We start from the raw sequence: 288,358 nt of genomic DNA on the forward strand, positions 1-288,358 counted from the left end.
GTGGGTAGGCCTAGCCCCCGTGACAGGAAATGCCCCAAACCACAACGTGGACACCTCACATTTTTTTAAAGAAAACAGAGGTGTTTTTTGCAAAGTGCCTACCTGTAGATTTTGGCCTCTAGCTCAGCCGGCACCTAGGGAAACCTACCAAACCTGTGCATTTTTTAAAACTAGAGACCTAGCGGAATCCAATATGGGGTGACTTGTGGGGCTCTGACCAGGTTCTGTTACCCAGAATCCTTTGCAAACCTCAAAATTTGGCTAAAAAAAACACGTTTTCTTCACATTTCGGTGACAGAAAGTTCTGGAATCTGAGAGGAGCCACGAATTTCCTTCCACCCAGCATTCCCCCATGTCTCCCGATAAAAATGATACCTCACTTGTGTGGGTAGGCCTAGCCCCTGTGACAGGAAATGCCCCAAAACACAACGTGGACACCTCACATTTTTTTAAAGAAAACAGAGGTGTTTTTTGCAAAGTGCCTACCTGTAGATTTTGGCCTCTAGCTCAGCCGGCACCTAGGAAACCCTACCAAACCTGTGCATTTTTTAAAACTAGAGACCTAGGGGAATCCAAGATGGGGTGACTTGTGGGGCTCTGACCAGGTTCTGTTACCCAGAATCCTTTGCAAACCTCAAAATTTGGCTGAAAAAACACATTTTCCTCACATTTTGGTGACAGAAAGTTCTGGATTCAGAGGGGAGCCACAAATTTGCTTCCACCCAGCGTTCCCCCAAGTCTCCCGATAAAAATGATACCTCACTTGTGTGGGTAGGCCTAGCGCCCGCGACAGGAAATGCCCCAAAACGCAACGTGGACCCATCACATTTTTTGAAAGAAAACAGAGGTGTTTTTTGCAAAGTGCCTACCTGTAGATTTTGGCCTCTAGCTCAGCCGGCACCTAGGGAAACCTACCAAACCTGTGCATTATTTAAAACTAGAGACCTAGGGGAATCCAATATGGGGTGACTTGTGGGGCTCTGACCAGGTTCTGTTACCCAGAATCCTTTGCAAACCTCAAAATTTGTCTAAAAAAAACACGTTTTCTTCACATTTCGGTGACAGAAAGTTCTGGAATCTGAGAGGAGCCACAAATTTCCTTCCACCCAGCATTCCCCCAAGTCTCCAAATAAAAATGATACCTCACTTGTGTGGGTAGGCCTAGCACCCACGACAGGAAATGGCCCAAAACACAATAGACCCAATAGAAAACAGTGCCTACCTGTGGATTTTGGCCTGTAGCTCAGCCGGCACCTTGGGAAACCTAGCAAACCAGCGCATTTCTGAAAACCAGAAACCCAGGGGAATCCAAGATGGGGTGACTTGTGGGACTCTGACCAGGTTCTGTTATCCAGAATCCTTTGCAAACCTCAAAATTTGGCTAAAAAAACAGGTTTTCCTCACATTTCGGTGACAGAAAGTTCTGGAATCTGAGAGCAGCCACAAATTTCCTTCCACCCAGCGTTCCCCCAAGTCTCCCGATAAAAATGATACTTCACTTGTGTGGGTAGGCCTAGCGCCCGCGACAGGAAATGCCACAAAACGCAACGTGGACCCATCACATTTTTTAAAAGAAAACAGAGGTGTTTTTTGGAAAGTGCCTACCTGTAGATTTTGGCCTCTAGCTCAGCCGCCACCTACGGAACCCTACCAAACCTGTGCATTTTTTAAAACTAGAGACCTAGGGGAATCCAAGATGGGGTGACTTGTGGGGCTCTGACCAGGTTCTGTTACCCAGAATCCTTTGCAAACCTCAAAATTTGGCTAAAAAAACACATTTTCCTCACATTTTGGTGACAGAAAGTTCTGGAATCAGAGGGGAGCCACAAATTTCCTTCCACCCAGCATTCCCCCAAGTCTCCTGATAAAAAATGATACCTCACTTCTGTGGGTAGGCCTAGCGCCCGCGACAGGAAATGCCCCAAAACGCAACGTGGACACATCACATTTTTTTAAAGAAAACAGAGGTGTTTTTGCAAAGTGACTACCTGTAGATTTTGGACTCTAGCTCAGCCGACACCTATGGAAACCTACCAAACCTGTGCATTTTTTTAAACTAGAGACCTAGGGGAATCCAAGATGGGGTGACTTGTGGGGCTCTGACCAGGTTCTGTTACCCAGAATCCTTTGCAAACCTCAAAATTCTAAAAAAAAAAACACGTTTTCTTCACATTTCGGTGACAGAAAGTTCTGGAATCTGAGAGGAGGCACAAATTTCCTTCCACCCAGCATTCCCCCAAGTCTCCAAATAAAAATGATACCTCACTTGTGTGGGTAGGCCTAGCACCCGCGACAGGAAATGGCCCAAAACACAATAGACCCAATAGAAAACAGTGCCTACCTGTGGATTTTGGCCTCTAGCTCAGCCGGCACCTAGGGAAACCTACCAAACCTGTGCATTGTTTAAAACTAGAGACCTAGGGGAATCCAAGATGGGGTGACTTGTGGGGCTCTGACCAGGTTCTGTTACCCAGAATCCTTTGCAAACTTCAGAATTTGGCTAAAAAAACACGTTTTCCTCACATTTCGGTGACAGAAAGTTCTGGAATCTGAGAGGAGCCACAAATTTCCTTCCACTTAGCGTTCCCCCAAGTCTCCCGATAAAAATGATACCTCACTTGTGTGGGTAGGCCTAGCCCCCGTGACAGGAAATGCCCCAAACCACAACGTGGACACCTCACATTTTTTTAAAGAAAACAGAGGTGTTTTTTGCAAAGTGCCTACCTGTAGATTTTGGCCTCTAGCTCAGCCGGCACCTAGGGAAACCTACCAAACCTGTGCATTTTTTAAAACTAGAGACCTAGCGGAATCCAATATGGGGTGACTTGTGGGGCTCTGACCAGGTTCTGTTACCCAGAATCCTTTGCAAACCTCAAAATTTGGCTAAAAAAAACACGTTTTCTTCACATTTCGGTGACAGAAAGTTCTGGAATCTGAGAGGAGCCACGAATTTCCTTCCACCCAGCATTCCCCCATGTCTCCCGATAAAAATGATACCTCACTTGTGTGGGTAGGCCTAGCCCCTGTGACAGGAAATGCCCCAAAACACAACATGGACACCTCACATTTTTTTAAAGAAAACAGAGGTGTTTTTTGCAAAGTGCCTACCTGTAGATTTTGGCCTCTAGCTCAGCCGGCACCTAGGAAACCCTACCAAACCTGTGCATTTTTTAAAACTAGAGACCTAGGGGAATCCAAGATGGGGTGACTTGTGGGGCTCTGACCAGGTTCTGTTACCCAGAATCCTTTGCAAACCTCAAAATTTGGCTGAAAAAACACATTTTCCTCACATTTTGGTGACAGAAAGTTCTGGATTCAGAGGGGAGCCACAAATTTGCTTCCACCCAGCGTTCCCCCAAGTCTCCCGATATAAATGATACCTCACTTGTGTGGGTAGGCCTAGCGCCCGCGACAGGAAATGCCCCAAAACGCAACGTAGACCCATCACTTTTTTTGAAAGAAAACAGAGGTGTTTTTTGCAAAGTGCCTACCTGTAGATTTTGGCCTCTAGCTCAGCCGGCACCTAGGGAAACCTACCAAACCCGTGCATTATTTAAAACTAGAGACCTGGGGGAATCCAATATGGGGTGACTTGTGGGGCTCTGACCAGGTTCTGTTACCCAGAATCCTTTGCAAACCTCAAAATTTGTCTAAAAAAACACGTTTTCTTCACATTTCGGTGACAGAAAGTTCTGGAATCTGAGAGGAGCCACAAATTTCCTTCCACCCAGCATTCCCCCAAGTCTCCAAATAAAAATGATACCTCACTTGTGTGGGTAGGCCTAGCACCCGCGACAGGAAATGGCCCAAAACACAATAGACCGAATAGAAAACAGTGCCTACCTGTGGATTTTGGCCTGTAGCTCAGCCGGCACCTCGGGAAACCTAGCAAACCAGCGCATTTCTGAAAACCAGAAACCCAGGGGAATCCAAGATGGGGTGACTTGTGAGACTCTGACCAGGTTCTGTTATCCAGAATCCTTTGCAAACCTCAAAATTTGGCTAAAAAAACAGGTTTTCCTCACATTTCGGTGACAGAAAGTTCTGGAATCTGAGAGGAGCCACAAATTTCCTTCCACCCAGCGTTCCCCCAAGTCTCCCGATAAAAATGATACTTCACTTGTGTGGGTAGGCCTAGCGCCCGCGACAGGAAATGCCACAAAACGCAACGTGGACCCATCACATTTTTTAAAAGAAAACAGAGGTGTTTTTTGGAAAGTGCCTACCTGTAGATTTTGGCCTCTAGCTCAGCCGCCACCTACGGAACCCTACCAAACCTGTGCATTTTTTAAAACTAGAGACCTAGGGGAATCCAAGATGGGGTGACTTGTGGGGCTCTGACCAGGTTCTGTTACCCAGAATCCTTTGCAAACCTCAAAATTTGGCTAAAAAAACACATTTTCCTCACATTTTGGTGACAGAAAGTTCTGGAATCAGAGGGGAGCCACAAATTTCCTTCCACCCAGCATTCCCCCAAGTATCCTGATAAAAAATGATACCTCACTTCTGTGGGTAGGCCTAGCGCCCGCAACAGGAAATGCCCCAAAACGCAACGTGGACACATCACATTTTTTTAAAGAAAACAGAGGTGTTTTTGCAAAGTGACTACCTGTAGATTTTGGACTCTAGCTCAGCCGACACCTATGGAAACCCACCAAACCTGTGCATTTTTTTAAACTAGAGACCTAGGGGAATCCAACATGGGGTGACTTGTGGGGCTCTGACCAGGTTCTGTTACCCAGAATCCTTTGCAAACCTCAAAATTCTAAAAAAAAAACACGTTTTCTTCACATTTCGGTGACAGAAAGTTCTGGAATCTGAGAGGAGGCACAAATTTCCTTCCACCCAGCATTCCCCCAAGTCTCCAAATAAAAATGATACCTCACTTGTGTGGGTAGGCCTAGCACCCGCGACAGGAAATGGCCCAAAACACAATAGACCCAATAGAAAACAGTGCCTACCTGTGGATTTTGGCCTGTAGCTCAGCCGGCACCTCGGGAAACCTAGCAAACCAGCGCATTTCTGAAAACCAGAAACCCAGGGGAATCCAAGATGGGGTGACTTGTGGGACTCCGACCAGGTTCTGTTATCCAGAATCCTTTGCAAACCTCAAAATTTGGCTAAAAAAACAGGTTTTCCTCACATTTCGGTGACAGACAGTTCTGGAATCTGAGAGGAGCTACAAATTTCCTTCCACCCAGCGTTCCCCCAAGTCTCCCGATAAAAATGATACCTCACTTGTGTGGGTAGGCCTAGCGCCCGCGACAGGAAATGCCCCAAAACGCAACGTGGACCCATCACATTTTTTGAAAGAAAACAGAGGTGTTTTTTGGAAAGTGCCTACCTGTAGATTTTGGCCTCTAGCTCAGCCGGCACCTAGGGAAACCTACCAAACCTGTGCATTTTTGAAAACTAGAGACCTAGGGGAATCCAAGATGGGGTGACTTGTGGGGCTCTCACCAGGTTCTGTTACCCAGAATCCTTTGCAAACCTCAAAATTTGGCTAAAAAAACACATTTTCCTCACATTTTGGTGACAGAAAGTTCTGTAATCAGAGAGGAGCCACAAATTTCCTTCCATCCAGCATTCCCCCAAGTCTCCTGATAAAAATGATACCTCACTTGTGTGGGTAGGCCTAGCGCCCGCGACAGGAAATGCCCCAAAACGCAACGTGGACACATCACATTTTTTGAAAGAAAACAGAGGTGTTTTTTGCAAAGTGCCTACCTGTAGATTTTGGCCTCTAGCTCAGCCGGCACCTAGGGAAACCTACCAAACCTGTGCATTTTTGAAAACTAGAGACCTAGGGGAATCCAAGATGGGGTGACTTGTGGAGCTCTGACCAGGTTCTGTTACCCAGAATCCCTTGCAAACCTCAAAATTTGGCTAAAAAAACACGTTTTCCTCACATTTTGGTGACAGAAAGTTCTGGAATCACAGAGGAGCCACAAATTTCCTTCCGCCCAGCGTTCCCCCAAGTCTCCTGATAAAAATGATACCTCACTTGTGTGGGTAGGCCTAGCGCCCGCGACAGGAAATGTCCCCAAACGCAACGTGCACACATCACATTTTTTTAAAGAAAACAGAGGTGTTTTTTGCAAAGTGCCTACCTGTAGATTTTGGCCTCTAGCTCAGCCGCCACCTACGGAACCCTACCAAACCTGTGCATTTTTTAAAACTAGAGACCTAGGGGAATCCAAGATGGGGTGACTTGTGGGGCTCTGACCAGGTTCTGTTACCCAGAATCCTTTGCAAACCTCAAAATTTGGCTAAAAAAACATATTTTCCTCACATTTTGGTGACAGAAAGTTCTGGAATCAGAGGGGAGCCACAAATTTCCTTCCACCCAGCATTCCCCCAAGTCCCCTGATAAAAAATGATACCTCACTTCTGTGGGTAGGCCTAGCGCCAGCGACAGGAAATGCCCCAAAACGCAACGTGGACACATCACATTTTTGGAAAGAAAACAGAGGTGTTTTTTGCAAAGTGACTACCTGTAGATTTTGGACTCTAGCTCAGCCGGCACCTAGGGAAACCTACCAAACCTGTGCATTTTTTAAAACTAGAGACCTAGGGGAATCCAAGATGGGGAGACTTGTGGGGCTCTGACCAGGTTCTGTTACCCAGAATCCTTTGCAAACCTCAAAATTTGGCAAAAAAAAACACGTTTTCCTCACATTTCGGTGACAGAAAGTTCTGGAATCTGAGAGGAGCCACAAATTTCCTTCCACTTAGCGTTCCCCCAAGTCTCCCGATAAAAATGATACCTCACTTGTGTGGGTAGGCCTAGCCCCCGTGACAGGAAATGCCCCAAAACACAACGTGGACACCTCACATTTTTTTAAAGAAAACAGAGGTGTTTTTTGCATAGTGCCTACTTGTAGATTTTGGCCTCTAGCTCAGCCGGCACCTAGGGAAACCTACCAAACCTGTGCATTTTTTAAAACTAGAGACCTAGGGGAATCCAATATGGGGTGACTTGTGGGGCTCTGACCAGGTTCTGTTACCCAGAATCCTTTGCAAACCTCAAAATTTGGCTAAAAAAAACACGTTTTCCTCACATTTCGGTGACAGAAAGTTCTGGAATCTGAGAGGAGCCACGAATTTCCTTCCACCCAGCGTTCCCCCAAGTCTCCTGATAAAAATGATACCTCACTTGTGTGGGTAGGCCTAGCGCCCGCGACAGGAAAAGCCCCAAAACGCAACGTGGACACATCACATTTTTTTAAAGAAAACAGAGGTGTTTTTTGCAAAGTGACTACCTGTAGATTTTGGCCTCTAGCTCAGCCGGCACCTAGGGAAACCTACCAAACCTGTGCATTTTTTAAAACTAGAGACCTAGGGGAATCCAAGATGGGGTGACTTGTGGGGCTCTGACCAGGTTCTGTTACCCAGAATCCTTTGCAAACTTCAAAATTTGGCTAAAAAAACACGTTTTCCTCACATTTCGGTGACAGAAAGTTCTGGAATCTGAGAGGAGCCAAAAATTTCCTTCCACTTAGCGTTCCCCCAAGTCTCCCAATAAAAATGATACCTCACTTGTGTGGGTAGGCCTAGCCCCCGTGACAGGAAATGCCCCAAACCACAACGTGGACACCTCACATTTTTTTAAAGAAAACAGAGGTGTTTTTTGCAAAGTGCCTACCTGTAGATTTTGGCCTCTAGCTCAGCCGGCACCTAGGGAAACCTACCAAACCTGTGCATTTTTTAAAACTAGAGACCTAGCGGAATCCAATAAGGGGTGACTTGTGGGGCTCTGACCAGGTTCTGTTACCCAGAATCCTTTGCAAACCTCAAAATTTGGCTAAAAAAAACACGTTTTCTTCACATTTCGGTGACAGAAAGTTCTGGAATCTGAGAGGAGCCACGAATTTCCTTCCACCCAGCATTCCCCCATGTCTCCCGATAAAAATGATACCTCACTTGTGTGGGTAGGCCTAGCCCCTGTGACAGGAAATGCCCCAAAACACAACGTGGACACCTCACATTTTTTTAAAGAAAACAGAGGTGTTTTTTGCAAAGTGCCTACCTGTAGATTTTGGCCTCTAGCTCAGCCGGCACCTAGGAAACCCTACCAAACCTGTGCATTTTTTAAAACTAGAGACCTAGGGGAATCCAAGATGGGGTGACTTGTGGGGCTCTGACCAGGTTCTGTTACCCAGAATCCTTTGCAAACCTCAAAATTTGGCTGAAAAAACACATTTTCCTCACATTTTGGTGACAGAAAGTTCTGGATTCAGAGGGGAGCCACAAATTTGCTTCCACCCAGCGTTCCCCCAAGTCTCCCGATAAAAATGATACCTCACTTGTGTGGGTAGGCCTAGCGCCCGCGACAGGAAATGCCCCAAAACGCAACGTGGACCCATCACATTTTTTGAAAGAAAACAGAGGTGTTTTTTGCAAAGTGCCTACCTGTAGATTTTGGCCTCTAGCTCAGCCGGCACCTAGGGAAACCTACCAAACCTGTGCATTATTTAAAACTAGAGACCTAGGGGAATCCAATATGGGGTGACTTGTGGGGCTCTGACCAGGTTCTGTTACCCAGAATCCTTTGCAAACCTCAAAATTTGTCTAAAAAAAACACGTTTTCTTCACATTTCGGTGACAGAAAGTTCTGGAATCTGAGAGGAGCCACAAATTTCCTTCCACCCAGCATTCCCCCAAGTCTCCAAATAAAAATGATACCTCACTTGTGTGGGTAGGCCTAGCACCCACGACAGGAAATGGCCCAAAACACAATAGACCCAATAGAAAACAGTGCCTACCTGTGGATTTTGGCCTGTAGCTCAGCCGGCACCTTGGGAAACCTAGCAAACCAGCGCATTTCTGAAAACCAAAAACCCAGGGGAATCCAAGATGGGGTGACTTGTGGGACTCTGACCAGGTTCTGTTATCCAGAATCCTTTGCAAACCTCAAAATTTGGCTAAAAAAACAGGTTTTCCTCACATTTCGGTGACAGAAAGTTCTGGAATCTGAGAGGAGCCACAAATTTCCTTCCACCCAGCGTTCCCCCAAGTCTCCCGATAAAAATGATACTTCACTTGTGTGGGTAGGCCTAGCGCCCGCGACAGGAAATGCCACAAAACGCAACGTGGACCCATCACATTTTTTAAAAGAAAACAGAGGTGTTTTTTGGAAAGTGCCTACCTGTAGATTTTGGCCTCTAGCTCAGCCGCCACCTACGGAACCCTACCAAACCTGTGCATTTTTTAAAACTAGAGACCTAGGGGAATCCAAGATGGGGTGACTTGTGGGGCTCTGACCAGGTTCTGTTACCCAGAATCCTTTGCAAACCTCAAAATTTGGCTAAAAAAACACATTTTCCTCACATTTTGGTGACAGAAAGTTCTGGAATCAGAGGGGAGCCACAAATTTCCTTCCACCCAGCATTCCCCCAAGTCTCCTGATAAAAAATGATACCTCACTTCTGTGGGTAGGCCTAGCGCCCGCGACAGGAGATGCCCCAAAACGCAACGTGGACACATCACATTTTTTGAAAGAAAACAGAGGTGTTTTTGCAAAGTGACTACCTGTAGATTTTGGACTCTAGCTCAGCCGACACCTATGGAAACCTACCAAACCTGTGCATTTTTTTAAACTAGAGACCTAGGGGAATCCAAGATGGGGTGACTTGTGGGGCTCTGACCAGGTTCTGTTACCCAGAATCCTTTGCAAACCTCAAAATTCTAAAAAAAAAAAACTTTTTCTTCACATTTCGGTGACAGAAAGTTCTGGAATCTGAGAGGAGGCACAAATTTCCTTCCACCCAGCATTCCCCCAAGTCTCCAAATAAAAATGATACCTCACTTGTGTGGGTAGGCCTAGCACCCGCGACAGGAAATGGCCCAAAACACAATAGACCCAATAGAAAACAGTGCCTACCTGTGGATTTTGGCCTGTAGCTCAGCCGGCACCTCGGGAAACCTAGCAAACCAGCGCATTTCTGAAAACCAGAAACCCAGGGGAATCCAAGATGGGGTGACTTGTGGGACTCCGACCAGGTTCTGTTATCCAGAATCCTTTGCAAACCTCAACATTTGGCTAAAAAAACAGGTTTTCCTCACATTTCGGTGACAGAAAGTTCTGGAATCTGAGAGGAGCCACAAATTTCCTTCCACCCAGCGTTCCCCCAAGTCTCCCGATAAAAATGATACCTCACTTGTGTGGGTAGGCCTAGCGCCCGCGACAGGAAATGCCCCAAAACGCAACGTGGACCCATCACATTTTTTGAAAGAAAACAGAGGTGTTTTTTGGAAAGTGCCTACCTGTAGATTTTGGCCTCTAGCTCAGCCGGCACCTAGGGAAACCTACCAAACCTGTGCATTTTTGAAAACTAGAGACCTAGGGGAATCCAAGATGGGGTGACTTGTGGGGCTCTGACCAGGTTCTGTTACCCAGAATCCTTTGCAAACCTCAAAATTTGGCTAAAAAAACACATTTTCCTCACATTTTGGTGACAGAAAGTTCTGGAGTCAGAGAGGAGCCACAAATTTCCTTCCATCCAGCGTTCCCCCAAGTCTCCTGATAAAAATGATACCTCACTTGTGTGGGTAGGCCTAGCGCCTGCGACAGGAAATGCCCCAAAACACAACGTGGACACATCACATTTTTTGAAAGAAAACAGAGGTGTTTTTTGCAAAGTGCCTACCTGTAGATTTTGGCCTCTAGCTCAGCCGGCACCTAAAGAAACCTACCAAACCTGTGCATTTTTGAAAACTAGAGACCTAGGGGAATCCAAGATGGGGTGACTTGTGGGGCTCTGACCAGGTTCTGTTACCCAGAATCCTTTGCAAACCTCGAAATTTGGCTAAAAAAACACGTTTTCCTCACATTTTGGTGACAGAAAGTTCTGGAATCAGAGAGGAGCCACAAATTTCCTTCCACCCAGCGTTCCCCCAAGTCTCCTAATAAAAATGATAACTCACTTGTGTGGGTAGGCCTAGCGCCCGCGACAGGAAATGCCCGCAAACGCAACGTGGACACATCACATTTTTTGAAAGAAAACAGAGGTGTTTTTTGCAAAGTGCCTACCTGTAGATTTTGGCCTCTAGCTCAGCCGCCACCTACGGAACCCTACCAAACCTGTGCATTTTTTAAAACTAGAGACCTAGGGGAATCCAAGATGGGGTGACTTGTGGGGCTCTGACCAGGTTCTGTTACCCAGAATCCTTTGCAAACCTCAACATTTGGCTAAAAAAACACATTTTCCTCACATTTTGGTGACAGAAAGTTCTGGAATCAGAGGGGAGCCACAAATTTCCTTCCACCCAGCATTCCCCCAAGTCTCCTGATAAAAAATGATACGTCACTTGTGTGGGTAGGCCTAGCGCCCGCGACAGGAAATGCCCCAAAACGCAACGTGGACACATCACATTTTTTGAAAGAAAACAGAGGTGTTTTTTGCAAAGTGACTACCTGTAGATTTTGGACTCTAGCTCAGCCGGCACCTAGGGAAACCTACCAAACCTGTGCATTTTTTAAAACTAGAGACCTAGGGGAATCCAAGATGGGGTGACTTGTGGGGCTCTGACCAGGTTCTGTTACCCAGAATCCTTTACACACCTCAACATTTGGCTAAAAAAACACGTTTTCCTCACATTTCGGTGACAGAAAGTTCTGGAATCTGAGAGGAGCCACAAATTTCCTTCCATCCAGCGTTCCCCCAAGTCTCCTGATAAAAATGATACCTCACTTGTGTAGGTAGGCCTAGCGCCCGCGACAGGAAATGTCCCCAAACGCAACGTGCACACATCACATTTTTTGAAAGAAAACAGAGGTGTTTTTTGCAAAGTGCCTACCTGTAGATTTTGGCCTCTAGCTCAGCCGCCACCTTCGGAACCCTACCAAACCTGTGCATTTTTTAAAACTAGAGACCTAGGGGAATCCAAGATGGGGTGATTTGTGGGGCTCTGACCAGGTTCTGTTACCCAGAATCCTTTGCAAACCTCATAATTTGGCTAAAAAAACACATTTTCCTCACATTTTGGTGACAGAAAGTTCTGGAATCAGAGGGGAGCCACAAATTTCCTTCCACCCAGCATTCCCCCAAGTCTCCTGATAAAAAATGATACCTCACTTCTGTGGGTAGGCCTAGCGCCCGCGACAGGAAATGCCCCAAAACGCAACGTGGACACATCACATTTTGTTAAAGAAAACAGAGGTGTTTTTTGCAAAGTGACTACCTGTAGATTTTGGCCTCTAGCTCAGCCGGCACCTAGGGAAACCTACCAAACCTGTGCAGTTTTTAAAACTAGAGACCTAGGGGAATCCAAGATGGGGTGACTTGTGGGGCTCTGACCAGGTTCTGTTACCCAGAATCCTTTGCAAACCTCAAAATTTGGCTAAAAAAACACGTTTTCCTCACATTTCGGTGACAGAAAGTTCTAGAATCTGAGAGGAGCCACAAATTTCCTTCCGATTAGCGTTCCCCCAAGTCTCCCGATAAAAATGATACCTCACTTGTGTGGGTAGGCCTAGCCCCCGTGACAGGAAATGCCCCAAACCACAACGTGGACACCTCACATTTTTTTAAAGAAGACAGAGGTGTTTTTTGCAAAGTGCCTACCTGTAGATTTTGGCCTCTAGCTCAGCCGGCACCTAGGGAAACCTACCAAACCTGTGTATTTTTTAAAACTAGAGACCTAGGGGAATCCAATATGGGGTGACTTGTGGGGCTCTTACCAGGTTCTGTTACCCAGAATCCTTTGCAAACCTCAAAATTTGGCTAAAAAAAACACGTTTTCTTCACATTTCGGTGACAGAAAGTTCTGGAATCTGAGAGGAGCCACGAATTTCCTTCCACCCAGCGTTCCCCCATGTCTCCCGATAAAAATGATACCTCACTTATGTGGGTAGGCCTAGCCCCCGTGACAGGAAATGCCCCAAAACACAACGTGGACACCTCACATTTTTTTAAAGAAAACAGAGGTGTTTTTTGCAAAGTGCCTACCTGTAGATTTTGGCCTCTAGCTCAGCCGGCACCTAGGGAAACCTACCAAACCTGTGCATTATTTAAAACTAGAGACCTAGGGGAATCCAATATGGGGTGACTTGTGGGGCTCTGACCAGGTTCTGTTACCCAGAATCTTTTGCAAACCTCAAAATTTGTCTAAAAAAAACACGTTTTCTTCACATTTCGGTGACAGAAAGTTCTGGAATCTGAGAGGAGCCACAAATTTCCTTCCACCCAGCATTCCCCCAAGTCTCCAAATAAAAATGATACCTCACTTGTGTGGGTAGGCCTAGCACCCGCGACAGGAAACGGCCCAAAACACAATAGACCCAATAGAAAACAGTGCCTACCTGTGGATTTTGGCCTGTAGCTCAGCCGGCACCTCGGGAAACCTAGCAAACCAGCGCATTTCTGAAAACCAGAAACCCAGGGGAATCCAAGATGGGGTGACTTGTGGGACTCTGACCAGGTTCTGTTATCCAGAATCCTTTGCAAACCTCAAAATTTGGCTAAAAAAACAGGTTTTCCTCACATTTCGGTGACAGAAAGTTCTGGAATCTGAGAGGAGCCACAAATTTCCTTCCACCCAGCGTTCCCCCAAGTCTCCCGATAAAAATGATACTTCACTTGTGTGGGTAGGCCTAGCGCCCGCGACAGGAAATGCCACAAAACGCAACGTGGACCCATCACATTTTTTAAAAGAAAACAGAGGTGTTTTTTGGAAAGTGCCTACCTGTAGATTTTGGCCTCTAGCTCAGCCGCCACCTACGGAACCCTACCAAACCTGTGCATTTTTTTAAACTAGAGACCTAGGGGAATCCAAGATGGGGTGACTTGTGGGGCTCTGACCAGGTTCTGTTACCCAGAATCCTTTGCAAACCTCAAAATTTGGCTAAAAAAACACATTTTCCTCACATTTTGGTGACAGAAAGTTCTGGAATCAGAGGGGAGCCACAAATTTCCTTCCACCCAGCATTCCCCCAAGTCTCCTGATAAAAAATGATACCTCACTTCTGTGGGTAGGCCTAGCGCCCGCGACAGGAAATGCCCCAAAACGCAACGTGGACACATCACATTTTTTGAAAGAAAACAGAGGTGTTTTTGCAAAGTGACTACCTGTAGATTTTGGACTTTAGCTCAGCCGACACCTATGGAAACCTACCAAACCTGTGCATTTTTTTAAACTAGAGACCTAGGGGAATCCAAAATGGGGTGACTTGTGGGGCTCTGACCAGGTTCTGTTACCCAGAATCCTTTGCAAACCTCAAAATTCTAAAAAAAAAACACGTTTTCTTCACATTTCGGTGACAGAAAGTTCTGGAATCTGAGAGGATGCACAAATTTCCTTCCACCCAGCAATCCCCCAAGTCTCCAAATAAAAATGATACCTCACTTGTGTGGGTAGGCCTAGCACCCGCGACAGGAAATGGCCCAAAACACAATAGACCCAATAGAAAACAGTGCCTACCTGTGGATTTTGGCCTGTAGCTCAGCCGGCACCTCGGGAAACCTAGCAAACCAGCGCATTTCTGAAAACCAGAAACCCAGGGGAATCCATGATGGGGTGACTTGTGGGACTCTGACCAGGTTCTGTTATCCAGAATCCTTTGCAAACCTCAAAATTTGGCTAAAAAAACAGGTTTTCCTCACATTTCGGTGACAGAAAGTTCTGGAATCTGAGAGGAGCCACAAATTTCCTTCCACCCAGCGTTCCCCCAAGTCTCCCGATAAAAATGATACCTCACTTGTGTGGGTAGGCTTAGCGCCCGCGACAGGAAATGCCCCAAAACGCAACGTGGACCCATCAAATTTTTTGAAAGAAAACAGAGGTGTTTTTTGGAAAGTGCCTACCTGTAGATTTTGGCCTCTAGCTCAGCCGGCACCTAGGGAAACCTACCAAACCTGTGCATTTTTGAAAACTAGAGACCTAGGGGAATCCAAGATGGGGTGACTTGTGGGGCTCTCACCAGGTTCTGTTACCCAGAATCCTTTGCAAACCTCAAAATTTGGCTAAAAAAACACATTTTCCTCACATTTTGGTGACAGAAAGTTCTATAATCAGAGAGGAGCCACAAATTTCCTTCCATCCAGCGTTCCCCCAAGTCTCCTGATAAAAATGATACCTCACTTGTGTGGGTAGGCCTAGCGCCCGCGACAGGGAATGCCCCAAAACGCAACGTGGACACATCACATTTTTTGAAAGAAAACAGAGGTGTTTTTTGCAAAGTGCCTACCTGTAGATTTTGGCCTCTAGCTCAGCCGGCACCTAGGGAAACCTACCAAACCTGTGCATTTTTGAAAACTAGAGACCTAGGGGAATCCAAGATGGGGTGACTTGTGGAGCTCTGACCAGGTTCTGTTACCCAGAATCCCTTGCAAACCTCAAAATTTGGCTAAAAAAACACGTTTTCCTCACATTTTGGTGACAGAAAGTTCTGGAATCAGAGAGGAGCCACAAATTTCCTTCCGCCCAGCGTTCCCCCAAGTCTCCTGATAAAAATGATACCTCACTTGTGTGGGTAGGCCTAGCGCCCGCGACAGGAAATGTCCCCAAACGCAACGTGCACACATCACATTTTTTTAAAGAAAACAGAGGTGTTTTTTGCAAAGTGCCTACCTGTAGATTTTGGCCTCTAGCTCAGCCGCCACCTACGGAACCCTACCAAACCTGTGCATTTTTTAAAACTAGAGACCTAGGGGAATCCAAGATGGGGTGACTTGTGGGGCTCTGACCAGGTTCTGTTACCCAGAATCCTTTGCAAACCTCAAAATTTGGCTAAAAAAACACATTTTCCTCACATTTTGGTGACAGAAAGTTCTGGAATCAGAGGGGAGCCACAAATTTCCTTCCACCCAGAATTCCCCCAAGTCCCCTGATAAAAAATGATACCTCACTTCTGTGGGTAGGCCTAGCGCCCGCGACAGGAAATGCCCCAAAACGCAACGTGGACACATCACATTTTTTTAAAGAAAACAGAGGTGTTTTTTGCAAAGTGACTACCTGTAGATTTTGGACTCTAGCTCAGCCGGCACCTAGGGAAACCTACCAAACCTGTGCATTTTTTAAAACTAGAGACCTAGGGGAATCCAAGATGGGGTGACTTGTGGGGCTCTGACCAGGTTCTGTTACCCAGAATCCTTTGCAAACCTCAAAATTTGGCAAAAAAAAACACGTTTTCCTCACATTTCGGTGACAGAAAGTTCTGGAATCTGAGAGGAGCCACAAATTTCCTTCCACTTAGCGTTCCCCCAAGTCTCCCGATAAAAATGATACCTCACTTGTGTGGGTAGGCCTAGCCCCCGTGACAGGAAATGCCCCAAAACACAACGTGGACACCTCACATTTTTTTAAAGAAAACAGAGGTGTTTTTTGCATAGTGCCTACTTGTAGATTTTGGCCTCTAGCTCAGCCGGCACCTAGGGAAACCTACCAAACCTGTGCATTTTTTAAAACTAGAGACCTAGGGGAATCCAATATGGGGTGACTTGTGGGGCTCTGACCAGGTTCTGTTACCCAGAATCCTTTGCAAACCTCAAAATTTGGCTAAAAAAAACACGTTTTCCTCACATTTCGGTGACAGAAAGTTCTGGAATCTGAGAGGAGCCACGAATTTCCTTCCACCCAGCGTTCCCCCAAGTCTCCTGATAAAAATGATACCTCACTTGTGTGGGTAGGCCTAGCGCCCGCGACAGGAAATGCCCCAAAACGCAACGTGGACACATCACATTTTTTTAAAGAAAACAGAGGTGTTTTTTGCAAAGTGACTACCTGTAGATTTTGGCCTCTAGCTCAGCCGGCACCTAGGGAAACCTACCAAACCTGTGCATTTTTTAAAACTAGAGACCTAGGGGAATCCAAGATGGGGTGACTTGTGGGGCTCTGACCAGGTTCTGTTACCCAGAATCCTTTGCAAACTTCAGAATTTGGCTAAAAAAACACGTTTTCCTCACATTTCGGTGACAGAAAGTTCTGGAATCTGAGAGGAGCCACAAATTTCCTTCCACTTAGCGTTCCCCCAAGTCTCCCGATAAAAATGATACCTCACTTGTGTGGGTAGGCCTAGCCCCCGTGACAGGAAATGCCCCAAACCACAACGTGGACACCTCACATTTTTTTAAAGAAAACAGAGGTGTTTTTTGCAAAGTGCCTACCTGTAGATTTTGGCCTCTAGCTCAGCCGGCACCTAGGGAAACCTACCAAACCTGTGCATTTTTTAAAACTAGAGACCTAGCGGAATCCAATATGGGGTGACTTGTGGGGCTCTGACCAGGTTCTGTTACCCAGAATCCTTTGCAAACCTCAAAATTTGGCTAAAAAAAACACGTTTTCTTCACATTTCGGTGACAGAAAGTTCTGGAATCTGAGAGGAGCCACAAATTTCCTTCCACCCAGCATTCCCCCATGTCTCCCGATAAAAATGATACCTCACTTGTGTGGGTAGGCCTAGCCCCTGTGACAGGAAATGCCCCAAAACACAACGTGGACACCTCACATTTTTTTAAAGAAAACAGAGGTGTTTTTTGCAAAGTGCCTACCTGTAGATTTTGGCCTCTAGCTCAGCCGGCACCTAGGAAACCCTACCAAACCTGTGCATTTTTTAAAACTAGAGACCTAGGGGAATCCAAGATGGGGTGACTTGTGGGGCTCTGACCAGGTTCTGTTACCCAGAATCCTTTGCAAACCTCAAAATTTGGCTGAAAAAACACATTTTCCTCACATTTTGGTGACAGAAAGTTCTGGATTCAGAGGGGAGCCACAAATTTGCTTCCACCCAGCGTTCCCCCAAGTCTCCCGATAAAAATGATACCTCACTTGTGTGGGTAGGCCTAGCGCCCGCGACAGGAAATGCCCCAAAACGCAACGTGGACCCATCACATTTTTTGAAAGAAAACAGAGGTGTTTTTTGCAAAGTGCCTACCTGTAGATTTTGGCCTCTAGCTCAGCCGGCACCTAGGTAAACCTACCAAACCCGTGCATTATTTAAAACTAGAGACCTGGGGGAATCCAATATGGGGTGACTTGTGGGGCTCTGACCAGGTTCTGTTACCCAGAATCCTTTGCAAACCTCAAAATTTGGCTAAAAAAACACATTTTCCTCACATTTTGGTGACAGAAAGTTCTGGAATCCGAGGGGAGCCACAAATTTCCTTCCACCCAGCATTCCCCCAAGTCTCCTGATAAAAAATGATACCTCACTTCTGTGGGTAGGCCTAGCGCCCGCGACAGGAAATGCCCCAAAACGCAACGTGGACACATCACATTTTTTGAAAGAAAACAGAGGTGTTTTTGCAAAGTGACTACCTGTAGATTTTGGACTCTAGCTCAGCCGACACCTATGGAAACCTACCAAACCTGTGCATTTTTTAAAACTAGAGACCTAGGGGAATCCAAGATGGGGTGACTTGTGGGGCTCTGACCAGGTTCTGTTACCCAGAATCCTTTGCAAACTTCAGAATTTGGCTAAAAAAACACGTTTTCCTCACATTTCGGTAACAGAAAGTTCTGGAATCTGAGAGGAGCCACAAATTTCCTTCCACTTAGCGTTCCCCCAAGTCTCCCGATAAAAATGATACCTCACTTGTGTGGGTAGGCCTAGCCCCCGTGACAGGAAATGCCCCAAACCACAACGTGGACACCTCACATTTTTTTAAAGAAAACAGAGGTGTTTTTTGCAAAGTGCCTACCTGTAGATTTTGGCCTCTAGCTCAGCCGGCACCTAGGGAAACCTACCAAACCTGTGCATTTTTTAAAACTAGAGACCTAGCGGAATCCAATATGGGGTGACTTGTGGGGCTCTGACCAGGTTCTGTTACCCAGAATCCTTTGCAAACCTCAAAATTTGGCTAAAAAAAACACGTTTTCTTCACATTTCGGTGACAGAAAGTTCTGGAATCTGAGAGGAGCCACGAATTTCCTTCCACCCAGCATTCCCCCATGTCTCCCGATAAAAATGATACCTCACTTGTATGGGTAGGCCTAGCCCCTGTGACAGGAAATGCCCCAAAACACAACGTGGACACCTCACATTTTTTTAAAGAAAACAGAGGTGTTTTTTGCAAAGTGCCTACCTGTAGATTTTGGCCTCTAGCTCAGCCGGCACCTAGGAAACCCTACCAAACCTGTGCATTTTTTAAAACTAGAGACCTAGGGGAATCCAAGATGGGGTGACTTGTGGGGCTCTGACCAGGTTCTGTTACCCAGAATCCTTTGCAAACCTCAAAATTTGGCTGAAAAAACACATTTTCCTCACATTTTGGTGACAGAAAGTTCTGGATTCAGAGGGGAGCCACAAATTTGCTTCCACCCAGCGTTCCCCCAAGTCTCCCGATAAAAATGATACCTCACTTGTGTGGGTAGGCCTAGCGCCCGCGACAGGAAATGCCCCAAAACGCAACGTGGACCCATCACATTTTTTGAAAGAAAACAGAGGTGTTTTTTGCAAAGTGCCTACCTGTAGATTTTGGCCTCTAGCTCAGCCGGCACCTAGGGAAACCTACCAAACCCGTGCATTATTTAAAACTAGAGACCTGGGGGAATCCAATATGGGGTGACTTGTGGGGCTCTGACCAGGTTCTGTTACCCAGAATCCTTTGCAAACCTCAAAATTTGTCTAAAAAAACACGTTTTCTTCACATTTCGGTGACAGAAAGTTCTGGAATCTGAGAGGAGCCACAAATTTCCTTCCACCCAGCATTCCCCCAAGTCTCCAAATAAAAATGATACCTCACTTGTGTGGGTAGGCCTAGCACCCGCGACAGGAAATGGCCCAAAACACAATAGACCGAATAGAAAACAGTGCCTACCTGTGGATTTTGGCCTGTAGCTCAGCCGGCACCTCGGGAAACCTAGCAAACCAGCGCATTTCTGAAAACCAGAAACCCAGGGGAATCCAAGATGGGGTGACTTGTGGGACTCTGACCAGGTTCTGTTATCCAGAATCCTTTGCAAACCTCAAAATTTGGCTAAAAAAACAGGTTTTCCTCACATTTCGGTGACAGAAAGTTCTGGAATCTGAGAGGAGCTACAAATTTCCTTCCACCCAGCGTTCCCCCAAGTCTCCCGATAAAAATGATACTTCACTTGTGTGGGTAGGCCTAGCGCCCGCGACAGGAAATGCCCCAAAACGCAACGTGGACCCATCACATTTTTTGAAAGAAAACAGAGGTGTTTTTTGCAAAGTGCCTACCTGTAGATTTTGGCCTCTAGCTCAGCCGGCACCTAGGGAAACCTACCAAACCCGTGCATTATTTAAAACTAGAGACCTGGGGGAATCCAATATGGGGTGACTTGTGGGGCTCTGACCAGGTTCTGTTACCCAGAATCCTTTGCAAACCTCAAAATTTGGCTAAAAAAACACATTTTCCTCACATTTTGGTGACAGAAAGTTCTGGAATCCGAGGGGAGCCACAAATTTCCTTCCACCCAGCATTCCCCCAAGTCTCCTGATAAAAAATGATACCTCACTTCTGTGGGTAGGCCTAGCGCCCGCGACAGGAAATGCCCCAAAACGCAACGTGGACACATCACATTTTTTGAAAGAAAACAGAGGTGTTTTTGCAAAGTGACTACCTGTAGATTTTGGACTCTAGCTCAGCCGACACCTATGGAAACCTACCAAACCTGTGCATTTTTTAAAACTAGAGACCTAGGGGAATCCAAGATGGGGTGACTTGTGGGGCTCTGACCAGGTTCTGTTACCCAGAATCCTTTGCAAACTTCAGAATTTGGCTAAAAAAACACGTTTTCCTCACATTTCGGTAACAGAAAGTTCTGGAATCTGAGAGGAGCCACAAATTTCCTTCCACTTAGCGTTCCCCCAAGTCTCCCGATAAAAATGATACCTCACTTGTGTGGGTAGGCCTAGCCCCCGTGACAGGAAATGCCCCAAACCACAACGTGGACACCTCACATTTTTTTAAAGAAAACAGAGGTGTTTTTTGCAAAGTGCCTACCTGTAGATTTTGGCCTCTAGCTCAGCCGGCACCTAGGGAAACCTACCAAACCTGTGCATTTTTTAAAACTAGAGACCTAGCGGAATCCAATATGGGGTGACTTGTGGGGCTCTGACCAGGTTCTGTTACCCAGAATCCTTTGCAAACCTCAAAATTTGGCTAAAAAAAACACGTTTTCTTCACATTTCGGTGACAGAAAGTTCTGGAATCTGAGAGGAGCCACGAATTTCCTTCCACCCAGCATTCCCCCATGTCTCCCGATAAAAATGATACCTCACTTGTATGGGTAGGCCTAGCCCCTGTGACAGGAAATGCCCCAAAACACAACGTGGACACCTCACATTTTTTTAAAGAAAACAGAGGTGTTTTTTGCAAAGTGCCTACCTGTAGATTTTGGCCTCTAGCTCAGCCGGCACCTAGGAAACCCTACCAAACCTGTGCATTTTTTAAAACTAGAGACCTAGGGGAATCCAAGATGGGGTGACTTGTGGGGCTCTGACCAGGTTCTGTTACCCAGAATCCTTTGCAAACCTCAAAATTTGGCTGAAAAAACACATTTTCCTCACATTTTGGTGACAGAAAGTTCTGGATTCAGAGGGGAGCCACAAATTTGCTTCCACCCAGCGTTCCCCCAAGTCTCCCGATAAAAATGATACCTCACTTGTGTGGGTAGGCCTAGCGCCCGCGACAGGAAATGCCCCAAAACGCAACGTGGACCCATCACATTTTTTGAAAGAAAACAGAGGTGTTTTTTGCAAAGTGCCTACCTGTAGATTTTGGCCTCTAGCTCAGCCGGCACCTAGGGAAACCTACCAAACCCGTGCATTATTTAAAACTAGAGACCTGGGGGAATCCAATATGGGGTGACTTGTGGGGCTCTGACCAGGTTCTGTTACCCAGAATCCTTTGCAAACCTCAAAATTTGTCTAAAAAAACACGTTTTCTTCACATTTCGGTGACAGAAAGTTCTGGAATCTGAGAGGAGCCACAAATTTCCTTCCACCCAGCATTCCCCCAAGTCTCCAAATAAAAATGATACCTCACTTGTGTGGGTAGGCCTAGCACCCGCGACAGGAAATGGCCCAAAACACAATAGACCGAATAGAAAACAGTGCCTACCTGTGGATTTTGGCCTGTAGCTCAGCCGGCACCTCGGGAAACCTAGCAAACCAGCGCATTTCTGAAAACCAGAAACCCAGGGGAATCCAAGATGGGGTGACTTGTGGGACTCTGACCAGGTTCTGTTATGCAGAATCCTTTGCAAACCTCAAAATTTGGCTAAAAAAACAGGTTTTCCTCACATTTCGGTGACAGAAAGTTCTGGAATCTGAGAGGAGCCACAAATTTCCTTCCACCCAGCGTTCCCCCAAGTCTCCCGATAAAAATGATACTTCACTTGTGTGGGTAGGCCGAGCGCCCGCGACAGGAAATGCCACAAAACGCAACGTGGACCCATCACATTTTTTAAAAGAAAACAGAGGTGTTTTTTGGAAAGTGCCTACCTGTAGATTTTGGCCTCTAGCTCAGCCGCCACCTACGGAACCCTACCAAACCTGTGCATTTTTTAAAACTAGAGACCTAGGGGAATCCAAGATGGGGTGACTTGTGGGGCTCTGACCAGGTTCTGTTACCCAGAATCCTTTGCAAACCTCAAAATTTGGCTAAAAAAACACATTTTCCTCACATTTTGGTGACAGAAAGTTCTGGAATCAGAGAGGAGCCACAAATTTCCTTCCACCCAGCATTCCCCCAAGTATCCTGATAAAAAATGATACCTCACTTCTGTGGGTAGGCCTAGCGCCCGCAACAGGAAATGCCCCAAAACGCAACGTGGACACATCACATTTTTTTAAAGAAAACAGAGGTGTTTTTGCAAAGTGACTACCTGTAGATTTTGGACTCTAGCTCAGCCGACACCTATGGAAACCCACCAAACCTGTGCATTTTTTTAAACTAGAGACCTAGGGGAATCCAACATGGGGTGACTTGTGGGGCTCTGACCAGGTTCTGTTACCCAGAATCCTTTGCAAACCTCAAAATTCTAAAAAAAAAACACGTTTTCTTCACATTTCGGTGACAGAAAGTTCTGGAATCTGAGAGGAGGCACAAATTTCCTTCCACCCAGCATTCCCCCAAGTCTCCAAATAAAAATGATACCTCACTTGTGTGGGTAGGCCTAGCACCCGCGACAGGAAATGGCCCAAAACACAATAGACCCAATAGAAAACAGTGCCTACCTGTGGATTTTGGCCTGTAGCTCAGCCGGCACCTCGGGAAACCTAGCAAACCAGCGCATTTCTGAAAACCAGAAACCCAGGGGAATCCAAGATGGGGTGACTTGTGGGACTCCGACCAGGTTCTGTTATCCAGAATCCTTTGCAAACCTCAAAATTTGGCTAAAAAAACAGGTTTTCCTCACATTTCGGTGACAGACAGTTCTGGAATCTGAGAGGAGCCACAAATTTCCTTCCACCCAGCGTTCCCCCAAGTCTCCCGATAAAAATGATACCTCACTTGTGTGGGTAGGCCTAGCGCCCGCGACAGGAAATGCCCCAAAACGCAACGTGGACCCATCACATTTTTTGAAAGAAAACAGAGGTGTTTTTTGGAAAGTGCCTACCTGTAGATTTTGGCCTCTAGCTCAGCCGCCACCTACGGAACCCTACCAAACCTATGCATTTTTTAAAACTAGAGACCTAGGGGAATCCAAGATGGGGTGACTTGTGGGGCTCTGACCAGGTTCTGTTACCCAGAATCCTTTGCAAACCTCAAAATTTGGCTAAAAAAACACATTTTCCTCACATTTTGGTGACAGAAAGTTCTGGAATCAGAGGGGAGCCACAAATTTCCTTCCACCCAGCATTCCCCCAAGTATCCTGATAAAAAATGATACCTCACTTCTGTGGGTAGGCCTAGCGCCCGCAACAGGAAATGCCCCAAAACGCAACGTGGACACATCACATTTTTTTAAAGAAAACAGAGGTGTTTTTGCAAAGTGACTACCTGTAGATTTTGGACTCTAGCTCAGCCGACACCTATGGAAACCCACCAAACCTGTGCATTTTTTTAAACTAGAGACCTAGGGGAATCCAACATGGGGTGACTTGTGGGGCTCTGACCAGGTTCTGTTACCCAGAATCCTTTGCAAACCTCAAACTTCTAAAAAAAAAACACGTTTTCTTCACATTTCGGTGACAGAAAGTTCTGGAATCTGAGAGGAGGCACAAATTTCCTTCCACCCAGCATTCCCCCAAGTCTCCAAATAAAAATGATACCTCACTTGTGTGGGTAGGCCTAGCACCCGCGACAGGAAATGGCCCAAAACACAATAGACCCAATAGAAAACAGTGCCTACCTGTGGATTTTGGCATGTAGCTCAGCCGGCACCTCGGGAAACCTAGCAAACCAGCGCATTTCTGAAAACCAGAAACCCAGGGGAATCCAAGATGGGGTGACTTGTGGGACTCCGACCAGGTTCTGTTATCCAGAATCCTTTGCAAACCTCAAAATTTGGCTAAAAAAACAGGTTTTCCTCACATTTCGGTGACAGACAGTTCTGGAATCTGAGAGGAGCTACAAATTTCCTTCCACCCAGCGTTCCCCCAAGTCTCCCGATAAAAATGATACCTCACTTGTGTGGGTAGGCCTAGCGCCCGCGACAGGAAATGCCCCAAAACGCAACGTGGACCCATCACATTTTTTGAAAGAAAACAGAGGTGTTTTTTGGAAAGTGCCTACCTGTAGATTTTGGCCTCTAGCTCAGCCGGCACCTAGGGAAACCTACCAAACCTGTGCATTTTTGAAAATTAGAGACCTAGGGGAATCCAAGATGGGGTGACTTGTGGGGCTCTCACCAGGTTCTGTTACCCAGAATCCTTTGCAAACCTCAAAATTTGGCTAAAAAAACACATTTTCCTCACATTTTGGTGACAGAAAGTTCTGTAATCAGAGAGGAGCCACAAATTTCCTTCCATCCAGCGTTCCCCCAAGTCTCCTGATAAAAATGATACCTCACTTGTGTGGGTAGGCCTAGCGCCCGCGACAGGAAATGCCCCAAAACGCAACGTGGACACCTCACATTTTTTTAAAGAAAACAGAGGTGTTTTTTGCAAAGTGCCTACCTGTAGATTTTGGCCTCTAGCTCAGCCGGCACCTAGGAAACCCTACCAAACCTGTGCATTTTTTAAAACTAGAGACCTAGGGGAATCCAAGATGGGGTGACTTGTGGGGCTCTGACCAGGTTCTGTTACCCAGAATCCTTTGCAAACCTCAAAATTTGGCTGAAAAAACACATTTTCCTCACATTTTGGTGACAGAAAGTTCTGGATTCAGAGGGGAGCCACAAATTTGCTTCCACCCAGCGTTCCCCCAAGTCTCCCGATAAAAATGATACCTCACTTGTGTGGGTAGGCCTAGCGCCCGCGACAGGAAATGCCCCAAAACGCAACGTGGACCCATCACATTTTTTGAAAGAAAACAGAGGTGTTTTTTGCAAAGTGCCTACCTGTAGATTTTGGCCTCTAGCTCAGCCGGCACCTAGGTAAACCTACCAAACCCGTGCATTATTTAAAACTAGAGACCTGGGGGAATCCAATATGGGGTGACTTGTGGGGCTCTGACCAGGTTCTGTTACCCAGAATCCTTTGCAAACCTCAAAATTTGGCTAAAAAAACACATTTTCCTCACATTTTGGTGACAGAAAGTTCTGGAATCCGAGGGGAGCCACAAATTTCCTTCCACCCAGCATTCCCCCAAGTCTCCTGATAAAAAATGATACCTCACTTCTGTGGGTAGGCCTAGCGCCCGCGACAGGAAATGCCCCAAAACGCAACGTGGACACATCACATTTTTTGAAAGAAAACAGAGGTGTTTTTGCAAAGTGACTACCTGTAGATTTTGGACTCTAGCTCAGCCGACACCTATGGAAACCTACCAAACCTGTGCATTTTTTAAAACTAGAGACCTAGGGGAATCCAAGATGGGGTGACTTGTGGGGCTCTGACCAGGTTCTGTTACCCAGAATCCTTTGCAAACTTCAGAATTTGGCTAAAAAAACACGTTTTCCTCACATTTCGGTAACAGAAAGTTCTGGAATCTGAGAGGAGCCACAAATTTCCTTCCACTTAGCGTTCCCCCAAGTCTCCCGATAAAAATGATACCTCACTTGTGTGGGTAGGCCTAGCCCCCGTGACAGGAAATGCCCCAAACCACAACGTGGACACCTCACATTTTTTTAAAGAAAACAGAGGTGTTTTTTGCAAAGTGCCTACCTGTAGATTTTGGCCTCTAGCTCAGCCGGCACCTAGGGAAACCTACCAAACCTGTGCATTTTTTAAAACTAGAGACCTAGCGGAATCCAATATGGGGTGACTTGTGGGGCTCTGACCAGGTTCTGTTACCCAGAATCCTTTGCAAACCTCAAAATTTGGCTAAAAAAAACACGTTTTCTTCACATTTCGGTGACAGAAAGTTCTGGAATCTGAGAGGAGCCACGAATTTCCTTCCACCCAGCATTCCCCCATGTCTCCCGATAAAAATGATACCTCACTTGTATGGGTAGGCCTAGCCCCTGTGACAGGAAATGCCCCAAAACACAACGTGGACACCTCACATTTTTTTAAAGAAAACAGAGGTGTTTTTTGCAAAGTGCCTACCTGTAGATTTTGGCCTCTAGCTCAGCCGGCACCTAGGAAACCCTACCAAACCTGTGCATTTTTTAAAACTAGAGACCTAGGGGAATCCAAGATGGGGTGACTTGTGGGGCTCTGACCAGGTTCTGTTACCCAGAATCCTTTGCAAACCTCAAAATTTGGCTGAAAAAACACATTTTCCTCACATTTTGGTGACAGAAAGTTCTGGATTCAGAGGGGAGCCACAAATTTGCTTCCACCCAGCGTTCCCCCAAGTCTCCCGATAAAAATGATACCTCACTTGTGTGGGTAGGCCTAGCGCCCGCGACAGGAAATGCCCCAAAACGCAACGTGGACCCATCACATTTTTTGAAAGAAAACAGAGGTGTTTTTTGCAAAGTGCCTACCTGTAGATTTTGGCCTCTAGCTCAGCCGGCACCTAGGGAAACCTACCAAACCCGTGCATTATTTAAAACTAGAGACCTGGGGGAATCCAATATGGGGTGACTTGTGGGGCTCTGACCAGGTTCTGTTACCCAGAATCCTTTGCAAACCTCAAAATTTGTCTAAAAAAACACGTTTTCTTCACATTTCGGTGACAGAAAGTTCTGGAATCTGAGAGGAGCCACAAATTTCCTTCCACCCAGCATTCCCCCAAGTCTCCAAATAAAAATGATACCTCACTTGTGTGGGTAGGCCTAGCACCCGCGACAGGAAATGGCCCAAAACACAATAGACCGAATAGAAAACAGTGCCTACCTGTGGATTTTGGCCTGTAGCTCAGCCGGCACCTCGGGAAACCTAGCAAACCAGCGCATTTCTGAAAACCAGAAACCCAGGGGAATCCAAGATGGGGTGACTTGTGGGACTCTGACCAGGTTCTGTTATCCAGAATCCTTTGCAAACCTCAAAATTTGGCTAAAAAAACAGGTTTTCCTCACATTTCGGTGACAGAAAGTTCTGGAATCTGAGAGGAGCTACAAATTTCCTTCCACCCAGCGTTCCCCCAAGTCTCCCGATAAAAATGATACTTCACTTGTGTGGGTAGGCCTAGCGCCCGCGACAGGAAATGCCCCAAAACGCAACGTGGACCCATCACATTTTTTGAAAGAAAACAGAGGTGTTTTTTGCAAAGTGCCTACCTGTAGATTTTGGCCTCTAGCTCAGCCGGCACCTAGGGAAACCTACCAAACCCGTGCATTATTTAAAACTAGAGACCTGGGGGAATCCAATATGGGGTGACTTGTGGGGCTCTGACCAGGTTCTGTTACCCAGAATCCTTTGCAAACCTCAAAATTTGGCTAAAAAAACACATTTTCCTCACATTTTGGTGACAGAAAGTTCTGGAATCCGAGGGGAGCCACAAATTTCCTTCCACCCAGCATTCCCCCAAGTCTCCTGATAAAAAATGATACCTCACTTCTGTGGGTAGGCCTAGCGCCCGCGACAGGAAATGCCCCAAAACGCAACGTGGACACATCACATTTTTTGAAAGAAAACAGAGGTGTTTTTGCAAAGTGACTACCTGTAGATTTTGGACTCTAGCTCAGCCGACACCTATGGAAACCTACCAAACCTGTGCATTTTTTAAAACTAGAGACCTAGGGGAATCCAAGATGGGGTGACTTGTGGGGCTCTGACCAGGTTCTGTTACCCAGAATCCTTTGCAAACTTCAGAATTTGGCTAAAAAAACACGTTTTCCTCACATTTCGGTAACAGAAAGTTCTGGAATCTGAGAGGAGCCACAAATTTCCTTCCACTTAGCGTTCCCCCAAGTCTCCCGATAAAAATGATACCTCACTTGTGTGGGTAGGCCTAGCCCCCGTGACAGGAAATGCCCCAAACCACAACGTGGACACCTCACATTTTTTTAAAGAAAACAGAGGTGTTTTTTGCAAAGTGCCTACCTGTAGATTTTGGCCTCTAGCTCAGCCGGCACCTAGGGAAACCTACCAAACCTGTGCATTTTTTAAAACTAGAGACCTAGCGGAATCCAATATGGGGTGACTTGTGGGGCTCTGACCAGGTTCTGTTACCCAGAATCCTTTGCAAACCTCAAAATTTGGCTAAAAAAAACACGTTTTCTTCACATTTCGGTGACAGAAAGTTCTGGAATCTGAGAGGAGCCACGAATTTCCTTCCACCCAGCATTCCCCCATGTCTCCCGATAAAAATGATACCTCACTTGTATGGGTAGGCCTAGCCCCTGTGACAGGAAATGCCCCAAAACACAACGTGGACACCTCACATTTTTTTAAAGAAAACAGAGGTGTTTTTTGCAAAGTGCCTACCTGTAGATTTTGGCCTCTAGCTCAGCCGGCACCTAGGAAACCCTACCAAACCTGTGCATTTTTTAAAACTAGAGACCTAGGGGAATCCAAGATGGGGTGACTTGTGGGGCTCTGACCAGGTTCTGTTACCCAGAATCCTTTGCAAACCTCAAAATTTGGCTGAAAAAACACATTTTCCTCACATTTTGGTGACAGAAAGTTCTGGATTCAGAGGGGAGCCACAAATTTGCTTCCACCCAGCGTTCCCCCAAGTCTCCCGATAAAAATGATACCTCACTTGTGTGGGTAGGCCTAGCGCCCGCGACAGGAAATGCCCCAAAACGCAACGTGGACCCATCACATTTTTTGAAAGAAAACAGAGGTGTTTTTTGCAAAGTGCCTACCTGTAGATTTTGGCCTCTAGCTCAGCCGGCACCTAGGGAAACCTACCAAACCCGTGCATTATTTAAAACTAGAGACCTGGGGGAATCCAATATGGGGTGACTTGTGGGGCTCTGACCAGGTTCTGTTACCCAGAATCCTTTGCAAACCTCAAAATTTGTCTAAAAAAACACGTTTTCTTCACATTTCGGTGACAGAAAGTTCTGGAATCTGAGAGGAGCCACAAATTTCCTTCCACCCAGCATTCCCCCAAGTCTCCAAATAAAAATGATACCTCACTTGTGTGGGTAGGCCTAGCACCCGCGACAGGAAATGGCCCAAAACACAATAGACCGAATAGAAAACAGTGCCTACCTGTGGATTTTGGCCTGTAGCTCAGCCGGCACCTCGGGAAACCTAGCAAACCAGCGCATTTCTGAAAACCAGAAACCCAGGGGAATCCAAGATGGGGTGACTTGTGGGACTCTGACCAGGTTCTGTTATGCAGAATCCTTTGCAAACCTCAAAATTTGGCTAAAAAAACAGGTTTTCCTCACATTTCGGTGACAGAAAGTTCTGGAATCTGAGAGGAGCCACAAATTTCCTTCCACCCAGCGTTCCCCCAAGTCTCCCGATAAAAATGATACTTCACTTGTGTGGGTAGGCCGAGCGCCCGCGACAGGAAATGCCACAAAACGCAACGTGGACCCATCACATTTTTTAAAAGAAAACAGAGGTGTTTTTTGGAAAGTGCCTACCTGTAGATTTTGGCCTCTAGCTCAGCCGCCACCTACGGAACCCTACCAAACCTGTGCATTTTTTAAAACTAGAGACCTAGGGGAATCCAAGATGGGGTGACTTGTGGGGCTCTGACCAGGTTCTGTTACCCAGAATCCTTTGCAAACCTCAAAATTTGGCTAAAAAAACACATTTTCCTCACATTTTGGTGACAGAAAGTTCTGGAATCAGAGAGGAGCCACAAATTTCCTTCCACCCAGCATTCCCCCAAGTATCCTGATAAAAAATGATACCTCACTTCTGTGGGTAGGCCTAGCGCCCGCAACAGGAAATGCCCCAAAACGCAACGTGGACACATCACATTTTTTTAAAGAAAACAGAGGTGTTTTTGCAAAGTGACTACCTGTAGATTTTGGACTCTAGCTCAGCCGACACCTATGGAAACCCACCAAACCTGTGCATTTTTTTAAACTAGAGACCTAGGGGAATCCAACATGGGGTGACTTGTGGGGCTCTGACCAGGTTCTGTTACCCAGAATCCTTTGCAAACCTCAAAATTCTAAAAAAAAAACACGTTTTCTTCACATTTCGGTGACAGAAAGTTCTGGAATCTGAGAGGAGGCACAAATTTCCTTCCACCCAGCATTCCCCCAAGTCTCCAAATAAAAATGATACCTCACTTGTGTGGGTAGGCCTAGCACCCGCGACAGGAAATGGCCCAAAACACAATAGACCCAATAGAAAACAGTGCCTACCTGTGGATTTTGGCCTGTAGCTCAGCCGGCACCTCGGGAAACCTAGCAAACCAGCGCATTTCTGAAAACCAGAAACCCAGGGGAATCCAAGATGGGGTGACTTGTGGGACTCCGACCAGGTTCTGTTATCCAGAATCCTTTGCAAACCTCAAAATTTGGCTAAAAAAACAGGTTTTCCTCACATTTCGGTGACAGACAGTTCTGGAATCTGAGAGGAGCCACAAATTTCCTTCCACCCAGCGTTCCCCCAAGTCTCCCGATAAAAATGATACCTCACTTGTGTGGGTAGGCCTAGCGCCCGCGACAGGAAATGCCCCAAAACGCAACGTGGACCCATCACATTTTTTGAAAGAAAACAGAGGTGTTTTTTGGAAAGTGCCTACCTGTAGATTTTGGCCTCTAGCTCAGCCGCCACCTACGGAACCCTACCAAACCTGTGCATTTTTTAAAACTAGAGACCTAGGGGAATCCAAGATGGGGTGACTTGTGGGGCTCTGACCAGGTTCTGTTACCCAGAATCCTTTGCAAACCTCAAAATTTGGCTAAAAAAACACATTTTCCTCACATTTTGGTGACAGAAAGTTCTGGAATCAGAGGGGAGCCACAAATTTCCTTCCACCCAGCATTCCCCCAAGTATCCTGATAAAAAATGATACCTCACTTCTGTGGGTAGGCCTAGCGCCCGCAACAGGAAATGCCCCAAAACGCAACGTGGACACATCACATTTTTTTAAAGAAAACAGAGGTGTTTTTGCAAAGTGACTACCTGTAGATTTTGGACTCTAGCTCAGCCGACACCTATGGAAACCCACCAAACCTGTGCATTTTTTTAAACTAGAGACCTAGGGGAATCCAACATGGGGTGACTTGTGGGGCTCTGACCAGGTTCTGTTACCCAGAATCCTTTGCAAACCTCAAACTTCTAAAAAAAAAACACGTTTTCTTCACATTTCGGTGACAGAAAGTTCTGGAATCTGAGAGGAGGCACAAATTTCCTTCCACCCAGCATTCCCCCAAGTCTCCAAATAAAAATGATACCTCACTTGTGTGGGTAGGCCTAGCACCCGCGACAGGAAATGGCCCAAAACACAATAGACCCAATAGAAAACAGTGCCTACCTGTGGATTTTGGCATGTAGCTCAGCCGGCACCTCGGGAAACCTAGCAAACCAGCGCATTTCTGAAAACCAGAAACCCAGGGGAATCCAAGATGGGGTGACTTGTGGGACTCCGACCAGGTTCTGTTATCCAGAATCCTTTGCAAACCTCAAAATTTGGCTAAAAAAACAGGTTTTCCTCACATTTCGGTGACAGACAGTTCTGGAATCTGAGAGGAGCTACAAATTTCCTTCCACCCAGCGTTCCCCCAAGTCTCCCGATAAAAATGATACCTCACTTGTGTGGGTAGGCCTAGCGCCCGCGACAGGAAATGCCCCAAAACGCAACGTGGACCCATCACATTTTTTGAAAGAAAACAGAGGTGTTTTTTGGAAAGTGCCTACCTGTAGATTTTGGCCTCTAGCTCAGCCGGCACCTAGGGAAACCTACCAAACCTGTGCATTTTTGAAAATTAGAGACCTAGGGGAATCCAAGATGGGGTGACTTGTGGGGCTCTCACCAGGTTCTGTTACCCAGAATCCTTTGCAAACCTCAAAATTTGGCTAAAAAAACACATTTTCCTCACATTTTGGTGACAGAAAGTTCTGTAATCAGAGAGGAGCCACAAATTTCCTTCCATCCAGCGTTCCCCCAAGTCTCCTGATAAAAATGATACCTCACTTGTGTGGGTAGGCCTAGCGCCCGCGACAGGAAATGCCCCAAAACGCAACGTGGACACATCACATTTTTTGAAAGAAAACAGAGGTGTTTTTTGCAAAGTGCCTACCTGTAGATTTTGGCCTCTAGCTCAGCCGGCACCTAGGGAAACCTACCAAACCTGTGCATTTTTGAAAACTAGAGACCTAGGGGAATCCAAGATGGGGTGACTTGTGGAGCTCTGACCAGGTTCTGTTACCCAGAATCCCTTGCAAACCTCAAAATTTGGCTAAAAAAACACGTTTTCCTCACATTTTGGTGACAGAAAGTTCTGGAATCAGAGAGGAGCCACAAATTTCCTTCCGCCCAGCGTTCCCCCAAGTCTCCTGATAAAAATGATACCTCACTTGTGTGGGTAGGCCTAGCGCCCGCGACAGGAAATGTCCCCAAACGCAACGTGCACACATCACATTTTTTTAAAGAAAACAGAGGTGTTTTTTGCAAAGTGCCTACCTGTAGATTTTGGCCTCTAGCTCAGCCGCCACCTACGGAACCCTACCAAACCTGTGCATTTTTTAAAACTAGAGACCTAGGGGAATCCAAGATGGGGTGACTTGTGGGGCTCTGACCAGGTTCTGTTACCCAGAATCCTTTGCAAACCTCAAAATTTGGCTAAAAAAACATATTTTCCTCACATTTTGGTGACAGAAAGTTCTGGAATCAGAGGGGAGCCACAAATTTCCTTCCACCCAGCATTCCCCCAAGTCCCCTGATAAAAAATGATACCTCACTTCTGTGGGTAGGCCTAGCGCCAGCGACAGGAAATGCCCCAAAACGCAACGTGGACACATCACATTTTTGGAAAGAAAACAGAGGTGTTTTTTGCATAGTGCCTACTTGTAGATTTTGGCCTCTAGCTCAGCCGGCACCTAGGGAAACCTACCAAACCTGTGCATTTTTTAAAACTAGAGACCTAGGGGAATCCAAGATGGGGTGACTTGTGGGGCTCTGACCAGGTTCTGTTACCCAGAATCCTTTGCAAACCTCAAAATTTGGCAAAAAAAAACACGTTTTCCTCACATTTCGGTGACAGAAAGTTCTGGAATCTGAGAGGAGCCACAAATTTCCTTCCACTTAGCGTTCCCCCAAGTCTCCCGATAAAAATGATACCTCACTTGTGTGGGTAGGCCTAGCCCCCGTGACAGGAAATGCCCCAAAACACAACGTGGACACCTCACATTTTTTTAAAGAAAACAGAGGTGTTTTTTGCATAGTGCCTACTTGTAGATTTTGGCCTCTAGCTCAGCCGGCACCTAGGGAAACCTACCAAACCTGTGCATTTTTTAAAACTAGAGACCTAGGGGAATCCAATATGGGGTGACTTGTGGGGCTCTGACCAGGTTCTGTTACCCAGAATCCTTTGCAAACCTCAAAATTTGGCTAAAAAAAACACGTTTTCCTCACATTTCGGTGACAGAAAGTTCTGGAATCTGAGAGGAGCCACGAATTTCCTTCCACCCAGCGTTCCCCCAAGTCTCCTGATAAAAATGATACCTCACTTGTGTGGGTAGGCCTAGCGCCCGCGACAGGAAATGCCCCAAAACGCAACGTGGACACATCACATTTTTTTAAAGAAAACAGAGGTGTTTTTTGCAAAGTGACTACCTGTAGATTTTGGCCTCTAGCTCAGCCGGCACCTAGGGAAACCTACCAAACCTGTGCATTTTTTAAAACTAGAGACCTAGGGGAATCCAAGATGGGGTGACTTGTGGGGCTCTGACCAGGTTCTGTTACCCAGAATCCTTTGCAAACTTCAAAATTTGGCTAAAAAAACACGTTTTCCTCACATTTCGGTGACAGAAAGTTCTGGAATCTGAGAGGAGCCAAAAATTTCCTTCCACTTAGCGTTCCCCCAAGTCTCCCGATAAAAATGATACCTCACTTGTGTGGGTAGGCCTAGCCCCCGTGACAGGAAATGCCCCAAACCACAACGTGGACACCTCACATTTTTTTAAAGAAAACAGAGGTGTTTTTTGCAAAGTGCCTACCTGTAGATTTTGGCCTCTAGCTCAGCCGGCACCTAGGGAAACCTACCAAACCTGTGCATTTTTTAAAACTAGAGACCTAGCGGAATCCAATATGGGGTGACTTGTGGGGCTCTGACCAGGTTCTGTTACCCAGAATCCTTTGCAAACCTCAAAATTTGGCTAAAAAAAACACGTTTTCTTCACATTTCGGTGACAGAAAGTTCTGGAATCTGAGAGGAGCCACGAATTTCCTTCCACCCAGCATTCCCCCATGTCTCCCGATAAAAATGATACCTCACTTGTGTGGGTAGGCCTAGCCCCTGTGACAGGAAATGCCCCAAAACACAACGTGGACACCTCACATTTTTTTAAAGAAAACAGAGGTGTTTTTTGCAAAGTGCCTACCTGTAGATTTTGGCCTCTAGCTCAGCCGGCACCTAGGAAACCCTACCAAACCTGTGCATTTTTTAAAACTAGAGACCTAGGGGAATCCAAGATGGGGTGACTTGTGGGGCTCTGACCAGGTTCTGTTACCCAGAATCCTTTGCAAACCTCAAAATTTGGCTGAAAAAACACATTTTCCTCACATTTTGGTGACAGAAAGTTCTGGATTCAGAGGGGAGCCACAAATTTGCTTCCACCCAGCGTTCCCCCAAGTCTCCCGATAAAAATGATACCTCACTTGTGTGGGTAGGCCTAGCGCCCGCGACAGGAAATGCCCCAAAACGCAACGTGGACCCATCACATTTTTTGAAAGAAAACAGAGGTGTTTTTTGCAAAGTGCCTACCTGTAGATTTTGGCCTCTAGCTCAGCCGGCACCTAGGGAAACCTACCAAACCTGTGCATTATTTAAAACTAGAGACCTAGGGGAATCCAATATGGGGTGACTTGTGGGGCTCTGACCAGGTTCTGTTACCCAGAATCCTTTGCAAACCTCAAAATTTGTCTAAAAAAAACACGTTTTCTTCACATTTCGGTGACAGAAAGTTCTGGAATCTGAGAGGAGCCACAAATTTCCTTCCACCCAGCATTCCCCCAAGTCTCCAAATAAAAATGATACCTCACTTGTGTGGGTAGGCCTAGCACCCACGACAGGAAATGGCCCAAAACACAATAGACCCAATAGAAAACAGTGCCTACCTGTGGATTTTGGCCTGTAGCTCAGCCGGCACCTTGGGAAACCTAGCAAACCAGCGCATTTCTGAAAACCAGAAACCCAGGGGAATCCAAGATGGGGTGACTTGTGGGACTCTGACCAGGTTCTGTTATCCAGAATCCTTTGCAAACCTCAAAATTTGGCTAAAAAAACAGGTTTTCCTCACATTTCGGTGACAGAAAGTTCTGGAATCTGAGAGGAGCCACAAATTTCCTTCCACCCAGCGTTCCCCCAAGTCTCCCGATAAAAATGATACTTCACTTGTGTGGGTAGGCCTAGCGCCCGCGACAGGAAATGCCACAAAACGCAACGTGGACCCATCACATTTTTTAAAAGAAAACAGAGGTGTTTTTTGGAAAGTGCCTACCTGTAGATTTTGGCCTCTAGCTCAGCCGCCACCTACGGAACCCTACCAAACCTGTGCATTTTTTAAAACTAGAGACCTAGGGGAATCCAAGATGGGGTGACTTGTGGGGCTCTGACCAGGTTCTGTTACCCAGAATCCTTTGCAAACCTCAAAATTTGGCTAAAAAAACACATTTTCCTCACATTTTGGTGACAGAAAGTTCTGGAATCAGAGGGGAGCCACAAATTTCCTTCCACCCAGCATTCCCCCAAGTCTCCTGATAAAAAATGATACCTCACTTCTGTGGGTAGGCCTAGCGCCCGCGACAGGAAATGCCCCAAAACGCAACGTGGACACATCACATTTTTTGAAAGAAAACAGAGGTGTTTTTGCAAAGTGACTACCTGTAGATTTTGGACTCTAGCTCAGCCGACACCTATGGAAACCTACCAAACCTGTGCATTTTTTTAAACTAGAGACCTAGGGGAATCCAAGATGGGGTGACTTGTGGGGCTCTGACCAGGTTCTGTTACCCAGAATCCTTTGCAAACCTCAAAATTCTAAAAAAAAAAACACGTTTTCTTCACATTTCGGTGACAGAAAGTTCTGGAATCTGAGAGGAGGCACAAATTTCCTTCCACCCAGCATTCCCCCAAGTCTCCAAATAAAAATGATACCTCACTTGTGTGGGTAGGCCTAGCACCCGCGACAGGAAATGGCCCAAAACACAATAGACCCAATAGAAAACAGTGCCTACCTGTGGATTTTGGCCTCTAGCTCAGCCGGCACCTAGGGAAACCTACCAAACCTGTGCATTTTTTAAAACTAGAGACCTAGGGGAATCCAAGATGGGGTGACTTGTGGGGCTCTGACCAGGTTCTGTTACCCAGAATCCTTTGCAAACTTCAGAATTTGGCTAAAAAAACACGTTTTCCTCACATTTCGGTGACAGAAAGTTCTGGAATCTGAGAGGAGCCACAAATTTCCTTCCACTTAGCGTTCCCCCAAGTCTCCCGATAAAAATGATACCTCACTTGTGTGGGTAGGCCTAGCCCCCGTGACAGGAAATGCCCCAAACCACAACGTGGACAACTCACATTTTTTTAAAGAAAACAGAGGTGTTTTTTGCAAAGTGCCTACCTGTAGATTTTGGCCTCTAGCTCAGCCGGCACCTAGGGAAACCTACCAAACCTGTGCATTTTTTAAAACTAGAGACCTAGCGGAATCCAATATGGGGTGACTTGTGGGGCTCTGACCAGGTTCTGTTACCCAGAATCCTTTGCAAACCTCAAAATTTGGCTAAAAAAAACACGTTTTCTTCACATTTCGGTGACAGAAAGTTCTGGAATCTGAGAGGAGCCACGAATTTCCTTCCACCCAGCATTCCCCCATGTCTCCCGATAAAAATGATACCTCACTTGTGTGGGTAGGCCTAGCCCCTGTGACAGGAAATGCCCCAAAACACAACGTGGACACCTCACATTTTTTTAAAGAAAACAGAGGTGTTTTTTGCAAAGTGCCTACCTGTAGATTTTGGCCTCTAGCTCAGCCGGCACCTAGGAAACCCTACCAAACCTGTGCATTTTTTAAAACTAGAGACCTAGGGGAATCCAAGATGGGGTGACTTGTGGGGCTCTGACCAGGTTCTGTTACCCAGAATCCTTTGCAAACCTCAAAATTTGGCTGAAAAAACACATTTTCCTCACATTTTGGTGACTGAAAGTTCTGGATTCAGAGGGGAGCCACAAATTTGCTTCCACCCAGCGTTCCCCCAAGTCTCCCGATAAAAATGATACCTCACTTGTGTGGGTAGGCCTAGCGCCCGCGACAGGAAATGCCCCAAAACGCAACGTAGACCCATCACATTTTTTGAAAGAAAACAGAGGTGTTTTTTGCAAAGTGCCTACCTGTAGATTTTGGCCTCTAGCTCAGCCGGCACCTAGGGAAACCTACCAAACCCGTGCATTATTTAAAACTAGAGACCTGGGGGAATCCAATATGGGGTGACTTGTGGGGCTCTGACCAGGTTCTGTTACCCAGAATCCTTTGCAAACCTCAAAATTTGTCTAAAAAAACACGTTTTCTTCACATTTCGGTGACAGAAAGTTCTGGAATCTGAGAGGAGCCACAAATTTCCTTCCACCCAGCATTCCCCCAAGTCTCCAAATAAAAATGATACCTCACTTGTGTGGGTAGGCCTAGCACCCGCGACAGGAAATGGCCCAAAACACAATAGACCGAATAGAAAACAGTGCCTACCTGTGGATTTTGGCCTGTAGCTCAGCCGGCACCTCGGGAAACCTAGCAAACCAGCGCATTTCTGAAAACCAGAAACCAAGGGGAATCCAAGATGGGGTGACTTGTGGGACTCTGACCAGGTTCTGTTATCCAGAATCCTTTGCAAACCTCAAAATTTGGCTAAAAAAACAGGTTTTCCTCACATTTCGGTGACAGAAAGTTCTGGAATCTGAGAGGAGCCACAAATTTCCTTCCACCCAGCGTTCCCCCAAGTCTCCCGATAAAAATGATACTTCACTTGTGTGGGTAGGCCTAGCGCCCGCGACAGGAAATGCCACAAAACGCAACGTGGACCCATCACATTTTTTAAAAGAAAACAGAGGTGTTTTTTGGAAAGTGCCTACCTGTAGATTTTGGCCTCTAGCTCAGCCGCCACCTACGGAACCCTACCAAACCTGTGCATTTTTTAAAACTAGAGACCTAGGGGAATCCAAGATGGGGTGACTTGTGGGGCTCTGACCAGGTTCTGTTACCCAGAATCCTTTGCAAACCTCAAAATTTGGCTAAAAAAACACATTTTCCTCACATTTTGGTGACAGAAAGTTCTGGAATCAGAGGGGAGCCACAAATTTCCTTCCACCCAGCATTCCCCCAAGTATCCTGATAAAAAATGATACCTCACTTCTGTGGGTAGGCCTAGCGCCCGCAACAGGAAATGCCCCAAAACGCAACGTGGACACATCACATTTTTTTAAAGAAAACAGAGGTGTTTTTGCAAAGTGACTACCTGTAGATTTTGGACTCTAGCTCAGCCGACACCTATGGAAACCCACCAAACCTGTGCATTTTTTTAAACTAGAGACCTAGGGGAATCCAACATGGGGTGACTTGTGGGGCTCTGACCAGGTTCTGTTTCCCAGAATCCTTTGCAAACCTCAAAATTCTAAAAAAAAAACACGTTTTCTTCACATTTCGGTGACAGAAAGTTCTGGAATCTGAGAGGAGGCACAAATTTCCTTCCACCCAGCATTCCCCCAAGTCTCCAAATAAAAATGATACCTCACTTGTGTGGGTAGGCCTAGCACCCGCGACAGGAAATGGCCCAAAACACAATAGACCCAATAGAAAACAGTGCCTACCTGTGGATTTTGGCCTGTAGCTCAGCCGGCACCTCGGGAAACCTAGCAAACCAGCGCATTTCTGAAAACCAGAAACCCAGGGGAATCCAAGATGGGGTGACTTGTGGGACTCCGACCAGGTTCTGTTATCCAGAATCTTTAGCAAACCTCAAAATTTGGCTAAAAAAACAGGTTTTCCTCACATTTCGGTGACAGACAGTTCTGGAATCTGAGAGGAGCTACAAATTTCCTTCCACCCAGCGTTCCCCCAAGTCTCCCGATAAAAATGATACCTCACTTGTGTGGGTAGGCCTAGCGCCCGCGACAGGAAATGCCCCAAAACGCAACGTGGACCCATCACATTTTTTGAAAGAAAACAGAGGTGTTTTTTGGAAAGTGCCTACCTGTAGATTTTGGCCTCTAGCTCAGCCGGCACCTAGGGAAACCTACCAAACCTGTGCATTTTTGAAAACTAGAGACCTAGGGGAATCCAAGATGGGGTGACTTGTGGGGCTCTCACCAGGTTCTGTTACCCAGAATCCTTTGCAAACCTCAAAATTTGGCTAAAAAAACACATTTTCCTCACATTTTGGTGACAGAAAGTTCTGTAATCAGAGAGGAGCCACAAATTTCCTTCCACCCAGCGTTCCCCCAAGTCTCCCGATAAAAATGATACTTCACTTGTGTGGGTAGGCCTAGCGCCCGCGACAGGAAATGCCACAAAACGCAAGGTGGACCCATCACATTTTTTAAAAGAAAACAGAGGTGTTTTTTGGAAAGTGCCTACCTGTAGATTTTGGCCTCTAGCTCAGCCGCCACCTACGGAACCCTACCAAACCTGTGCATTTTTTAAAACTAGAGACCTAGGGGAATCCAAGATGGGGTGACTTGTGGGGCTCTGACCAGGTTCTGTTACCCAGAATCCTTTGCAAACCTCAAAATTTGGCTAAAAAAACACATTTTCCTCACATTTTGGTGACAGAAAGTTCTGGAATCAGAGGGGAGCCACAAATTTCCTTCCACCCAGCATTCCCCCAAGTATCCTGATAAAAAATGATACCTCACTTCTGTGGGTAGGCCTAGCGCCCGCAACAGGAAATGCCCCAAAACGCAACGTGGACACATCACATTTTTTTAAAGAAAACAGAGGTGTTTTTGCAAAGTGACTACCTGTAGATTTTGGACTCTAGCTCAGCCGACACCTATGGAAACCCACCAAACCTGTGCATTTTTTTAAACTAGAGACCTAGGGGAATCCAACATGGGGTGACTTGTGGGGCTCTGACCAGGTTCTGTTACCCAGAATCCTTTGCAAACCTCAAAATTCTAAAAAAAAAACACGTTTTCTTCACATTTCGGTGACAGAAAGTTCTGGAATCTGAGAGGAGGCACAAATTTCCTTCCACCCAGCATTCCCCCAAGTCTCCAAATAAAAATGATACCTCACTTGTGTGGGTAGGCCTAGCACCCGCGACAGGAAATGGCCCAAAACACAATAGACCCAATAGAAAACAGTGCCTACCTGTGGATTTTGGCCTGTAGCTCAGCCGGCACCTCGGGAAACCTAGCAAACCAGCGCATTTCTGAAAACCAGAAACCCAGGGGAATCCAAGATGGGGTGACTTGTGGGACTCCGACCAGGTTCTGTTATCCAGAATCTTTTGCAAACCTCAAAATTTGGCTAAAAAAACAGGTTTTCCTCACATTTCGGTGACAGACAGTTCTGGAATCTGAGAGGAGCTACAAATTTCCTTCCACCCAGCGTTCCCCCAAGTCTCCCGATAAAAATGATACCTCACTTGTGTGGGTAGGCCTAGCGCCCGCGACAGGAAATGCCCCAAAACGCAACGTGGACCCATCACATTTTTTGAAAGAAAACAGAGGTGTTTTTTGGAAAGTGCCTACCTGTAGATTTTGGCCTCTAGCTCAGCCGGCACCTAGGGAAACCTACCAAACCTGTGCATTTTTGAAAACTAGAGACCTAGGGGAATCCAAGATGGGGTGACTTGTGGGGCTCTCACCAGGTTCTGTTACCCAGAATCCTTTGCAAACCTCAAAATTTGGCTAAAAAAACACATTTTCCTCACATTTTGGTGACAGAAAGTTCTGTAATCAGAGAGGAGCCACAAATTTCCTTCCATCCAGCGTTCCCCCAAGTCTCCTGATAAAAATGATACCTCACTTGTGTGGGTAGGCCTAGCGCCCGCGACAGGAAATGCCCCAAAACGCAACGTGGACACATCACATTTTTTGAAAGAAACAGAGGTGTTTTTTGCAAAGTGCCTACCTGTAGATTTTGGCCTCTAGCTCAGCCGGCACCTAGGGAAACCTACCAAACCTGTGCATTTTTGAAAACTAGAGACCTAGGGGAATCCAAGATGGGGTGACTTGTGGAGCTCTGACCAGGTTCTGTTACCCAGAATCCCTTGCAAACCTCAAAATTTGGCTAAAAAAACACGTTTTCCTCACATTTTGGTGACAGAAAGTTCTGGAATCAAAGAGGAGCCACAAATTTCCTTCCGCCCAGCGTTCCCCCAAGTCTCCTGATAAAAATGATACCTCACTTGTGTGGGTAGGCCTAGCGCCCGCGACAGGAAATGCCTCAAAACGCAACATGGACCCATCACATTTTTTGAAAGAAAACTGAGGTGTTTTTTTGAAAGTGCCTACCTGTAGATTTTGGCCTCTAGCTCAGCCGACACCTACGGAACCCTACCAAACCTGTGCATTTTTTACAACTAGAGACCTAGGGGAATCCAAGATGGGGTGACTTGTGGGGCTCTGACCAGGTTCTGTTACCCAGAATCCTTTGCAAACCTCAAAATTTGGCTAAAAAAACATATTTTCCTCACATTTTGGTGACAGAAAGTTCTGGAATCAGAGGGGAGCCACAAATTTCCTTCCACCCAGCATTCCCCCAAGTCCCCTGATAAAAAATGATACCTCACTTCTGTGGGTAGGCCTAGCGCCAGCGACAGGAAATGCCCCAAAAACGCAACGTGGACACATCACATTTTTGGAAAGAAAACAGAGGTGTTTTTTGCAAAGTGACTACCTGTAGATTTTGGACTCTAGCTCAGCCGGCACCTAGGGAAACCTACCAAACCTGTGCATTTTTTAAAACTAGAGACCTAGGGGAATCCAAGATGGGGTGACTTGTGGGGCTCTGACCAGGTTCTGTTACCCAGAATCCTTTGCAAACCTCAAAATTTGGCAAAAAAAAACACGTTTTCCTCACATTTCGGTGACAGAAAGTTCTGGAATCTGAGAGGAGCCACAAATTTCCTTCCACTTAGCGTTCCCCCAAGTCTCCCGATAAAAATGATACCTCACTTGTGTGGGTAGGCCTAGCCCCCGTGACAGGAAATGCCCCAAAACACAACGTGGACACCTCACATTTTTTTAAAGAAAACAGAGGTGTTTTTTGCATAGTGCCTACTTGTAGATTTTGGCCTCTAGCTCAGCCGGCACCTAGGGAAACCTACCAAACCTGTGCATTTTTTAAAACTAGAGACCTAGGGGAATCCAATATGGGGTGACTTGTGGGGCTCTGACCAGGTTCTGTTACCCAGAATCCTTTGCAAACCTCAAAATTTGGCTAAAAAAAACACGTTTTCCTCACATTTCGGTGACAGAAAGTTCTGGAATCTGAGAGGAGCCACGAATTTCCTTCCACCCAGCGTTCCCCCAAGTCTCCTGATAAAAATGATACCTCACTTGTGTGGGTAGGCCTAGCGCCCGCGACAGGAAATGCCCCAAAACGCAACGTGGACACATCACATTTTTTTAAAGAAAACAGAGGTGTTTTTTGGAAAGTGACTATCTGTAGATTTTGGCCTCTAGCTCAGCCGGCACCTAGGGAAACCTACCAAACCTGTGCATTTTTTAAAACTAGAGACCTAGGGGAATCCAAGATGGGGTGACTTGTGGGGCTCTGACCAGGTTCTGTTACCCAGAATCCTTTGCAAACCTCAAAATTTGGCTGAAAAAACACATTTTCCTCACATTTTGGTGACAGAAAGTTCTGGATTCAGAGGGGAGCCACAAATTTGCTTCCACCCAGCGTTCCCCCAAGTCTCCCGATAAAAATGATACCTCACTTGTGTGGGTAGGCCTAGCGCCCGCGACAGGAAATGCCCCAAAACGCAACGTAGACCCATCACATTTTTTGAAAGAAAACAGAGGTGTTTTTTGCAAAGTGCCTACCTGTAGATTTTGGCCTCTAGCTCAGCCGGCACCTAGGGAAACCTACCAAACCCGTGCATTATTTAAAACTAGAGACCTGGGGGAATCCAATATGGGGTGACTTGTGGGGCTCTGACCAGGTTCTGTTACCCAGAATCCTTTGCAAACCTCAAAATTTGTCTAAAAAAACACGTTTTCTTCACATTTCGGTGACAGAAAGTTCTGGAATCTGAGAGGAGCCACAAATTTCCTTCCACCCAGCATTCCCCCAAGTCTCCAAATTAAAATGATACCTCACTTGTGTGGGTAGGCCTAGCACCCGCGACAGGAAATGGCCCAAAACACAATAGACCGAATAGAAAACAGTGCCTACCTGTGGATTTTGGCCTGTAGCTCAGCCGGCACCTCGGGAAACCTAGCAAACCAGCGCATTTCTGAAAACCAGAAACCCAGGGGAATCCAAGATGGGGTGACTTGTGGGACTCTGACCAGGTTCTGTTATCCAGAATCCTTTGCAAACCTCAAAATTTGGCTAAAAAAACAGGTTTTCCTCACATTTCGGTGACAGAAAGTTCTGGAATCTGAGAGGAGCCACAAATTTCCTTCCACCCAGCGTTCCCCCAAGTCTCCCGATAAAAACGATACTTCACTTGTGTGGGTAGGCCTAGCGCCCGCGACAGGAAATGCCACAAAACGCAACGTGGACCCATCACATTTTTTAAAAGAAAACAGAGGTGTTTTTTGGAAAGTGCCTACCTGTAGATTTTGGCCTCTAGCTCAGCCGCCACCTACGGAACCCTACCAAACCTGTGCATTTTTTAAAACTAGAGACCTAGGGGAATCCAAGATGGGGTGACTTGTGGGGCTCTGACCAGGTTCTGTTACCCAGAATCCTTTGCAAACCTCAAAATTTGGCTAAAAAAACACATTTTCCTCACATTTTGGTGACAGAAAGTTCTGGAATCAGAGGGGAGCCACAAATTTCCTTCCACCCAGCATTCCCCCAAGTATCCTGATAAAAAATGATACCTCACTTCTGTGGGTAGGCCTAGCGCCCGCAACAGGAAATGCCCCAAAACGCAACGTGGACACATCACATTTTTTTAAAGAAAACAGAGGTGTTTTTGCAAAGTGACTACCTGTAGATTTTGGACTCTAGCTCAGCCGACACCTATGGAAACCCACCAAACCTGTGCATTTTTTTTAAACTAGAGACCTAGGGGAATCCAACATGGGGTGACTTGTGGGGCTCTGACCAGGTTCTGTTACCCAGAATCCTTTGCAAACCTCAAAATTCTAAAAAAAAAACACGTTTTCTTCACATTTCGGTGACAGAAAGTTCTGGAATCTGAGAGGAGGCACAAATTTCCTTCCACCCAGCATTCCCCCAAGTCTCCAAATAAAAATGATACCTCACTTGTGTGGGTAGGCCTAGCACCCGCGACAGGAAATGGCCCAAAACACAATAGACCCAATAGAAAACAGTGCCTACCTGTGGATTTTGGCCTGTAGCTCAGCCGGCACCTCGGGAAACCTAGCAAACCAGCGCATTTCTGAAAACCAGAAACCCAGGGGAATCCAAGATGGGGTGACTTGTGGGACTCCGACCAGGTTCTGTTATCCAGAATCTTTTGCAAACCTCAAAATTTGGCTAAAAAAACAGGTTTTCCTCACATTTCGGTGACAGACAGTTCTGGAATCTGAGAGGAGCTACAAATTTCCTTCCACCCAGCGTTCCCCCAAGTCTCCCGATAAAAATGATACCTCACTTGTGTGGGTAGGCCTAGCGCCCGCGACAGGAAATGCCCCAAAACGCAACGTGGACCCATCACATTTTTTGAAAGAAAACAGAGGTGTTTTTTGGAAAGTGCCTACCTGTAGATTTTGGCCTCTAGCTCAGCCGGCACCTAGGGAAACCTACCAAACCTGTGCATTTTTGAAAACTAGAGACCTAGGGGAATCCAAGATGGGGTGACTTGTGGGGCTCTAACCAGGTTCTGTTACCCAGAATCCTTTGCAAACCTCAAAATTTGGCTAAAAAAACACATTTTCCTCACATTTTGGTGACAGAAAGTTCTGTAATCAGAGAGGAGCCACAAATTTCCTTCCATCCAGCGTTCCCCCAAGTCTCCTGATAAAAATGATACCTCACTTGTGTGGGTAGGCCTAGCGCCCGCGACAGGAAATGCCCCAAAACGCAACGTGGACACATCACATTTTTTGAAAGAAAACAGAGGTGTTTTTTGCAAAGTGCCTACCTGTAGATTTTGGCCTCTAGCTCAGCCGGCACCTAGGGAAACCTACCAAACCTGTGCATTTTTGAAAACTAGAGACCTAGGGGAATCCAAGATGGGGTGACTTGTGGAGCTCTGACCAGGTTCTGTTACCCAGAATCCCTTGCAAACCTCAAAATTTGGCTAAAAAAACACGTTTTCCTCACATTTTGGTGACAGAAAGTTCTGGAATCAAAGAGGAGCCACAAATTTCCTTCCGCCCAGCGTTCCCCCAAGTCTCCTGATAAAAATGATACCTCACTTGTGTGGGTAGGCCTAGCGCCCGCGACAGGAAATGTCCCCAAACGCAACGTGCACACATCACATTTTTTTAAAGAAAACAGAGGTGTTTTTTGCAAAGTGCCTACCTGTAGATTTTGGCCTCTAGCTCAGCCGCCACCTACGGAACCCTACCAAACCTGTGCATTTTTTAAAACTAGAGACCTAGGGGAATCCAAGATGGGGTGACTTGTGGGGCTCTGACCAGGTTCTGTTACCCAGAATCCTTTGCAAACCTCAAAATTTGGCTAAAAAAACATATTTTCCTCACATTTTGGTGACAGAAAGTTCTGGAATCAGAGGGGAGCCACAAATTTCCTTCCACCCAGCATTCCCCCAAGTCCCCTGATAAAAAATGATACCTCACTTCTGTGGGTAGGCCTAGCGCCAGCGACAGGAAATGCCCCAAAACGCAACGTGGACACATCACATTTTTGGAAAGAAAACAGAGGTGTTTTTTGCAAAGTGACTACCTGTAGATTTTGGACTCTAGCTCAGCCGGCACCTAGGGAAACCTACCAAACCTGTGCATTTTTTAAAACTAGAGACCTAGGGGAATCCAAGATGGGGTGACTTGTGGGGCTCTGACCAGGTTCTGTTACCCAGAATCCTTTGCAAACCTCAAAATTTGGCAAAAAAAACACGTTTTCCTCACATTTCGGTGACAGAAAGTTCTGGAATCTGAGAGGAGCCACAAATTTCCTTCCACTTAGCGTTCCCCCAAGTCTCCCGATAAAAATGATACCTCACTTGTGTGGGTAGGCCTAGCCCCCGTGACAGGAAATGCCCCAAAACACAACGTGGACACCTCACATTTTTTTAAAGAAAACAGAGGTGTTTTTTGCATAGTGCCTACTTGTAGATTTTGGCCTCTAGCTCAGCCGGCACCTAGGGAAACCTACCAAACCTGTGCATTTTTTAAAACTAGAGACCTAGGGGAATCCAATATGGGGTGACTTGTGGGGCTCTGACCAGGTTCTGTTACCCAGAATCCTTTGCAAACCTCAAAATTTGGCTAAAAAAAACACGTTTTCCTCACATTTCGGTGACAGAAAGTTCTGGAATCTGAGAGGAGCCACGAATTTCCTTCCACCCAGCGTTCCCCCAAGTCTCCTGATAAAAATGATACCTCACTTGTGTGGGTAGGCCTAGCGCCCGCGACAGGAAATGCCCCAAAACGCAACGTGGACACATCACATTTTTTTAAAGAAAACAGAGGTGTTTTTTGCAAAGTGACTACCTGTAGATTTTGGCCTCTAGCTCAGCCGGCACCTAGGGAAACCTACCAAACCTGTGCATTTTTTAAAACTAGAGACCTAGGGGAATCCAAGATGGGGTGACTTGTGGGGCTCTGACCAGGTTCTGTTACCCAGAATCCTTTGCAAACTTCAAAATTTGGCTAAAAAAACACGTTTTCCTCACATTTCGGTGACAGAAAGTTCTGGAATCTGAGAGGAGCCAAAAATTTCCTTCCACTTAGCGTTCCCCCAAGTCTCCCAATAAAAATGATACCTCACTTGTGTGGGTAGGCCTAGCCCCCGTGACAGGAAATGCCCCAAACCACAACGTGGACACCTCACATTTTTTTAAAGAAAATAGAGGTGTTTTTTGCAAAGTGCCTACCTGTAGATTTTGGCCTCTAGCTCAGCCGGCACCTAGGGAAACCTACCAAACCTGTGCATTTTTTAAAACTAGAGACCTAGCGGAATCCAATAAGGGGTGACTTGTGGGGCTCTGACCAGGTTCTGTTACCCAGAATCCTTTGCAAACCTCAAAATTTGGCTAAAAAAAACACGTTTTCTTCACATTTCGGTGACAGAAAGTTCTGGAATCTGAGAGGAGCCACGAATTTCCTTCCACCCAGCATTCCCCCATGTCTCCCGATAAAAATGATACCTCACTTGTGTGGGTAGGCCTAGCCCCTGTGACAGGAAATGCCCCAAAACACAACGTGGACACCTCACATTTTTTTAAAGAAAACAGAGGTGTTTTTTGCAAAGTGCCTACCTGTAGATTTTGGCCTCTAGCTCAGCCGGCACCTAGGAAACCCTACCAAACCTGTGCATTTTTTAAAACTAGAGACCTAGGGGAATCCAAGATGGGGTGACTTGTGGGGCTCTGACCAGGTTCTGTTACCCAGAATCCTTTGCAAACCTCAAAATTTGGCTGAAAAAACACATTTTCCTCACATTTTGGTGACAGAAAGTTCTGGATTCAGAGGGGAGCCACAAATTTGCTTCCACCCAGCGTTCCCCCAAGTCTCCCGATAAAAATGATACCTCACTTGTGTGGGTAGGCCTAGCGCCCGCGACAGGAAATGCCCCAAAACGCAACGTGGACCCATCACATTTTTTGAAAGAAAACAGAGGTGTTTTTTGCAAAGTGCCTACCTGTAGATTTTGGCCTCTAGCTCAGCCGGCACCTAGGGAAACCTACCAAACCTGTGCATTATTTAAAACTAGAGACCTAGGGGAATCCAATATGGGGTGACTTGTGGGGCTCTGACCAGGTTCTGTTACCCAGAATCCTTTGCAAACCTCAAAATTTGTCTAAAAAAAACACGTTTTCTTCACATTTCGGTGACAGAAAGTTCTGGAATCTGAGAGGAGCCACAAATTTCCTTCCACCCAGCATTCCCCCAAGTCTCCAAATAAAAATGATACCTCACTTGTGTGGGTAGGCCTAGCACCCACGACAGGAAATGGCCCAAAACACAATAGACCCAATAGAAAACAGTGCCTACCTGTGGATTTTGGCCTGTAGCTCAGCCGGCACCTTGGGAAACCTAGCAAACCAGCGCATTTCTGAAAACCAAAAACCCAGGGGAATCCAAGATGGGGTGACTTGTGGGACTCTGACCAGGTTCTGTTATCCAGAATCCTTTGCAAACCTCAAAATTTGGCTAAAAAAACAGGTTTTCCTCACATTTCGGTGACAGAAAGTTCTGGAATCTGAGAGGAGCCACAAATTTCCTTCCACCCAGCGTTCCCCCAAGTCTCCCGATAAAAATGATACTTCACTTGTGTGGGTAGGCCTAGCGCCCGCGACAGGAAATGCCACAAAACGCAACGTGGACCCATCACATTTTTTAAAAGAAAACAGAGGTGTTTTTTGGAAAGTGCCTACCTGTAGATTTTGGCCTCTAGCTCAGCCGCCACCTACGGAACCCTACCAAACCTGTGCATTTTTTAAAACTAGAGACCTAGGGGAATCCAAGATGGGGTGACTTGTGGGGCTCTGACCAGGTTCTGTTACCCAGAATCCTTTGCAAACCTCAAAATTTGGCTAAAAAAACACATTTTCCTCACATTTTGGTGACAGAAAGTTCTGGAATCAGAGGGGAGCCACAAATTTCCTTCCACCCAGCATTCCCCCAAGTCTCCTGATAAAAAATGATACCTCACTTCTGTGGGTAGGCCTAGCGCCCGCGACAGGAGATGCCCCAAAACGCAACGTGGACACATCACATTTTTTGAAAGAAAACAGAGGTGTTTTTGCAAAGTGACTACCTGTAGATTTTGGACTCTAGCTCAGCCGACACCTATGGAAACCTACCAAACCTGTGCATTTTTTTAAACTAGAGACCTAGGGGAATCCAAGATGGGGTGACTTGTGGGGCTCTGACCAGGTTCTGTTACCCAGAATCCTTTGCAAACCTCAAAATTCTAAAAAAAAACCACGTTTTCTTCACATTTCGGTGACAGAAAGTTCTGGAATCTGAGAGGAGGCACAAATTTCCTTCCACACAGCATTCCCCCAAGTCTCCAAATAAAAATGATACCTCACTTGTGTGGGTAGGCCTAGCACCCGCGACAGGAAATGGCCCAAAACACAATAGACCCAATAGAAAACAGTGCCTACCTGTGGATTTTGGCCTGTAGCTCAGCCGGCACCTCGGGAAACCTAGCAAACCAGCGCATTTCTGAAACCCAGAAACCCAGGGGAATCCAAGATGGGGTGACTTGTGGGACTCCGACCAGGTTCTGTTATCCAGAATCCTTTGCAAACCTCAAAATTTGGCTAAAAAAACAGGTTTTCCTCACATTTCGGTGACAGAAAGTTCTGGAATCTGAGAGGAGCCACAAATTTCCTTCCACCCAGCGTTCCCCCAAGTCTCCCGATAAAAATGATACCTCACTTGTGTGGGTAGGCCTAGCGCCCGCGACAGGAAATGCCCCAAAACGCAACGTGGACCCATCACATTTTTTGAAAGAAAACAGAGGTGTTTTTTGGAAAGTGCCTACCTGTAGATTTTGGCCTCTAGCTCAGCCGGCACCTAGGGAAACCTACCAAACCTGTGCATTTTTGAAAACTAGAGACCTAGGGGAATCCAAGATGGGGTGACTTGTGGGGCTCTGACCAGGTTCTGTTACCCAGAATCCTTTGCAAACCTCAAAATTTGGCTAAAAAAACACATTTTCCTCACATTTTGGTGACAGAAAGTTCTGGAATCAGAGAGGAGCCACCAATTTCCTTCCATCCAGCGTTCCCCCAAGTCTCCTGATAAAAATGATACCTCACTTGTGTGGGTAGGCCTAGCGCCTGCGACAGGAAATGCCCCAAAACACAACGTGGACACATCACATTTTTTGAAAGAAAACAGAGGTGTTTTTTGCAAAGTGCCTACCTGTAGATTTTGGCCTCTAGCTCAGCCGGCACCTAAAGAAACCTACCAAACCTGTGCATTTTTGAAAACTAGAGACCTAGGGGAATCCAAGATGGGGTGACTTGTGGGGCTCTGACCAGGTTCTGTTACCCAGAATCCTTTGCAAACCTCGAAATTTGGCTAAAAAAACACGTTTTCCTCACATTTTGGTGACAGAAAGTTCTGGAATCAGAGAGGAGCCACAAATTTCCTTCCACCCAGCGTTCCCCCAAGTCTCCTAATAAAAATGATAACTCACTTGTGTGGGTAGGCCTAGCGCCCGCGACAGGAAATGCCCGCAAACGCAACGTGGACACATCACATTTTTTGAAAGAAAACAGAGGTGTTTTTTGCAAAGTGCCTACCTGTAGATTTTGGCCTCTAGCTCAGCCGCCACCTACGGAACCCTACCAAACCTGTGCATTTTTTAAAACTAGAGACCTAGGGGAATCCAAGATGGGGTGACTTGTGGGGCTCTGACCAGGTTCTGTTACCCAGAATCCTTTGCAAACCTCAACATTTGGCTAAAAAAACACATTTTCCTCACATTTTGGTGACAGAAAGTTCTGGAATCAGAGGGGAGCCACAAATTTCCTTCCACCCAGCATTCCCCCAAGTCTCCTGATAAAAAATGATACGTCACTTGTGTGGGTAGGCCTAGCGCCCGCGACAGGAAATGCCCCAAAACGCAACGTGGACTCATCACATTTTTTGAAAGAAAACAGAGGTGTTTTTTGCAAAGTGACTACCTGTAGATTTTGGACTCTAGCTCAGCCGGCACCTAGGGAAACCTACCAAACCTGTGCATTTTTTAAAACTAGAGACCTAGGGGAATCCAAGATGGGGTGACTTGTGGGGCTCTGACCAGGTTCTGTTACCCAGAATCCTTTACACACCTCAACATTTGGCTAAAAAAACACGTTTTCCTCACATTTCGGTGACAGAAAGTTCTGGAATCTGAGAGGAGCCACAAATTTCCTTCCATCCAGCGTTCCCCCAAGTCTCCTGATAAAAATGATACCTCACTTGTGTAGGTAGGCCTAGCGCCCGCGACAGGAAATGTCCCCAAACGCAACGTGCACACATCAAATTTTTTGAAAGAAAACAGAGGTGTTTTTTGCAAAGTGCCTACCTGTAGATTTTGGCCTCTAGCTCAGCCGCCACCTTCGGAACCCTACCAAACCTTTGCATTTTTTAAAACTAGAGACCTAGGGGAATCCAAGATGGGGTGATTTGTGGGGCTCTGACCAGGTTCTGTTACCCAGAATCCTTTGCAAACCTCAAAATTTGGCTAAAAAAACACATTTTCCTCACATTTTGGTGACAGAAAGTTCTGGAATCAGAGGGGAGCCACAAATTTCCTTCCACCCAGCATTCCCCCAAGTCTCCTGATAAAAAATGATACCTCACTTCTGTGGGTAGGCCTAGCGCCCGCGACAGGAAATGCCCCAAAACGCAACGTGGACACATCACATTTTGTTAAAGAAAACAGAGGTGTTTTTTGCAAAGTGACTACCTGTAGATTTTGGCCTCTAGCTCAGCCGGCACCTAGGGAAACCTACCAAACCTGTGCATTTTTTAAAACTAGAGACCTAGGGGAATCCAAGATGGGGTGACTTGTGGGGCTCTGACCAGGTTCTGTTACCCAGAATCCTTTGCAAACCTCAAAATTTGGCTAAAAAAACACGTTTTCCTCACATTTCGGTGACAGAAAGTTCTAGAATCTGAGAGGAGCCACAAATTTCCTTCCGATTAGCGTTCCCCCAAGTCTCCCGATAAAAATGATACCTTACTTGTGTGGGTAGGCCTAGCCCCCGTGACAGGAAATGCCCCAAACCACAACGTGGACACCTCACATTTTTTTAAAGAAGACAGAGGTGTTTTTTGCAAAGTGCCTACCTGTAGATTTTGGCCTCTAGCTCAGCCGGCACCTAGGGAAACCTACCAAACCTGTGTATTTTTTAAAACTAGAGACCTAGGGGAATCCAATATGGGGTGACTTGTGGGGCTCTTACCAGGTTCTGTTACCCAGAATCCTTTGCAAACCTCAAAATTTGGCTAAAAAAAACACGTTTTCTTCACATTTCGGTGACAGAAAGTTCTGGAATCTGAGAGGAGCCACGAATTTCCTTCCACCCAGCGTTCCCCCATGTCTCCCGATAAAAATGATACCTCACTTATGTGGGTAGGCCTAGCCCCCGTGACAGGAAATGCCCCAAAACACAACGTGGACACCTCACATTTTTTTAAAGAAAACAGAGGTGTTTTTTGCAAAGTGCCTACCTGTAGATTTTGGCCTCTAGCTCAGCCGGCACCTAGGGAAACCTACCAAACCTGTGCATTATTTAAAACTAGAGACCTAGGGGAATCCAATATGGGGTGACTTGTGGGTCTCTGACCAGGTTCTGTTACCCAGAATCTTTTGCAAACCTCAAAATTTGTCTAAAAAAAACACGTTTTCTTCACATTTCGGTGACAGAAAGTTCTGGAATCTGAGAGGAGCCACAAATTTCCTTCCACCCAGCATTCCCCCAAGTCTCCAAATAAAAATGATACCTCACTTGTGTGGGTAGGCCTAGCACCCGCGACAGGAAACGGCCCAAAACACAATAGACCCAATAGAAAACAGTGCCTACCTGTGGATTTTGGCCTGTAGCTCAGCCGGCACCTCGGGAAACCTAGCAAACCAGCGCATTTCTGAAAAACAGAAACCCAGGGGAATCCAAGATGGGGTGACTTGTGGGACTCTGACCAGGTTCTGTTATCCAGAATCCTTTGCAAACCTCAAAATTTGGCTAAAAAAACAGGTTTTCCTCACATTTCGGTGACAGAAAGTTCTGGAATCTGAGAGGAGCCACAAATTTCCTTCCACCCAGCGTTCCCCCAAGTCTCCCGATAAAAATGATACTTCACTTGTGTGGGTAGGCCTAGCGCCCGCGACAGGAAATGCCACAAAACGCAACGTGGACCCATCACATTTTTTAAAAGAAAACAGAGGTGTTTTTTGGAAAGTGCCTACCTGTAGATTTTGGCCTCTAGCTCAGCCGCCACCTACGGAACCCTACCAAACCTGTGCATTTTTTTAAACTAGAGACCTAGGGGAATCCAAGATGGGGTGACTTGTGGGGCTCTGACCAGGTTCTGTTACCCAGAATCCTTTGCAAACCTCAAAATTTGGCTAAAAAAACACATTTTCCTCACATTTTGGTGACAGAAAGTTCTGGAATCAGAGGGGAGCCACAAATTTCCTTCCACCCAGCATTCCCCCAAGTCTCCTGATAAAAAATGATACCTCACTTCTGTGGGTAGGCCTAGCGCCCGCGACAGGAAATGCCCCAAAACGCAACGTGGACACATCACATTTTTTGAAAGAAAACAGAGGTGTTTTTGCAAAGTGACTACCTGTAGATTTTGGACTCTAGCTCAGCCGACACCTATGGAAACCTACCAAACCTGTGCATTTTTTTAAACTAGAGACCTAGGGGAATCCAAAATGGGGTGACTTGTGGGGCTCTGACCAGGTTCTGTTACCCAGAATCCTTTGCAAACCTCAAAATTCTAAAAAAAAAACACGTTTTCTTCACATTTCGGTGACAGAAAGTTCTGGAATCTGAGAGGATGCACAAATTTCCTTCCACCCAGCAATCCCCCAAGTCTCCAAATAAAAATGATACCTCACTTGTGTGGGTAGGCCTAGCACCCGCGACAGGAAATGGCCCAAAACACAATAGACCCAATAGAAAACAGTGCCTACCTGTGGATTTTGGCCTGTAGCTCAGCCGGCACCTCGGGAAACCTAGCAAACCAGCGCATTTCTGAAAACCAGAAACCCAGGGGAATCCATGATGGGGTGACTTGTGGGACTCTGACCAGGTTCTGTTATCCAGAATCCTTTGCAAACCTCAAAATTTGGCTAAAAAAACAGGTTTTCCTCACATTTCGGTGACAGAAAGTTCTGGAATCTGAGAGGAGCCACAAATTTCCTTCCACCCAGCGTTCCCCCAAGTCTCCCGATAAAAATGATACCTCACTTGTGTGGGTAGGCTTAGCGCCCGCGACAGGAAATGCCCCAAAACGCAACGTGGACCCATCAAATTTTTTGAAAGAAAACAGAGGTGTTTTTTGGAAAGTGCCTACCTGTAGATTTTGGCCTCTAGCTCAGCCGGCACCTAGGGAAACCTACCAAACCTGTGCATTTTTGAAAACTAGAGACCTAGGGGAATCCAAGATGGGGTGACTTGTGGGGCTCTCACCAGGTTCTGTTACCCAGAATCCTTTGCAAACCTCAAAATTTGGCTAAAAAAACACATTTTCCTCACATTTTGGTGACAGAAAGTTCTGTAATCAGAGAGGAGCCACAAATTTCCTTCCATCCAGCGTTCCCCCAAGTCTCCTGATAAAAATGATACCTCACTTGTGTGGGTAGGCCTAGCGCCCGCGACAGGAAATGCCCCAAAACGCAACGTGGACACATCACATTTTTTGAAAGAAAACAGAGGTGTTTTTTGCAAAGTGCCTACCTGTAGATTTTGGCCTCTAGGTCAGCCGGCACCTAGGGAAACCTACCAAACCTGTGCATTTTTGAAAACTAGAGACCTAGGGGAATCCAAGATGGGGTGACTTGTGGAGCTCTGACCAGGTTCTGTTACCCAGAATCCCTTGCAAACCTCAACATTTGGCTAAAAAAACACGTTTTCCTCACATTTTGGTGACAGAAAGTTCTGGAATCAGAGAGGAGCCACAAATTTCCTTCCGCCCAGCGTTCCCCCAAGTCTCCTGATAAAAATGATACCTCACTTGTGTGGGTAGGCCTAGCGCCCGCGACAGGAAATGTCCCCAAACGCAACGTGCACACATCACATTTTTTTAAAGAAAACAGAGGTGTTTTTTGCAAAGTGCCTACCTGTAGATTTTGGCCTCTAGCTCAGCCGCCACCTACGGAACCCTACCAAACCTGTGCATTTTTTAAAACTAGAGACCTAGGGGAATCCAAGATGGGGTGACTTGTGGGGCTCTGACCAGGTTCTGTTACCCAGAATCCTTTGCAAACCTCAAAATTTGGCTAAAAAAACACATTTTCCTCACATTTTGGTGACAGAAAGTTCTGGAATCAGAGGGGAGCCACAAATTTCCTTCCACCCAGAATTCCCCCAAGTCCCCTGATAAAAAATGATACCTCACTTCTGTGGGTAGGCCTAGCGCCCGCGACAGGAAATGCCCCAAAACGCAACGTGGACACATCACATTTTTTAAAAGAAAACAGAGGTGTTTTTTGCAAAGTGACTACCTGTAGATTTTGGACTCTAGCTCAGCCGGCACCTAGGGAAACCTACCAAACCTGTGCATTTTTTAAAACTAGAGACCTAGGGGAATCCAAGATGGGGTGACTTGTGGGGCTCTGACCAGGTTCTGTTACCCAGAATCCTTTGCAAACCTCAAAATTTGGCAAAAAAAAACACGTTTTCCTCACATTTCGGTGACAGAAAGTTCTGGAATCTGAGAGGAGCCACAAATTTCCTTCCACTTAGCGTTCCCCCAAGTCTCCCGATAAAAATGATACCTCACTTGTGTGGGTAGGCCTAGCCCCCGTGACAGGAAATGCCCCAAAACACAACATGGACACCTCACATTTTTTTAAAGAAAACAGAGGTGTTTTTTGCATAGTGCCTACTTGTAGATTTTGGCCTCTAGCTCAGCCGGCACCTAGGGAAACCTACCAAACCTGTGCATTTTTTAAAACTAGAGACCTAGGGGAATCCAATATGGGGTGACTTGTGGGGCTCTGACCAGGTTCTGTTACCCAGAATCCTTTGCAAACCTCAAAATGTGGCTAAAAAAAACACGTTTTCCTCACATTTCGGTGACAGAAAGTTCTGGAATCTGAGAGGAGCCACGAATTTCCTTCCACCCAGCGTTCCCCCAAGTCTCCTGATAAAAATGATACCTCACTTGTGTGGGTAGGCCTAGCGCCCGCGACAGGAAATGCCCCAAAACGCAACGTGGACACATCACATTTTTTTAAAGAAAACAGAGGTGTTTTTTGCAAAGTGACTGCCTGTAGATTTTGGCCTCTAGCTCAGCCGGCACCTAGGGAAACCTACCAAACCTGTGCATTTTTTAAAACTAGAGACCTAGGGGAATCCAAGATGGGGTGACTTGTGGGGCTCTGACCAGGTTCTGTTACCCAGAATCCTTTGCAAACTTCAGAATTTGGCTAAAAAAACACGTTTTCCTCACATTTCGGTGACAGAAAGTTCTGGAATCTGAGAGGAGCCACAAATTTCCTTCCACTTAGCGTTCCCCCAAGTCTCCCGATAAAAATGATACCTCACTTGTGTGGGTAGGCCTAGCCCCCGTGACAGGAAATGCCCCAAACCACAACGTGGACACCTCACATTTTTTTAAAGAAAACAGAGGTGTTTTTTGCAAAGTGCCTACCTGTAGATTTTGGCCTCTAGCTCAGCCGGCACCTAGGGAAACCTACCAAACCTGTGCATTTTTTAAAACTAGAGACCTAGCGGAATCCAATATGGGGTGACTTGTGGGGCTCTGACCAGGTTCTGTTACCCAGAATCCTTTGCAAACCTCAAAATTTGGCTAAAAAAAACACGTTTTCTTCACATTTCGGTGACAGAAAGTTCTGGAATCTGAGAGGAGCCACGAATTTCCTTCCACCCAGCATTCCCCCATGTCTCCCGATAAAAATGATACCTCACTTGTCTGGGTAGGCCTAGCCCCTGTGACAGGAAATGCCCCAAAACACAACGTGGACACCTCACATTTTTTTAAAGAAAACAGAGGTGTTTTTTGCAAAGTGCCTACCTGTAGATTTTGGCCTCTAGCTCAGCCGGCACCTAGGAAACCCTACCAAACCTGTGCATTTTTTAAAACTAGAGACCTAGGGGAATCCAAGATGGGGTGACTTGTGGGGCTCTGACCAGGTTCTGTTACCCAGAATCCTTTGCAAACCTCAAAATTTGGCTGAAAAAACACATTTTCCTCACATTTTGGTGACAGAAAGTTCTGGATTCAGAGGGGAGCCACAAATTTGCTTCCACCCAGCGTTCCCCCAAGTCTCCCGATAAAAATGATACCTCACTTGTGTGGGTAGGCCTAGCGCCCGCGACAGGAAATGCCCCAAAACGCAACGTGGACCCATCACATTTTTTGAAAGAAAACAGAGGTGTTTTTTGCAAAGTGCCTACCTGTAGATTTTGGCCTCTAGCTCAGCCGGCACCTAGGGAAACCTACCAAACCCGTGCATTATTTAAAACTAGAGACCTGGGGGAATCCAATATGGGGTGACTTGTGGGGCTCTGACCAGGTTCTGTTACCCAGAATCCTTTGCAAACCTCAAAATTTGGCTAAAAAAACACATTTTCCTCACATTTTGGTGACAGAAAGTTCTGGAATCAGAGGGGAGCCACAAATTTCCTTCCACCCAGCATTCCCCCAAGTCTCCTGATAAAAAATGATACCTCACTTCTGTGGGTAGGCCTAGCGCCCGCGACAGGAAATGCCCCAAAACGCAACGTGGACACATCACATTTTTTGAAAGAAAACAGAGGTGTTTTTGCAAAGTGACTACCTGTAGATTTTGGACTCTAGCTCAGCCGACACCTATGGAAACCTACCAAACCTGTGCATTTTTTTAAACTAGAGACCTAGGGGAATCCAAAATGGGGTGACTTGTGGGGCTCTGACCAGGTTCTGTTACCCAGAATCCTTTGCAAACCTCAAAATTCTAAAAAAAAAACACGTTTTCATCACATTTCGGTGACAGAAAGTTCTGGAATCTGAGAGGATGCACAAATTTCCTTCCACCCAGCAATCCCCCAAGTCTCCAAATAAAAATGATACCTCACTTGTGTGGGTAGGCCTAGCACCCGCGACAGGAAATGGCCCAAAACACAATAGACCCAATAGAAAACAGTGCCTACCTGTGGATTTTGGCCTGTAGCTCAGCCGGCACCTCGGGAAACCTAGCAAACCAGCGCATTTCTGAAAACCAGAAACCCAGGGGAATCCATGATGGGGTGACTTGTGGGACTCTGACCAGGTTCTGTTATCCAGAATCCTTTGCAAACCTCAAAATTTGGCTAAAAAAACAGGTTTTCCTCACATTTCGGTGACAGAAAGTTCTGGAATCTGAGAGGAGCCACAAATTTCCTTCCACCCAGCGTTCCCCCAAGTCTCCCGATAAAAATGATACCTCACTTGTGTGGGTAGGCTTAGCGCCCGCGACAGGAAATGCCCCAAAACGCAACGTGGACCCATCAAATTTTTTGAAAGAAAACAGAGGTGTTTTTTGGAAAGTGCCTACCTGTAGATTTTGGCCTCTAGCTCAGCCGGCACCTAGGGAAACCTACCAAACCTGTGCATTTTTGAAAACTAGAGACCTAGGGGAATCCAAGATGGGGTGACTTGTGGGGCTCTCACCAGGTTCTGTTACCCAGAATCCTTTGCAAACCTCAAAATTTGGCTTAAAAAAACACATTTTCCTCACATTTTGGTGACAGAAAGTTCTGTAATCAGAGAGGAGCCACAAATTTCCTTCCATCCAGCGTTCCCCCAAGTCTCCTGATAAAAATGATACCTCACTTGTGTGGGTAGGCCTAGCGCCCGCGACAGGAAATGCCCCAAAACGCAACGTGGACACATCACATTTTTTTAAAGAAAACAGAGGTGTTTTTTGCAAAGTGCCTACCTGTAGATTTTGTCCTCTAGCTCAGCCGGCACCTAGGGAAACCTACCAAACCTGTGCATTTTTGAAAACTAGAGACCTAGGGGAATCCAAGATGGGGTGACTTGTGGAGCTCTGACCAGGTTCTGTTACCCAGAATCCCTTGCAAACCTCAAAATTTGGCTAAAAAAACACGTTTTCCTCACATTTTGGTGACAGAAAGTTCTGGAATCAGAGAGGAGCCACAAATTTCCTTCCGCCCAGCGTTCCCCCAAGTCTCCTGATAAAAATGATACCTCACTTGTGTGGGTAGGCCTAGCGCCCGCGACAGGAAATGTCCCCAAACGCAACGTGCACACATCACATTTTTTTAAAGAAAACAGAGGTGTTTTTTGCAAAGTGCCTACCTGTAGATTTTGGCCTCTAGCTCAGCCGCCACCTACGGAACCCTACCAAACCTGTGCATTTTTTAAAACTAGAGACCTAGGGGAATCCAAGATGGGGTGACTTGTGGGGCTCTGACCAGGTTCTGTTACCCAGAATCCTTTGCAAACCTCAAAATTTGGCTAAAAAAACACATTTTCCTCACATTTTGGTGACAGAAAGTTCTGGAATCAGAGGGGAGCCACAAATTTCCTTCCACCCAGAATTCCCCCAAGTCCCCTGATAAAAAATGATACCTCACTTCTGTGGGTAGGCCTAGCGCCCGCGACAGGAAATGCCCCAAAACGCAACGTGGACACATCACATTTTTTTAAAGAAAACAGAGGTGTTTTTTGCAAAGTGACTACCTGTAGATTTTGGACTCTAGCTCAGCCGGCACCTAGGGAAACCTACCAAACCTGTGCATTTTTTAAAACTAGAGACCTAGGGGAATCCAAGATGGGGTGACTTGTGGGGCTCTGACCAGGTTCTGTTACCCAGAATCCTTTGCAAACCTCAAAATTTGGCAAAAAAAAACACGTTTTCCTCACATTTCGGTGACAGAAAGTTCTGGAATCTGAGAGGAGCCACAAATTTCCTTCCACTTAGCGTTCCCCCAAGTCTCCCGATAAAAATGATACCTCACTTGTGTGGGTAGGCCTAGCCCCCGTGACAGGAAATGCCCCAAAACACAACGTGGACACCTCACATTTTTTTAAAGAAAACAGAGGTGTTTTTTGCATAGTGCCTACTTGTAGATTTTGGCCTCTAGCTCAGCCGGCACCTAGGGAAACCTACCAAACCTGTGCATTTTTTAAAACTAGAGACCTAGGGGAATCCAATATGGGGTGACTTGTGGGGCTCTGACCAGGTTCTGTTACCCAGAATCCTTTGCAAACCTCAAAATTTGGCTAAAAAAAACACGTTTTCCTCACATTTCGGTGACAGAAAGTTCTGGAATCTGAGAGGAGCCACGAATTTCCTTCCACCCAGCGTTCCCCCAAGTCTCCTGATAAAAATGATACCTCACTTGTGTGGGTAGGCCTAGCGCCCGCGACAGGAAATGCCCCAAAACGCAACGTGGACACATCACATTTTTTTAAAGAAAACAGAGGTGTTTTTTGCAAAGTGACTACCTGTAGATTTTGGCCTCTAGCTCAGCCGGCACCTAGGGAAACCTACCAAACCTGTGCATTTTTTAAAACTAGAGACCTAGGGGAATCCAAGATGGGGTGACTTGTGGGGCTCTGACCAGGTTCTGTTACCCAGAATCCTTTGCAAACTTCAGAATTTGGCTAAAAAAACACGTTTTCCTCACATTTCGGTGACAGAAAGTTCTGGAATCTGAGAGGAGCCACAAATTTCCTTCCACTTAGCGTTCCCCCAAGTCTCCCGATAAAAATGATACCTCACTTGTGTGGGTAGGCCTAGCCCCCGTGACAGGAAATGCCCCAAACCACAATGTGGACACCTCACATTTTTTTAAAGAAAACAGAGGTGTTTTTTGCAAAGTGCCTACCTGTAGATTTTGGCCTCTAGCTCAGCCGGCACCTAGGGAAACCTACCAAACCTGTGCATTTTTTAAAACTAGAGACCTAGCGGAATCCAATATGGGGTGACTTGTGGGGCTCTGACCAGGTTCTGTTACCCAGAATCCTTTGCAAACCTCAAAATTTGGCTAAAAAAAACACGTTTTCTTCACATTTCGGTGACAGAAAGTTCTGGAATCTGAGAGGAGCCACGAATTTCCTTCCACCCAGCATTCCCCCATGTCTCCCGATAAAAATGATACCTCACTTGTGTGGGTAGGCCTAGCCCCTGTGACAGGAAATGCCCCAAAACACAACGTGGACACCTCACATTTTTTTAAAGAAAACAGAGGTGTTTTTTGCAAAGTGCCTACCTGTAGATTTTGGCCTCTAGCTCAGCCGGCACCTAGGAAACCCTACCAAACCTGTGCATTTTTTAAAACTAGAGACCTAGGGGAATCCAAGATGGGGTGACTTGTGGGGCTCTGACCAGGTTCTGTTACCCAGAATCCTTTGCAAACCTCAAAATTTGGCTGAAAAAACACATTTTCCTCACATTTTGGTGACAGAAAGTTCTGGATTCAGAGGGGAGCCACAAATTTGCTTCCACCCAGCGTTCCCCCAAGTCTCCCGATAAAAATGATACCTCACTTGTGTGGGTAGGCCTAGCGCCCGCGACAGGAAATGCCCCAAAACGCAACGTGGACCCATCACATTTTTTGAAAGAAAACAGAGGTGTTTTTTGCAAAGTGCCTACCTGTAGATTTTGGCCTCTAGCTCAGCCGGCACCTAGGGAAACCTACCAAACCCGTGCATTATTTAAAACTAGAGACCTGGGGGAATCCAATATGGGGTGACTTGTGGGGCTCTGACCAGGTTCTGTTACCCAGAATCCTTTGCAAACCTCAAAATTTGTCTAAAAAAACACGTTTTCTTCACATTTCGGTGACAGAAAGTTCTGGAATCTGAGAGGAGCCACAAATTTCCTTCCACCCAGCATTCCCCCAAGTCTCCAAATAAAAATGATACCTCACTTGTGTGGGTAGGCCTAGCACCCGCGACAGGAAATGGCCCAAAACACAATAGACCGAATAGAAAACAGTGCCTACCTGTGGATTTTGGCCTGTAGCTCAGCCGGCACCTCGGGAAACCTAGCAAACCAGCGCATTTCTGAAAACCAGAAACCCAGGGGAATCCAAGATGGGGTGACTTGTGGGACTCTGACCAGGTTCTGTTATCCAGAATCCTTTGCAAACCTCAAAATTTGGCTAAAAAAACAGGTTTTCCTCACATTTCGGTGACAGAAAGTTCTGGAATCTGAGAGGAGCCACAAATTTCCTTCCACCCAGCGTTCCCCCAAGTCTCCCGATAAAAATGATACTTCACTTGTGTGGGTAGGCCTAGCGCCCGCGACAGGAAATGCCACAAAACGCAACGTGGACCCATCACATTTTTTAAAAGAAAACAGAGGTGTTTTTTGGAAAGTGCCTACCTGTAGATTTTGGCCTCTAGCTCAGCCGCCACCTACGGAACCCTACCAAACCTGTGCATTTTTTAAAACTAGAGACCTAGGGGAATCCAAGATGGGGTGACTTGTGGGGCTCTGACCAGGTTCTGTTACCCAGAATCCTTTGCAAACCTCAAAATTTGGCTAAAAAAACACATTTTCCTCACATTTTGGTGACAGAAAGTTCTGGAATCAGAGGGGAGCCACAAATTTCCTTCCACCCAGCATTCCCCCAAGTATCCTGATAAAAAATGATACCTCACTTCTGTGGGTAGGCCTAGCGCCCGCAACAGGAAATGCCCCAAAACGCAACGTGGACACATCACATTTTTTAAAAGAAAACAGAGGTGTTTTTGCAAAGTGACTACCTGTAGATTTTGGACTCTAGCTCAGCCGACACCTATGGAAACCTACCAAACCTGTGCATTTTTTTAAACTAGAGACCTAGGGGAATCCAAGATGGGGTGACTTGTGGGGCTCTGACCAGGTTCTGTTACCCAGAATCCTTTGCAAACCTCAAAATTCTAAAAAAAAAAACACGTTTTCTTCACATTTCGGTGACAGAAAGTTCTGGAATCTGAGAGGAGGCACAAATTTCCTTCCACCCAGCATTCCCCCAAGTCTCCAAATAAAAATGATACCTCACTTGTGTGGGTAGGCCTAGCACCCGCGACAGGAAATGGCCCAAAACACAATAGACCCAATAGAAAACAGTGCCTACCTGTGGATTTTGGCCTGTAGCTCAGCCGGCACCTCGGGAAACCTAGCAAACCAGCGCATTTCTGAAAACCAGAAACCCAGGGGAATCCAAGATGGGGTGACTTGTGGGACTCCGACCAGGTTCTGTTATCCAGAATCCTTTGCAAACCTCAAAATTTGGCTAAAAAAACTGGTTTTCCTCACATTTCGGTGACAGACAGTTCTGGAATCTGAGAGGAGCTACAAATTTCCTTCCACCCAGCGTTCCCCCAAGTCTCCCGATAAAAATGATACCTCACTTGTGTGGGTAGGCCTAGCGCCCGCAACAGGAAATGCCCCAAAACGCAACGTGGACCCATCACATTTTTTGAAAGAAAACAGAGGTGTTTTTTGGAAAGTGCCTACCTGTAGATTTTGGCCTCTAGCTCAGCCGGCACCTAGGGAAACCTACCAAACCTGTGCATTTTTGAAAACTAGAGACCTAGGGGAATCCAAGATGGGGTGACTTGTGGGGCTCTCACCAGGTTCTGTTACCCAGAATCCTTTGCAAACCTCAAAATTTGGCTAAAAAAACACATTTTCCTCACATTTTGGTGACAGAAAGTTCTGTAATCAGAGAGGAGCCACAAATTTCCTTCCATCCAGCGTTCCCCCAAGTCTCCTGATAAAAATGATACCTCACTTGTGTGGGTAGGCCTAGCGCCCGCGACAGGAGATGCCCCAAAACGCAACGTGGACACATCACATTTTTTTAAAGAAAACAGAGGTGTTTTTTGCAAAGTGCCTACCTGTAGATTTTGGCCTCTAGCTCAGCCGGCACCTAGGGAAACCTACCAAACCTGTGCATTTTTGAAAACTAGAGACCTAGGGGAATCCAAGATGGGGTGACTTGTGGAGCTCTGACCAGGTTCTGTTACCCAGAATCCCTTGCAAACCTCAAAATTTGGCTAAAAAAACACGTTTTCCTCACATTTTGGTGACAGAAAGTTCTGGAATCAGAGAGGAGCCACAAATTTCCTTCCGCCCAGCGTTCCCCCAAGTCTCCTGATAAAAATGATACCTCACTTGTGTGGGTAGGCCTAGCGCCCGCGACAGGAAATGTCCCCAAACGCAACGTGCACACATCACATTTTTTTAAAGAAAACAGAGGTGTTTTTTGCAAAGTGCCTACCTGTAGATTTTGGCCTCTAGCTCAGCCGCCACCTACGGAACCCTACCAAACCTGTGCATTTTTTAAAACTAGAGACCTAGGGGAATCCAAGATGGGGTGACTTGTGGGGCTCTGACCAGGTTCTGTTACCCAGAATCCTTTGCAAACCTCAAAATTTGGCTAAAAAAACATATTTTCCTCACATTTTGGTGACAGAAAGTTCTGGAATCAGAGGGGAGCCACAAATTTCCTTCCACCCAGCATTCCCCCAAGTCCCCTGATAAAAAATGATACCTCACTTCTGTGGGTAGGCCTAGCGCCCGCGACAGGAAATGCCCCAAAACGCAACGTGGACACATCACATTTTTGGAAAGAAAACAGAGGTGTTTTTTGCAAAGTGACTACCTGTAGATTTTGGACTCTAGCTCAGCCGGCACCTAGGGAAACCTACCAAACCTGTGCATTTTTTAAAACTAGAGACCTAGGGGAATCCAAGATGGGGTGACTTGTGGGGCTCTGACCAGGTTCTGTTACCCAGAATCCTTTGCAAACCTCAAAATTTGGCAAAAAAAAACACGTTTTCCTCACATTTCGGTGACAGAAAGTTCTGGAATCTGAGAGGAGCCACAAATTTCCTTCCACTTAGCGTTCCCCCAAGTCTCCCGATAAAAATGATACCTCACTTGTGTGGGTAGGCCTAGCCCCCGTGACAGGAAATGCCCCAAAACACAACGTGGACACCTCACATTTTTTTAAAGAAAACAGAGGTGTTTTTTGCATAGTGCCTACTTGTAGATTTTGGCCTCTAGCTCAGCCGGCACCTAGGGAAACCTACCAAACCTGTGCATTTTTTAAAACTAGAGACCTAGGGGAATCCAATATGGGGTGACTTGTGGGGCTCTGACCAGGTTCTGTTACCCAGAATCCTTTGCAAACCTCAAAATTTGGCTAAAAAAAACACGTTTTCCTCACATTTCGGTGACAGAAAGTTCTGGAATCTGAGAGGAGCCACGAATTTCCTTCCACCCAGCGTTCCCCCAAGTCTCCTGATAAAAATGATACCTCACTTGTGTGGGTAGGCCTAGCGCCCGCGACAGGAAATGCCCCATAACGCAACGTGGACACATCACATTTTTTTAAAGAAAACAGAGGTGTTTTTTGCAAAGTGACTACCTGTAGATTTTGGCCTCTAGCTCAGCCGGCACCTAGGGAAACCTACCAAACCTGTGCATTTTTTAAAACTAGAGACCTAGGGGAATCCAAGATGGGGTGACTTGTGGGGCTCTGACCAGGTTCTGTTACCCAGAATCCTTTGCAAACTTCAAAATTTGGCTAAAAAAACACGTTTTCCTCACATTTCGGTGACAGAAAGTTCTGGAATCTGAGAGGAGCCAAAAATTTCCTTCCACTTAGCGTTCCCCCAAGTCTCCCGATAAAAATGATACCTCACTTGTGTGGGTAGGCCTAGCCCCCGTGACAGGAAATGCCCCAAAACACAACGTGGACACCTCACATTTTTTTAAAGAAAACAGAGGTGTTTTTTGCATAGTGCCTACTTGTAGATTTTGGCCTCTAGCTCAGCCGGCACCTAGGGAAACCTACCAAACCTGTGCATTTTTTAAAACTAGAGACCTAGGGGAATCCAATATGGGGTGACTTGTGGGGCTCTGACCAGGTTCTGTTACCCAGAATCCTTTGCAAACCTCAAAATTTGGCTAAAAAAAACACGTTTTCCTCACATTTCGGTGACAGAAAGTTCTGGAATCTGAGAGGAGCCACGAATTTCCTTCCACCCAGCGTTCCCCCAAGTCTCCTGATAAAAATGATACCTCACTTGTGTGGGTAGGCCTAGCGCCCGCGACAGGAAATGCCCCAAAACGCAACGTGGACACATCACATTTTTTTAAAGAAAACAGAGGTGTTTTTTGCAAAGTGACTACCTGTAGATTTTGGCCTCTAGCTCAGCCGGCACCTAGGGAAACCTACCAAACCTGTGCATTTTTTAAAACTAGAGACCAGGGGAATCCAAGATGGGGTGACTTGTGGGGCTCTGACCAGGTTCTGTTACCCAGAATCCTTTGCAAACTTCAAAATTTGGCTAAAAAAACACGTTTTCCTCACATTTCGGTGACAGAAAGTTCTGGAATCTGAGAGGAGCCAAAAATTTCCTTCCACTTAGCGTTCCCCCAAGTCTCCCAATAAAAATGATACCTCACTTGTGTGGGTAGGCCTAGCCCCCGTGACAGGAAATGCCCCAAACCACAACGTGGACACCTCACATTTTTTAAAGAAAACAGAGGTGTTTTTTGCAAAGTGCCTACCTGTAGATTTTGGCCTCTAGCTCAGCCGGCACCTAGGGAAACCTACCAAACCTGTGCATTTTTTAAAACTAGAGACCTAGCGGAATCCAATAAGGGGTGACTTGTGGGGCTCTGACCAGGTTCTGTTACCCAGAATCCTTTGCAAACCTCAAAATTTGGCTAAAAAAAACACGTTTTCTTCACATTTCGGTGACAGAAAGTTCTGGAATCTGAGAGGAGCCACGAATTTCCTTCCACCCAGCATTCCCCTATGTCTCCCGATAAAAATGATACCTCACTTGTGTGGGTAGGCCTAGCCCCTGTGACAGGAAATGCCCCAAAACACAACGTGGACACCTCACATTTTTTTAAAGAAAACAGAGGTGTTTTTTGCAAAGTGCCTACCTGTAGATTTTGGCCTCTAGCTCAGCCGGCACCTAGGAAACCCTACCAAACCTGTGCATTTTTTAAAACTAGAGACCTAGGGGAATCCAAGATGGGGTGACTTGTGGGGCTCTGACCAGGTTCTGTTACCCAGAATCCTTTGCAAACCTCAAAATTTGGCTGAAAAAACACATTTTCCTCACATTTTGGTGACAGAAAGTTCTGGATTCAGAGGGGAGCCACAAATTTGCTTCCACCCAGCGTTCCCCCAAGTCTCCCGATAAAAATGATACCTCACTTGTGTGGGTAGGCCTAGCGCCCGCGACAGGAAATGCCCCAAAACGCAACGTGGACCCATCACATTTTTTGAAAGAAAACAGAGGTGTTTTTTGCAAAGTGCCTACCTGTAGATTTTGGCCTCTAGCTCAGCCGGCACCTAGGGAAACCTACCAAACCTGTGCATTATTTAAAACTAGAGACCTAGGGGAATCCAATATGGGGTGACTTGTGGGGCTCTGACCAGGTTCTGTTACCCAGAATCCTTTGCAAACCTCAAAATTTGTCTAAAAAAAACACGTTTTCTTCACATTTCGGTGACAGAAAGTTCTGGAATCTGAGAGGAGCCACAAATTTCCTTCCACCCAGCATTCCCCCAAGTCTCCAAATAAAAATGATACCTCACTTGTGTGGGTAGGCCTAGCACCCACGACAGGAAATGGCCCAAAACACAATAGACCCAATAGAAAACAGTGCCTACCTGTGGATTTTGGCCTGTAGCTCAGCCGGCACCTTGGGAAACCTAGCAAACCAGCGCATTTCTGAAAACCAAAAACCCAGGGGAATCCAAGATGGGGTGACTTGTGGGACTCTGACCAGGTTCTGTTATCCAGAATCCTTTGCAAACCTCAAAATTTGGCTAAAAAAACAGGTTTTCCTCACATTTCGGTGACAGAAAGTTCTGGAATCTGAGAGGAGCCACAAATTTCCTTCCACCCAGCGTTCCCCCAAGTCTCCCGATAAAAATGATACTTCACTTGTGTGGGTAGGCCTAGCGCCCGCGACAGGAAATGCCACAAAACGCAACGTGGACCCATCACATTTTTTAAAAGAAAACAGAGGTGTTTTTTGGAAAGTGCCTACCTGTAGATTTTGGCCTCTAGCTCAGCCGCCACCTACGGAACCCTACCAAACCTGTGCATTTTTTAAAACTAGAGACCTAGGGGAATCCAAGATGGGGTGACTTGTGGGGCTCTGACCAGGTTCTGTTACCCAGAATCCTTTGCAAACCTCAAAATTTGGCTAAAAAAACACATTTTCCTCACATTTTGGTGACAGAAAGTTCTGGAATCAGAGGGGAGCCACAAATTTCCTTCCACCCAGCATTCCCCCAAGTCTCCTGATAAAAAATGATACCTCACTTCTGTGGGTAGGCCTAGCGCCCGCGACAGGAGATGCCCCAAAACGCAACGTGGACACATCACATTTTTTGAAAGAAAACAGAGGTGTTTTTGCAAAGTGACTACCTGTAGATTTTGGACTCTAGCTCAGCCGACACCTATGGAAACCTACCAAACCTGTGCATTTTTTTAAACTAGAGACCTAGGGGAATCCAAGATGGGGTGACTTGTGGGGCTCTGACCAGGTTCTGTTACCCAGAATCCTTTGCAAACCTCAAAATTCTAAAAAAAAAACACGTTTTCTTCACATTTCGGTGACAGAAAGTTCTGGAATCTGAGAGGAGGCACAAATTTCCTTCCACCCAGCATTCCCCCAAGTCTCCAAATAAAAATGATACCTCACTTGTGTGGGTAGGCCTAGCACCCGCGACAGGAAATGGCCCAAAACACAATAGACCCAATAGAAAACAGTGCCTACCTGTGGATTTTGGCCTGTAGCTCAGCCGGCACCTCGGGAAACCTAGCAAACCAGCGCATTTCTGAAAACCAGAAACCCAGGGGAATCCAAGATGGGGTGACTTGTGGGACTCCGACCAGGTTCTGTTATCCAGAATCCTTTGCAAACCTCAAAATTTGGCTAAAAAAACAGGTTTTCCTCACATTTCGGTGACAGAAAGTTCTGGAATCTGAGAGGAGCCACAAATTTCCTTCCACCCAGCGTTCCCCCAAGTCTCCCGATAAAAATGATACCTCACTTGTGTGGGTAGGCCTAGCGCCCGCGACAGGAAATGCCCCAAAACGCAACGTGGACCCATCACATTTTTTGAAAGAAAACAGAGGTGTTTTTTGGAAAGTGCCTACCTGTAGATTTTGGCCTCTAGCTCAGCCGGCACCTAGGGAAACCTACCAAACCTGTGCATTTTTTAAAACTAGAGACCTAGGGGAATCCAAGATGGGGTGACTTGTGGGGCTCTGACCAGGTTCTGTTACCCAGAATCCTTTGCAAACCTCAAAATTTGGCTAAAAAAACACATTTTCCTCACATTTTGGTGACAGAAAGTTCTGGAATCAGAGAGGAGCCACAAATTTCCTTCCACCCAGCGTTCCCCCAAGTCTCCTAATAAAAATGATAACTCACTTGTGTGGGTAGGCCTAGCGCCCGCGACAGGAAATGCCCGCAAACGCAACGTGGACACATCACATTTTTTGAAAGAAAACAGAGGTGTTTTTTGCAAAGTGCCTACCTGTAGATTTTGGCCTCTAGCTCAGCCGCCACCTACGGAACCCTACCAAACCTGTGCATTTTTTAAAACTAGAGACCTAGGGGAATCCAAGATGGGGTGACTTGTGGGGCTCTGACCAGGTTCTGTTACCCAGAATCCTTTGCAAACCTCAACATTTGGCTAAAAAAACACATTTTCCTCACATTTTGGTGACAGAAAGTTCTGGAATCAGAGGGGAGCCACAAATTTCCTTCCACCCAGCATTCCCCCAAGTCTCCTGATAAAAAATGATACGTCACTTGTGTGGGTAGGCCTAGCGCCCGCGACAGGAAATGCCCCAAAACGCAACGTGGACACATCACATTTTTTTAAAGAAAACAGAGGTGTTTTTTGCAAAGTGACTACCTGTAGATTTTGGACTCTAGCTCAGCCGGCACCTAGGGAAACCTACCAAACCTGTGCATTTTTTAAAACTAGAGACCTAGGGGAATCCAAGATGGGGTGACTTGTGGGGCTCTGACCAGGTTCTGTTACCCAGAATCCTTTACACACCTCAACATTTGGCTAAAAAAACACGTTTTCCTCACATTTCGGTGACAGAAAGTTCTGGAATCTGAGAGGAGCCACAAATTTCCTTCCATCCAGCGTTCCCCCAAGTCTCCTGATAAAAATGATACCTCACTTGTGTAGGTAGGCCTAGCGCCCGCGACAGGAAATGTCCCCAAACGCAACGTGCACACATCACATTTTTTGAAAGAAAACAGAGGTGTTTTTTGCAAAGTGCCTACCTGTAGATTTTGGCCTCTAGCTCAGCCGCCACCTTCGGAACCCTACCAAACCTGTGCATTTTTTAAAACTAGAGACCTAGGGGAATCCAAGATGGGGTGATTTGTGGGGCTCTGACCAGGTTCTGTTACCCAGAATCCTTTGCAAACCTCAAAATTTGGCTAAAAAAACACATTTTCCTCACATTTTGGTGACAGAAAGTTCTGGAATCAGAGGGGAGCCACAAATTTCCTTCCACCCAGCATTCCCCCAAGTCTCCTGATAAAAAATGATACCTCACTTCTGTGGGTAGGCCTAGCGCCCGCGACAGGAAATGCCCCAAAACGCAACGTGGACACATCACATTTTGTTAAAGAAAACAGAGGTGTTTTTTGCAAAGTGACTACCTGTAGATTTTGGCCTCTAGCTCAGCCGGCACCTAGGGAAACCTACCAAACCTGTGCATTTTTTAAAACTAGAGACCTAGGGGAATCCAAGATGGGGTGACTTGTGGGGCTCTGACCAGGTTCTGTTACCCAGAATCCTTTGCAAACCTCAAAATTTGGCTAAAAAAACACGTTTTCCTCACATTTCGGTGACAGAAAGTTCTAGAATCTGAGAGGAGCCACAAATTTCCTTCCGATTAGCGTTCCCCCAAGTCTCCCGATAAAAATGATACCTCACTTGTGTGGGTAGGCCTAGCCCCCGTGACAGGAAATGCCCCAAACCACAACGTGGACACCTCACATTTTTTTAAAGAAGACAGAGGTGTTTTTTGCAAAGTGCCTACCTGTAGATTTTGGCCTCTAGCTCAGCCGGCACCTAGGGAAACCTACCAAACCTGTGTATTTTTTAAAACTAGAGACCTAGGGGAATCCAATATGGGGTGACTTGTGGGGCTCTTACCAGGTTCTGTTACCCAGAATCCTTTGCAAACCTCAAAATTTGGCTAAAAAAAACACGTTTTCTTCACATTTCGGTGACAGAAAGTTCTGGAATCTGAGAGGAGCCACGAATTTCCTTCCACCCAGCGTTCCCCCATGTCTCCCGATAAAAATGATACCTCACTTATGTGGGTAGGCCTAGCCCCCGTGACAGGAAATGCCCCAAAACACAACGTGGACACCTCACATTTTTTTAAAGAAAACAGAGGTGTTTTTTGCAAAGTGCCTACCTGTAGATTTTGGCCTCTAGCTCAGCCGGCACCTAGGGAAACCTACCAAACCTGTGCATTATTTAAAACTAGAGACCTAGGGGAATCCAATATGGGGTGACTTGTGGGGCTCTGACCAGGTTCTGTTACCCAGAATCTTTTGCAAACCTCAAAATTTGTCTAAAAAAAACACGTTTTCTTCACATTTCGGTGACAGAAAGTTCTGGAATCTGAGAGGAGCCACAAATTTCCTTCCACCCAGCATTCCCCCAAGTCTCCAAATAAAAATGATACCTCACTTGTGTGGGTAGGCCTAGCACCCGCGACAGGAAACGGCCCAAAACACAATAGACCCAATAGAAAACAGTGCCTACCTGTGGATTTTGGCCTGTAGCTCAGCCGGCACCTCGGGAAACCTAGCAAACCAGCGCATTTCTGAAAACCAGAAACCCAGGGGAATCCAAGATGGGGTGACTTGTGGGACTCTGACCAGGTTCTGTTATCCAGAATCCTTTGCAAACCTCAAAATTTGGCTAAAAAAACAGGTTTTCCTCACATTTCGGTGACAGAAAGTTCTGGAATCTGAGAGGAGCCACAAATTTCCTTCCACCCAGCGTTCCCCCAAGTCTCCCGATAAAAATGATACTTCACTTGTGTGGGTAGGCCTAGCGCCCGCGACAGGAAATGCCACAAAACGCAACGTGGACCCATCACATTTTTTAAAAGAAAACAGAGGTGTTTTTTGGAAAGTGCCTACCTGTAGATTTTGGCCTCTAGCTCAGCCGCCACCTACGGAACCCTACCAAACCTGTGCATTTTTTTAAACTAGAGACCTAGGGGAATCCAAGATGGGGTGACTTGTGGGGCTCTGACCAGGTTCTGTTACCCAGAATCCTTTGCAAACCTCAAAATTTGGCTAAAAAAACACATTTTCCTCACATTTTGGTGACAGAAAGTTCTGGAATCAGAGGGGAGCCACAAATTTCCTTCCACCCAGCATTCCCCCAAGTCTCCTGATAAAAAATGATACCTCACTTCTGTGGGTAGGCCTAGCGCCCGCGACAGGAAATGCCCCAAAACGCAACGTGGACACATCACATTTTTTTAAAGAAAACAGAGGTGTTTTTGCAAAGTGACTACCTGTAGATTTTGGACTCTAGCTCAGCCGACACCTATGGAAACCTACCAAACCTGTGCATTTTTTTAAACTAGAGACCTAGGGGAATCCAAAATGGGGTGACTTGTGGGGCTCTGACCAGGTTCTGTTACCCAGAATCCTTTGCAAACCTCAAAATTCTAAAAAAAAAACACGTTTTCTTCACATTTCGGTGACAGAAAGTTCTGGAATCTGAGAGGATGCACAAATTTCCTTCCACCCAGCAATCCCCCAAGTCTCCAAATAAAAATGATACCTCACTTGTGTGGGTAGGCCTAGCACCCGCGACAGGAAATGGCCCAAAACACAATAGACCCAATAGAAAACAGTGCCTACCTGTGGATTTTGGCCTGTAGCTCAGCCGGCACCTCGGGAAACCTAGCAAACCAGCGCATTTCTGAAAACCAGAAACCCAGGGGAATCCATGATGGGGTGACTTGTGGGACTCTGACCAGGTTCTGTTATCCAGAATCCTTTGCAAACCTCAAAATTTGGCTAAAAAAACAGGTTTTCCTCACATTTCGGTGACAGAAAGTTCTGGAATCTGAGAGGAGCCACAAATTTCCTTCCACCCAGCGTTCCCCCAAGTCTCCCGATAAAAATGATACCTCACTTGTGTGGGTAGGCTTAGCGCCCGCGACAGGAAATGCCCCAAAACGCAACGTGGACCCATCAAATTTTTTGAAAGAAAACAGAGGTGTTTTTTGGAAAGTGCCTACCTGTAGATTTTGGCCTCTAGCTCAGCCGGCACCTAGGGAAACCTACCAAACCTGTGCATTTTTGAAAACTAGAGACCTAGGGGAATCCAAGATGGGGTGACTTGTGGGGCTCTCACCAGGTTCTGTTACCCAGAATCCTTTGCAAACCTCAAAATTTGGCTAAAAAAACACATTTTCCTCACATTTTGGTGACAGAAAGTTCTGTAATCAGAGAGGAGCCACAAATTTCCTTCCATCCAGCGTTCCCCCAAGTCTCCTGATAAAAATGATACCTCACTTGTGTGGGTAGGCCTAGCGCCCGCGACAGGAAATGCCCCAAAACGCAACGTGGACACATCACATTTTTTGAAAGAAAACAGAGGTGTTTTTTGCAAAGTGCCTACCTGTAGATTTTGGCCTCTAGCTCAGCCGGCACCTAGGGAAACCTACCAAACCTGTGCATTTTTGAAAACTAGAGACCTAGGGGAATCCAAGATGGGGTGACTTGTGGAGCTCTGACCAGGTTCTGTTACCCAGAATCCCTTGCAAACCTCAAAATTTGGCTAAAAAAACACGTTTTCCTCACATTTTGGTGACAGAAAGTTCTGGAATCAGAGAGGAGCCACAAATTTCCTTCCGCCCAGCGTTCCCTCAAGTCTCCTGATAAAAATGATACCTCACTTGTGTGGGTAGGCCTAGCGCCCGCGACAGGAAATGTCCCCAAACGCAACGTGCACACATCACATTTTTTTAAAGAAAACAGAGGTGTTTTTTGCAAAGTGCCTACCTGTAGATTTTGGCCTCTAGCTCAGCCGCCACCTACGGAACCCTACCAAACCTGTGCATTTTTTAAAACTAGAGACCTAGGGGAATCCAAGATGGGGTGACTTGTGGGGCTCTGACCAGGTTCTGTTACCCAGAATCCTTTGCAAACCTCAACATTTGGCTAAAAAAACACATTTTCCTCACATTTTGGTGACAGAAAGTTCTGGAATCAGAGGGGAGCCACAAATTTCCTTCCACCCAGAATTCCCCCAAGTCCCCTGATAAAAAATGATACCTCACTTCTGTGGGTAGGCCTAGCGCCCGCGACAGGAAATGCCCCAAAACGCAACGTGGACACATCACATTTTTTTAAAGAAAACAGAGGTGTTTTTTGCAAAGTGACTACCTGTAGATTTTGGACTCTAGCTCAGCCGGCACCTAGGGAAACCTACCAAACCTGTGCATTTTTTAAAACTAGAGACCTAGGGGAATCCAAGATGGGGTGACTTGTGGGGCTCTGACCAGGTTCTGTTACCCAGAATCCTTTGCAAACCTCAAAATTTGGCAAAAAAAAACACGTTTTCCTCACATTTCGGTGACAGAAAGTTCTGGAATCTGAGAGGAGCCACAAATTTCCTTCCACTTAGCGTTCCCCCAAGTCTCCCGATAAAAATGATACCTCACTTGTGTGGGTAGGCCTAGCCCCCGTGACAGGAAATGCCCCAAAACACAACGTGGACACCTCACATTTTTTTAAAGAAAACAGAGGTGTTTTTTGCATAGTGCCTACTTGTAGATTTTGGCCTCTAGCTCAGCCGGCACCTAGGGAAACCTACCAAACCTGTGCATTTTTTAAAACTAGAGACCTAGGGGAATCCAATATGGGGTGACTTGTGGGGCTCTGACCAGGTTCTGTTACCCAGAATCCTTTGCAAACCTCAAAATTTGGCTAAAAAAAACACGTTTTCCTCACATTTCGGTGACAGAAAGTTCTGGAATCTGAGAGGAGCCACGAATTTCCTTCCACCCAGCGTTCCCCCAAGTCTCCTGATAAAAATGATACCTCACTTGTGTGGGTAGGCCTAGCGCCCGCGACAGGAAATGCCCCAAAACGCAACGTGGATACATCACATTTTTTTAAAGAAAACAGAGGTGTTTTTTGCAAAGTGACTACCTGTAGATTTTGGCCTCTAGCTCAGCCGGCACCTAGGGAAACCTACCAAACCTGTGCATTTTTTAAAACTAGAGACCTAGGGGAATCCAAGATGGGGTGACTTGTGGGGCTCTGACCAGGTTCTGTTACCCAGAATCCTTTGCAAACTTCAGAATTTGGCTAAAAAAACACGTTTTCCTCACATTTCGGTGACAGAAAGTTCTGGAATCTGAGAGGAGCCACAAATTTCCTTCCACTTAGCGTTCCCCCAAGTCTCCCGATAAAAATGATACCTCACTTGTGTGGGTAGGCTTAGCCCCCGTGACAGGAAATGCCCCAAACCACAATGTGGACACCTCACATTTTTTTAAAGAAAACAGAGGTGTTTTTTGCAAAGTGCCTACCTGTAGATTTTGGCCTCTAGCTCAGCCGGCACCTACGGAACCCTACCAAACCTGTGCATTTTTTAAAACTAGAGACCTAGGGGAATCCAATATGGGGTGACTTGTGGGGCTCTGACCAGGTTCTGTTACCCAGAATCCTTTGCAAACCTCAAAATTTGGCTAAAAAAACACATTTTCCTCACATTTTGGTGACAGAAAGTTCTGGAATCAGAGGGGAGCCACAAATTTCCTTCCACCCAGAATTCCCCCAAGTCCCCTGATAAAAAATGATACCTCACTTCTGTGGGTAGGCCTAGCGCCCGCGACAGGAAATGCCCCAAAACGCAACGTGGACACATCACATTTTTTTAAAGAAAACAGAGGTGTTTTTTGCAAAGTGACTACCTGTAGATTTTGGACTCTAGCTCAGCCGGCACCTAGGGAAACCTACCAAACCTGTGCATTTTTTAAAACTAGAGACCTAGGGGAATCCAAGATGGGGTGACTTGTGGGGCTCTGACCAGGTTCTGTTACCCAGAATCCTTTGCAAACCTCAAAATTTGGCAAAAAAAAACACGTTTTCCTCACATTTCGGTGACAGAAAGTTCTGGAATCTGAGAGGAGCCACAAATTTCCTTCCACTTAGCGTTCCCCCAAGTCTCCCGATAAAAATGATACCTCACTTGTGTGGGTAGGCCTAGCCCCCGTGACAGGAAATGCCCCAAAACACAACGTGGACACCTCACATTTTTTTAAAGAAAACAGAGGTGTTTTTTGCATAGTGCCTACTTGTAGATTTTGGCCTCTAGCTCAGCCGGCACCTAGGGAAACCTACCAAACCTGTGCATTTTTTAAAACTAGAGACCTAGGGGAATCCAATATGGGGTGACTTGTGGGGCTCTGACCAGGTTCTGTTACCCAGAATCCTTTGCAAACCTCAAAATTTGGCTAAAAAAAACACGTTTTCCTCACATTTCGGTGACAGAAAGTTCTGGAATCTGAGAGGAGCCACGAATTTCCTTCCACCCAGCGTTCCCCCAAGTCTCCTGATAAAAATGATACCTCACTTGTGTGGGTAGGCCTAGCGCCCGCGACAGGAAATGCCCCAAAACGCAACGTGGATACATCACATTTTTTTAAAGAAAACAGAGGTGTTTTTTGCAAAGTGACTACCTGTAGATTTTGGCCTCTAGCTCAGCCGGCACCTAGGGAAACCTACCAAACCTGTGCATTTTTTAAAACTAGAGACCTAGGGGAATCCAAGATGGGGTGACTTGTGGGGCTCTGACCAGGTTCTGTTACCCAGAATCCTTTACACACCTCAACATTTGGCTAAAAAAACACGTTTTCCTCACATTTCGGTGACAGAAAGTTCTGGAATCTGAGAGGAGCCACAAATTTCCTTCCATCCAGCGTTCCCCCAAGTCTCCTGATAAAAATGATACCTCACTTGTGTAGGTAGGCCTAGCGCCCGCGACAGGAAATGTCCCCAAACGCAACGTGCACACATCACATTTTTTGAAAGAAAACAGAGGTGTTTTTTGCAAAGTGCCTACCTGTAGATTTTGGCCTCTAGCTCAGCCGCCACCTTCGGAACCCTACCAAACCTGTGCATTTTTTAAAACTAGAGACCTAGGGGAATCCAAGATGGGGTGATTTGTGGGGCTCTGACCAGGTTCTGTTACCCAGAATCCTTTGCAAACCTCAAAATTTGGCTAAAAAAACACATTTTCCTCACATTTTGGTGACAGAAAGTTCTGGAATCAGAGGGGAGCCACAAATTTCCTTCCACCCAGCATTCCCCCAAGTCTCCTGATAAAAAATGATACCTCACTTCTGTGGGTAGGCCTAGCGCCCGCGACAGGAAATGCCCCAAAACGCAACGTGGACACATCACATTTTGTTAAAGAAAACAGAGGTGTTTTTTGCAAAGTGACTACCTGTAGATTTTGGCCTCTAGCTCAGCCGGCACCTAGGGAAACCTACCAAACCTGTGCATTTTTTAAAACTAGAGACCTAGGGGAATCCAAGATGGGGTGACTTGTGGGGCTCTGACCAGGTTCTGTTACCCAGAATCCTTTGCAAACCTCAAAATTTGGCTAAAAAAACACGTTTTCCTCACATTTCGGTGACAGAAAGTTCTAGAATCTGAGAGGAGCCACAAATTTCCTTCCGATTAGCGTTCCCCCAAGTCTCCCGATAAAAATGATACCTCACTTGTGTGGGTAGGCCTAGCCCCCGTGACAGGAAATGCCCCAAACCACAACGTGGACACCTCACATTTTTTTAAAGAAGACAGAGGTGTTTTTTGCAAAGTGCCTACCTGTAGATTTTGGCCTCTAGCTCAGCCGGCACCTAGGGAAACCTACCAAACCTGTGTATTTTTTAAAACTAGAGACCTAGGGGAATCCAATATGGGGTGACTTGTGGGGCTCTTACCAGGTTCTGTTACCCAGAATCCTTTGCAAACCTCAAAATTTGGCTAAAAAAAACACGTTTTCTTCACATTTCGGTGACAGAAAGTTCTGGAATCTGAGAGGAGCCACGAATTTCCTTCCACCCAGCGTTCCCCCATGTCTCCCGATAAAAATGATACCTCACTTATGTGGGTAGGCCTAGCCCCCGTGACAGGAAATGCCCCAAAACACAACGTGGACACCTCACATTTTTTTAAAGAAAACAGAGGTGTTTTTTGCAAAGTGCCTACCTGTAGATTTTGGCCTCTAGCTCAGCCGGCACCTAGGGAAACCTACCAAACCTGTGCATTATTTAAAACTAGAGACCTAGGGGAATCCAATATGGGGTGACTTGTGGGGCTCTGACCAGGTTCTGTTACCCAGAATCTTTTGCAAACCTCAAAATTTGTCTAAAAAAAACACGTTTTCTTCACATTTCGGTGACAGAAAGTTCTGGAATCTGAGAGGAGCCACAAATTTCCTTCCACCCAGCATTCCCCCAAGTCTCCAAATAAAAATGATACCTCACTTGTGTGGGTAGGCCTAGCACCCGCGACAGGAAACGGCCCAAAACACAATAGACCCAATAGAAAACAGTGCCTACCTGTGGATTTTGGCCTGTAGCTCAGCCGGCACCTCGGGAAACCTAGCAAACCAGCGCATTTCTGAAAACCAGAAACCCAGGGGAATCCAAGATGGGGTGACTTGTGGGACTCTGACCAGGTTCTGTTATCCAGAATCCTTTGCAAACCTCAAAATTTGGCTAAAAAAACAGGTTTTCCTCACATTTCGGTGACAGAAAGTTCTGGAATCTGAGAGGAGCCACAAATTTCCTTCCACCCAGCGTTCCCCCAAGTCTCCCGATAAAAATGATACTTCACTTGTGTGGGTAGGCCTAGCGCCCGCGACAGGAAATGCCACAAAACGCAACGTGGACCCATCACATTTTTTAAAAGAAAACAGAGGTGTTTTTTGGAAAGTGCCTACCTGTAGATTTTGGCCTCTAGCTCAGCCGCCACCTACGGAACCCTACCAAACCTGTGCATTTTTTTAAACTAGAGACCTAGGGGAATCCAAGATGGGGTGACTTGTGGGGCTCTGACCAGGTTCTGTTACCCAGAATCCTTTGCAAACCTCAAAATTTGGCTAAAAAAACACATTTTCCTCACATTTTGGTGACAGAAAGTTCTGGAATCAGAGGGGAGCCACACATTTCCTTCCACCCAGCATTCCCCCAAGTCTCCTGATAAGAAATGATACCTCACTTCTGTGGGTAGGCCTAGCGCCCGCGACAGGAAATGCCCCAAAACGCAACGTGGACACATCACATTTTTTGAAAGAAAACAGAGGTGTTTTTGCAAAGTGACTACCTGTAGATTTTGGACTCTAGCTCAGCCGACACCTATGGAAACCTACCAAACCTGTGCATTTTTTTAAACTAGAGACCTAGGGGAATCCAAAATGGGGTGACTTGTGGGGCTCTGACCAGGTTCTGTTACCCAGAATCCTTTGCAAACCTCAAAATTCTAAAAAAAAAACACGTTTTCATCACATTTCGGTGACAGAAAGTACTGGAATCTGAGAGGATGCACAAATTTCCTTCCACCCAGCAATCCCCCAAGTCTCCAAATAAAAATGATACCTCACTTGTGTGGGTAGGCCTAGCACCCGCGACAGGAAATGGCCCAAAACACAATAGACCCAATAGAAAACAGTGCCTACCTGTGGATTTTGGCCTGTAGCTCAGCCGGCACCTCGGGAAACCTAGCAAACCAGCGCATTTCTGAAAACCAGAAACCCAGGGGAATCCATGATGGGGTGACTTGTGGGACTCTGACCAGGTTCTGTTATCCAGAATCCTTTGCAAACCTCAAAATTTGGCTAAAAAAACAGGTTTTCCTCACATTTCGGTGACAGAAAGTTCTGGAATCTGAGAGGAGCCACAAATTTCCTTCCACCCAGCGTTCCCCCAAGTCTCCCGATAAAAATGATACCTCACTTGTGTGGGTAGGCTTAGCGCCCGCGACAGGAAATGCCCCAAAACGCAACGTGGACCCATCAAATTTTTTGAAAGAAAACAGAGGTGTTTTTTGGAAAGTGCCTACCTGTAGATTTTGGCCTCTAGCTCAGCCGGCACCTAGGGAAACCTACCAAACCTGTGCATTTTTGAAAACTAGAGACCTAGGGGAATCCAAGATGGGGTGACTTGTGGGGCTCTCACCAGGTTCTGTTACCCAGAATCCTTTGCAAACCTCAAAATTTGGCTAAAAAAACACATTTTCCTCACATTTTGGTGACAGAAAGTTCTGTAATCAGAGAGGAGCCACAAATTTCCTTCCATCCAGCGTTCCCCCAAGTCTCCTGATAAAAATGATACCTCACTTGTGTGGGTAGGCCTAGCGCCCGCGACAGGAAATGCCCCAAAACGCAACGTGGACACATCACATTTTTTGAAAGAAAACAGAGGTGTTTTTTGCAAAGTGCCTACCTGTAGATTTTGGCCTCTAGCTCAGCCGGCACCTAGGGAAACCTACCAAACCTGTGCATTATTTAAAACTAGAGACCTAGGGGAATCCAATATGGGGTGACTTGTGGGGCTCTGACCAGGTTCTGTTACCCAGAATCTTTTGCAAACCTCAAAATTTGTCTAAAAAAAACACGTTTTCTTCACATTTCGGTGACAGAAAGTTCTGGAATCTGAGAGGAGCCACAAATTTCCTTCCACCCAGCATTCCCCCAAGTCTCCAAATAAAAATGATACCTCACTTGTGTGGGTAGGCCTAGCACCCGCGACAGGAAACGGCCCAAAACACAATAGACCCAATAGAAAACAGTGCCTACCTGTGGATTTTGGCCTGTAGCTCAGCCGGCACCTCGGGAAACCTAGCAAACCAGCGCATTTCTGAAAACCAGAAACCCAGGGGAATCCAAGATGGGGTGACTTGTGGGACTCTGACCAGGTTCTGTTATCCAGAATCCTTTGCAAACCTCAAAATTTGGCTAAAAAAACAGGTTTTCCTCACATTTCGGTGACAGAAAGTTCTGGAATCTGAGAGGAGCCACAAATTTCCTTCCACCCAGCGTTCCCCCAAGTCTCCCGATAAAAATGATACTTCACTTGTGTGGGTAGGCCTAGCGCCCGCGACAGGAAATGCCACAAAACGCAACGTGGACCCATCACATTTTTTAAAAGAAAACAGAGGTGTTTTTTGGAAAGTGCCTACCTGTAGATTTTGGCCTCTAGCTCAGCCGCCACCTACGGAACCCTACCAAACCTGTGCATTTTTTTAAACTAGAGACCTAGGGGAATCCAAGATGGGGTGACTTGTGGGGCTCTGACCAGGTTCTGTTACCCAGAATCCTTTGCAAACCTCAAAATTTGGCTAAAAAAACACATTTTCCTCACATTTTGGTGACAGAAAGTTCTGGAATCAGAGGGGAGCCACAAATTTCCTTCCACCCAGCATTCCCCCAAGTCTCCTGATAAGAAATGATACCTCACTTCTGTGGGTAGGCCTAGCGCCCGCGACAGGAAATGCCCCAAAACGCAACGTGGACACATCACATTTTTTGAAAGAAAACAGAGGTGTTTTTGCAAAGTGACTACCTGTAGATTTTGGACTCTAGCTCAGCCGACACCTATGGAAACCTACCAAACCTGTGCATTTTTTTAAACTAGAGACCTAGGGGAATCCAAAATGGGGTGACTTGTGGGGCTCTGACCAGGTTCTGTTACCCAGAATCCTTTGCAAACCTCAAAATTCTAAAAAAAAAACACGTTTTCATCACATTTCGGTGACAGAAAGTACTGGAATCTGAGAGGATGCACAAATTTCCTTCCACCCAGCAATCCCCCAAGTCTCCAAATAAAAATGATACCTCACTTGTGTGGGTAGGCCTAGCACCCGCGACAGGAAATGGCCCAAAACACAATAGACCCAATAGAAAACAGTGCCTACCTGTGGATTTTGGCCTGTAGCTCAGCCGGCACCTCGGGAAACCTAGCAAACCAGCGCATTTCTGAAAACCAGAAACCCAGGGGAATCCATGATGGGGTGACTTGTGGGACTCTGACCAGGTTCTGTTATCCAGAATCCTTTGCAAACCTCAAAATTTGGCTAAAAAAACAGGTTTTCCTCACATTTCGGTGACAGAAAGTTCTGGAATCTGAGAGGAGCCACAAATTTCCTTCCACCCAGCGTTCCCCCAAGTCTCCCGATAAAAATGATACCTCACTTGTGTGGGTAGGCTTAGCGCCCGCGACAGGAAATGCCCCAAAACGCAACGTGGACCCATCAAATTTTTTGAAAGAAAACAGAGGTGTTTTTTGGAAAGTGCCTACCTGTAGATTTTGGCCTCTAGCTCAGCCGGCACCTTAGGAAACCTACCAAACCTGTGCATTTTTGAAAACTAGAGACCTAGGGGAATCCAAGATGGGGTGACTTGTGGGGCTCTCACCAGGTTCTGTTACCCAGAATCCTTTGCAAACCTCAAAATTTGGCTAAAAAAACACATTTTCCTCACATTTTGGTGACAGAAAGTTCTGTAATCAGAGAGGAGCCACAAATTTCCTTCCATCCAGCGTTCCCCCAAGTCTCCTGATAAAAATGATACCTCACTTGTGTGGGTAGGCCTAGCGCCCGCGACAGGAAATGCCCCAAAACGCAACGTGGACACATCACATTTTTTTAAAGAAAACAGAGGTGTTTTTTGCAAAGTGCCTACCTGTAGATTTTGGCCTCTAGCTCAGCCGGCACCTAGGGAAACCTACCAAACCTGTGCATTTTTGAAAACTAGAGACCTAGGGGAATCCAAGATGGGGTGACTTGTGGAGCTCTGACCAGGTTCTGTTACCCAGAATCCCTTGCAAACCTCAAAATTTGGCTAAAAAAACACGTTTTCCTCACATTTTGGTGACAGAAAGTTCTGGAATCAGAGAGGAGCCACAAATTTCCTTCCGCCCAGCGTTCCCCCAAGTCTCCTGATAAAAATGATACCTCACTTGTGTGGGTAGGCCTAGCGCCCGCGACAGGAAATGTCCCCAAACGCAACGTGCACACATCACATTTTTTTAAAGAAAACAGAGGTGTTTTTTGCAAAGTGCCTACCTGTAGATTTTGGCCTCTAGCTCAGCCGCCACCTACGGAACCCTACCAAACCTGTGCATTTTTTAAAACTAGAGACCTAGGGGAATCCAAGATGGGGTGACTTGTGGGGCTCTGACCAGGTTCTGTTACCCAGAATCCTTTGCAAACCTCAAAATTTGGCTAAAAAAACACATTTTCCTCACATTTTGGTGACAGAAAGTTCTGGAATCAGAGGGGAGCCACAAATTTCCTTCCACCCAGAATTCCCCCAAGTCCCCTGATAAAAAATGATACCTCACTTCTGTGGGTAGGCCTAGCGCCCGCGACAGGAAATGCCCCAAAACGCAACGTGGACACATCACATTTTTTTAAAGAAAACAGAGGTGTTTTTTGCAAAGTGACTACCTGTAGATTTTGGACTCTAGCTCAGCCGGCACCTAGGGAAACCTACCAAACCTGTGCATTTTTTAAAACTAGAGACCTAGGGGAAACCAAGATGGGGTGACTTGTGGGGCTCTGACCAGGTTCTGTTACCCAGAATCCTTTGCAAACCTCAAAATTTGGCAAAAAAAAACACGTTTTCCTCACATTTCGGTGACAGAAAGTTCTGGAATCTGAGAGGAGCCACAAATTTCCTTCCACTTAGCGTTCCCCCAAGTCTCCCGATAAAAATGATACCTCACTTGTGTGGGTAGGCCTAGCCCCCGTGACAGGAAATGCCCCAAAACACAACGTGGACACCTCACATTTTTTTAAAGAAAACAGAGGTGTTTTTTGCATAGTGCCTACTTGTAGATTTTGGCCTCTAGCTCAGCCGGCACCTAGGGAAACCTACCAAACCTGTGCATTTTTTAAAACTAGAGACCTAGGGGAATCCAAGATGGGGTGACTTGTGGGGCTCTGACCAGGTTCTGTTACCCAGAATCCTTTACACACCTCAACATTTGGCTAAAAAAACACGTTTTCCTCACATTTCGGTGACAGAAAGTTCTGGAATCTGAGAGGAGCCACAAATTTCCTTCCATCCAGCGTTCCCCCAAGTCTCCTGATAAAAATGATACCTCACTTGTGTAGGTAGGCCTAGCGCCCGCGACAGGAAATGTCCCCAAACGCAACGTGCACACATCACATTTTTTGAAAGAAAACAGAGGTGTTTTTTGCAAAGTGCCTACCTGTAGATTTTGGCCTCTAGCTCAGCCGCCACCTTCGGAACCCTACCAAACCTGTGCATTTTTTAAAACTAGAGACCTAGGGGAATCCAAGATGGGGTGATTTGTGGGGCTCTGACCAGGTTCTGTTACCCAGAATCCTTTGCAAACCTCAAAATTTGGCTAAAAAAACACATTTTCCTCACATTTTGGTGACAGAAAGTTCTGGAATCAGAGGGGAGCCACAAATTTCCTTCCACCCAGCATTCCCCCAAGTCTCCTGATAAAAAATGATACCTCACTTCTGTGGGTAGGCCTAGCGCCCGCGACAGGAAATGCCCCAAAACGCAACGTGGACACATCACATTTTGTTAAAGAAAACAGAGGTGTTTTTTGCAAAGTGACTACCTGTAGATTTTGGCCTCTAGCTCAGCCGGCACCTAGGGAAACCTACCAAACCTGTGCATTTTTTAAAACTAGAGACCTAGGGGAATCCAAGATGGGGTGACTTGTGGGGCTCTGACCAGGTTCTGTTACCCAGAATCCTTTGCAAACCTCAAAATTTGGCTAAAAAAACACGTTTTCCTCACATTTCGGTGACAGAAAGTTCTAGAATCTGAGAGGAGCCACAAATTTCCTTCCGATTAGCGTTCCCCCAAGTCTCCCGATAAAAATGATACCTCACTTGTGTGGGTAGGCCTAGCCCCCGTGACAGGAAATGCCCCAAACCACAACGTGGACACCTCACATTTTTTTAAAGAAGACAGAGGTGTTTTTTGCAAAGTGCCTACCTGTAGATTTTGGCCTCTAGCTCAGCCGGCACCTAGGGAAACCTACCAAACCTGTGTATTTTTTAAAACTAGAGACCTAGGGGAATCCAATATGGGGTGACTTGTGGGGCTCTTACCAGGTTCTGTTACCCAGAATCCTTTGCAAACCTCAAAATTTGGCTAAAAAAAACACGTTTTCTTCACATTTCGGTGACAGAAAGTTCTGGAATCTGAGAGGAGCCACGAATTTCCTTCCACCCAGCGTTCCCCCATGTCTCCCGATAAAAATGATACCTCACTTATGTGGGTAGGCCTAGCCCCCGTGACAGGAAATGCCCCAAAACACAACGTGGACACCTCACATTTTTTTAAAGAAAACAGAGGTGTTTTTTGCAAAGTGCCTACCTGTAGATTTTGGCCTCTAGCTCAGCCGGCACCTAGGGAAACCTACCAAACCTGTGCATTATTTAAAACTAGAGACCTAGGGGAATCCAATATGGGGTGACTTGTGGGGCTCTGACCAGGTTCTGTTACCCAGAATCTTTTGCAAACCTCAAAATTTGTCTAAAAAAAACACGTTTTCTTCACATTTCGGTGACAGAAAGTTCTGGAATCTGAGAGGAGCCACAAATTTCCTTCCACCCAGCATTCCCCCAAGTCTCCAAATAAAAATGATACCTCACTTGTGTGGGTAGGCCTAGCACCCGCGACAGGAAACGGCCCAAAACACAATAGACCCAATAGAAAACAGTGCCTACCTGTGGATTTTGGCCTGTAGCTCAGCCGGCACCTCGGGAAACCTAGCAAACCAGCGCATTTCTGAAAACCAGAAACCCAGGGGAATCCAAGATGGGGTGACTTGTGGGACTCTGACCAGGTTCTGTTATCCAGAATCCTTTGCAAACCTCAAAATTTGGCTAAAAAAACAGGTTTTCCTCACATTTCGGTGACAGAAAGTTCTGGAATCTGAGAGGAGCCACAAATTTCCTTCCACCCAGCGTTCCCCCAAGTCTCCCGATAAAAATGATACTTCACTTGTGTGGGTAGGCCTAGCGCCCGCGACAGGAAATGCCACAAAACGCAACGTGGACCCATCACATTTTTTAAAAGAAAACAGAGGTGTTTTTTGGAAAGTGCCTACCTGTAGATTTTGGCCTCTAGCTCAGCCGCCACCTACGGAACCCTACCAAACCTGTGCATTTTTTTAAACTAGAGACCTAGGGGAATCCAAGATGGGGTGACTTGTGGGGCTCTGACCAGGTTCTGTTACCCAGAATCCTTTGCAAACCTCAAAATTTGGCTAAAAAAACACATTTTCCTCACATTTTGGTGACAGAAAGTTCTGGAATCAGAGGGGAGCCACAAATTTCCTTCCACCCAGCATTCCCCCAAGTCTCCTGATAAGAAATGATACCTCACTTCTGTGGGTAGGCCTAGCGCCCGCGACAGGAAATGCCCCAAAACGCAACGTGGACACATCACATTTTTTTAAAGAAAACAGAGGTGTTTTTGCAAAGTGACTACCTGTAGATTTTGGACTCTAGCTCAGCCGACACCTATGGAAACCTACCAAACCTGTGCATTTTTTTAAACTAGAGACCTAGGGGAATCCAAAATGGGGTGACTTGTGGGGCTCTGACCAGGTTCTGTTACCCAGAATCCTTTGCAAACCTCAAAATTCTAAAAAAAAAACACGTTTTCATCACATTTCGGTGACAGAAAGTACTGGAATCTGAGAGGATGCACAAATTTCCTTCCACCCAGCAATCCCCCAAGTCTCCAAATAAAAATGATACCTCACTTGTGTGGGTAGGCCTAGCACCCGCGACAGGAAATGGCCCAAAACACAATAGACCCAATAGAAAACAGTGCCTACCTGTGGATTTTGGCCTGTAGCTCAGCCGGCACCTCGGGAAACCTAGCAAACCAGCGCATTTCTGAAAACCAGAAACCCAGGGGAATCCATGATGGGGTGACTTGTGGGACTCTGACCAGGTTCTGTTATCCAGAATCCTTTGCAAACCTCAAAATTTGGCTAAAAAAACAGGTTTTCCTCACATTTCGGTGACAGAAAGTTCTGGAATCTGAGAGGAGCCACAAATTTCCTTCCACCCAGCGTTCCCCCAAGTCTCCCGATAAAAATGATACCTCACTTGTGTGGGTAGGCTTAGCGCCCGCGACAGGAAATGCCCCAAAACGCAACGTGGACCCATCAAATTTTTTGAAAGAAAACAGAGGTGTTTTTTGGAAAGTGCCTACCTGTAGATTTTGGCCTCTAGCTCAGCCGGCACCTAGGGAAACCTACCAAACCTGTGCATTTTTGAAAACTAGAGACCTAGGGGAATCCAAGATGGGGTGACTTGTGGGGCTCTCACCAGGTTCTGTTACCCAGAATCCTTTGCAAACCTCAAAATTTGGCTAAAAAAACACATTTTCCTCACATTTTGGTGACAGAAAGTTCTGTAATCAGAGAGGAGCCACAAATTTCCTTCCATCCAGCGTTCCCCCAAGTCTCCTGATAAAAATGATACCTCACTTGTGTGGGTAGGCCTAGCGCCCGCGACAGGAAATGCCCCAAAACGCAACGTGGACACATCACATTTTTTGAAAGAAAACAGAGGTGTTTTTTGCAAAGTGCCTACCTGTAGATTTTGGCCTCTAGCTCAGCCGGCACCTAGGGAAACCTACCAAACCTGTGCATTATTTAAAACTAGAGACCTAGGGGAATCCAATATGGGGTGACTTGTGGGGCTCTGACCAGGTTCTGTTACCCAGAATCTTTTGCAAACCTCAAAATTTGTCTAAAAAAAACACGTTTTCTTCACATTTCGGTGACAGAAAGTTCTGGAATCTGAGAGGAGCCACAAATTTCCTTCCACCCAGCATTCCCCCAAGTCTCCAAATAAAAATGATACCTCACTTGTGTGGGTAGGCCTAGCACCCGCGACAGGAAACGGCCCAAAACACAATAGACCCAATAGAAAACAGTGCCTACCTGTGGATTTTGGCCTGTAGCTCAGCCGGCACCTCGGGAAACCTAGCAAACCAGCGCATTTCTGAAAACCAGAAACCCAGGGGAATCCAAGATGGGGTGACTTGTGGGACTCTGACCAGGTTCTGTTATCCAGAATCCTTTGCAAACCTCAAAATTTGGCTAAAAAAACAGGTTTTCCTCACATTTCGGTGACAGAAAGTTCTGGAATCTGAGAGGAGCCACAAATTTCCTTCCACCCAGCGTTCCCCCAAGTCTCCCGATAAAAATGATACTTCACTTGTGTGGGTAGGCCTAGCGCCCGCGACAGGAAATGCCACAAAACGCAACGTGGACCCATCACATTTTTTAAAAGAAAACAGAGGTGTTTTTTGGAAAGTGCCTACCTGTAGATTTTGGCCTCTAGCTCAGCCGCCACCTACGGAACCCTACCAAACCTGTGCATTTTTTTAAACTAGAGACCTAGGGGAATCCAAGATGGGGTGACTTGTGGGGCTCTGACCAGGTTCTGTTACCCAGAATCCTTTGCAAACCTCAAAATTTGGCTAAAAAAACACATTTTCCTCACATTTTGGTGACAGAAAGTTCTGGAATCAGAGGGGAGCCACAAATTTCCTTCCACCCAGCATTCCCCCAAGTCTCCTGATAAGAAATGATACCTCACTTCTGTGGGTAGGCCTAGCGCCCGCGACAGGAAATGCCCCAAAACGCAACGTGGACACATCACATTTTTTGAAAGAAAACAGAGGTGTTTTTGCAAAGTGACTACCTGTAGATTTTGGACTCTAGCTCAGCCGACACCTATGGAAACCTACCAAACCTGTGCATTTTTTTAAACTAGAGACCTAGGGGAATCCAAAATGGGGTGACTTGTGGGGCTCTGACCAGGTTCTGTTACCCAGAATCCTTTGCAAACCTCAAAATTCTAAAAAAAAAACACGTTTTCATCACATTTCGGTGACAGAAAGTACTGGAATCTGAGAGGATGCACAAATTTCCTTCCACCCAGCAATCCCCCAAGTCTCCAAATAAAAATGATACCTCACTTGTGTGGGTAGGCCTAGCACCCGCGACAGGAAATGGCCCAAAACACAATAGACCCAATAGAAAACAGTGCCTACCTGTGGATTTTGGCCTGTAGCTCAGCCGGCACCTCGGGAAACCTAGCAAACCAGCGCATTTCTGAAAACCAGAAACCCAGGGGAATCCATGATGGGGTGACTTGTGGGACTCTGACCAGGTTCTGTTATCCAGAATCCTTTGCAAACCTCAAAATTTGGCTAAAAAAACAGGTTTTCCTCACATTTCGGTGACAGAAAGTTCTGGAATCTGAGAGGAGCCACAAATTTCCTTCCACCCAGCGTTCCCCCAAGTCTCCCGATAAAAATGATACCTCACTTGTGTGGGTAGGCTTAGCGCCCGCGACAGGAAATGCCCCAAAACGCAACGTGGACCCATCAAATTTTTTGAAAGAAAACAGAGGTGTTTTTTGGAAAGTGCCTACCTGTAGATTTTGGCCTCTAGCTCAGCCGGCACCTAGGGAAACCTACCAAACCTGTGCATTTTTGAAAACTAGAGACCTAGGGGAATCCAAGATGGGGTGACTTGTGGGGCTCTCACCAGGTTCTGTTACCCAGAATCCTTTGCAAACCTCAAAATTTGGCTAAAAAAACACATTTTCCTCACATTTTGGTGACAGAAAGTTCTGTAATCAGAGAGGAGCCACAAATTTCCTTCCATCCAGCGTTCCCCCAAGTCTCCTGATAAAAATGATACCTCACTTGTGTGGGTAGGCCTAGCGCCCGCGACAGGAAATGCCCCAAAACGCAACGTGGACACATCACATTTTTTGAAAGAAAACAGAGGTGTTTTTTGCAAAGTGCCTACCTGTAGATTTTGGCCTCTAGCTCAGCCGGCACCTAGGGAAACCTACCAAACCTGTGCATTTTTTAAAACTAGAGACCTAGGGGAATCCAAGATGGGGTGACTTGTGGAGCTCTGACCAGGTTCTGTTACCCAGAATCCCTTGCAAACCTCAAAATTTGGCTAAAAAAACACGTTTTCCTCACATTTTGGTGACAGAAAGTTCTGGAATCAGAGAGGAGCCACAAATTTCCTTCCGATTAGCGTTCCCCCAAGTCTCCCGATAAAAATGATACCTCACTTGTGTGGGTAGGCCTAGCCCCCGTGACAGGAAATGCCCCAAACCACAACGTGGACACCTCACATTTTTTTAAAGAAGACAGAGGTGTTTTTTGCAAAGTGCCTACCTGTAGATTTTGGCCTCTAGCTCAGCCGGCACCTAGGGAAACCTACCAAACCTGTGTATTTTTTAAAACTAGAGACCTAGGGGAATCCAATATGGGGTGACTTGTGGGGCTCTTACCAGGTTCTGTTACCCAGAATCCTTTGCAAACCTCAAAATTTGGCTAAAAAAAACACGTTTTCTTCACATTTCGGTGACAGAAAGTTCTGGAATCTGAGAGGAGCCACGAATTTCCTTCCACCCAGCGTTCCCCCATGTCTCCCGATAAAAATGATACCTCACTTATGTGGGTAGGCCTAGCCCCCGTGACAGGAAATGCCCCAAAACACAACGTGGACACCTCACATTTTTTTAAAGAAAACAGAGGTGTTTTTTGCAAAGTGCCTACCTGTAGATTTTGGCCTCTAGCTCAGCCGGCACCTAGGGAAACCTACCAAACCTGTGCATTATTTAAAACTAGAGACCTAGGGGAATCCAATATGGGGTGACTTGTGGGGCTCTGACCAGGTTCTGTTACCCAGAATCTTTTGCAAACCTCAAAATTTGTCTAAAAAAAACACGTTTTCTTCACATTTCGGTGACAGAAAGTTCTGGAATCTGAGAGGAGCCACAAATTTCCTTCCACCCAGCATTCCCCCAAGTCTCCAAATAAAAATGATACCTCACTTGTGTGGGTAGGCCTAGCACCCGCGACAGGAAACGGCCCAAAACACAATAGACCCAATAGAAAACAGTGCCTACCTGTGGATTTTGGCCTGTAGCTCAGCCGGCACCTCGGGAAACCTAGCAAACCAGCGCATTTCTGAAAACCAGAAACCCAGGGGAATCCAAGATGGGGTGACTTGTGGGACTCTGACCAGGTTCTGTTATCCAGAATCCTTTGCAAACCTCAAAATTTGGCTAAAAAAACAGGTTTTCCTCACATTTCGGTGACAGAAAGTTCTGGAATCTGAGAGGAGCCACAAATTTCCTTCCACCCAGCGTTCCCCCAAGTCTCCCGATAAAAATGATACTTCACTTGTGTGGGTAGGCCTAGCGCCCGCGACAGGAAATGCCACAAAACGCAACGTGGACCCATCACATTTTTTAAAAGAAAACAGAGGTGTTTTTTGGAAAGTGCCTACCTGTAGATTTTGGCCTCTAGCTCAGCCGCCACCTACGGAACCCTACCAAACCTGTGCATTTTTTTAAACTAGAGACCTAGGGGAATCCAAGATGGGGTGACTTGTGGGGCTCTGACCAGGTTCTGTTACCCAGAATCCTTTGCAAACCTCAAAATTTGGCTAAAAAAACACATTTTCCTCACATTTTGGTGACAGAAAGTTCTGGAATCAGAGGGGAGCCACAAATTTCCTTCCACCCAGCATTCCCCCAAGTCTCCTGATAAGAAATGATACCTCACTTCTGTGGGTAGGCCTAGCGCCCGCGACAGGAAATGCCCCAAAACGCAACGTGGACACATCACATTTTTTTAAAGAAAACAGAGGTGTTTTTGCAAAGTGACTACCTGTAGATTTTGGACTCTAGCTCAGCCGACACCTATGGAAACCTACCAAACCTGTGCATTTTTTTAAACTAGAGACCTAGGGGAATCCAAAATGGGGTGACTTGTGGGGCTCTGACCAGGTTCTGTTACCCAGAATCCTTTGCAAACCTCAAAATTCTAAAAAAAAAACACGTTTTCATCACATTTCGGTGACAGAAAGTACTGGAATCTGAGAGGATGCACAAATTTCCTTCCACCCAGCAATCCCCCAAGTCTCCAAATAAAAATGATACCTCACTTGTGTGGGTAGGCCTAGCACCCGCGACAGGAAATGGCCCAAAACACAATAGACCCAATAGAAAACAGTGCCTACCTGTGGATTTTGGCCTGTAGCTCAGCCGGCACCTCGGGAAACCTAGCAAACCAGCGCATTTCTGAAAACCAGAAACCCAGGGGAATCCATGATGGGGTGACTTGTGGGACTCTGACCAGGTTCTGTTATCCAGAATCCTTTGCAAACCTCAAAATTTGGCTAAAAAAACAGGTTTTCCTCACATTTCGGTGACAGAAAGTTCTGGAATCTGAGAGGAGCCACAAATTTCCTTCCACCCAGCGTTCCCCCAAGTCTCCCGATAAAAATGATACCTCACTTGTGTGGGTAGGCTTAGCGCCCGCGACAGGAAATGCCCCAAAACGCAACGTGGACCCATCAAATTTTTTGAAAGAAAACAGAGGTGTTTTTTGGAAAGTGCCTACCTGTAGATTTTGGCCTCTAGCTCAGCCGGCACCTAGGGAAACCTACCAAACCTGTGCATTTTTGAAAACTAGAGACCTAGGGGAATCCAAGATGGGGTGACTTGTGGGGCTCTCACCAGGTTCTGTTACCCAGAATCCTTTGCAAACCTCAAAATTTGGCTAAAAAAACACATTTTCCTCACATTTTGGTGACAGAAAGTTCTGTAATCAGAGAGGAGCCACAAATTTCCTTCCATCCAGCGTTCCCCCAAGTCTCCTGATAAAAATGATACCTCACTTGTGTGGGTAGGCCTAGCGCCCGCGACAGGAAATGCCCCAAAACGCAACGTGGACACATCACATTTTTTGAAAGAAAACAGAGGTGTTTTTTGCAAAGTGCCTACCTGTAGATTTTGGCCTCTAGCTCAGCCGGCACCTAGGGAAACCTACCAAACCTGTGCATTATTTAAAACTAGAGACCTAGGGGAATCCAATATGGGGTGACTTGTGGGGCTCTGACCAGGTTCTGTTACCCAGAATCTTTTGCAAACCTCAAAATTTGTCTAAAAAAAACACGTTTTCTTCACATTTCGGTGACAGAAAGTTCTGGAATCTGAGAGGAGCCACAAATTTCCTTCCACCCAGCATTCCCCCAAGTCTCCAAATAAAAATGATACCTCACTTGTGTGGGTAGGCCTAGCACCCGCGACAGGAAACGGCCCAAAACACAATAGACCCAATAGAAAACAGTGCCTACCTGTGGATTTTGGCCTGTAGCTCAGCCGGCACCTCGGGAAACCTAGCAAACCAGCGCATTTCTGAAAACCAGAAACCCAGGGGAATCCAAGATGGGGTGACTTGTGGGACTCTGACCAGGTTCTGTTATCCAGAATCCTTTGCAAACCTCAAAATTTGGCTAAAAAAACAGGTTTTCCTCACATTTCGGTGACAGAAAGTTCTGGAATCTGAGAGGAGCCACAAATTTCCTTCCACCCAGCGTTCCCCCAAGTCTCCCGATAAAAATGATACTTCACTTGTGTGGGTAGGCCTAGCGCCCGCGACAGGAAATGCCACAAAACGCAACGTGGACCCATCACATTTTTTAAAAGAAAACAGAGGTGTTTTTTGGAAAGTGCCTACCTGTAGATTTTGGCCTCTAGCTCAGCCGCCACCTACGGAACCCTACCAAACCTGTGCATTTTTTTAAACTAGAGACCTAGGGGAATCCAAGATGGGGTGACTTGTGGGGCTCTGACCAGGTTCTGTTACCCAGAATCCTTTGCAAACCTCAAAATTTGGCTAAAAAAACACATTTTCCTCACATTTTGGTGACAGAAAGTTCTGGAATCAGAGGGGAGCCACAAATTTCCTTCCACCCAGCATTCCCCCAAGTCTCCTGATAAGAAATGATACCTCACTTCTGTGGGTAGGCCTAGCGCCCGCGACAGGAAATGCCCCAAAACGCAACGTGGACACATCACATTTTTTGAAAGAAAACAGAGGTGTTTTTGCAAAGTGACTACCTGTAGATTTTGGACTCTAGCTCAGCCGACACCTATGGAAACCTACCAAACCTGTGCATTTTTTTAAACTAGAGACCTAGGGGAATCCAAAATGGGGTGACTTGTGGGGCTCTGACCAGGTTCTGTTACCCAGAATCCTTTGCAAACCTCAAAATTCTAAAAAAAAAACACGTTTTCATCACATTTCGGTGACAGAAAGTACTGGAATCTGAGAGGATGCACAAATTTCCTTCCACCCAGCAATCCCCCAAGTCTCCAAATAAAAATGATACCTCACTTGTGTGGGTAGGCCTAGCACCCGCGACAGGAAATGGCCCAAAACACAATAGACCCAATAGAAAACAGTGCCTACCTGTGGATTTTGGCCTGTAGCTCAGCCGGCACCTCGGGAAACCTAGCAAACCAGCGCATTTCTGAAAACCAGAAACCCAGGGGAATCCATGATGGGGTGACTTGTGGGACTCTGACCAGGTTCTGTTATCCAGAATCCTTTGCAAACCTCAAAATTTGGCTAAAAAAACAGGTTTTCCTCACATTTCGGTGACAGAAAGTTCTGGAATCTGAGAGGAGCCACAAATTTCCTTCCACCCAGCGTTCCCCCAAGTCTCCCGATAAAAATGATACCTCACTTGTGTGGGTAGGCTTAGCGCCCGCGACAGGAAATGCCCCAAAACGCAACGTGGACCCATCAAATTTTTTGAAAGAAAACAGAGGTGTTTTTTGGAAAGTGCCTACCTGTAGATTTTGGCCTCTAGCTCAGCCGGCACCTAGGGAAACCTACCAAACCTGTGCATTTTTGAAAACTAGAGACCTAGGGGAATCCAAGATGGGGTGACTTGTGGGGCTCTCACCAGGTTCTGTTACCCAGAATCCTTTGCAAACCTCAAAATTTGGCTAAAAAAACACATTTTCCTCACATTTTGGTGACAGAAAGTTCTGTAATCAGAGAGGAGCCACAAATTTCCTTCCATCCAGCGTTCCCCCAAGTCTCCTGATAAAAATGATACCTCACTTGTGTGGGTAGGCCTAGCGCCCGCGACAGGAAATGCCCCAAAACGCAACGTGGACACATCACATTTTTTGAAAGAAAACAGAGGTGTTTTTTGCAAAGTGCCTACCTGTAGATTTTGGCCTCTAGCTCAGCCGGCACCTAGGGAAACCTACCAAACCTGTGCATTTTTGAAAACTAGAGACCTAGGGGAATCCAAGATGGGGTGACTTGTGGAGCTCTGACCAGGTTCTGTTACCCAGAATCCCTTGCAAACCTCAAAATTTGGCTAAAAAAACACGTTTTCCTCACATTTTGGTGACAGAAAGTTCTGGAATCAGAGAGGAGCCACAAATTTCCTTCCGCCCAGCGTTCCCCCAAGTCTCCTGATAAAAATGATACCTCACTTGTGTGGGTAGGCCTAGCGCCCGCGACAGGAAATGTCCCCAAACGCAACGTGCACACATCACATTTTTTTAAAGAAAACAGAGGTGTTTTTTGCAAAGTGCCTACCTGTAGATTTTGGCCTCTAGCTCAGCCGCCACCTACGGAACCCTACCAAACCTGTGCATTTTTTAAAACTAGAGACCTAGGGGAATCCAAGATGGGGTGACTTGTGGGGCTCTGACCAGGTTCTGTTACCCAGAATCCTTTGCAAACCTCAAAATTTGGCTAAAAAAACACATTTTCCTCACATTTTGGTGACAGAAAGTTCTGGAATCAGAGGGGAGCCACAAATTTCCTTCCACCCAGAATTCCCCCAAGTCCCCTGATAAAAAATGATACCTCACTTCTGTGGGTAGGCCTAGCGCCCGCGACAGGAAATGCCCCAAAACGCAACGTGGACACATCACATTTTTTTAAAGAAAACAGAGGTGTTTTTTGCAAAGTGACTACCTGTAGATTTTGGACTCTAGCTCAGCCGGCACCTAGGGAAACCTACCAAACCTGTGCATTTTTTAAAACTAGAGACCTAGGGGAATCCAAGATGGGGTGACTTGTGGGGCTCTGACCAGGTTCTGTTACCCAGAATCCTTTGCAAACCTCAAAATTTGGCAAAAAAAAACACGTTTTCCTCACATTTCGGTGACAGAAAGTTCTGGAATCTGAGAGGAGCCACAAATTTCCTTCCACTTAGCGTTCCCCCAAGTCTCCCGATAAAAATGATACCTCACTTGTGTGGGTAGGCCTAGCCCCCGTGACAGGAAATGCCCCAAAACACAACGTGGACACCTCACATTTTTTTAAAGAAAACAGAGGTGTTTTTTGCATAGTGCCTACTTGTAGATTTTGGCCTCTAGCTCAGCCGGCACCTAGGGAAACCTACCAAACCTGTGCATTTTTTAAAACTAGAGACCTAGGGGAATCCAATATGGGGTGACTTGTGGGGCTCTGACCAGGTTCTGTTACCCAGAATCCTTTGCAAACCTCAAAATTTGGCTAAAAAAAACACGTTTTCCTCACATTTCGGTGACAGAAAGTTCTGGAATCTGAGAGGAGCCACGAATTTCCTTCCACCCAGCGTTCCCCCAAGTCTCCTGATAAAAATGATACCTCACTTGTGTGGGTAGGCCTAGCGCCCGCGACAGGAAATGCCCCAAAACGCAATGTGGATACATCACATTTTTTTAAAGAAAACAGAGGTGTTTTTTGCAAAGTGACTACCTGTAGATTTTGGCCTCTAGCTCAGCCGGCACCTAGGGAAACCTACCAAACCTGTGCATTTTTTAAAACTAGAGACCTAGGGGAATCCAAGATGGGGTGACTTGTGGGGCTCTGACCAGGTTCTGTTACCCAGAATCCTTTGCAAACTTCAGAATTTGGCTAAAAAAACACGTTTTCCTCACATTTCGGTGACAGAAAGTTCTGGAATCTGAGAGGAGCCACAAATTTCCTTCCACTTAGCGTTCCCCCAAGTCTCCCGATAAAAATGATACCTCACTTGTGTGGGTAGGCTTAGCCCCCGTGACAGGAAATGCCCCAAACCACAATGTGGACACCTCACATTTTTTTAAAGAAAACAGAGGTGTTTTTTGCAAAGTGCCTACCTGTAGATTTTGGCCTCTAGCTCAGCCGGCACCTACGGAACCCTACCAAACCTGTGCATTTTTTAAAACTAGAGACCTAGGGGAATCCAATATGGGGTGACTTGTGGGGCTCTGACCAGGTTCTGTTACCCAGAATCCTTTGCAAACCTCAAAATTTGGCTAAAAAAACACATTTTCCTCACATTTTGGTGACAGAAAGTTCTGGAATCAGAGGGGAGCCACAAATTTCCTTCCACCCAGAATTCCCCCAAGTCCCCTGATAAAAAATGATACCTCACTTCTGTGGGTAGGCCTAGCGCCCGCGACAGGAAATGCCCCAAAACGCAACGTGGACACATCACATTTTTTTAAAGAAAACAGAGGTGTTTTTTGCAAAGTGACTACCTGTAGATTTTGGACTCTAGCTCAGCCGGCACCTAGGGAAACCTACCAAACCTGTGCATTTTTTAAAACTAGAGACCTAGGGGAATCCAAGATGGGGTGACTTGTGGGGCTCTGACCAGGTTCTCTTACCCAGAATCCTTTGCAAACCTCAAAATTTGGCCAAAAAAAACACGTTTTCCTCACATTTCGGTGACAGAAAGTTCTGGAATCTGAGAGGAGCCACAAATTTCCTTCCACTTAGCGTTCCCCCAAGTCTCCCGATAAAAATGATACCTCACTTGTGTGGGTAGGCCTAGCCCCCGTGACAGGAAATGCCCCAAAACACAACGTGGACACCTCACATTTTTTTAAAGAAAACAGAGGTGTTTTTTGCATAGTGCCTACTTGTAGATTTTGGCCTCTAGCTCAGCCGGCACCTAGGGAAACCTACCAAACCTGTGCATTTTTTAAAACTAGAGACCTAGGGGAATCCAATATGGGGTGACTTGTGGGGCTCTGACCAGGTTCTGTTACCCAGAATCCTTTGCAAACCTCAAAATTTGGCTAAAAAAAACACGTTTTCCTCACATTTCGGTGACAGAAAGTTCTGGAATCTGAGAGGAGCCACGAATTTCCTTCCACCCAGCGTTCCCCCAAGTCTCCTGATAAAAATGATACCTCACTTGTGTGGGTAGGCCTAGCGCCCGCGACAGGAAATGCCCCAAAACGCAACGTGGATACATCACATTTTTTTAAAGAAAACAGAGGTGTTTTTTGCAAAGTGACTACCTGTAGATTTTGGCCTCTAGCTCAGCCGGCACCTAGGGAAACCTACCAAACCTGTGCATTTTTTAAAACTAGAGACCTAGGGGAATCCAAGATGGGGTGACTTGTGGGGCTCTGACCAGGTTCTGTTACCCAGAATCCTTTACACACCTCAACATTTGGCTAAAAAAACACGTTTTCCTCACATTTCGGTGACAGAAAGTTCTGGAATCTGAGAGGAGCCACAAATTTCCTTCCATCCAGCGTTCCCCCAAGTCTCCTGATAAAAATGATACCTCACTTGTGTAGGTAGGCCTAGCGCCCGCGACAGGAAATGTCCCCAAACGCAACGTGCACACATCACATTTTTTGAAAGAAAACAGAGGTGTTTTTTGCAAAGTGCCTACCTGTAGATTTTGGCCTCTAGCTCAGCCGCCACCTTCGGAACCCTACCAAACCTGTGCATTTTTTAAAACTAGAGACCTAGGGGAATCCAAGATGGGGTGATTTGTGGGGCTCTGACCAGGTTCTGTTACCCAGAATCCTTTGCAAACCTCAAAATTTGGCTAAAAAAACACATTTTCCTCACATTTTGGTGACAGAAAGTTCTGGAATCAGAGGGGAGCCACAAATTTCCTTCCACCCAGCATTCCCCCAAGTCTCCTGATAAAAAATGATACCTCACTTCTGTGGGTAGGCCTAGCGCCCGCGACAGGAAATGCCCCAAAACGCAACGTGGACACATCACATTTTGTTAAAGAAAACAGAGGTGTTTTTTGCAAAGTGACTACCTGTAGATTTTGGCCTCTAGCTCAGCCGGCACCTAGGGAAACCTACCAAACCTGTGCATTTTTTAAAACTAGAGACCTAGGGGAATCCAAGATGGGGTGACTTGTGGGGCTCTGACCAGGTTCTGTTACCCAGAATCCTTTGCAAACCTCAAAATTTGGCTAAAAAAACACGTTTTCCTCACATTTCGGTGACAGAAAGTTCTAGAATCTGAGAGGAGCCACAAATTTCCTTCCGATTAGCGTTCCCCCAAGTCTCCCGATAAAAATGATACCTCACTTGTGTGGGTAGGCCTAGCCCCCGTGACAGGAAATGCCCCAAACCACAACGTGGACACCTCACATTTTTTTAAAGAAGACAGAGGTGTTTTTTGCAAAGTGCCTACCTGTAGATTTTGGCCTCTAGCTCAGCCGGCACCTAGGGAAACCTACCAAACCTGTGTATTTTTTAAAACTAGAGACCTAGGGGAATCCAATATGGGGTGACTTGTGGGGCTCTTACCAGGTTCTGTTACCCAGAATCCTTTGCAAACCTCAAAATTTGGCTAAAAAAAACACGTTTTCTTCACATTTCGGTGACAGAAAGTTCTGGAATCTGAGAGGAGCCACGAATTTCCTTCCACCCAGCGTTCCCCCATGTCTCCCGATAAAAATGATACCTCACTTATGTGGGTAGGCCTAGCCCCCGTGACAGGAAATGCCCCAAAACACAACGTGGACACCTCACATTTTTTTAAAGAAAACAGAGGTGTTTTTTGCAAAGTGCCTACCTGTAGATTTTGGCCTCTAGCTCAGCCGGCACCTAGGGAAACCTACCAAACCTGTGCATTATTTAAAACTAGAGACCTAGGGGAATCCAATATGGGGTGACTTGTGGGGCTCTGACCAGGTTCTGTTACCCAGAATCTTTTGCAAACCTCAAAATTTGTCTAAAAAAAACACGTTTTCTTCACATTTCGGTGACAGAAAGTTCTGGAATCTGAGAGGAGCCACAAATTTCCTTCCACCCAGCATTCCCCCAAGTCTCCAAATAAAAATGATACCTCACTTGTGTGGGTAGGCCTAGCACCCGCGACAGGAAACGGCCCAAAACACAATAGACCCAATAGAAAACAGTGCCTACCTGTGGATTTTGGCCTGTAGCTCAGCCGGCACCTCGGGAAACCTAGCAAACCAGCGCATTTCTGAAAACCAGAAACCCAGGGGAATCCAAGATGGGGTGACTTGTGGGACTCTGACCAGGTTCTGTTATCCAGAATCCTTTGCAAACCTCAAAATTTGGCTAAAAAAACAGGTTTTCCTCACATTTCGGTGACAGAAAGTTCTGGAATCTGAGAGGAGCCACAAATTTCCTTCCACCCAGCGTTCCCCCAAGTCTCCCGATAAAAATGATACTTCACTTGTGTGGGTAGGCCTAGCGCCCGCGACAGGAAATGCCACAAAACGCAACGTGGACCCATCACATTTTTTAAAAGAAAACAGAGGTGTTTTTTGGAAAGTGCCTACCTGTAGATTTTGGCCTCTAGCTCAGCCGCCACCTACGGAACCCTACCAAACCTGTGCATTTTTTTAAACTAGAGACCTAGGGGAATCCAAGATGGGGTGACTTGTGGGGCTCTGACCAGGTTCTGTTACCCAGAATCCTTTGCAAACCTCAAAATTTGGCTAAAAAAACACATTTTCCTCACATTTTGGTGACAGAAAGTTCTGGAATCAGAGGGGAGCCACAAATTTCCTTCCACCCAGAATTCCCCCAAGTCCCCTGATAAAAAATGATACCTCACTTCTGTGGGTAGGCCTAGCGCCCGCGACAGGAAATGCCCCAAAACGCAACGTGGACACATCACATTTTTTTAAAGAAAACAGAGGTGTTTTTTGCAAAGTGACTACCTGTAGATTTTGGACTCTAGCTCAGCCGGCACCTAGGGAAACCTACCAAACCTGTGCATTTTTTAAAACTAGAGACCTAGGGGAATCCAAGATGGGGTGACTTGTGGGGCTCTGACCAGGTTCTGTTACCCAGAATCCTTTGCAAACCTCAAAATTTGGCAAAAAAAAACACGTTTTCCTCACATTTCGGTGACAGAAAGTTCTGGAATCTGAGAGGAGCCACAAATTTCCTTCCACTTAGCGTTCCCCCAAGTCTCCCGATAAAAATGATACCTCACTTGTGTGGGTAGGCCTAGCCCCCGTGACAGGAAATGCCCCAAAACACAACGTGGACACCTCACATTTTTTTAAAGAAAACAGAGGTGTTTTTTGCATAGTGCCTACTTGTAGATTTTGGCCTCTAGCTCAGCCGGCACCTAGGGAAACCTACCAAACCTGTGCATTTTTTAAAACTAGAGACCTAGGGGAATCCAATATGGGGTGACTTGTGGGGCTCTGACCAGGTTCTGTTACCCAGAATCCTTTGCAAACCTCAAAATTTGGCTAAAAAAAACACGTTTTCCTCACATTTCGGTGACAGAAAGTTCTGGAATCTGAGAGGAGCCACGAATTTCCTTCCACCCAGCGTTCCCCCAAGTCTCCTGATAAAAATGATACCTCACTTGTGTGGGTAGGCCTAGCGCCCGCGACAGGAAATGCCCCAAAACGCAACGTGGATACATCACATTTTTTTAAAGAAAACAGAGGTGTTTTTTGCAAAGTGACTACCTGTAGATTTTGGCCTCTAGCTCAGCCGGCACCTAGGGAAACCTACCAAACCTGTGCATTTTTTAAAACTAGAGACCTAGGGGAATCCAAGATGGGGTGACTTGTGGGGCTCTGACCAGGTTCTGTTACCCAGAATCCTTTGCAAACTTCAGAATTTGGCTAAAAAAACACATTTTCCTCACATTTTGGTGACAGAAAGTTCTGTAATCAGAGAGGAGCCACAAATTTCCTTCCACTTAGCGTTCCCCCAAGTCTCCCGATAAAAATGATACCTCACTTGTGTGGGTAGGCTTAGCCCCCGTGACAGGAAATGCCCCAAACCACAATGTGGACACCTCACATTTTTTTAAAGAAAACAGAGGTGTTTTTTGCAAAGTGCCTACCTGTAGATTTTGGCCTCTAGCTCAGCCGGCACCTACGGAACCCTACCAAACCTGTGCATTTTTTAAAACTAGAGACCTAGGGGAATCCAATATGGGGTGACTTGTGGGGCTCTGACCAGGTTCTGTTACCCAGAATCCTTTGCAAACCTCAAAATTTGGCTAAAAAAACACATTTTCCTCACATTTTGGTGACAGAAAGTTCTGGAATCAGAGGGGAGCCACAAATTTCCTTCCACCCAGAATTCCCCCAAGTCCCCTGATAAAAAATGATACCTCACTTCTGTGGGTAGGCCTAGCGCCCGCGACAGGAAATGCCCCAAAACGCAACGTGGACACATCACATTTTTTTAAAGAAAACAGAGGTGTTTTTTGCAAAGTGACTACCTGTAGATTTTGGACGCTAGCTCAGCCGGCACCTAGGGAAACCTACCAAACCTGTGCATTTTTTAAAACTAGAGACCTAGGGGAATCCAAGATGGGGTGACTTGTGGGGCTCTGACCAGGTTCTGTTACCCAGAATCCTTTGCAAACCTCAAAATTTGGCAAAAAAAAACACGTTTTCCTCACATTTCGGTGACAGAAAGTTCTGGAATCTGAGAGGAGCCACAAATTTCCTTCCACTTAGCGTTCCCCCAAGTCTCCCGATAAAAATGATACCTCACTTGTGTGGGTAGGCCTAGCCCCCGTGACAGGAAATGCCCCAAAACACAACGTGGACACCTCACATTTTTTTAAAGAAAACAGAGGTGTTTTTTGCATAGTGCCTACTTGTAGATTTTGGCCTCTAGCTCAGCCGGCACCTAGGGAAACCTACCAAACCTGTGCATTTTTTAAAACTAGAGACCTAGGGGAATCCAATATGGGGTGACTTGTGGGGCTCTGACCAGGTTCTGTTACCCAGAATCCTTTGCAAACCTCAAAATTTGGCTAAATAAAACACGTTTTCCTCACATTTCGGTGACAGAAAGTTCTGGAATCTGAGAGGAGCCACGAATTTCCTTCCACCCAGCGTTCCCCCAAGTCTCCTGATAAAAATGATACCTCACTTGTGTGGGTAGGCCTAGCGCCCGCGACAGGAAATGCCCCAAAACGCAACGTGGACACATCACATTTTTTGAAAGAAAACAGAGGTGTTTTTTGCAAAGTGACTACCTGTAGATTTTGGCCTCTAGCTCAGCCGGCACCTAGGGAAACCTACCAAACCTGTGCATTTTTTAAAACTAGAGACCTAGTGGAATCCAATATGGGGTGACTTGTGGGGCTCTGACCAGGTTCTGTTACCCAGAATCCTTTGCAAACCTCAAAATTTGGCTAAAAAAAACACGTTTTCCTCACATTTCGGTGACAGAAAGTTCTGGAATCTGAGAGGAGCCACGAATTTCCTTCCACCCAGCGTTCCCCCAAGTCTCCTGATAAAAATGATACCTCACTTGTGTGGGTAGGCCTAGCGCCCGCGACAGGAAATGCCCCAAAACGCAACGTGGATACATCACATTTTTTTAAAGAAAACAGAGGTGTTTTTTGCAAAGTGACTACCTGTAGATTTTGGCCTCTAGCTCAGCCGGCACCTAGGGAAACCTACCAAACCTGTGCATTTTTTAAAACTAGAGACCTAGGGGAATCCAAGATGGGGTGACTTGTGGGGCTCTGACCAGGTTCTGTTACCCAGAATCCTTTACACACCTCAACATTTGGCTAAAAAAACACGTTTTCCTCACATTTCGGTGACAGAAAGTTCTGGAATCTGAGAGGAGCCACAAATTTCCTTCCATCCAGCGTTCCCCCAAGTCTCCTGATAAAAATGATACCTCACTTGTGTAGGTAGGCCTAGCGCCCGCGACAGGAAATGTCCCCAAACGCAACGTGCACACATCACATTTTTTGAAAGAAAACAGAGGTGTTTTTTGCAAAGTGCCTACCTGTAGATTTTGGCCTCTAGCTCAGCCGCCACCTTCGGAACCCTACCAAACCTGTGCATTTTTTAAAACTAGAGACCTAGGGGAATCCAAGATGGGGTGATTTGTGGGGCTCTGACCAGGTTCTGTTACCCAGAATCCTTTGCAAACCTCAAAATTTGGCTAAAAAAACACATTTTCCTCACATTTTGGTGACAGAAAGTTCTGGAATCAGAGGGGAGCCACAAATTTCCTTCCACCCAGCATTCCCCCAAGTCTCCTGATAAAAAATGATACCTCACTTCTGTGGGTAGGCCTAGCGCCCGCGACAGGAAATGCCCCAAAACGCAACGTGGACACATCACATTTTGTTAAAGAAAACAGAGGTGTTTTTTGCAAAGTGACTACCTGTAGATTTTGGCCTCTAGCTCAGCCGGCACCTAGGGAAACCTACCAAACCTGTGCATTTTTTAAAACTAGAGACCTAGGGGAATCCAAGATGGGGTGACTTGTGGGGCTCTGACCAGGTTCTGTTACCCAGAATCCTTTGCAAACCTCAAAATTTGGCTAAAAAAACACGTTTTCCTCACATTTCGGTGACAGAAAGTTCTAGAATCTGAGAGGAGCCACAAATTTCCTTCCGATTAGCGTTCCCCCAAGTCTCCCGATAAAAATGATACCTCACTTGTGTGGGTAGGCCTAGCCCCCGTGACAGGAAATGCCGCAAACCACAACGTGGACACCTCACATTTTTTTAAAGAAGACAGAGGTGTTTTTTGCAAAGTGCCTACCTGTAGATTTTGGCCTCTAGCTCAGCCGGCACCTAGGGAAACCTACCAAACCTGTGTATTTTTTAAAACTAGAGACCTAGGGGAATCCAATATGGGGTGACTTGTGGGGCTCTTACCAGGTTCTGTTACCCAGAATCCTTTGCAAACCTCAAAATTTGGCTAAAAAAAACACGTTTTCTTCACATTTCGGTGACAGAAAGTTCTGGAATCTGAGAGGAGCCACGAATTTCCTTCCACCCAGCGTTCCCCCATGTCTCCCGATAAAAATGATACCTCACTTATGTGGGTAGGCCTAGCCCCCGTGACAGGAAATGCCCCAAAACACAACGTGGACACCTCACATTTTTTTAAAGAAAACAGAGGTGTTTTTTGCAAAGTGCCTACCTGTAGATTTTGGCCTCTAGCTCAGCCGGCACCTAGGGAAACCTACCAAACCTGTGCATTATTTAAAACTAGAGACCTAGGGGAATCCAATATGGGGTGACTTGTGGGGCTCTGACCAGGTTCTGTTACCCAGAATCTTTTGCAAACCTCAAAATTTGTCTAAAAAAAACACGTTTTCTTCACATTTCGGTGACAGAAAGTTCTGGAATCTGAGAGGAGCCACAAATTTCCTTCCACCCAGCATTCCCCCAAGTCTCCAAATAAAAATGATACCTCACTTGTGTGGGTAGGCCTAGCACCCGCGACAGGAAACGGCCCAAAACACAATAGACCCAATAGAAAACAGTGCCTACCTGTGGATTTTGGCCTGTAGCTCAGCCGGCACCTCGGGAAACCTAGCAAACCAGCGCATTTCTGAAAACCAGAAACCCAGGGGAATCCAAGATGGGGTGACTTGTGGGACTCTGACCAGGTTCTGTTATCCAGAATCCTTTGCAAACCTCAAAATTTGGCTAAAAAAACAGGTTTTCCTCACATTTCGGTGACAGAAAGTTCTGGAATCTGAGAGGAGCCACAAATTTCCTTCCACCCAGCGTTCCCCCAAGTCTCCCGATAAAAATGATACTTCACTTGTGAGGGTAGGCCTAGCGCCCGCGACAGGAAATGCCACAAAACGCAACGTGGACCCATCACATTTTTTAAAAGAAAACAGAGGTGTTTTTTGGAAAGTGCCTACCTGTAGATTTTGGCCTCTAGCTCAGCCGCCACCTACGGAACCCTACCAAACCTGTGCATTTTTTTAAACTAGAGACCTAGGGGAATCCAAGATGGGGTGACTTGTGGGGCTCTGACCAGGTTCTGTTACCCAGAATCCTTTGCAAACCTCAAAATTTGGCTAAAAAAACACATTTTCCTCACATTTTGGTGACAGAAAGTTCTGGAATCAGAGGGGAGCCACAAATTTCCTTCCACCCAGCATTCCCCCAAGTCTCCTGATAAGAAATGATACCTCACTTCTGTGGGTAGGCCTAGCGCCCGCGACAGGAAGTGCCCCAAAACGCAACGTGGACACATCACATTTTTTTAAAGAAAACAGAGGTGTTTTTGCAAAGTGACTACCTGTAGATTTTGGACTCTAGCTCAGCCGACACCTATGGAAACCTACCAAACCTGTGCATTTTTTTAAACTAGAGACCTAGGGGAATCCAAAATGGGGTGACTTGTGGGGCTCTGACCAGGTTCTGTTACCCAGAATCCTTTGCAAACCTCAAAATTCTAAAAAAAAAACACGTTTTCATCACATTTCGGTGACAGAAAGTACTGGAATCTGAGAGGATGCACAAATTTCCTTCCACCCAGCAATCCCCCAAGTCTCCAAATAAAAATGATACCTCACTTGTGTGGGTAGGCCTAGCACCCGCGACAGGAAATGGCCCAAAACACAATAGACCCAATAGAAAACAGTGCCTACCTGTGGATTTTGGCCTGTAGCTCAGCCGGCACCTCGGGAAACCTAGCAAACCAGCGCATTTCTGAAAACCAGAAACCCAGGGGAATCCATGATGGGGTGACTTGTGGGACTCTGACCAGGTTCTGTTATCCAGAATCCTTTGCAAACCTCAAAATTTGGCTAAAAAAACAGGTTTTCCTCACATTTCGGTGACAGAAAGTTCTGGAATCTGAGAGGAGCCACAAATTTCCTTCCACCCAGCGTTCCCCCAAGTCTCCCGATAAAAATGATACCTCACTTGTGTGGGTAGGCTTAGCGCCCGCGACAGGAAATGCCCCAAAACGCAACGTGGACCCATCAAATTTTTTGAAAGAAAACAGAGGTGTTTTTTGGAAAGTGCCTACCTGTAGATTTTGGCCTCTAGCTCAGCCGGCACCTAGGGAAACCTACCAAACCTGTGCATTTTTGAAAACTAGAGACCTAGGGGAATCCAAGATGGGGTGACTTGTGGGGCTCTCACCAGGTTCTGTTACCCAGAATCCTTTGCAAACCTCAAAATTTGGCTAAAAAAACACATTTTCCTCACATTTTGGTGACAGAAAGTTCTGTAATCAGAGAGGAGCCACAAATTTCCTTCCATCCAGCGTTCCCCCAAGTCTCCTGATAAAAATGATACCTCACTTGTGTGGGTAGGCCTAGCGCCCGCGACAGGAAATGCCCCAAAACGCAACGTGGACACATCACATTTTTTGAAAGAAAACAGAGGTGTTTTTTGCAAAGTGCCTACCTGTAGATTTTGGCCTCTAGCTCAGCCGGCACCTAGGGAAACCTACCAAACCTGTGCATTTTTGAAAACTAGAGACCTAGGGGAATCCAAGATGGGGTGACTTGTGGAGCTCTGACCAGGTTCTGTTACCCAGAATCCCTTGCAAACCTCAAAATTTGGCTAAAAAAACACGTTTTCCTCACATTTTGGTGACAGAAAGTTCTGGAATCAGAGAGGAGCCACAAATTTCCTTCCGCCCAGCGTTCCCCCAAGTCTCCTGATAAAAATGATACCTCACTTGTGTGGGTAGGCCTAGCGCCCGCGACAGGAAATGTCCCCAAACGCAACGTGCACACATCACATTTTTTTAAAGAAAACAGAGGTGTTTTTTGCAAAGTGCCTACCTGTAGATTTTGGCCTCTAGCTCAGCCGCCACCTACGGAACCCTACCAAACCTGTGCATTTTTTAAAACTAGAGACCTAGGGGAATCCAAGATGGGGTGACTTGTGGGGCTCTGACCAGGTTCTGTTACCCAGAATCCTTTGCAAACCTCAAAATTTGGCTAAAAAAACACATTTTCCTCACATTTTGGTGACAGAAAGTTCTGGAATCAGAGGGGAGCCACAAATTTCCTTCCACCCAGCATTCCCCCAAGTCCCCTGATAAAAAATGATACCTCACTTCTGTGGGTAGGCCTAGCGCCCGCGACAGGAAATGCCCCAAAACGCAACGTGGACACATCACATTTTTTTAAAGAAAACAGAGGTGTTTTTTGCAAAGTGACTACCTGTAGATTTTGGACTCTAGCTCAGCCGGCACCTAGGGAAACCTACCAAACCTGTGCATTTTTTAAAACTAGAGACCTAGGGGAATCCAAGATGGGGTGACTTGTGGGGCTCTGACCAGGTTCTGTTACCCAGAATCCTTTGCAAACCTCAAAATTTGGCAAAAAAAAACACGTTTTCCTCACATTTCGGTGACAGAAAGTTCTGGAATCTGAGAGGAGCCACAAATTTCCTTCCACTTAGCGTTCCCCCAAGTCTCCCGATAAAAATGATACCTCACTTGTGTGGGTAGGCCTAGCCCCCGTGACAGGAAATGCCCCAAAACACAACGTGGACACCTCACATTTTTTTAAAGAAAACAGAGGTGTTTTTTGCATAGTGCCTACTTGTAGATTTTGGCCTCTAGCTCAGCCGGCACCTAGGGAAACCTACCAAACCTGTGCATTTTTTAAAACTAGAGACCTAGGGGAATCCAATATGGGGTGACTTGTGGGGCTCTGACCAGGTTCTGTTACCCAGAATCCTTTGCAAACCTCAAAATTTGGCTAAAAAAAACACGTTTTCCTCACATTTCGGTGACAGAAAGTTCTGGAATCTGAGAGGAGCCACGAATTTCCTTCCACCCAGCGTTCCCCCAAGTCTCCTGATAAAAATGATACCTCACTTGTGTGGGTAGGCCTAGCGCCCGCGACAGGAAATGCCCCAAAACGCAACGTGGATACATCACATTTTTTTAAAGAAAACAGAGGTGTTTTTTGCAAAGTGCCTACCTGTAGATTTTGGCCTCTAGCTCAGCCGCCACCTTCGGAACCCTACCAAACCTGTGCATTTTTTAAAACTAGAGACCTAGGGGAATCCAAGATGGGGTGATTTGTGGGGCTCTGACCAGGTTCTGTTACCCAGAATCCTTTGCAAACCTCAAAATTTGGCTAAAAAAACACATTTTCCTCACATTTTGGTGACAGAAAGTTCTGGAATCAGAGGGGAGCCACAAATTTCCTTCCACCCAGCATTCCCCCAAGTCTCCTGATAAAAAATGATACCTCACTTCTGTGGGTAGGCCTAGCGCCCGCGACAGGAAATGCCCCAAAACGCAACGTGGACACATCACATTTTGTTAAAGAAAACAGAGGTGTTTTTTGCAAAGTGACTACCTGTAGATTTTGGCCTCTAGCTCAGCCGGCACCTAGGGAAACCTACCAAACCTGTGCATTTTTTAAAACTAGAGACCTAGGGGAATCCAAGATGGGGTGACTTGTGGGGCTCTGACCAGGTTCTGTTACCCAGAATCCTTTGCAAACCTCAAAATTTGGCTAAAAAAACACGTTTTCCTCACATTTCGGTGACAGAAAGTTCTAGAATCTGAGAGGAGCCACAAATTTCCTTCCGATTAGCGTTCCCCCAAGTCTCCCGATAAAAATGATACCTCACTTGTGTGGGTAGGCCTAGCCCCCGTGACAGGAAATGCCCCAAACCACAACGTGGACACCTCACATTTTTTTAAAGAAGACAGAGGTGTTTTTTGCAAAGTGCCTACCTGTAGATTTTGGCCTCTAGCTCAGCCGGCACCTAGGGAAACCTACCAAACCTGTGTATTTTTTAAAACTAGAGACCTAGGGGAATCCAATATGGGGTGACTTGTGGGGCTCTTACCAGGTTCTGTTACCCAGAATCCTTTGCAAACCTCAAAATTTGGCTAAAAAAAACACGTTTTCTTCACATTTCGGTGACAGAAAGTTCTGGAATCTGAGAGGAGCCACGAATTTCCTTCCACCCAGCGTTCCCCCATGTCTCCCGATAAAAATGATACCTCACTTATGTGGGTAGGCCTAGCCCCCGTGACAGGAAATGCCCCAAAACACAACGTGGACACCTCACATTTTTTTAAAGAAAACAGAGGTGTTTTTTGCAAAGTGCCTACCTGTAGATTTTGGCCTCTAGCTCAGCCGGCACCTAGGGAAACCTACCAAACCTGTGCATTATTTAAAACTAGAGACCTAGGGGAATCCAATATGGGGTGACTTGTGGGGCTCTGACCAGGTTCTGTTACCCAGAATCTTTTGCAAACCTCAAAATTTGTCTAAAAAAAACACGTTTTCTTCACATTTCGGTGACAGAAAGTTCTGGAATCTGAGAGGAGCCACAAATTTCCTTCCACCCAGCATTCCCCCAAGTCTCCAAATAAAAATGATACCTCACTTGTGTGGGTAGGCCTAGCACCCGCGACAGGAAACGGCCCAAAACACAATAGACCCAATAGAAAACAGTGCCTACCTGTGGATTTTGGCCTGTAGCTCAGCCGGCACCTCGGGAAACCTAGCAAACCAGCGCATTTCTGAAAACCAGAAACCCAGGGGAATCCAAGATGGGGTGACTTGTGGGACTCTGACCAGGTTCTGTTATCCAGAATCCTTTGCAAACCTCAAAATTTGGCTAAAAAAACAGGTTTTCCTCACATTTCGGTGACAGAAAGTTCTGGAATCTGAGAGGAGCCACAAATTTCCTTCCACCCAGCGTTCCCCCAAGTCTCCCGATAAAAATGATACTTCACTTGTGTGGGTAGGCCTAGCGCCCGCGACAGGAAATGCCACAAAACGCAACGTGGACCCATCACATTTTTTAAAAGAAAACAGAGGTGTTTTTTGGAAAGTGCCTACCTGTAGATTTTGGCCTCTAGCTCAGCCGCCACCTACGGAACCCTACCAAACCTGTGCATTTTTTTAAACTAGAGACCTAGGGGAATCCAAGATGGGGTGACTTGTGGGGCTCTGACCAGGTTCTGTTACCCAGAATCCTTTGCAAACCTCAAAATTTGGCTAAAAAAACACATTTTCCTCACATTTTGGTGACAGAAAGTTCTGGAATCAGAGGGGAGCCACAAATTTCCTTCCACCCAGCATTCCCCCAAGTCTCCTGATAAGAAATGATACCTCACTTCTGTGGGTAGGCCTAGCGCCCGCGACAGGAAATGCCCCAAAACGCAACGTGGACACATCACATTTTTTTAAAGAAAACAGAGGTGTTTTTGCAAAGTGACTACCTGTAGATTTTGGACTCTAGCTCAGCCGACACCTATGGAAACCTACCAAACCTGTGCATTTTTTTAAACTAGAGACCTAGGGGAATCCAAAATGGGGTGACTTGTGGGGCTCTGACCAGGTTCTGTTACCCAGAATCCTTTGCAAACCTCAAAATTCTAAAAAAAAAACACGTTTTCATCACATTTCGGTGACAGAAAGTACTGGAATCTGAGAGGATGCACAAATTTCCTTCCACCCAGCAATCCCCCAAGTCTCCAAATAAAAATGATACCTCACTTGTGTGGGTAGGCCTAGCACCCGCGACAGGAAATGGCCCAAAACACAATAGACCCAATAGAAAACAGTGCCTACCTGTGGATTTTGGCCTGTAGCTCAGCCGGCACCTCGGGAAACCTAGCAAACCAGCGCATTTCTGAAAACCAGAAACCCAGGGGAATCCATGATGGGGTGACTTGTGGGACTCTGACCAGGTTCTGTTATCCAGAATCCTTTGCAAACCTCAAAATTTGGCTAAAAAAACAGGTTTTCCTCACATTTCGGTGACAGAAAGTTCTGGAATCTGAGAGGAGCCACAAATTTCCTTCCACCCAGCGTTCCCCCAAGTCTCCCGATAAAAATGATACCTCACTTGTGTGGGTAGGCTTAGCGCCCGCGACAGGAAATGCCCCAAAACGCAACGTGGACCCATCAAATTTTTTGAAAGAAAACAGAGGTGTTTTTTGGAAAGTGCCTACCTGTAGATTTTGGCCTCTAGCTCAGCCGGCACCTAGGGAAACCTACCAAACCTGTGCATTTTTGAAAACTAGAGACCTAGGGGAATCCAAGATGGGGTGACTTGTGGGGCTCTCACCAGGTTCTGTTACCCAGAATCCTTTGCAAACCTCAAAATTTGGCTAAAAAAACACATTTTCCTCACATTTTGGTGACAGAAAGTTCTGTAATCAGAGAGGAGCCACAAATTTCCTTCCATCCAGCGTTCCCCCAAGTCTCCTGATAAAAATGATACCTCACTTGTGTGGGTAGGCCTAGCGCCCGCGACAGGAAATGCCCCAAAACGCAACGTGGACACATCACATTTTTTGAAAGAAAACAGAGGTGTTTTTTGCAAAGTGCCTACCTGTAGATTTTGGCCTCTAGCTCAGCCGGCACCTAGGGAAACCTACCAAACCTGTGCATTTTTGAAAACTAGAGACCTAGGGGAATCCAAGATGGGGTGACTTGTGGAGCTCTGACCAGGTTCTGTTACCCAGAATCCCTTGCAAACCTCAAAATTTGGCTAAAAAAACACGTTTTCCTCACATTTTGGTGACAGAAAGTTCTGGAATCAGAGAGGAGCCACAAATTTCCTTCCGCCCAGCGTTCCCCCAAGTCTCCTGATAAAAATGATACCTCACTTGTGTGGGTAGGCCTAGCGCCCGCGACAGGAAATGTCCCCAAACGCAACGTGCACACATCACATTTTTTTAAAGAAAACAGAGGTGTTTTTTGCAAAGTGCCTACCTGTAGATTTTGGCCTCTAGCTCAGCCGCCACCTACGGAACCCTACCAAACCTGTGCATTTTTTAAAACTAGAGACCTAGGGGAATCCAAGATGGGGTGACTTGTGGGGCTCTGACCAGGTTCTGTTACCCAGAATCCTTTGCAAACCTCAAAATTTGGCTAAAAAAACACATTTTCCTCACATTTTGGTGACAGAAAGTTCTGGAATCAGAGGGGAGCCACAAATTTCCTTCCACCCAGAATTCCCCCAAGTCCCCTGATAAAAAATGATACCTCACTTCTGTGGGTAGGCCTAGCGCCCGCGACAGGAAATGCCCCAAAACGCAACGTGGACACATCACATTTTTTTAAAGAAAACAGAGGTGTTTTTTGCAAAGTGACTACCTGTAGATTTTGGACTCTAGCTCAGCCGGCACCTAGGGAAACCTACCAAACCTGTGCATTTTTTAAAACTAGAGACCTAGGGGAATCCAAGATGGGGTGACTTGTGGGGCTCTGACCAGGTTCTGTTACCCAGAATCCTTTGCAAACCTCAAAATTTGGCAAAAAAAAACACGTTTTCCTCACATTTCGGTGACAGAAAGTTCTGGAATCTGAGAGGAGCCACAAATTTCCTTCCACTTAGCGTTCCCCCAAGTCTCCCGATAAAAATGATACCTCACTTGTGTGGGTAGGCCTAGCCCCCGTGACAGGAAATGCCCCAAAACACAACGTGGACACCTCACATTTTTTTAAAGAAAACAGAGGTGTTTTTTGCATAGTGCCTACTTGTAGATTTTGGCCTCTAGCTCAGCCGGCACCTAGGGAAACCTACCAAACCTGTGCATTTTTTAAAACTAGAGACCTAGGGGAATCCAATATGGGGTGACTTGTGGGGCTCTGACCAGGTTCTGTTACCCAGAATCCTTTGCAAACCTCAAAATTTGGCTAAAAAAAACACGTTTTCCTCACATTTCGGTGACAGAAAGTTCTGGAATCTGAGAGGAGCCACGAATTTCCTTCCACCCAGCGTTCCCCCAAGTCTCCTGATAAAAATGATACCTCACTTGTGTGGGTAGGCCTAGCGCCCGCAACAGGAAATGCCCCAAAACGCAACGTGGATACATCACATTTTTTTAAAGAAAACAGAGGTGTTTTTTGCAAAGTGACTACCTGTAGATTTTGGCCTCTAGCTCAGCCGGCACCTAGGGAAACCTACCAAACCTGTGCATTTTTTAAAACTAGAGACCTAGGGGAATCCAAGATGGGGTGACTTGTGGGGCTCTGACCAGGTTCTGTTACCCAGAATCCTTTGCAAACTTCAGAATTTGGCTAAAAAAACACGTTTTCCTCACATTTCGGTGACAGAAAGTTCTGGAATCTGAGAGGAGCCACAAATTTCCTTCCACTTAGCGTTCCCCCAAGTCTCCCGATAAAAATGATACCTCACTTGTGTGGGTAGGCTTAGCCCCCGTGACAGGAAATGCCCCAAACCACAATGTGGACACCTCACATTTTTTTAAAGAAAACAGAGGTGTTTTTTGCAAAGTGCCTACCTGTAGATTTTGGCCTCTAGCTCAGCCGGCACCTAGGGAAACCTACCAAACCTGTGCATTTTTTAAAACTAGAGACCTAGCGGAATCCAATATGTGGTGACTTGTGGGGCTCTGACCAGGTTCTGTTACCCAGAATCCTTTGCAAACCTCAAAATTTGGCTAAAAAAAACACGTTTTCTTCACATTTCGGTGACAGAAAGTTCTGGAATCTGAGAGGAGCCACGAATTTCCTTCCACCCAGCATTCCCCCATGTCTCCCGATAAAAATGATACCTCACTTGTGTGGGTAGGCCTAGCCCCTGTGACAGGAAATGCCCCAAAACACAACGTGGACACCTCACATTTTTTTAAAGAAAACAGAGGTGTTTTTTGCAAAGTGCCTACCTGTAGATTTTGGCCTCTAGCTCAGCCGGCACCTAGGAAACCCTACCAAACCTGTGCATTTTTTAAAACTAGAGACCTAGGGGAATCCAAGATGGGGTGACTTGTGGGGCTCTGACCAGGTTCTGTTACCCAGAATCCTTTGCAAACCTCAAAATTTGGCTGAAAAAACACATTTTCCTCACATTTTGGTGACAGAAAGTTCTGGATTCAGAGGGGAGCCACAAATTTGCTTCCACCCAGCGTTCCACCAAGTCTCCCGATAAAAATGATACCTCACTTGTGTGGGTAGGCCTAGCGCCCGCGACAGGAAATGCCCCAAAACGCAACGTGGACCCATCACATTTTTTGAAAGAAAACAGAGGTGTTTTTTGCAAAGTGCCTACCTGTAGATTTTGGCCTCTAGCTCAGCCGGCACCTAGGGAAACCTACCAAACCCGTGCATTATTTAAAACTAGAGACCTGGGGGAATCCAATATGGGGTGACTTGTGGGGCTCTGACCAGGTTCTGTTACCCAGAATCCTTTGCAAACCTCAAAATTTGTCTAAAAAAACACGTTTTCTTCACATTTCGGTGACAGAAAGTTCTGGAATCTGAGAGGAGCCACAAATTTCCTTCCACCCAGCATTCCCCCAAGTCTCCAAATAAAAATGATACCTCACTTGTGTGGGTAGGCCTAGCACCCGCGACAGGAAACGGCCCAAAACACAATAGACCCAATAGAAAACAGTGCCTACCTGTGGATTTTGGCCTGTAGCTCAGCCGGCACCTCGGGAAACCTAGCAAACCAGCGCATTTCTGAAAACCAGAAACCCAGGGGAATCCAAGATGGGGTGACTTGTGGGACTCTGACCAGGTTCTGTTATCCAGAATCCTTTGCAAACCTCAAAATTTGGCTAAAAAAACAGGTTTTCCTCACATTTCGGTGACAGAAAGTTCTGGAATCTGAGAGGAGCCACAAATTTCCTTCCACCCAGCGTTCCCCCAAGTCTCCCGATAAAAATGATACTTCACTTGTGTGGGTAGGCCTAGCGCCCGCGACAGGAAATGCCACAAAACGCAACGTGGACCCATCACATTTTTTAAAAGAAAACAGAGGTGTTTTTTGGAAAGTGCCTACCTGTAGATTTTGGCCTCTAGCTCAGCCGCCACCTACGGAACCCTACCAAACCTGTGCATTTTTTTAAACTAGAGACCTAGGGGAATCCAAGATGGGGTGACTTGTGGGGCTCTGACCAGGTTCTGTTACCCAGAATCCTTTGCAAACCTCAAAATTTGGCTAAAAAAACACATTTTCCTCACATTTTGGTGACAGAAAGTTCTGGAATCAGAGGGGAGCCACAAATTTCCTTCCACCCAGAATTCCCCCAAGTCCCCTGATAAAAAATGATACCTCACTTCTGTGGGTAGGCCTAGCGCCCGCGACAGGAAATGCCCCAAAACGCAACGTGGACACATCACATTTTTTTAAAGAAAACAGAGGTGTTTTTTGCAAAGTGACTACCTGTAGATTTTGGACTCTAGCTCAGCCGGCACCTAGGGAAACCTACCAAACCTGTGCATTTTTTAAAACTAGAGACCTAGGGGAATCCAAGATGGGGTGACTTGTGGGGCTCTGACCAGGTTCTGTTACCCAGAATCCTTTGCAAACCTCAAAATTTGGCAAAAAAAAACACGTTTTCCTCACATTTCGGTGACAGAAAGTTCTGGAATCTGAGAGGAGCCACAAATTTCCTTCCACTTAGCGTTCCCCCAAGTCTCCCGATAAAAATGATACCTCACTTGTGTGGGTAGGCCTAGCCCCCGTGACAGGAAATGCCCCAAAACACAACGTGGACACCTCACATTTTTTTAAAGAAAACAGAGGTGTTTTTTGCATAGTGCCTACTTGTAGATTTTGGCCTCTAGCTCAGCCGGCACCTAGGGAAACCTACCAAACCTGTGCATTTTTTAAAACTAGAGACCTAGGGGAATCCAATATGGGGTGACTTGTGGGGCTCTGACCAGGTTCTGTTACCCAGAATCCTTTGCAAACCTCAAAATTTGGCTAAAAAAAACACGTTTTCCTCACATTTCGGTGACAGAAAGTTCTGGAATCTGAGAGGAGCCACGAATTTCCTTCCACCCAGCGTTCCCCCAAGTCTCCTGATAAAAATGATACCTCACTTGTGTGGGTAGGCCTAGCGCCCGCGACAGGAAATGCCCCAAAACGCAACGTGGATACATCACATTTTTTTAAAGAAAACAGAGGTGTTTTTTGCAAAGTGACTACCTGTAGATTTTGGCCTCTAGCTCAGCCGGCACCTAGGGAAACCTACCAAACCTGTGCATTTTTTAAAACTAGAGACCTAGGGGAATCCAAGATGGGGTGACTTGTGGGGCTCTGACCAGGTTCTGTTACCCAGAATCCTTTGCAAACTTCAGAATTTGGCTAAAAAAACACATTTTCCTCACATTTTGGTGACAGAAAGTTCTGTAATCAGAGAGGAGCCACAAATTTCCTTCCACTTAGCGTTCCCCCAAGTCTCCCGATAAAAATGATACCTCACTTGTGTGGGTAGGCTTAGCCCCCGTGACAGGAAATGCCCCAAACCACAATGTGGACACCTCACATTTTTTTAAAGAAAACAGAGGTGTTTTTTGCAAAGTGCCTACCTGTAGATTTTGGCCTCTAGCTCAGCCGGCACCTACGGAACCCTACCAAACCTGTGCATTTTTTAAAACTAGAGACCTAGGGGAATCCAATATGGGGTGACTTGTGGGGCTCTGACCAGGTTCTGTTACCCAGAATCCTTTGCAAACCTCAAAATTTGGCTAAAAAAACACATTTTCCTCACATTTTGGTGACAGAAAGTTCTGGAATCAGAGGGGAGCCACAAATTTCCTTCCACCCAGAATTCCCCCAAGTCCCCTGATAAAAAATGATACCTCACTTCTGTGGGTAGGCCTAGCGCCCGCGACAGGAAATGCCCCAAAACGCAACGTGGACACATCACATTTTTTTAAAGAAAACAGAGGTGTTTTTTGCAAAGTGACTACCTGTAGATTTTGGACGCTAGCTCAGCCGGCACCTAGGGAAACCTACCAAACCTGTGCATTTTTTAAAACTAGAGACCTAGGGGAATCCAAGATGGGGTGACTTGTGGGGCTCTGACCAGGTTCTGTTACCCAGAATCCTTTGCAAACCTCAAAATTTGGCAAAAAAAAACACGTTTTCCTCACATTTCGGTGACAGAAAGTTCTGGAATCTGAGAGGAGCCACAAATTTCCTTCCACTTAGCGTTCCCCCAAGTCTCCCGATAAAAATGATACCTCACTTGTGTGGGTAGGCCTAGCCCCCGTGACAGGAAATGCCCCAAAACACAACGTGGACACCTCACATTTTTTTAAAGAAAACAGAGGTGTTTTTTGCATAGTGCCTACTTGTAGATTTTGGCCTCTAGCTCAGCCGGCACCTAGGGAAACCTACCAAACCTGTGCATTTTTTAAAACTAGAGACCTAGGGGAATCCAATATGGGGTGACTTGTGGGGCTCTGACCAGGTTCTGTTACCCAGAATCCTTTGCAAACCTCAAAATTTGGCTAAATAAAACACGTTTTCCTCACATTTCGGTGACAGAAAGTTCTGGAATCTGAGAGGAGCCACGAATTTCCTTCCACCCAGCGTTCCCCCAAGTCTCCTGATAAAAATGATACCTCACTTGTGTGGGTAGGCCTAGCGCCCGCGACAGGAAATGCCCCAAAACGCAACGTGGACACATCACATTTTTTGAAAGAAAACAGAGGTGTTTTTTGCAAAGTGACTACCTGTAGATTTTGGCCTCTAGCTCAGCCGGCACCTAGGGAAACCTACCAAACCTGTGCATTTTTTAAAACTAGAGACCTAGTGGAATCCAATATGGGGTGACTTGTGGGGCTCTGACCAGGTTCTGTTACCCAGAATCCTTTGCAAACCTCAAAATTTGGCTAAAAAAAACACGTTTTCCTCACATTTCGGTGACAGAAAGTTCTGGAATCTGAGAGGAGCCACGAATTTCCTTCCACCCAGCGTTCCCCCAAGTCTCCTGATAAAAATGATACCTCACTTGTGTGGGTAGGCCTAGCGCCCGCGACAGGAAATGCCCCAAAACGCAACGTGGATACATCACATTTTTTTAAAGAAAACAGAGGTGTTTTTTGCAAAGTGACTACCTGTAGATTTTGGCCTCTAGCTCAGCCGGCACCTAGGGAAACCTACCAAACCTGTGCATTTTTTAAAACTAGAGACCTAGGGGAATCCAAGATGGGGTGACTTGTGGGGCTCTGACCAGGTTCTGTTACCCAGAATCCTTTACACACCTCAACATTTGGCTAAAAAAACACGTTTTCCTCACATTTCGGTGACAGAAAGTTCTGGAATCTGAGAGGAGCCACAAATTTCCTTCCATCCAGCGTTCCCCCAAGTCTCCTGATAAAAATGATACCTCACTTGTGTAGGTAGGCCTAGCGCCCGCGACAGGAAATGTCCCCAAACGCAACGTGCACACATCACATTTTTTGAAAGAAAACAGAGGTGTTTTTTGCAAAGTGCCTACCTGTAGATTTTGGCCTCTAGCTCAGCCGCCACCTTCGGAACCCTACCAAACCTGTGCATTTTTTAAAACTAGAGACCTAGGGGAATCCAAGATGGGGTGATTTGTGGGGCTCTGACCAGGTTCTGTTACCCAGAATCCTTTGCAAACCTCAAAATTTGGCTAAAAAAACACATTTTCCTCACATTTTGGTGACAGAAAGTTCTGGAATCAGAGGGGAGCCACAAATTTCCTTCCACCCAGCATTCCCCCAAGTCTCCTGATAAAAAATGATACCTCACTTCTGTGGGTAGGCCTAGCGCCCGCGACAGGAAATGCCCCAAAACGCAACGTGGACACATCACATTTTGTTAAAGAAAACAGAGGTGTTTTTTGCAAAGTGACTACCTGTAGATTTTGGCCTCTAGCTCAGCCGGCACCTAGGGAAACCTACCAAACCTGTGCATTTTTTAAAACTAGAGACCTAGGGGAATCCAAGATGGGGTGACTTGTGGGGCTCTGACCAGGTTCTGTTACCCAGAATCCTTTGCAAACCTCAAAATTTGGCTAAAAAAACACGTTTTCCTCACATTTCGGTGACAGAAAGTTCTAGAATCTGAGAGGAGCCACAAATTTCCTTCCGATTAGCGTTCCCCCAAGTCTCCCGATAAAAATGATACCTCACTTGTGTGGGTAGGCCTAGCCCCCGTGACAGGAAATGCCGCAAACCACAACGTGGACACCTCACATTTTTTTAAAGAAGACAGAGGTGTTTTTTGCAAAGTGCCTACCTGTAGATTTTGGCCTCTAGCTCAGCCGGCACCTAGGGAAACCTACCAAACCTGTGTATTTTTTAAAACTAGAGACCTAGGGGAATCCAATATGGGGTGACTTGTGGGGCTCTTACCAGGTTCTGTTACCCAGAATCCTTTGCAAACCTCAAAATTTGGCTAAAAAAAACACGTTTTCTTCACATTTCGGTGACAGAAAGTTCTGGAATCTGAGAGGAGCCACGAATTTCCTTCCACCCAGCGTTCCCCCATGTCTCCCGATAAAAATGATACCTCACTTATGTGGGTAGGCCTAGCCCCCGTGACAGGAAATGCCCCAAAACACAACGTGGACACCTCACATTTTTTTAAAGAAAACAGAGGTGTTTTTTGCAAAGTGCCTACCTGTAGATTTTGGCCTCTAGCTCAGCCGGCACCTAGGGAAACCTACCAAACCTGTGCATTATTTAAAACTAGAGACCTAGGGGAATCCAATATGGGGTGACTTGTGGGGCTCTGACCAGGTTCTGTTACCCAGAATCTTTTGCAAACCTCAAAATTTGTCTAAAAAAAACACGTTTTCTTCACATTTCGGTGACAGAAAGTTCTGGAATCTGAGAGGAGCCACAAATTTCCTTCCACCCAGCATTCCCCCAAGTCTCCAAATAAAAATGATACCTCACTTGTGTGGGTAGGCCTAGCACCCGCGACAGGAAACGGCCCAAAACACAATAGACCCAATAGAAAACAGTGCCTACCTGTGGATTTTGGCCTGTAGCTCAGCCGGCACCTCGGGAAACCTAGCAAACCAGCGCATTTCTGAAAACCAGAAACCCAGGGGAATCCAAGATGGGGTGACTTGTGGGACTCTGACCAGGTTCTGTTATCCAGAATCCTTTGCAAACCTCAAAATTTGGCTAAAAAAACAGGTTTTCCTCACATTTCGGTGACAGAAAGTTCTGGAATCTGAGAGGAGCCACAAATTTCCTTCCACCCAGCGTTCCCCCAAGTCTCCCGATAAAAATGATACTTCACTTGTGAGGGTAGGCCTAGCGCCCGCGACAGGAAATGCCACAAAACGCAACGTGGACCCATCACATTTTTTAAAAGAAAACAGAGGTGTTTTTTGGAAAGTGCCTACCTGTAGATTTTGGCCTCTAGCTCAGCCGCCACCTACGGAACCCTACCAAACCTGTGCATTTTTTTAAACTAGAGACCTAGGGGAATCCAAGATGGGGTGACTTGTGGGGCTCTGACCAGGTTCTGTTACCCAGAATCCTTTGCAAACCTCAAAATTTGGCTAAAAAAACACATTTTCCTCACATTTTGGTGACAGAAAGTTCTGGAATCAGAGGGGAGCCACAAATTTCCTTCCACCCAGCATTCCCCCAAGTCTCCTGATAAGAAATGATACCTCACTTCTGTGGGTAGGCCTAGCGCCCGCGACAGGAAGTGCCCCAAAACGCAACGTGGACACATCACATTTTTTTAAAGAAAACAGAGGTGTTTTTGCAAAGTGACTACCTGTAGATTTTGGACTCTAGCTCAGCCGACACCTATGGAAACCTACCAAACCTGTGCATTTTTTTAAACTAGAGACCTAGGGGAATCCAAAATGGGGTGACTTGTGGGGCTCTGACCAGGTTCTGTTACCCAGAATCCTTTGCAAACCTCAAAATTCTAAAAAAAAAACACGTTTTCATCACATTTCGGTGACAGAAAGTACTGGAATCTGAGAGGATGCACAAATTTCCTTCCACCCAGCAATCCCCCAAGTCTCCAAATAAAAATGATACCTCACTTGTGTGGGTAGGCCTAGCACCCGCGACAGGAAATGGCCCAAAACACAATAGACCCAATAGAAAACAGTGCCTACCTGTGGATTTTGGCCTGTAGCTCAGCCGGCACCTCGGGAAACCTAGCAAACCAGCGCATTTCTGAAAACCAGAAACCCAGGGGAATCCATGATGGGGTGACTTGTGGGACTCTGACCAGGTTCTGTTATCCAGAATCCTTTGCAAACCTCAAAATTTGGCTAAAAAAACAGGTTTTCCTCACATTTCGGTGACAGAAAGTTCTGGAATCTGAGAGGAGCCACAAATTTCCTTCCACCCAGCGTTCCCCCAAGTCTCCCGATAAAAATGATACCTCACTTGTGTGGGTAGGCTTAGCGCCCGCGACAGGAAATGCCCCAAAACGCAACGTGGACCCATCAAATTTTTTGAAAGAAAACAGAGGTGTTTTTTGGAAAGTGCCTACCTGTAGATTTTGGCCTCTAGCTCAGCCGGCACCTAGGGAAACCTACCAAACCTGTGCATTTTTGAAAACTAGAGACCTAGGGGAATCCAAGATGGGGTGACTTGTGGGGCTCTCACCAGGTTCTGTTACCCAGAATCCTTTGCAAACCTCAAAATTTGGCTAAAAAAACACATTTTCCTCACATTTTGGTGACAGAAAGTTCTGTAATCAGAGAGGAGCCACAAATTTCCTTCCATCCAGCGTTCCCCCAAGTCTCCTGATAAAAATGATACCTCACTTGTGTGGGTAGGCCTAGCGCCCGCGACAGGAAATGCCCCAAAACGCAACGTGGACACATCACATTTTTTGAAAGAAAACAGAGGTGTTTTTTGCAAAGTGCCTACCTGTAGATTTTGGCCTCTAGCTCAGCCGGCACCTAGGGAAACCTACCAAACCTGTGCATTTTTGAAAACTAGAGACCTAGGGGAATCCAAGATGGGGTGACTTGTGGAGCTCTGACCAGGTTCTGTTACCCAGAATCCCTTGCAAACCTCAAAATTTGGCTAAAAAAACACGTTTTCCTCACATTTTGGTGACAGAAAGTTCTGGAATCAGAGAGGAGCCACAAATTTCCTTCCGCCCAGCGTTCCCCCAAGTCTCCTGATAAAAATGATACCTCACTTGTGTGGGTAGGCCTAGCGCCCGCGACAGGAAATGTCCCCAAACGCAACGTGCACACATCACATTTTTTTAAAGAAAACAGAGGTGTTTTTTGCAAAGTGCCTACCTGTAGATTTTGGCCTCTAGCTCAGCCGCCACCTACGGAACCCTACCAAACCTGTGCATTTTTTAAAACTAGAGACCTAGGGGAATCCAAGATGGGGTGACTTGTGGGGCTCTGACCAGGTTCTGTTACCCAGAATCCTTTGCAAACCTCAAAATTTGGCTAAAAAAACACATTTTCCTCACATTTTGGTGACAGAAAGTTCTGGAATCAGAGGGGAGCCACAAATTTCCTTCCACCCAGCATTCCCCCAAGTCCCCTGATAAAAAATGATACCTCACTTCTGTGGGTAGGCCTAGCGCCCGCGACAGGAAATGCCCCAAAACGCAACGTGGACACATCACATTTTTTTAAAGAAAACAGAGGTGTTTTTTGCAAAGTGACTACCTGTAGATTTTGGACTCTAGCTCAGCCGGCACCTAGGGAAACCTACCAAACCTGTGCATTTTTTAAAACTAGAGACCTAGGGGAATCCAAGATGGGGTGACTTGTGGGGCTCTGACCAGGTTCTGTTACCCAGAATCCTTTGCAAACCTCAAAATTTGGCAAAAAAAAACACGTTTTCCTCACATTTCGGTGACAGAAAGTTCTGGAATCTGAGAGGAGCCACAAATTTCCTTCCACTTAGCGTTCCCCCAAGTCTCCCGATAAAAATGATACCTCACTTGTGTGGGTAGGCCTAGCCCCCGTGACAGGAAATGCCCCAAAACACAACGTGGACACCTCACATTTTTTTAAAGAAAACAGAGGTGTTTTTTGCATAGTGCCTACTTGTAGATTTTGGCCTCTAGCTCAGCCGGCACCTAGGGAAACCTACCAAACCTGTGCATTTTTTAAAACTAGAGACCTAGGGGAATCCAATATGGGGTGACTTGTGGGGCTCTGACCAGGTTCTGTTACCCAGAATCCTTTGCAAACCTCAAAATTTGGCTAAAAAAAACACGTTTTCCTCACATTTCGGTGACAGAAAGTTCTGGAATCTGAGAGGAGCCACGAATTTCCTTCCACCCAGCGTTCCCCCAAGTCTCCTGATAAAAATGATACCTCACTTGTGTGGGTAGGCCTAGCGCCCGCGACAGGAAATGCCCCAAAACGCAACGTGGATACATCACATTTTTTTAAAGAAAACAGAGGTGTTTTTTGCAAAGTGACTACCTGTAGATTTTGGCCTCTAGCTCAGCCGGCACCTAGGGAAACCTACCAAACCTGTGCATTTTTTAAAACTAGAGACCTAGGGGAATCCAAGATGGGGTGACTTGTGGGGCTCTGACCAGGTTCTGTTACCCAGAATCCTTTACACACCTCAACATTTGGCTAAAAAAACACGTTTTCCTCACATTTCGGTGACAGAAAGTTCTGGAATCTGAGAGGAGCCACAAATTTCCTTCCATCCAGCGTTCCCCCAAGTCTCCTGATAAAAATGATACCTCACTTGTGTAGGTAGGCCTAGCGCCCGCGACAGGAAATGTCCCCAAACGCAACGTGCACACATCACATTTTTTGAAAGAAAACAGAGGTGTTTTTTGCAAAGTGCCTACCTGTAGATTTTGGCCTCTAGCTCAGCCGCCACCTTCGGAACCCTACCAAACCTGTGCATTTTTTAAAACTAGAGACCTAGGGGAATCCAAGATGGGGTGATTTGTGGGGCTCTGACCAGGTTCTGTTACCCAGAATCCTTTGCAAACCTCAAAATTTGGCTAAAAAAACACATTTTCCTCACATTTTGGTGACAGAAAGTTCTGGAATCAGAGGGGAGCCACAAATTTCCTTCCACCCAGCATTCCCCCAAGTCTCCTGATAAAAAATGATACCTCACTTCTGTGGGTAGGCCTAGCGCCCGCGACAGGAAATGCCCCAAAACGCAACGTGGACACATCACATTTTGTTAAAGAAAACAGAGGTGTTTTTTGCAAAGTGACTACCTGTAGATTTTGGCCTCTAGCTCAGCCGGCACCTAGGGAAACCTACCAAACCTGTGCATTTTTTAAAACTAGAGACCTAGGGGAATCCAAGATGGGGTGACTTGTGGGGCTCTGACCAGGTTCTGTTACCCAGAATCCTTTGCAAACCTCAAAATTTGGCTAAAAAAACACGTTTTCCTCACATTTCGGTGACAGAAAGTTCTAGAATCTGAGAGGAGCCACAAATTTCCTTCCGATTAGCGTTCCCCCAAGTCTCCCGATAAAAATGATACCTCACTTGTGTGGGTAGGCCTAGCCCCCGTGACAGGAAATGCCCCAAACCACAACGTGGACACCTCACATTTTTTTAAAGAAGACAGAGGTGTTTTTTGCAAAGTGCCTACCTGTAGATTTTGGCCTCTAGCTCAGCCGGCACCTAGGGAAACCTACCAAACCTGTGTATTTTTTAAAACTAGAGACCTAGGGGAATCCAATATGGGGTGACTTGTGGGGCTCTTACCAGGTTCTGTTACCCAGAATCCTTTGCAAACCTCAAAATTTGGCTAAAAAAAACACGTTTTCTTCACATTTCGGTGACAGAAAGTTCTGGAATCTGAGAGGAGCCACGAATTTCCTTCCACCCAGCGTTCCCCCATGTCTCCCGATAAAAATGATACCTCACTTATGTGGGTAGGCCTAGCCCCCGTGACAGGAAATGCCCCAAAACACAACGTGGACACCTCACATTTTTTTAAAGAAAACAGAGGTGTTTTTTGCAAAGTGCCTACCTGTAGATTTTGGCCTCTAGCTCAGCCGGCACCTAGGGAAACCTACCAAACCTGTGCATTATTTAAAACTAGAGACCTAGGGGAATCCAATATGGGGTGACTTGTGGGGCTCTGACCAGGTTCTGTTACCCAGAATCTTTTGCAAACCTCAAAATTTGTCTAAAAAAAACACGTTTTCTTCACATTTCGGTGACAGAAAGTTCTGGAATCTGAGAGGAGCCACAAATTTCCTTCCACCCAGCATTCCCCCAAGTCTCCAAATAAAAATGATACCTCACTTGTGTGGGTAGGCCTAGCACCCGCGACAGGAAACGGCCCAAAACACAATAGACCCAATAGAAAACAGTGCCTACCTGTGGATTTTGGCCTGTAGCTCAGCCGGCACCTCGGGAAACCTAGCAAACCAGCGCATTTCTGAAAACCAGAAACCCAGGGGAATCCAAGATGGGGTGACTTGTGGGACTCTGACCAGGTTCTGTTATCCAGAATCCTTTGCAAACCTCAAAATTTGGCTAAAAAAACAGGTTTTCCTCACATTTCGGTGACAGAAAGTTCTGGAATCTGAGAGGAGCCACAAATTTCCTTCCACCCAGCGTTCCCCCAAGTCTCCCGATAAAAATGATACTTCACTTGTGTGGGTAGGCCTAGCGCCCGCGACAGGAAATGCCACAAAACGCAACGTGGACCCATCACATTTTTTAAAAGAAAACAGAGGTGTTTTTTGGAAAGTGCCTACCTGTAGATTTTGGCCTCTAGCTCAGCCGCCACCTACGGAACCCTACCAAACCTGTGCATTTTTTTAAACTAGAGACCTAGGGGAATCCAAGATGGGGTGACTTGTGGGGCTCTGACCAGGTTCTGTTACCCAGAATCCTTTGCAAACCTCAAAATTTGGCTAAAAAAACACATTTTCCTCACATTTTGGTGACAGAAAGTTCTGGAATCAGAGGGGAGCCACAAATTTCCTTCCACCCAGCATTCCCCCAAGTCTCCTGATAAGAAATGATACCTCACTTCTGTGGGTAGGCCTAGCGCCCGCGACAGGAAATGCCCCAAAACGCAACGTGGACACATCACATTTTTTTAAAGAAAACAGAGGTGTTTTTGCAAAGTGACTACCTGTAGATTTTGGACTCTAGCTCAGCCGACACCTATGGAAACCTACCAAACCTGTGCATTTTTTTAAACTAGAGACCTAGGGGAATCCAAAATGGGGTGACTTGTGGGGCTCTGACCAGGTTCTGTTACCCAGAATCCTTTGCAAACCTCAAAATTCTAAAAAAAAAACACGTTTTCATCACATTTCGGTGACAGAAAGTACTGGAATCTGAGAGGATGCACAAATTTCCTTCCACCCAGCAATCCCCCAAGTCTCCAAATAAAAATGATACCTCACTTGTGTGGGTAGGCCTAGCACCCGCGACAGGAAATGGCCCAAAACACAATAGACCCAATAGAAAACAGTGCCTACCTGTGGATTTTGGCCTGTAGCTCAGCCGGCACCTCGGGAAACCTAGCAAACCAGCGCATTTCTGAAAACCAGAAACCCAGGGGAATCCATGATGGGGTGACTTGTGGGACTCTGACCAGGTTCTGTTATCCAGAATCCTTTGCAAACCTCAAAATTTGGCTAAAAAAACAGGTTTTCCTCACATTTCGGTGACAGAAAGTTCTGGAATCTGAGAGGAGCCACAAATTTCCTTCCACCCAGCGTTCCCCCAAGTCTCCCGATAAAAATGATACCTCACTTGTGTGGGTAGGCTTAGCGCCCGCGACAGGAAATGCCCCAAAACGCAACGTGGACCCATCAAATTTTTTGAAAGAAAACAGAGGTGTTTTTTGGAAAGTGCCTACCTGTAGATTTTGGCCTCTAGCTCAGCCGGCACCTAGGGAAACCTACCAAACCTGTGCATTTTTGAAAACTAGAGACCTAGGGGAATCCAAGATGGGGTGACTTGTGGGGCTCTCACCAGGTTCTGTTACCCAGAATCCTTTGCAAACCTCAAAATTTGGCTAAAAAAACACATTTTCCTCACATTTTGGTGACAGAAAGTTCTGTAATCAGAGAGGAGCCACAAATTTCCTTCCATCCAGCGTTCCCCCAAGTCTCCTGATAAAAATGATACCTCACTTGTGTGGGTAGGCCTAGCGCCCGCGACAGGAAATGCCCCAAAACGCAACGTGGACACATCACATTTTTTGAAAGAAAACAGAGGTGTTTTTTGCAAAGTGCCTACCTGTAGATTTTGGCCTCTAGCTCAGCCGGCACCTAGGGAAACCTACCAAACCTGTGCATTTTTGAAAACTAGAGACCTAGGGGAATCCAAGATGGGGTGACTTGTGGAGCTCTGACCAGGTTCTGTTACCCAGAATCCCTTGCAAACCTCAAAATTTGGCTAAAAAAACACGTTTTCCTCACATTTTGGTGACAGAAAGTTCTGGAATCAGAGAGGAGCCACAAATTTCCTTCCGCCCAGCGTTCCCCCAAGTCTCCTGATAAAAATGATACCTCACTTGTGTGGGTAGGCCTAGCGCCCGCGACAGGAAATGTCCCCAAACGCAACGTGCACACATCACATTTTTTTAAAGAAAACAGAGGTGTTTTTTGCAAAGTGCCTACCTGTAGATTTTGGCCTCTAGCTCAGCCGCCACCTACGGAACCCTACCAAACCTGTGCATTTTTTAAAACTAGAGACCTAGGGGAATCCAAGATGGGGTGACTTGTGGGGCTCTGACCAGGTTCTGTTACCCAGAATCCTTTGCAAACCTCAAAATTTGGCTAAAAAAACACATTTTCCTCACATTTTGGTGACAGAAAGTTCTGGAATCAGAGGGGAGCCACAAATTTCCTTCCACCCAGAATTCCCCCAAGTCCCCTGATAAAAAATGATACCTCACTTCTGTGGGTAGGCCTAGCGCCCGCGACAGGAAATGCCCCAAAACGCAACGTGGACACATCACATTTTTTTAAAGAAAACAGAGGTGTTTTTTGCAAAGTGACTACCTGTAGATTTTGGACTCTAGCTCAGCCGGCACCTAGGGAAACCTACCAAACCTGTGCATTTTTTAAAACTAGAGACCTAGGGGAATCCAAGATGGGGTGACTTGTGGGGCTCTGACCAGGTTCTGTTACCCAGAATCCTTTGCAAACCTCAAAATTTGGCAAAAAAAAACACGTTTTCCTCACATTTCGGTGACAGAAAGTTCTGGAATCTGAGAGGAGCCACAAATTTCCTTCCACTTAGCGTTCCCCCAAGTCTCCCGATAAAAATGATACCTCACTTGTGTGGGTAGGCCTAGCCCCCGTGACAGGAAATGCCCCAAAACACAACGTGGACACCTCACATTTTTTTAAAGAAAACAGAGGTGTTTTTTGCATAGTGCCTACTTGTAGATTTTGGCCTCTAGCTCAGCCGGCACCTAGGGAAACCTACCAAACCTGTGCATTTTTTAAAACTAGAGACCTAGGGGAATCCAATATGGGGTGACTTGTGGGGCTCTGACCAGGTTCTGTTACCCAGAATCCTTTGCAAACCTCAAAATTTGGCTAAAAAAAACACGTTTTCCTCACATTTCGGTGACAGAAAGTTCTGGAATCTGAGAGGAGCCACGAATTTCCTTCCACCCAGCGTTCCCCCAAGTCTCCTGATAAAAATGATACCTCACTTGTGTGGGTAGGCCTAGCGCCCGCAACAGGAAATGCCCCAAAACGCAACGTGGATACATCACATTTTTTTAAAGAAAACAGAGGTGTTTTTTGCAAAGTGACTACCTGTAGATTTTGGCCTCTAGCTCAGCCGGCACCTAGGGAAACCTACCAAACCTGTGCATTTTTTAAAACTAGAGACCTAGGGGAATCCAAGATGGGGTGACTTGTGGGGCTCTGACCAGGTTCTGTTACCCAGAATCCTTTGCAAACTTCAGAATTTGGCTAAAAAAACACGTTTTCCTCACATTTCGGTGACAGAAAGTTCTGGAATCTGAGAGGAGCCACAAATTTCCTTCCACTTAGCGTTCCCCCAAGTCTCCCGATAAAAATGATACCTCACTTGTGTGGGTAGGCTTAGCCCCCGTGACAGGAAATGCCCCAAACCACAATGTGGACACCTCACATTTTTTTAAAGAAAACAGAGGTGTTTTTTGCAAAGTGCCTACCTGTAGATTTTGGCCTCTAGCTCAGCCGGCACCTAGGGAAACCTACCAAACCTGTGCATTTTTTAAAACTAGAGACCTAGCGGAATCCAATATGTGGTGACTTGTGGGGCTCTGACCAGGTTCTGTTACCCAGAATCCTTTGCAAACCTCAAAATTTGGCTAAAAAAAACACGTTTTCTTCACATTTCGGTGACAGAAAGTTCTGGAATCTGAGAGGAGCCACGAATTTCCTTCCACCCAGCATTCCCCCATGTCTCCCGATAAAAATGATACCTCACTTGTGTGGGTAGGCCTAGCCCCTGTGACAGGAAATGCCCCAAAACACAACGTGGACACCTCACATTTTTTTAAAGAAAACAGAGGTGTTTTTTGCAAAGTGCCTACCTGTAGATTTTGGCCTCTAGCTCAGCCGGCACCTAGGAAACCCTACCAAACCTGTGCATTTTTTAAAACTAGAGACCTAGGGGAATCCAAGATGGGGTGACTTGTGGGGCTCTGACCAGGTTCTGTTACCCAGAATCCTTTGCTAACCTCAAAATTTGGCTGAAAAAACACATTTTCCTCACATTTTGGTGACAGAAAGTTCTGGATTCAGAGGGGAGCCACAAATTTGCTTCCACCCAGCGTTCCACCAAGTCTCCCGATAAAAATGATACCTCACTTGTGTGGGTAGGCCTAGCGCCCGCGACAGGAAATGCCCCAAAACGCAACGTGGACCCATCACATTTTTTGAAAGAAAACAGAGGTGTTTTTTGCAAAGTGCCTACCTGTAGATTTTGGCCTCTAGCTCAGCCGGCACCTAGGGAAACCTACCAAACCCGTGCATTATTTAAAACTAGAGACCTGGGGGAATCCAATATGGGGTGACTTGTGGGGCTCTGACCAGGTTCTGTTACCCAGAATCCTTTGCAAACCTCAAAATTTGTCTAAAAAAACACGTTTTCTTCACATTTCGGTGACAGAAAGTTCTGGAATCTGAGAGGAGCCACAAATTTCCTTCCACCCAGCATTCCCCCAAGTCTCCAAATAAAAATGATACCTCACTTGTGTGGGTAGGCCTAGCACCCGCGACAGGAAATGGCCCAAAACACAATAGACCGAATAGAAAACAGTGCCTACCTGTGGATTTTGGCCTGTAGCTCAGCCGGCACCTCGGGAAACCTAGCAAACCAGCGCATTTCTGAAAACCAGAAACCCAGGGGAATCCAAGATGGGGTGACTTGTGGGACTCTGACCAGGTTCTGTTATCCAGAATCCTTTGCAAACCTCAAAATTTGGCTAAAAAAACAGGTTTTCCTCACATTTCGGTGACAGAAAGTTCTGGAATCTGAGAGGAGCCACAAATTTCCTTCCACCCAGCGTTCCCCCAAGTCTCCCGATAAAAATGATACTTCACTTGTGTGGGTAGGCCTAGCGCCCGCGACAGGAAATGCCACAAAACGCAACGTGGACCCATCACATTTTTTAAAAGAAAACAGAGGTGTTTTTTGGAAAGTGCCTACCTGTAGATTTTGGCCTCTAGCTCAGCCGCCACCTACGGAACCCTACCAAACCTGTGCATTTTTTAAAACTAGAGACCTAGGGGAATCCAAGATGGGGTGACTTGTGGGGCTCTGACCAGGTTCTGTTACCCAGAATCCTTTGCAAACCTCAAAATTTGGCTAAAAAAACACATTTTCCTCACATTTTGGTGACAGAAAGTTCTGGAATCAGAGGGGAGCCACAAATTTCCTTCCACCCAGCATTCCCCCAAGTATCCTGATAAAAAATGATACCTCACTTCTGTGGGTAGGCCTAGCGCCCGCAACAGGAAATGCCCCAAAACGCAACGTGGACACATCACATTTTTTAAAAGAAAACAGAGGTGTTTTTGCAAAGTGACTACCTGTAGATTTTGGACTCTAGCTCAGCCGACACCTATGGAAACCTACCAAACCTGTGCATTTTTTTAAACTAGAGACCTAGGGGAATCCAAGATGGGGTGACTTGTGGGGCTCTGACCAGGTTCTGTTACCCAGAATCCTTTGCAAACCTCAAAATTCTAAAAAAAAAAACACGTTTTCTTCACATTTCGGTGACAGAAAGTTCTGGAATCTGAGAGGAGGCACAAATTTCCTTCCACCCAGCATTCCCCCAAGTCTCCAAATAAAAATGATACCTCACTTGTGTGGGTAGGCCTAGCACCCGCGACAGGAAATGGCCCAAAACACAATAGACCCAATAGAAAACAGTGCCTACCTGTGGATTTTGGCCTGTAGCTCAGCCGGCACCTCGGGAAACCTAGCAAACCAGCGCATTTCTGAAAACCAGAAACCCAGGGGAATCCAAGATGGGGTGACTTGTGGGACTCCGACCAGGTTCTGTTATCCAGAATCCTTTGCAAACCTCAAAATTTGGCTAAAAAAACAGGTTTTCCTCACATTTCGGTGACAGACAGTTCTGGAATCTGAGAGGAGCTACAAATTTCCTTCCACCCAGCGTTCCCCCAAGTCTCCCGATAAAAATGATACCTCACTTGTGTGGGTAGGCCTAGCGCCCGCAACAGGAAATGCCCCAAAACGCAACGTGGACCCATCACATTTTTTGAAAGAAAACAGAGGTGTTTTTTGGAAAGTGCCTACCTGTAGATTTTGGCCTCTAGCTCAGCCGGCACCTAGGGAAACCTACCAAACCTGTGCATTTTTGAAAACTAGAGACCTAGGGGAATCCAAGATGGGGTGACTTGTGGGGCTCTCACCAGGTTCTGTTACCCAGAATCCTTTGCAAACCTCAAAATTTGGCTAAAAAAACACATTTTCCTCACATTTTGGTGACAGAAAGTTCTGTAATCAGAGAGGAGCCACAAATTTCCTTCCATCCAGCGTTCCCCCAAGTCTCCTGATAAAAATGATACCTCACTTGTGTGGGTAGGCCTAGCGCCCGCGACAGGAAATGCCCCAAAACGCAACGTGGACACATCACATTTTTTTAAAGAAAACAGAGGTGTTTTTTGCAAAGTGCCTACCTGTAGATTTTGGCCTCTAGCTCAGCCGGCACCTAGGGAAACCTACCAAACCTGTGCATTTTTGAAAACTAGAGACCTAGGGGAATCCAAGATGGGGTGACTTGTGGAGCTCTGACCAGGTTCTGTTACCCAGAATCCCTTGCAAACCTCAAAATTTGGCTAAAAAAACACGTTTTCCTCACATTTTGGTGACAGAAAGTTCTGGAATCAGAGAGGAGCCACAAATTTCCTTCCGCCCAGCGTTCCCCCAAGTCTCCTGATAAAAATGATACCTCACTTGTGTGGGTAGGCCTAGCGCCCGCGACAGGAAATGTCCCCAAACGCAACGTGCACACATCACATTTTTTTAAAGAAAACAGAGGTGTTTTTTGCAAAGTGCCTACCTGTAGATTTTGGCCTCTAGCTCAGCCGCCACCTACGGAACCCTACCAAACCTGTGCATTTTTTAAAACTAGAGACCTAGGGGAATCCAAGATGGGGTGACTTGTGGGGCTCTGACCAGGTTCTGTTACCCAGAATCCTTTGCAAACCTCAAAATTTGGCTAAAAAAACATATTTTCCTCACATTTTGGTGACAGAAAGTTCTGGAATCAGAGGGGAGCCACAAATTTCCTTCCACCCAGCATTCCCCCAAGTCCCCTGATAAAAAATGATACCTCACTTCTGTGGGTAGGCCTAGCGCCCGCGACAGGAAATGCCCCAAAACGCAACGTGGACACATCACATTTTTGGAAAGAAAACAGAGGTGTTTTTTGCAAAGTGACTACCTGTAGATTTTGGACTCTAGCTCAGCCGGCACCTAGGGAAACCTACCAAACCTGTGCATTTTTTAAAACTAGAGACCTAGGGGAATCCAAGATGGGGTGACTTGTGGGGCTCTGACCAGGTTCTGTTACCCAGAATCCTTTGCAAACCTCAAAATTTGGCAAAAAAAAACACGTTTTCCTCACATTTCGGTGACAGAAAGTTCTGGAATCTGAGAGGAGCCACAAATTTCCTTCCACTTAGCGTTCCCCCAAGTCTCCCGATAAAAATGATACCTCACTTGTGTGGGTAGGCCTAGCCCCCGTGACAGGAAATGCCCCAAAACACAACGTGGACACCTCACATTTTTTTAAAGAAAACAGAGGTGTTTTTTGCATAGTGCCTACTTGTAGATTTTGGCCTCTAGCTCAGCCGGCACCTAGGGAAACCTACCAAACCTGTGCATTTTTTAAAACTAGAGACCTAGGGGAATCCAATATGGGGTGACTTGTGGGGCTCTGACCAGGTTCTGTTACCCAGAATCCTTTGCAAACCTCAAAATTTGGCTAAAAAAAACACGTTTTCCTCACATTTCGGTGACAGAAAGTTCTGGAATCTGAGAGGAGCCACGAATTTCCTTCCACCCAGCGTTCCCCCAAGTCTCCTGATAAAAATGATACCTCACTTGTGTGGGTAGGCCTAGCGCCCGCGACAGGAAATGCCCCAAAACGCAACGTGGACCCATCACATTTTTTGAAAGAAAACAGAGGTGTTTTTTGGAAAGTGCCTACCTGTAGATTTTGGCCTCTAGCTCAGCCGGCACCTAGGGAAACCTACCAAACCTGTGCATTTTTTAAAACTAGAGACCTAGGGGAATCCAAGATGGGGTGACTTGTGGGGCTCTGACCAGGTTCTGTTACCCAGAATCCTTTGCAAACCTCAAAATTTGGCTAAAAAAACACATTTTCCTCACATTTTGGTGACAGAAAGTTCTGGAATCAGAGAGGAGCCACAAATGTCCTTCCATCCAGCGTTCCCCCAAGTCTCCTGATAAAAATGATACCTCACTTGTGTGGGTAGGCCTAGCGCCTGCGACAGGAAATGCCCCAAAACACAACGTGGACACATCACATTTTTTGAAAGAAAACAGAGGTGTTTTTTGCAAAGTGCCTACCTGTAGATTTTGGCCTCTAGCTCAGCCGGCACCTAAAGAAACCTACCAAACCTGTGCATTTTTTAAAACTAGAGACCTAGGGGAATCCAAGATGGGGTGACTTGTGGGGCTCTGACCAGGTTCTGTTACCCAGAATCCTTTGCAAACCTCGAAATTTGGCTAAAGAAACACGTTTTCCTCACATTTTGGTGACAGAAAGTTCTGGAATCAGAGAGGAGCCACAAATTTCCTTCCACTCAGCGTTCCCCCAAGTCTCCTAATAAAAATGATAACTCACTTGTGTGGGTAGGCCTAGCGCCCGCGACAGGAAATGCCCGCAAACGCAACGTGGACACATCACATTTTTTGAAAGAAAACAGAGGTGTTTTTTGCAAAGTGCCTACCTGTAGATTTTGGCCTCTAGCTCAGCCGCCACCTACGGAACCCTACCAAACCTGTGCATTTTTTAAAACTAGAGACCTAGGGGAATCCAAGATGGGGTGACTTGTGGGGCTCTGACCAGGTTCTGTTACCCAGAATCCTTTGCAAACCTCAACATTTGGCTAAAAAAACACATTTTCCTCACATTTTGGTGACAGAAAGTTCTGGAATCAGAGGGGAGCCACAAATTTCCTTCCACCCAGCATTCCCCCAAGTCTCCTGATAAAAAATGATACGTCACTTGTGTGGGTAGGCCTAGCGCCCGCGACAGGAAATGCCCCAAAACGCAACGTGGACACATCACATTTTTTGAAAGAAAACAGAGGTGTTTTTTGCAAAGTGACTACCTGTAGATTTTGGACTCTAGCTCAGCCGGCACCTAGGGAAACCTACCAAACCTGTGCATTTTTTAAAACTAGAGACCTAGGGGAATCCAAGATGGGGTGACTTGTGGGGCTCTGACCAGGTTCTGTTACCCAGAATCCTTTACACACCTCAACATTTGGCTAAAAAAACACGTTTTCCTCACATTTCGGTGACAGAAAGTTCTGGAATCTGAGAGGAGCCACAAATTTCCTTCCATCCAGCGTTCCCCCAAGTCTCCTGATAAAAATGATACCTCACTTGTGTAGGTAGGCCTAGCGCCCGCGACAGGAAATGTCCCCAAACGCAACGTGCACACATCACATTTTTTGAAAGAAAACAGAGGTGTTTTTTGCAAAGTGCCTACCTGTAGATTTTGGCCTCTAGCTCAGCCGCCACCTTCGGAACCCTACCAAACCTGTGCATTTTTTAAAACTAGAGACCTAGGGGAATCCAAGATGGGGTGATTTGTGGGGCTCTGACCAGGTTCTGTTACCCAGAATCCTTTGCAAACCTCAAAATTTGGCTAAAAAAACACATTTTCCTCACATTTTGGTGACAGAAAGTTCTGGAATCAGAGGGGAGCCACAAATTTCCTTCCACCCAGCATTCCCCCAAGTCTCCTGATAAAAAATGATACCTCACTTCTGTGGGTAGGCCTAGCGCCCGCGACAGGAAATGCCCCAAAACGCAACGTGGACACATCACATTTTGTTAAAGAAAACAGAGGTGTTTTTTGCAAAGTGACTACCTGTAGATTTTGGCCTCTAGCTCAGCCGGCACCTAGGGAAACCTACCAAACCTGTGCATTTTTTAAAACTAGAGACCTAGGGGAATCCAAGATGGGGTGACTTGTGGGGCTCTGACCAGGTTCTGTTACCCAGAATCCTTTGCAAACCTCAAAATTTGGCTAAAAAAACACGTTTTCCTCACATTTCGGTGACAGAAAGTTCTAGAATCTGAGAGGAGCCACAAATTTCCTTCCGATTAGCGTTCCCCCAAGTCTCCCGATAAAAATGATACCTCACTTGTGTGGGTAGGCCTAGCCCCCGTGACAGGAAATGCCCCAAACCACAACGTGGACACCTCACATTTTTTTAAAGAAGACAGAGGTGTTTTTTGCAAAGTGCCTACCTGTAGATTTTGGCCTCTAGCTCAGCCGGCACCTAGGGAAACCTACCAAACCTGTGTATTTTTTAAAACTAGAGACCTAGGGGAATCCAATATGGGGTGACTTGTGGGGCTCTTACCAGGTTCTGTTACCCAGAATCCTTTGCAAACCTCAAAATTTGGCTAAAAAAAACACGTTTTCTTCACATTTCGGTGACAGAAAGTTCTGGAATCTGAGAGGAGCCACGAATTTCCTTCCACCCAGCGTTCCCCCATGTCTCCCGATAAAAATGATACCTCACTTATGTGGGTAGGCCTAGCCCCCGTGACAGGAAATGCCCCAAAACACAACGTGGACACCTCACATTTTTTTAAAGAAAACAGAGGTGTTTTTTGCAAAGTGCCTACCTGTAGATTTTGGCCTCTAGCTCAGCCGGCACCTAGGGAAACCTACCAAACCTGTGCATTATTTAAAACTAGAGACCTAGGGGAATCCAATATGGGGTGACTTGTGGGGCTCTGACCAGGTTCTGTTACCCAGAATCTTTTGCAAACCTCAAAATTTGTCTAAAAAAAACACGTTTTCTTCACATTTCGGTGAAAGAAAGTTCTGGAATCTGAGAGGAGCCACAAATTTCCTTCCACCCAGCATTCCCCCAAGTCTCCAAATAAAAATGATACCTCACTTGTGTGGGTAGGCCTAGCACCCGCGACAGGAAACGGCCCAAAACACAATAGACCCAATAGAAAACAGTGCCTACCTGTGGATTTTGGCCTGTAGCTCAGCCGGCACCTCGGGAAACCTAGCAAACCAGCGCATTTCTGAAAACCAGAAACCCAGGGGAATCCAAGATGGGGTGACTTGTGGGACTCTGACCAGGTTCTGTTATCCAGAATCCTTTGCAAACCTCAAAATTTGGCTAAAAAAACAGGTTTTCCTCACATTTCGGTGACAGAAAGTTCTGGAATCTGAGAGGAGCCACAAATTTCCTTCCACCCAGCGTTCCCCCAAGTCTCCCGATAAAAATGATACTTCACTTGTGTGGGTAGGCCTAGCGCCCGCGACAGGAAATGCCACAAAACGCAACGTGGACCCATCACATTTTTTAAAAGAAAACAGAGGTGTTTTTTGGAAAGTGCCTACCTGTAGATTTTGGCCTCTAGCTCAGCCGCCACCTACGGAACCCTACCAAACCTGTGCATTTTTTTAAACTAGAGACCTAGGGGAATCCAAGATGGGGTGACTTGTGGGGCTCTGACCAGGTTCTGTTACCCAGAATCCTTTGCAAACCTCAAAATTTGGCTAAAAAAACACATTTTCCTCACATTTTGGTGACAGAAAGTTCTGGAATCAGAGGGGAGCCACAAATTTCCTTCCACCCAGCATTCCCCCAAGTCTCCTGATAAGAAATGATACCTCACTTCTGTGGGTAGGCCTAGCGCCCGCGACAGGAAATGCCCCAAAACGCAACGTGGACACATCACATTTTTTGAAAGAAAACAGAGGTGTTTTTGCAAAGTGACTACCTGTAGATTTTGGACTCTAGCTCAGCCGACACCTATGGAAACCTACCAAACCTGTGCATTTTTTTAAACTAGAGACCTAGGGGAATCCAAAATGGGGTGACTTGTGGGGCTCTGACCAGGTTCTGTTACCCAGAATCCTTTGCAAACCTCAAAATTCTAAAAAAAAAACACGTTTTCATCACATTTCGGTGACAGAAAGTACTGGAATCTGAGAGGATGCACAAATTTCCTTCCACCCAGCAATCCCCCAAGTCTCCAAATAAAAATGATACCTCACTTGTGTGGGTAGGCCTAGCACCCGCGACAGGAAATGGCCCAAAACACAATAGACCCAATAGAAAACAGTGCCTACCTGTGGATTTTGGCCTGTAGCTCAGCCGGCACCTCGGGAAACCTAGCAAACCAGCGCATTTCTGAAAACCAGAAACCCAGGGGAATCCATGATGGGGTGACTTGTGGGACTCTGACCAGGTTCTGTTATCCAGAATCCTTTGCAAACCTCAAAATTAGGCTAAAAAAACAGGTTTTCCTCACATTTCGGTGACAGAAAGTTCTGGAATCTGAGAGGAGCCACAAATTTCCTTCCACCCAGCGTTCCCCCAAGTCTCCCGATAAAAATGATACCTCACTTGTGTGGGTAGGCTTAGCGCCCGCGACAGGAAATGCCCCAAAACGCAACGTGGACCCATCAAATTTTTTGAAAGAAAACAGAGGTGTTTTTTGGAAAGTGCCTACCTGTAGATTTTGGCCTCTAGCTCAGCCGGCACCTAGGGAAACCTACCAAACCTGTGCATTTTTGAAAACTAGAGACCTAGGGGAATCCAAGATGGGGTGACTTGTGGGGCTCTCACCAGGTTCTGTTACCCAGAATCCTTTGCAAACCTCAAAATTTGGCTAAAAAAACACATTTTCCTCACATTTTGGTGACAGAAAGTTCTGTAATCAGAGAGGAGCCACAAATTTCCTTCCATCCAGCGTTCCCCCAAGTCTCCTGATAAAAATGATACCTCACTTGTGTGGGTAGGCCTAGCGCCCGCGACAGGAAATGCCCCAAAACGCAACGTGGACACATCACATTTTTTGAAAGAAAACAGAGGTGTTTTTTGCAAAGTGCCTACCTGTAGATTTTGGCCTCTAGCTCAGCCGGCACCTAGGGAAACCTACCAAACCTGTGCATTTTTGAAAACTAGAGACCTAGGGGAATCCAAGATGGGGTGACTTGTGGAGCTCTGACCAGGTTCTGTTACCCAGAATCCCTTGCAAACCTCAAAATTTGGCTAAAAAAACACGTTTTCCTCACATTTTGGTGACAGAAAGTTCTGGAATCAGAGAGGAGCCACAAATTTCCTTCCGCCCAGCGTTCCCCCAAGTCTCCTGATAAAAATGATACCTCACTTGTGTGGGTAGGCCTAGCGCCCGCGACAGGAAATGTCCCCAAACGCAACGTGCACACATCACATTTTTTTAAAGAAAACAGAGGTGTTTTTTGCAAAGTGCCTACCTGTAGATTTTGGCCTCTAGCTCAGCCGCCACCTACGGAACCCTACCAAACCTGTGCATTTTTTAAAACTAGAGACCTAGGGGAATCCAAGATGGGGTGACTTGTGGGGCTCTGACCAGGTTCTGTTACCCAGAATCCTTTGCAAACCTCAAAATTTGGCTAAAAAAACACATTTTCCTCACATTTTGGTGACAGAAAGTTCTGGAATCAGAGGGGAGCCACAAATTTCCTTCCACCCAGAATTCCCCCAAGTCCCCTGATAAAAAATGATACCTCACTTCTGTGGGTAGGCCTAGCGCCCGCGACAGGAAATGCCCCAAAACGCAACGTGGACACATCACATTTTTTTAAAGAAAACAGAGGTGTTTTTTGCAAAGTGACTACCTGTAGATTTTGGACTCTAGCTCAGCCGGCACCTAGGGAAACCTACCAAACCTGTGCATTTTTTAAAACTAGAGACCTAGGGGAATCCAAGATGGGGTGACTTGTGGGGCTCTGACCAGGTTCTGTTACCCAGAATCCTTTGCAAACCTCAAAATTTGGCAAAAAAAAACACGTTTTCCTCACATTTCGGTGACAGAAAGTTCTGGAATCTGAGAGGAGCCACAAATTTCCTTCCACTTAGCGTTCCCCCAAGTCTCCCGATAAAAATGATACCTCACTTGTGTGGGTAGGCCTAGCCCCCGTGACAGGAAATGCCCCAAAACACAACGTGGACACCTCACATTTTTTAAAAGAAAACAGAGGTGTTTTTTGCATAGTGCCTACTTGTAGATTTTGGCCTCTAGCTCAGCCGGCACCTAGGGAAACCTACCAAACCTGTGCATTTTTTAAAACTAGAGACCTAGGGGAATCCAATATGGGGTGACTTGTGGGGCTCTGACCAGGTTCTGTTACCCAGAATCCTTTGCAAACCTCAAAATTTGGCTAAAAAAAACACGTTTTCCTCACATTTCGGTGACAGAAAGTTCTGGAATCTGAGAGGAGCCACGAATTTCCTTCCACCCAGCGTTCCCCCAAGTCTCCTGATAAAAATGATACCTCACTTGTGTGGGTAGGCCTAGCGCCCGCGACAGGAAATGCCCCAAAACGCAACGTGGATACATCACATTTTTTTAAAGAAAACAGAGGTGTTTTTTGCAAAGTGACTACCTGTAGATTTTGGCCTCTAGCTCAGCCGGCACCTAGGGAAACCTACCAAACCTGTGCATTTTTTAAAACTAGAGACCTAGGGGAATCCAAGATGGGGTGACTTGTGGGGCTCTGACCAGGTTCTGTTACCCAGAATCCTTTGCAAACTTCAGAATTTGGCTAAAAAAACACGTTTTCCTCACATTTCGGTGACAGAAAGTTCTGGAATCTGAGAGGAGCCACAAATTTCCTTCCACTTAGCGTTCCCCCAAGTCTCCCGATAAAAATGATACCTCACTTGTGTGGGTAGGCTTAGCCCCCGTGACAGGAAATGCCCCAAACCACAATGTGGACACCTCACATTTTTTTAAAGAAAACAGAGGTGTTTTTTGCAAAGTGCCTACCTGTAGATTTTGGCCTCTAGCTCAGCCGGCACCTAGGGAAACCTACCAAACCTGTGCATTTTTTAAAACTAGAGACCTAGCGGAATCCAATATGGGGTGACTTGTGGGGCTCTGACCAGGTTCTGTTACCCAGAATCCTTTGCAAACCTCAAAATTTGGCTAAAAAAAACACGTTTTCTTCACATTTCGGTGACAGAAAGTTCTGGAATCTGAGAGGAGCCACGAATTTCCTTCCACCCAGCATTCCCCCATGTCTCCCGATAAAAATGATACCTCACTTGTGTGGGTAGGCCTAGCCCCTGTGACAGGAAATGCCCCAAAACACAACGTGGACACCTCACATTTTTTTAAAGAAAACAGAGGTGTTTTTTGCAAAGTGCCTACCTGTAGATTTTGGCCTCTAGCTCAGCCGGCACCTAGGAAACCCTACCAAACCTGTGCATTTTTTAAAACTAGAGACCTAGGGGAATCCAAGATGGGGTGACTTGTGGGGCTCTGACCAGGTTCTGTTACCCAGAATCCTTTGCAAACCTCAAAATTTGGCTGAAAAAACACATTTTCCTCACATTTTGGTGACAGAAAGTTCTGGATTCAGAGGGGAGCCACAAATTTGCTTCCACCCAGCGTTCCACCAAGTCTCCCGATAAAAATGATACCTCACTTGTGTGGGTAGGCCTAGCGCCCGCGACAGGAAATGCCCCAAAACGCAACGTGGACCCATCACATTTTTTGAAAGAAAACAGAGGTGTTTTTTGCAAAGTGCCTACCTGTAGATTTTGGCCTCTAGCTCAGCCGGCACCTAGGGAAACCTACCAAACCCGTGCATTATTTAAAACTAGAGACCTGGGGGAATCCAATATGGGGTGACTTGTGGGGCTCTGACCAGGTTCTGTTACCCAGAATCCTTTGCAAACCTCAAAATTTGTCTAAAAAAACAAGTTTTCTTCACATTTCGGTGACAGAAAGTTCTGGAATCTGAGAGGAGCCACAAATTTCCTTCCACCCAGCATTCCCCCAAGTCTCCAAATAAAAATGATACCTCACTTGTGTGGGTAGGCCTAGCACCCGCGACAGGAAATGGCCCAAAACACAATAGACCGAATAGAAAACAGTGCCTACCTGTGGATTTTGGCCTGTAGCTCAGCCGGCACCTCGGGAAACCTAGCAAACCAGCGCATTTCTGAAAACCAGAAACCCAGGGGAATCCAAGATGGGGTGACTTGTGGGACTCTGACCAGGTTCTGTTATCCAGAATCCTTTGCAAACCTCAAAATTTGGCTAAAAAAACAGGTTTTCCTCACATTTCGGTGACAGAAAGTTCTGGAATCTGAGAGGAGCCACAAATTTCCTTCCACCCAGCGTTCCCCCAAGTCTCCCGATAAAAATGATACTTCACTTGTGTGGGTAGGCCTAGCGCCCGCGACAGGAAATGCCACAAAACGCAACGTGGACCCATCACATTTTTTAAAAGAAAACAGAGGTGTTTTTTGGAAAGTGCCTACCTGTAGATTTTGGCCTCTAGCTCAGCCGCCACCTACGGAACCCTACCAAACCTGTGCATTTTTTAAAACTAGAGACCTAGGGGAATCCAAGATGGGGTGACTTGTGGGGCTCTGACCAGGTTCTGTTACCCAGAATCCTTTGCAAACCTCAAAATTTGGCTAAAAAAACACATTTTCCTCACATTTTGGTGACAGAAAGTTCTGGAATCAGAGGGGAGCCACAAATTTCCTTCCACCCAGCATTCCCCCAAGTATCCTGATAAAAAATGATACCTCACTTCTGTGGGTAGGCCTAGCGCCCGCAACAGGAAATGCCCCAAAACGCAACGTGGACACATCACATTTTTTAAAAGAAAACAGAGGTGTTTTTGCAAAGTGACTACCTGTAGATTTTGGACTCTAGCTCAGCCGACACCTATGGAAACCTACCAAACCTGTGCATTTTTTTAAACTAGAGACCTAGGGGAATCCAAGATGGGGTGACTTGTGGGGCTCTGACCAGGTTCTGTTACCCAGAATCCTTTGCAAACCTCAAAATTCTAAAAAAAAAAACACGTTTTCTTCACATTTCGGTGACAGAAAGTTCTGGAATCTGAGAGGAGGCACAAATTTCCTTCCACCCAGCATTCCCCCAAGTCTCCAAATAAAAATGATACCTCACTTGTGTGGGTAGGCCTAGCACCCGCGACAGGAAATGGCCCAAAACACAATAGACCCAATAGAAAACAGTGCCTACCTGTGGATTTTGGCCTGTAGCTCAGCCGGCACCTCGGGAAACCTAGCAAACCAGCGCATTTCTGAAAACCAGAAACCCAGGGGAATCCAAGATGGGGTGACTTGTGGGACTCCGACCAGGTTCTGTTATCCAGAATCCTTTGCAAACCTCAAAATTTGGCTAAAAAAACAGGTTTTCCTCACATTTCGGTGACAGACAGTTCTGGAATCTGAGAGGAGCTACAAATTTCCTTCCACCCAGCGTTCCCCCAAGTCTCCCGATAAAAATGATACCTCACTTGTGTGGGTAGGCCTAGCGCCCGCAACAGGAAATGCCCCAAAACGCAACGTGGACCCATCACATTTTTTGAAAGAAAACAGAGGTGTTTTTTGGAAAGTGCCTACCTGTAGATTTTGGCCTCTAGCTCAGCCGGCACCTAGGGAAACCTACCAAACCTGTGCATTTTTGAAAACTAGAGACCTAGGGGAATCCAAGATGGGGTGACTTGTGGGGCTCTCACCAGGTTCTGTTACCCAGAATCCTTTGCAAACCTCAAAATTTGGCTAAAAAAACACATTTTCCTCACATTTTGGTGACAGAAAGTTCTGTAATCAGAGAGGAGCCACAAATTTCCTTCCATCCAGCGTTCCCCCAAGTCTCCTGATAAAAATGATACCTCACTTGTGTGGGTAGGCCTAGCGCCCGCGACAGGAAATGCCCCAAAACGCAACGTGGACACATCACATTTTTTTAAAGAAAACAGAGGTGTTTTTTGCAAAGTGCCTACCTGTAGATTTTGGCCTCTAGCTCAGCCGGCACCTAGGGAAACCTACCAAACCTGTGCATTTTTGAAAACTAGAGACCTAGGGGAATCCAAGATGGGGTGACTTGTGGAGCTCTGACCAGGTTCTGTTACCCAGAATCCCTTGCAAACCTCAAAATTTGGCTAAAAAAACACGTTTTCCTCACATTTTGGTGACAGAAAGTTCTGGAATCAGAGAGGAGCCACAAATTTCCTTCCGCCCAGCGTTCCCCAAGTCTCCTGATAAAAATGATACCTCACTTGTGTGGGTAGGCCTAGCGCCCGCGACAGGAAATGTCCCCAAACGCAACGTGCACACATCACATTTTTTTAAAGAAAACAGAGGTGTTTTTTGCAAAGTGCCTACCTGTAGATTTTGGCCTCTAGCTCAGCCGCCACCTACGGAACCCTACCAAACCTGTGCATTTTTTAAAACTAGAGACCTAGGGGAATCCAAGATGGGGTGACTTGTGGGGCTCTGACCAGGTTCTGTTACCCAGAATCCTTTGCAAACCTCAAAATTTGGCTAAAAAAACATATTTTCCTCACATTTTGGTGACAGAAAGTTCTGGAATCAGAGGGGAGCCACAAATTTCCTTCCACCCAGCATTCCCCCAAGTCCCCTGATAAAAAATGATACCTCACTTCTGTGGGTAGGCCTAGCGCCCGCGACAGGAAATGCCCCAAAACGCAACGTGGACACATCACATTTTTGGAAAGAAAACAGAGGTGTTTTTTGCAAAGTGACTACCTGTAGATTTTGGACTCTAGCTCAGCCGGCACCTAGGGAAACCTACCAAACCTGTGCATTTTTTAAAACTAGAGACCTAGGGGAATCCAAGATGGGGTGACTTGTGGGGCTCTGACCAGGTTCTGTTACCCAGAATCCTTTGCAAACCTCAAAATTTGGCAAAAAAAAACACGTTTTCCTCACATTTCGGTGACAGAAAGTTCTGGAATCTGAGAGGAGCCACAAATTTCCTTCCACTTAGCGTTCCCCCAAGTCTCCCGATAAAAATGATACCTCACTTGTGTGGGTAGGCCTAGCCCCCGTGACAGGAAATGCCCCAAAACACAACGTGGACACCTCACATTTTTTTAAAGAAAACAGAGGTGTTTTTTGCATAGTGCCTACTTGTAGATTTTGGCCTCTAGCTCAGCCGGCACCTAGGGAAACCTACCAAACCTGTGCATTTTTTAAAACTAGAGACCTAGGGGAATCCAATATGGGGTGACTTGTGGGGCTCTGACCAGGTTCTGTTACCCAGAATCCTTTGCAAACCTCAAAATTTGGCTAAAAAAAACACGTTTTCCTCACATTTCGGTGACAGAAAGTTCTGGAATCTGAGAGGAGCCACGAATTTCCTTCCACCCAGCGTTCCCCCAAGTCTCCTGATAAAAATGATACCTCACTTGTGTGGGTAGGCCTAGCGCCCGCGACAGGAAATGCCCCAAAACGCAACGTGGACACATCACATTTTTTTAAAGAAAACGGAGGTGTTTTTTGCAAAGTGACTACCTGTAGATTTTGGCCTCTAGCTCAGCCGGCACCTAGGGAAAACTACCAAACCTGTGCATTTTTTAAAACTAGAGACCAGGGGAATCCAAGATGGGGTGACTTGTGGGGCTCTGACCAGGTTCTGTTACCCAGAATCCTTTGCAAACTTCAAAATTTGGCTAAAAAAACACGTTTTCCTCACATTTCGGTGACAGAAAGTTCTGGAATCTGAGAGGAGCCAAAAATTTCCTTCCACTTAGCGTTCCCCCAAGTCTCCCAATAAAAATGATACCTCACTTGTGTGGGTAGGCCTAGCCCCCGTGACAGGAAATGCCCCAAACCACAACGTGGACACCTCACATTTTTTTAAAGAAAACAGAGGTGTTTTTTGCAAAGTGCCTACCTGTAGATTTTGGCCTCTAGCTCAGCCGGCACCTAGGGAAACCTACCAAACCTGTGCATTTTTTAAAACTAGAGACCTAGCGGAATCCAATAAGGGGTGACTTGTGGGGCTCTGACCAGGTTCTGTTACCCAGAATCCTTTGCAAACCTCAAAATTTGGCTAAAAAAAACACGTTTTCTTCACATTTCGGTGACAGAAAGTTCTGGAATCTGAGAGGAGCCACGAATTTCCTTCCACCCAGCATTCCCCCATGTCTCCCGATAAAAATGATACCTCACTTGTGTGGGTAGGCCTAGCCCCTGTGACAGGAAATGCCCCAAAACACAACGTGGACACCTCACATTTTTTTAAAGAAAACAGAGGTGTTTTTTGCAAAGTGCCTACCTGTAGATTTTGGCCTCTAGCTCAGCCGGCACCTAGGAAACCCTACCAAACCTGTGCATTTTTTAAAACTAGAGACCTAGGGGAATCCAAGATGGGGTGACTTGTGGGGCTCTGACCAGGTTCTGTTACCCAGAATCCTTTGCAAACCTCAAAATTTGGCTGAAAAAACACATTTTCCTCACATTTTGGTGACAGAAAGTTCTGGATTCAGAGGGGAGCCACAAATTTGCTTCCACCCAGCGTTCCCCCAAGTCTCCCGATAAAAATGATACCTCACTTGTGTGGGTAGGCCTAGCGCCCGCGACAGGAAATGCCCCAAAACGCAACGTGGACCCATCACATTTTTTGAAAGAAAACAGAGGTGTTTTTTGCAAAGTGCCTACCTGTAGATTTTGGCCTCTAGCTCAGCCGGCACCTAGGGAAACCTACCAAACCTGTGCATTATTTAAAACTAGAGACCTAGGGGAATCCAATATGGGGTGACTTGTGGGGCTCTGACCAGGTTCTGTTACCCAGAATCCTTTGCAAACCTCAAAATTTGTCTAAAAAAAACACGTTTTCTTCACATTTCGGTGACAGAAAGTTCTGGAATCTGAGAGGAGCCACAAATTTCCTTCCACCCAGCATTCCCCCAAGTCTCCAAATAAAAATGATACCTCACTTGTGTGGGTAGGCCTAGCACCCACGACAGGAAATGGCCCAAAACACAATAGACCCAATAGAAAACAGTGCCTACCTGTGGATTTTGGCCTGTAGCTCAGCCGGCACCTTGGGAAACCTAGCAAACCAGCGCATTTCTGAAAACCAAAAACCCAGGGGAATCCAAGATGGGGTGACTTGTGGGACTCTGACCAGGTTCTGTTATCCAGAATCCTTTGCAAACCTCAAAATTTGGCTAAAAAAACAGGTTTTCCTCACATTTCGGTGACAGAAAGTTCTGGAATCTGAGAGGAGCCACAAATTTCCTTCCACCCAGCGTTCCCCCAAGTCTCCCGATAAAAATGATACTTCACTTGTGTGGGTAGGCCTAGCGCCCGCGACAGGAAATGCCACAAAACGCAACGTGGACCCATCACATTTTTTAAAAGAAAACAGAGGTGTTTTTTGGAAAGTGCCTACCTGTAGATTTTGGCCTCTAGCTCAGCCGCCACCTACGGAACCCTACCAAACCTGTGCATTTTTTAAAACTAGAGACCTAGGGGAATCCAAGATGGGGTGACTTGTGGGGCTCTGACCAGGTTCTGTTACCCAGAATCCTTTGCAAACCTCAAAATTTGGCTAAAAAAACACATTTTCCTCACATTTTGGTGACAGAAAGTTCTGGAATCAGAGGGGAGCCACAAATTTCCTTCCACCCAGCATTCCCCCAAGTCTCCTGATAAAAAATGATACCTCACTTCTGTGGGTAGGCCTAGCGCCCGCGACAGGAGATGCCCCAAAACGCAACGTGGACACATCACATTTTTTGAAAGAAAACAGAGGTGTTTTTGCAAAGTGACTACCTGTAGATTTTGGACTCTAGCTCAGCCGACACCTATGGAAACCTACCAAACCTGTGCATTTTTTTAAACTAGAGACCTAGGGGAATCCAAGATGGGGTGACTTGTGGGGCTCTGACCAGGTTCTGTTACCCAGAATCCTTTGCAAACCTCAAAATTTGGCTAAAAAAACACATTTTCCTCACATTTTGGTGACAGAAAGTTCTGGAATCAGAGGGGAGCCACAAATTTGCTTCCACCCAGCGTTCCCCCAAGTCTCCCGATAAAAATGATACCTCACTTGTGTGGGTAGGCCTAGCGCCCGCGACAGGAAATGCCCCAAAACGCAACGTGGACCCATCACATTTTTTGAAAGAAAACAGAGGTGTTTTTTGCAAAGTGCCTACCTGTAGATTTTGGCCTCTAGCTCAGCCGGCACCTAGGGAAACCTACCAAACCTGTGCATTATTTAAAACTAGAGACCTAGGGGAATCCAATATGGGGTGACTTGTGGGGCTCTGACCAGGTTCTGTTACCCAGAATCCTTTGCAAACCTCAAAATTTGTCTAAAAAAAACACGTTTTCTTCACATTTCGGTGACAGAAAGTTCTGGAATCTGAGAGGAGCCACAAATTTCCTTCCACCCAGCATTCCCCCAAGTCTCCAAATAAAAATGATACCTCACTTGTGTGGGTAGGCCTAGCACCCACGACAGGAAATGGCCCAAAACACAATAGACCCAATAGAAAACAGTGCCTACCTGTGGATTTTGGCCTGTAGCTCAGCCGGCACCTTGGGAAACCTAGCAAACCAGCGCATTTCTGAAAACCAAAAACCCAGGGGAATCCAAGATGGGGTGACTTGTGGGACTCTGACCAGGTTCTGTTATCCAGAATCCTTTGCAAACCTCAAAATTTGGCTAAAAAAACAGGTTTTCCTCACATTTCGGTGACAGAAAGTTCTGGAATCTGAGAGGAGCCACAAATTTCCTTCCACCCAGCGTTCCCCCAAGTCTCCCGATAAAAATGATACTTCACTTGTGTGGGTAGGCCTAGCGCCCGCGACAGGAAATGCCACAAAACGCAACGTGGACCCATCACATTTTTTAAAAGAAAACAGAGGTGTTTTTTGGAAAGTGCCTACCTGTAGATTTTGGCCTCTAGCTCAGCCGCCACCTACGGAACCCTACCAAACCTGTGCATTTTTTAAAACTAGAGACCTAGGGGAATCCAAGATGGGGTGACTTGTGGGGCTCTGACCAGGTTCTGTTACCCAGAATCCTTTGCAAACCTCAAAATTTGGCTAAAAAAACACATTTTCCTCACATTTTGGTGACAGAAAGTTCTGGAATCAGAGGGGAGCCACAAATTTCCTTCCACCCAGCATTCCCCCAAGTCTCCTGATAAAAAATGATACCTCACTTCTGTGGGTAGGCCTAGCGCCCGCGACAGGAGATGCCCCAAAACGCAACGTGGACACATCACATTTTTTGAAAGAAAACAGAGGTGTTTTTGCAAAGTGACTACCTGTAGATTTTGGACTCTAGCTCAGCCGACACCTATGGAAACCTACCAAACCTGTGCATTTTTTTAAACTAGAGACCTAGGGGAATCCAAGATGGGGTGACTTGTGGGGCTCTGACCAGGTTCTGTTACCCAGAATCCTTTGCAAACCTCAAAATTCTAAAAAAAAAACACGTTTTCTTCACATTTCGGTGACAGAAAGTTCTGGAATCTGAGAGGAGGCACAAATTTCCTTCCACCCAGCATTCCCCCAAGTCTCCAAATAAAAATGATACCTCACTTGTGTGGGTAGGCCTAGCACCCGCGACAGGAAATGGCCCAAAACACAATAGACCCAATAGAAAACAGTGCCTACCTGTGGATTTTGGCCTGTAGCTCAGCCGGCACCTCGGGAAACCTAGCAAACCAGCGCATTTCTGAAAACCAGAAACCCAGGGGAATCCAAGATGGGGTGACTTGTGGGACTCCGACCAGGTTCTGTTATCCAGAATCCTTTGCAAACCTCAAAATTTGGCTAAAAAAACAGGTTTTCCTCACATTTCGGTGACAGAAAGTTCTGGAATCTGAGAGGAGCCACAAATTTCCTTCCACCCAGCGTTCCCCCAAGTCTCCCGATAAAAATGATACCTCACTTGTGTGGGTAGGCCTAGCGCCCGCGACAGGAAATGCCCCAAAACGCAACGTGGACCCATCACATTTTTTGAAAGAAAACAGAGGTGTTTTTTGGAAAGTGCCTACCTGTAGATTTTGGCCTCTAGCTCAGCCGGCACCTAGGGAAACCTACCAAACCTGTGCATTTTTTTAAACTAGAGACCTAGGGGAATCCAAGATGGGGTGACTTGTGGGGCTCTGACCAGGTTCTGTTACCCAGAATCCTTTGCAAACCTCAAAATTTGGCTAAAAAAACACATTTTCCTCACATTTTGGTGACAGAAAGTTCTGGAATCAGAGAGGAGCCACAAATTTCCTTCCATCCAGCGTTCCCCCAAGTCTCCTGATAAAAATGATACCTCACTTGTGTGGGTAGGCCTAGCGCCTGCGACAGGAAATGCCCCAAAACACAACGTGGACACATCACATTTTTTGAAAGAAAACAGAGGTGTTTTTTGCAAAGTGCCTACCTGTAGATTTTGGCCTCTAGCTCAGCCGGCACCTAAAGAAACCTACCAAACCTGTGCATTTTTGAAAACTAGAGACCTAGGGGAATCCAAGATGGGGTGACTTGTGGGGCTCTGACCAGGTTCTGTTACCCAGAATCCTTTGCAAACCTCGAAATTTGGCTAAAGAAACACGTTTTCCTCACATTTTGGTGACAGAAAGTTCTGGAATCAGAGAGGAGCCACAAATTTCCTTCCACCCAGCGTTCCCCCAAGTCTCCTAATAAAAATGATAACTCACTTGTGTGGGTAGGCCTAGCGCCCGCGACAGGAAATGCCCGCAAACGCAACGTGGACACATCACATTTTTTGAAAGAAAACAGAGGTGTTTTTTGCAAAGTGCCTACCTGTAGATTTTGGCCTCTAGCTCAGCCGCCACCTACGGAACCCTACCAAACCTGTGCATTTTTTAAAACTAGAGACCTAGGGGAATCCAAGATGGGGTGACTTGTGGGGCTCTGACCAGGTTCTGTTACCCAGAATCCTTTGCAAACCTCAACATTTGGCTAAAAAAACACATTTTCCTCACATTTTGGTGACAGAAAGTTCTGGAATCAGAGGGGAGCCACAAATTTCCTTCCACCCAGCATTCCCCCAAGTCTCCTGATAAAAAATGATACGTCACTTGTGTGGGTAGGCCTAGCGCCCGCGACAGGAAATGCCCCAAAACGCAACGTGGACACATCACATTTTTTGAAAGAAAACAGAGGTGTTTTTTGCAAAGTGACTACCTGTAGATTTTGGCCTCTAGCTCAGCCGGCACCTAGGGAAACCTACCAAACCTGTGCATTTTTTAAAACTAGAGACCTAGGGGAATCCAAGATGGGGTGACTTGTGGGGCTCTGACCAGGTTCTGTTACCCAGAATCCTTTACACACCTCAACATTTGGCTAAAAAAACACGTTTTCCTCACATTTCGGTGACAGAAAGTTCTGGAATCTGAGAGGAGCCACAAATTTCCTTCCATCCAGCGTTCCCCCAAGTCTCCTGATAAAAATGATACCTCACTTGTGTAGGTAGGCCTAGCGCCCGCGACAGGAAATGTCCCCAAACGCAACGTGCACACATCACATTTTTTGAAAGAAAACAGAGGTGTTTTTTGCAAAGTGCCTACCTGTAGATTTTGGCCTCTAGCTCAGCCGCCACCTTCGGAACCCTACCAAACCTGTGCATTTTTTAAAACTAGAGACCTAGGGGAATCCAAGATGGGGTGATTTGTGGGGCTCTGACCAGGTTCTGTTACCCAGAATCCTTTGCAAACCTCAAAATTTGGCTAAAAAAACACATTTTCCTCACATTTTGGTGACAGAAAGTTCTGGAATCAGAGGGGAGCCACAAATTTCCTTCCACCCAGCATTCCCCCAAGTCTCCTGATAAAAAATGATACCTCACTTCTGTGGGTAGGCCTAGCGCCCGCGACAGGAAATGCCCCAAAACGCAACGTGGACACATCACATTTTGTTAAAGAAAACAGAGGTGTTTTTTGCAAAGTGACTACCTGTAGATTTTGGCCTCTAGCTCAGCCGGCACCTAGGGAAACCTACCAAACCTGTGCATTTTTTAAAACTAGAGACCTAGGGGAATCCAAGATGGGGTGACTTGTGGGGCTCTGACCAGGTTCTGTTACCCAGAATCCTTTGCAAACCTCAAAATTTGGCTAAAAAAACACGTTTTCCTCACATTTCGGTGACAGAAAGTTCTAGAATCTGAGAGGAGCCACAAATTTCCTTCCGATTAGCGTTCCCCCAAGTCTCCCGATAAAAATGATACCTCACTTGTGTGGGTAGGCCTAGCCCCCGTGACAGGAAATGCCCCAAACCACAACGTGGACACCTCACATTTTTTTAAAGAAGACAGAGGTGTTTTTTGCAAAGTGCCTACCTGTAGATTTTGGCCTCTAGCTCAGCCGGCACCTAGGGAAACCTACCAAACCTGTGTATTTTTTAAAACTAGAGACCTAGGGGAATCCAATATGGGGTGACTTGTGGGGCTCTTACCAGGTTCTGTTACCCAGAATCCTTTGCAAACCTCAAAATTTGGCTAAAAAAAACACGTTTTCTTCACATTTCGGTGACAGAAAGTTCTGGAATCTGAGAGGAGCCACGAATTTCCTTCCACCCAGCGTTCCCCCATGTCTCCCGATAAAAATGATACCTCACTTATGTGGGTAGGCCTAGCCCCCGTGACAGGAAATGCCCCAAAACACAACGTGGACACCTCACATTTTTTTAAAGAAAACAGAGGTGTTTTTTGCAAAGTGCCTACCTGTAGATTTTGGCCTCTAGCTCAGCCGGCACCTAGGGAAACCTACCAAACCTGTGCATTATTTAAAACTAGAGACCTAGGGGAATCCAATATGGGGTGACTTGTGGGGCTCTGACCAGGTTCTGTTACCCAGAATCTTTTGCAAACCTCAAAATTTGTCTAAAAAAAACACGTTTTCTTCACATTTCGGTGACAGAAAGTTCTGGAATCTGAGAGGAGCCACAAATTTCCTTCCACCCAGCATTCCCCCAAGTCTCCAAATAAAAATGATACCTCACTTGTGTGGGTAGGCCTAGCACCCGCGACAGGAAACGGCCCAAAACACAATAGACCCAATAGAAAACAGTGCCTACCTGTGGATTTTGGCCTGTAGCTCAGCCGGCACCTCGGGAAACCTAGCAAACCAGCGCATTTCTGAAAACCAGAAACCCAGGGGAATCCAAGATGGGGTGACTTGTGGGACTCTGACCAGGTTCTGTTATCCAGAATCCTTTGCAAACCTCAAAATTTGGCTAAAAAAACAGGTTTTCCTCACATTTCGGTGACAGAAAGTTCTGGAATCTGAGAGGAGCCACAAATTTCCTTCCACCCAGCGTTCCCCCAAGTCTCCCGATAAAAATGATACTTCACTTGTGTGGGTAGGCCTAGCGCCCGCGACAGGAAATGCCACAAAACGCAACGTGGACCCATCACATTTTTTAAAAGAAAACAGAGGTGTTTTTTGGAAAGTGCCTACCTGTAGATTTTGGCCTCTAGCTCAGCCGCCACCTACGGAACCCTACCAAACCTGTGCATTTTTTTAAACTAGAGACCTAGGGGAATCCAAGATGGGGTGACTTGTGGGGCTCTGACCAGGTTCTGTTACCCAGAATCCTTTGCAAACCTCAAAATTTGGCTAAAAAAACACATTTTCCTCACATTTTGGTGACAGAAAGTTCTGGAATCAGAGGGGAGCCACAAATTTCCTTCCACCCAGCATTCCCCCAAGTCTCCTGATAAAAAATGATACCTCACTTCTGTGGGTAGGCCTAGCGCCCGCGACAGGAAATGCCCCAAAACGCAACGTGGACACATCACATTTTTTTAAAGAAAACAGAGGTGTTTTTGCAAAGTGACTACCTGTAGATTTTGGACTCTAGCTCAGCCGACACCTATGGAAACCTACCAAACCTGTGCATTTTTTTAAACTAGAGACCTAGGGGAATCCAAAATGGGGTGACTTGTGGGGCTCTGACCAGGTTCTGTTACCCAGAATCCTTTGCAAACCTCAAAATTCTAAAAAAAAAACACGTTTTCTTCACATTTCGGTGACAGAAAGTTCTGGAATCTGAGAGGATGCACAAATTTCCTTCCACCCAGCAATCCCCCAAGTCTCCAAATAAAAATGATACCTCACTTGTGTGGGTAGGCCTAGCACCCGCGACAGGAAATGGCCCAAAACACAATAGACCCAATAGAAAACAGTGCCTACCTGTGGATTTTGGCCTGTAGCTCAGCCGGCACCTCGGGAAACCTAGCAAACCAGCGCATTTCTGAAAACCAGAAACCCAGGGGAATCCATGATGGGGTGACTTGTGGGACTCTGACCAGGTTCTGTTATCCAGAATCCTTTGCAAACCTCAAAATTTGGCTAAAAAAACAGGTTTTCCTCACATTTCGGTGACAGAAAGTTCTGGAATCTGAGAGGAGCCACAAATTTCCTTCCACCCAGCGTTCCCCCAAGTCTCCCGATAAAAATGATACCTCACTTGTGTGGGTAGGCTTAGCGCCCGCGACAGGAAATGCCCCAAAACGCAACGTGGACCCATCAAATTTTTTGAAAGAAAACAGAGGTGTTTTTTGGAAAGTGCCTACCTGTAGATTTTGGCCTCTAGCTCAGCCGGCACCTAGGGAAACCTACCAAACCTGTGCATTTTTGAAAACTAGAGACCTAGGGGAATCCAAGATGGGGTGACTTGTGGGGCTCTCACCAGGTTCTGTTACCCAGAATCCTTTGCAAACCTCAAAATTTGGCTAAAAAAACACATTTTCCTCACATTTTGGTGACAGAAAGTTCTGTAATCAGAGAGGAGCCACAAATTTCCTTCCATCCAGCGTTCCCCCAAGTCTCCTGATAAAAATGATACCTCACTTGTGTGGGTAGGCCTAGCGCCCGCGACAGGAAATGCCCCAAAACGCAACGTGGACACATCACATTTTTTGAAAGAAAACAGAGGTGTTTTTTGCAAAGTGCCTACCTGTAGATTTTGGCCTCTAGCTCAGCCGGCACCTAGGGAAACCTACCAAACCTGTGCATTTTTGAAAACTAGAGACCTAGGGGAATCCAAGATGGGGTGACTTGTGGAGCTCTGACCAGGTTCTGTTACCCAGAATCCCTTGCAAACCTCAAAATTTGGCTAAAAAAACACGTTTTCCTCACATTTTGGTGACAGAAAGTTCTGGAATCAGAGAGGAGCCACAAATTTCCTTCCGCCCAGCGTTCCCCCAAGTCTCCTGATAAAAATGATACCTCACTTGTGTGGGTAGGCCTAGCGCCCGCGACAGGAAATGTCCCCAAACGCAACGTGCACACATCACATTTTTTTAAAGAAAACAGAGGTGTTTTTTGCAAAGTGCCTACCTGTAGATTTTGGCCTCTAGCTCAGCCGCCACCTACGGAACCCTACCAAACCTGTGCATTTTTTAAAACTAGAGACCTAGGGGAATCCAAGATGGGGTGACTTGTGGGGCTCTGACCAGGTTCTGTTACCCAGAATCCTTTGCAAACCTCAAAATTTGGCTAAAAAAACATATTTTCCTCACATTTTGGTGACAGAAAGTTCTGGAATCAGAGGGGAGCCACAAATTTCCTTCCACCCAGCATTCCCCCAAGTCCCCTGATAAAAAATGATACCTCACTTCTGTGGGTAGGCCTAGCGCCCGCGACAGGAAATGCCCCAAAACGCAACGTGGACACATCACATTTTTGGAAAGAAAACAGAGGTGTTTTTTGCATAGTGCCTACTTGTAGATTTTGGCCTCTAGCTCAGCCGGCACCTAGGAAACCCTACCAAACCTGTGCATTTTTTAAAACTAGAGACCTAGGGGAATCCAAGATGGGGTGACTTGTGGGGCTCTGACCAGGTTCTGTTACCCAGAATCCTTTGCAAACCTCAAAATTTGGCAAAAAAAAACACGTTTTCCTCACATTTCGGTGACAGAAAGTTCTGGAATCTGAGAGGAGCCACAAATTTCCTTCCACTTAGCGTTCCCCCAAGTCTCCCGATAAAAATGATACCTCACTTGTGTGGGTAGGCCTAGCCCCCGTGACAGGAAATGCCCCAAAACACAACGTGGACACCTCACATTTTTTTAAAGAAAACAGAGGTGTTTTTTGCATAGTGCCTACTTGTAGATTTTGGCCTCTAGCTCAGCCGGCACCTAGGGAAACCTACCAAACCTGTGCATTTTTTAAAACTAGAGACCTAGGGGAATCCAATATGGGGTGACTTGTGGGGCTCTGACCAGGTTCTGTTACCCAGAATCCTTTGCAAACCTCAAAATTTGGCTAAAAAAAACACGTTTTCCTCACATTTCGGTGACAGAAAGTTCTGGAATCTGAGAGGAGCCACGAATTTCCTTCCACCCAGCGTTCCCCCAAGTCTCCTGATAAAAATGATACCTCACTTGTGTGGGTAGGCCTAGCGCCCGCGACAGGAAATGCCCCAAAACGCAACGTGGACACATCACATTTTTTTAAAGAAAACAGAGGTGTTTTTTGCAAAGTGACTACCTGTAGATTTTGGCCTCTAGCTCAGCCGGCACCTAGGGAAACCTACCAAACCTGTGCATTTTTTAAAACTAGAGACCTAGGGGAATCCAAGATGGGGTGACTTGTGGGGCTCTGACCAGGTTCTGTTACCCAGAATCCTTTGCAAACTTCAAAATTTGGCTAAAAAAACACGTTTTCCTCACATTTCGGTGACAGAAAGTTCTGGAATCTGAGAGGAGCCAAAAATTTCCTTCCACTTAGCGTTCCCCCAAGTCTCCCGATAAAAATGATACCTCACTTGTGTGGGTAGGCCTAGCCCCCGTGACAGGAAATGCCCCAAAACACAACGTGGACACCTCATATTTTTTTAAAGAAAACAGAGGTGTTTTTTGCATAGTGCCTACTTGTAGATTTTGGCCTCTAGCTCAGCCGGCACCTAGGGAAACCTACCAAACCTGTGCATTTTTTAAAACTAGAGACCTAGGGGAATCCAATATGGGGTGACTTGTGGGGCTCTGACCAGGTTCTGTTACCCAGAATCCTTTGCAAACCTCAAAATTTGGCTAAAAAAAACACGTTTTCCTCACATTTCGGTGACAGAAAGTTCTGGAATCTGAGAGGAGCCACGAATTTCCTTCCACCCAGCGTTCCCCCAAGTCTCCTGATAAAAATGATACCTCACTTGTGTGGGTAGGCCTAGCGCCCGCGACAGGAAATGCCCCAAAACGCAACGTGGACACATCACATTTTTTTAAAGAAAACAGAGGTGTTTTTTGCAAAGTGACTACCTGTAGATTTTGGCCTCTAGCTCAGCCGGCACCTAGGGAAACCTACCAAACCTGTGCATTTTTTAAAACTAGAGACCAGGGGAATCCAAGATGGGGTGACTTGTGGGGCTCTGACCAGGTTCTGTTACCCAGAATCCTTTGCAAACTTCAAAATTTGGCTAAAAAAACACGTTTTCCTCACATTTCGGTGACAGAAAGTTCTGGAATCTGAGAGGAGCCAAAAATTTCCTTCCACTTAGCGTTCCCCCAAGTCTCCCAATAAAAATGATACCTCACTTGTGTGGGTAGGCCTAGCCCCCGTGACAGGAAATGCCCCAAACCACAACGTGGACACCTCACATTTTTTTAAAGAAAACAGAGGTGTTTTTTGCAAAGTGCCTACCTGTAGATTTTGGCCTCTAGCTCAGCCGGCACCTAGGGAAACCTACCAAACCTGTGCATTTTTTAAAACTAGAGACCTAGCGGAATCCAATAAGGGGTGACTTGTGGGGCTCTGACCAGGTTCTGTTACCCAGAATCCTTTGCAAACCTCAAAATTTGGCTAAAAAAAACACGTTTTCTTCACATTTCGGTGACAGAAAGTTCTGGAATCTGAGAGGAGCCACGAATTTTCTTCCACCCAGCATTCCCCCATGTCTCCCGATAAAAATGATACCTCACTTGTGTGGGTAGGCCTAGCCCCTGTGACAGGAAATGCCCCAAAACACAACGTGGACACCTCACATTTTTTTAAAGAAAACAGAGGTGTTTTTTGCAAAGTGCCTACCTGTAGATTTTGGCCTCTAGCTCAGCCGGCACCTAGGAAACCCTACCAAACCTGTGCATTTTTTAAAACTAGAGACCTAGGGGAATCCAAGATGGGGTGACTTGTGGGGCTCTGACCAGGTTCTGTTACCCAGAATCCTTTGCAAACCTCAAAATTTGGCTGAAAAAACACATTTTCCTCACATTTTGGTGACAGAAAGTTCTGGATTCAGAGGGGAGCCACAAATTTGCTTCCACCCAGCGTTCCCCCAAGTCTCCCGATAAAAATGATACCTCACTTGTGTGGGTAGGCCTAGCGCCCGCGACAGGAAATGCCCCAAAACGCAACGTGGACCCATCACATTTTTTGAAAGAAAACAGAGGTGTTTTTTGCAAAGTGCCTACCTGTAGATTTTGGCCTCTAGCTCAGCCGGCACCTAGGGAAACCTACCAAACCTGTGCATTATTTAAAACTAGAGACCTAGGGGAATCCAATATGGGGTGACTTGTGGGGCTCTGACCAGGTTCTGTTACCCAGAATCCTTTGCAAACCTCAAAATTTGTCTAAAAAAAACACGTTTTCTTCACATTTCGGTGACAGAAAGTTCTGGAATCTGAGAGGAGCCACAAATTTTCTTCCACCCAGCATTCCCCCAAGTCTCCAAATAAAAATGATACCTCACTTGTGTGGGTAGGCCTAGCACCCACGACAGGAAATGGCCCAAAACACAATAGACCCAATAGAAAACAGTGCCTACCTGTGGATTTTGGCCTGTAGCTCAGCCGGCACCTTGGGAAACCTAGCAAACCAGCGCATTTCTGAAAACCAGAAACCCAGGGGAATCCAAGATGGGGTGACTTGTGGGACTCTGACCAGGTTCTGTTATCCAGAATCCTTTGCAAACCTAAAAATTTGGCTAAAAAAACAGGTTTTCCTCACATTTCGGTGACAGAAAGTTCTGGAATCTGAGAGGAGCCACAAATTTCCTTCCACCCAGCGTTCCCCCAAGTCTCCCGATAAAAATGATACTTCACTTGTGTGGGTAGGCCTAGCGCCCGCGACAGGAAATGCCACAAAACGCAACGTGGACCCATCACATTTTTTAAAAGAAAACAGAGGTGTTTTTTGGAAAGTGCCTACCTGTAGATTTTGGCCTCTAGCTCAGCCGCCACCTACGGAACCCTACCAAACCTGTGCATTTTTTAAAACTAGAGACCTAGGGGAATCCAAGATGGGGTGACTTGTGGGGCTCTGACCAGGTTCTGTTACCCAGAATCCTTTGCAAACCTCAAAATTTGGCTAAAAAAACACATTTTCCTCACATTTTGGTGACAGAAAGTTCTGGAATCAGAGGGGAGCCACAAATTTCCTTCCACCCAGCATTCCCCCAAGTCTCCTGATAAAAAATGATACCTCACTTCTGTGGGTAGGCCTAGCGCCCGCGACAGGAGATGCCCCAAAACGCAACGTGGACACATCACATTTTTTGAAAGAAAACAGAGGTGTTTTTGCAAAGTGACTACCTGTAGATTTTGGACTCTAGCTCAGCCGACACCTATGGAAACCTACCAAACCTGTGCATTTTTTTAAACTAGAGACCTAGGGGAATCCAAGATGGGGTGACTTGTGGGGCTCTGACCAGGTTCTGTTACCCAGAATCCTTTGCAAACCTCAAAATTCTAAAAAAAAAACACGTTTTCTTCACATTTCGGTGACAGAAAGTTCTGGAATCTGAGAGGAGGCACAAATTTCCTTCCACCCAGCATTCCCCCAAGTCTCCAAATAAAAATGATACCTCACTTGTGTGGGTAGGCCTAGCACCCGCGACAGGAAATGGCCCAAAACACAATAGACCCAATAGAAAACAGTGCCTACCTGTGGATTTTGGCCTGTAGCTCAGCCGGCACCTCGGGAAACCTAGCAAACCAGCGCATTTCTGAAAACCAGAAACCCAGGGGAATCCAAGATGGGGTGACTTGTGGGACTCCGACCAGGTTCTGTTATCCAGAATCCTTTGCAAACCTCAAAATTTGGCTAAAAAAACAGGTTTTCCTCACATTTCGGTGACAGAAAGTTCTGGAATCTGAGAGGAGCCACAAATTTCCTTCCACCCAGCGTTCCCCCAAGTCTCCCGATAAAAATGATACCTCACTTGTGTGGGTAGGCCTAGCGCCCGCGACAGGAAATGCCCCAAAACGCAACGTGGACCCATCACATTTTTTGAAAGAAAACAGAGGTGTTTTTTGGAAAGTGCCTACCTGTAGATTTTGGCCTCTAGCTCAGCCGGCACCTAGGGAAACCTACCAAACCTGTGCATTTTTGAAAACTAGAGACCTAGGGGAATCCAAGATGGGGTGACTTGTGGGGCTCTGACCAGGTTCTGTTACCCAGAATCCTTTGCAAACCTCAAAATTTGGCTAAAAAAACACATTTTCCTCACATTTTGGTGACAGAAAGTTCTGGAATCAGAGAGGAGCCACAAATTTCCTTCCATCCAGCGTTCCCCCAAGTCTCCTGATAAAAATGATACCTCACTTGTGTGGGTAGGCCTAGCGCCTGCGACAGGAAATGCCCCAAAACACAACGTGGACACATCACATTTTTTGAAAGAAAACAGAGGTGTTTTTTGCAAAGTGCCTACCTGTAGATTTTGGCCTCTAGCTCAGCCGGCACCTAAAGAAACCTACCAAACCTGTGCATTTTTGAAAACTAGAGACCTAGGGGAATCCAAGATGGGGTGACTTGTGGGGCTCTGACCAGGTTCTGTTACCCAGAATCCTTTGCAAACCTCGAAATTTGGCTAAAAAAACACGTTTTCCTCACATTTTGGTGACAGAAAGTTCTGGAATCAGAGAGGAGCCACAAATTTCCTTCCACCCAGCATTCCCCCATGTCTCCCGATAAAAATGATACCTCACTTGTGTGGGTAGGCCTAGCCCCTGTGACAGGAAATGCCCCAAAACACAACGTGGACACCTCACATTTTTTTAAAGAAAACAGAGGTGTTTTTTGCAAAGTGCCTACCTGTAGATTTTGGCCTCTAGCTCAGCCGGCACCTAGGAAACCCTACCAAACCTGTGCATTTTTTAAAACTAGAGACCTAGGGGAATCCAAGATGGGGTGACTTGTGGGGCTCTGACCAGGTTCTGTTACCCAGAATCCTTTGCAAACCTCAAAATTTGGCTGAAAAAACACATTTTCCTCACATTTTGGTGACAGAAAGTTCTGGATTCAGAGGGGAGCCACAAATTTGCTTCCACCCAGCGTTCCGCCAAGTCTCCCGATAAAAATGATACCTCACTTGTGTGGGTAGGCCTAGCGCCCGCGACAGGAAATGCCCCAAAACGCAACGTGGACCCATCACATTTTTTGAAAGAAAACAGAGGTGTTTTTTGCAAAGTGCCTACCTGTAGATTTTGGCCTCTAGCTCAGCCGGCACCTAGGGAAACCTACCAAACCTGTGCATTATTTAAAACTAGAGACCTAGGGGAATCCAATATGGGGTGACTTGTGGGGCTCTGACCAGGTTCTGTTACCCAGAATCCTTTGCAAACCTCAAAATTTGTCTAAAAAAAACACGTTTTCTTCACATTTCGGTGACAGAAAGTTCTGGAATCTGAGAGGAGCCACAAATTTTCTTCCACCCAGCATTCCCCCAAGTCTCCAAATAAAAATGATACCTCACTTGTGTGGGTAGGCCTAGCACCCACGACAGGAAATGGCCCAAAACACAATAGACCCAATAGAAAACAGTGCCTACCTGTGGATTTTGGCCTGTAGCTCAGCCGGCACCTTGGGAAACCTAGCAAACCAGCGCATTTCTGAAAACCAGAAACCCAGGGGAATCCAAGATGGGGTGACTTGTGGGACTCTGACCAGGTTCTGTTATCCAGAATCCTTTGCAAACCTAAAAATTTGGCTAAAAAAACAGGTTTTCCTCACATTTCGGTGACAGAAAGTTCTGGAATCTGAGAGGAGCCACACATTTCCTTCCACCCAGCGTTCCCCCAAGTCTCCCGATAAAAATGATACTTCACTTGTGTGGGTAGGCCTAGCGCCCGCGACAGGAAATGCCACAAAACGCAACGTGGACCCATCACATTTTTTAAAAGAAAACAGAGGTGTTTTTTGGAAAGTGCCTACCTGTAGATTTTGGCCTCTAGCTCAGCCGCCACCTACGGAACCCTACCAAACCTGTGCATTTTTTAAAACTAGAGACCTAGGGGAATCCAAGATGGGGTGACTTGTGGGGCTCTGACCAGGTTCTGTTACCCAGAATCCTTTGCAAACCTCAAAATTTGGCTAAAAAAACACATTTTCCTCACATTTTGGTGACAGAAAGTTCTGGAATCAGAGGGGAGCCACAAATTTCCTTCCACCCAGCATTCCCCCAAGTCTCCTGATAAAAAATGATACCTCACTTCTGTGGGTAGGCCTAGCGCCCGCGACAGGAGATGCCCCAAAACGCAACGTGGACACATCACATTTTTTGAAAGAAAACAGAGGTGTTTTTGCAAAGTGACTACCTGTAGATTTTGGACTCTAGCTCAGCCGACACCTATGGAAACCTACCAAACCTGTGCATTTTTTTAAACTAGAGACCTAGGGGAATCCAAGATGGGGTGACTTGTGGGGCTCTGACCAGGTTCTGTTACCCAGAATCCTTTGCAAACCTCAAAATTCTAAAAAAAAAACACGTTTTCTTCACATTTCGGTGACAGAAAGTTCTGGAATCTGAGAGGAGGCACAAATTTCCTTCCACCCAGCATTCCCCCAAGTCTCCAAATAAAAATGATACCTCACTTGTGTGGGTAGGCCTAGCACCCGCGACAGGAAATGGCCCAAAACACAATAGACCCAATAGAAAACAGTGCCTACCTGTGGATTTTGGCCTGTAGCTCAGCCGGCACCTCGGGAAACCTAGCAAACCAGCGCATTTCTGAAAACCAGAAACCCAGGGGAATCCAAGATGGGGTGACTTGTGGGACTCCGACCAGGTTCTGTTATCCAGAATCCTTTGCAAACCTCAAAATTTGGCTAAAAAAACAGGTTTTCCTCACATTTCGGTGACAGAAAGTTCTGGAATCTGAGAGGAGCCACAAATTTCCTTCCACCCAGCGTTCCCCCAAGTCTCCCGATAAAAATGATACCTCACTTGTGTGGGTAGGCCTAGCGCCCGCGACAGGAAATGCCCCAAAACGCAACGTGGACCCATCACATTTTTTGAAAGAAAACAGAGGTGTTTTTTGGAAAGTGCCTACCTGTAGATTTTGGCCTCTAGCTCAGCCGGCACCTAGGGAAACCTACCAAACCTGTGCATTTTTGAAAACTAGAGACCTAGGGGAATCCAAGATGGGGTGACTTGTGGGGCTCTGACCAGGTTCTGTTACCCAGAATCCTTTGCAAACCTCAAAATTTGGCTAAAAAAACACATTTTCCTCACATTTTGGTGACAGAAAGTTCTGGAATCAGAGAGGAGCCACAAATTTCCTTCCATCCAGCGTTCCCCCAAGTCTCCTGATAAAAATGATACCTCACTTGTGTGGGTAGGCCTAGCGCCTGCGACAGGAAATGCCCCAAAACACAACGTGGACACATCACATTTTTTGAAAGAAAACAGAGGTGTTTTTTGCAAAGTGCCTACCTGTAGGTTTTGGCCTCTAGCTCAGCCGGCACCTAAAGAAACCTACCAAACCTGTGCATTTTTGAAAACTAGAGACCTAGGGGAATCCAAGATGGGGTGACTTGTGGGGCTCTGACCAGGTTCTGTTACCCAGAATCCTTTGCAAACCTCGAAATTTGGCTAAAAAAACACGTTTTCCTCACATTTTGGTGACAGAAAGTTCTGGAATCAGAGAGGAGCCACAAATTTCCTTCCACCCAGCGTTCCCCCAAGTCTCCTAATAAAAATGATAACTCACTTGTGTGGGTAGGCCTAGCGTCCGCGACAGGAAATGCCCGCAAACGCAACGTGGACACATCACATTTTTTGAAAGAAAACAGAGGTGTTTTTTGCAAAGTGCCTACCTGTAGATTTTGGCCTCTAGCTCAGCCGCCACCTACGGAACCCTACCAAACCTGTGCATTTTTTAAAACTAGAGACCTAGGGGAATCCAAGATGGGGTGACTTGTGGGGCTCTGACCAGGTTCTGTTACCCAGAATCCTTTGCAAACCTCAACATTTGGCTAAAAAAACACATTTTCCTCACATTTTGGTGACAGAAAGTTCTGGAATCAGAGGGGAGCCACAAATTTCCTTCCACCCAGCATTCCCCCAAGTCTCCTGATAAAAAATGATACGTCACTTGTGTGGGTAGGCCTAGCGCCCGCGACAGGAAATGCCCCAAAACGCAACGTGGACACATCACATTTTTTTAAAGAAAACAGAGGTGTTTTTTGCAAAGTGACTACCTGTAGATTTTGGACTCTAGCTCAGCCGGCACCTAGGGAAACCTACCAAACCTGTGCATTTTTTAAAACTAGAGACCTAGGGGAATCCAAGATGGGGTGACTTGTGGGGCTCTGACCAGGTTCTGTTACCCAGAATCCTTTACACACCTCAACATTTGGCTAAAAAAACACGTTTTCCTCACATTTCGGTGACAGAAAGTTCTGGAATCTGAGAGGAGCCACAAATTTCCTTCCATCCAGCGTTCCCCCAAGTCTCCTGATAAAAATGATACCTCACTTGTGTAGGTAGGCCTAGCGCCCGCGACAGGAAATGTCCCCAAACGCAACGTGCACACATCACATTTTTTTAAAGAAAACAGAGGTGTTTTTTGCAAAGTGCCTACCTGTAGATTTTGGCCTCTAGCTCAGCCGCCACCTTCGGAACCCTACCAAACCTGTGCATTTTTTAAAACTAGAGACCTAGGGGAATCCAAGATGGGGTGATTTGTGGGGCTCTGACCAGGTTCTGTTACCCAGAATCCTTTGCAAACCTCAAAATTTGGCTAAAAAAACACATTTTCCTCACATTTTGGTGACAGAAAGTTCTGGAATCAGAGGGGAGCCACAAATTTCCTTCCACCCTGCATTCCCCCAAGTCTCCTGATAAAAAATGATACCTCACTTCTGTGGGTAGGCCTAGCGCCCGCGACAGGAAATGCCCCAAAACGCAACGTGGACACATCACATTTTGTTAAAGAAAACAGAGGTGTTTTTTGCAAAGTGACTACCTGTAGATTTTGGCCTCTAGCTCAGCCGGCACCTAGGGAAACCTACCAAACCTGTGCATTTTTTAAAACTAGAGAGCTAGGGGAATCCAAGATGGGGTGACTTGTGGGGCTCTGACCAGGTTCTGTTACCCAGAATCCTTTGCAAACCTCAAAATTTGGCTAAAAAAACACGTTTTCCTCACATTTCGGTGACAGAAAGTTCTAGAATCTGAGAGGAGCCACAAATTTCCTTCCGATTAGCGTTCCCCCAAGTCTCCCGATAAAAATGATACCTCACTTGTGTGGGTAGGCCTAGCCCCCGTGACAGGAAATGCCCCAAACCACAACGTGGACACCTCACATTTTTTTAAAGAAGACAGAGGTGTTTTTTGCAAAGTGCCTACCTGTAGATTTTGGCCTCTAGCTCAGCCGGCACCTAGGGAAACCTACCAAACCTGTGTATTTTTTAAAACTAGAGACCTAGGGGAATCCAATATGGGGTGACTTGTGGGGCTCTTACCAGGTTCTGTTACCCAGAATCCTTTGCAAACCTCAAAATTTGGCTAAAAAAAACACGTTTTCTTCACATTTCGGTGACAGAAAGTTCTGGAATCTGAGAGGAGCCACGAATTTCCTTCCACCCAGCGTTCCCCCATGTCTCCCGATAAAAATGATACCTCACTTATGTGGGTAGGCCTAGCCCCCGTGACAGGAAATGCCCCAAAACACAATGTGGACACCTCACATTTTTTTAAAGAAAACAGAGGTGTTTTTTGCAAAGTGCCTACCTGTAGATTTTGGCCTCTAGCTCAGCCGGCACCTAGGGAAACCTACCAAACCTGTGCATTATTTAAAACTAGAGACCTAGGGGAATCCAATATGGGGTGACTTGTGGGGCTCTGACCAGGTTCTGTTACCCAGAATCTTTTGCAAACCTCAAAATTTGTCTAAAAAAAACACGTTTTCTTCACATTTCGGTGACAGAAAGTTCTGGAATCTGAGAGGAGCCACAAATTTCCTTCCACCCAGCATTCCCCCAAGTCTCCAAATAAAAATGATACCTCACTTGTGTGGGTAGGCCTAGCACCCGCGACAGGAAACGGCCCAAAACACAATAGACCCAATAGAAAACAGTGCCTACCTGTGGATTTTGGCCTGTAGCTCAGCCGGCACCTCGGGAAACCTAGCAAACCAGCGCATTTCTGAAAACCAGAAACCCAGGGGAATCCAAGATGGGGTGACTTGTGGGACTCTGACCAGGTTCTGTTATCCAGAATCCTTTGCAAACCTCAAAATTTGGCTAAAAAAACAGGTTTTCCTCACATTTCGGTGACAGAAAGTTCTGGAATCTGAGAGGAGCCACAAATTTCCTTCCACCCAGCGTTCCCCCAAGTCTCCCGATAAAAATGATACTTCACTTGTGTGGGTAGGCCTAGCGCCCGCGACAGGAAATGCCACAAAACGCAACGTGGACCCATCACATTTTTTAAAAGAAAACAGAGGTGTTTTTTGGAAAGTGCCTACCTGTAGATTTTGGCCTCTAGCTCAGCCGCCACCTACGGAACCCTACCAAACCTGTGCATTTTTTTAAACTAGAGACCTAGGGGAATCCAAGATGGGGTGACTTGTGGGGCTCTGACCAGGTTCTGTTACCCAGAATCCTTTGCAAACCTCAAAATTTGGCTAAAAAAACACATTTTCCTCACATTTTGGTGACAGAAAGTTCTGGAATCAGAGGGGAGCCACAAATTTCCTTCCACCCAGCATTCCCCCAAGTCTCCTGATAAAAAATGATACCTCACTTCTGTGGGTAGGCCTAGCGCCCGCGACAGGAAATGCCCCAAAACGCAACGTGGACACATCACATTTTTTGAAAGAAAACAGAGGTGTTTTTGCAAAGTGACTACCTGTAGATTTTGGACTCTAGCTCAGCCGACACCTATGGAAACCTACCAAACCTGTGCATTTTTTTAAACTAGAGACCTAGGGGAATCCAAAATGGGGTGACTTGTGGGGCTCTGACCAGGTTCTGTTACCCAGAATCCTTTGCAAACCTCAAAATTCTAAAAAAAAAACACGTTTTCTTCACATTTCGGTGACAGAAAGTTCTGGAATCTGAGAGGATGCACAAATTTCCTTCCACCCAGCAATCCCCCAAGTCTCCAAATAAAAATGATACCTCACTTGTGTGGGTAGGCCTAGCACCCGCGACAGAAAATGGCCCAAAACACAATAGACCCAATAGAAAACAGTGCCTACCTGTGGATTTTGGCCTGTAGCTCAGCCGGCACCTCGGGAAACCTAGCAAACCAGCGCATTTCTGAAAACCAGAAACCCAGGGGAATCCATGATGGGGTGACTTGTGGGACTCTGACCAGGTTCTGTTATCCAGAATCCTTTGCAAACCTCAAAATTTGGCTAAAAAAACAGGTTTTCCTCACATTTCGGTGACAGAAAGTTCTGGAATCTGAGAGGAGCCACAAATTTCCTTCCACCCAGCGTTCCCCCAAGTCTCCCGATAAAAATGATACCTCACTTGTGTGGGTAGGCTTAACGCCCGCGACAGGAAATGCCCCAAAACGCAACGTGGACCCATCAAATTTTTTGAAAGAAAACAGAGGTGTTTTTTGGAAAGTGCCTACCTGTAGATTTTGGCCTCTAGCTCAGCCGGCACCTAGGGAAACCTACCAAACCTGTGCATTTTTGAAAACTAGAGACCTAGGGGAATCCAAGATGGGGTGACTTGTGGGGCTCTCACCAGGTTCTGTTACCCAGAATCCTTTGCAAACCTCAAAATTTGGCTAAAAAAACACATTTTCCTCACATTTCGGTGACAGAAAGTTCTGTAATCAGAGAGGAGCCACAAATTTCCTTCCATCCAGCGTTCCCCCAAGTCTCCTGATAAAAATGATACCTCACTTGTGTGGGTAGGCCTAGCGCCCGCGACAGGAAATGCCCCAAAACGCAACGTGGACACATCACATTTTTTGAAAGAAAACAGAGGTGTTTTTTGCAAAGTGCCTACCTGTAGATTTTGGCCTCTAGCTCAGCCGGCACCTAGGGAAACCTACCAAACCTGTGCATTTTTGAAAACTAGAGACCTAGGGGAATCCAAGATGGGGTGACTTGTGGAGCTCTGACCAGGTTCTGTTACCCAGAATCCCTTGCAAACCTCAAAATTTGGCTAAAAAAACACGTTTTCCTCACATTTTGGTGACAGAAAGTTCTGGAATCAGAGAGGAGCCACAAATTTCCTTCCGCCCAGCGTTCCCCCAAGTCTCCTGATAAAAATGATACCTCACTTGTGTGGGTAGGCCTAGCGCCCGCGACAGGAAATGTCCCCAAACGCAACGTGCACACATCACATTTTTTTAAAGAAAACAGAGGTGTTTTTTGCAAAGTGCCTACCTGTAGATTTTGGCCTCTAGCTCAGCCGCCACCTACGGAACCCTACCAAACCTGTGCATTTTTTAAAACTAGAGACCTAGGGGAATCCAAGATGGGGTGACTTGTGGGGCTCTGACCAGGTTCTGTTACCCAGAATCCTTTGCAAACCTCAAAATTTGGCTAAAAAAACACATTTTCCTCACATTTTGGTGACAGAAAGTTCTGGAATCAGAGGGGAGCCACAAATTTCCTTCCACCCAGAATTCCCCCAAGTCCCCTGATAAAAAATGATACCTCACTTCTGTGGGTAGGCCTAGCGCCCGCGACAGGAAATGCCCCAAAACGCAACGTGGACACATCACATTTTTTTAAAGAAAACAGAGGTGTTTTTTGCAAAGTGACTACCTGTAGATTTTGGACTCTAGCTCAGCCGGCACCTAGGGAAACCTACCAAACCTGTGCATTTTTTAAAACTAGAGACCTAGGGGAATCCAAGATGGGGTGACTTGTGGGGCTCTGACCAGGTTCTGTTACCCAGAATCCTTTGCAAACCTCAAAATTTGGCAAAAAAAAACACGTTTTCCTCACATTTCGGTGACAGAAAGTTCTGGAATCTGAGAGGAGCCACAAATTTCCTTCCACTTAGCGTTCCCCCAAGTCTCCCGATAAAAATTATACCTCACTTGTGTGGGTAGGCCTAGCCCCCGTGACAGGAAATGCCCCAAAACACAACGTGGACACCTCACATTTTTTTAAAGAAAACAGAGGTGTTTTTTGCATAGTGCCTACTTGTAGATTTTGGCCTCTAGCTCAGCCGGCACCTAGGGAAACCTACCAAACCTGTGCATTTTTTAAAACTAGAGACCTAGGGGAATCCAATATGGGGTGACTTGTGGGGCTCTGACCAGGTTCTGTTACCCAGAATCCTTTGCAAACCTCAAAATTTGGCTAAAAAAAACACGTTTTCCTCACATTTCGGTGACAGAAAGTTCTGGAATCTGAGAGGAGCCACGAATTTCCTTCCACCCAGCGTTCCCCCAAGTCTCCTGATAAAAATGATACCTCACTTGTGTGGGTAGGCCTAGCGCCCGCGACAGGAAATGCCCCAAAACGCAACGTGGACACATCACATTTTTTTAAAGAAAACAGAGGTGTTTTTTGCAAAGTGACTACCTGTAGATTTTGGCCTCTAGCTCAGCCGGCACCTAGGGAAACCTACCAAACCTGTGCATTTTTTAAAACTAGAGACCTAGGGGAATCCAAGATGGGGTGACTTGTGGGGCTCTGACCAGGTTCTGTTACCCAGAATCCTTTGCAAACTTCAGAATTTGGCTAAAAAAACACGTTTTCCTCACATTTCGGTGACAGAAAGTTCTGGAATCTGAGAGGAGCCACAAATTTCCTTCCACTTAGCGTTCCCCCAAGTCTCCCGATAAAAATGATACCTCACTTGTGTGGGTAGGCCTAGCCCCCTTGACAGGAAATGCCCCAAACCACAACGTGGACACCTCACATTTTTTTAAAGAAAACAGAGGTGTTTTTTGCAAAGTGCCTACCTGTAGATTTTGGCCTCTAGCTCAGCCGGCACCTAGGGAAACCTACCAAACCTGTGCATTTTTTAAAACTAGAGACCTAGCGGAATCCAATATGGGGTGACTTGTGGGGCTCTGACCAGGTTCTGTTACCCAGAATCCTTTGCAAACCTCAAAATTTGGCTAAAAAAAACACGTTTTCTTCACATTTCGGTGACAGAAAGTTCTGGAATCTGAGAGGAGCCACGAATTTCCTTCCACCCAGCATTCCCCCATGTCTCCCGATAAAAATGATACCTCACTTGTGTGGGTAGGCCTAGCCCCTGTGACAGGAAATGCCCCAAAACACAACGTGGACACCTCACATTTTTTTAAAGAAAACAGAGGTGTTTTTTGCAAAGTGCCTACCTGTAGATTTTGGCCTCTAGCTCAGCCGGCACCTAGGAAACCCTACCAAACCTGTGCATTTTTTAAAACTAGAGACCTAGGGGAATCCAAGATGGGGTGACTTGTGGGGCTCTGACCAGGTTCTGTTACCCAGAATCCTTTGCAAACCTCAAAATTTGGCTGAAAAAACACATTTTCCTCACATTTTGGTGACAGAAAGTTCTGGATTCAGAGGGGAGCCACAAATTTGCTTCCACCCAGCGTTCCCCCAAGTCTCCCGATAAAAATGATACCTCACTTGTGTGGGTAGGCCTAGCGCCCGCGACAGGAAATGCCCCAAAACGCAACGTGGACCCATCACATTTTTTGAAAGAAAACAGAGGTGTTTTTTGCAAAGTGCCTACCTGTAGATTTTGGCCTCTAGCTCAGCCGGCACCTAGGGAAACCTACCAAACCCGTGCATTATTTAAAACTAGAGACCTGGGGGAATCCAATATGGGGTGACTTGTGGGGCTCTGACCAGTTTCTGTTACCCAGAATCCTTTGCAAACCTCAAAATTTGGCTAAAAAAACACATTTTCCTCACATTTTGGTGACAGAAAGTTCTGGAATCAGAGGGGAGCCACAAATTTCCTTCCACCCAGCATTCCCCCAAGTCTCCTGATAAAAAATGATACCTCACTTCTGTGGGTAGGCCTAGCGCCCGCGACAGGAAATGCCCCAAAACGCAACGTGGACACATCACATTTTTTTAAAGAAAACAGAGGTGTTTTTGCAAAGTGACTACCTGTAGATTTTGGACTCTAGCTCAGCCGACACCTATGGAAACCTACCAAACCTGTGCATTTTTTTAAACTAGAGACCTAGGGGAATCCAAAATGGGGTGACTTGTGGGGCTCTGACCAGGTTCTGTTACCCAGAATCCTTTGCAAACCTCAAAATTCTAAAAAAAAAACACGTTTTCTTCACATTTCGGTGACAGAAAGTTCTGGAATCTGAGAGGATGCACAAATTTCCTTCCACCCAGCAATCCCCCAAGTCTCCAAATAAAAATGATACCTCACTTGTGTGGGTAGGCCTAGCACCCGCGACAGGAAATGGCCCAAAACACAATAGACCCAATAGAAAACAGTGCCTACCTGTGGATTTTGGCCTGTAGCTCAGCCGGCACCTCGGGAAACCTAGCAAACCAGCGCATTTCTGAAAACCAGAAACCCAGGGGAATCCATGATGGGGTGACTTGTGGGACTCTGACCAGGTTCTGTTATCCAGAATCCTTTGCAAACCTCAAAATTTGGCTAAAAAAACAGGTTTTCCTCACATTTCGGTGACAGAAAGTTCTGGAATCTGAGAGGAGCCACAAATTTCCTTCCACCCAGCGTTCCCCCAAGTCTCCCGATAAAAATGATACCTCACTTGTGTGGGTAGGCTTAGCGCCCGCGACAGGAAATGCCCCAAAACGCAACGTGCACCCATCAAATTTTTTGAAAGAAAACAGAGGTGTTTTTTGGAAAGTGCCTACCTGTAGATTTTGGCCTCTAGCTCAGCCGGCACCTAGGGAAACCTACCAAACCTGTGCATTTTTGAAAACTAGAGACCTAGGGGAATCCAAGATGGGGTGACTTGTGGGGCTCTCACCAGGTTCTGTTACCCAGAATCCTTTGCAAACCTCAAAATTTGGCTAAAAAAACACATTTTCCTCACATTTTGGTGACAGAAAGTTCTGTAATCAGAGAGGAGCCACAAATTTCCTTCCATCCAGCGTTCCCCCAAGTCTCCTGATAAAAATGATACCTCACTTGTGTGGGTAGGCCTAGCGCCCGCGACAGGAAATGCCCCAAAACGCAACGTGGACACATCACATTTTTTGAAAGAAAACAGAGGTGTTTTTTGCAAAGTGCCTACCTGTAGATTTTGGCCTTTAGCTCAGCCGGCACCTAGGGAAACCTACCAAACCTGTGCATTTTTGAAAACTAGAGACCTAGGGGAATCCAAGATGGGGTGACTTGTGGAGCTCTGACCAGGTTCTGTTACCCAGAATCCCTTGCAAACATCAAAATTTGGCTAAAAAAACACGTTTTCCTCACATTTTGGTGACAGAAAGTTCTGGAATCAGAGAGGAGCCACAAATTTCCTTCCGCCCAGCGTTCCCCCAAGTCTCCTGATAAAAATGATACCTCACTTGTGTGGGTAGGCCTAGCGCCCGCGACAGGAAATGTCCCCAAACGCAACGTGCACACATCACATTTTTTTAAAGAAAACAGAGGTGTTTTTTGCAAAGTGCCTACCTGTAGATTTTGGCCTCTAGCTCAGCCGCCACCTACGGAACCCTACCAAACCTGTGCATTTTTTAAAACTAGAGACCTAGGGGAATCCAAGATGGGGTGACTTGTGGGGCTCTGACCAGGTTCTGTTACCCAGAATCCTTTGCAAACCTCAAAATTTGGCTAAAAAAACACATTTTCCTCACATTTTGGTGACAGAAAGTTCTGGAATCAGAGGGGAGCCACAAATTTCCTTCCACCCAGAATTCCCCCAAGTCCCCTGATAAAAAATGATACCTCACTTCTGTGGGTAGGCCTAGCGCCCGCGACAGGAAATGCCCCAAAACGCAACGTGGACACATCACATTTTTTTAAAGAAAACAGAGGTGTTTTTTGCAAAGTGACTACCTGTAGATTTTGGACTCTAGCTCAGCCGGCACCTAGGGAAACCTACCAAACCTGTGCATTTTTTAAAACTAGAGACCTAGGGGAATCCAAGATGGGGTGACTTGTGGGGCTCTGACCAGGTTCTGTTACCCAGAATCCTTTGCAAACCTCAAAATTTGGCAAAAAAAAACACGTTTTCCTCACATTTCGGTGACAGAAAGTTCTGGAATCTGAGAGGAGCCACAAATTTCCTTCCACTTAGCGTTCCCCCAAGTCTCCCGATAAAAATGATACCTCACTTGTGTGGGTAGGCCTAGCCCCCGTGACAGGAAATGCCCCAAAACACAACGTGGACACCTCACATTTTTTTAAAGAAAACAGAGGTGTTTTTTGCATAGTGCCTACTTGTAGATTTTGGCCTCTAGCTCAGCCGGCACCTAGGGAAACCTACCAAACCTGTGCATTTTTTAAAACTAGAGACCTAGGGGAATCCAATATGGGGTGACTTGTGGGGCTCTGACCAGGTTCTGTTACCCAGAATCCTTTGCAAACCTCAAAATTTGGCTAAAAAAAACACGTTTTCCTCACATTTCGGTGACAGAAAGTTCTGGAATCTGAGAGGAGCCACGAATTTCCTTCCACCCAGCGTTCCCCCAAGTCTCCTGATAAAAATGATACCTCACTTGTGTGGGTAGGCCTAGCGCCCGCGACAGGAAATGCCCCAAAACGCAACGTGGACACATCACATTTTTTTAAAGAAAACAGAGGTGTTTTTTGCAAAGTGACTACCTGTAGATTTTGGCCTCTAGCTCAGCCGGCACCTAGGGAAACCTACCAAACCTGTGCATTTTTTTAAACTAGAGACCTAGGGGAATCCAAGATGGGGTGACTTGTGGGGCTCTGACCAGGTTCTGTTACCCAGAATCCTTTGCAAACTTCAGAATTTGGCTAAAAAAACACGTTTTCCTCACATTTCGGTGACAGAAAGTTCTGGAATCTGAGAGGAGCCACAAATTTCCTTCCACTTAGCGTTCCCCCAAGTCTCCCGATAAAAATGATACCTCACTTGTGTGGGTAGGCCTAGCCCCCGTGACAGGAAATGCCCCAAACCACAACGTGGACACCTCACATTTTTTTAAAGAAAACAGAGGTGTTTTTTGCAAAGTGCCTACCTGTAGATTTTGGCCTCTAGCTCAGCCGGCACCTAGGGAAACCTACCAAACCTGTGCATTTTTTAAAACTAGAGACCTAGCGGAATCCAATATGGGGTGACTTGTGGGGCTCTGACCAGGTTCTGTTACCCAGAATCCTTTGCAAACCTCAAAATTTGGCTAAAAAAAACACGTTTTCTTCACATTTCGGTGACAGAAAGTTCTGGAATCTGAGAGGAGCCACGAATTTCCTTCCACCCAGCATTCCCCCATGTCTCCCGATAAAAATGATACCTCACTTGTGTGGGTAGGCCTAGCCCCTGTGACAGGAAATGCCCCAAAACACAACGTGGACACCTCACATTTTTTTAAAGAAAACAGAGGTGTTTTTTGCAAAGTGCCTACCTGTAGATTTTGGCCTCTAGCTCAGCCGGCACCTAGGAAACCCTACCAAACCTGTGCATTTTTTAAAACTAGAGACCTAGGGGAATCCAAGATGGGGTGACTTGTGGGGCTCTGACCAGGTTCTGTTACCCAGAATCCTTTGCAAACCTCAAAATTTGGCTGAAAAAACACATTTTCCTCACATTTTGGTGACAGAAAGTTCTGGATTCAGAGGGGAGCCACAAATTTGCTTCCACCCAGCGTTCCCCCAAGTCTCCCGATAAAAATGATACCTCACTTGTGTGGGTAGGCCTAGCGCCCGCGACAGGAAATGCCCCAAAACGCAACGTGGACCCATCACATTTTTTGAAAGAAAACAGAGGTGTTTTTTGCAAAGTGCCTACCTGTAGATTTTGGCCTCTAGCTCAGCCGGCACCTAGGGAAACCTACCAAACCCGTGCATTATTTAAAACTAGAGACCTGGGGGAATCCAATATGGGGTGACTTGTGGGGCTCTGACCAGGTTCTGTTACCCAGAATCCTTTGCAAACCTCAAAATTTGTCTAAAAAAACACGTTTTCTTCACATTTCGGTGACAGAAAGTTCTGGAATCTGAGAGGAGCCACAAATTTCCTTCCACCCAGCATTCCCCCAAGTCTCCAAATAAAAATGATACCTCACTTGTGTGGGTAGGCCTAGCACCCGCGACAGGAAATGGCCCAAAACACAATAGACCGAATAGAAAACCGTGCCTACCTGTGGATTTTGGCCTGTAGCTCAGCCGGCACCTCGGGAAACCTAGCAAACCAGCGCATTTCTGAAAACCAGAAACCCAGGGGAATCCAAGATGGGGTGACTTGTGGGACTCTGACCAGGTTCTGTTATCCAGAATCCTTTGCAAACCTCAAAATTTGGCTAAAAAAACAGGTTTTCCTCACATTTCGGTGACAGAAAGTTCTGGAATCTGAGAGGAGCCACAAATTTCCTTCCACCCAGCGTTCCCCCAAGTCTCCCGATAAAAATGATACTTCACTTGTGTGGGTAGGCCTAGCGCCCGCGACAGGAAATGCCACAAAACGCAACGTGGACCCATCACATTTTTTAAAAGAAAACAGAGGTGTTTTTTGGAAAGTGCCTACCTGTAGATTTTGGCCTCTAGCTCAGCCGCCACCTACGGAACCCTACCAAACCTGTGCATTTTTTAAAACTAGAGACCTAGGGGAATCCAAGATGGGGTGACTTGTGGGGCTCTGACCAGGTTCTGTTACCCAGAATCCTTTGCAAACATCAACATTTGGCTAAAAAAACACATTTTCCTCACATTTTGGTGACAGAAAGTTCTGGAATCAGAGGGGAGCCACAAATTTCCTTCCACCCAGCATTCCCCCAAGTCTCCTGATAAAAAATGATACGTCACTTGTGTGGGTAGGCCTAGCGCCCGCGACAGGAAATGCCCCAAAACGCAACGTGGACACATCACATTTTTTTAAAGAAAACAGAGGTGTTTTTTGCAAAGTGACTACCTGTAGATTTTGGACTCTAGCTCAGCCGGCACCTAGGGAAACCTACCAAACCTGTGCATTTTTTAAAACTAGAGACCTAGGGGAATCCAAGATGGGGTGACTTGTGGGGCTCTGACCAGGTTCTGTTACCCAGAATCCTTTGCAAACCTCAAAATTTGGCTGAAAAAACACATTTTCCTCACATTTTGGTGACAGAAAGTTCTGGATTCAGAGGGGAGCCACAAATTTGCTTCCACCCAGCGTTCCCCCAAGTCTCCCGATAAAAATGATACCTCACTTGTGTGGGTAGGCCTAGCGCCCGCGACAGGAAATGCCCCAAAACGCAACGTGGACCCATCACATTTTTTGAAAGAAAACAGAGGTGTTTTTTGCAAAGTGCCTACCTGTAGATTTTGGCCTCTAGCTCAGCCGGCACCTAGGGAAACCTACCAAACCCGTGCATTATTTAAAACTAGAGACCTGGGGGAATCCAATATGGGGTGACTTGTGGGGCTCTGACCAGGTTCTGTTACCCAGAATCCTTTGCAAACCTCAAAATTTGTCTAAAAAAACACGTTTTCTTCACATTTCGGTGACAGAAAGTTCTGGAATCTGAGAGGAGCCACAAATTTCCTTCCACCCAGCATTCCCCCAAGTCTCCAAATAAAAATGATACCTCACTTGTGTGGGTAGGCCTAGCACCCGCGACAGGAAATGGCCCAAAACACAATAGACCGAATAGAAAACCGTGCCTACCTGTGGATTTTGGCCTGTAGCTCAGCCGGCACCTCGGGAAACCTAGCAAACCAGCGCATTTCTGAAAACCAGAAACCCAGGGGAATCCAAGATGGGGTGACTTGTGGGACTCTGACCAGGTTCTGTTATCCAGAATCCTTTGCAAACCTCAAAATTTGGCTAAAAAAACAGGTTTTCCTCACATTTCGGTGACAGAAAGTTCTGGAATCTGAGAGGAGCCACAAATTTCCTTCCACCCAGCGTTCCCCCAAGTCTCCCGATAAAAATGATACTTCACTTGTGTGGGTAGGCCTAGCGCCCGCGACAGGAAATGCCACAAAACGCAACGTGGACCCATCACATTTTTTAAAAGAAAACAGAGGTGTTTTTTGGAAAGTGCCTACCTGTAGATTTTGGCCTCTAGCTCAGCCGCCACCTACGGAACCCTACCAAACCTGTGCATTTTTTAAAACTAGAGACCTAGGGGAATCCAAGATGGGGTGACTTGTGGGGCTCTGACCAGGTTCTGTTACCCAGAATCCTTTGCAAACCTCAAAATTTGGCTAAAAAAACACATTTTCCTCACATTTTGGTGACAGAAAGTTCTGGAATCAGAGGGGAGCCACAAATTTCCTTCCACCCAGCATTCCCCCAAGTATCCTGATAAAAAATGATACCTCACTTCTGTGGGTAGGCCTAGCGCCCGCAACAGGAAATGCCCCAAAACGCAACGTGGACACATCACATTTTTTAAAAGAAAACAGAGGTGTTTTTGCAAAGTGACTACCTGTAGATTTTGGACTCTAGCTCAGCCGACACCTATGGAAACCTACCAAACCTGTGCATTTTTTTAAACTAGAGACCTAGGGGAATCCAAGATAGGGTGACTTGTGGGGTTCTGACCAGGTTCTGTTACCCAGAATCCTTTGCAAACCTCAAAATTCTAAAAAAAAAACACGTTTTCTTCACATTTCGGTGACAGAAAGTTCTGGAATCTGAGAGGAGGCACAAATTTCCTTCCACCCAGCATTCCCCCAAGTCTCCAAATAAAAATGATACCTCACTTGTGTGGGTAGGCCTAGCACCCGCGACAGGAAATGGCCCAAAACACAATAGACCCAATAGAAAACAGTGCCTACCTGTGGATTTTGGCCTGTAGCTCAGCCGGCACCTCGGGAAACCTAGCAAACCAGCGCATTTCTGAAAACCAGAAACCCAGGGGAATCCAAGATGGGGTGACTTGTGGGACTCCGACCAGGTTCTGTTATCCAGAATCCTTTGCAAACCTCAAAATTTGGCTAAAAAAACAGGTTTTCCTCACATTTCGGTGACAGACAGTTCTGGAATCTGAGAGGAGCTACAAATTTCCTTCCACCCAGCGTTCCCCCAAGTCTCCCGATAAAAATGATACCTCACTTGTGTGGGTAGGCCTAGCGCCCGCGACAGGAAATGCCCCAAAACGCAACGTGGACCCATCACATTTTTTGAAAGAAAACAGAGGTGTTTTTTGGAAAGTGCCTACCTGTAGATTTTGGCCTCTAGCTCAGCCGGCACCTAGGGAAACCTACCAAACCTGTGCATTTTTGAAAACTAGAGACCTAGGGGAATCCAAGATGGGGTGACTTGTGGGGCTCTCACCAGGTTCTGTTACCCAGAATCCTTTGCAAACCTCAAAATTTGGCTAAAAAAACACATTTTCCTCACATTTTGGTGACAGAAAGTTCTGTAATCAGAGAGGAGCCACAAATTTCCTTCCATCCAGCGTTCCCCCAAGTCTCCTGATAAAAATGATACCTCACTTGTGTGGGTAGGCCTAGCGCCCGCGACAGGAAATGCCCCAAAACGCAACGTGGACACATCACATTTTTTGAAAGAAAACAGAGGTGTTTTTTGCAAAGTGCCTACCTGTAGATTTTGGCCTCTAGCTCAGCCGGCACCTAGGGAAACCTACCAAACCTGTGCATTTTTGAAAACTAGAGACCTAGGGGAATCCAAGATGGGGTGACTTGTGGAGCTCTGACCAGGTTCTGTTACCCAGAATCCCTTGCAAACCTCAAAATTTGGCTAAAAAAACACGTTTTCCTCACATTTTGGTGACAGAAAGTTCTGGAATCTGAGAGGAGCCACAAATTTCCTTCCGCCCAGCGTTCCCCCAAGTCTCCTGATAAAAATGATACCTCACTTGTGTGGGTAGGCCTAGCGCCCGCGACAGGAAATGTCCCCAAACGCAACGTGCACACATCACATTTTTTTAAAGAAAACAGAGGTGTTTTTTGCAAAGTGCCTACCTGTAGATTTTGGCCTCTAGCTCAGCCGCCACCTACGGAACCCTACCAAACCTGTGCATTTTTTAAAACTAGAGACCTAGGGGAATCCAAGATGGGGTGACTTGTGGGGCTCTGACCAGGTTCTGTTACCCAGAATCCTTTGCAAACCTCAAAATTTGGCTAAAAAAACATATTTTCCTCACATTTTGGTGACAGAAAGTTCTGGAATCAGAGGGGAGCCACAAATTTCCTTCCACCCAGCATTCCCCCAAGTCCCCTGATAAAAAATGATACCTCACTTCTGTGGGTAGGCCTAGCGCCCGCGACAGGAAATGCCCCAAAACGCAACGTGGACACATCACATTTTTGGAAAGAAAACAGAGGTGTTTTTTGCAAAGTGCCTACCTGTAGATTTTGGCCTCTAGCTCAGCCGGCACCTAGGGAAACCTACCAAACCTGTGCATTTTTGAAAACTAGAGACCTAGGGGAATCCAAGATGGGGTGACTTGTGGGGCTCTCACCAGGTTCTGTTACCCAGAATCCTTTGCAAACCTCAAAATTTGGCTAAAAAAACACATTTTCCTCACATTTTGGTGACAGAAAGTTCTGTAATCAGAGAGGAGCCACAAATGTCCTTCCATCCAGCGTTCCCCCAAGTCTCCTGATAAAAATGATACCTCACTTGTGTGGGTAGGCCTAGCGCCCGCGACAGGAAATGCCCCAAAACGCAACGTGGACACATCACATTTTTTGAAAGAAAACAGAGGTGTTTTTTGCAAAGTGCCTACCTGTAGATTTTGGCCTCTAGCTCAGCCGGCACCTAGGGAAACCTACCAAACCTGTGCATTTTTGAAAACTAGAGACCTAGGGGAATCCAAGATGGGGTGACTTGTGGAGCTCTGACCAGGTTCTGTTACCCAGAATCCCTTGCAAACCTCAAAATTTGGCTAAAAAAACACGTTTTCCTCACATTTTGGTGACAGAAAGTTCTGGAATCTGAGAGGAGCCACAAATTTCCTTCCGCCCAGCGTTCCCCCAAGTCTCCTGATAAAAATGATACCTCACTTGTGTGGGTAGGCCTAGCGCCCGCGACAGGAAATGTCCCCAAACGCAACGTGCACACATCACATTTTTTTAAAGAAAACAGAGGTGTTTTTTGCAAAGTGCCTACCTGTAGATTTTGGCCTCTAGCTCAGCCGCCACCTACGGAACCCTACCAAACCTGTGCATTTTTTAAAACTAGAGACCTAGGGGAATCCAAGATGGGGTGACTTGTGGGGCTCTGACCAGGTTCTGTTACCCAGAATCCTTTGCAAACCTCAAAATTTGGCTAAAAAAACATATTTTCCTCACATTTTGGTGACAGAAAGTTCTGGAATCAGAGGGGAGCCACAAATTTCCTTCCACCCAGCATTCCCCCAAGTCCCCTGATAAAAAATGATACCTCACTTCTGTGGGTAGGCCTAGCGCCCGCGACAGGAAATGCCCCAAAACGCAACGTGGACACATCACATTTTTGGAAAGAAAACAGAGGTGTTTTTTGCAAAGTGACTACCTGTAGATTTTGGCCTCTAGCTCAGCCGGCACCTAGGGAAACCTACCAAACCTGTGCATTTTTTAAAACTAGAGACCTAGGGGAATCCAAGATGGGGTGACTTGTGGGGCTCTGACCAGGTTCTGTTACCCAGAATCCTTTACAAACCTCAAAATTTGGCAAAAAAAAACACGTTTTCCTCACATTTCGGTGACAGAAAGTTCTGGAATCTGAGAGGAGCCACAAATTTCCTTCCACTTAGCGTTCCCCCAAGTCTCCCGATAAAAATGATACCTCACTTGTGTGGGTAGGCCTAGCCCCCGTGACAGGAAATGCCCCAAAACACAACGTGGACACCTCACATTTTTTTAAAGAAAACAGAGGTGTTTTTTGCATAGTGCCTACTTGTAGATTTTGGCCTCTAGCTCAGCCGGCACCTAGGGAAACCTACCAAACCTGTGCATTTTTTAAAACTAGAGACCTAGGGGAATCCAATATGGGGTGACTTGTGGGGCTCTGACCAGGTTCTGTTACCCAGAATCCTTTGCAAACTTCAAAATTTGGCTAAAAAAAACACGTTTTCCTCACATTTCGGTGACAGAAAGTTCTGGAATCTGAGAGGAGCCACGAATTTCCTTCCACCCAGCGTTCCCCCAAGTCTCCTGATAAAAATGATACCTCACTTGTGTGGGTAGGCCTAGCGCCCGCGACAGGAAATGCCCCAAAACGCAACGTGGACACATCACATTTTTTTAAAGAAAACAGAGGTGTTTTTTGCAAAGTGACTACCTGTAGATTTTGGCCTCTAGCTCAGCCGGCACCTAGGGAAACCTACCAAACCTGTGCATTTTTTAAAACTAGAGACCTAGGGGAATCCAAGATGGGGTGACTTGTGGGGCTCTGACCAGGTTCTGTTACCCAGAATCCTTTGCAAACTTCAAAATTTGGCTAAAAAAACACGTTTTCCTCACATTTCGGTGACAGAAAGTTCTGGAATCTGAGAGGAGCCAAAAATTTCCTTCCACTTAGCGTTCCCCCAAGTCTCCCGATAAAAATGATACCTCACTTGTGTGGGTAGGCCTAGCCCCCGTGACAGGAAATGCCCCAAACCACAACGTGGACACCTCACATTTTTTTAAAGAAAACAGAGGTGTTTTTTGCAAAGTGCCTACCTGTAGATTTTGGCCTCTAGCTCAGCCGGCACCTAGGAAACCCTACCAAACCTGTGCATTTTTTAAAACTAGAGACCTAGGGGAATCCAAGATGGGGTGACTTGTGGGGCTCTGACCAGGTTCTGTTACCCAGAATCCTTTGCAAACCTCAAAATTTGGCTGAAAAAACACATTTTCCTCACATTTTGGTGACAGAAAGTTCTGGATTCAGAGGGGAGCCACAAATTTGCTTCCACCCAGCGTTCCCCCAAGTCTCCCGATAAAAATGATACCTCACTTGTGTGGGTAGGCCTAGCGCCCGCGACAGGAAATGCCCCAAAACGCAACGTGGACCCATCACATTTTTTGAAAGAAAACAGAGGTGTTTTTTGCAAAGTGCCTACCTGTAGATTTTGGCCTCTAGCTCAGCCGGCACCTAGGGAAACCTACCAAACCTGTGCATTATTTAAAACTAGAGACCTAGGGGAATCCAATATGGGGTGACTTGTGGGGCTCTGACCAGGTTCTGTTACCCAGAATCCTTTGCAAACCTCAAAATTTGTCTAAAAAAAACACGTTTTCTTCACATTTCGGTGACAGAAAGTTCTGGAATCTGAGAGGAGCCACAAATTTCCTTCCACCCAGCATTCCCCCAAGTCTCCAAATAAAAATGATACCTCACTTGTGTGGGTAGGCCTAGCACCCACGACAGGAAATGGCCCAAAACACAATAGACCCAATAGAAAACAGTGCCTACCTGTGGATTTTGGCCTGTAGCTCAGCCGGCACCTTGGGAAACCTAGCAAACCAGCGCATTTCTGAAAACCAGAAACCCAGGGGAATCCAAGATGGGGTGACTTGTGGGACTCTGACCAGGTTCTGTTATCCAGAATCCTTTGCAAACCTCAAAATTTGGCTAAAAAAACAGGTTTTCCTCACATTTCGGTGACAGAAAGTTCTGGAATCTGAGAGGAGCCACAAATTTCCTTCCACCCAGCGTTCCCCCAAGTCTCCCGATAAAAATGATACTTCACTTGTGTGGGTAGGCCTAGCGCCCGCGACAGGAAATGCCACAAAACGCAACGTGGACCCATCACATTTTTTAAAAGAAAACAGAGGTGTTTTTTGGAAAGTGCCTACCTGTAGATTTTGGCCTCTAGCTCAGCCGCCACCTACGGAACCCTACCAAACCTGTGCATTTTTTAAAACTAGAGACCTAGGGGAATCCAAGATGGGGTGACTTGTGGGGCTCTGACCAGGTTCTGTTACCCAGAATCCTTTGCAAACCTCAAAATTTGGCTAAAAAAACACATTTTCCTCACATTTTGGTGACAGAAAGTTCTGGAATCAGAGGGGAGCCACAAATTTCCTTCCACCCAGCATTCCCCCAAGTCTCCTGATAAAAAATGATACCTCACTTCTGTGGGTAGGCCTAGCGCCCGCGACAGGAGATGCCCCAAAACGCAACGTGGACACATCACATTTTTTGAAAGAAAACAGAGGTGTTTTTGCAAAGTGACTACCTGTAGATTTTGGACTCTAGCTCAGCCGACACCTATGGAAACCTACCAAACCTGTGCATTTTTTTAAACTAGAGACCTAGGGGAATCCAAGATGGGGTGACTTGTGGGGCTCTGACCAGGTTCTGTTACCCAGAATCCTTTGCAAACCTCAAAATTCTAAAAAAAAAACACGTTTTCTTCACATTTCGGTGACAGAAAGTTCTGGAATCTGAGAGGAGGCACAAATTTCCTTCCACCCAGCATTCCCCCAAGTCTCCAAATAAAAATGATATCTCACTTGTGTGGGTAGGCCTAGCACCCGCGACAGGAAATGGCCCAAAACACAATAGACCCAATAGAAAACAGTGCCTACCTGTGGATTTTGGCCTGTAGCTCAGCCGGCACCTCGGGAAACCTAGCAAACCAGCGCATTTTTGAAAACTAGAGACCTAGGGGAATCCAAGATGGGGTGACTTGTGGGGCTCTGACCAGGTTCTGTTACCCAGAATCCTTTGCAAACCTCAAAATTTGGCTAAAAAAACACATTTTCCTCACATTTTGGTGACAGAAAGTTCTGGAATCAGAGAGGAGCCACAAATTTCCTTCCATCCAGCGTTCCCCCAAGTCTCCTGATAAAAATGATACCTCACTTGTGTGGGTAGGCCTAGCGCCTGCGACAGGAAATGCCCCAAAACACAACGTGGACACATCACATTTTTTGAAAGAAAACAGAGGTGTTTTTTGCAAAGTGCCTACCTGTAGATTTTGGCCTCTAGCTCAGCCGGCACCTAAAGAAACCTACCAAACCTGTGCATTTTTGAAAACTAGAGACCTAGGGGAATCCAAGATGGGGTGACTTGTGGGGCTCTGACCAGGTTCTGTTACCCAGAATCCTTTGCAAACCTCGAAATTTGGCTAAAAAAACACGTTTTCCTCACATTTTGGTGACAGAAAGTTCTGGAATCAGAGAGGAGCCACAAATTTCCTTCCACCCAGCGTTCCCCCAAGTCTCCTAATAAAAATGATAACTCACTTGTGTGGGTAGGCCTAGCGCCCGCGACAGGAAATGCCCGCAAACGCAACGTGGACACATCACATTTTTTGAAAGAAAACAGAGGTGTTTTTTGCAAAGTGCCTACCTGTAGATTTTGGCCTCTAGCTCAGCCGCCACCTACGGAACCCTACCAAACCTGTGCATTTTTTAAAACTAGAGACCTAGGGGAATCCAAGATGGGGTGACTTGTGGGGCTCTGACCAGGTTCTGTTACCCAGAATCCTTTGCAAACATCAACATTTGGCTAAAAAAACACATTTTCCTCACATTTTGGTGACAGAAAGTTCTGGAATCAGAGGGGAGCCACAAATTTCCTTCCACCCAGCATTCCCCCAAGTCTCCTGATAAAAAATGATACGTCACTTGTGTGGGTAGGCCTAGCGCCCGCGACAGGAAATGCCCCAAAACGCAACGTGGACACATCACATTTTTTTAAAGAAAACAGAGGTGTTTTTTGCAAAGTGACTACCTGTAGATTTTGGACTCTAGCTCAGCCGGCACCTAGGGAAACCTACCAAACCTGTGCATTTTTTAAAACTAGAGACCTAGGGGAATCCAAGATGGGGTGACTTGTGGGGCTCTGACCAGGTTCTGTTACCCAGAATCCTTTACACACCTCAACATTTGGCTAAAAAAACACGTTTTCCTCACATTTCGGTGACAGAAAGTTCTGGAATCTGAGAGGAGCCACAAATTTCCTTCCATCCAGCGTTCCCCCAAGTCTCCTGATAAAAATGATACCTCACTTGTGTAGGTAGGCCTAGCGCCCGCGACAGGAAATGTCCCCAAACGCAACGTGCACACATCACATTTTTTTAAAGAAAACAGATGTGTTTTTTGCAAAGTGCCTACCTGTAGATTTTGTCCTCTAGCTCAGCCGCCACCTACGGAACCCTACCAAACCTGTGCATTTTTTAAAACTAGAGACCTAGGGGAATCCAAGATGGGGTGACTTGTGGGGCTCTGACCAGGTTCTGTTACCCAGAATCCTTTGCAAACCTCAAAATTTGGCTAAAAAAACACATTTTCCTCACATTTTGGTGACAGAAAGTTCTGGAATCAGAGGGGAGCCACAAATTTCCTTCCACCCAGCATTCCCCCAAGTCTCCTGATAAAAAATGATACCTCACTTCTGTGGGTAGGCCTAGCGCCCGCGACAGGAAATGCCCCAAAACGCAACGTGGACACATCACATTTTTTGAAAGAAAACAGAGGTGTTTTTTGCAAAGTGACTACCTGTAGATTTTGGACTCTAGCTCAGCCGGCACCTAGGGAAACCTACCAAACCTGTGCATTTTTTAAAACTAGAGACCTAGGGGAATCCAAGATGGGGTGACTTGTGGGGCTCTGACCAGGTTCTGTTACCCAGAATCGTTTGCAAACCTCAAAATTGGGCAAAAAAAAACACGTTTTCCTCACATTTCGGTGACAGAAAGTTCTGGAATCTGAGAGGAGCCACAAATTTCCTTCCACTTAGCGTTCCCCCAAGTCTCCCGATAAAAATGATACCTCACTTGTGTGGGTAGGCCTAGCCCCCGTGACAGGAAATGCCCCAAAACACAACGTGGACACCTCACATTTATTTTAAGAAAACAGAGGTGTTTTTTGCATAGTGCCTACTTGTAGATTTTGGCCTCTAGCTCAGCCGGCACCTAGGGAAACCTACCAAACCTGTGCATTTTTTAAAACTAGAGACCTAGGGGAATCCAAGATGGGGTGACTTGTGGGGCTCTGACCAGGTTCTGTTACCCAGAATCCTTTGCAAACCTCAAAATTTGGCTAAAAAAACACATTTTCCTCACATTTTGGTGACAGGAAAGTTCTGGAATCAGAGGGGAGCCACAAATTTCCTTCCACCCAGCATTCCCCCAAGTCTCCTGATAAAAAATGATACCTCACTTCTGTGGGTAGGCCTAGCGCCCGCGACAGGAAATGCCCCAAAACGCAACGTGGACACATCACATTTTTTGAAAGAAAACAGAGGTGTTTTTTGCAAAGTGACTACCTGTAGATTTTGGACTCTAGCTCAGCCGGCACCTAGGGAAACCTACCAAACCTGTGCATTTTTTAAAACTAGAGACCTAGGGGAATCCAAGATGGGGTGACTTGTGGGGCTCTGACCAGGTTCTGTTACCCAGAATCCTTTGCAAACCTCAAAATTGGGCAAAAAAAAACACGTTTTCCTCACATTTCGGTGACAGAAAGTTCTGGAATCTGAGAGGAGCCACAAATTTCCTTCCACTTAGCGTTCCCCCAAGTCTCCCGATAAAAATGATACCTCACTTGTGTGGGTAGGCCTAGCCCCCGTGACAGGAAATGCCCCAAAACACAACGTGGACACCTCACATTTTTTTTAAGAAAACAGAGGTGTTTTTTGCATAGTGCCTACTTGTAGATTTTGGCCTCTAGCTCAGCCGGCACCTAGGGAAACCTACCAAACCTGTGCATTTTTTAAAACTAGAGACCTAGGGGAATCCAATATGGGGTGACTTGTGGGGCTCTGACCAGGTTCTGTTACCCAGAATCCTTTGCAAACCTCAAAATTTGGCTAAAAAAAACACGTTTTCCTCACATTTCGGTGACAGAAAGTTCTGGAATCTGAGAGGAGCCACGAATTTCCTTCCACCCAGCGTTCCCCCAAGTCTCCTGATAAAAATGATACCTCACTTGTGTGGGTAGGCCTAGCGCCCGCGACAGGTAATGCCCCAAAACACAACGTGGACACATCACATTTTTTTAAAGAAAACAGAGGTGTTTTTTGCAAAGTGACTACCTGTAGATTTTGGCCTCTAGCTCAGCCGCCACCTACGGAAACCTACCAAACCTGTGCATTTTTTAAAACTAGAGACCTAGGGGAATCCAAGATGGGGTGACTTGTGGGGCTCTGACCAGGTTCTGTTACCCAGAATCCTTTGCAAACCTCAAAATTTGGCTAAAAAAACACGTTTTCCTCACATTTCGGTGACAGAAAGTTCTGGAATCTGAGAGGAGCCACAAATTTCCTTCCACTTAGCGTTCCCCCAAGTCTCCCGATAAAAATGATACCTCACTTGTGTGGGTAGGCCTAGCCCCCGTGACAGGAAATGCCCCAAACCACAACGTGGACACCTCACATTTTTTTAAAGAAAACAGAGGTGTTTTTTGAAAGTTCCTACCTGTAGATTTTGGCCTCTAGCTCAGCCGGCACCTAGGGAACCCTACCAAACCTGTGCATTTTTTAAAACTAGAGACCTAGGGGAATCCAAGATGAGGTGACTTGTGGGGCTCTGACCAGGTTCTGTTACCCAGAATCCTTTGCAAACCTCAAAATTTGGCTGAAAAAACACATTTTCCTCACATTTCGGTGACAGAAAGTTCTGGATTCAGAGGGGAGCCACAAATTTGCTTCCACCCAGCGTTCCCCCAAGTCTCCCGATAAAAATGATACCTCACTTGTGTGGGTAGGCCTAGCGCCCGCGACAGGAAATGCCCCAAAACGCAACGTGGACCCATCACATTTTTTTAAAGAAAACAGAGGTGTTTTTTGGAAAGTGCCTACCTGTAGATTTTGGCCTCTAGCTCAGCCGGCACCTAGGGAAACCTACCAAACCTGTGCATTTTTAAAAACTAGAGACCTAGGGGAATCCAAGATGGGGTGACTTGTGGGGCTCTGACCAGGTTCTGTTACCCAGAATCCTTTGCAAACCTCAAAATTTGGCTAAAAAAACACATTTTCCTCACATTTTGGTGACAGAAAGTTCTGGAATCAGAGAGGAGCCACAAATTTCCTTCCATCCAGCGTTCCCCCAAGTCTCCTGATAAAAATGATACCTCACTTGTGTGGGTAGGCCTAGCGCCTGCGACAGGAAATGCCCCAAAACACAACGTGGACACATCACATTTTTTGAAAGAAAACAGAGGTGTTTTTTGCAAAGTGCCTACCTGTAGATTTTGGCCTCTAGCTCAGCCGGCACCTAAAGAAACCTACCAAACCTGTGCATTTTTGAAAACTAGAGACCTAGGGGAATCCAAGATGGGGTGACTTGTGGGGCTCTGACCAGGTTCTGTTACCCAGAATCCTTTGCAAACCTCGAAATTTGGCTAAAAAAACACGTTTTCCTCACATTTTGGTGACAGAAAGTTCTGGAATCAGAGAGGAGCCACAAATTTCCTTCCACCCAGCGTTCCCCCAAGTCTCCTAATAAAAATGATAACTCACTTGTGTGGGTAGGCCTAGCGCCCGCGACAGGAAATGCCCGCAAACGCAATGTGGACACATCACATTTTTTGAAAGAAAACAGAGGTGTTTTTTGCAAAGTGCCTTCCTGTAGATTTTGGCCTCTAGCTCAGCCGCCACCTAGGGAACCCTACCAAACCTGTGCATTTTTTTAAACTAGATACCTAGTGGAATCCAAGATGGGGTGACTTGTGGGGCTCTGACCAGGTTCTGTTACCCAGAATCCTTTACACACCTCAACATTTGGCTAAAAAAACACGTTTTCCTCACATTTCGGTGACAGAAAGTTCTGGAATCTGAGAGGAGCCACAAATTTCCTTCCATCCAGCGTTCCCCCAAGTCTGCTGATAAAAATGATACCTCACTTGTGTGGGTAAGCCTAGCGCCCGCGACAGGAAATGCCCCAAAACGCAACGTGGACACATCACATTTTTTTAAAGAAAACAGAGGTGTTTTTTGCAAAGTGCCTACCTGTAGATTTTGGCCTCTAGCTCAGCCGGCACCTAGAGAAACCTACCAAACCTGTGCATTTTTGAAAACTAGAGACCTAGGGGAATCCAAGATGGGGTGACTTGTGGGGCTCTGACCAGGTTCTGTTACCCAGAATCCTTTGCAAACCTCAAAATTTGGCTAAAAAAACACGTTTTCCTCACATTTTGGTGACAGAAAGTTCTGGAATCAGAGAGGAGCCACAAATTTCCTTCCACCCAGCGTTCCCCCAAGTCTCCTGATAAAAATGATACCTCACTTGTGTGGGTAGGCCTAGCGCCCGCGACAGGAAATGCCCCCAAACGCAACGTGGACACATCACATTTTTTGAAAGAAAACAGAGGTGTTTTTGCAAAGTGACTACCTGTAGATTTTGGACTGTAGCTCAGCCGACACCTATGGAAACCTACCAAACCTGTGCATTTTTTTAAACTAGAGACCTAGGGGAATCCAAGATGGGGTGACTTGTGGGGCTCTGACCAGGTTCTGTTACCCAGAATCCTTTGCAAACCTCAAAATTTGGCTAAAAAAACACATTTTCCTCACATTTTGGTGACAGAAAGTTCTGGAATCAGAGGGGAGCCACAAATTTCCTTCCACCCAGCATTCCCCCAAGTCTCCTGATAAAAAATGATACCTCACTTCTGTGGGTAGGCCTAGCGCCCGCGACAGGAAATGCCCCCAAACGCAACGTGGACACATCACATTTTTTGAAAGAAAACAGAGGTGTTTTTGCAAAGTGACTACCTGTAGATTTTGGACTGTAGCTCAGCCGACACCTATGGAAACCTACCAAACCTGTGCATTTTTTTAAACTAGAGACCTAGGGGAATCCAAGATGGGGTGACTTGTGGGGCTCTGACCAGGTTCTGTTACCCAGAATCCTTTGCAAACCTCAAAATTTTCTAAAAAAAACACGTTTTCTTCACATTTCGGTGACAGAAAGTTCTGGAATCTGAGAGGAGGCACACATTTCCTTCCACCCAGCATTCCCCCAAGTCTCCAAATAAAAATGATACCTCACTTGTGTGGGTAGGCCTAGCACCCGCGACAGGAAATGGCCCAAAACACAATAGACCCAATAGAAAACAGTGCCTACCTGTGGATTTTGGCCTGTAGCTCAGCCGGCACCTCGGGAAACCTAGCAAACCAGCGCATATCTGAAAACCAGAAACCCAGGGGAATCCAAGATGGGGTGACTTGTGGGACTCTGACCAGGTTCTGTTATCCAGAATCCTTTGCAAACCTCAAAATTTGGCTAAAAAAACAGGTTTTCCTCACATTTCGGTGACAGAAAGTTCTGGAATCTGAGAGGAGCCACAAATTTCCTTCCACCCAGCGTTCCCCCATGTCTCCCGATAAAAATGATACCTCACTTGTGTGGGTAGGCCTAGCCCCTGTGAAAGGAAATGGCCCAAAACACAATAGACCCAATAGAAAACAGTGCCTACCTGTGGATTTTGGCCTGTAGCTCAGCCGGCACCTCTGGAAACCTAGCAAACCAGCGCATTTCTGAAAACCAGAAACCCAGGGGAATCCAAGATGGGGTGACTTGTGGGACTCTGACCAGGTTCTGTTATCCAGAATCCTTTGCAAACCTCAAAATTTGGCTAAAAAAACAGGTTTTCCTCACATTTCGGTGACAGAAAGTTCTGGAATCTGAGAGGAGCCACAAATTTCCTTCCACCCAGCGTTCCCCCAAGTCTCCCGATAAAAATGATACTTCACTTGTGTGGGTAGGCCTAGCGCCCGCGACAGGAAATGCCACAAAACGCAACGTGGTCCTATCACATTTTTTTAAAGAAAACAGAGGTGTTTTTTGGAAAGTGCCTACCTGTAGATTTTGGCCTCTAGCTCAGCCGCCACCTACGGAACCCTACCAAACCTGTGCATTTTTTAAAACTAGAGACCTAGGGGAATCCAAGATGGGGTGACTTGTGGGGCTCTGACCAGGTTCTGTTACCCAGAATCCTTTGCAAACCTCAAAATTTGGCTAAAAAAAACACGTTTTCTTCACATTTCGGTGACAGAAAGTTCTGGAATCTGAGAGGAGGCACAAATTTCCTTCCACCCAGCATTCCCCCAAGTCTCCAAATAAAAATGATACCTCACTTTTGTGGGTAGGCCTAGCGCCCGCGACAGGAAATGCCCCAAAACGCAACGTGGACCCATCACATTTTTTGAAAGAAAACAGAGGTGTTTTTTGGAAAGTGCCTACCTGTAGATTTTGGCCTCTAGCTCAGCCGGCACCTAGGGAAACCTACCAAACCTGTGCATTTTTGAAAACTAGAGACCTAGGGGAATCCAAGATGGGGTGACTTGTGGGGCTCTGACCAGGTTCTGTTACCCAGAATCCTTTGTAAACCTCAAAATTTGGCTAAAAAAACACATTTTCCTCACATTTTGGTGACAGAAAGTTCTGTAATCAGAGAGGAGCCACAAATTTCCTTCCATCCAGCGTTCCCTCAAGTCTCCTGATAAAAATGATACCTCACTTGTGTGGGTAGGCCTAGCGCCCGCGACAGGAAATGCCCCAAAACGCAACGTGGACACATCACATTTTTTTAAAGAAAACAGAGGTGTTTTTTGCAAAGTGCCTACCTGTAGATTTTGGCCTCTAGCTCAGCCGGCACCTAGGGAAACCTACCAAACCTGTGCATTTTTTAAAACTAGAGACCTAGGGGAATCCAAGATGGGGTGACTTGTGGGGCTCTGACCAGGTTCTGTTACCCAGAATCCTTTGCAAACCTCAAAATTTGGCTAAAAAAACACGTTTTCCTCACATTTTGGTGACAGAAAGTTCTGGAATCCGAGAGGAGCCACAAATTTCCTTCCGCCTAGCGTTCCCCCAAGTCTCCTGATAAAAATGATACCTCACTTGTGTGGGTAGGCCTAGCGACCGGGACAGGAAATGTCCCCAAACGCAACGTGCACACATCACATTTTTTGAAAGAAAACAGAGGTGTTTTTTGCAAAGTGCCTACCTGTAGATTTTGGCCTCTAGCTCAGTCGCCACCTACGGAACCCTACCAAACCTGTGCATTTTTTAAAACTAGAGACCTAGGGGAATCCAAGATAGGGTGACTTGTGGGGCTCTGACCAGGTTCTGTTACCCAGAATCCTTTGCAAACCTCAAAATTTGGCTAAAAAAACACATTTTCCTCACATTTTGGTGACAGAAAGTTCTGGAATCAGAGGGGAGCCACAAATTTCCTTCCACCCAGCGTTCCCCCATGTCTCCCGATAAAAATGATACCTCACTTGTGTGGGTAGGCCTAGCCCCTGTGAAAGGAAATGGCCCAAAACACAATAGACCCAATAGAATACAGTGCCTACCTGTGGATTTTGGCCTGTAGCTCAGCCGGCACCTCTGGAAACCTAGCAAACCAGCGCATTTCTGAAAACCAGAAACCCAGGGGAATCCAAGATGGGGTGACTTGTGGGACTCTGACCAGGTTCTGTTATCCAGAATCCTTTGCAAACCTCAAAATTTGACTAAAAAAACAGGTTTTCCTCACATTTCGGTGACAGAAAGTTCTGGAATCTGAGAGGAGCCACAAATTTCCTTCCACCCAGCGTTCCCCCAAGTCTCCCGATAAAAATGATACTTCACTTGTGTGGGTAGGCCTAGCGCCCGCGACAGGAAATGCCACAAAACGCAACGTGGTCCCATCACATTTTTTTAAAGAAAACAGAGGTGTTTTTTGGAAAGTGCCTACCTGTAGATTTTGGCCTCTAGCTCAGCCGCCACCTACGGAACCCTACCAAACCTGTGCATTTTTTAAAACTAGAGACCTAGGGGAATCCAAGATGGGGTGACTTGTGGGGCTCTGACCAGGTTCTGTTACCCAGAATCCTTTGCAAACCTCAAAATTTGGCTAAAAAAAATCATTTTCCTCACATTTTGGTGACAGAAAGTTCTGGAATCAGAGGGAAGCCACAAATTTCCTTCCACCCAGCATTCTCCCAAGTCTCCTGATAAAAAATGATACCTCACTTCTGTGGGTAGGCCTAGCGCCCGCGACAGGAAATGCCCCAAAACGCAACGTGGACACATCACATTTTTTGAAAGAAAACAGAGGTGTTTTTGCAAAGTGACTACCTGTAGATTTTGGACTCTAGCTCAGCCGACACCTATGGAAACCTACCAAACCTGTGCATTTTTTTAAACTAGAGACCTAGGGGAATCCAAGATGGGGTGACTTGTGGGGCTCTGACCAGGTTCTGTTACCCAGAATCCTTTGCAAACCTCAAAGTTCTAAAAAAAAAACACGTTTTTTTCACATTTCGGTGACAGAAAGTTCTGGAATCTGAGAGGAGGCACAAATTTCCTTCCACCCAGCATTCCCCCAAGTCTCCAAATAAAAATGATACCTCACTTTTGTGGGTAGGCCTAGCGCCCGCGACAGGAAATGCCCCAAAACGCAACGTGGACCCATCACATTTTTTGAAAGAAAACAGAGGTGTTTTTTGGAAAGTGCCTACCTGTAGATTTTGGCCTCTAGCTCAGCCGGCACCTAGGGAAACCTACCAAACCTGTGCATTTTTGAAAACTAGAGACCTAGGGGAATCCAAGATGGGGTGACTTGTGGGGCTCTGACCAGGTTCTGTTACCCAGAATCCTTTGCAAACCTCAAAATTTGGCTAAAAAAACACATTTTCCTCACATTTTGGTGACAGAAAGTTCTGTAATCAGAGAGGAGCCACAAATTTCCTTCCATCCAGCGTTCCCTCAAGTCTCCTGATAAAAATGATACCTCACTTGTGTGGGTAGGCCTAGCGCCCGCGACAGGAAATGCCCCAAAACGCAACGTGGACACATCACATTTTTTTAAAGAAAACAGAGGTGTTTTTTGCAAAGTGCCTACCTGTAGATTTTGGCCTCTAGCTCAGCCGGCACCTAGGGAAACCTACCAAACCTGTGCATTTTTTAAAACTAGAGACCTAGGGGAATCCAAGATGGGGTGACTTGTGGGGCTCTGACCAGGTTCTGTTACCCAGAATCCTTTGCAAACCTCAAAATTTGGCTAAAAAAACACGTTTTCCTCACATTTTGGTGACAGAAAGTTCTGGAATCCGAGAGGAGCCACAAATTTACTTCCGCCTAGCGTTCCCCCAAGTCTCCTGATAAAAATGATACCTCACTTGTGTGGGTAGGCCTAGCGACCGCGACAGGAAATGTCCCCAAACGCAACGTGCACACATCACATTTTTTGAAAGAAAACAGAGGTGTTTTTTGCAAAGTGCCTACCTGTAGATTTTGGCCTCTAGCTCAGTCGCCACCTACGGAACCCTACCAAACCTGTGCATTTTTTAAAACTAGAGACCTAGGGGAATCCAAGATGGGGTGACTTGTGGGGCTCTGACCAGGTTCTGTTACCCAGAATCCTTTGCAAACCTCAAAATTTGGCTAAAAAAACACATTTTCCTCACATTTTGGTGACAGAAAGTTCTGGAATCAGAGGGGAGCCACAAATTTCCTTCCACCCAGCATTCCCCCAAGTCTCCTGATAAAAAATGATACCTCACTTCTGTGGGTAGGCTTAGCGCCCGCGACAGGAAATGCCCCAAAACGCAACGTGGACACATCACATTTTTTTAAAGAAAACAGAGGTGTTTTTTGCAAAGTGACTACCTGTAGATTTTGGACTCTAGCTCAGCCGGCACCTAGGGAAACCTACCAAACCTGTGCATTTTTTAAAACTAGAGACCTAGGGGAATCCAAGATGGGGTGACTTGTGGGGCTCTGACCAGGTTCTGTTACCCAGAATCCTTTGCAAACCTCAAAATTTGGCCAAAAAAAACATGTTTTCCTCCCATTTCGGTGACAGAAAGTTCTGGAATCTGAGAGGAGCCACAAATTTCCTCCCACTTAGCGTTCCCCCAAGTCTCCCGATAAAAATGATACCTCACTTCTGTGGGTAGGCCTAGCGCCCGCGACAGGAAATGCCCCAAAACGCAACGTGGACACATCACATTTTTTGAAAGAAAACAGAGGTGTTTTTTGCAAAGTGCCTACCTGTAGATTTTGGCCTCTAGCTCAGCCGGCACCTAGGGAAACCTACCAAACCTGTGCATTTTTTAAAACTAGAGACCTAGGGGAATCCAAGATGGGGTGACTTGTGGGGCTCTGACCAGGTTCTGTTACCCAGAATCCTTTGCAAACCTCAAAATTTGGCTAAAAAAACACGTTTTCCTCACATTTTGGTGACAGAAAGTTCTCGAATCAGAGGGGAGCCACAAATTTCCTTCCACCCAGCATTCCCCCAAGTCTCCTGATAAAAAATGATACCTCACTTCTGTGGGTAGGCTTAGCGCCCGCGACAGGAAATGCCCCAAAACGCAACGTGGACACATCACATTTTTTGAAAGAAAACAGAGGTGTTTTTTGCAAAGTGACTACCTGTAGATTTTGGACTCTAGCTCAGCCGGCACCTAGGGAAACCTACCAAACCTGTGCATTTTTTAAAACTAGAGACCTAGGGGAATCCAAGATGGGGTGACTTGTGGGGCTCTGACCAGGTTCTGTTACCCAGAATCCTTTGCAAACCTCAAAATTTGGCAAAAAAAAACATGTTTTCCTCCCATTTCGGTGACAGAAAGTTCTGGAATCTGAGAGGAGCCACAAATTTCCTCCCACTTAGCGTTCCCCCAAGTCTCCCGATAAAAATGATACCTCACTTGTGTGGGTAGGCCTAGCCCCCGTGACAGGAAATGCCCCAAAACACAACGTGGACACCTCACATTTTTTTAAAGAAAACAGAGGTGATTTTTGCATAGTGCCTACTTGTAGATTTTGGCCTCTAGCTCAGCCGGCACCTAGGGAGACCTACCAAACCTGTGCATTTTTTAAAACTAGAGACCTAGGGGAATCCAATATGGGGTGACTTGTGGGGCTCTGACCAGGTTCTGTTACCCAGAATCCTTTGCAAACCTCAAAATTTGGCTAAAAAAAACACGTTTTCCTCACATTTCGGTGACAGAAAGTTCTGGAATCTGAGAGGAGCCACGAATTTCCTTCCACCCAGCGTTCCCCCAAGTCTCCAAATAAAAATGATACCTCACTTGTGTGGGTAGGCCTAGCACCCGCGACAGGAAATGGCCCAAAACACAATAGACCCAATAGAAAACAGTGCCTACCTGTGGATTTTGGCCTGTAGCTCAGCCGGCACCTCGGGAAACCTAGCAAACCAGCGCATTTCTGAAAACCAGAAACCCAGGGGAATCCAACATGGGGTGACTTGTGGGACTCTGACCAGGTTCTGTTATCCAGAATCCTTTGCAAACCTCAAAATTTGGCTAAAAAAACAGGTTTTCCTCTCATTTCGGTGACAGAAAGTTCTGGAATCTGAGAGGAGCCACAAATTTCCTTCCACCCAGCGTTCCCCCAAGTCTCCCGATAAATATGATACCTCACTTGTGTGGGTAGGCCTAGTGCCCGCGACAGGAAATGCCCCAAAACGCAACGTGGACCCATCACATTTTTTGAAAGAAAACAGAGGTGTTTTTTGGAAAGTGCCTACCTGTAGATTTTGGCCTCTAGCTCAGCCGGCACCTAGGGAAACCTACCAAACCTGTGCATTTTTGAAAACTAGAGACCTAGGGGAATCCAAGATGGGGTGACTTGTGGGGCTCTGACCAGGTTCTGTTACCCAGAATCCTTTGCAAACCTCAAAATTTGGCTAAAAAAACACATTTTCCTCACATTTTGGTGACAGAAAGTTCTGTAATCAGAGAGGAGCCACAAATTTCCTTCCATCCAGCGTTCCCTCAAGTCTCCTGATAAAAATGATACCTCACTTGTGTGGGTAGGCCTAGCGCCCGCGACAGGAAATGCCCCAAAACGCAACGTGGACACATCACATTTTTTGAAAGAAAACAGAGGTGTTTTTTGCAAAGTGCCTACCTGTAGATTTTGGCCTCTAGCTCAGCCGGCACCTAAGGAAACCTACCAAACCTGTGCATTTTTTAAAACTAGAGACCTAGGGGAATCCAAGATGGGGTGACTTGTGGGGCTCTGACCAGGTTCTGTTACCCAGAATCCTTTGCAAACCTCAAAATTTGGCTAAAAAAACACGTTTTCCTCACATTTTGGTGACAGAAAGTTCTGGAATCCGAGAGGAGCCACAAATTTCCTTCCGCCCAGCGTTCCCCCAAGTCTCCTGATAAAAATGATACCTCACTTGTGTGGGACGGCCTAGCGGCCGCAACAGGATATGTCCCCAAACGCAACGTGCACACATCACATTTTTTGAAAGAAAACAGAGGTGTTTTTTGCAAAGTGCCTACCAGTAGATTTTGGCCTCTAGCTCAGTCGCCACCTACGGAACCCTACCAAACCTGTGCATTTTTTAAAACTAGAGACCTAGGGGAATCCAAGATGGGGTGACTTGTGGGGCTCTGACCAGGTTCTGTTACCCAGAATCCTTTGCAAACCTCAAAATTTGGCTAAAAAAACACATTTTCCTCACAATTTGGTGACAGAAAGTTCTGGAATCAGAGGGGAGCCACAAATTTCCTTCCACCCAGCATTCCCCCAAGTCTCCTGATAAAAAATGATACCTCACTTCTGTGGGTAGGCTTAGCGCCCGCGACAGGAAATGCCCCAAAACGCAACGTGGACACATCACATTTTTTGAAAGAAAACAGAGGTGTTTTTTGCAAAGTGACTACCTGTAGATTTTGGACTCTAGCTCAGCCGGCACCTAGGGAAACCTACCAAACCTGTGCATTTTTTAAAACTAGAGACCTAGGGGAATCCAAGATGGGGTGACTTGTGGGGCTCTGACCAGGTTCTGTTACCCAGAATCCTTTGCAAACCTCAAAATTTGGCAAAAAAAAACATGTTTTCCTCCCATTTCGGTGACAGAAAGTTCTGGAATCTGAGAGGAGCCACAAATTTCCTCCCACTTAGCGTTCCCCCAAGTCTCCCGATAAAAATGATACATCACTTGTGTGGGTAGGCCTAGCCCCCGTGACAGGAAATGCCCCAAAACACAACGTGGACACCTCACATTTTTTTAAAGAAAACAGAGGTGTTTTTTGCATAGTGCCTACTTGTAGATTTTGGCCTCTAGCTCAGCCGGCACCTAGGGAAACCTACCAAACCTGTGCATTTTTTAAAACTAGAGACCTAGGGGAATCCAATATGGGGTGACTTGTGGGGCTCTGACCAGGATCTGTTACCCAGAATCCTTTGCAAACCTCAAAATTTGGCTAAAAAAACCACGTTTTCCTCACATTTCGGTGACAGAAAGTTCTGGAATCTGAGAGGAGCCACGAATTTCCTTCCACCCAGCGTTCCCCCAAGTCTCCTGATAAAAATGATACCTCACTTGTGTGGGTAGGCCTAGCGCCCGCGACAGGAAATGCCCCAAAACGCAACATGGACACATCACATTTTTTTAAAGAAAACAGAGGTGTTTTTTGCAAAGTGACTACCTGTTGATTTTGGCCTCTAGCTCAGCCGGCACCTAGGGAAACCTACCAAACCTGTGCATTTTTTAAAACTAGATACCTAGGGGAATCCAAAATGGGGTGACTTGTGGGGCTCTGACCAGGTTCTGTTACCCAGAATCCTTTGCAAACTTCAAAATTTGGCTAAAAAAACACGTTTTCCTCACATTTCGGTGACAGAAAGTTCTGGAATCTGAGAGGAGCCACAAATTTCCTTCCACTTAGCGTTCCCCCAAGTCTCCCGATAAAAATGATACCTCACTTGTGTGGGTAGGCCTAGCCCCCGTGACAGGAAATGCCCCAAACCACAACGTGGACACCTCACATTTTTTTAAAGAAAACAGAGGTGTTTTTTGGAAAGTGCCTACCTGTAGATTTTGGCCTCTAGCTCAGCCGGCACCTAGGGAAACCTACCAAACCTGTGCATTTTTTAAAACTAGAGACCTAGCGGAATCCAATATGGGGTGACTTGTGGGGCTCTGACCAGGTTCTGTTACCCAGAATCCTTTGCAAACCTCAAAATTTGGCAAAAAAAAACACGTTTTCTTCACATTTCGGTGACAGAAAGTTCTGGAATCTGAGAGGAGCCACAAATTTCCTTCCACCCAGCATTCCCCCATGTCTCCCGATAAAAATGATACCTCACTTGTGTGGGTAGGCCTAGCCCCTGTGACAGGAAATGCCCCAAAACACAACGTGGACACCTCACATTTTTTTAAAGAAAACAGAGGTGTTTTTTGAAAGTGCCTACCTGTAGATTTTGGCCTCTAGCTCAGCCGGCACCTAGGGAACCCTACCAAACCTGTGCATTTTTTAAAACTAGAGACCTAGGGGAATCCAAGATGGGGTGACTTGTGGGGCTCTGACCAGGTTCTGTTACCCAGAATCCTTTGCAAACCTCAAAATTTGGCTGAAAAAACACATTTTCCTCACATTTTGGTGACAGAAAGTTCTGGATTCAGAGAGGAGCCACAAATTTGCTTCCATCCAGCGTTCCCCCAAGTCTCCTGATAAAAATGATACCTCACTTGTGTGGGTAGGCCTAGCGCCCGCAACAGGAAATGCCCCAAAACACAACGTGGACACATCACATTTTTTGAAAGAAAACAGAGGTGTTTTTTGCAAAGTGCCTACCTGTAGATTTTGGACTCTAGCTCAGCCGGCACCTAGGGAAACCTACCAAACCTGTGCATTTTTTAAAACTAGAGACCTAGGGGAATCCAAGATGGGGTGACTTGTGGGGCTCTGACCAGGTTCTGTTACCCAGAATCCTTTGCAAACCTCAAAATTTGGCAAAAAAAAACATGTTTTCCTCCCATTTCGGTGACAGAAAGTTCTGGAATCTGAGAGGAGCCACAAATTTCCTCCCACTTAGCGTTCCCCCAAGTCTCCCGATAAAAATGATACCTCACTTGTGTGGGTAGGCCTAGCCCCCGTGACAGGAAATGCCCCAAAACACAACGTGGACACCTCACATTTTTTTAAAGAAAACAGAGGTGTTTTTTGCATAGTGCCTACTTGTAGATTTTGGCCTCTAGCTCAGCCGGCACCTAGGGAAACCTACCAAACCTGTGCATTTTTTAAAACTAGAGACCTAGGGGAATCCAATATGGGGTGACTTGTGGGGCTCTGACCAGGTTCTGTTACCCAGAATCCTTTGCAAACCTCAAAATTTGGCTAAAAAAACACATGTTTTCCTCCCATTTTGGTGACAGAAAGTTCTGGAATCCGAGAGGAGCCACAAATTTCCTTCCGCCCAGCGTTCCCCCAAGTCTCCTGATAAAAAATGATACCTCACTTGTGTGGGTAGGCCTAGCGGCCGCGACAGGAAATGTCCCCAAACGCAACGTGCACACATCACATTTTTTGAAAGAAAACAGAGGTGTTTTTTGCAAAGTGCCTACCTGTAGATTTTGGCCTCTAGCTCAGCCGGCACCTAGGGAAACCTACCAAACCTGTGCATTTTTTAAAACTAGAGACCTAGGGGAATCCAATATGGGGTGACTTGTGGGGCTCTGACCAGGTTCTGTTACCCAGAATCCTTTGCAAACCTCAAAATTTGGCTAAAAAAACCACGTTTTCCTCACATTTCGGTGACAGAAAGTTCTGGAATCTGAGAGGAGCCACGAATTTCCTTCCACCCAGCGTTCCCCCAAGTCTCCTGATAAAAATGATACCTCACTTGTGTGGGTAGGCCTAGCGCCCGCGACAGGAAATGCCCCAAAACGCAACATGGACACATCACATTTTTTTAAAGAAAACAGAGGTGTTTTTTGCAAAGTGACTACCTGTTGATTTTGGCCTCTAGCTCAGCCGGCACCTAGGGAAACCTACCAAACCTGTGCATTTTTTAAAACTAGATACCTAGGGGAATCCAAAATGGGGTGACTTGTGGGGCTCTGACCAGGTTCTGTTACCCAGAATCCTTTGCAAACTTCAAAATTTGGCTAAAAAAACACGTTTTCCTCACATTTCGGTGACAGAAAGTTCTGGAATCTGAGAGGAGCCACAAATTTCCTTCCACTTAGCGTTCCCCCAAGTCTCCCGATAAAAATGATACCTCACTTGTGTGGGTAGGCCTAGCCCCCGTGACAGGAAATGCCCCAAACCACAACGTGGACACCTCACATTTTTTTAAAGAAAACAGAGGTGTTTTTTGGAAAGTGCCTACCTGTAGATTTTGGCCTCTAGCTCAGCCGGCACCTAGGGAAACCTACCAAACCTGTGCATTTTTTAAAACTAGAGACCTAGCGGAATCCAATATGGGGTGACTTGTGGGGCTCTGACCAGGTTCTGTTACCCAGAATCCTTTGCAAACCTCAAAATTTGGCTAAAAAAAACACGTTTTCTTCACATTTCGGTGACAGAAAGTTCTGGAATCAGAGAGGAGCCACGAATTTCCTTCCACCCAGCATTCCCCCATGTCTCCCGATAAAAATGATACCTCACTTGTGTGGGTAGGCCTAGCCCCTGTGACAGGAAATGCCCCAAAACACAACGTGGACACCTCACATTTTTTTAAAGAAAACAGAGGTGTTTTTTGAAAGTGCCTACCTGTAGATTTTGGCCTCTAGCTCAGCCGGCACCTAGGGAACCCTACCAAACGTGTGCATTTTTTAAAACTAGAGACCTAGGGGAATCCAAGATGGGGTGACTTGTGGGGCTCTGACCAGGTTCTGTTACCCAGAATCCTTTGCAAACCTCAAAATTTGGCTGAAAAAACACATTTTCCTCACATTTTGGTGACAGAAAGTTCTGGATTCAGAGAGGAGCCACAAATTTGCTTCCATCCAGCGTTCCCCCAAGTCTCCTGATAAAAATGATACCTCACTTGTGTGGGTAGGCCTAGCGCCCGCGACAGGAAATGCCCCAAAACACAACGTGGACACATCACATTTTTTTAAAGAAAACAGAGGTGTTTTTTGCAAAGTGCCTACCTGTAGATTTTGGCCTCTAGCTCAGCCGGCACCTAGGGAAACCTACCAAACCTGTGCATTTTTTAAAACTAGAGACCTAGGGGAATCCAAGATGGGGTGACTTGTGGGGCTCTGACCAGGTTCTGTTACCCAGAATCCTTTGCAAACCTCGAAATTTGGCTAAAAAAACACGTTTTCCTCACATTTTGGTGACAGAAAGTTCTGGAATCAGAGAGGAGCCACAAATTTCCTTCCACCCAGCGCTCCCCCAAGTCTCCTAATAAAAATGATAACTCACTTGTGTGGGTAGGCCTAGCGCCTGCGACAGGAAATGCCTGCAAACGCAACGTGGACACATCACATTTTTTGAAAGAAAACAGAGGTGTTTTTTGCAAAGTGCCTACCTGTAGATTTTGGCCTCTAGCTCAGCCGCCACCTACGGAACCCTACCAAACCTGTGCATTTTTTAAAACTAGAGACCTAGGGGAATCCAAGATGGGGTGACTTGTGGGGCTCTGACCAGGTTCTGTTACCCAGAATCCTTTGCAAACCTCAACATTTGGCTAAAAAAACACATTTTCCTCACATTTTGGTGACAGAAAGTTCTGGAATCAGAGGGGAGCCACAAATTTCCTTCCACCCAGCATTCCCCCAAGTCTCCTGATAAAAAATGATACCTCACTTGTGTGGGTAGGCCTAGCGCCCGCGACAGGAAATGCCCCAAAACGCAACGTGGACACATCACATTTTTTGAAAGAAAACAGAGGTGTTTTTTGCAAAGTGACTACCTGTAGATTTTGGACTCTAGCTCAGCCGGCACCTAGGGAAACCTACCAAACCTGTGCATTTTTTAAAACTAGAGACCTAGGGGAATCCAAGATGGGGTGACTTGTGGGGCTCTGACCAGGTTCTGTTACCCAGAATCCTTTACAAACCTCAAAATTTGGCTAAAAAAACAAGTTTTCCTCACATTTCGGTGACAGAAAGTTCTGGAATCTGTGAGGAGCCACGAATTTCCTTCCATCCAGCGTTCCCCCAAGTCTGCTGATAAAAATGATACCTCACTTGTGTGGGTAGGCCTAGCGCCCGCGACATGAAATGCCCCAAAACGCAACGTGAACACATCACATTTTTTGAAAGAAAACAGAGGTGTTTTTTGCAAAGTGCCTACCTGTAGATTTTGGCCTCTAGCTCAGCCGGCACCTAGGGAAACCTACCAAACCTGTGCATTTTTGAAAACTAGAGACCTAGGGGAATCCAAGATGGGGTGACTTGTGGGGCTTTGACCAGGTTCTGTTACCCAGAATCCTTTGCAAACCTCAAAATTTGGCTAAAAAAACACGTTTTCCTCACATTTTGGTGACATAAAGTTCTGGAATCAGAGAGGAGCCACAAATTTCCTTCCACCCAGCGTTCCCCCAAGTCTCCTGATAAAAATCATACCTCACTTGTGTGGGTAGGCCTAGCGCCCGCGACAGGAAATGCCCCCAAACGCAACGTGGACACATCACATTTTTTGAAAGAAAACAGAGGTGTTTTTTACAAAGTGCCTACCTGTAGATTTTGGCCTCTAGCTCAGCCGCCACCTACGGAACCCTACCAAACCTGTGCATTTTTTAAAACTAGAGACCTAGGGGAATCCAAGATGGGGTGACTTGTGGGGCTCTGACCAGGTTCTGTTACCCAGAATCCTTTGCAAACCTCAAAATTTGGCTAAAAAAACACATTTTCCTCACATTTTGGTGACAGAAAGTTCTGGAATCAGAGGGGAGCCACAAATTTCCTTCCACCCAGCATTCCCCCAAGTCTCCTGATAAAAAATGATACCTCACTTCTGTGGGTAGGCCTAGCGCCCGCGACAGGAAATGCCCCCAAACGCAACGTGGACTCATCACATTTTTTGAAAGAAAACAGAGGTGTTTTTGCAAAGTGACTACCTGTAGATTTTGGACTCTAGCTCAGCCGGCACCTAGGGAAACCTACCAAACCTGTGCATTTTTTAAAACTAGAGACCTAGGGGAATCCAAGATGGGGTGACTTGTGGGGCTCTGACCAGGTTCTGTTACCCAGAATCCTTTGCAAACCTCAAAATTTTCTAAAAAAAACACGTTTTCTTCACATTTCGGTGACAGAAAGTTCTGGAATCTGAGAGGAGGCACAAATTTCCTTCCACCCAGCATTCCCCCAAGTCTCCAAATAAAAATGATACCTCACTTGTGTGGGTAGGCCTAGCACCCGCGACAGGAAATGGCCCAAAACACAATAGACCCAATAGAAAACAGTGCCTACCTGTGGATTTTGGCCTGTAGCTCAGCCGGCACCTCGGCAAACCTAGCAAACCAGCGCATATCTGAAAACCAGAAACCCAGGGGAATCCAAGATGGGGTGACTTGTAGGACTCTGACCAGGTTCTGTTATCCAGAATCCTTTGCAAACCTCAAAATTTGGCTAAAAAAACAGGTTTTCCTCACATTTCGGTGACAGAAAGTTCTGGAATCTGAGAGGAGCCACAAATTTCCTTCCACCCAGCGTTCCCCCATGTCTCCCGATAAAAATGATACCTCACTTGTGTGGGTAGGCCTAGCCCCTGTGACAGGAAATGGCCCAAAACACAATAGACCCAATAGAAAACAGTGCCTACCTGTGGATTTTGGCCTGTAGCTCAGCCGGCACCTCGGGAAACCTAGCAAACCAGCGCATTTCTGAAAACCAGAAACCCAGGGGAATCCAGAATGGGGTGACTTGTGGGACTCTGACCAGGTTCTGTTATCCAGAATCCTTTGCCAACCTCAAAATTTGGCTAAAAAGACAGGTTTTCCTCACATTTCGGTGACAGAAAGTTCTGGAATCTGAGAGGAGCCACAAATTTTCTTCCACCCAGCGTTCCCCCAAGTCTCCCGATAAAAATGATACCTCACTTGTGTGGGTAGGCCTAGCGCCCGCGACAGGAAATGCCCCAAAACGCAACGTGGACCCATCACATTTTTTGAAAGAAAACAGAGGTGTTTTTTGGAAAGTGCCTACCTGTAGATTTTGGCCTCTAGCTCAGCCGGCTCCTAGGGAAACCTACCAAACCTGTGCATTTTTGAAAACTAGAGACCTAGGGGAATCCAAGATGGGGTGACTTGTGGGGCTCTGACCAGGTTCTGTTACCCAGAATCCTTTGCAAACCTCAAAATTTGGCTAAAAAAGCAAATTTTCCTCACATTTTGGTGACAGAAAGTTCTGGAATCAGAGAGGAGCCACAAATTTCCTTCCATCCAGGGTTCCCCCAAGTCACCTGATAAAAATGATACCTCACTTGTGTGGGTAGGCCTAGCGCCCGCGACAGGAAATGCCCCAAAACACAACGTGGACACATCACATTTTTTGAAAGAAAACAGAGGTGTTTTTTGCAAAGTGCCTACCTGTAGATTTTGGCCTCTAGCTCAGCCGGCACCTAGGGAAACCTACCAAACCTGTGCATTTTTGAAAACTAGAGACCTAGGGGAATCCAAGATGGGGTGACTTGTGGGGCTCTGACCAGGTTCTGTTACCCAGAATCCTTTGCAAACCTCAAAATTTGGCTAAAAAAACATGTTTTCCTCACATTTTGGTGACAGAAAGTTCTGGAATCAGAGAGGAGCCACAAATTTCCTTCCACCCAGCGTTCCCCCAAGTCTCCTAATAAAAATGATAACTCACTTGTGTGGGTAGGCCTAGTGCCTGCGACAGGAAATGCCCCCAAACGCAACGTGGACACATCACATTTTTTGAAAGAAAACAGAGGTGTTTTTTGCAAAGTGCCTACCTGTAGATTTTGGCCTCTAGCTCAGCCGCCACCTACGGAACCCTACCAAACCTGTGCATTTTTTAAAACTAGAGACCTAGGGGAATGCAAGATGGGGTGACTTGTGGGGCTCTGACCAGGTTCTGTTACCCAGAATCCTTTGCAAACCTCAAAATTTGGCTAAAAAAACATGTTTTCCTCACATTTTGGTGACAGAAAGTTCTGGAATCAGAGAGGAGCCACAAATTTCCTTCCACCCAGCGTTCCCCCAAGTCTCCTGATAAAAAATGATACCTCACTTGTGTGGGTAGGCCTAGCGCCCGCGACAGGAAATGCCCCAAAACGCAACGTGGACACATCACATTTTTTGAAAGAAAACAGAGGTGTTTTTTGCAAAGTGACTACCTGTAGATTTTGGACTCTAGCTCAGCCGGCACCTAGGGAAACCTACCAAACCTGTGCATTTTTTAAAACTAGAGATCTAGGGGAATCCAAGATGGGGTGACTTGTGGGGCTCTGACCAGGTTCTGTTACCCAGAATCCTTTACAAACCTCAAAATTTGGCTAAAAAAACACGTTTTCCTCACATTTCGGTGACAGAAAGTTCTGGAATCTGAGAGGAGCCACAAATTTCCTTCCATTTAGCGTTCCCCCAAGTCTCCCGATAAAATGATACCTCACTTGTGTGGGTAGGGCTAGCCCCCGTGACAGGAAATGCCCCAAAACACAACGTGGACACCTCACATTTTTTTACAGAAAACAGAGGTGTTTTTTGCATAGTGCCTACTTGTAGATTTTGGCCTCTAGCTCAGCCGGCACCTAGGGAAACCTACCAAACCTGTGCATTTTTTAAAACTAGAGACCTAGGGGAATCCAATATGGGGTGACTTGTGGGGCTCTGACCAGGTTCTGTTACCCAGAATCCTTTGCAAACCTCAAAATTTGGCTAAAAAAAACACGTTTTCCTCACATTTCGGTGACAGAAAGTTCTGGAATCTGAGAGGAGCCACGAATTTCCTTCCACCCAGCGTTCCCCCAAGTCTCCTGATAAAAATGATACCTCACTTGTGTGGGTAGGCCTAGCGCCCGCGATAGGAAATGCCCCAAAACGCAACGTGGACACATCACATTTTTTTAAAGAAAACAGAGGTGTTTTTTGCAAAGTGACTACCTGTAGATTTTGGCCTCTAGCTCAGCCGGCACCTAGGGAAACCTACCAAACCTGTGCATTTTTGAAAACTAGAGACCTAGGGGAATCCAAGATGGGGTGACTTGTGGGGCTCTGACCAGGTTCTGTTACCCAGAATCCTTTGCAAACCTCAAAATTTGGCTTAAAAAAACACGTTTTCTTCACATTTCGGTGACAGAAAGTTCTGGAATCTGAGAGGAGCCACGAATTTCCTTCCACCCAGCGTTCCCCCATGTCTCCCGATAAAAGTGATACCCCACTTGTGTGGGTAGGCCTAGCCCCTGTGACAGGAAATGCCCCAAAACTCAACGTCGACACCTCACATTTTTTAAAGAAAACAGAGGTGTTTTTTGCAAAGTGCCTACCTGTAGATTTTGGCCTCTAGCTCAGCCGGCACCTAGGGAAACCTACCAAACCTGTGCATTTTTTAAAACTAGAGACCTAGGGGAATCCAATATGGGGTGACTTGTGGGGCTCTGACCAGGTTCTGTTACCCAGAATCCTTTGCAAACCTCAAAATTTGTCTAAAAAAAACACGTTTTCTTCACATTTCGGTGACAGAAAGTTCTGGAATCTGAGAGGAGGCACAAATTTCCTTCCACCCAGCATTCCCCCAAGTCTCCAAATAAAAATGATACCTCACTTGTGTGGGTAGGCCTAGCACCCGCGACAGGAAATGGCCCAAAACACAGTAGACCCAATAGAAACAGTGCCTACCTGTGGATTTTGGCCTGTAGCTCAGCCGGCACCTCGGGAAACCTAGCAAACCAGTGCATTTCTGAAAACCAGAAACCCAGGGGAATCCAAGATGGGGTGACTTGTTGGACTCTGACCAGGTTCTGTTATCCAGAATCCTTTGCAAACCTCAAAATTTGGCTAAAAAAACAGGTTTTCCTCACATTTCGGTGACAGAAAGTTCTGGAATCTGAGAGGAGCCACAAATTTCCTTCCACCCAGCGTTCCCCCAAGTCTCCCGATAAAAATGATACCTCACTTGTGTGGGTAGGCTTAGCACCCGCGACAAGAAATGGCTCAAAACACAACGTGGACACATCACATTTTTTCATAGAAAACAGTGCCTACCTGTGGATTTTGGCCTCTAGCTCAGCCGGCCCCCGGGGGGGCAGAAATGGCCTAAAATAAATTTGTCCCCCCACCACCCGGGAGCGACCCTTGCCTACAAAAAAAAAAAAAAAAAAAAATTGCACTGGCGCCTAGAGGTTTCTGCCCCCCTTGGAGGCAGTTCGGCCTAATAACAATAGGCCGATCTGCCCCCGGGGGGCAGAAATGGCCTAAAATAAATTTGCTCCCCGACCCCCCAACCCCCGCCCGGGAGCGACCCTTGCCTATGGGGTCGCTCCCCCTGCATGACATTGGCGCCAAAAAAAAAATCCCCGGTGCCAAGTGGTTTCTGCCCCCTTGGGGGCAGATTGACCTAAAATCGGCCAATCTGCCCCCAAGGGGGGCAGAAATGGTCTAAATACAATTTTCCCCCCAGGGGAGCGACCCTTGGCTAATGGGTCGCTCCCCATCTCTAAAAAAACAAACAAACAAACAAAAAAAACACAAAATAAAATTTGCCCTGGTGCCTAGAGGTTTCTGCCCCCCCTGGGGGCAGATCGGCCTAATAACAATAGGCCGATCTGCCCCCGGGGGGCAGAAATGGCCCAAAATAAATTTGCCCCCCCACCCCCCAACCCCTGCTCGGGAGCGACCCTTGCCTATGGGGTCGCTCCCCCTGCGTGACATTGGCGCCAAAAAAAAAATTCCCGGTGCAAGTGGTTTCTACCCCCTTGGGGGCAGATTGACCTAAAATCGGCCAATCTGCCTCCAAGGGGGGCAGAAATTGTCTAAATACAATTTGCCCACCAGGGGAGCCACCCTTGCCTAATGGGTCGCTCCCCATCTCTAAAAAAACAAACAAACAAAAAGAAAACACAAAATAAAATTTGCCGTGGCGCCTAGAGGTTTCTGCCCCCCCTGGGGGCAGATCGGCCTAATATCAATAGGCCGATCTGCCCCCCGGGGGGGCAGAAATGGCCTAAAATAAATTTGCCCCCCGAAACCCTGCACGGGAGCGACCCTTGCCTACGGGGTCGCGCCCCCTGTGTGACATTGGCACCAAAAAAAAAATCCCCAGTGCCAAGTGGTTTCTGCCCCCTTGGGGGCAGATTGACCTAAAATCAGCCAATCTGCCCCCAAGGGGGGCAGACATGGTCTGAATACAATTTGCCCCCCAGGGGAGCGACCCTTGCCTAATGGGTCGCTCCCCATCTCTAAAAAAACAAACAAACAAAAATAAAAACACACAAAATAAAAATTGCCGTGGCGCCTAGAGGTCTCTGCCACCCTTGGGGGCAGATCGGCCTAATAACAATAGGCCGATCTGCCCCCGGGGGGCAGAAATGGCCTAAAATAAATTTGCCCCCCGAAACCCCGCACAGGAGCGTCCCTTGCCTACGGGGTCGCTCCCCCTGCGTGACATTGGCGCCAAAAAAAAAATCCCCGGTGCCTAGTGGTTTCTGCCCCCTTGGGGGCATATTGACCTAAAATCGGCCAATCTGCCACCAAGGGGGGCAGAAATGGTCTAAATACAATTTACCCCCCAGGGGAGCGACCCTTGCCTAATGGGTCGCTCCCCATCTCTAAAAAACAAACAAACAAAAAAAAACCACAAACATTTTTTTTGCCCTGGCGCCTAGAGGTTTCTGCCCCCCCCTGGGGGCAGAAATGGCCTAAAATAAATTTGCCCCCCCCCCGGGGAGCGACCCTTGCCTACAAGGTCACTCCCCTTGCGTGACGGCGCAAAAAAAGATCCCTGGTGCCTAGTGGTTTCTGCCCCCCTTGGGGGCAAACTGACCTAAAATTGTCTGATCTGCCCCCAAAGTGGGCAGAAATGGCCTAAATACAATTTGCCCCTCCAGGGGAGCGACCCTTGCCTAAGGGGTCGCTCCCCATCTCTAAAAAAACAACAACAACAAAAATCCCCGGTGCCTAGTGGTTTCTGCCCCCCTTGGGGGCAGATCCATCTAATTACAATAGGATGATCTGCCCCCATGAGGGGCAGAAAAGGCCTAAAATAAATTTGCCCCCCAGGGGAACGACCCTTGCCTAAGGGGTCGCTCCCCTTACGTGAAAAACAAAAAACAAAAAAAAACTCCCTGCTGTCTATTGGTTTCTACCCCCCATGCGGGAAGATTGGCCTCATAAAAATAGGCCAATCTGCCCCCAAGGGGGGCAGAAATGGCCTAAATATAATTTGCCCCCTATGGGAGCGACCCTTGCCTAAGGGGTCGCTCCCCACACCTAAAACACAAAACAAAACAAAAAAAATACAAAAGTAGCCCTGGTGTCTATAGGTTTCTGCCCCCCCGGGGGCAGATCGGCCTCATAATATGCCGATCTGCCCCCAGGGGGGGCAGAAAAGGCCTTAAAAAAAATGCCCCCCTGGGAGCGACCCTTGCCCAAGGGGTCGCTCCCTTATGTCACTTTAAAAAAAACAAAAAACATCCCTTGTGTCTAGTGGGGTTTCAAAAGCCGGATTGCAAGCAACCCGGCTTTTGAAACCCTGGGAGAGACTTCAAAGGGAAGGAAATACATTTCCTTCCCTTTGAAGCCTCTCCTTGCCTCCCCCACGTGATCGAAAGAGAAATGCTGAGCATTTCTCTTCCGATCGCGCTGGAAGCTGAGCTTCCAGCGTGATGGGGGAGGCTCTGTGATTGTCAGCGCGCGCTCGCACGCTGACGTCACGGGGGGGTCGGGGGTTGAAGGGGAAGGGATTCCCTTTTCAGCCCTGGCCTGGGGGAGTGGGTGGGCGGCCCTCGGGGGGAGCGCTAGCGCTTCCCCCGAGGGCCGGTAGCAGGACGTAATGGTTACGTCCATGGCGCCACACGGGCGCTGCCATGGACGTAACTATTACGTCCATGGCGGGGAAGGGGTTAAAGGCATTTCTTCTTGTTGTGAAAGGGAAGATAGTGCAGGTGTTCACAGACAACACCACCGCGATGTGGTACTGCAACAAGCCGGGCGGTGTGGGGTCGTGGACCCTTTGTCAAGCGGCTGTGCATCTCTGGACATGGCTGGAACACCAGGGCATAACACTTTGGTTCAATACCTGGCAGGTTTTCTGAACACCAGCGTGGACAAACTCAGCTGACAATGCTTAGCGGATCACAAATGTTATCTCCATCCGGAGGTGGCGCAAGGACTCTTTCAGCAGTGTGGAGAGCCTTGGTTAGATCTGTTCGCCTCCGTAGAGAACGTGCAATGTCAGCAGTATTGCGCGCTGGAGTTTCCAAGGGGGCTATCGCTAGACAACGCTTTTTGTCACGAGTGGAGTTCGGCCTCCTGTACACCTTTCCGCCCATACCACTTCTGCCCAGAGTTCTCCAGAAAAATCAAGAACGACCAGGCCCAAGTAATCTTAGTGGCTCCGGATTGGGCACGGAGTCTGGTATCTAGAGCTTCTCAAAATGAGCATCAGTCCTCCAATCAGGTTGCCTCTTTAGGAGGATCTTCTGTCACAGCAGCAGGGGAAGGTTCTCCATCCAAAGCTGTCAACTTTACGACTTCATGCGTGGAGGTTGAGCGGCGACAGTTGATGATTTATGACCTCCCTTCCGAAGTTTGTGATGTCATTCTAGCAGCCAGGCATCCCTCTACTAAGACGATTTACGCCTGCTGGTGGAAACGATTTGTTTCATATTGTACAGAGTGGAGGTCTATTGATCCTCTTTCTTCTTCTCTAATATCCTTTTGTTTATTCTATCTCTTGGCCAACAGGGTTCCTCCTTAGGGACTCTCAAGGGCTATCTTGCTGCCTTATCGGCTTTTCTAGGCTTGCCCGACCAACCATCTTTGTTCAAGTCTTCCATCGTACAAAGATTTTTAAAAGGGCTTGTGCATATGTTTCCACCTGTGCCTTTTGTCATGCCACAGTGGGATCTTAATCTTGTTCTTACTTTCTTAATGTGTGCTCCTTTTGAGCCTTTACATAACTGTCCTCTCCGGCTGCTCACTATCATAACAGCCTTTTTGGTGGCAATTACATCTGCAAGGAGAGTGAACGAGCTGCAGGCTTTATCATGGAAACCGCTGTGTCTCACGATATAGCCTTACAAAGTAGTCCTCAGAACTCGTGCCTCTTTCCTCCCCAAGGTGGTGTCCCCTTTCCATCTGGGTCAAAATATCACCCTGCCCACCTTCTTTGCCCCACCGCATCTCTCTAAGGAAGAGGAGCGTCTCCATCGGCTGGACCCAAAAAGAGCTTTAGTGTTCTACCTTGACCGCACAAAAGAGTTCAGGGTAGATGACCAACTCTTTGTGGGATACGTTGGTGCGAAGAAGGGTCGGGCAGTCCAGAAACGGTCCATTTCGCGCTGGGTCGTTCTCTGTATAAAAATTTGCTACGCTTTGGCCAAGAAGCAGCCTTCAGAAGTCTTGAGGGCTCACTGTACCAGGGGAAAAGCTGCTAGTACTACATTAGCTCGTGGCGTGCCAGTACTTGACATCTGCCAAGCAGCAAGCAACGTGGGCTTCATGGCACATGTTTGCGAGACACTACTGCCTGGATAGCCAGATGAGGAGGAAGGGGCATTTTGCCTGCTTAGTCCTGCAGGACTTCCTGGTATGAAATATATCCTCAAGACCCACCACCAGGAGTTATACTTTTGGTATCTATTCTAAGGTAAGGAATCTGCAGCTAGAAGTTTCTATCAGATGAAGAATTAATTACCTTCGGTACAAATTATCTGGTAGAGACTCAATTTAGTTGCAGATTCCTTACGCCCACCCAAGCCTCCCCACTCTGTGGATATATATATATATATATATATGTTTTGGTATTTTTGCCTTTCTTAAGGGCATGTCTTTTTCTTCAAACAATCAAGTGAAACAACTAAATGCTGTTTGTTCTTCAATGACTCTGTGCTTCTGGCGTGGAAAGTTGTAGAAAAAGAAGTGACGCACACGTGCAGAGGTGACGTCTATATAGACAAATGTGATGTCACAGACATCTCCAACGATACTGACAATGCCTCGAGCAGCCGGACGAATCATGTGGATCCGAACGACGCAGGGTACTGCACAGCAGAAAAATTCCAGATTCAAAGCTGACTCCAGGGAATTATATTTGGAAATGGATCATAGTCAGAAACCTGCAGATTATGGCAACTCACCTTCCAGGTGCACAAAATGTGCAGTCAAATGCCTTAAGCAGGGCCTTACAAGAAAATCATGAATGGGTCCTTCATGCATAGACTTGTTCGCCACCGCAGAAAACAAAAAATGCCAAGGCTTCGCCTTGAGGTACTTTCAACCAGGGACTCTGTGGAATGCCCTATAGATATAATGGTTAGACAAATTTCTCTACGCTTTTCCTCTAATCCCTCTGATCCCAGAAGTCCTCCTCAAGCTGTCCCACTCGAGCATCACACTCATCCTGATAGCCCCGGAGTGGCCACATCAGTGGTGGTTCACAGACCTTCTTCACAATCGCAGCGTCCTCATCTAAAATTGCCATGCCGTCTGGGCCCGCTAACAAAATTCGGAGGACAGATGGTCTACCCCAGTCTCTCATCTTTGAATCTGGCAGCATGGCTCCTGAGATAGTGCAGTATGGACACTTAAATCTGCCACAAGACTACATGAATATTCATAAAGAAGCTAAACGGCTGTCAACCCGTAAACCTATACCTTCAAGTGGAAGATGTTCTGCATTTGGTGTTCTTCCAAGAACATTGACTCTACATCTTGCTAGGAGGAAGCTATCCTTCCCCATCTCCTTTATCTGGCAAAATCTGGCTTACAATTTGCATCAATAAAAGTCCATTTGGCAGCTCTTACTGCCTACTGCAACTGTCCTTCACAAATCTCTTTTTTCAAGTTCCCAGTAATGAAGGATTTTCCTGACGGGTCAAAAAAGGTTTTTCCTCATATAAAATTCCCTTCCCCTCCCTGGGAACTTATCATAGTCCTTTCATGACTAATGCAGGAACCTTTTGAACCAATTCATAAGTCTTCTCTACAACATCTATCTTGGAAAGCAGCTTTCCTTGTAGCTATAACATCTGTTCGTAGGGTTCGTGAAATTCCGGCCTTGTATGCTAATGAATGCTATACAGTGTTTCACTCTAAAAATCAAACAATTTCTCTACCCACTTTCTTTCAGAATCTTTCTACTCCAGGATGTAAGTAGGGTCTTGAGATTTTACCTAGACAAGACACGCAATGGCGCACATCAGACCAGCTTTTTGTGAACTATGGGCTGGTCTGCACTGGTTTAGCCAGTTCCAAGCAGTCCATCTCACACTGGCTAGTATCCTGCATACTTTACTGTTACCAAAAAGCCAACAAGCCTTTGTCAGGAAAACCTAAAACCCATTCTACAAGAGGCAAAGCAGCTACAGCAGCTTTGAAAAGAAATGTCCCTATTGTTGAAACTTGTAAGGCAGCTACATGGAGATCGGTTCACACATTCACCAGACATTACTATTTAGACTCTGATGCTAGGGCAGATGCTCAAGTAGGGCAAGCCTCCCTCAGGAATTTATTTGCCTAGTCTGTTTGTTCCCTCCTCTGTTCTTTCCACCGTGTGATTTGGGATAAGCTTGCTATTCTATTCAAATGCTTATGACTATTAATGAAGATCCCCTACGAGAGAAGGAATAGTTTCTTACCTGTAACTCCAGTTCTCTTGTAGGGGAAATCTCAGTTGAAGTCATAAGCAACCCTCCCTCCTCCCCGGTGGACAGAACAGAGAATCTCTCTAGAACTATCTCTAGTGCTCATTGTCAAAAAGAACTGAAGAACTGAAGTAACTGCCATCTGCTGAGTATAATGGGATACTGGTGGTCTCTGCAGCCTTAAAGGCACAGTCATTATTTTCCACTCACATAATAGCAGCCAATGGGACTTCGCTGGTTTCCGATTCTTCATCTCTACTTTGTCAGGAAAAAGGGGTTGTGAAAGAAATTTGAGGTTTGGTCTGTAGGAAGCTGGCCTGGTGTTTGGTGAGCACCTATGGTGTTATCACCTTATACCAGGTCCAAGTATATCCCCTATTAGTGAGGTGTAGACAGTGTCTAGGAAGCCAGGGCCCTCTAGAGGTGGCTGTGGAAGAGTAGCCAAGATTTATCTAGGAGACATGCAAAGCTTATGCAATATCACTATAGTCACAAAGCGCTCACCACATAAAAGAACCATACAGTGTTACTAAAATAAAAGTACTTTATTATTAACACAAATTCTAAAATACTGTATAGGCAATCCCCTCTAGTAGGTGAGTAAACACACTATTAAATACACATTATAAGTCAGGAATTGGCATAGAAAACAGTGACATAACAGAAAATAATGGGGACCCTGGGGGGAACCAAACCATATAGTAAGTAGGTGGAATGCGAATGTCAGTCGCCCACTCAAGGAAGTGGAATCTATAGCGGGGAGCTGGAGGAACTAGGAATCCCAAAAGTTAAGTACCAGCGTGCCCCCCAGCAACCAGGAGAGAAGAGGTAAGTACCTGTTTTTTCCCCAAACCCACATGTAAACTTTGTAAATGGACTGTGCAAGACCCAAGAAAGACTAGAAGGAACAGAAGATGGATCCTGCCAGAAGAGGGCCTGCAAAAGAAGGGGACCAGGTCCAGTTCGAGATGGAGTGCTCGGTTGGGGCAGGAGCCACTACCCACCCTTCTGGAATTGCAGGACCAGGTTGATGGTGAAGACAAAGAGTCAGCTGTGCAGCACTGGAGCCAGAGAGGAGTCCCAGATGTGATGCAACCGATGTCCCACTACAGAAGAAGAGTTGCAGTCAGTCAGTGAGCGGTGTGGAAAAATCACCAACAAGCCTTGGCAAAGGCAAGAGTCGCAGATCAATCATTGCAGAGCTGCCAGGGACGAGGAAGGTCCAGGGGGACTCAACCCATGGAGGGGAGTCCCAGGTGACTTTCCGCAGTGAGGAGAGTCAGAAGTTGAGAATGCAGCCCCCACAGGCAACTCACAGACAGCAGCCAGACGAGTCGCAGTGAGGCACACTCAGCACACCTGGAGAGGAGTCCCACATCGCTGGAGCAACAGGCAGGAGACTGTGCTTTACAGGGAAGAATGCTGGAGGCCGGGGCTACACTGAGCCTGAAGATCCCTTGGAAGAAGAGCCAACAAGCCTTGGTAGCTGCAAGAGTTGCGGTGCACAGTGGTACTGTCTTGCAAGGAGAGACAAGGACTTACCATCTCCCAAGTTGGACAGCTGGTAGAGAGGACCAAGAGGACCACTCCAGACTACCACCTGTGTTGCAGGATCCACGCAGTTTTACAGGAGGGAAGATCCACGCAGCCAGTCGTTGTTGTAGTTGGTGCCTGCCGATGCAGGGGAGTGACTCATCACCCTCAGAGGATACACAGCCAGGGAAATGTTGCAGTTGCTGGAAGAAACCAGAGAAACAATGTTGCAAAGCAGAGTCATCGCTGGAGTTGCAGATTGTTGGTTCCTGGAGGGTCCAGTTGCAGACTTGGTGGTCAGAAGATGAAGTAAACTATGCAGAGGAGTACTGCTGGAATCTTGCACATCGAATCTGAGCACCCACCCAAGAGGGAGACCCTAAATAGCCCAGAAAGGGGGATTGGTCACCTAGCAGGGCGACCGCCTATTAGGAGGGGTCTGTACCGTCACCTGCCTGACCTGGCCACTCAGATGCCCCCAGGGGCCTCTGTCTACCTTGGATTCAAGATAGCAGAATCAAGTGGCCACCTGGAGGAACTCTTGGCACCACCCATGGGGTGGTGATGGACAGGGGAGTAGTCACTCCCCTTTCCATTGTCCAGGTTGTGCCAGAGCAAGGACCAGGGGTCCCTGGACTGATGCAAACCGGTTTGTGTAAGGAGGGCTCTAAATATGCCCTTCAAAGCATACCGGTGGCTTGGGGAGGCTACCCCTCCCAAGCCATGTAACACCTATTTCCAAAGGGAGAGGGTGTTGCCTCCCACTCCCAAAGGAAATCCTTTGTTCTGTCTTCCTGGACTTGAGCTGGTCAAGCAGCAGGAGGGCAGAAACCTGTCTGTAGGATGGCAGCCGCGAGGGCTGCCCGGGAAAACTCTGCAAACTCGTAGGAGCAAAGATGGGGGTCCTCTAAGGAGCCCCCAGAGTGCATGGAATCACATTATGGAAGCCATATTTAGGTTAGCAGTCCAGCTGCCGTCTTCTCTGCATCCTGACCCCATAGAAGGGGTGCGATGCAGTGGATGCGCAGAGGGCACGGCGCTGGCACACCTAAGGCAAGTACGCCTGAGCCTGTCCGCGTCACGACAGGCCCAGGGTCCAGAACCCTTAGCCCTATTAGGAGTAAAGTAGTCACCTACTCGTCTGACTTTCTTTGATCTCTCTGGCCTGTCCCTATGGAAACATGTCATTGTTGTTTAGACCCCATTAATGCTATGTGGCCCTGTACTACCTGCCACTGGTCTCCTCAGCTTGACTCTGGGATGGTCCAACTAGTGTTTTTCTTTTGGCCAACTGTTGTTCCTTGGCAGCACATAAACTTGATATATGCCTACTTTTAAGTGATCTCTCACCAACAGCCTTGTTTCTCACTGAGACTTGACTCCATAAAGGGTCATCCCCAGATGTAGCCTTGGCACTACCCCAAGGTTACTTGATAAGTAGGTTAGATAGAGGCGCCTCAAGAGGTGGAGGAATTGCTATTATCTATAGGGAATCAGTAAAGCTGATTTCCCAGCCTCTCCAGTTACCTGGTTGTGAAAGTATGTATTTTTCTATCACACTAAATCCTCAGTTCACTTTTTCAGGAGCCCTGGTTTATCGTCATCCCGACCCCTCAGAAACCTTTCTACAATCGCTCCCAGATTATATTTCTGAGCTAATATGTAAAAAAAACAATTTTTGTGGGTGACTTTAACATTCATGCAGAGGATTTCGAAAACCCTGCCGCTAAAAACCTTCTCACTGATATGGCCGCATTAGAGTTGGTCCAATTAGTTAGGGGCCCTACACATGTTAAAGGTCCCACCATTTATTTAGTTTTTAGCAACATAGTTGGTTTAACCTCCCTGTCTCCTCTCCCTCTGTCTTGGTCTGACCACTTTCTAATTATGCTCAACCTAGCTTCTCCTACCATCGGTAGATTTTCCCAGACTATAACTCAACCTTACCGGCACTGGCATAAACTCAAGGCTAGCGACTGGATTTACACCCTTGAAAGGCTGAAACTTTCTCCTACGGATAGTAAGGCTTGCCCTCTAGAGTCATTCAATGGTTGGATCACTAAAAGCTTAGACATGCTGCTTTCCTACTCTACTAAAACTGGGGGACGTCATATAAAAGGTGCTCCTTGGTTCTCTTCCCATCTTCACCACCTTAAAAAGGAATGTAGGTGTCTGGAAAGAAGATGGAGAAAATCTTATGAAGTTCCACTAAAGCAGGAGTGTAGGAAAGTCATCAGATTCTTCCGCGCTGAAATCAAATCAGCCCAATCTACCTACTAGGCCACTTTAATTGAGCAGGCATCAAACTCTCTAAAGAGATCTTTTAAATACTTATAGAAATTCACAACCACACACTCACAGTGAACTCATGGACGCTTCCCAAGAACATAGCAATAATCTGGCATTGTTTTTTCAACAAAAAAATTCAGATATTTATTCGGATTTCGGCAAATGCCCTTCAGCTTTCTGATTCTATAGTTCAGCATATCTTACATTCCACCTCCTTTTCCAAAGGATCTGATCTCTAAATTACTCTTTACTCTTAAATTGGGCTCTCTGCTCGATTCAGCTCCCCCTTATGTGCTGGCCCTAGGTGCCTCCTTCATAGTACCAGTTCTTACCGATCAACTGAACTCCTCACTTTCTAGGAGCTTTGTTCCGGACCAGTGGAAACATGCTGTAGTCAAAACTCTGCTGAAAAAGCTGAATCTCGATGCAGCTCTGCTTAATAATTATAGGCCCATCTCTCTGCTGCCAGCCTTATCCAAAATAATTGAAAAGCATGTTAATGCCCAACTCTCAAGTTTTCTAGAAGATAATAATATCCTTAATCCCACTCAGATGGGCTTCAGACCACTTCACAGCACAGAATCGGCTTTGATTGCAGTCACAGAAGAGGCTAGAAGGCGTCTCAATCAGGGGATTGTGACGGCTATTCTTCTTCTTAACGTTAGTGCTGCCTTTGACATTGTCGATCACGACATATTACTTCTGAGAATGAGGGAGGTCGGAATCTGGGGCAGTGCTCTGAGATGGCTCTCCTCTTTTTTGGAGGAGAGATCGTTTCAGGTACTGGACCAGTCTTTTCTTTCTAGTTGAGTTAAAAGCAGCTGTGATGTGCCACAGGGCTCATCTCTTAGTCTGAAACTATTCAACATTTATATGTCCCCTCTGGCAGAGCTAGTTAAGCCTTACAGTCTCTTGTTTGTTTCATATGCAGACGACACTCAGCTGGTAGTTTCATTGTCTACCAACTTCAGCACTAATTGTTCGTCACTTGCCCTTAGCCTACCGGCAGTGTCTGGATGGATGTCTGAATGTAAGCTTAAGCTCAATGGAGACAAGACCGATGTAATGATATTAGGGCACAGCTCTCGATTGGGGTTTAACCCTTCTATTTTGGAATCCTTGGGAAACCTGCCCCCCACCAAGAAATTATTAAGAGCTTAGGAGTCTGGCTTGGCCCGCAGCTTACCATGGAACATCCTGTTAATAAGATTTCCTCCACATGTTTCGGTTTGCTTAGGCTCTTGAGGAAGGTTTTTAAAATTCTTCCATTTGTTGCGAAAGGACTCATTGTCCAGGCCCTTACCATTTCTCGGTTGTACTATGGCAACACATTGTACCTTAGCTCCCTGAAATACGTGATCAGAAAGCTGCAGGTGGTGCAGAATGCCTCTGCCCGTCATCTGCTAAATATACTGAGACTTGTATCAGCCAAAGCAGCAATTTCTTCTCTTCATTGGCTCCCAGTGGAACAACGCATACAGTTTAAAACCTTGTGTTGTGTCCATAGGTCTCTACACAATAGAGGTCCACTTTTTCTAAGGGCATTAGCCTTTTTCCATATGCCCGTTAGACAGCACCTCGTCAGCAGCTTTAGCTCAATCCTCAGAGTAAAAAAATCCAAATGGGGAGGAAGTTCCATGGCTTACCTCAGAGCCAAGCTATGGAATTCACTGCCTCTTAGCCTTCACCTCACCAGCCATGAACTTTATTTTTGGCGAGCACTTAAAACCTGGCTATTCAGAGTATAATCCTCAGATTATTTCTTATAGGTTTGCTATTAGCGCTGGGTGGGTCCTTTGGGTAGCCATGCACTTTATACAAGACCATAACATAATATACTGGCAACACTATTGGGGTATGATTCAGACATGTTTGATACCAAACATGCCCAGGTTCGGAGTTACCATTATGTAGCTGGACACAGGTCCACAGGACAAGGGTAAAATGGCTTCCCTCACTTGCCAAGTCCAGGAAAATAGAGCTGGAGTTCATAGGGGCACCTCTGCTCATGCACGGGTGCCCTCACACATAGGTACTTGCACCCTGCCCTCTGGGCTAGGAGGGCCGGCCATAGGGGTGACTTACATTGACCTGGCTGAAGTGACCTGTAGTGAAAGGGTGCATGCACCTTTTCTCACAGGCTGCAATGGCAGGGCTGCAGACACATTTTGCCTGGGCTCCCATGGGTGGCATAATACATGCTGCAGCCCATGGGGTACCCCTGGTGCCCCATAGGTACAATATACTAGGGACTTACTTGGGAGCACCAGAATGCCAACTGTGGGGTGTATTAAGTCAGGGAGAACCAAATTTAGAGGGAGAGAGCACAGTCACTGGGGTCCTGGTTAGCAGGATCCCAGTAAACACATTCAAAACACACTGACAACAGGCAAAAGGTAGGGGTAACCATGCCAGAAAGAGGATGATTTCCTATATAACCCCCCCCCTCCCCAAACGAAGGACAATAAGGCTAACCTTGCCCTGTTGAGTCATCCTTGTCTACATGGAAATATCTGGAGAGTCCATTTGCATTGGAGTGGTTTCTCCCAGGCCTATGTTCCACTGTATAGTCCATTCTCTGTAGGGATATGGACCACCTCAAATGTTTGGGATTTTCATGTTTCATTTGTTTTAACCATAGGAGTGTGGTCTTTTTTTAACAAGTTAGTGAGTGTCAAACAAGTATGGCCTCAGCTTCCTCAAAGCCCAAACCACAGCGAAGGCCTCCCTTTCTATGGCTGACCTTCGCTTTTCCCTGGGGGCCAACCTTCTGCTTATAAAAGCTACTGGTTGATCCTGGCCCTCTTTTATTCAGTTGTGACAGTACTGCCCCAATCCCTATCTCAGAAGCATCTGTCTGTACTATGAATTGTTTGAAATAGTCAGGGCTCCATAAAATAGGAACAGTGTGCATTGCTTGTTTAAGGTCATCAAAAGCTTTCTGGCAGCTAGCTGTCCAAAAAACATTCTTTGGAAGTTCATTTTCTTAGAGGTGAGGTCATTTAAGGGGGCTACAATGGAGCCATAATTCTTAATGAACCTCCTGTAGTTCCCAGTGAGGCCTAAGAAGTCTCTAACCTGGGTCTATGTAGTAGGGGCAGTTCAATCCAGAATAGTCTGGATTTTCCTCTGTAGTGGCTGAATCTGGCCTCTACCTACTAGGTGGCCCAGATGTATCACTTAACCCAGCTCTATCTGGCACTTAGAGGTCTTGATAGTGAGGCCTGCCCTTTGCAGAGCCTCTACAACATTCCCTAGGTGGACCAGGTGATACTCCCAGGTGGAGCTAAATACAGCTATATCATCAAGATAAGCTTCACTGAAGCTTTCCAAACCTTGGAGGAATTTATTCACCAGCTTCTGGAATGCATTTTTCAACCCAAAGGGCGTCATAGTGAAGTGTTAGTGACCACCAGGGGTGGGAAATGCTGTTTTTGGTTTAGCATCCTTTGATAATTTGATCTGCCAATAGCCAGCAATCAGATCAAAGGTGCCCCGATACTTGACAGATGCCATTGTATCTATAAGCTCATCTGCCCTAGGGATAGGATGAGCATCTGTTTAAGTAACAGTATTGAGACCTCTGTAGTCTACAAAAGACCTACTTTCCCTTTTGGCATTCTGTGAGGGGGGGTTTGGGACAAGCACTACAGAACTAGCCCTAGGGCTGTCTGATGGTTGAATGACTCCTAGGTCTAGCATCTTCTGAACTTCACACTGCATGCATTCCCTTACATGATCAGGCTGCCTGTAAATGTTGCTCTCAACAGGCAGCCTGTTCCCTGTGTCAATGGTGTGTTCACACCATTTGGTCTGACCAGGTGTCAGGGAGAACAGTTCTGAGAAGGAGGTTTCTGTAGTCCTCCTTTTGGGACTCAGAGAGAGTCAGCAAGCACTACCTTATAAACTGAGCCATCAACTGCACTGTGGGAGAAGAGGTCAAGGAGAGGGTCACTCTCTTCTTCCTGTCCCTCATCAGTTGCCATGAGGAGAGTCATATCAGACCTGTCATAGTAGGGTTTAAGGCGATTCACATGAACCACCCTGTGGGGGCTTCTGGGAGTGCTGATGTAGGGAAATGCCTCCCTTGGCATGGTTACCCCCTAACTTTTTGCCTTTTGTTGATGTCAGTTATGACTGAAAATGTGCTGGGACCCCACTAACCAGGCCCCAGCACCAGTGTTCTTTCCCTAAACTGTACCTTTGTTCCCACAATTGGCACAGCCCTGGCACACAGATAAGTCCCTTGTAAATGGTACCCCAGGTACCAAGGGCCCTGTGGCCATGGAAGGTCTTTAAAGGCTGCAGCACGTATTATGCCACCCCGGGGACCCCTCACTCATCACATGCACACTGCCTCACAGCTTGTATGTGCTGGTGGGAAGAAAATGACTAAGTCGACATGGCACTCCCCTCAGAGTGCCATGCCCACATCCCACTGCCTGTGGCATAGGTAAGTCACCCTTCTAGCAGGTCTTACAGCCCTAAGGCAGGGTGCACTATACCACAGGTAAGGGCATAGTTGCATGAGCACTATGCCCCTACCGTGTCTAAGCCAAACCTTAGACATTGTAAGTGCAAGGTAGCCATAAAGAGTGTTTGGTCTGGGAGTCTGTCAATTACAAACTCAACAGTTCCATAATGGCTACCCTTAAATCTAGGAAGTTTGGTATCAAACTTCTCAGCACAAGAATCCACACTGATGCCAGAAAACACACACAGAGGGCATCTTAGAGATGTCCCCTGAATACCAGTCTGACTCCTAGTGCTAGGCTGACCAGTTTCTGCCAGCCTGCCACAACCAGACGAGTTTCTTGCCACATGGGGTGAGTGCCTTTGTCACTCTGTGGCCAGGAACAAAGCCTGCACTGAGTGGAGGTGCTTCTCACCTCTCCCTGCAGGAAATGTAACACCTTACGGTGAGCCTCAAAGGCTCATGCCTGTTGTTACAGCACCCCAGGACATCCCAGCTAGTGGAGATGCCGGCCCTCCAGACACAGCCCCCACGTTTGGCGGCAAGTCCGGAGGAGATAATGAGAAAAACAAGGAGGAGTCACCTACCAGTCAGGACTGCCCCTAAGGTGCCTTGAGCTGAGGTGAACCCTGCCTTTAGAAATCCTCCATCTTGGTTTTGGGGGATTCCCCGAATAGGAATAGGGATGTGCCCTCCTCCCCTCAAGGAGGAGGCACAAAGAGGGTGTAGCCGCCCTCTAGGTCAGTAGCCATTGGCTACTGCCCCCCTGACCTAAACACACCCCTAAATTTAGTATTTAGGGGTGACCCTGAACCCAGAAAATCAGATTCCAACAACCTACAACAAGAAGAGGGACTGCTGACCTGAAAGCTCCGCAGAGACGACAGAGACGACAACTGACTTGGCCCCAGACCTACCGGCCTGCCTCCAGACTCAAAGAACCTGCAAAGCGACGCATCCCGCGGGACCAGTGACCTCTGAGGACTCCGAAGACTGCCCTGCACCCAAAGGACCAAGAACCTCCCAAGAACAGCGGCTCTGTTCAGAAACAGCAACAAAGTTGCAACTTTGAAACAACTTTAAAGAGACTCTCACTTCCTACCAGAAGCGTGACTCTTCACACTCTGCACCCAATGCTCCTGGCTTGAGTTCAGGACAACCAACACCACAGAGAGGACTCCCAGGCGACTCCAACGACATGGACACCCTGAGTCGACCTCCCTGCACCCCCACGGCGACGCCTGTATAGAGGATCCAGAGGCTCCCCCTGACCGCGACTGCCTGGTAACAAAGGAACCCGAAGCCTGGACCAAACACTGCACCCGCAGCCCCCAGGACCGAGAGGAACCACCTACCAGTGCAGTAGTGACCAGCAGGCGGCCCTCATCCTAGCCCAGTCAATGGCTGGCCCGAGAAGCCCCCCTGTGCCCTGCCTGCATCGCCAGAGGGACCCCAGGGCCCCTCCATTGCTTTCAATAGCAAACCCGATGCATACTTTGCACACTGCACCCAGCCGCCCCTGTGCTGCTGAAGGTGTGTTTTGTGTGCTTGTGTGTGTCCCCCCCAGTGCTCTACAAAACCCCCATGGTCTACTTCCCGAGGACGCAGGTACTTACCTGCTAACAGACTTGAACCGGAGCACCCCTGATCCTCATAGGCACTAATGTTTTTTGGGCCCTCCTTTGACCTCTGCACCTGACCGGCCCTGTGTTGCTGGTGGGGTGGCTTTGGGGTTGCCTTGAACCCCCAACGTGGGGCTGCCTATGCCCAGGAGACTGACTGTGTAAGTGCTTTACTTACTTGAGAAAACTAACCAAACTTACCTCCCTGAGGAACTGTTGATTTTTGCAGTGTCCACTTTTAAAATAGCTTATTGCCATTTTAACCAAAACTGTGTGTACTACTGTTTTAAATCAAAGTTCTGTACTTACCTCTGTGAAGTACCTTACATTTTATGTACTTACTTCAAATTTTGAATCTTGTGGTTCTAAAATAAATTAAGAACATATATTTTTGTATATAAAAACCTATTGGCCTGGAGTTAAGTCTTTGAGTGTGTTCCTCATTTATTGCCTGTGTGTGTACAACAAATGCTTAACACTACCCTCTGATAAGCCTATTGCTCGACCACACTACCACAAAATAGAGCATTAGCATTATCTAATTTTGCCACTATCAATCTTTAAGGGGAACCCTTGGGCTCTGTTCACACTATCTCTCACTTTGAGATAGTATATACAGAGCCAACTTCCTACAGCCGATGTCTACCAAGTAGGTAACCCCACCCTTTTTCTCCACAATGGTGTGGAGACCACTCCACTTGTCTTGGAGTGCTCTGGGAGCCACAGGCTCTGAGACACACACCTTCTGTCCTGGCTGGTAGACAGTTAGGACAGCCTTCTGCTCATGCCATTGTTTCTGCAACTCTTGGCTGGCCTGAATGGTTTTAGTAGCTCATCATTGATCTGAGGCTAAGCACATAATACACAATGTCTTGTTTGGGATGCTTGAGAGGTTTCCCCCAGCCTTCTCTAACAAGAGCAAGGGGACCCCTAACAGGGTGACCAAACAGAAGTTCAAACCGGCTGTAGTCCACACCCTTCTGAGGGACCTCTCCCTACAGGCGAAGAGGAGGCATGGTAGCAGGACATCCTACCTTCTCCTGAGTTTCTCTGAGAGTCCCATTATCATACCCTTGAGAGTTTTGTTGAACCTCTCAACTAACCCATTTATTTAGAGGTGGTAAGGAGTGGTGAACTTGTAAGTAACACCACATTCTTTTCACATGGCTTTCCGGTAAACAGACATGAAATTTGCACCCCTGTCTGATAACACCTATTTAGGAAAGCCAACCCTTGAAAAGAGGCCAAGGAGGGCTTTTGCCAATGCAGGAGCTGTAGTGGTCCTAAGAGGAATTGCCTCTGGGTACCGGATGGCATGGTCCACTACCACCAGTATGAATGTGTTCCCAGAGGCTTTTGAAGGGTCCAGGAGGCCCACAATGTCCACCCCAACCCTCTCAAAGGTAACCCCAACCACAGGAAGTGGAATTAAGGGGGCCTTTGGAGTGCCATCTGTCTTGCCACTGGCTTGACAGGTAACACAGGAGCAACAAAACTCCTTTGTGTCTTCAGACATGTGCGGCCAGTGAAAGTGAGGGACAAGCCTGTCCGAAGTCCTGCTTTGCCCCAAGTGACCTGCCAGGATAATGTCATGTACTAAGGTCAATAGGAACTCCCTAAACTTCAAAGGGATTACTAATCTCCTGGTGGCACCAGCTTTGGGATCCACTGACTCTGAATATAGGAAACTGTTTTCCCAGTACACCTTATGGGTTCCACGGACATCCCCTGCCTCTTGTGCTGCAGCTTGCTTCCTCAAGCTCTCCAGTGTGGGTCAAGTCTGTTGTTCCCTAATAAGCTCCTCCCTGGTGGGTCCCCCATCACCCAAGAGCTCAGCTGTCAGCTTGCAGCTCTTCTGGTGTAGGTTCAACCCAAGGAGTGGATTATTTTCCCTCAGGAGTTGAAACCTCACTGGAGGCTGGAGCAGGGGTACCTTTTTACCCCTCCTCCTCTTTGTTTTAGGAATCTTTTGGGCCAGGCTCCAAGGTTCCTTGTTCTTTTTTGCTTATTTGCCTGTGCTATTGTGAGGGCAAAGATATGCCCTGGGATGCCCAGCATTGCTGCATGGGCCTCCAATTCGACTTCAGCCCAAGCTGAAGTCTCCAAATCATTCCCAAGTAGACATTCTACAGGTAGGTCTGAGGATGCCGCAACTTTTTTAGGGCCAGTAACTCCTCCACCCCACATCTGAAATTAATAACTGCCATTGGGTGGCACAAAGTGTTATTATGAGCATCAGTCTCTAGGCACGTGTGACCAAGTAGAAGTTTGCTCTGGAGACACCAGTTTTTCAGTCACCATAGTGACACTGGCACATGTGTCCCTGTAGGCATTAGTCTCAACACCCTTGATTAGGGGATGCTGCCTATACGTACCCATATTAAGGGGACAGGCAGCAAGGGTGGCAAAGTCAGGTCCACCATCAGAGGCCAGCACCACCTCAGTTGTTTCTCTAACTTGCCCAGACCCTGCTAGAGTCCCTTAGGGGAGTCCAGCCACGCTCTTGGACTGACTACTGTTAGTAGTCCCACCACTACTGCTATTGCTAGGGGCACTAGGAGTAGAAGTGGGGTTGGTAGAGGTGGAAGGCTTTGTGCTTTTTTTAGGACAGGAGCTGTCCCCTGCCCTATGGCCTTTGTTTCTGCAGACATAGCACCAAGGCTTTTTGAAGATTTTGAAGAGGATTTGTTCCCACCCCCAGAGGAGTTTTGTGGGCCTGATGAAGACTCTTTGTGTTTATCTTTGTCCTCACCCTTGTCTTGAGATTTACCTGCTTCCTTCTTTTTTGTGGTCTCCCCCTGTGAGAGCCTTTCTACTCACCCTGGTGCGGACCCACTTGTCTGCCTTCTTTCCCAGTTCTTGGGCAGAGGTCAGACCAGAGTCCACCAGGTACTGATTCAGCTGATCAGACCCAAAGTTCTTTAAAATGTGCTCTCTTAGAATTAGGTTATAAAAGCCCTAATAGTCACTTACTTTGCTTCCATGCAACCAGCCTTCCAGAGCCTTCAAAGAACAGTCCACAAAATCTACCCAATCTTGGGAGGACTCTTTCTTGGTCTCTCTGAACGTGATCCTATACTCTTCAGTAGTTAGACCAAACCCATCTAACAGTGCTGTCTTTAAAACTGTGTAGTTGTCTGCATCCTCTTCTCTGACAGTGAGGAGTCTGTCTCTTCCGTTGTCAGAGAAGGAGAACCACACCACATAAACATTGCTGCCCACTGCCTTCGGGGGACTCTCTGTACCTTAGAGGCCCTCTCCAAAGCAGTGACCACTTATAGATATCATCTCCCACCTTGTAAGGTTCTATAGTCGAAAGAGTCCTCCTTGACTCTGGTGTCCCTGAAACTGAAATTGAAACTGCTGCTACTATGGGATGCTCACCCCAAACCCTGTATTTCCCTCTCCACTGCCAAGGCCTCCCTATCTAGGGCCAGCTGTGGCTGCTGCAGCCTCATCCTGGCTTCCTCCAACCTCAGTTGTCTAAGCTCCCTGTCTAGGGAATCTTCCCCTGAAATGGAGTAGTGGGTCCCCTCAGAGACTGAGGAGACATGGAAATGGACAGAGGAGAATCTATACCTCCTCTTGGGAACCCTCTGAACCAACCCTCTAGAAGTAAATGTGTGCGTACTAGTATGACCTCCCTTCTCACTACCTGCAGTGCTCCTAATAGGGCTGTGGTGTTCCCCAGGTTCTTCCTGACCCTCCCTAGTGTATCCCAAGTCTCCCCGTTCTAGGACTGGAGGGTCAGCCTCTACTTCTTCCTCCTCCTGCTACCAGCATTGTCCCTGTTGGGATTTCTCCTTGTCTTCAGTTTTCTCTCAGCAGACATCTCTCTTAACTCTTGGAAAGTTAGACCATCATACTGAGAGTCCGGGGCCTGAGAGGTGTGCTCTACTGAAGACATAGGCCCTCATTCTGACCCTGGCGGTTTGAAACCGCCAGGGCAGAGGGCCGCGGAAGCACCGCCAACAGGCTGGCGGTGCTTCATGGGCAATTCTGACCGCAGCGGTAAAGCCGCGGTCAGAAAAGGGCAACCGGCGGTTTCCCGCCGGTTTACCCCTGGCCCAGGGAATCCTCAGCGCCGCCATGGGGATTCCGACCCCCTTCCCGCCAGCCTGTTCCTGGCGGTGTAAGGCTGGCGGGAACGGGTGTCGTGGGGCCCCCTAACAGGGCCCCATAATGATTTTCAGTGTCTGCTTTGCAGACACTGAAAATCGCGACGGGTGCAACTGCACCCGTCGCACCCCTGCAAATCCGCCGGCTCCATTCGGAGCCGGCTTCCTCTTTGCAGGGGCTATCCCGCTGGGCTGGCGGGCGATCTTCTTGAGATCGCCCGCCGGCCCAGCGGGAAAGTTAGAATCACCGCCGCGGTCATTTGACCGCGGTGCGGTGTTTGGGCGGCGCCCGCCGCCCGCCGGGGTCGGAATGCCCCCCATAATGTCTACCTACAATGGTGTAGAATTCCCTAACTACTCTAACACTAGGCTCCCAGCAAGGTTTGGAGCAATGCTATGCCAAACCCTAGCTTACCCAAACTCAGGAGACTAGAACCGTACCACTAAGTGCATAGTGTACCTACAGTTAGTAATGGTCTTTCCTGTGGAAAGTACCTAGTGACAGAGTGGAAGGCAATTGCAAGTGTCCTATCCCACCACTGCACCACCAATGTAGGACGCTGGCCTGGTGTGTGGTGAGCACCTATGGTGTCATCACCTTGTACACGGTCCAGGTATCCCATATTAGTTAGGTGTAGACAGTTTCTAGGAGGCCTGGGCTCTCTAGAGGTAGCTGTGGAAGACCAGCCAAGACTTATCTAGGAGACTTGCAAAGCTTATGCAATACCACTATAGTTACACAGCACTCACACACATTAAGGAACCACACAGTGTTACAAAAATAAAGGTACTTTACTATGGTAACACAAATACTAAAATACTGTATAGGCAATACCCCTTTAGTAGGTGAGTAAACACACTATTATATACACATTAGAAGTCAGGAATTGGCATAAAAAAACAATAGAAAACAGTGAATTAACAGATAATAATGGAGTCCCTAGAGGAGACCAAACCATATACTAAGTAAGTGGAATGCGAAAGTCAGTCCCCCACCCAAGGAAGTGGAATCTGTAGAGGGGAGCTGAAGGAACTAGGAACCACAAAAGGTAAGTACCAGGGTGTCCCAGCGACCAGGAGAGAAGAGGTAAGTACATGTTTTTTTCCCAAACCCACAGGTAAACGTTGTAAGAGGTCTGTGCAAGACACAAGCAAGACTGGAAGGAACAGAAAATGGGAGGCCGGGGCTACACTGAGCCTGAAGATCCCTTGGAAGAAGAGCCAACAAGCCTTCGCAGCTGCAGGAGTTGTGGTGCATAGGGGTACTGTCCTGCTTGGAGATGAAAGGACTTACCATCTCCCAAGTTGGACAGCTGGTAGAGAGGATCAAGGGGACCACTCCAGACTACCACCTGTGTTTCAGGATCCATTCAGTTTTGCAGGAGGGAAGATCCACGCAGCCGGTCGTCTTTGCAGTTGGTGCCTGGGAGTGACTCCTTCACTCCACGGGGGATTCCATCTTGCTTCTTGTTCAGGCTGAAGACTCATCGCCCTCAGAGGATGGAGTTGCAGATTGTCAATTCCTGGAGGGTCCAGTTGCAGTTCCGGTGGCCAGAAGATGAAGTAAACGATGCAAAGGAGTCCTGCTGGAATCTTGCATGTCGAATCTATGGGCCTATCCAACAAGGAGACCCTAATTAGCCCAGGAAGTGGGATTGGTCACCTGCCTGACCTGGCCACTAATATGCTCCCAGAGGCCTCTGCCCACCTGGGATTCATGATGGCAGAATTGAATGACTACCTGGAGGAGCTCTGGGCACCACCCCTGGGAGTGGTTACTCCCCTTTCCTTTGTCCAGTTTAGTGCCACAGCAGGGACAGGGGGTCCCTGGACTGGTGCAAGCCAGTTTATACTAGGAGGGCACCAAATGTGCCCTTCAAAGCATATCGGTGGCTTGGGGAGACTACCCCTCTCAAGCCATGTAACATCTAATTCCAAAGGGAGAGGGTGTTGCCTTCCACTCCCAAAGGAAATCCTTAGTTCTGCCTTCCTAGGCTTCAGCTGGTCAAGCAGCAGGAGTGCAGAAAACTATCTGTAGGATGGCAGCAGCACAGGCTGCCGGGAAAACTCTGCAAACTGGTAGGACGAAAGCTGGGGGTAATCTAAGGAGCCCCCAAAGTGCATGTAATCGTACAACCAATATTGGCAACAGTATTGGGCTATGATTCCAACATGTTTGATACCAAACATGCCCAGGCTTGTAGGGAGTTGCCATTATGTAGCTGGACACGGATAGTGAGTGACCTGTGTCTAGTACATGGGTAAAATGGCTTCCCCTCACTTAGGAAGTCCAGGAAAATGGAGCTGGAGTTCGTAGGGGCACCTCTGCTCATGAAGGGGTGCCCTCACATACAGGTACGTGCACCCTGGGCTCTGGGCTCGGAGGGCTTGCCATGGGGTGACTTACAGTAACCTGGTGCAGTGACCTGAAGTGAAAGGGTGCATGCACCTTTTCATGCAGGCTGCAATGGCATGCTTGCCGACACATTTGCATGGGCTCCCATGGGTGGCATAAAACATGCTGCAGCCCATGTGGAACCCTTGGTGCCCCAATGCCCTGGGTACCTAGGTACCATATACTAGCGACTTACATGGGGGGCCCGTATGCCAATTGTGGGGTGTACTAAGTCAGGGACAACCGAATTTAGAGGGAGAGAGCACAGTCACTGGGGTCCTGGTTAGCAGGATCCCAGTGAACCCAGTCAAAACACACTGACAGCAGGCAAAAAGTGGAGGTAACCATGCCAAAAAGAGGGTACTTTCCTACATGGTGTAAAACATTTATCTCAGATTATACATTTTAAGGGTATTTTAACCCTGTTTCCTAATTACAATCTACCGAATTACACCACTGTAACCTGTTTACTTAGGCTGAACATTATTGGGGTCATCGTGTCCCTGGCGGTCACTAGACCGCTAGGGTCACGGTGGCAGTTGGACTGCCGCTGTGATGGCGATCCAACCACGACTTTATGACTGTGGCGGAGCTGCCACAGTCCAACTGCAGACACCGCCAGGCTGCCGCCGGTAGTTGTAATCCACCCATGCAGCGCTGCCCTGGGGATTATGAGTCCCCATCCACTGCCATGGAAAGGCTGGCGGAGTAGGGGACTTGGGAGGCCCCCGGGGGCCCCTGCACTACCCATGCACTTGGCCTGGGCAGTGCAGGGGCCCCCATGCACAGCCCCATCACGCATTCCACTGCCTGAATTACGGGCAGTGGAATGCGCGACGGGTGCTGCTGCACCTGCTGCACTGCCACATTGCATGCCATTAGGAGCCAGCTGCAATGTTAAGGCCCTGTTCCCAGCCGGCCCAGCGGGTAAACCATAATAGGGCCGGTGGGGTTCATGCCGCACAGGCGGGCTGATGGCGTTATGGCATTGGCGGGCGGCCTCTGCCTCCTGCCAATGTCATAATGAGGGCCTATGTTCTTTCTTAGGTGTCTCTGCAGGCTTTCCTGGAGTAAGGTGAACATCTGCACTTAAGAAGAGACTATGCAAAGAAGTGCTACAGGATACCACACGTGGCCGTAACTATTCAAACGCTTATGACTTCAACTGAGATTCCCCTACGAGAGACTTGGAGTTTCAGGTAAGAAACTATTCCTCATCCTCAATCAACATGAAATGTTGCAACCTCCTCCGGACTCCTCGTCCAACAGCCAGACAAGTAGCATTGTTATTCGAGTCAATGGCTTTCTGCATCGTCATTGTCCCCAATGTCAGGCTGCACATGAGGCCACTGCAGCAAACTCTGGAAGACCAGTAGTTTCTGCATTCCAACCTCTGGAAACACAAGCTGGTCCTGTCGCAAGAAGCCAGACAATCGCAAAAATGGTGAATGCAACAACCACACCTTCTAATAGGAGCACCTTTTCACCAGGGCTTACCCACAAGGGAGTATCATCACAAATGCTTCTCTTCAGGGCTGGGTTGCTCACATGGGCTGTCTTCATGCTCAGGGTTTGTGGTCGGACAAGCAGAAGCTGTATCATAAAAACATGCTGGAACTCAGAGCAGTTCATCTTGCCCTGAAGTCTTTTTATCCATCCATAAACACAGTTGCTCTCCTCATACAGGTCAACAACATGACCACAATGATTTTTTTTTTAACAAGCATGGAGGGACTCACTCTCATGCACTGTCCTTGGAAGCACAAGTCATCTGGAAGTGGCTCCTGGCCAGAGTTCTGTCAGTCTCCACCAATCATCTTGCATGGGAATCAGACACCCAGGCAGAATCCCTAAGTCGAAGTTTCTCAGAATTGCACAACTGGATTCTAAACAAAGAAGTTGTCCAAAATATATTTCAGGAATGGGATCATCCTGAAATCGACCTCTTTGCGGATGAAAACAACAAAAAATATCACAAAGTTGCATCCAGGTACTACCAACCAGGGACAAAAGGGAATGCTCTTTTGATAGACTGGTCCAAGGCATTTCTATACGCTTTTCCACCCATTTCATTAATACCAGCAGTGATAAACACACTTTACAGAGCCAAGACCAGAATGATCCTGATAGACCCAGAATGGCCTCGCCTGTGGTGGTACCCGGACCTTCTGCAACTATTGGAAAAACCACACAGGAGACTGCTGTGCAGACTGGATCTCCTCCACAAGCTCAGAGGGAAGATGTACCACCACAACCTTCTCTCGCTCAGCTTGACACCATGGCTCCTGAATTCCTACAATTTCGTCACTTAGGACTACCCCAGGATTGCATGGACATTCTCAAGGAGTAAAAAAGACTGGCCACTAGATGATCTTACTCCTTTAAATGAAAAAGATTATATTTGTTGTGCATTCAGAAAAATCATCATCCAATTCTGGGTCAGGAGGAGGCCTTTTTACGCTATCTTCCCAATCTAGCACACTCAGGCTTACAGATTACCGCTATTAAAGTGTGCCTTGCAGCAGTTACTGCTTACAGAAAATCACCTTCTCAAAGATTATTCTTCTAAATGCCTGTTGTTAAAGATTTTTCAGAATGTTTGAAAAAGGTGTTCCCCCCGTATGCTCCCCTTCTCCTCCTTGGGAGTTGAACGTGGTACTGTCAAAACTCATGGGTCCACCTTTTGAATCTGTACATAAGGCTTCCTTACAACACCTTATGTGGAATACTGATTTCCTTGTTACTATTATTCAGCAGACAAAGTTAGCCAAATTCAGTCTTTCTGTGCCAGAGAGCCTTACACAGTTTTCCATGTCAACACGGTCATGATAAGAACTCACCCCATTTTTCTTTCAAAAGTAGTATCTGACTTTCATAAAAATCAGACAGTCTCACTGCCCACTTTCTTTCCTAACCCAGTCATACCAGCGGAAAGAGCTTTAGACTCTTTAAACTTAAAAAAAGTATTGAAATTTTATCTTGACAAGACAAAAGACATTAGACAGTCTGACCATCCGTTTGTTAAATATGGACCAATGAGGACGGGCTCTGCCTCCTCTAACAAACAATTTCAAGATGGATAGTTTCTTGTATTCTATTTGCTTACCAGCTAGCCAGTAAACAATTACCTGGCAGGCCCAAAGCCTACTGTACGAGAGGAAAAGCAGCAAAAACAGCTCTGCTAAAGAATGTTCCCAGCTCCGAAATGTGTAGAAAATTGGAGATTGGTGCATTCGTTTACCAGACATTATTGTCTAGATTCGGGAAAAAAACGCAGATACACAAGTGGGTCATTAAGAAATCTATTTATCTATGTTACTTGCTTTAGTCTTGAGCTTGCTTCGTCCACAGTAGTGTGGGATGGACTTGCTCTCTATTCAGTGCTTATGACTATTGATGAGGATCACCTGGAAGAGAAGGATAAGTTACTTACCTGTAATCCTAGTTCTCTTCTGGGGAATCCTCATCATTGTGTCATGACCTAGATACGTTGTGGACTGTTGATGTAATCCAGTTAATTTGAAATGCTGTTTTTATATTATGAAAGGTGGTGAGGATGTGTGTCCCAATTTTATTCTATACAGTATTTTGGAGCAGAAGAGGATCAGCAGTAATATACTATAGGCCCCCTTAAAAAATGAATAAGTTATTACTCTTCTAAATTGAAATGCACAGGTGTATCAGATGAAACATTGACTAGTTCACTCTGCTTTCTCTCTCAAATTCCTACACCAACCCTTTAGCTATAATGAAGACATATGTATCTCACTAAATGCTTTTTTAAATTAAGGGAAATACTATCTACAGATAGTATTTCTCTGAATTTATCTAGAGATGTCATAAAGAGACAAAATAGCCCTGAGTAGCTGCAGGGCAGGATGCGGTCGGAGAGTCCCACAACATAAAGAGGTTGACTAACCTCAACTAGGCCCTTATGAAGACAGTCACTGACCACCTCTTGCTTCTACCACCTCCGCCCACAAGTTTTGATCATGTCTGGCAAGTGCTTTCTTTCACTGCCTCCTGCAAGACACAGGAATGCCTGAACAGTTGATCCCACTGCCAGTGGTCCCATCCTACCTGTAGCACCCCTGAACTGGGGGATCTTTGTTCACTTGTTATGGTAGAAGGATGTATGAGATAGAGACTTCTAGCTGCAGATTCCTTACCTTTGAATTCCCTGTCGTCACCTTTAAATCTGGAATCTTTTTGCTGAGTAATACCCTGCGTGTGCAATTGGGTGGCGTCGTTTGGTTATGCGTGCGTTGTCCGGCTCCGTGTGGCTTCGTCAGCGTCGTTGGAGCCATCTGTGATGTCACAGACGTCTAACTAGACGCCACCTCGGCGTGCGTACATCAGTTCTTTTCCTTCCGTGCCGGTTAAGTGCACATCCGCGATCGAGCTACCCTTTGCCTTTTTTGGCAAGCCTTTTTTCGATATTTTGTAAGATTTTTTTGTCGTCTGTGCAAGGAGGTCCTCTAGGAAGACAGGGTTCAAGCCATGCTCCAACTGCCAGTCCATGGCCCAGAAAACTTTGAGGGAGAGATCCCTGAAGCTCATGGCAGCCCGGCAGTCGACTTCGGTCGGTGCAACTCCTTGGAAGTCACGGAGGAGGTCGCGGAACGGCTCCAGGAGCCCCAAGTCCTCTTCGTCCCATTCGAGGTACTCAGGGCACTTGGGGAAGAGGCACAAAAAGAAGACGAAGTCCAAGTGGACTTCGACTTTGCCAAGCCCATCGACCGACAAGGAGTCTCGTGAGTGTCGGTGTTCTGAGCACGGTTCTGCAGAGCCATTGCTAGGGCTGACTTCGCATCTCCCCCCCCTTTCCGGGAGCCGGAGCAACCCCATCTCAAATAAAGGACTTCTGCAAGGCCATGTGCCCTGTTTTTGAGCCGGCTGCCACCGCGGGTGGGTCTTCGGACCCTGCAGGGTCAGCAGGGGCCCCATCAGATTCGATGCTGGTGGCTTCGGCCTTGGTGCCTCTGGGGTACCTAGGATCTGATAGCAGATCCGGACGGGCGCCAGGTTCTCACAGTCCGCCTCCTCCGGCGCGGGCCCGACGTTGATGCTCCCTCCACAACGGTGCCCACTGGTGGTGTTAGCCCCATCCTCATTCCTGATGATCCGGAGCCATAACGATGTCGTACGGTGCTGATTACGACTTCAGTGGCGCCGACTAGGCCCAGATCAGTGCCTGAGGCTTATTTTGAACAGCTAGGCACAGGTGAGGAGGGGGAGGGGGAGGAGGACCCTTTAGAATATAGATTGTAGCAGGAGCAGGACTAGTATGAGGATCTAAGGGAAGCCAGTGGACTGGATACTTCTCCAGATGCTGGCATGCTCTCACCTCCTTCTGTGGCTACGGAGGAGGGGGCATCTTATGCCATGGTGGTGCGTAGGGCAGCTGAGGTCTTGGACCTAGACCTGGCTACGGTCCAGTCAGGACTAATTTACTGACAGAGGTGCTTCAGCCAGGGTTTGCTACATCAGAGCCGATGTTACCCTTCAATGAAGCCCTTACAGATGCCCTACTGGGGGCGTGGTCCAAACCCAGCACAGGGGCTCCTGTGGATAGGACAATCGGCTGCTGACATTGACCAGCTCCAAACGACCCTAGTTTCCTCACCCAACACCCCTCCCCAGAGACACTTCCCATGGTCCTTCCCTTCTGCTCCCTCAGATAGGTAATCCAAGAGGCTGGACCAATGTGGAAAGAAGATGTTTTCTTCCTCCAGCCTGACATTGAGGTCGATAAACACCTCTTGCCTATTGGCCCGTTTTTCCCATACTTTATGGGATACGGTGGCACAAGTGCTGCCCCAGGTCCCGGAGGGTGTACGGGACACTCTCACCCAGGCTGTCAAGGATGGGAGAGATGCAGCCAATTTTACCATCAAGTGTGGTTTAGACACGACCGACTCGCTGGGCAGTTGCCCTCCAACGCCACGCCTGGCTACGTACCACTGGCTTTTTGGGGGATGTCTAGTCGAACTTGAGGACATGCCTTTCGATGGCGCATGTCTTTTTGTAGGAGAAGGCAGACTCTACGCTTGAAAGATTCAAGGATTCTCGAGCTACGGCCATATTCTTGGGCCTCTCAGCACCTGTTTGCCAGCAGTCTGCCTATCGCCCCTTTTGGGGCTTCGGGAGGGGTACAGTACCACGCCAACCACAGGTTAGCCACCGTCCTCCGGCTTCACAGCATCCCGTGCGAGTATGAGGGTGTGGTACCTTCAGATCCAGAAGGTCTAGCCAGCGGTCGGCCACCACCCAGCCCCCCTCTTCCACAATGCCCAAGCCCTCCTAGAATGGTTCTGCAAGATCATGTCAGTCCAGTTGGAGGGAGGATTCAATTTCATCTCCCTCACTGGCAGTCCATAACATCGGTCAAATGGGTCTTGCAGATAATACAGAAGGGCTATTCCCTCCCCTTCCATTCTTTTCCTCCCTCTATCTCTCAGGTAAAAGAACAGCTGATACAGGATTATTTGATTTTGCCCCATGAGGAAGTTTCGGGTGTCCTGGCCAAGGGAGCCATAGAAAGGGTCCTGATGTCATAAACAGGCAGTGGTTGTTATTCCCGCTACTTTCTGATCCTAAAAAAGAACAAGGGTCTTCGCCCTATTTTGGATTTAAGGGACGTCAATCTCTTCCTCAAAAAGGAGAAATTCAAGATGCTCACTCTTGCTCAGGTCTTGTCTGCCCTAAACCAAGGAGACTGGATGGTAGCGTTGGACTTGCAGGATGCGTATTTTCACATCCCCATCCTGCCCATCCACAGGCGTTAATTGCCGTTCAAGGTGGGCCATGAGCACTTTCAGTAAACCGTGCTCCCCTTCGGTCTCACCAGTGCCCCTCAATTGTTCACCATGGTGATGGAGGTGATAGCAGCTCATCTGCGCAGGTAAGGGATTTCAGTCTTCCTCTACCTCGACGACTGGCTGTTGAAGGGTCCTATGCCCCAGGCTCTCATCACCCACTTTCAGACTACGGCGACCTCCTGCATTCACTGGGGTTCACTTTAAATGTGCCGAGGTCACACCTGACCCCTTCTCAGAAGCTCTCTTTCATTGGAGCTGTTCTGGACACAGTGCAGTTTCGGGCCTATCCTCCCGAGCAGCGAGTCCAGGATATTTAGGTTATGATACTGATGTTTCGCCTCTATCCTGGATTTCGGTGAGACAGACTCTGAGGCTCTTGGGACTCATGGCTTCCTGCATCCTGTTAGTCAAACATGCCAGATGGCATATGAGGGCTCTGCAATGGGACCTGAAGTTCCAGTGGGAACAGCATCAGGGAATACTTACTGACACGGCCACCTTGGAGAGTCGGAGATCAAGGGCCTCTGGTCTTTTGTGGAATCTGGGCTCCATATCAATTTATTGGAGCTCCAGGCAATCCGGCTAGCACTGAAAGCATTTCTTCCTGTTGTGAAAGGGAAAATAGAGCAGGTGTTCACAGACAACACCACCGCAATGTGGTACTGCAACAAACAGGGCTGTGTGGGGTCGTGGAACCTTCGTCAAGAAGCTCTGTTTCTCTGGATATGGCTGGAATAGCAATGCATAACCCTGGTGGTTCAACACCTGGCAGGTTTTCTGAATGCCAGGGAGACAGGTTTCGCAATAACAACTGCCAGGAGTGATATGCAAGCCCTGTCATCAAAGCTACCATATTTCACTATCCATCCAGATAAAGTGGTTCTCAGAACTCGTGCCTCTTTCCTCCCCAAGGTGGTGACTGCATTTCATCTGGGTCAGAACATCACCCTGCCCACCTTCTTTTCTCCACTACATCCATCTAAAGAGGAAGAGCGACTCAGAGGAAGAGTGACTCCATTGACTGGACCCAAAAAGAGTGTTGTCATTCTACTTTGACCGCACAAAAGAGTTCTGGGTGGATGACCAACTCTTTGTGGGGTATGTTGGAGCAAAGAAGGGTCGGGCAATGCAGAAGCAAACCATTTCATGCTGGGTCGTTCTCTGCATTAAGATATGTTATGCACTGGCCAAGAAGCAGTACCAGTCCTGGAGATCTGTCAGGTGGCAACATGGGAGTCTTTACACATGTTTGCAAAACATCACTGCCTGGACAGTCAGGTACGAAGGGATGGGTACTTTGCCCATTCAGTCCTACAGGACTTTTTAGTGTAAGGAGTACTATCCGCAGCCCACCGCCAGGAGGTTATGGCTTGGGTAACTATTCAAAGGAAAGGAAACTGCAGCTAGAAGGCTCTATCAGATGAACAAGTTACTTACCTGCAGTAACGCATTAGCTGGTAGAGACTCTATCTAGCTGCAGATTCCTTACACCCGCCCATGCCTCCTCGCTCTGCGGATATGACTTGTAGGGTTAGGGTTTATCCCTTTTCAGGGCCCTAGTTTTGCACAGACAAATGTTGGTTCTATCCATGACTCTGCGCTTCTGGCGTGGAAGTTTTGTGGGTAAAAGAACTGACGTACGCACACCAAGGTGGCGTCTATATAGACGACCGTGATGTCACAGACGGCTCCAACAATGCTGACGAAGCCACGCAGAGCCAGACGATGCAAGTGGAACCGAACGACGCCACCCGACTGCACGCGCAGGATATTACTCAGCAAAAAGATTCTGGATTCGAAGCTGACGCCAGGGAATTCAAAGGTAAGGAATCTGCACCTAGATAGAGTCCCTACCAGATAATGGGTTAGCGAAGGTAAGTAACTTGTTCAATCTAAACAAACATACAATTAGTTCTTAAGTCCATCCATACTGGATTTTTAACCCTTTCTTCAATCAATTTCTTAAGTAACAATTGATTACCCTAGTTATTAGGATCAGTACCAATATGTGTGGGATTAAAAAAAAACTTTTATATACACAACCATGAAGATTGCATCACTAGATGATGCTTATTTTATTATGTATACTTCAGCGTACTGTTACACAAATAGTCTGATAGAGGCTTCTAGTTGCAGATTCCTTACCTTAGAATTTCCCCCAGGCGCCAATATGGATCTGGAGATTTTTCTCTAGCAGTACCCCTGTGCACCGTCAGGTGCCGTTGGTTGGCTCCGTGTCTGTCATTGGAGTCCTGCTCGCCGGACATGACATCGCTGGACCTATATTGGTGCGCCAACCCGGTGCACTGACATCAGTTCTTTCCTTTGCGTGCCAGCCACCACAGATCCAAAGAAGACCTACCCCTCAGTCACTTTTTGACTGATCTTTTTTTAAAACTTTTTGTTGAGGATTTTTGAGGCGGTCATTATGAACATGGCGGGAAAGACCGCTGACTGCCGTGGTGGCGGTGAACAGAATTCTGCCGGCGGCGGCGAATGGAAACCAGCCATATAATGATCGAAAAACCCAACCCTGCCAAAAATTCCCATACCACCACTCCCCGCCAGGACCCTGTCAGCAGGAATCCTGGCCCACCCCACCCCGCCACCGCCAAGCACACCCACATCCCGCCATCCAAATAATGATGCACAAATCACCTCGGTAGACAGTGGAGGCTGGACAACCATTGACGGCTGCGACCGCCACGGGCAGTAAGTGGGCCCAACAGCAACCAGTGCACACATTGGCTAGGCTTAGCACCCACACACCTGACACACATCCAGAACACCATAAAACACCCCAAGACACACCCCACAATCCCTTGCAACGAAACAGGACCTGAAGAGGGAGAGCACCAGAGCCAGACAGGAAAACGCCAGCAGACAGGACACGCATATCGACCCACACAGGAGCACCCAAACCCTGTCCCTAGTCCCGACGCCATCCACCACCCTCACCATGTCCCCCCCAAAAATCCACGCTTCACTGAAAGGGAGCTAAGGACCATGGTGGACGAGATCCTAAAAGTGGAGCCACAAATATTCGGCTCTGAGGTGCAGCATACACACCGCCCGGAAAATGGAGCTGTGGCAGACCATTGTGAACAGGGTGAATGCAGTGGGACACCATCCATGCACAAGGGACAACATCCGCAAGAGATGGAACGACCTGTGGGGCAAGGTCCGGGCCATGGCATCCAGGCACCACATCGCAGTGCAAAAGACTGGGGGAGGACCGCCACCAACACCACCCGACTACACAGACTGGGAGGAGAAGGTACTCGCCATCCTGCACCCAGAGGGACTCACTGGACTCACTGGAGGAATAGACTTCGGTAAGTCATCTACAATTACCCCATATACACCATACCTGTAATGCATGCACCACCCTACCCCACCCACACCCACCTAGACCCATACCCCACCCAGCCATTACCCACCACATCCACCACCCTGCATCACCCACAACTCACTAACAGGCCCACATCACTCCCGCTGTGCACGGCCACCCACCCTTGCACGCACCCACAATGGAATAATAACCCCCTCCACCCACATTTCTATGTCCCCCAACAGGCACCACCACCGATGCAACCCTAATGGAGGGGACAAGGAGTGCCACAGCACTCCAGGGAGACAGAGGCACATCACAGGACACTGGTGAAGGATCTCTGGACACTGATGAGCAGGCAGGCCCCTCACACATCCCTGGATGCTCACCATGCAGCAGCCCCACCCAAGAAGACACTGTCACCCCTAACCCCCAGTGAAGACCAGCAGGCCAGGGGAGGAGTACCCACACCAGTGGACCCAGGACACAAACAGGTGGAACACTGCTACAGAGGCCACAGCCTCCCACCCCAAACATGCAGGAAGACGAGGGCCCCAGTACTAGTGGCACTTCAAGACCTGCGCAGGGGACACAGGCACAGGGGGCCAGGGCAAGGTCAAGTGCCCCAGTGGGTCAGGGGGTAGGGCACCGGATAGATGCAGCAGCCCAGGACGTCATTGCAGAGGTTTTGGGGGCCTACCAACACACCCAAGACAGGTTGCCACAGATTGTATCCACACTGGAGCAAAGTCAGAGGATGCAGCTGGAACAACATTAACAGGTAATGGAGCAGTGGAAAGAACACAATGCCACAATGGCCACCATTGCTGAAGCACTGCTGCAGTTGGTCAACAAACACTCAGACTCCCACACCGGACAAGAGGCCCCCACAACAGCCCTGGAAAAACAGCAACAGATGACCCAAGCAGCTGAAACAGCACAGGAAATACCCTCCCAGGAATCACAAGGCCCAACCATGCCACCCTAAGAAGCTCCACAGCAGGCGCCCAAACGTAGTATCAGGCCAAGATACACTCCAACAATTGACATTGCTACTACTGCCAAGCAACCATCCCACCCATTCACCAACTACACTTAGTTGAGGGCTAAATGAAGTACTAAACTACAAATAGGACCCACCTATGACATCAAACAGGCATGCCACCAAGTCGCTTTTGAGGACATCCAACCATTAAGACTTCCATCACTGTACATAGCACATTTCACTGTATTCCACCAATAAACAACATATCTCACCTGTAACACTGTCCCCTGTCTTCAATGTTGAACAAAGTGGAGTATGGATGCAACTGGCAGGGAACAACTTTATTGTCAATTTGTGCATAGTGGTGGTAATATGTGTTTCGAAATAGGCAAGGAGGGGATGCATATATTGTCTGTCAGTGCCATGCTGAAGAGGTCCATGTCTCGCCTATCATGACCAATTCCTCCTAGATGACATGGCACACTTACAGTATCAGTCACTAACCACATTTACAGGCTGAAGTCCCACACAGTTATTGGAAGTAGAGTTGTATCAGTTGGTTCCTGGAATTGACAACTTCACCTTCCTCATACTCACCATCACTCTCCTCACCTCTCTGAGGTAACTGATCAGGACCTATAGCACCCTCCACCTCCAAAAGGGGGATTGAATGTCTCACTGCCACGTTGTGCAGCATGCAGCAGACCACCACTATTCTACACACCTTATCAGGCCCATAGGCCAGGGAACCCCCAGAGATATGTAGGCACCGTAATCAGGAGACCTATAGTACGCTCTATCACCCTCCTAGTACATCCATGGGCCTCATTGTATTTCCTCTATGCCTCCATCCTGGGATTCCTCACTGGTGTCAGGAGCCAATGCAAGTTTGGATAGCCAGAATCACCTAGAGAAATGGTCAATACAGAGTCGTCATTGGAATGTCCTTAGTCAGACAGGCTGGTTTTCTGCAAAGTGTCAGTTAATGACAGGCAAACTTACCTATGATCCACCCTCTGTCCTCTTGTAGTTGTTCCATCTTCTGTGGCACACTACTGTTCCTCAAAACAAATGAATCATGGACAGAACCCGGAAACATGGGATTCACATGGGATATGTACTGATCTGCAGTACATACCAATTGGATGTTCATGGAGTGAAAGTTCTTCCTGTTTCTGTACACCTGTTCACTCACTCTTGGGGGGGTGATAGCTGTGTGGGTGCCATCGATGGCACCTATGACATGGGGAATGTTTGCAAAGGCATAGAAGTCAGACTTGATGGCAGGGAGGTCAGCACTTTGGGGGAATCGCACATAGGATTGAAGATGTCGTACAAATGCATTCAGAAATCTTGTCAGTACCTGGCTGAACATTGGCTGTGAGAAACCAGCACCCATGCCCTCTGTCACTTGAAAAGAGCCTGTGGCCAGGAAATGGAGTGCGGAGAGCACCTGCACCTCAGTTGGAATGGCATGCTGATTACGATTGCCGGGAGTCAGTGCAGGATCCAATTATGCACGTAGGTCCTGAATAGTTGCACGTGTGAGTCTGTAGGTGATTATGATCTGACGCTCCACCATGGTCCCTATTTCCACAAGTGGTCTGTACACTGATGGTGCCCTTCCTCGTCACAAGGGTCGGTACCTATGAGGGGTAAGAAAAAGGAGTGACGGGCACACATACACTGGCATATTTGCTACATACATGCACTGCATTCTTCATAGTAGTGGCTGTACAATAACTGCAACCTGACAGATGTACATATACATCACTAGGAGGGAACGGAGTAAATCATGTGTGATTATATACTCACTGGATAGAGGCCTAGGTGCTTCATATGGCTAGTAGGACCAGCATTGTGAGTATTATGAATTTCAAGATGCGTAGGTGATGGCAAAATGTCTGCCCACTGTAGTTCTGCCCCTTCGTTGTGGAAGTGACCTAATACCGCTAGCGGTTGACGTCACAGCATACGGCGGTGTTGACCACTGTTCGCACCCTCATTGGATAACATGGATACCAATGGGGAATTCTGGCGTATCATGATCACCGCTGGCGGTGACGGTGCATACCGCCGTGGAACGTACGCGAGTTCGTCATCGTTTGATCACTTGACTCCCTGATCCTGTATGGACAAGTACTCCACTCTGTGTACTGCTGTGGCCTGCCTCTGGCTATGGATGTTCCATGTGGTGCAGGGGAAAGGGCCCCGGCCTTCACCCACGAAGAACTGGAGAAACTGGTGGAAGGGGTCCTGCCCCTGTACAGCAGACTCTCCGGACAGCCAGAGGTACAGGTGAGTCCGGGTTTGGGGGGCACTGTGTGAGTGATGGATGGAGTGGATTGCACAGATGTGTGCTCCTGTGAGCCAGGATGGGGCTTGGTGCATGGAATGCTGCGTGCCACTGTCATGTATATCTGGGAGTACTGTCTGTCCTATGTCTGACAATCTGCCAGCTGTTCCTATCGTGCAGGTGCCTGACCTCTGTGTTCCATTTCTGTGTCACCCTACTAGGTCAGCGCCCACCAGAAGAGGACACATTGGCATGCCATTGCCAAGGAGGTACGGATCCTGGGGGTCTACAACCTGCGGAGCACCCACTGTCAAAAGAGGTGGGAGGACCTGCGGTGCTGGGCACGGAAGATCACTGAGGCCCAGCTGGGGAAGTCCTCCCAACGTGGAAGGGGTGCCCATTTGGTACTGACCCCCCTCATGCAAAGAATCCTGGCGGTGGCGTACCCAGACCATGATGGGCGCTTGAAGGCTGCACAGCAGTCACAAGGGGGTGAGTACTCACAGCCCATACTTCAGCCTGGAAGGATGAGTGTGTGTGCGATAGGGCTCATGGTGCTTAGAGCGATGATTTTGACTGGTGTCCAGCTACAGTGTGCTCCCCAAAGGGTGTAGGGGTGTCCCTGTCAGGTTTCACCTACCTGAGCTCCAATACAATTTCAGGATATGTGTATAGGTCAGTATACTGCTCAGTAGTCAGGGCCATGGCCATGGGCCTAGTGCACGGTGCTACCTGTTGGGTGTGTCTGCTGGGTAGGTGTATGTCTGGCCATTGTGTATCAGCATTCAGCTACTTACAAGTGTCTCTCCTGTTTTGTCTCCCCATCCCTGTTCTCTTGTGTTTGTCTGGTACAGCATCAACATCAGGTGAGGGAGATGAGGTACCGGCAAGTGGGGAGGCAGCAGCCCACAGATCCTCTGAGGCAGAGACAACGGACACCCAGGGGACCAGTGGGTGGAAGGGTGAGGAGACTTCCACGGGGGAGGCTACTACACAGGAGGTAGTCATTCTGAGACCTCCTCCGATGGAGGTCCTCCTGCGGTGGCAGACCCTATTGCACACACCACTACCGTAACATCTTCCGCCACCCCCCATACCATCAGTGCCCTCTCTTCTGCTCCCCACCGAATTGCCCGTGCCCGCCAACCCAGGAAGGTGGGCATCTCCGCCCCAGGCACCTCCTCCCCTGCCCCAGTCAGCCCTGCTGCCCTCACAGAGGAGGCTATTGACCTCCTGAGAACCATCTCTGTAGGGCAGACAACCATCATCAATGCCATCCAGGGTCTGGCTTCTGAGGTGCAGCAGACCAATGCCTAACTGCCCTACAGAGATTTTTTCAGGCTCTGGCCTCCTCTTGGACCGCAGCCAGTTTCCCTGGCCATTCCGTCCCCCCTGCAACCTCCTCTACCCCTTCCAGCAGTCCCACTACCATCACCTGTCCAAAGCACACAATCAGACCCCCTTACAGGTACATCAACCCACAAGAAGCACACTTCCAAACACAAGCACCACACCTCCCACCACAAGCATTCACACAGCCAACAGACACCTGCACACACAACAACGTCCACTTCCCCCAGTGTGCCCGCCTCTTCCGCCTCCCTGTCTGTCCCCTCTACATCCACACCCTCATTCACTGCACCTTCACTCACTGTTACTGCTCCTCTTCCTGCACTCACCACAATAGCAGACAGCCATACATGCACCCCATACACCACACCTGTACTCACCACCTCCACTGTGGTTGACACATGCAGCATACTCACCCGACTTGCAGACACCCACCCAACATACATCCATACTAGCTGTCTGTCTTCTCCCACTGTGTCCACCCCCACCTCTCAAAACACTCAAATGCACCAAGACGCCCACCCATCAGACATCCACCACACCACAGCATACTGAGCAGTCACCTGCACCTACTACACGCAGACCTACACCCCATACATCAACTCCCTCTGCCTCCACTCCCACGCCCTCATCCACGCCCACCCCAATTGCTCCTAAAAATCTTTTCCTCTCCCGTGCAGACCTGTTTGAACCCACTGGCCCACCCTGTCTTGTCCCGAAACGTGTCCACCTCCTTGCCCTTTCCACTCCTTCCACATCGCAGCCCACCCTGGTCCAGCCTTCCCATTCCCGTGCCCCTTCTCCAGTGAAGAAGAAGGCCCGCTCAGAGCCTAAGGCATCCTGCACCGCCTGAGCCAAACAGCCCCCACCCCCTTCAAAGTAGAAACCCACCCCCTCCAACCTCCTCACGCAAGTCTAAGTCCCACCCGTCGTAAATGTGACTCAAGATGTTAGCAAGTAAGACCGGGTTTAAGCCCTGCAGCACCTGTCATCGGGCAATGTCTGTGACGGATCCGCACCTCGTGTGCTTGTGGTGTGCTCCGAGTGCCGGGCCATGAATCCGAGAGCTTTGAGGAAGTGATCCTTAAAGCTCATTGCAGCCCAGCGCTCGGCTCCGCGTCACTCCTGGTCTTGGCCGAGAGGAAGGTCCCAAGAACAGTTGAGGAGCCCCCATTCTTCATCATCCCACTTAAAGTCCTTGAGATTGTCGGGTAAATCAAGGCACAAAAAAGAAGTCTAAGAAGAACAAGAGTTCTTCAACTTCACCCCATCTGTGGGCTGATGAGACAAGGGAAAAGGAGGGTCATCATTCCAGGCCTCTGTCCTCGGAGCCTGTGTCTGGGTCGGCTCTGCGCCTCTCCTAGTTTCTGGGAGCCAGAGCGACCTTTGCCCAACTACATGAGTGTTATGAGGCCATGCGCCTCATATTTGGGCATTCCGACTCTGCTGGAATACCTTTGGGCCATGCAGGTTTGGCACTGGGGGCTTTGGGCTCGGGTTCTGCGCTGGTGGCTCTGACCTCGGCTCCGGGGGGCACCCATAGATCCGTTCCTGGATCCAAACTGACGTCGGTCGTACCTCCATGACCTTCTCCGAAGACAGTTGTGACTTCAACACTCCAGACGTGCCTGTGCCCCCAGTTGGCGTCAACCCCATCCTCATTGCTGACTCTGACGCGGAGCCGGACCAGCGTCACCAATTCCAACTTCAGTAGGTACCTTGCTCCCTAGGTCAGATCCGGACCCGTATGCTATTGGATTAGGGTACAGTGAGGATTGGGAAGGGTCACTGGACCCTTTGGAATACCAACTGGAAGATCCCATAGATTGGTGGATGGACCCGGTAAGGCCTGTGGTCTAGGCACTTCCCCTGGCATGCTTTCTCCCACTCCTGTTGCTATGGAGGAGGGAGCGTCCTACTCAATGTTGGGGTGAAGAGTGACAAAGGTCCTGGGCCTTGAACTACCTTCAGTGGGTGTCAGGAATAACCTCCTGACAGAGATGCTTCAGCCTGTAACTTCCACTTCTGAACCCCTTTTGCTCTTTAAGGAAGCCCTCACTGATGTCCTGCTGGGGACCTGGTCCAAACCCGGCACAGGGGCTCCTGTGAATAGGACTATCACCCGCCACCATACACCGGCTTCAAATGACCCAGTGTTTCCTGACCCGACACCCAGCCCCTGAGAGTTTGGTTATCCAAGCCTTCACGTCCCTGGGTGCTTTCCTTTGTGCACCCCAGATAGGGAATCTAAGAGGTTGGATCAGCTTGTGAAGAAAACATTTCCTTCCTTCAGACTGGCATTGTGGTCTGTGAACACTGCATGCCTTTTGGGCCATTACACTCATACTTTATGGGACAAAGTTGCACAGGTGCTGCCACAGGTCCCGGAGGGGGCCCGGGCCATTCTCTCCCAAGTGAGGTGTTGCTGACAGGAGAGACGCAGCGAAGTTCACAATATGATATGGGCTGAATACGACCAACTTACTAGGAAGATCAGTTGTATCGACGGTGGCTTTTCGGTAATGTCCAATCCACTTTGATGGACATGCCCTTTGATGGCACCCGTCTCTTTGAAGACAAAGCAGACTAGGTGCTCAAGTGTTTTAAGGAGTCCCGGGCTATGACCATTTCCTTGGGCCTCGCAGCTGCCCCTCACCCCACCCTCAGTTTACTTTTCACTCCCAACCACATCCGTTCCCCTACGGCCACTGAGCCGCTCATGCTGCCCAGCCTCTGCATGGCCGGGGATGTGGGATCCAATATCCTTGTGGATCAGGTAGCCAGCCATCTAGCCACTCCACCCCCTACCCCTGCAGCGGACTCCAAACCTTCCTAGTCTGATGCTTCCCCATCAGGGACCAGTCAGAGGCAGGAGGATTTGCCATCCCCTGCCCTGCTGGCAGTCCATCACATCGGACAAGTGGGTTTTGCAAATAGTCTGAAGGGACTACTCCCTCCCCTTCAAGACTACTTCTCCTTCCATGCCGCCCTCATAGGTTCAGATGACAGAGGTTCACCTGGCACTTCTCTGTGTGGAGGTTACTGCTCTCTTGGCCAAGGGAGCCATAGAGAGGGTCCCTGTGCCAGAAGTAGGTCATAGTTGTGATGCTCATTACTTTCGGGTGCCCCAAAAGGACAAGGGCCTCTGCCCTATCTTAGACCTTCGGCCACTCAATCTCTTCCTGAAGAAGGAGAAGTTCAAAATGCACACTCTGGCCCAAGTTCTATCTGCCCTGGACTCAGGAGACTGGATGGTAGCAATGCACTTGCAGGCTGCCTATTTCCATATTCCTATCCTCGCTGGCCACAGACATTACTTGCGATTCACGGTAGGCCACAAGCATTTTCAGTTCACCATGCTCCCCTTTGGCCTTACCAGCGCCCCTCGGGTATTCACCAAGGTGATGGTGGTGGTCGCAGGTCAGTGGTTTCAGTCTTTCCCTATCTCGACGACTGGCTGTTGAAGGCGGGGTCGCCCCATGCTGTCGTCTTCCATATCCAGATGACAGCAGGCCTCCTGCATTCGCTGGGTTTCACTACAGCCATGCCAAAGTCACACCTGACTCCCTCTCAGATGCTCCCTTTTATCGGAGCTGTCCTGGACATGGTGCATTTTCTGGCTTATCCTCCTGAGCGGTGAGTCCAGGATATTTAGGCTATGATATTGATGTTTCCGTCTCTATCTTGGATTTCAGTGAGACTGACTTTAAGGCTGCTGGGCTTCATGGCCTCCTAGGACCTGCTGGTGACACATGCCAGATAGCATATGCAGCCTCTGCAGTTGGACCTGAAGTTCCATTGGGCGCATCATCAGAGTAATCTCTCCAACATGGTCCAGACCTCGAAGGGAACTGCACAGGATCTGCAGTGGTGGCTCTTGAACTGCGATTGGGTCAGAGGCAGATCCCTCTCCCTTCCCAACCAGATCTGACAGTAGTGTAAGATGCGGCACTCCTGGGATGGGGCGGCCACCTGGGAGAGGTCGAGATCAGAGGTTTCTGGTCTCTGGTGGAGGCCAGGCTCCAATTCAATCTTATGAAGTGCAAGACGATCAGACTGGCATTGAAAGCATTCCTTCCTTCTCTCAAAGGGAAAGTAGTGTAGATGTGCACGGACAACACCACCACGATGTGGCACTGCAAGAAGCAGGCAGGGAGGGGTTGTGGACCCTTTCTCAGGAGGGTCTGCGTCTCTAGACATGGCTGGATCATCGGGCATTTCCCTGGTGGTTCCACACCTGGCAGGCACTCTGAACACCAGAGCAGACAAACTCAGATGACAATGCCTAGTTGATCACAAATGGCGTCACCATCCAGAGGTGGCGCAAGGTCTCTTTCAGCAGTGGGGAGAGCCTTGGATAGATCTGTTCAACTCTGCAGCGAATCCACAATGTCAGCAGTTTTGTGCGTTAGAATTTCCAAGGTGGCAATCGCTCAGGGACACTTCATTTTGAGTGGAGCTCAGGCCTCCTCTATGCTTTTCCACCCATATCACTTCTGCCCAGATTTCTCAAGAAGATAAAAAATGACCAGGCCCAAGTAATCCTTGTGGCTCCGGACTGGGCACAAAGAGTCTGGTTTCACGCGCTATTGAACATGGCTATTGATCCTCCGAGCAGAGTGCCTCTTGAGGAGGAGCTTCTATTGCAGCAGCAGGGAAGGGTTCTCCATCCTAACCTATCTAGTCTCTGCCTTCTTGCATGGAGTTTGAGTGGCGTCAGTTGAAAGTTTATGACCTTCTGTCCAAAGTCTGTGACGTTATCTTGGCAGCCAGGCATCCCTCCACCAAAATGGTATATGCCTGTCGATGGAACAAATATGTGGCATGGCGCACAGACAAGTCTGATGACTCCCTTTCTGCCCCTCTTACCGAAGTCCTCTTGCTTATAATTTCTTTGGCCCATCAGGGCTCTGCTTTGAGCACCCTGAAGGGTTATTTGCCACCTATCTCCACATTTCTGAGATTACCTGACCAACCCTCTTTGTTTAGGTCTCCTATAGTTAGTAGGTTCCTTAAGGATCTTACCCACATATTTCCTCCACCACCATTCATCATGAGTAGAAAGGAGGGATACCTTCTGCCATCATGCACGAAGTGACAGTTGTCCCGCCACCCCTCTGGGCTCCTGGGGGTCCTCCCCTGGCAGTGAAGTCTCTCCCGGGGGGGTCCTAAATCGTGGTTAGGGCTGTGCGGCAGCCCTCAACGAACTAGAGCCCCTGGAGATCTGGTGATCCTGATGTGTTGTAAATGAGTACACATGGTGGTTTGAACACTATTGATAGATTTTATCATAGCCTGGCACCAGCGGTAATGGAGCAGAGCAGGCAGTAGAGCGATGTTAAAGAGGGTGGTCACTGCGTCACTGGTTTTGATGAGGAGCTGTGCAGGTGGATGGAAAGGCTCAGCCTCAAGGATGTGCTGCAGCTGATATCCCCTATTAAGGGCTCCAGCAACGAAGCCTCGACTAACGAAGCAAATGCTGGAAACAATTTAATCGACATGGAAGATGGTGAAGAATCTATAACAGCTCCTAACTCACTTGTCTATGAAGATGTGGGGTTTCTGGAGTAACTGGCTCCAGAGGCTATTCTTGTGCAACATCCATGCACAAACTCTGCTGCTGATTATGCCTCGAGGGACCTCGGCGACTCTCAAGATTTCAGAGCTGCCACTGAGTCCCAGGAAAATGATGAGGTTAGTAAAAATTGTTTGGGACGTGAACTTATACCGTATAGACGGCTATATTTTATTTTTAACTAATGGTCTGCCTTTCTTTCTTTTTTGAACCGTATAAAAGCATCAGCAAAAAGAGCTGTGGTAAAGGGTACTTCGGCAAAGGTTAACGCTGTAAATGTTTACTGCTTATGCTGTTCAAAACAGACTAAAAGTTCCACATTCCAAATCAAAGAGCCGCGTAAGAAATGTGTTTGTACCCATAATATCACAGATTTTGCAAAGGAAGCTCCAGGCGCTTTACGAAGCCATATGGCCTGTTAAAGGTTTTGCTGTGATTGTTGTGAGCGTGTGTCAAACATGACTATTATAACCTCTGTTACAGCCATAAAATTAATAATCCCCAGCAGGCGGCTCACAAGTATCTATATAACTCATACGCTTCAAGAACAATCCGTCATATATGTAGCTTGTTAGACCCAAACAAAGTATATAAACTGTTAAAGTTGGTATACGGTTTGTTAGAGGAAAAGAAAAATGTCCACTGATATGATTAAGATCTTGCTGACCACCCTCAAAGAGATTCGATGTGCGAGTAAGCCACGCTCAAAACTCTGTTATATGCATGGTTTGTGTACATATTTTGTTAGAAGAATGGCAGAAAGGGCTATAGAACGATGTATGTGCAATATTTATTTTAAAAATAGACAAGTCGGCTCTTTAGCCCCACAAAAGCTATTTTAAAAAATGATGAGTCCTCGCGGTATTGTATAATTATAGTGTTACTTAACGTAACCTACTTACTTTCTTTTAGGCAAAGCATCAGAATGTCGGGGCGCAAGATACTTCTGAGTTATGTCCAGGATACATATGTATGGCCGGATTGGTATATATGTTGCTTAAAGAAAGAATAGCTGAATGCAACCTATAATTCTGGGCTACCTGATGCTTGGTGAGCCGTCCGCGGCGATGCAGTGTGACAGTCCTACATGCATAGTCAACTGGTGTATCAATGCGTGGCTACCTACAACAGATGAATACTGGAGCATGTACAAAAGCCTTATGAGGAAGTTAATACTATCACCGATGGCCAGCTTACATATCGCCTTGGAGCTTCTGACTAAAGATTATTTCAGAAATAAAGATTTTGTATTGTACAACAGATAATGGTATGATCTCTTGAATGCTGTCAGTATCCTGAGTGTACAAAGTTATAAGAGGGGTGAGCAGAAGTCATGTTGGGGTTGGGTTAAGGAAGCTTCGGAAGTGCTGAATCTCTGTTTAGAAGGGTCTAGTTGAAAATGAGCCGGTAAACAGAGCGCAGGTGAAGAACCTGGTTATCTGGGGGAAAAGGCGTATTCACTCCACAAGCCAGCCAGGAGGCGTTTTGAGAGGAGACCATCCATCATTAATCCTCAGGTAGATTATTAATGGCAGGCGGACATAATCAGTCTTCAAGATCTAGCCAAGCATAATAATGGAGCTCAATATATATTAACGGTAATAGATGTGTCGTCCAAGTATGCTTTGGCAGAAGCGCTAAGCAATAAAACAGCGCATCACCACAGCCTTTAAAGCCATCTTGAGGAAAGGGCGAATCCCTCAAAAACTGCAAGCAGATGCCGGAAAAAAAATGTTAAACAAATAATTTCAAAAATTATTAAAACAGCATGCTGTTCATCATTTTATAATGCACATGGAGGTAAAAGCTGCTGTTACATGGCGTTTTAACAGAACTTTAAATTCTAAGATATGGAGCTATTTCACTGCATACAAAACCTACCAATATGTGGACTTTCTACAGGCATTTATAGATGCTTACAGCACAAGTTGTCACAGAACCATCAAAACGTCTCCCGTAGAGGTAATGACTGATAATTCCTTAGCGGTGTGGAGAACGGTGAACGGGAGCCGTTTTGCTGCCAAGATAAAGAAGCCCCTTCCGAAAGAAGGTGATCATGTTAGGGTTTCACAGTTGAAAGGGATCTTTACAAAGAGCTACCAGCAGACTTTTGGAGACTAAGGTGGTCATTATGATTTTGGCGGTCTTTACTGAAGATCGCCGTGCTGGCGGCCGCCAAAAAACTGCAGTGGAGGTGGTAAATCGACCACCGTATTATGAGTCACAAACACAACCGCCAGAAAGCAGCCACAAATCTGACACTGCCAGGCCGAACTACAGCTGGAGAGAGGCGATCCCACCACCCTCGCCACCATGCCAAGAAGATACAGCCCTCCAAATGATGACGCACAAATCAGCACAGTGATCATTCAATGGTGGTAAGCCACTGGCAGTGTGGACCACCGCGGTCCCAATACTGACTTCCTAACAAAACTACCCCACATTGGCAATTTCGAATACACCACAGATGATACACATACAGACACCACCCACACACCCACACACAAGTATAAAACACACATCCCACAATCCTCTACAACAGAAAACAATTGCCACACAACTCACGGCCATTTATGACAAGGAACTGCACATACACAACACAGCCTCCTGTACACCCCAAAAACACATCACACACGACACAACAGCATTGCACACAAACATGCATCGCACTATTACACTATAGACCACTAGCACTCAATCAAACATAACCACATACCCTCCACCTCCTACAAAACACACCACACTCTGCATAATCCATTGACCACACACCCATCAACATCACCAATGCCCCGCAAAAGCACCCCCGTTTCACAGATGATGAGTTGCGTGCCATGGTGGACTAAATTGTTAGGGTAGGGCCATAGATGTTCAGTGCACAGATGCAGCAGACATCCTTATCCAGGAAAATAGAGTTATGGTGGAGGATCGTCCACAAGGTGAACTCAGTGGGAAACTATCCACACACAAGGGACAACATAAGGTAGAGGTGGAGTGAAATACGGGAGAAGGTGTGATCCATGGCATCACAACACCAGATTGCCATCCACAGGACTGGCAGTGGACCCCCATCTCCTCCCCTAGAGTTAACATCATGGGAGGAGAAGGTCTTGGCTATCCTGCATCTAGAGGACCTGACTGGAATCACCGGAGGAATTGAAAGTGGTAAGTCACCTTTACTCCCCTACCACTATGTACACCTGTATTGCATGTGTCCTTGTCACCCTATCACTCCCCAAGCCACCCAAATCCACACTGAAACCCACCCCCTAACCATCCATACCCATTTCCCCTGCATGTCCACACCACTTAACTAACTCCTTCCAAACGTCTGCATTCACAAATATTGGTAAAGCATGTTCAGCATGAAGCACGACCAATCCCACAGTGCATCATCCTTCACAGACCTAAAAATGCACAACACTCATCCCATAGGTACACCTACATAGAAAAGGATGACATATACCACTGAATAAGCAGGTCCCAAGAGCTAACCAAGAAATGGCAATGTGAGTAATGAAAGTAATGCAGAAATACTGATATATTATCACATATCAGATGTAAACAAATAAATGAATTTCCATTTGCCATAAGCAATAATTAAACTGCCAACTGCCAATGCTATACCTGGGGAGCAACCATCCAGCACCATTTCCCTGGTTAGGCAATGTGAAAATGTGAGGCAGATGTGAATATCTTTTGTTGCTGTCCACAGGTACCACTGTTAATGTCAGCCAGCAGCAAGTACCACGAACAGCCAGTCCTCCACCAGAAGAAGGCCACAGTGATGACAGCAACTCTGGATGGTTGGATCTGGAAGATCTCCCTGGCCCATCTGGCACCTCAGGTCAGTCACACTCCACAAGGCTCACCCAGGCCACGCCAGACCCCTCCCACACTACTGAGGCAGATGCTACACCAGTCGCCCAAAGCTCCCAGACTTGCATCCCCAGGACACGTCAATCAACAGTGTGCCCACCTGTACAGGGACCAGATTCAACACCTACCAGGCAAGACAATGATGGACCTGGTGCAAGTGAGAGTGGGCACATAGTTCTGGGGACACATGCACAGAGTGTGAGGGCCAGTAGTAAGTCATCTGTGGGCCTAGGGGTGGGGCAACCATGGGAACAGACTGCCCAGGAGGCACTATCACAAACCCTGGGAGCATACCAAAAATCCCAGAACAGGATGGGCCAGGTACTCATCAGTTTGCAGGGGAACCAGAGGCTGCAGAGGGAATACCACCAGGACGCCATGCAGCAGTGGCAGTCACACAATGCCACCATGGCCTCCATTGCGGGGGGCTTAGGGATAAAGCCACCATTCTACGTGCGTCCTTCACCCATCAGCAGGTCCCTTCCACTAGCCAGAGTCATGGCCAGCCCGCTACATCTGCTGCAGCTAGTGGTCTGGAGGCCCTACCAAAGGACTCACAGGCCACAGCACCCCTCCCTCTGTAGCTGAGGAACCCCCGCAAACGTTCCCTGCGAGCTGGACATCCTACAGTGACTGTAGTCAAGACCAAAACCACTGCCTTGAAGTGATCCTCTCCTAACATGTCTCCCATGTGTGCGACTGACACACCTTGTTGACTTTGGACTGCCATTGCTCCATTTTCCCATGGCCTCATGGATTCTGGGCCTGTGCTGCCAACTGCTTGGGAAACTACACGGAAGACTTTGTCCACCATCAGCCCACTATTTTGCACTATCCCTTCCTTTTTGTAATTAGAATGAACACACTTAAACACAGCTGATGTATTTCTGCTTTTATTCAATCACTATGCAATGTCAGTACTACAATGATACAGTGTAAATGTTACTGAACATCAGTTTTCATCCAAAGTAGTATCAACTTGTTGTAATGTTTCCTAGTGTAAGTGCTTTTACTATTTACCATCCACCAATCTTAGTGATAGCAGTCAGCAGCTATTCCATTGGTACACAGTAGTGACCACTGCAATATCTGAAAACAATGGTAGAACATCCATGACATACACATTGGAAATAGATGATTGTCAAACAACAAGATCCTGTGTCATAGACAATACTAGATTCACACACCTCATGTCCTACAAATACAGCACTGTAATGAACTTTCAACATTACTACACACATCACACTATCAGTAATGGCCTTAGAACACACCAAGAATAGAGCCATGCCATGTTGTCTGTATGGCACACTCTCCTGCCTGGCATCCAGTGCTAGGAAAACTGTCAGGGAAACCCTAATCACAGAGGTGAGGTGTAAGGCCATCAGTACAGCCATAACACTACCAACAGCACTTCCCAACAACAGAGGCACTCAGTCAAAAATGTGAGTTGCCCAAACCAATCTGAGCAAACATACCGTTGAAACGTAGCAAAGGCAGGAGTACAGTTACCCCATATCTCCCTCCTGCACCACTAACCACACTGAAATGACTGAGGCAGAACAAACCACATACTACTGAATTGAATATAAGAGCTACCACACTATACTTTATGAGGTGATTGTCATAAACCCAACCACAAACCTACCCGGCTGTCATTGAAAGTACTGCTGAATCAGCTCAGTCCTTGTGTCCTCATAATCCTCCTCCCCATCTTCATCACTGTCTTCTGTTTCCTCTGCTGCCACCGGTGCATTGGAACCCCCCTCTTCTTCCAGTAATGGCACATGCTTTCTGAGGGCCAGATTGTGCAGCATGCAGCAGGCCACGACTATCTGGCAGACCGTATCAGGGGAATAGAGCAGGGATCCACCGGACATGTGCAGACACCTACATTTTGCTTTAAGAAGGCCAAATGTCATTTCTATCACTTTTCTGGTCCTTCCATGTAACTCATTGTAGCGATTGTCAGCCACTGTCCTAGGATTCCTCATGGGTGTCAATAGCCAGAATAGGTTAGGGTAGCCTTAGTCACCTGGGAATAGTGGAATAGCACATAACATATGTACAATAATACAGAGAAGGGAAATGATAGATGCTGTGATAGTTAAAACAAACAAGATATCCACCAGTGAGCCAGTCACTATGGGGGTGATTCTAACCCCGGCGGTCTTAGACCGCCGGGGCCAGGGTCGGCGGGAGCACCGCCGACAGACCGGCGGTGCCCCGCAGGGCATTCTGACCGCGGCGCTTTGGCCGCGGTCAGTGCAGGAAAACCGGCGGTCTCCCGCCGGTTTTCCGCTGCCCCTTGGCGGTAGGGGGGGTCGCGGGGCCCCTGGGGGCCCCTGCAGTGCCCATGCCACTGGCATGGGCACTGCAGGGGCCCCCGTAAGAGGGCCCCTAAATGTATTTCACTGTCTGCTGCGCAGACAGTGAAATACGCGACGGGTGCAACTGCACCCGTCGCACAGCTTCCACTCCGCCGGCTCGATTCCGAGCCGGCCTCATCGTGGAAGCCTCTTTCCCGCTGGGCTGGCGGGCGGCCTGAAGGCGGCCGCCCGCCAGCCCAGCGGGAATGTCAGAATTACCGCCGCGGTCTTTCGACCGCGGAACGGTAACCTGACGGCGGGACTTTGGCGGGCGGCCTCCGCCGCCCGCCAAGGTCAGGATGAGGGCCTTTGTGTCTGTAGTTGTGCCATCAGGTGTGTCCCTCATAATGTAGGTGTCATGTACAGATCCAGGGAACTTGGTTAGTCACTTGTGAGATATACTGATCAGCTAGGCACACCATCTGCACATTAACAGAATGATAACTTTTTCTGTTTCTGAATACCTGCTCATTTACCCTGGGAGGCACCAAAGCTACATGGGTACCATCAATGGCCCAAATCACATGTGGGGTGTGTCCCATTGCATAAAAATGTGCCCTAACTGTGGCCAAATCTGCACTATGTGGGAATTTGATGTAGCTATCAATGTGTTTGAGCAAGGCAGATAGAACATCCTTTAAAACTAAACTGAACATCGGTTGAGACATACCTGCTGCCAAGGCCACTGTCACCTGAAATGAGCCAGTGGCCAAAACGTGGAGCACTGAAAGCACCTGGACAGTAGTAGGAATAGCATTTGGATGATGATTAGAAAGCATGAGATCTGGCTCCAGTTGTGCACACAGTTCTCTGATTATTGCATTATCGAGACGATAGGTGAGCAGTACATGTCATACTTTCATTGTAGCCAAGTCAACTAGGGGCTGGTACATGGGTACATTCCGCCGCCTCTTCATTAGTTGGTATCTACATATAGCAAACAATACAAGTGTAGCAAAGAAAATACATATTGAGCACCCATTTTATCTTCAATGCTGAAATATCAACCTCACAGATAACCTATTTGCCATTTATGCTCTGGTTGCTCTTACATACTGACGGACATCTAACACAACCCCCTTTCATTATATTGTATGTCTACAGCTTAAATGTACAATGAATGGAAATATGTGAAGATATGAGTCAGGAAACCATATAGTACATCACAGTTCCCTAGGTCTAACAGTTTTGAGCAGAGTATCGATTACGATACAAATGGTGTAAGGCATTATCATTTCAGATGAGTAACTTCACAATGTGTAGGGCCTGTCATGTAGTGTGCCAGATCGAGCTATGACGCATATATAATTGAGTACAAAGACAAATAATAGTGTAAAATGGCAACCGCCAGTCCTGCATGCAGAGAACAGATGGAAGTGACCTCACTCCGCAGGCGTTATTCGTCATGGCAGTGGGCGGTTGGAACCGCCGTGCAGCTCCTCATTCGATAACATTGATGTCTATGGGGAAGAGGGGCCAATGAAGATCACCGCTGTCAGTGACGATGATCACTTCCGCAGCCGTGACCGCCATTTTCCAAAAGCCATTTCTCCTGACTGTTCAGCTATCAAGACCCCCAATGCATGTGCTGCTGTGTCCTGTTCCTGGAAGCCACAATGGCACGTTCTAAAGGGCATAAGGCCCCATCCTTCACAGCAGAAGAACTTGGGAAGCTTGTGGATGGGGTCTTACCCCTGTATGGACAGTTGTCTAGGGCTCCAGATAAGCAGGTAAGCACCTTTTCTGTATAGTAGATGCAACATGGTTGTATGAAGTTGCATGTGTGTGCATGCAGTATGTCCTTTTGAGAGTGTTGTGTCGTGTAACCTTTATGTGAACATAGGTACGTGTGATGTGTAGCATTACTGTGATATGTATACAGTATGTAGTACATTGCAGTAAGTGGTTGAGGAGTCTACATAAATGTGTCCTTAACTCTGTGTCTTCAATGCAGGTCAGTGCCCATCAAAAGAAGGGATCGTGACAAGCCATTGCCAGGGTAGTGCGGACCCTGGGGGTCGATAGTCGGTGGAGCACCTACTTCAGAAATCAGTGGGAGGATCTGAGACGCTGGGCCCCGAAAACCAATGAGGCCTAGGTGGGGACATCCTCCCAACGAGTGAAGGGTACCCTTTAGACCCCAACCCTCCTAATGGCCCACATACTGCCAGTAGCCTACCCAGAGTTGGATGGGTGCTTAAGGGCAGCACAGCGGCCACAAGGGGGTAAGTACTCAGTGTCTTCTTCATATAGGTATTGAGTTGCCTAGTGATTGTATGGTTAGCTAATAGCTAGTGGATGCCTAAGTAACCTCTGGTCGGGTTTGTAGCTGAGGTCATCATTGTAATGCTAATTGGTCTGTCTGATAGGTAGTTGTAAGGTACAGACATTGCTAGATATGTAGAGGGCTACATCCTGGGACTAAAGTGAAGAGTGGTGACTCTCATGTACTGCTGTTTCAACTAGCTATGTGGTATGTCCAGGCAAATGCAGGTTGTTCACACACTGTCATGGGGTAAGTGAAGGTGTCCCTCAGTTAACTCCCACACATGATTTAGTGAGATGTCACAGTGTGCTATCAGTGTATTTTGTCAATGGAGGATTGTAGGGGCTTCAAGTTGCATGGTCACTTGTCAGTAGCCATTTGTGTGGTCTGGTGTTTGGCACAGCGTACTGAATATTGTTTGTGTATTGTTGTAAAGTGTGGCTCATATGTGACATAAGTGTTGTTATTGACTCTATGCATTATCATCATCAGACGAAGGAGAAGGGGCAGCGATGAGTGGGGAGGCTGCAGCATACAGGACCAAGGAGGCAGAGTCCACCAATGCCGAGGGTACCAGTGGGTTGGAGGGCGAGGGGAGCACCACGGGGGAGACAGGAATTGCTACATCTGACTCTGGTTCCCCCACCGATGGAAGCTCCCTAGGGGTGGCATACCCCTCTGGGACTACCCCAGCAACTACATCGTCCGCCATCCCCATTACCAGCATCGCCCTCCCAGTAGCTCCGCCTGCTCACCTAAAAGGGTGGGCATCTCCTTCGCCGCAGGCACCTCTGGCACTGTCCCAGTCAGCCCTGCTTCCCTCAATAAGGAGGCTATTGACCTCCTGAGATCCATCTCTGTGGGGCAGTCAACCATGGTGAATGCCATCCAGGGGCTGGCATCCAAGATGTAGCAAAGCAATGCCTACTTGGAAGGCATTCATGGTGCGCTGGCTGGCCTACAGAGATAGTTTCAGGCTCTGGCCTCCTCTTTGACGGGAGCCAGTGCCCCTGCTTCTTCCGTCCCCCCTCCAGCTACCTGTGCCCAGTCCCAGAACCCTCTCCCCCCCACCCATCCCAAGCACACCATCAGAACTGCATGCACCCAAGTCAACAGGATGCACAGAGACAAGCACAAGCACCACAGGTCACATCACAAGCATACACACACCCAACACACACCAGCAAACACAACAACAGCCACTGTCTCCACTGTCTTCCCCACCGCCTCCTCCCTCACAGTCACATCACTACTCACACCTGCCAGCACTGCATCCTCCCTCCCAGATCCAGCCACAAGTTCAGCGTTGTCAACAGTCACCACCACAGCAGACATGCACCCCATACACTACATCTGCACTGACCACCATCACACCCATATGCAGCACATCCACCTTATTTGCAGACGCCACCTCAACATACATTTACACAACCTGCCTATATTCTCCCAGGCTCTCTTCCCTACCTCCTCCCAAGACATATAGACGTCCCCCACTCACCCACCCAACTGTCATCCACCTCACACATGCACACTTTGCATGCACCTACATCCAAGTCCAGCACACCTACATGTCCTACAACCACTCCCTCTACCTCCACTCCCAAACCTGTTTCCACAATCAACCCCACTGTTCCTAAAAACTTTTCATTGCCTGCCTTGACCTGTTCCCTCCTCCAGCTGAACCCCGTGTTTTCCTTAAGCATCACTTCCCCCTCTCCCAGCCCAGTCCCTCCAGCTCCCAGTCCTCCCATGGCTACCCTAGTGTTTCCCATGTCCCTCCCCCAGCCAAAAAGCCTCCTTCTAAGGCAAAAACTGTAGCCACTCCCACCTCCGCTCCAAAACCACTCCCCCGCATCTAAACCTAAGGCCAAACCCCCAGCCCCTCAAAAACCAAAGCCCAAAGACCCCCCCCTTCCAAAACTAAAGCCCCACCACCACCCCCACCCCCTGAGGTGCCTGTCTGCACCATTGATGTCCCTGCCCAGTGGAGGCCATGAGGCTGTCAGGAGTCAAATTGGGGCAACATCATACCCATGTGTGCATATTGCACTTGTTGGACTGGCCAATGGCCCATTCTTGTAAATAGTTTTATTATTCATACATATCCTTCTCACCTTCAAATACATCTGCCCAACTGATGATGTTGCTGTTGATTTCAGTGATTTGTCCTGCTTTTCATTTTGGGAGCTTATGATATTTCTGTATTTTTTGAGCCATGTTTTTTATTGATGTGGGTGCTATGTGTGTGCAGTGTGTTGGGAGTGGTATGTGAATTTTGGTTGTGCCTGTCTGTGATTTGTGTGTGCTTGTGTGTTTCTGGCTGTGTGTGTGTATCGGAACGGGTGTTTGTGTACGTGTGTATAGGTGCATCGCAGACCATGGCAGGTGTATGAGTTGCGTGTGGGTGTGTAACTCTCCCCTTCCCTCCCTTGTGTGATAGATGGTTGTCTTCATTGTTCCTGTACTTGGATTGCGTGGTAGAGCACTGGGAAGACTTCCAGTTCTGGTACCATGTCGGCAGCGGCCTCATCTGTGTTGCTGGAGGTGAGTGTCACCTTATATACTGCTTGTTTCCACCAGGCTTTTTGTGGCAATCGGTCTGCCCTGGAAATCTTGCCGGTCTGCTGACTCGTAATATGGTGGGTGGGGAAATGCCTTTCACCCGCCTAAGGATGGCAATCGCTATTGTCAGCGGTCGGAATGCACTGGCGGTACTGGCAGTGATGTGGCTGTGTTTGGGTCAGTTCACTGCTGCGGTCGTAATATGTCAGTTTTCACCGCTGTCCTGTCAGCAGACCGACTGCCACCGCTGCCATGGCGGTCAGGAAACCGCCAATATCATAATGACCACCTAAATATTTATAGTGGAGAGTGTAGAGCTTAAGGAAGGTCTATATATTTATAGGTTAAAGGACTATGATGGTAAAACGGTTTCGGGTGCCTTTTACAACAAAGAGTTACAAAAGGAAGAAGCTATGAAATTGCAAAACCCCATGTTAAAGCAGAAGCCTCGTACATTGCCCAGAATGTGGTGGGATCTGTGACTTCTGCTGTCACTGAACGCATGAACAAACAACCCCAAGAAAGAGCGGGACTCGCGTACAGGGCAAGCATAAGTATTAAAAGGAAGCTAAGGTCTTCGAGCCGCCTGTTTTCTATAAAAAAAGTAGGGACTCTTCAGAAAATGCTCACATAAGAAGACGGGAGGGAGCTTCGAAGAACAAGAGAAGACCCAATAGCATAAAGATTTTTTTAAACGCAACAACCTGAAACATGGCCATTGCACATTGGGAGAATGCGCCATATCAGAGTTAGACTTGTTTTCTCTAAAGCCCATTTAAACCAGTATTGAAAACATTTTTTTCATGGAAGTATCGCCTCTAGCTGCTTTGGCGCAGTTGATGGTGATAGAGGTTTTTGTGCCAGGGTCCGCGGATATGTATCTGAATCTCAACAAAACTCTGATGCATCTTGTTTGTAAAATCGTAAAAGCAGACGGTGCCAACATACCGGCTGCGTTAAAGTGGTGACGATCGCTTACCCCATAGCGACCATGTTTAATCAGGTGAACATTCTTTGACGATCAACTCATTAAACAAAGGTATAACATATATGCATACAGAGTCTACGTCGTGAGTATTCTAAATTACAGCTGTGATGCAGTGGACCCTTCCTCAAGGTACTTATGCACATTTTGCAGACAAGGAGCTGGACAGACACAATCAAGGTTTTGTAAGAATAGCAAGCTCTTCTGCCGGCAGTAGACAGTTTGACCTCCTCAGGAATATACACTCATACCTTTTCTTCCAAGATAAGCTGCTCATCTACGGTATCGAGCTTAAGATCAAACTTAACCGCAACAAGGACTTGTTCTGTCGCATCAATGTGGATGTGGAACAGTGTAAATTGGTCATACTGTCCGCTAGTTTGTAAAGAGAGTGAAGATATCCCCAAATGTCAGACTTGCTCACGCCGAAACCTTACAACTGTAGAACGCCAAGTATGCCATTAAAAGAGTACCTCTGAAGATATTCAGTTTCCCAGCCAGTACCAGATTGTAGGAGAATGGCTCCTTGTTGCAGTTACCCCCCACATTTTATGCCTGATATTGATGCTGACTTGTCTGAGAAGTGTGCTGGGACCCTGCTAACCAGGCCCCAGTACCAGTGTTCTTTCACTTAAAAATGTACCATTGTTCCACAATTGGCACATCCCTAGCATACAGATAAGTCCCTTATAAAAGGTACCAGTGGTACCAAGGGCCCTGTGACCAGGGAAGGTCCCTGAGGGCTGCAACATGTGTTGTGCCACCCTAAGGGACCCCTCACCTAACACATGCACACTGCCATTGCAGATTGTATGTGTTAATGTGGAGAAAAAGGCAAAGTCGACATTGCATTCCCCTCAGGATGCCATGCATGCCAAAATACTGCCTGTGACATAGGTAAGTCACCCCTCTAGCAGACCTTAAAGCCCTAAGGCAGGGTGCACTACACCATAGGTGAGAGCATAGCTGCATGAGCAATATGCCCCTACAGTGTCTAAGTCCATTCTTAGACATTGTAAGTACAGTGTGGCCATATTAAATATATGGTCTGGGAGTGAAAATGAACTCCACAGCTCCATAATGGCTACACTGAATACTGGGATGTTTGGTATCAAACTTCTCAGAATAATAAACCCACACTGATGCCAGTGCTAGATTTATTACAAAATGCACACAGAGGGCATCTTAGAGATGCCCCTTGTATCTTACCCAATCCTTCAGTGCAAGACTGACTGATCTGTACCAGCCTGCCACTGAGGGACGCGTTTCTGACCTCCTGGGGTGAGAGCCTTTGTGCTCTCTGAGGCCAGAAACAAAGCCTGCACTGGGTGGAGATGCTTCTCACCTCCCCCCTGCAGGAACTGTAACACCTAGCAGTGAGCCTCAAAGGCTCCGGCTTTGTGTTCCAATGCCCCAGGGCACTCCAGCTAGTGGAGATGCCCGCCCCCCAGACACCGTCCCCACTTTTGGTGGCAAGTCCGGATGAGATAATGAGAAAAACGAGGAGAGGTCACCATCCAGCCAGGACAGCCCCTAAGGTGTCCTGAGCTGAGGTGACCCCTGCCTTAGAAAATCCTCCATCTTGCTTTGGAAGATTTCCCCCAATAGAATTAGGGATGCGCCCCCCTCCCCACAGGGAGGAGGCACAAGAAGGGTGTAGCCACCCTCAGGGACAGTAGCCATTGGCAACTGCCCTCCAGCCCTAAAGAACCACCTTAAATTGAGTATTTAGGAATGAACCTGAACCCCGGAAAACAGATTCCTGATGGCCTGAAACAAGAAGAAGGACTGCTGACCTGAAAGCCCTACAGAGAGGACTGAGACATCAACTGATTTGGCCCTAGCCCTACCGGCCTGTCTCCAGACTCAAAGAACCTGCAACAGCGACGCATCCAGCGGGACCAGCGACCTCTGCTGACTCAGAGGACTGCCCTGCAACCCAAAGGACCAAGAAACTCCTGAGGACAGCGGCTCTGTCTAAACAACCAAGAAGAAACCATCTTTAAAGGGACTCCAGCCTCACTCCGGAAGCGTGAGTCCCCAACACTCTGCACCCGACGCCCCTGGCTTGTGTCTAGAGAAACGAACACTGCAGGGAGGACCCCTAGGTGACTCCCACGACGTGGACACCCTGAGACGACCTCCCTGCACACCCACGACGACGCCTGCAGAGAGAATTTAGAGGCTCCCCCTGACCGAGACTGCCTGGTAACAAAGAACCCGACGCCTGGGAAAAGCACTGTACCTGCAGCCCCCAGGCCCGAGAGAAACCAACTCCCGATGCAGGAGTGACCAGCAGGCGGCCCTCATAATTTCCCAGTCAGTGGCTGGCCCGAGAAGCCCCCCTGTGCCCTGCCTACGTCGCCAGAGTGACCTCTGGGTCTCTCCATTGATTTCTATCTACAACCCAACACCTACTTTGCACACTGCACCTGGCCGCCCCTGTGCCGCTGAGGGTGTATTTTGTGTGCCTGTTTGTGACCCCCTCCAGCGCTCTACAAAACCCCACTAGTCTGCTCCCCGAGGACGCAGGTACTTACCTGCTAGTAGACTGGAACCAGAGCACCCCTGGTCTCCATAGGCGCCTATGTTATTTGGGCCCTACTTTGACCTCAGCACCTGACTGGCCCTGTGTTGCTGGTGCTGGGTTTTGGGGTTGACTTGAACCCCCAACAGTGGGCTACCTATGCCCCGGAGACCGAACTTATAAGTGCTTTACTTACCTGACAAACTAACCTTTACTTACCTCCCCCAGGAACTGTTGCTTTTTGCAGTGTTCACTTTTGAAATAGCTTATTGCCATTTTTGCCAAAACTGTGAACATTACTGTAGGAAGTTGGCTCTGTATGTACTATTTCAAAGTAAGAAATAGCATGCACAGAGTCCAAGGGTTCCCCTTAGAGGTAAGATAGTGGCAAAAAGAGATAATTCTAATGCTCTATTTTGTGGTAGTGTAGTCGAGCAGTAGGCTTATCAGAGGGTAGTGTAAGGCATTTGTTGTACACACACATGCAATAAATGAGGAACACACACTCAAAGACAATTCCAGGCCAGTAGGTTTTTATATAGAAAAATATATTTTCTTAGTTTATTTTAAGAACCACAGGTTCAAGATTTAGAATCAATACTTTAAATGAAAGGTACTTCACTCAGGTATCATAGGAACTTTGAATCAGCAAAATAGCATGTACAGTTTTGGCAAAAATGGCAATAAGCTATTTTCAACAGTTCCTGGGGGAGGTAAGTATTTGTTAGTTTTGCAGGTAAGTAAACCACCTACAGGGTTCAAAGTTGGGTCCAAGGTAGCCCACCGTTGGTGGTTTAGGGGATCCCCAAAGTTACCACACCCTCAGCTCAGGGCCGGTCAGGTGCAGAGGTCAAAGTGGTGCCCAAAACACATAGGCTTCAATGGAGAAGGGGGTGCCCCGGTTCTAGTCTGCCAGCAGGTAGGTACCCGCGACTTCGGAGGGCAGACCAGGGGGGTTTTGTAGGGCACCGGGGGGGGGGACACAAGTCAGCACAAAAAGTACACCCTCAGCGGCACGGGGCGGCCGGGTGCAGAGTGCAAATAGGCGTCAGGTTTGTAATGGAGTTCAATGGGAGACCCAGGGGTCTCTTCAGCGAAGCAGGCAGGCAAGGGGGGGGGCTCTTCGGGGTAGCCACCACCTGGGCAAGGGAGAGGGCCACCTGGGGGTCGCTTCTGCACTGGAAGTCGGATCCTTCAGGTCCTGGGGGCTGCGGGTGCAGTGTCTTTACCAGGCGTCGAGTTCTTAAAAGCAGGCAGTCGCGGTCAGGGGGAGCCTCTGGATTCCCTCTGCAGGCGTCGCTGGGGGGGTCAGGGGGGTCAACTCTGGCTACTCACAGGGTCGCATTCGCCGGGGGAGCCCTCCCTGTAGTGTTGTTTCTCCGTAGGTCGAGCCGGTGGTGTTGGGTGCAGAGTGGAAAGTCTCACGCTTCCAGAGGGAAACGTGCAGTCCTTTAAAAGTTGTTTCTTTGTTGCAAGGTTGTTTCTTCTTTGGAGCAGAGCCGCTGTCCTCAGGAGTTCTTGGTCCTTTTAGATGCAGGGTAGTCCTCTGAGGCTTCAGGGGTCGCTGGACCCTGGGGGACGCGTCGCTGTTGCAGTTTTTCTTGAAGTGGGGAGACACGCCGGTAGGGCTGGGGCCAAAGCAGTTGGTATCTCCGTCTTCTCTGCAGGGCTTTCAGGTCAGCAGTCCTTCTTTGTCTTCAGGTTGCAGGAATCTGTTTTCCTAGATTCTGTGGGCCCCTAAATACTCAATTTAGGGGTGTGTTTAGGTCTGGGGGGTTAGTAGCCAATGGCTACTAGCCCTGAGGGTGGCTACACCCTCTTTGTGCCTCCTCCCTGAGAGGAGGCGGGCACATCCCTAATCCTATTGGGGGAATCCTCCATCTGCAAGATGCAGGATTTCTAAAAGTCAGAGTCACCTCAGCTCAGGACACCTTAAGGGTTGTCCTGACTGGCCAGTGACTCCTCCTTGTTTTTCTCATTATCTCCTCCAGCATTGCTGCCAAAAGTGGGGCCGTGGCCGGAGGGGGCGGGCATCTCCACTAGCTGGGATGCCCTGTGGCGCTGTAACAAAGGGGGTGAGCCTTTGAGGCTCACCGCCAGGTGTTACAGTTCCTGCAGGGGGAGGTGAGAAGCACCTCCACCCAGTACAGGCTTTGTTACTAGCCACAGAGTGACAAAGGCACTCTCCCCATGTGGCCAGCAACATGTCTGGTGTGTGGCAGGCTGGCAAAACTAGTCAGCCCACACTGGAAGTCGGGTATGTTTTCAGGGGGCATCTCTAAGATGCCCTCTGTGGTGTATTTCACAATAAAATGTACACTGGCATCAGTGTGCATTTATTGTGCTGAGAAGTTTGATACAAAACTTCCCAGTTTTCAGTGTAGCCATTATGGTGCTGTGGAGTTCGTGTTTGACAGACTCCCAGACCATATACTCTTATGGCTACCCTGCACTTACAATGTCTAAGGTTTTGCTTAGACACTGTAGGGGCATAGTGCTCATGCACCTATGCCCTCACCTATGGTATAGTGCACCCTGCCTTAGGGCTGTAAGGCCTGCTAGAGGAGTGACTTATCTATGCCATAGGCAGTGTGAAGCTGGCAAGGCACTCTGAGGGGAGTGCCATGTCGACTTAGTCATTTTCTCCCCAGCAGCACACACAAGCTGGCAAGCAGTGTGTCTGTGCTGAGTGAGGGGTCCCCAGGGTGGCATAAGACATGCTGCAGCCCTTAGAGACCTTCCCTAGCATCAGGGCCCTTGGTACCAGGGGTACCAGTTACAAGGGACTTACCTGGATGCCAGGGTGTGCCAATTGTGGAAACAAAGGTCCAGGTTAGGGAAAGAACACTGGTGTTGGGGCCTGGTTGGCAGGCCTCAGCACACTTTCAAATCATAACTTGGCATCAGCAAAGGCAAAAAGTCAGGGGGTAACCATGCCAAGGAGGCATTTCCTTACACAACCCCCCCCCCAAACGAAAGAGGATGAGACTAACCTTTCCCAAGAGAGTCTTCATTTTCTAAGTGGAAAACCTGGAAAGGCCATCTGCATTGGCATGGGCAGTCCCAAGTCTGTGTTCCACTATAAAGTCCATTCCCTGTAGGGAGATGGACCACCTCAACAGTTTTGGATTTTCACCTTTCATTTGCATTAGCCATCAGAGAGGTCTTTGGTCGGTTTGAACTACAAAGTGAGTACCAAAGAGGTATGGTCTCAGCTTCTTCAGAGACCAAACCACAGCAAAGGCCTCCCTCTCAATGGCACTCCAACGCTGCTCCCTGGGGAGTAACCTCCTGCTAATGAGAGCAACAGGCTGGTCAAAGCCATCATCATTTGTTTGGGGCAAAACTGCCCCTATCCCATGTTCAGAGGCATCAGTCTGCACAATGAACTGCTTGGAGTAATCTGGAGCTTTTAGAACTGGTGCTGTGCACATAGCTTGTTTCAGGGTGTCAAAGGCCTGTTGGCATTCTACAGTCCAGTTTACCTTCTTGGGCATCTTCTTGGAGGTAAGTTCTGTGAGGGGTGTCACTATTGATCCATATCCCTTCACAAACCTCCTGTAGTACCCAGTCAAGCCAAGGAATGCCCTGACTTGAGTCTGGGTTTTTGGAGCTACCCAGTCCAGAATAGTCTGTATCTTGGGTTGAAGTGGCTGAACTTGGCCTCCACCTACAATGTGTCCCAAGTAAACCACAGTTCCCTGCCCTATCCGGCATTTGGATGCCTTGATAGAGAGGCCTGCTGCTTGCAGGGCCTTCAAAACCTTCTTCAGGTGGATCAGGTGATCCTGCCAGCTGGAGCTAAAGACAGCAATATCGTCAAGATAAGCTGCACCAAAGGACTCCAGGTCAGCAAGGACTTGATTCACCAACCTTTGGAAGGTGGCAGGGGCATTCTTTAAACCAAAGGGCATAACAGTAAACTGATAATGCCCATCAGGTGTGGAGAATGCTGTCTTTTCTTTTGCTCCTTGTGCCATTTTGATTTGCCAGTACCCTGCTGCCAAGTCAAAGGTACATAAGTATCTGGCAGCACCTAGTTTATCAATCAATTCATCTGCCCTTGGAATGGGATGGGCATCTGTCTTGGTGATAGAATTAGGTCCTCTGTAGTCCACACAAAACCTCATCTCTCTCTTTCCATCTTTGGTGTGAGGTTTGGGGACTAAGACCACTGGGCTAGCCCAGAGGCTGTCAGAGTGCTCAATGACTCCCAATCCCAGCATCTTATGGACTTCCACTTTGATGCTTTCCTTAACTTGGTCAGACTGTCTGAAAATGTTGCTTTTGACAGGCATGCTGTCTCCTGTGTCCACATCATGGGTACACAGGTGTGTCTGACCAGGGGTTAGGGAAAAGAGCTCAGCAAACTGTTGTAAGACCTTCCTACATTCAGATTGCTATTGGCCAGAGAGGGTGTCTGAATAGATCACTCCATCTACTGAGCCATCTTTAGGGTCTGTGGAGAGGAGATCAGGGAGAGGTTCACCATCAGCTTCCTGGTCCTCATCTGTTACCATCAACAGATTCACATCTGCCTTGTCATGAAAGAGTTTGAGGCGGTTCACATGGTTCACCCTTTTGGGGGTCCTGCTAGTGCCTAGGTCTACCAGGTAGGTGACCTGACTCTTTCTCTCTAGCACTGGGTAAGGGCCACTCCATCTGTCCTGAAGTGCCCTGGGAGCCACAGGCTCCAGAACCCAGACTTTCTGCCCTGGCTGAAACTCAACCATAGCAGCCTTTTGGTCATACCACATCTTCTGGAGTTGTTGGCTGGCCTCAAGGTTTTTGCTTGCCTTTTCCATGTACTCTGCCATCCTGGAACGTAGGCCTAGTACATAGCCCACTATATCTTGTTTAGGCTCATGAAGAGGTCTCTCCCAGCCTTCTTTTACAAGAGCTAGTGGTCCCCTGACAGGATGGCCAAACAGAAGTTCAAAGGGGGAAAACCCTACTCCCTTCTGAGGCACATCTCTGTAGGTGAAAAGCAGACATGGCAAGAGGACATCCCATCTCCTTTTGAGCTTTTCTGGGAGCCCCATGATCATGCCTTACAATGTCTTGTTAAATCTTTCTACAAGACCATTGGTTTGTGGATGGTATGGTGTGGTGAATTTGTAAGTCACCCCACACTCATTCAACATGTGCTTCAGGTATGCTGACATGAAGTTGGTACCCCTGTCAGACACCATCTCCTTAGGAAATCCCAGTCTGGTAAAAATACCAATGAGTGCTTTTGCTACTGCAGGGGCAGTAGTGGACCTAAGGGGGATTCCTTCAGGGTATCTAGTAGCATGATCCACTACTACTAGTATGTATTGGTTCCCTGAGGCTGTGGGAGGGTCAAGTGGACCCACTATGTCCACACCCACTCTTTCAAAGGGAACCCCCACCACTGGAACTGGAATGAGGGGGGCCTTTGGGTGTCCACCTGTCTTACCACTGGCTTGACAGGTGGCACAGGAGACACAAAACTCCTTTACTTTCTGGGACATGTTGGGCCAATAGAAATGGTTGACTAACCTCTCCCAAGTCTTGGTCTGTCCCAAATGCCCAGCAAGTGGAATATCATGAGCTAAGGTCAGAACGAACTCCCTAAACTCCAGAGCCACTACCACTCGCCTAGTGGCTCCAGGTTTGGGATCTCTTGCCTCAGTGTAGAGGAGTCCATCTTCCCAATAGACTCTATGTGTTCCAGTGATTTTTCCTTTGGTCTCTTCTGCAGCTTGCTGCCTAAGGCCTTCAAGAGAGGGACAGGTTTCTTGTCCCTTACACAACTGTTCCCTTGTGGGTCCCCCTGGGCCTAGGAGCTCAACCTGATAAGGTTCTAACTCCATGGGCTCAGTTCCCTCAGAGGGCAGAACTTATTCCTGGGAAAAGAGGTTCTTTTCCTTTTGTTGTGTTGAAGCTGGTTCCCCAGTCTTCTTTCCTTTCGTCTTGGAGGGTTGGGCCATTATTCCAGGCTCCAACACCACTTTTTCACCCTGAGCCTTGCACTGTGCCCTTGTCTTGACACACACCAGTTCAGGGATACCCAGCATGGCTGCATGGGTTTTGAGTTCTACCTCAGCCCATGCTGAGTAAAACAGGTCATTTCCAAGCAAACAGTCTACAGGGATATTTGAGGAGACCACCACCTGTTTCAGGCCATTGACCCCTCCCCACTCTAAAGTTACCATAACCATTGGATGTACTCTAGTCTGATTGTCAGCGTTGGTGACTGGATAAGTTTGTCCAGTCAGGTACTGACCAGGGGAAAACAGTTTCTCTATCACCATGGTGACACTGGCACCTGTATCCCTCAGGCCTTCTACACTAATCCCATTAATTAAGAGTTGCTGCCTGTATTTTTGCATATTAGGGGGCCAGGAAGCCAGTGTGGCTAAGTCCACCCCACCCTCAGAGGCTAATGTGGCTTCAGTGTGAACCCTGATTTGCTCTGGGCACACTGTTGATCCCACCTGGAGACTGGCTATTCCAGTGTTAGCTGGAGTAGAGTTTGAAGTGGAACCTTTCTTGGGACAGGCCTTGTCTCCAGTTTGGTGTCCTTGCTGATTACAGCTACGACACCAGGCCTTTTTGGATCAAAGTTTTTACCCTTCTCCCCAAAATTGGATTGTGAAGAGGCTTTGGACCCTCCCTCATGAGCAGGTTTTTGGGGCCCTGTAGAAGACTCTTTACTTTTTCCCTTGGATGTCTCAACACTCTTCCCCTGGGGAGTCTTTGTGACCCCTTTCTTTTGGTCAACCCCTGTGGAAGTCTTGGTCACCCTAGTCTTGACCCAATGGTCTGCCTTCTTTCCCAATTCTTGGGGAGAAATTGGTCCTAGGTCTACCAGATGCTGATGCAGTTTATCATTGAAACAATTACTTAACAGGTGTTCTTTCACAAATAAATTATACAGCCCATCATTTCATTTACACCACTGCCATGAATTCAACCATCCAGTGTTTTGACTGAGAAGTCAACAAAATCAACCCAGGTCTGGCTCGAGGATATTTCAGCCCCCCTGAACCTAATCCTGTACTCCTCAGTTGAGAATCCAAAGCCCTCAGTCAGGGTAGCCTTCATGAGGTCATAGGATTCTGCATCGTTTCCAGAGAGTGTGAGGAATCTATCCCTACAATTTCCAGTGAACATTTCCCAAAGGAGAGCACCCCAGTGAGATCTGTTTACTTTTCTGGTTGCACAAGCCCTCTCAAAAGCTGTGAACCATTTGGTGATGTCATCACCATCTTCATATTTAGTTACAATCCGTTTGGGGATTTTCAACATGTCAGGAGAATCTCTGACCCTATTTATGTTGCTGCCACCATTGATGGGAACTAAGCCCATCTCTTGTCTTTCCCTTTCTATGGCTAGGATCTGTCTTTCCAAAGCCAACCTTTTGGCCAACCTGGCTAGCAGGAGGTCATCTTTATTGAGGCTGCCCTCAATGCTTGCAGAGCTGTTGGACTCTCCTGTGAGAGAAGCAACATCTCTGACTATCACTTCTGGAGTCAGGGTTGGAGAAACCCTGGGCTCCCTAACTAGGAGATGGGGTGGGAGATTTCCCTCCTCATAACTAGTTTCCCCCTCTGTGAAGATATCATCAGAGGGGTTGTTTTTTAGCAAACTCTGCCAAAAGCTCCTGGAGCTGTACTTTGGTAGGGTTTGAACCAGTCTTTATCTTTTTTATTTTGCAGAGAGACCTTAACTCTGACATCCTAAGATGCAGGTAAGGGGTGAGGTTGAGTTCCATCACTATCTCTTCTGCAGCAGACATTATGGGGGTGATTCTGACTGCGGCGGACGGCGGTCGCCGCCCGCCAAGCGGTTCCCGCCGAAAGACCGCTCCGCGGTCAAAAGACCGCGGCGGTCATTCTGGCTTTCCCACTGGGCTGGCGGGCGACCGCCGAAAGTCCGCCCGCCAGCCCAGCGGGAAACACCCTTCCCACGAGGAGGCCGGCTCAGAATGGAGTCGGCGGAGTGGGAAGGTGCGACGGGTGCAGTTGCACCCGTCGCGAATTTCAGTGTCTGCAAAGCAGACACTGAAATTCTTTGTGGGGCCCTGTTACGGGGGCCCCTGCAGTGCCCATGCCATTGGCATGGGCACAGCAGGGGCCCCCAGGGGCCCCACGACACCCCATACCGCCATCCTGTTCATGGCGGGTGAACCGCCAGGAACAGGATGGCGGTATGGGCTGTCAGAATCCCCATGGCGGCGCAGCTTGGCGGATTCCCATGGGCAGCGGAAAGTCGGCGGTACACCGCCGGCTTTCCGCTTCTGGCCGCGGCTGTACCGCCGCGGTCAGAATGCCCGGCGGAGCACTGCCAGCCTGTTGGCGGTGCTACCGCCAACCTCCGCCATGGCGGTAATTACCGCCAGGGTCAGAATGACCCCCTATGTTTCTAAAAGTTGGAATACTTTTTAAGAATCTAAAACTATCTCTAGAACTTAATTCAAACTTTTACAAAACTTTTAAACTCTAAAAGAAATGCTAACAGGGACTAACACAAGACCCTAGCAGGACTTTTAAAAATGTAGAAAAATAGCTCAAATTTCAAAAATCAGTTTCTAATGACAATTTTTGGAATTTAGTTGTGTGATCATGTATTGGCTGAGTAGTCCAGCAAATGCAAAGTCTTGTACCCCACCGCTGATCCACCAATGTAGGAAGTTGGCTCTGTATGTACTATTTCAAAGTAAGAAATAGCATACACAGAGTCCAAGGGTTCCCCTTAGAGGTAAGATAGTGGCAAAAAGAGATAATTCTAATGCTCTATTTTCTGGTAGTGTGGTCGAGCAGTAGGCTTATCAGAGGGTAGTGTTAAGCATTTGTTGTACACACACAGGCAATAAATGAGGAACACACACTCAAAGACAATTCCAGGCCAATAGGTTTTTATATAGAAAAATATATTTTCTTAGTTTATTTTAAGAACCACAGGTTGAAGATTTACAATCAATACTTTAAATGAAAGGTACTTCACTCAGGTATCATAGGAACTTTGAATCAGCAAAATAGCATGTACAGTTTTGGCAAAAATGGCAATAACCTATCTTAAAACTAGACACAGTGCAAATTTCAACAGTTCCTGGGGGAGGTAAGTATTTGTTAGTTTTTGCAGGTAAGTAAACCACCTACAGGGTTCAAAGTTGGGTCCAAGGTAGCCCACTGTTGGGGGTTCAGGGCAACCCCAAAGTTACCACACCAGCAGCTCAGGGCCGGACAGGTGCAGAGGTCAAAGTGGTACCCAAAACGCATAGGCTTCAATGGAGAAGGGGGTGCCCCGGTTCCAGTCTGCCAGTAGGTAAGTACCCGCGTCTTCGGAGGGCACCGAGGGGGACACAAGTCAGCACAAAAAGTACACCCTCAGCGGCAGGGGGGCTGCCGGGTGCAGAGGGCAAACAGGTGTCGGGTTTGCAATGGAGTTCAATGGGAGACCCAGGGATCTCTTGAACGAAGCAGGCAGGCAATGGGGGGGCTCCTCGGGGTAGCCACCACCTGGGCAAGGGAGAGGGCCACCTGGCGGTCGGTTCCTTCAGGTCCTGGGGGCTGAGGGTGCAGTGTCTTTACCAGGCGTCGGGTTCTTAGAAGCAGGCAGTCGTGGTCAGGGGGAGCCTCTGGATTCCCTCTGCAGGCATCACTGGGAGGGTTCAGGGGGGTCAACTCTGGCTACTCACAGGGTCGCAGTCGCCGGGGAGTCCTCCCTGTAGCGTTGTTTCTCCGCAGGTGGAGCCGGGAGCGTCGGGTGCAGAGTGGAAAGTCTCACGCTTCCGGCGATAAACGTGCAGTCCTTTAAAAGTTGTTTCTTTGTTGCAAAGTTGTATCTTCTTTGGAAAAGAGCCGCTGTCCACTAGAGTTCTTGGTCCTTTTAGATGCAGGGTAGTCCTCTGAGGCTTCAGAGGTCGCTGGACCCTGGGGGACGCATCACTGTGGCAGTTTTTCTTGAAGTGTGGAGACTGGCCGGTAGGGCTGGGGCCAAAGCAGTTGGTATCTCCGTCTTCTCTGCAGGGCTTTCAGGTCAGCAGTCCTTCTTCGTCTTAGGTTGCAGGAATCTGTTTTGCTAGGTTCTGGGGGGCCCTAAATACTCAATTTAGGGTTGTGTTTAGGTCTGGGGGGTTAGTAGCCAATGGCTACTAGCCCTGAGGGTGGCTACACCCTCTTTGTGCCTCCTCCCTGAGGGGAGGGGGGGCACATCCCTAATCCTATTGGGGGAATCCTCAATCTGCAAGAGGGAGGATTTCTAAAAGTCAGAGTCACCTCAGCTCAGGACACCTTAGGGGTTGTCCTGACTGGCCAGTGACTCCTCCTTGTTTTTCTCATATCTCTTCCGGCCTTGCCGCCAAAAGTGGGGCCGTGGCCAGAGGTGGCTGGCATCTCCACTAGCTGGGATGCCCTGTGGCGCTGTAACAAAGGGGGTGAACCTTTGAGGCTCACCGCCAGGTGTTACAGTTCCTGCAGGAGGAGGTGAGAAGCACCTCCACCCAGTACAGGCTTTGTTACTAGCCACAGAGTGACAAAGGCACTCTCCCCATGTGGCCAGCAACATGTCTGGTGTGTGGCAGGCTGGCAAAACTAGTCAGCCCACACTGGAAGTTGGGTATGTTTTCATGGGGCATCTCTAAGATGCCCTCTGGGGTGTATTTCACAATAAAATGTACACTGGCATCAGTGTGCATTTATTGTGCTGAGAAATTTGATACCAAACTTCCCAGTTTTCTGTGTAGCCATTATGGTGCTGTGGAGTTCGTGTTTGACAGACTCCCAGACCAAATACTCTTATGGCTACCCTGCACTTACAATGTCTAAGGTTTTTCTTAGACACTGTACGGGCATAGTGCTCATGCACCTATGCCCTCACCTATGGTATAGTGCACCCTGCCTTAGGGCTGTAAGGCCTGCTAGAGGGGTGACTTATCTATGCCTTAGGCAGTGTGAGGTTGGCAAGGCACTCTGAGGGGAGTGCCATGTCGACTTAGTCATTTTCTCCCCAGCAGCACACACAAGCTGGCAAGCAGTGTGTCTGTGCTGAGTGAGGGGTCCCCAGGGTGGCATAAGACATGCTGCAGCCCTTAGAGACCTTCTCTGGCATCAGGGCCCTTGCTACCAGGTACAAGGGACTTACCTGGATGCCAGGGTGTGCCAATTGTGGAGACAAAGGTACAGGTTAGGGAAAGAACACTGGTGCTGTGGCCTAGTTAGCAGGCCTCAGCACACTTTCAAATCATAACTTGGCATCAGCAAAGGCAAAAATTCAGGGGGTAACCATGCCAAGGAGGCATTTCCTTACAGTGTGTGACTGCGTTTGTGTACTTTGGGATGAGGGCTCACAGACACACTGGTAGAGGACACAGGGGAAGTGTGAATGGTAGTGGGGGTGGTGAGTGCATGTAAGCGTGTGTGGGATGAGCGTGCTGGTGATGGAGGTAGTGGCTGACGATGTAGTGCATGCAGGTGTGAGTGGAGACGTGACAGGGAGGGAGACTTGGAGGAGGGGGACACAGTGGAGGCAGTGGATGTTGGTATGTGTGCATGGGTATGATGCTTGTGTGAGTGCTTGTGGGATGTGTGGTGCTTATGTTTGCCAGAGCCACCCTTGTGTGTTGAGGTGTGTGCCTGCTGGTCTGATGGTGTGTTTGGGATAGGCTGAGGTACTGGGGATTGGGTCTGGGTGGAGGAAGTTGGAGGGGGGAGGCTGGACACAGGGACAATGGCTGCCATCAGTGCAGAGGCCAGAGCCTGAAATGCTCACTGTTGGGCTGCCTGGCCAGAATGAATGCCCTCCAGGTATGCATTTGTCTGTTGCATCTGCCTCTCTACACCCTGGATGGCATTCAGAATGGTAGACTGCCCAACAGTGAGGGATCTCAGGAGGTCAATAGCCTCCTTACTGAGGGCAGCAGGGCTGACTGGGGCAGGGCCTGAGGTGCCTGGGGCGAAGGAGATGCCCACCCTCCTGGGTGAGCGGCCACTGGACACACGCTGGGGGGCTGCTGGGAGGGAGGTGCTGGTAGGGGGGGTGGTGGCTGTACCTGTAGATGCGGTGGGCACAGAGGGGCCCGCCACCGCAAGGGAGCTGCCATCAGATGAAGAGTCGGTGTCGCTGCTCTCAGCTCCTGACCCCGCCGTGGAGCTCCCCTCGCCCTCCATCCCACTGGTGAATTCAGACTCTGTTGTCTGGCCCTCCAGGGCCATGTGGGATGCAGCTCCCTCCTGCTCCGGTGGCCCAGATACTCCGCCTGATGATGCTAATGCACACAAGAACAGGGAGACCACAAAAAGGGGGGGGGAAGAAGAAAGACATGTTCAGTGCATACAATACCGCTACCGTCGGCGGACACTACACACACAGAAGCCCTCTGCACTACGCTATGCAGTTAGAGTTCCCTGATTAATCACAGGGACATGGGGTACATGGCCTGTGCCCGATTGCTGCACACATGGAAGTCACAGGAGCCTGACTAGGTGTAGATGGCTCTTACCACTGGTGGGGATGGGGTGCCACTTAGCCTGCCTCACAAAGGGTCCTTGCCTACAAAGCTCGCCCTAGCCTACGGGAACCCACTGCCCACCTCCCCCACCCAGACACCTCCAATGCGCACAGAGTCAGCTGAATGAGAGTTTACTCACCCCCTTGTGGCTGCTGTGATGCACTCAAGCGCCCATCCAACTCCGGATATGCCACTGCCAGGATCCGGAACTTCAGGGGGGTCATGGTGTGACAGGCACCCCTCCCATGTTGGGAGGCCATCCCCAGCTGGGCCTTCGCTGTCTTCTTGCTCCAGCGGCGAAGGTCCTCCCATCTTTTACGGCAGTGGGTGCTCCGTCTGTGATGGACCCCCAGGGTCCGGACGTCCTTGGTGATGGCATGCCAAATATCCTTCTTCTGGTGGGAGCTGACCTAAAGGAATAGTACAGGGGAAAAGGTAAAACTGTAATCGTCCGGACTATCACAGTCATTGTCCCACATTCCCACCCTTGCCCCGACGCACATACATTCACCGTCCGATCATGCAGGCCTCATCTCTCCCCCGACATGTATCTTCCATCCACACCACTCCAAACAGGCATTGCCCATACAGCATGCTCATAGTGTACTCACCTGTTTGTCTGGAAGACCGTAGAGTAGCGTGTACTGGGTGAGAACCCCATCCACTAGTTTATCCAACTCCTCCGATGTGAAGGCAGGGGCCCTTTCCCCAGACACATGAGCCATCGTTGCTTCCAGACTGAGGTCACAGCAGCACTTGCAGTGTAGGTCCTCTCCTGTCGAAGATCAGGTATCAAGTGAGTGAACAGAGAGAAAATGGCGGTCACGTCCGCAGCGGTGCGTACCGTCACCGCCGGCGAATATCGTCATTGGCTCCTGGAACCCATAGGACCCAATGTTAACCAATGCAGGATTGCGCCGCAGTCTTCAACCACCTACTGCGACGGTGTACAATGTCAGCGCAGTTACCTCATATCCCCTTGTCCCACATTACAGGTCAGGCAGCCGCCATTTCAGGGGGCCACATGGCATCAATTTTAAATGCGTTACACATATATAGGCCTTGCATATACACAGAGACAGGCACATAGCGTATTGACAAATGTGTGTAATAAAGTTCTTGTTTTACTACCTCAGTGTTGGCTGACTCTGTGCTCGCTGTTCTCATCCATAGGGCACGTCTGCTGGGGCAGGTGAGGAGATGGCGGCATCCTCCGGTGTACAAACCGCTGGTGGACCTATCGACAATGGAAGAGAGACATGTAATAGTCACCTACAGACTTGATCGTGCCACAATCCATGAACTGTGTGCCCAGTTGGAGCCAGACCTGATGTCAGCTATCCGCCATCCCACAGGAATCCCCCCTCTAGTGTAGGTCCTGTCAATATCCCATTTCCTGGCAAGTGGGTCTTTTCAAACAACAGTGGCCGTTGCATAAGGGATGTCCCAGCCTATGTTCTCTTACGTGTTGTCCAGAGTGTTGTCTGCCCTGCTGAAACACATGTGCAGCTACATCGTGTTCCCTCAGGTGGAGGATTTGCCTACAGTGAAAGGTGACTTCTATGCCCTGGGACATATCCCCAACATCATAGGTGCCACTGATAGGACACATGTGGCCATGGTACCCCCCGCAGGAGTGAACAGGTGTACAGGAACAGGAAGATCTATCATTCAATGAATGTGCAGATGGTGTGTTTGGCCGACCAGTACATCTCCCATGTGAACGCCAAGTTTCCAGGCTCAGTGCATGACGCTTACATTTTGAGGAATAGCAGCATCCCTTATATGATGGGGCAACTCCAGAGGCACTGTGTGTGGCTAATAGGTGAGGACAAGGACCCTATACCCTGTGAATAGTTGCCTGGGTCTGGGGTTGTCCCTAAGGGTTAGTGTGTGTCTAACAGTTGTCCCTCGACATTTGCAGGTGACTCTGAGTACCCCAACCTGTCATGGCTACTGAGCCCAGAGAGAAATCCCAGGACAAGGGCAGAGGAATGCTACAATGAGGCACATGGGCGAACTAGGAGTATTATAGAAAGAACCTTCGACCTCCTGAAGGCCAGGTTCCGGTGCCTCCATATGACAGGTGGTTCTCTGTACTACTCACCAAAGAAGGTGTGCCAGATCATAGTGGCATGCTGAATGCTGCACAACGTGGCTTTGTGACGACAGGTGCCTTTTCTGCAGGAGGATGGTCCGGAGGGAGGTCTTGTGGTGGCTGTGGATCCTTTGGACAGTGAAGAAGAGGAGGCAGATGAAGAGGACAGAACAGAAACAACGTGATCCAGCAATACGTTCAGTGAGACACAGGTAAGAAGACATCACTGCCTCCTACATCTGATAAAATTGTTAGACCTATCATCTGTCTGTCTCTTTCACCCAGTGTATGGACCCTAATTTGTCACTTTCCTTTCGATTTCACAGATGTCGGTCCCACTGTGTGACCTCTGCTATGTTACCTCATGGACTAGAGGTGTGTGACATAGGTATGTTGACAATAGAATGGACATTGCTGTTTCCCGCAGTTATTGCAAATACACATTTGTGAAAGCACAGACTGACTCCAGATTGTTTTGTGATTCAAGGGTGTTTATTTGAAGGCTAAATAGTGGAGGGGGTTGTAAAATGGTCAGGGGTGATGGTGGGGGAATGTCCATAGCAGAGTCCAGTCTATTGGTCTCATAGGTCCATTGTCCAAAGGGGCATAGGAAGTGGAGCTAGGACAGTTTAAGGATGGACAGGGTGACAAAGTGGGACAGAAGGATGACATTCAGGGTGGTCTCATTTCTTGGCAGGGGTCTTGGCATTGTTCTCTGTCTTTGTCCTGGATCTCAGGGACCGCTTGCGGGGTGGTTCTCCTTCTGCAGGGGGTGTTGTGCTGGTGTTGTGGTCCTGTGGCGGTGCCTCCTGTCCACTAGCGCCGGCGGAGGTGGTGGGCAGTTCATCATCCAGGCTAGTGTCAGGGGCCCCTTGTTGCGCCACAGTGTCCCTCCTGGTGTTCACAAGGTCCTTCAGCGCCCCCTACAATGGTGCCCAGGGTGGTATTGATGGACTTGAGTTCCTCCCTGAACCCCAAATACTGTTCCTCCTGCAGCCGCTGGGTCTCCTGAAACTTGGCCAGTACCGTTGCCATCATCTCCTGGGAATGATGGTACGCTCCCATGATGTTGGAGAGGGCCTCGTGGAGAGTGGGTTCCCTGGGCCTTTCCTCCCCCTGTCGCACAGCAGACCCCCCAGTTCCCTGGTTTTCCTGGGCCTCTGTCCCCTGAACCGTGTGCTCACTGCCACTGCCTCCAGGTCCCTGCCGTTCTAGGGTTTGTGGGTTTGCCTGGGTTCCCTGTAGTGGTGGACACACTGCTGCTTGACGTGTCCTGGGGACAGAGGTATGGGCCCGCTGGGTGGGTGCTGTGTTGGTGTTTCCTGAGGGGGGAGGCTCTGTGGTGGCCTGTGACTGTGTCAGGGGAACTCACTGTCCCGAGGTCCCAGATGGTCCGGGCTAGTCATCTACATCCAGTTGGACAGAGATGCTGACATCACTGTGGGCCTCTTCTGTGGGGGAGGTTGCTTACATTCTTGTGTAGGACCTTGTGTGATAATTGTTTTGGGGTCTGTGTGGGTATGTGTAGTGGACATGTTTTAGTGATGGCTGTCCATGCTTTGTTGTTGCATGCAGGGTTTGGTGTTGGGATGTATGGTTTGTGATAATAGGACATATGTGAGGAGTTGGTGTGATGGGGGTGTGGGCGAGGGTGGGGGTATGGGTTGGCATGCAGGTAGTGTGGGGGATATGGTGGTTAAAGATTTGACTTACCAGAGTCCATTCCTCCAGCTACTTCTGCAAGGCCCTCAAGATGCAGTATAGCCAAGACCTGCTCCTCCCATGTTGTTAGATGTGGGGGAGGATGTAGGGGTTCGCCGCCAGTCCTCTGAACTGTAATGTGGTGTCTTGAGACCACGGAACGCACCTTCCCCCGTAGGTCGTTCCACCTCTTCCTGATGTCATCCCGTGTTCTTGGATGCTGTCCCACTGCGTTGACCCTGTCGACGATTCTGCGCCATAGCTCCATCTTCCTAGCAACGGAGTTGTGCTGCACCTGTGATCCGAAAAGCTGTGGCTCTACCCGGATGATTTACTCCACCATGACCCTGAGCTCCTCCTCAGAAAACCTGGGGTGTCTTTGCAGTGCCATGGGGTGGTGTGGGTGATGTGTGAGGTGGTGTCTGTTGTGATGTGTGGGGTGATGTTTTGGGGTGCGCGGTGTTTTGTGCGTGGATGTGTATGAGTGAGGGTGTTGTGTGCGTCTGTATGCTGGTGTGGTCTTTGCTTTTCTGTCTCTCTACTTCTTCTTAATTTTGCGTTGTAAGGGGTTGTGGGTGATGTGGGTGTGTGTTTTATATTGTATTGGGTGTGTGGGAGTGGTGTGTGTATGTGTATCAGGTGTGTGTATTTCGAATTGTCCAATGTGGTTGTGTTTTGTAAATGTGTGTATATTTTGAGCGCGGCGGTGTGTACCGCCAATGGTTTACCGCGGTTGAAAGACCGCCACGTGGATTTGTGGGTCCTGATAGTGTGGGTGTATTCCTGTTGGCGTGATTGTGGAGGTTTTGTTATCGCCAGTTTATCACTGACATTTGGTGTGGCAGACTTGTGTGGGTGTCTGGATTTTGGCGGATTCCGGCCGGTGGGTCATACTAGCTGTAGCGGAATTCCGTGGCCGCAGCGGTGTGTTGGCGGTCTTCTGCACACCGGTAAGCGGGATTTACCGTCAATGTTGTAATGAGGGCCAAGTCTTTTTTTAGGTTCCAGAGACAGAGCTGCAGTGCTCCAAGAGGAGGATAGCTGGGGAAAGAAAGGAAATGCTGGCATCTTAGGAAGGGGTTTAAAAACAACAGGTGTTGGAGTACTTGAGGGGCTTTAAGTCGGATCTTTCAAACTTTGAAGTAGTCGCCTTTGTTCAGCATTACCGACGATCGCCGAAGGAATGTAGAGTCCCGCAGAAGATCGCAAGAAACTGTTCCCAGCCACTAGGCACTTTAAGGAGCAATAGTGTTTTGAAGTGCGTAAGACCTTTGACTGAGTCATACATGTGGGATCCAACAACTGGTTGACCTTTGTAGATGAATTCACCTTTCTCATTCCACAATGACAGGTCTTTAGAAGCTGACACTCACTTAGCAACTTTTGAGCGGCCCCTCTGTACCTTTGACTTATATTTTTTAAAAGATCTTCAACAACAATGTCTGAGGAAGGTGGTTCTTGAAGCGCTGAAGGTGGGGTTGGTGAAGCTGTTCAGAGTCAGGGGCATATAGAGTCAACCTGTCTTTCAGCATTCAACTGCCTGTAATATTTTTTAAGGTTTTGAAGAGCGCTTGAGAAAGACCTTGTAGGGAAATGCTGCTGTTGGCATGGTTACCCCCTAATGCTTTGCCTTTTGTTGATGCCAGCTTTGATTGAAAGTGTGCTGGGACCCTGCTAACCAGGCCTCAGTATCAGTGTTCTTACCCTAAAGCTGTACCTTTGTCTCCACAATTGGCACAGCCCTGGCACACAGTTAAGCCCCTTGTAAAAGGTTCCCCTGGTACCAATGGCCCAGTGGCCAGAGAAGGTCTCTAAGGGCTGCAGCTTGTATTATGCCACCCTGGGGACCACTCACTCAGCACATGCACACTGCCTCACAGCTTGTGTGTGCTGGTGGGGAGAAAAAGACTATGTCGACATGGCACTCCCATCAGAAAATCATACCCACAACCCACTGCCTCTGGCATAGGTAAGTCACCCCTCTAGCAGGCCTTACAGCCCTAAGGCAGGGTGCACTATACCACAGGTGAGGGCATAGCTGCATGAGCACTATGTCCCTACAGGTTCTAAGTCAATTCTTAGCCATACTGGGTATATGGTCTGGGAGTTTGTCAAAAACGAACTCCACAGTTCCATAATGGCTACCTGAATATTAAGAAGTTTGGTATCAAACTTTTTAGCACAATAAACCCACACCAATGTAAGTGTGAGATTTATTGAGAAATGCACACAGAGGGCATCTTAGAAATGCCCCCTGTATGCCAGCTCTACAGTTAGTGTGTGACTGACCGGTCTGTGCCAGCTTGCCACTTCCAGATGAGTTTCTGACCACACGGGGTGAGTGCCTTTATGCACTCGGTGTTCAGAAACAAAGCCTGTCCTGGGTGGAGGTGCTTCACACCTCCCCCTGCAGGAACTGTAACACCTGGCGGTTAGCCTCAAAGGCTCAAGCCTGGTGTTACAGCACCCCAGGGCACTCCAGCTAGTGCAGATGCCCGCCCTCCAGACAGAGCCCCCACTTTTGGCAACAAGTCTGGGGAGATAATGAGAAAAACAAGGAGGAGTCACCCCCTCAGCCTGGTCCACCCCTAAGGTGACCAGAGCTGAAGTGACCCCCCATCTTGTTTTGGAGGATGCAGCCCAATAGGGATAGGGATGTGCTTCCCTCCCCAAAGGGGACCCTAACACACCCCTAAATTCAGTGTTTAGGGGTGACACTGAACCCAGGATTTTAGATTCCTGACGACCTACAGAGAAGAAGGACTGCCTAGCTGAAAAAATCCCTCAAAGAAGAAGGAAGACGACAACTGCTTTGGGCCCAGCCCTACCGACCTGTCTCCAACTTCAGAGAACCTGCACCAGCGACCCATCCTGCGAGCCCAGCGACCTCTGCCGACTCGGAGGACTGCCCTGCAACTACAAAGGATCAAGAGCTCCCACGGACAGCGGACCTGTCCAACCAAAGAAAGAAGAAACCATCTTTAAAGGGACTCTCACCTCACTCCAGAAGCGTGAGTCCCCACTACTCTGCACCCAATGCCCTTGGCCCACATCCAGAGAAACCAATGACCCAGAGAGGATCCCCAGGTGACTCCGATGACGTATTCACCCTGGACTGACCTCTCTGCACCCCTACGACGACACCTGCAGAGGGAATCCTGAGAATCCCCCTGACTGCGACTGCCCGGGACGAAGATATCCGATGCCTAGAGAAGTACTGCACCCGTAGTGCCCAGGCCCGTGAGAAGCCGACCTCCGGTGCAGCAGGGACCAGCCTGCGGCCCTCACCCTTGCCCAGTTGGTGGCTGGCCCGAGAAGCCCCCCTGTGCCCTGGCTGCAACGTCTTAGTGACCCCCGGGTCCCTCCATTGAATCCTGTTGAAAACCTGACGCCCTGTTTGCCCACTGCACCCGGCCTCCCCTGTGCCGCGGAGGTTGTGCTTTGTGCGCCTACTTGGGGTCCCCCCAGTGCTCTACTAAGTCCCCCTGGTCTGCCCCCCGAAGACGCGGGTACTTACCTGCCAGCAGACCGGAACCGGAGCACCCCCTGTCTCCATAGGTGCCCATGTTATTTTGGCTCCTCTTTGACCTCTACACCTAACCGGCCCTGTGTTGCTGGTGCTGGGTGTTTGGGGTTGACTTGAACCCCAAACAGTGCGCTACCTATGCCCCAGAGACTGAACTTGTAAGTGCTTTACTTACTGTATTAACTAAACTGTACTTACCTCCCCCAGGAACTGTTGAAAACTGCACAGTGTCCACTTTTAAAATAACATTGCCATTTTATGAAAAACTATGTACATTACTGTTTTGGTTCAAAGTCTAACTATAACTTTGCAAAGTACCTTACATTTAATGGACTTACCTGCAATCTGAATCTTGTGGTTCTAAAAATAAATTAACAAAAAAATATTTTTCTATAGAAAAACCTATTGGCCTGGAATTAAGTCGTTGAGTGTGTGTTCTCACTTATTGCTTGTGTGTGTACAACAAATGCTTAATACTACCCTCTGATAAGCATAACTGCTCGACCACTCTACCACAAATAGAGCATTGTTATTGTCTATTATTGCCTCTGTTATACCTCTTGGGGAACGTCTGGACTCAGTGCACACTATGGCCATCATTACAAGCCTGGCAGTCGGTGATAAAGCGGCGGTAATACCGCCAACAGGCCGGCAGTAAACAAAAAGGAATTATGACCACAGCGGAAACCGCTGAGACAGACAGCCACTTTAACACACCGACCGCCAGGGTGGTAACAGCAACTGGGCTGGAGACTTCGGTCTCCAGCCTGGCGGCCGTCACAATCCCACCCTCGGGATTATGACCCCGCCTACCGCCATGGTTTTTGTGGCAAGCATACCTTCACGAAAACCATGGCGGTAGGCACTATCAGTGCCCGGGAATTCTTTCCCAGGCACTGATAGGGGTCTCCCCTGCCCCCGTCCCTCTCACCAGAGTCCTTCTCCCCCCCTACCTCTCCCTCTCCTGCCCCCGCACATTTACACACCCACACGCGCACACATATACACGCACGCATACCCACATCCACCCACGCATGCACACATACATTCCCACACACCGCAACACACACCAACATACTTTGGTGCACACACGCATTCACAACACACAACATACACGTACACTTACATTCAGTCATTCACGCACTCATTCAACGCAACTCACACCCGCATGCACACATACCAAAACATACACACACACACACACAATCCCCCCACACACGCACGCAACACCCCCGCCCCCTCTCCTGTTGGAGAACCCGACTTACCTGCTTGCAGGGGTCCTCTGGCTGGAGACAGGAGGCGGCCCTGCTGTCAGCAGCAGAGTCCGCCAGCAAAACACCGCCAGGCCGTATCATTACTCATGGTATGGTCGGTGGTGTTTTGCTGGCGTGGCGCTGCTGCTGACAGCAGCGCCACCTCACCGCCGTCCGCCGCCATGACCATCAACGGTATTCCGCCAGCCTACTGACAGAATTTTGTCGACGTTCATAATGCGGATGGGCGGCTGGTAGCCACGGCAACGGTATGTTGGCAGCCGTCGCCGTGGCGGTAGGCGGCAGTTACCGCCAAAGTTGAAATGAGGGCCTATATCTCATTTCGGTATAGTATACACAGAGCCAGCTTCCTACAGACCTACGTTGGGGTAAGGTTTTAAATCAGTAAGGTTAAAAATCTCTTTAATCTCAGCATCCAGATGCTGCGTCTCATTTGTTCGAATATCCCAGGCATCACCCGTAGAAGTCCCAACTGTTCCAGCTGCTGTTGTAGTATCAAGTACATTTTTTAGGCATGATCCTTTCTTTGTTGGGCATAGCTATACCGCTCATCACCAGCCTCCTAACTTGGAAATAAAGTATAAAACCTCCCAACAGCTTTACACTTTCGCCCTAATAATGAGAGAGGGCATTTTATTACTGAGCTTCTTGATAAGGTGACACTTCT

This window comes from Pleurodeles waltl, chromosome 12 (genome assembly GCF_031143425.1).
Source record: "Pleurodeles waltl isolate 20211129_DDA chromosome 12, aPleWal1.hap1.20221129, whole genome shotgun sequence".
NCBI classification, from domain to species: domain Eukaryota; kingdom Metazoa; phylum Chordata; class Amphibia; order Caudata; family Salamandridae; genus Pleurodeles; species Pleurodeles waltl.